The sequence below is a fragment of the Lissotriton helveticus genome, chromosome 7, assembly GCF_964261635.1.
Source record: "Lissotriton helveticus chromosome 7, aLisHel1.1, whole genome shotgun sequence".
Classification (NCBI taxonomy): domain Eukaryota; kingdom Metazoa; phylum Chordata; class Amphibia; order Caudata; family Salamandridae; genus Lissotriton; species Lissotriton helveticus.
Window position 1 is genome coordinate 887,942,932 of NC_136068.1, and position 288,358 is coordinate 888,231,289.

Genomic DNA, 288,358 nt, shown 5'->3' on the forward strand with positions numbered 1-288,358 from the left:
ATGCTGAAACATCGAAAACAGAAATATTGAAATACCAAAATATATATTTTTTAATATTGTTAACCTAAATATCATACTCCTATACTTATAATAGGAATAACAAAAATATTGTGTCAAGCCATTGCACAAAATGTTCTAGCTTGCTGAAAGCAGAGCAAGTATCTGTTTCCCTGCCTGATTGAAGTGAGCATGGAAACAGACATTGCTTTGGGATCTAGGGACTTGCATGTTAGCAGCTCCATGGGTCTCAAAGCAATGTCAGCTTCTGCAGGAGGAGAGGAGCCGGCAGGGACCACAGGGGCCTTGAGGCCCCCCGCAGTCCCCAACCTTTTAAATATGGGTGCCCTGGGTGGGATCATGGCACCCACACTATAGGCCAGGCCCTGGGACACGGGGTTCCTGGGGCAGAAATCGATCTGGGAGGGGGGCACATGGTCCTCTCCCTTTTTTAATAAACAGACATTGTTTTTTAAAAGGGGCAGGCCCCGGGGATTGGGACCCCAGAGCAGAAAAAGGCCAGGGAGGGGGCGGAGGGACGCTCGGCTCCCTTTCCTTTTAATAATTTTTTTTAAAGGGGCAGGTCCTGATGGATGGGGTCGATGGGGCTGAAATCTGCCAAAAAGGGGGGCCACGCTACCCCCTCCCTGTTTTTATTTCATAAAATAACTTAATAGTGGGGTAGGCACCTGGGGAATGTGGTCCCCAGGGCCCAAAACGGTCAGGGAAGGGAGGCCATGGGTCCCTGTTCCTAAAAATTAGCATTCTGTTTTTAAAAAGCTGGCAGGTCGCCGGAGGCCCTGCCACTTTTCTATGACACTCTGCAAACGTACCTCCTGGCGCTATTAGTTGAGGGATGAAGTCGCCTGGCTGCTGAGAGACCTTAGGGGCCATCAAGTTCTCCTGTTACCTTCAGTAAGCCGCACAAAGTGGAATTGCTGAGAGGTGGTCAGAGGCCAAGCCCCATTTCGCCACCACTCTGCAAACATGCCTCTCAGCACACTGCTAGTGGGGGATAAGGTCCTATTGCCTCCTGAAGGCCTCAGGACTAAAATGGACTTCATCCCCCGTACATATATATATTCATGCATAGATACATAAATATAAATATTGATGACAAAAAAAACAAGACTAAATATAATATTGAAAAAAAAACATTTACATGAAAATAGTAACAGTCAAATGAAAAACGTATTGGGGGTGTTATAGTTAGCTATACACAAGAGGGGTGTCCACCAGGTGAAGACGCACGTGAAGCAACAGACAGAGGCTGCAGATTCAACCAGCTTCTTTTTATTTTGTTTACGGACATCACAGTGCTTTTAAAATGAATAGCCCTACGCGTTTCGGAGCTCCTGCTCCTTGTTCACGGGCTCCGGGCAATGTCAGCTGGTTGGAGAGGGGAGAAACTGAGTCTCTTTACTTTTTCATACTAGAACAACCACAGGTGAGTCACGCCCTCCAGTGGGCTTGTTCATGTCGACAGGTTTCTGGGACTTGTAGTTTGCTCCTCTTGCAACTTGCATTTATTAATCCTCCAGTGGATTTCCAGCCAGTAATGACATCTTAAATGCCTAATTAACTTCTCTCTGGTGAGGTAAAAGTGCTTGGCTCCGGTGTTTTTGCTCGAACTGTTAACTTCCCGCAGTGCGCTTTAATACAAACAGTTTGTGCGCGCGGCCCGCCATTATTTCAGAGGGACTGCAGTCTTCTCGACCAGGACGGGCCGAAATATATATACAAAAGAGGGGTGTCCACCAGGTGAAGACGCACGTGAAGCAACAGACGGAGGCTGAAGATTCAACCAGCTTCTTTTTATTTCGTTTCCGGACATCACAGCGCTTTTAGAATGAATAGCCCTACACGTTTCGGAGCTCCTGCTCCTTGTTCACGGGCTCCGGGCAATGTCAGCTGGTTGGAGAGGGGAGAAACCGAGTCTCTTTACTTTTTCATACTAGAACAACCACAGGTGAGTCACGCCCTCCAGTGGGCTTGTTCATGTCGACAGGGTTCTGGGACTTGTAGTTTGCTTCTCTTGCAACTTGCATTTATTAATCCTCCAGTGGATTTCCAGCCAGTAATGACATCTTAAATGCCTAATTAACTTCTCTCTGGTGAGGTAAAAGTGCTTGGCTCTGGTGTTTTTGCTCGAACTGTTAACTTCCCGCAGTGTGCTTTAATACAAACAGTTTGTGCCCGCGGCCCGCCATTATTTCAGGGGGAGTGCAGTCTTCTCGACCAGAACGGGCCGAAATATATATATACACAAGAGGGGTGTCCACCAGGTGAAGACGCACGTGAAGCAACAGACGGAGGCTGCAGATTCAAACAGCTTCTTTTTATTTCGTTTCCGGACATCACAGCGCTTTTAAAATGAATAGCCCTACGCGTTTTGGAGCCCCTGCTCCTTGTTCACGGGCTCCGGGCATTGTCAGCTGGTTGGAGAGGGGAGAAACCGAGTCTCTTTACTTTTTCATACTAGAACAACCACAGGTGAGTCACACCCTCCAGTGGGCTTGTTCATGTCGACAGGTTTCTGGGACTTGTAGTTTGCTCCTCTTGCAACTTGCATTTATTAATCCTCCAGTGGATTTCCAGCCAGTAATGACATCTTAAATGCCTAATTAACTTCTCTCTGGTGAGCGCTGTGATGTCCGGAAACTATTCACTGAACAAAACGTAGGTTTTACACACGATATAGTTAGGTAGTAGCATTTACAAAACCTTTGAGATTCACTGAAAAAAACGTAGGTTTGACACATGTTATAGTTAGCTGGACATTTCACTCATATAAAACCATTGAAATTCCCCCGTTATAGTTAGTTCAGCTAACTATAACTCGCGCGCCTGCAATGCACTGCTGATGACATCACATATTATATCACTCATGACATGGTCAGTGACATCACTCATGACATCTCTGATGACATCTCAAATGACATCACTGATGACATCACTGATTAAATCATCCGGTGAATGGGTGTTTTTCTGAAAAGTAAATATGTTTTATATATGTATATCTGAAGATTGATGGAAGAAGAAATGGGTATATAAGTGTATAAATGGCTGCTTTTTTGGTGAAAAATAGATTGTATAACTGACTGATTAAGTGTATCTTAATGAATACATGGGTTAGTGAGTAATGTTTAAATATATACATTTCTGTATCAGTCTCTCACTTTCTGTATAAGTGGCTGCATGTGTTGGTGAGTAGCTATATGAGTGATACATGAGTGTCTATATAGGTTATTGTTTGTTTGATTATCAGTAGGAGTGTCTGTATGCTTCGTTGGGAGGTCTTACGTAGTGCATAGATGCATGAATGAGTGACTTACTGCTTGTATGTGTTGAAGGCAGCATATGTGCAGGACTGTATGGGTGGATGAGTGTGTGTGGTGAGTAGCTATATAGGTAAATATTTTTCTTTTTTCTGTATGGGTGGATGAGTGTATATATGGGTGTGTTAGTGAATGAATGACTGTTTTAATAGTGTATTTGTGAGTAAGTACATATGTTTTAAACTAGTACATATGAGTTATGTGTGAGTAACTCTATGGATGAGTGTCGGTGTTTAACAGGATGATCAGGATGTATCAGTGTATGAGTACATATGATGAGTGAGTACATGTATGAGTGACTGTGTATGTCTGTTGATGAATGAGTGGATGTGTGTATAGATCTTGGAATTACTAAATAGGTGTGTTGTAAGTGGCATTGGTATGTCTATTGTATTGAAAATGTTATTTTCTATTTTTGAATGTGTGTAATAAAGGTTATATTAGGGTGAGAGAAGGTCTGCCATTCTTCCACAAGGATGATGTCATCAGTGACGTCATCAGTGATGTCATTTGAGATGTCATCAGTGATGTCATGAGTGATGTCACTGACCATGTCATGAGTGATGTGATATGTGACGTCATCAGCAGTGCATTGCGGGTGCGCGAGTTATAGTTAGCTGAACTAACTATAACGGGGGAATTTCAATGGTTTCATATGAGTGAAATGTCCAGCTAACTATAACATGTGTCAAACCTACGTTTTTTTCAGTGAATTTCAAAGGTTTTGTAAATGCTACTTCCTAACTATAACGTGTGTAAAACCTACGGTTTTTTCAGTGAATTTCAAAGGTTTTTAAATGCTAATTCCTAACTATAACGTGGCTGTAACCTATGGTTTTTTCAGTGAATTTCAATGGTTTTGTAAATGAAATTTTTTTTAATGTAATAATTGTTATTTATTTTATACTGATTTACTATATTATTATAATTTTTTTATTTTTAGATATATTATTTTTTAAAATTACATTACATATTTTTAATATAAATTGATAAAAAATGTTTGTACACCTCTCTGCAACGCAGCCCCCTGACGCGTTTGCAGAGGGGGAACTAATTCCCCTTGCATACCGGGGGTCCCTGGGGGCCAACTAACCCACCAGGAACCTCCAGTATTCCCCAGGGGGCTGCATTGCCGAGAGGTGTAATGAGGCCACACCCTTTTTTACACCTCTCTGCAGCGCAGACCACAGGTGTGTTTGCAGAGGGGGAACTAATTCCACTTGCATACTGGGGGTCCCTGGGAGGCAACTAGCCCACCAGGAGGGTCCCTGTGGGACCCCCTGAGCAGGCCTAGGGGGTCAGGGTGCTTCTACCCTGCCCCCTTTTTGAGTTCTACACTTTTTTTTCCTGCTTTCTTGTCCCTCAGTCTACTGACACACAAGATGGCTGCCATACAATTTCTGTTTTGGAGTGTTGACAGACAGTGGCAGCCAATCAGCATTAAGCTCGTGCACGGCAAGGTGCGCGCACGGTGCGTGCACGGTGCGCGCTTATAGATATATAATTGATTTTGAGGTTGTCGAGGTTGTCGATCAGGGCGGTGGAGTTGGTGTCGTTGTTTCTCTCAAGGTGGAAGTTCAGGTCCCGAGGAGGATGTAGTCCGTGGAGGCGAGGGTGTCGGTGCTGATGAGGTCGGTGATGGCGTCGCTGAACTGTGGCCGAGGTCCGGGTGGTCTGTAGACGAGTGTTCCTCTGAGGGTGGTGTTGGGGTCGGTGTGGGTCTGGAAGTGCATGTGCTCGGCGGCGGTGAGGGTGTCGTCAGTGTTGGTCGAGACTCAAAGGGTGTCCTTGTGGACGATGTTGATTCCCCCTCCCACTCCATTGGTGCAGTCTCTGCGGGAGATTTTATAGCCCTCGGGGATGGCTATGGCGATGTCTGGTGCCGAGGTGGCATTCAGCCAGGTCTCTGCCAGGAAGGCGACGTCAGGGGTGCTTGAGTCTAGGAGGTCCCAGAGATCCCAGAGTTCGATGGCGTGTTTGCAAGCGGGGCGGGTGTTGAGGAGGATGCACCGGAGATGGTTGGGTTCTCTGGTTGATGGTTTGGCGGGCTTGATGCTCGTGAAGCTGCAGTTCCGGCAGGTGAAGGGGCTTTGGGTGTGCTTCGGGGTGGCCCGGTAGCAGGAGTGGTCTTGTCCGGTGTTGAGTGCGTGGAGGGTGCTGGGGTTGTAGTGCAGTCTGGTGTTGTGGGGTCCAGCGGTTCTGGCTCTGGGCGGGGTACAGGCGCCGACAGGCGCAGACCGGCTTGACTTTGGCGCACAATCGGTGCGTCCGCTGCGCACGTCTGGGCGGCGGACGCCATTTAAGCGGTGGGAGGAGGCGTGGCTGGGAGGCGGGAGCGGGGCGGCGAGGGGGCATTGCCGCAGGGAAGCAGCGGGAAGTGAGTGGCACAGAAGGCAGGAGTGGGGGTTGGGGGGGTGGCGGAGGGCTGTGGCGGTAAATTCAACAACAGAAAAATGAAATGGCAAAAGTAACATCAGTTGTAGAACAGGCAATGAGAAACAATCAAACCTACAAGCAGAGCGCTGGCGAGGCTCAGGGGGCTCGAACCCTGCAGGAGGCAGCAGCAGAGCCGAGCGCGATCAGAAGGAGCAGCTGGTGGCAATGGGAGTGACTCGGCCCTTGGACAAGGTCGAGGTCACCCAGAAGACTGGGGGAAGCCGCTTTTAATCGGCAGGAGTGTGGCGGCGAGGGGGGTTGGCCGCGGGGAAGCGTCGGGAAGCGAGTGGCACAGAAGGCAAGAGGGGGGTGGGGGGTGGGTGGCGGACGGCTTTGGCAGGAAATTTAACAACAGGAAAACGAAATGACAAAAGTAACAACAGTTGTAGAACAGGCAATGAGAAACAATCAAACCCACAAGCAGAGCGCTGGCGAGGCTCAGGGGGCTCAAACCCTGCAGGAGGCAGCAGCAGAGCCGAGCGCGATCGGAAGGAGCAGCTGGTGGCAATGGGAGTGACTAAGCCCTTGCCCAAGGTCGAGGTCACCCAGAAGAGTGATGTATGGATAACTGTATACTTGTAATACTGATTTTATAACACACTAAGAATGAGTTACTATCTATATGAATAAATAAAGTGGTGTTTGTATAAGTGTATAGCTAAGTAAATGTAAGTATGATCAATTGTTTGCATAAGTGGGTAGGATGTCTGCATAAAGGAATCAGATATGTGCTGTAGTGTAATGTTGATGTAGGTATATAAGTATATTTAATAGTGTTCTATTGATCTTTGTTAGCATGTATGAGTGAATCTATAGGTAAGTGTTTAGATGTGTGTGTAGATGTAGGAATCACTGAGTGGGTTTTTAGAAACCTGTACTGGTGTGTCAATGTTTCAAATATGGTACTTCATATTTTAGAATGTGTGTTAAAAGATTATGATACTGTATGATCAGGTGTATCAGCTTGTCACATGGATGATGCCATCAGTGATGTCATTTGAGATGTCATCAGTGATGTCTTTGACCATGTCATGAATGATGTAATATGTGACATCATCAGCAGTGGCTTGCGGGCGCGCGATAACAGGGGAATTTCAATAGTTTTATGCAAGTGAAATGTCCAGCTAACTATAACACCCCTTAAACCTATGTTTTTTTCAGTGAATTTCTAATGTTTATTAAATGCTAATCCCTACCTATAACATGTCTGAAACCTATAGGTTTTTCAGTAAATTTCAAAGATTGTTTAAATGCTAATTTGTAAATATTTGTATTGTTTTTTTAATATTTTTTTAACTACAACCTTTTTATTTTTAGATGTTATTTCTTAAATTACATTACACAATTTTTTTTTTTTTTTTTACATACAAATATATTTTTTTCATTATTTTATATTGTTTATAATATATACTTAAATAATTTTTTATATTTTTTTTCTTTTTTTTGCAGCTGCGCACCCTACAAAAACCCTACTTATTTACTGCGCGAAACATGTCCGCCATTTTAGGGTCGCTGTCTAGGATCTGAGAAGGGTGTGCGACGGGTACAACTTTTCCCCCGCGGTTGCTATGCGACTTGTGCGTGACACCTTGCGCATAGACGAGATGTACGTATAACGCAATGTGACTGACGCGCGGGTAGTGCGTGACGTCATATACATTTCAGACGCGGTGTGTGGGCGACTTCCGCGATTATTTCAATGTTGAAAAACTTATTTATATATATTTAATATTAATATCAAGACAAGAGATTATCTGAGGTTATTATTTTAATAATTTTCTTTAACTTTCTTAAAAAGTACATCACTGTTATCCTATGGGTAGAAATTCACTTAGCAGGTAAATAGTGTTATCGTTACCTTTTCTTACTCAGTGGTGGATCCTGGATACAGCACTGCTGCATCTCCTCTAAACAGTTGAAAGAATGCAAATTACCAAAGACGCGCAGGAGCCCACGTCTTTTTTGTTTTGTTTAAATATTGCCAGAATGCGCAGATCATACGCCTACCCTGCAATTTTGTCCAAAAAAGAAAAAAAATAGGAGCCCTGGGAGACCTTGTGGGACCCCCTGAGGAGATCTAGAGGATCAGGGTGTGTCTACCCTTCCCCTTTTCGTTTTAAACACACATTTCACATGCTTCTTCAGCCTCCTTTGTACGGAGACATAAATTGGCTGCCAACAGTTTCTAATTTAGAATGTTGACAACCACTTGACAGCCAATTAGCCTTCAGCATGTGATTGGAAGGGTGCGCTTATGGTACAATGACAATAAGCGTAGTAATTTGTTATGAGAAGTGGGCCGCGTGGCCCCCCTTCCGTGCCTAATTCTGGGCACCGGTGCCCCCAGCCCCCGGGGCATGGCTAATTATATATTATTATTTTATGGAGGAGGGCTGCAAAGCCCCCTCTTGAAACCACTTTAAGACCATGGGGACATCCGAAATCCATCTTTGTATGTACTCCGTAGGAGTTGCCTTCTCTTTGTGCATGCATGTTTGTGGTAGCGCATGCATGTTAATGTTACGCATGCGCACAATACGTCCCACTGTCTGGCTATGTACCCCTAAAGTATTTCATTTTATTTGCGCATGTTCAATTACAACATGCCCAATCACAGTTCTCACACCCAGAGACATCATGCTCAACCAATCATCGTTCTGCAAAGCATTTATATCCTGCAACCTTCTTGAACTTTTCCTATTCCGCAGTCACAGCCATTGAGAGTGTGTGTATCCACTACTTCGTAGGTGAGCACTTTTTTTAGTGTAATTAAATTAATTAATCTGAAAACCTTTAAATACCGCTTAAATGCAAATTCATGTTTGATTTGGCAATGCTATTTTTAAGCACGCTTTCCTGCTTTTTTATATTGTTAAAGTTGGCTTTGTAACTTTTGTTTCTGTGCAAATCACTTAATCCTGGTGCGTTTGTTTAATTTGCCAAGCACCACGTGGCTGCTCCTACAGCAGTGTGCTACGTGCTGTTCAAGTGTAAGTAGTGCGTCACGTGCCCCATGCATTGCAAAAGTAATGTTTTCAGCAAAAGTGTATTTTAGCACGTTTTCCAGCTCTTATAATTTAAATATTTTGCCTTGGTACGCGATGTTTCTGAGCAAATCAATTAATCCTGCTGCATATATTTTTTTAAGTAGTGCTTCACATGCTGCTTCCTCCCCATGCACTGCACATGTAATTGATTGGTCAATGTTGTATTTTAGCACGCACTCCATGTTTTTTAATAACCTTAAACTTCATTTGCCCCCTGTTCTATCTCATTTTACAGATATCTCAACCATGAGACGTACTGGTTGCCACAAGCTGTCCTGCCCAAATACTCTATACCACGTGGTGCTGAACAACTCAACACACCAGATCCACTGACTGCTCTCCATATGTTATCAGCCGAAAATTGCAATGCACCTAATGGAGTTATAAGGTTTGTCTTACATGATCGAAAACCATTCTGAGATAAGCACTTGTGTATTTTATATGTTTGCAGATGGATAACTGTGTTATTGTTATGTTTTACTAGAATTCATAGGCATTCTGAAATCAACCAAATGTAAAAAAAGCATGTCCTCCCGATTTCATTGCCCAAATATGTGATTTAAAATTGAACAATGTATGAGTTATGACTTTTCTTGCTTCTATAAATATTTTTATAAAATATAAATCTGCATTGTGATAGTCTTATAGTCGTTTCTTTCTGAAACCCATTTCTCATTACACGTTTTCAGCCTGCACTTCAGATACAAAGTAAAAATGTTTTTTTTTTTTGTAAACTTGTCTTTTAATTTTCCTTGCTATTTTTTTCTGAATTTCTAGATCATAAAAGTCCAAAAAAAGTTCTATCAGATTAAGCCCAGGAGTTTGTGAATGAAGTGAGTGACCAATCTCGGCCTAACATTTGTATAATGCAATACTATTTCCTATTTTGCAGTACAAACATAACCTCTGATGATTAGTTTTCATCCCCAATCCTATTGAGAACAATTGTTTTTATGAACTTTAAAATTAAGCTTGGACATATGTACAACATATACATTTTTAACTCTTTTTTCAGGTACCACAATGTTACATAAGTCAGCAACAAGTTGAAGAAAGTATATCCTCCTGTTCTAGTTCATTTCACCGATGTCTCAAATATGGCATGAATTAGTTGTATGAAGCCAGAGAAATTATTATAGCTGAACTAACTATAACGGGGGAATTTCAATGGTTTTGTATGAGTGAAATGTCCAGCTAACTATAACATGTGTGAAACCTATGTTTTTTTCAGTGAATTTCTATGGTTTTTTAAATGCTAATTCCTAACTATAACGTGGCTGAAACCTATGGTTTTTCAGTGAATTTCTGAGGTTTTTTTAAATGCTATTTTCTAACTATAACGTGGCTGAAACCTATGGTTTTTTCAGTGAATTTCAAAGGTTTTGCAAATTATAATTTTTGAATATATTGTTATATTTGTTTATACTGATTTACTACATTGTTTTAAACAATTTATTTTTACATATTTTATTTTTTAAATTACATTACATATTTTTAATAGAATTGAAAAAAAAGTGTTTAAAAATATTGAAATTGTAATATTTGTTTTTTTATTTGATATTTTTTCAATTTATATATATTTTATATAGCAGGCACTGAAATCCTATGGATGGAAATTCAAGGTAGTGGTAAAAATTGTTAAAATTACTTTTCAGGATCAGTACTGGACTGAAAGATGCAGCACTGAGGTCTCTCCTGATAACAGGTGAGTAAATCAGAATTCGTAGTTCGGCTAATTTTAGAGGAATTTTTTAAAGTTCCAAAACTCCACACTTAGAAGAATTTCCAAGTGAAACCAATCAATGTTAGCCTATGGAACGAAATTCAAGTTACTGGTAGGTATGGTTAGAATTACTTTTGAGGATCAGTACGGGGCTCAAAGATGCAGCACTGAGGTCTCTCCTGATAACAGGTGAGTAAATCGGAATGTGTACTACATCCAACCAGTAAGCGCCACATAGCTGCGTAGCAGAGAGATATATAAAGGGGCACGGCATGCACCACCTCTCTGCAGCGCAGCGCAGTGACGCTTCCTGGAAGGACCTATTTGGCCCCCATGGTCCCTCTCCGGTTTGAAGTTGAATTTTTTTCCCAACTTAAAACGTGCCACGGGGTATGTGTGCATACATTACTTCAGGCCCCATCCCCTCCCTTCACCACTGTGTAAATGCGCCCTGTCACCATTCTAAGTTGAGAGATTAAGTCCCCTTCAATCCTAAGGGTCCCTAGGGTCAAACTAGCCCACTAGGTACCTCCAGTAAGCACCACAGAGCTGCGTTGCAGAGAGGTGTAAAAAGGGCGTGGCCTCTGAACACCTGTCTGCAACGCAGCTCTCTTGCGCATACTGTTGGGCTATTTGGCCCTCAGGGACCCTCAGTATTGAAAGATAATTAATTCCCCAACTTAAAATGCACCACGGGGCGCATTTGCACACTGATGAAGGAAGAGGGTGTTGCCTGAGGTGACATGTCTGCAAACATGCCCTGTGGCATGTTTTAAGTTAGAGACTTAATTCCTCTTCATTCCTGAGGTCCCCTGTGGGCCAACTAGCCCACCAGGTACCTCCAATATGCACCAGGGAGCTGCGTTGCAGAGAGTTGTTCGGAGGCCTCGCCCCCTTTTACAACACTCTGCAGCGCAGCTCCGTACCGCTTACCTGTAGTACCTGGTGGGCTAGTTGGCCCCTAGGGGACCTCTGGATTGAAGGAATTAATTCTCCAACTTAAAATGTGCCACAGGGCGTTGTTTGCACACACATCACCTCAAGCTCCGCCCCCTACCTCCACCACTGTACAAACGGCCCGTGGCGCGTTCTAAGTTGGGGGATTAAGTCCCCTTGAATACTGGGGTTCTCTGGGGGCCACCTAGCCCACCAGGAACCTCCAGTATGTGCATTGGAGAGGTGTAAAAAGGGGCATGGCCTCATTACACCTCTCTGCAATGCACCCCCCTGGCGCATTCTGGAGGTTCCTGGTGGGATACTTGGCCCCCAGTATTCAAGGGAGCTTAGTTTCACCTCTGCAAACGCGCCAGGGGTGAGTGTGCAATGAGGGGGCATGGCCTCCTCCCCGATCCATTTTTGAAATTGTATTTATTTTTTTAAGAAGGGGGCTGTGTAGCCTTCTTTTTCTTTTTTTGGGCCCTGGGGACCCCATCCCCCAGGGCCTCACCCCAATTCTTAATTTTATTTTTATTTTTACAGGAAGGGGGGCACGTGGCCCCCCCTCCCGTGGCCAATTCCAGGCCCTGGGGACCCCATCCCCCGGGGCATGGCCAACTTTTGTATTATTTTTCTGGAGGAGGCTGCATAGCCCCCCTCCTATGCCCACTTAAGGCCCCGGGAACCCCATCCCCCGGAGCCTGCCAATCTTTTTTTTTTGTTGTTGAATTTTCTTCAATGGTGGAGGGGGCCACATGGCCCCCCTCCTGGGCAACTTATGGCCCCGGGACCCCATCCCCCGGGGCCTGCCCTCTCGTTGGGGACCGTGGGGGGTCCCCCATACAGGTTGTCTTTTATATAAAAAAAAGAAGCCCGGGGGATGGTAGTCCCCGGGGCTGTGGGGGGCCCTGTGCCCCCCCGAATCCATAATGTGAAAGCCCCAGGGTGTGGCGGCCCCTCTGGGCCCCCATTATTATAACTTAAAGAAGCCCCGGGGGTGGCGGTCCCCGGGGCTGGGGGGGCCCCTCTGGGCCCCCCATTATAATGAACTATATTGCCCCCAGGATTTGGCCCCCCGGGGCTAATTAAAAAAAAGCAGACTTTGTTATATTTTTTGGGATCCTTGTGGGACCCCCTAAGCAAGCCTAGGGGGTCAGGGTGTTTCTACCCTGCCCCCTTTGCATGTTTTGCGTGGTTTCTTTCACTGCTTTCTTGTGCCTCGGTTCTACCGAGGCACAAGATGGCTGCCAAGACTTACTGGTTTGGAGTGTTGACAGCCAATTAGCATAAAGCTTGTCCCGAGAGGGTACGCGTACGGTACTTCGTCTATAGATATATCTGTGATTTTACTTTTGATTTTCTCAGGAACTACCGAACGGATTTACACCAGTTAACCAAAAGCGTAATCTGCGAACCAAACTCTACCTTTTTTGACAAATTTGGTGTAATTCCGTTCAGCATTACGGTTGTAGCCATGTCTAAATGTCCCTATGGAAAATTGCATAGGGAAAACATGTTTTGGGACCCCCATTTTTCTCAGCCCCCGCTCGACGAATCACCCCAAAACTTTCGGGGAAGGAGCGGAGCGTAGCAGGGCATCTTCTTGGAGAATTTCGCAAAGACTCATTGACCGGCGGCAAAGTTATTCAAATAGAATGTTGCGGATTTCCTATGGAAACTAGGTCCTAACTATAACTACCTACTGGCAACCGCTGTGCAAGTTCTATGCTCTCAAACCAAAAAACAGAGATGGGACACACCAATCTACAATGACTACCTCGATGGATATACCAGGTACTCCTATGGGATACTGAAGGTGTGGGTTATGGGCCACATCAGTTGAGACCTAACTGTATTGGAAAGGTTGATGAGGTAGGAAATCGTATATCAGCAGTTTCCCCATTTAAACCACCATCAGTCTTTATTCCTATACTGCCACGCGATGCAATAGACATTTTTCATGAGAACACGGTCAAACAGCTGAAAGACTTTCATAAGAATACCTGTTCACTAAAGAAAAAGTATGACAAACAGACACAGCAATACCCAGCTCTTGTTTCACGCCTCACTAAAGAAAAGAATATTGTCATTCGAGGAAGTGACAAGGGGGGCAACATTGTCCTTATGAAGAGAGCCGAGTATGATAAGGAGGCGTACCTCCAACTCAATGACCGGCAATGCTACGAACGGACAAACATAGTTAATCTCAATACCATTAAGGCTGAACATCATCGCAAACTGGTGAGATGGAGATCAAGCGGCATGATTTCGGACACTGAATTTAAATATTTGAAAATTGAGAAGCCTGTGACCCCCCTTATTTACTTTATCCCCAAAGTACATAAGAATGTTGAGAACCCCCTGGCAGGCCCATCATCTCAGCCAGAGGGGCCTATTGGAACGCACATCTATGTACATTGATTATTTTCTTCAAGGCTATGTACAATCATTGGACTCATATGTACAGGACACAGGAGATTTTCTGCGTAAAATCCAGCATATCTATTGGGTAGAGGGTGACTGGCTGATGGCACTTGACGTCACCGCTCTCTATACTAGCATAGTACACACGGATCGTCTGGCAGCTGTGAAGCACTATTTATCCCGACGTCCTCATATCTTTGAAGATCACAATGAAATGCTGCTACAAATGTTGGAATTTTGCTTGTCTAACAATGTCTTTATGTACAACAACCTTCTTTACAGGCAGCTACAGGGTGTGGCAATGGGGCCAGCTACTCCCGGAGCTTCGCGTGTTTGCACATGGGAGCCTGGGAGGAGCTGGTCCTCAAAACCACACATCAAGAGGTCATTGATGTCAATATGATTGGGTGGTATCGGTTTATTGATGACCTGTTTGTCATTTGGAGAGGCAGTGAACTACAGGCAAAATAATTCCTCAGTGACATTAACACTAACGATCTTAACCTTGCATTCACAGCCACACTAAGTCAAGAAACTGTTACTTTTTTAGATACTGAGGTATTTGTCAAGAATGGCAAGTTAGAGGCTAAGCTCTACCGTAAAAGCACAGCAGGGAACAGTATCCTACATGCGAGTAGTGCCCATCCGGCTCATCTCATTGTCAGCATCCCTTATGGGGAAATGCTGCGCATGAGGAGGATATGTAGCAACACCATTGACTTAGAGGCTGCCCAATTAGCCTGCAAGGAGAGATTCCTTGAGCGAGGTTATTCCGAACAGCTCATTGAGGGAGCCCGGGTCAAATCAATGGGACTTAAAAGACAGGACCTGTTTGAGAAGTATGATAAGAGTTTTAATCATAAGGAGATGGCTAATGACGGAGAACCAAACCCCAAAGACAGCAAGTCCTTCAGAATTATTACAGGCTATAGCAAACAACATAAGGCTATTTACAATATTATTAACAAGAATTGGCCAATTGTTGTTAATGATCCGGTTATTGGGTCTACCTTACCTGACAGAGCCACTCTTACATTCAGCAAACTGCCCTCCCTTAGAGATCAGTTGGTTGATACCTGCCCAGAGACATTGGAGAGAATGACCTGGTTACATAACAACAGTGGCTTTTTCAGGTGTAAAACCTGCAAGTCCTGTGTACACAGGATTAATAAAAAGTCATACAGGGATGCATTTAGTGGAATAGAACATCCTATCACACAGGTCTTGACTTGCAAAACGGAATTTGCCATTTATGTTTTACAGTGCCCTTGCTCCTTGAGTTATGTTGGTAGTACTAAACTAGCTGTACACAAGCGTATACTTCAACATCTAAGAACAATATCAAACCAAGATAGCACGTATCCGGTGGCACGGCATTTTCGTGAGCATCATCATAGTAACAGCACCAGCTTAAAATTTTTTGTTATAGACTCTGTTAAGGTGAGCAGACGAGGGGGCGATAGGGAGGCCAAAATACGGAAACGGGAGACTCGGTATATTTTACAGCTGGATACCAAAACACCGGGGGGTCTCAACATAACTGAGAACATGTACACATGTCTGCCATAATATTAAAACACCTTAGTTATGTATAACCTATAACAGGACCCCGCCTCTAGCTCTGTTGGTCACAATAAGCCATCGCTTCCTTATGATTCATCGAATGATTTTGGTGGTCCTTTGATTATTCTGTATTTACAGTATGGTCTCGTCTTTGTTTGATATGTATTACAGGTATCCCTGGATGGGGACAACCTAATTTTAGACTAGTAAGAGGACTCTAAGTGGTAACCACCTTGACTTGCATTATACATGTAATGAATTTATACATTATATATAGAAAAACATAACTGATGAATTGTAATATAAATACTTATTTTTATTTGGATTCCACGTGTAGCTGCATCTATTTTTGACTACAACCTGATATATAGGATGAATACACTGTTTTAAGCATCACATCTTAGAAACTACACAAGTAAACACCTGGTTTTTATCTTGTTCACTATATTCAACTATGATACATGGAGTGTTTATCAATGATTCATGGTTTTGATGTATATATTTGATATACTGTCTTCATTTCAGTTTGTGGGAGGAACTAAATGAAAGGACTGTAAACCCTTATGTGAACATCTGTTATCTTATACTTTGATATATAAACGATACAGTATATTGACTTCACACTGTCTGTCTAGGTCTTGAATGTAGTACTTATGGATGGAACCTAGACTGAACCATAAAAAGATGAGTGTATGTTTACTATTGGCGTAATTTTGCACATATAGTTAATTTGTTAACGATGCGATTTTGCACTCCTTGCAATTTTGCACATTATTAAATTGACTTGCACTTTAAGTTACCACAATATTAATCTGTGGTAGGAGGTTGTTTACATTGCGTATTTTGCACAGATTGCGATATCTTGCACAAAATGTGATCAATCTTACAGTAAGAGTTACCCTGTATATCGTTGTATATAGATTTTTACGGATGTATTTATTTGCTTTTATCACAACATGAACATTGATAGATTCAGGTATTTTACCAGTATTTTAACCAAACCATGAAAAGTCTAAATTGATATTGTATGAATATATTACAATGAATTGTGTTTGGTATTTGACCTTAAATACTTCTTACATGTCTATACTGAGTTTGTATCACGTGGTGTTAACACAATTAGTCACTAGCACTTTAAAAATGAGCATTTGCATGCGGGACGTTGTCGCGAGCAAGGCTCCAAGGAGCAGAAACCTCATGCGGCATACTCTGCTTAAATAAAAAGAATTGAGCACTTAACTGGTCCGTGTCCAAGATGTCTTTTGGCAGCTACTGTCTCTTTGATGCAGTATTTCGGGATATATATATATATATATATATATATATATATATATATATATATATATATATATATATATATATATATGTATATATATTTATATATATATTTACTTTATACAACAATTAAAACGCTCATTCAGGGGATCCATTCTCTGGGCTAGATTTTATTATTTTATTATAGTAACGCGTTTCAGTGAACATTGTCCACATGCTCTCACCTGTGTTCCCTGAAACGTGTTACTGGAATAAAATCTACCCCGGAGGACGGATCCCCTGATGAGCATATTCATTTTTGTTTAAAGTATCTAACCATCCGGTGGGCTTCTCCGGCACATGCTCCAGATACCAGGGGCTGAGTGGGGTGGAAGAAGCATTGCGAAGGAAACATGTATATATAATATTGATAAAGGCTTCCAGTAAGCTGAAACAAGTCTCTCTTACCTCTTGGATTGAGGGTGACCCAAGAAAATAAATAGATGCCGAATCCTGACTACCTCGAGTCCGTGCCTTCTTCAGTGGGAGATTCATGGGATCATACTTTGGAGGCTGGATGATGTGTGTGTATATATATATATATATATATATATATATATATATATATATATATATATGACGCTCAAAGTTCCTTCCCTTAAAAAAGGAACAACAGCACTCCGGGGGGTGGTGAAAATCACAGCGGTCTTTAATGAAAAGTCAACAAACGTGTTTTAGCGCTAGCCTTTGTCAGTGTCAATGACACTAAGCACATGACTCAATTTTAAAGCTCCTTCACGGTCACAGACATAAGCAAAGGACTAGCCCAAAGTTAAATGCAAATGCCATCTTGTAACGGATAGAGTGCAATACATAACATATGTATCTGCACCCCATGCAAGAAACTAATACCGTACAAGACAAGAGGTATGGGCGTAAATTGATAAGTATGCAAAATATATATATATTCACTGAAAAACCCATAGGTTCAGTGATGTTATAGTTAGTTGGACATTTGACTCATATAAAACCAGAGAAATTCGTCTGTTATAGTTAGTTGAGCTAACTATAACTTGTGCGCCCGCAATGCACTGCTGATGATGTCGCATATATCACTCACAAGTCCAGCCATTACCCCAACACCAAAAGGACGACCTTTCACAAACCATATTTATATTGCATGAATTTCAATGTCTTGGCATGGAAGAGTCACGTCTCACGGCAACACCCACCACTGCGTTTCCGAATGCAAAGTTTGTAGATGCAATTTGAGCCCTGACTGCATAAATAACGACTGTACATATATCTTTTGCTTTCTCCCTTTCTATTTTCTCCATTTTTTCTAAAACAGGTGTGGTATATAACTGTGTTCAGGCAACATTATTACACTTGTCCTGATGATGATCCCATGATATTTGAGCTGGGGATCGAAACGTCGACCTTAGAGTAGTTCATACATGTACTTCCCTGATACTATTGGTTGTATGAATGACTCCAGGATACACTGCTAAATGTATAACTTAAACCAGTGACCTGCAAGCTCACACTGTTTGCCTGATAAATTTTCTCCACTTAAATTTTCTCCACTTACCTTTACTTTCCCACCTTTTCCTCCCTTTAAGGCACAGGACTGTGCCCCAATGTAACCCTTATTTCTTGGGTTATTTGTTTGTATTTTTGATATTACAAATCAATTGAACCAATAAATATTCCTTGTCCGGCTGGTCAAGGAATTTTGAACTATATAGAGCTCCATTGTGATCTATATATATCCATTGTTCTCCCTATCTCTCGTATGCTCAGGACCACTTGTTGTTTTGAAAAATAGTCGCATATTACATGACATTGTCAGTGACATCATTGATGACATCACTGATGAAATCTCAAATGACATTACTGATGACATCACTGATGACATCATCCATGTGATAATCTGATGCACATACTGATGCCTTAATATAAACTTTGATACACCCATTCTAAAATACAGGCTACTATTTTTGAAACCATAGACAGAAGAATGCCATATACTACGTACCACTCACTATTTCCTAGGTCTACACACACATCCAGTCATTTATACATGTAGTTACTTATCAATACAGGACTATATTATGCACTCACACTTAGTCAGTAATGCAAAGAATCAATCACATACCCATTTACTCATGTATACAGTTATACACACCAACTCCATTATTTATAAATACCACATCACTTATTCATACAGATGCTAACACATTTACTGTCTTATACAATGACTGATAGAAGCAGACACTTATTAATACCCCAACCCTTCAAATACCTTACTCTCACGTATAGTCATTTATATACTCCAACACTCACACATAGTGCCTTAAAACATATGTAGTTAGTCCCAGATATACCACTGAGACATTTATTCACTCACCAACACACTCATGGACACACTAGCTCACCCATACAGCCCTTTGCAGATTAACTTTTCAATCCATACGACCACTGAATCACCCACTCAGAGATATATGCACAGACTCCTACACTCCCCCACGCACCCACCTACACAGACAATCAGGAACCCATAGAGATACTCAGACTACAAATCAGTAACCTAGATAGACACTCATGTAGCTATTCAGCAATCCATGCAGTTGCTTGCACACCAACTGAGAGATTAATACAGACGTTTACACAGTTTAATCACTAACCCATGCATTTAGTAAGACACATTCAATCACTTACTTGAACAGTCACGCACATTCAAAATAATTCCTGTAGACACTTGTGAATGCATTCATTTTTCAATACACCTTTGCATAGATATATATGAAAAATATGTAAAGTTTACAGAAACACACATTCACTGGATGATGTCATCAGTGATGTCATCAGTGATGTCATTTGAGATGTCATCAGTGATGTCACTGATCATGTCATGAGTGATGTAATATGTGACATCATCAGCAGTGCATTGAGGGCGCACAAATTATAGTTAGCTCAACTTACTAAAACGGGTGAATTTCTCTAGTGTGATATGAGTCAAATGTCCAACTAACTATAATGTCCATGAAACCTATGGTTTTCTCAGTGAATTTCTAAGGTTTTTTAAATGCTAATTCACAACTATTACGTCTGTAAAATATATATATATATATATATTACCTACTGGCGGTCGCCAGTAGGTAGTTATAGTTAGGATCGATTTCCATAGGGAAATCGCAACATTCTATTTGGAATAACTTTGGCGCCCGTTGAGGAATCAGCCTGAATTGTTTAGCAACTTTGCCTCGCGTAGCTCCGCTCCTTCCCTGAAAGTTTAGGGGCGATTCGTCAAGCGGGGGCCGAGATAAAAGGGGGTCCCAAAACGTGTTTTCCCCATGTTAATTTCCATAGGGCGGCCTGTCGCACTTTTAGCTCGAACGGCTGAATGGATTTTCACCAAACTTGGCAAAATTGTAGGGACTGGTAGCCCGATGTGCCTTTGCTATGTCTCAAGATATGTGGTCCGGAGGATTTTGAGTAATTTAGGTTCAAAAAAATTTATATATCTGTAAGCGCGCCTCGGTACGCGCACCGGGGAGCGCCCCAGGCGCGCCACGCGACCTGCGCACGGGAAGCTGATTGGCTCTCGGGTGTCTGTAAACATTCGAAACAGTTCGCAGCGGCCGCCATCTTGTGTCTCGGTAGGATCGAGACACAAGAGGTGGCAAAAAACAAAGGGGGAAATGACCAAAAGGGGGCAGGGTACAACCCCCCTGACCCCCTAGGTTTGATGTGGGGGCCATAAAAGGGTCCCTCGGGTAAAAAAAAACAAATTTAATTTTTTTTCGATTTTCGCGGGGGGAGCGCCCGGTACGCGCACCAGGGAGCGTACCGGGGAGCGTACTTTGGTGAAAAATAGTGAAAATAATAGTGTAAAATAATCATTTTGAGTGATTACAGGTAGGGTAGCTCTGAAAAGAGCTTTTGGGTTCTGTGGCTGTTTTAGGTACCTACAAGTAGGTCCCACACACACCCACACGCACACAACCCCACACCCCCACACCCACACACTCCCCACACACACCTCACACACGCACACCTCCACCCACACCCAAACACCCCACACCCCCACACCGACACCTTACACATCCACACCCACAACCACACATCCCACACACCCAGACACACACATACACCTCACCCCCCCAACACACACACACGCACACACAGATACCTCACAGATACACCTCACACATTCCACACACCTCCCCCACACACACCCACACCTCACAGACACATCCACACATCCCACACATACACACACATCCTATACACATACTCCCCACACCCACACACACCCCACACACACCTCACACACCCACACTTCCACCTACACCGAAACACCCCACACACCCACACCCACACAAACACTTTACACACACACATCGCCACCCACACCCACATACCCCACACAGACATACACCTCATCCCCCCAAGACACACACACATACACACCTCACAGACACACCCCACACATCCCCCCACACACCTTCCCCACCCCCACACATGGGGAAAACTCAGTGAAACACTAAAATAATAATTTAAAGTGCTTAGAGGTAGGATATCTCTGAATAGAGTTGTTGTGTTGTGTGGGTGATTTAAGTACCAACATGTAGGTACCAATGCAGAGTCTTAAATTCAATGTACACCGTTTACTCTGTAGATAATTTGCATGTTGTTATAGAAGTTATTGTGGTATATGGAATCCATACCATAGTCTGTCAGGAAAACATAAAGAACATGGAGGCAGGAGATGAAAAAGAGATGTCAAATACACTTTGGAGATAATATAGTGGGAGAAAGGCAGTATCTATGAGCAAAACAAAAAAGCTGCACACTATACTATAAGTTTGACTTTACATTATAATCAATTTGGTAGTAGTTTAAGATTTACATATAAAATGAATAATGTCTCAAACAATTTTAGAATTATTAAATATAAATTTATTTTTGAGATTCATTTTCAAAATTTGATAGTCTAACATTTGACTGTCCCAAATGTCCTCTTTTTGAGTGAACATAACTTCCAACATTTGACTGTCAGAAACGTCCTCATATTGAATTAACAAATCCACAGATTCTACACATTGTAGAAGTTCATGGTCCCGTGATTCATCCATGAATTCCAAGTCATTGGGTTCAATGATTTCCTCATTGTTCATCTCTAGGACAATTTCAAAGGAAATGTTCTGTTCTCGTTCCATTTTTGTGCTGAAATTTGCATTAAAAAAATCAGTAGAAATATGGCACTGTTGGGTTTAAGTTCAGACAGGTAGTTTTGATTTTTTAACAGTGAAGTTAATTTTGGGCAATGTATGGTAACAGGCAGGAAGAAGAAATATAAAAAAGTGCCTGTGAAGAAGAGTAAGTAAATTCATAATTATAGCTGAGAAGCCTAAGTCAATCCATAAATATAACAGAGGAGCCTATCTCTATCTATAACTATAGCAGAGGGACAGTAAATAACTATCAGAAAACGTTTTTCAAAAATAACTTAAAGTGCCCCTTACAAATTATCAACTTACTTTACAGAGAGGTGAAGAAGACAACATGCGAAAATCCTTTCAAGATGTACCTCAGGTAGTTGTAGTCAAAATGGCCGTGTTTCCCCTCTCATTTTTCATTTATATTCATGTACATAACCAATCAAATGTCAGGAAAAAAAAATAGAAAATGAAAGTAACATTTTAATTGGTTGTCAATTCTAACACTTCAGATGTGTTTTTGTGAAGTAATTTACCTCAGGGTATTTAGAGAGGTCTACAGGCTAAATGGCTCAATGGAATTCCATCGAATTTGGGAAAATGGTAGGGATTGGTATGTAGTATGAGCTATTCTATATTTGGTGAAAGTGTCTCCAGTGGTGTTTATGTAAATTAACTTTTAACATTTTTTTAGAGCGCTTCCCGGTGCGCGCCCCGGTACGCGTACCGGCAGCGCTACGGGAGTCCTCCATTTTGTGTTTCGGTAGATTTAAGACAGAAAATGGAGGACAAACAACATTGGGAATGGGTATAAGGGGGCATCGTAGGCACTCCTTGACCCTCTAGGTTTTCTGAGGGGGTCTTAGGAGGCCCAAATAGGCAAACAAAAAAAAAATTCTTTTTCGCGGGGGGAGCGCCCGGTACGCGCACCGGGAAGCTTACCAGGGGAGCGTACTATGGTGAAAAATAGTGAAAAAAGTTTGGAGTGATCAGAGATAGGGTAGCCCTGAAAAGGGCTTTTGGGTTTTGTGGCTGATTTAGGTACCTACAAGTAGGTACCAATGCACAGTCTTAAATTCAGGAGGAATATTCTATTCCCCTCATCTGAAAAGTGCACACCATCTTCCCTGTAGATATCTTGCATGTTGTAACGCAAGTTATTATTGTATATTGAACCCATTCCATAGTCTCTCATGTAAGCATAAACAGATTTATTCACATGTTTCCGTGCTTTCTCAAATTGTGGACAAAATTGGTTGGACCACTTCCATTTCTGCCTTTGGCATATATTGGAATATAACAAGGCAGTTTGAGGAAAAAGTGCCATCAATTGATCAAAGGTGTCCTTTATAAGCATTTCCAGACCTACCCCAGTCAAAGTGCCCAAGTCATTTCCTCCACAGTGCACAATTAAAAGGTCAGGGTGTGGCAAACGCAAAAAGGTTTTCACCAATGGTATCAGTTGGTGACATTTCAATCCTCTGTGGCCAATCCATTTAATCTTCACATTTGGTAAGTCAAGGTTGTGAAAATTTCTGGTAGATGCATACCTTTGAGCCCAGTGGATATAGCTATGTCCAATAATCCAGACAGAATACATGGTGAGAGGAGATTCTGATGCAGTCAGATGAAGTGTGGAAAAGAAATGGCAGTTGGAACAATAGGAGTTTGCAAAAAAATACCTGTGGAGTTTCAGTGCTCTTGTATCTCAAGCAATGATTGATAGAATGAGATAGTTGAAAACTGAAAGTTAGGGTGCATGGTTGTGTTCTGTGTAAGAAGTAATTTGAATGGTTAAAAAAAAGTAATTTAAAGAAACCTTGCACCAGAAAAGCTGGTGTATTCGCAGGTCAAACATCCTCAAACATTGTAGAATAAACTTTTAACCCTAGGGGCTCAGTGAGGAGGGAGTTGCTATGGTAACAGGTAGAAAGGGCTGAGGGGGGGGAAGAGTGTTGGTTTGAAAATACAGAGGGAAGAGATTTGATTGGTTACCATGAGCAATATGTGTGTAGAATTAGAGGTTTTCTGTGCCTTTATGGTTTGCAGTGTCTGGAGAACATACCTTTTGCTCTGCTAAAGAAATATTGGTGTGTGTATCTGACACTGTTCTGAATCTCTGCTGTGAGGCAGATGATTGTAAATATGATCTGTGCTGTGTTTCCTAATTGTGATGTCAAAAACGATTTTGGGGAAAAGAAATGTTTTTTACATTTTTGAGTATAATGTGGCGCAAAGGTTTAAAAAATGACGCATCTACCTACATGCGTCATTTTTTAAATATGGGGGGAAAAGGTACATGTTTGGGCTTTCCTGAGGAGCCTAGGTGGTGAGGCTTGTATCTAAGAGTGCAGTGGACTAGGCTTCCTGAAGCATATCCCTGTCTGCATTCTTAGAGACAGGTGTCAATTTGACTGTTTACAATGATGTTACCTGTGTTTTAAATCAGTGTAGGAAGCATATTGAGTTTGTTTGCATAGAGGAATTGTATTTTGTAAAATTGTGAAGCTCCATGAGAAAGCGTTTGCCTCAGTCTTATTCCTGTTGTGAGGCAGGTGCAAGATTTTGCCTCAGTCTTATCCCTGCTGTGAGGCAGATGATTGTAAATAGGATCTGTGCTGTGTTTCCTAAATGTGATGTCAAAAACGATTTTGGGGAAAATAAATGCTTTTTACATTTTTGAATATAATGTGGCGCAGACTTTTAAAAAGTGACGCATCTACCTACATGCGTCAATTTTTAAATATGGGGCAAAAAGGTACTTGTCTGGGCTTTCTTATGCAGTAAACCATATTCTGAAAAGTGGAGCACATCTGCAAAATGTTTCGGCGAGGGACTTTATGGAGAAAGTGAATCTGCAAGATAATATTTTAGAATCTCATCGAATCAATCTCATGGCATGTCAGCGTGGTACAAATGAGTATTGGTACCGTCGCCATGGGGAATTGAAATGTATGGTAAGAAACTTAGGAACTCCTACATGGTTCCTCACTCTTAGCTGTGCTGAGTATGCATGGGAGGACTTACTTCAATTTCTACGAGAGGCCAATGCTAATATACAAAATATAGAATTCAAAACACCTGGAGAACTGTGTTCTTTGGATCCAGTGAATGTATGCAGATATTTCAATCATAGATTTGAAGCTATGATGTCTTTTATTACCAACAAAAAAAATCCTCCCCTTGGAGAGGTTTTGGATTTCTTTTGGAGAAAGGAGTATCAAGCAAGAGGTGCTCCTCACATACATATGCTGCTATGGATTAAAGATGCACCAAAATTTGGAACAGATTCAGATGACACAGTGATGAGCTTCATTGAAAAGTATTCAACATGTGCTGTTCCGGAAATTACCGAAGAAAACAATTTAAGGCAACAAGTTTTACGTTTTCAATCCCATCGTTGTGGAAAGTACTGTCGGCGAAAATTCAGAAACAAGGACAAGTTCTACACAAAATGTCGTTTCGCTTTTCCACGACCAGTGATTTCTAAAGGAAGAGTAAAAAATTTAATGTCTTCTCTGCGACATACTGTGACAAGAAAATCACCAAAAAATACATACAATTTAAAAAGAAACGAAGAGTCCAAGTACATCAATGACTACAACCCAGTGATTTTGTCCATGTGGAATGCTAACATGGATATTCAATTTGTTGCTGACAACTCTATTGCTGTAGCTCGATATGTGACGTCTTACATCACAAAAAAAGAAAAGACAGAACTGAAGGAAATGTGGGAGGACATTTCACATGAAAAGAGCCTAAGCAAGAAATTGTACAGTTACAGTCTGAAGATGTTGTCGCATCGAGAAATTGGAGCATATGAATGTTCTGATCGATTGTCGTCAGCAAGTCTCTATGCCAAATCTAGAACCATCATTTGGGTGAGTCTAGGTCTTGCTGCAACACGAAATCGAGTTTTGAAATCTGTACAAGAGATAGAGTATTTGGCGGAGAAAGAACCAGAAAGTACAGATATTTTGAAGACAAACATGTTGGATACATACTATCCAAACAGAAGTCCTCACCTTGAGAATGTTTGTCTCTATGAAGTTCTGCAAAGATATATTTATAAGAGGAACATCAGACAAGATATCAATAAATGCGAGAAGAAGAGGAACTACTTGGAGATTTTCTCTGTTATGAAGACTCTTTTAATGCTACGAAGGATACCATAGAATGTCCTGTTTTTCCAAATTATCTGCAAATGTTGAATGAAGAAATAGAGCAAGAATCAACAATTGCTGCAGAGATTGCGAGAGATGGTTCTCAAGGCAGTCAGAGTTCTGCTTCATTGAGTCAGGATCCACTAGGAGGACCAATTATCCAAAATGAAGCTGCCACTGCCATGGATGAAGTGGAAAGAGCTATGGAGCAAGCTCAATAGGATGTAATTCATTTAGAAGATTTGGTGAAACAATTAAACCTTGAGCAGAAACTGATATATGACGAAGTCACAGAACAGGTTGAACATGGATTGAGTCATGAGAAGAAAGAGTGCTCATGTACATCATTTAAGCCTGTCCAACTGTACGTGAGTGGAGAAGCGGGAACTGGAAAAAGTTTTCTGATTAAAGCAATTGCATCTTATATGCAGAAAAGGACTGAATCACCGCTGTCTTGTGTTGTTACCGCTCCGCTCCAACTGGGCTGGCAGCACATAATATTAAAGGGATTACTTTACATCGTTTACTGATGCTGCCAGTGGAGCATGATAACAAATTGCAATATCAGTTCCGAGAGTCTGAAGAAAATGAAACTTCTTATCATTGATGAAGTAAGCATGGTGTCAAATATAATGCTTGCTTTTGTGCATTTGAGAATGCAAGAAATTCTTAGAACAGACTATGATGTTTTATTTGGAGGAAAACATATTATTGTTTTTGGAGATCTTCTGCAGTTGACTCCAGTGAAAGGACAACCTGTGTTCAAAATGCTCACACATGAAGATACCAGGAAGTGCCTAGGAAGCATTGTAAACGTTAATATTTGGTTAAACTTCAAATATGCAGAACTGCTTCAAAATATGCGGCAGGCAAAGGATGAAGGTTATAAAAATATTTTACAAGATGTAAGAGTAGGAAAAATAAGTCAAAAAGGGAAAGAAGCTTTACATGGACGGTTAATTTCTAATTTGTACCCAAATGAAAACATTCTTCCAGAGAATATTTTTAAGAAAATTAACGAGAAGAAATCTGCCATATGTTTGATGCCTACTCTGAAAGAATGTTCCATGTTCAACATCAAAATGCTGAAGTTAGAAAATGAAGAGATAGTGAAACTGGAAGCTATAGATAAAATAGAGCATATGGGAGCAACAATTATTTTGTCAGAAAATTTGAAATCAAAATTGGATTCATTGGAGAAGGCTATATCTAAAACTGCTGGTTTTGAAAAGACTCTGAATGTTTGTTTGAATTGTCGTGTCATTTTGAGAAGGAATTTAAATGTTGAAAGAGGTCTGGTAAATGGAGCAATGGGCCATGTTGTTGGTTTTGTGAATTACAAAAATAGAGATGGAATTGAAATTATAAAAATTAAATTTGATGGCATTGATGAAATAGAACACATTTTTCGTTGCTCAGCTAGATTTTTGCTCGTGAAAGACTTATATGTTCGCCGAAAACAGTTTCCTATTTGTTTGGCATATGCGGTGACAATTCATAAATCTCAAGGTTTAAGTGTAGATAGTGCTTTGGTAAACATTGGAAGTTCTGTGTTTAAAGAGGGTATGGCATGTGTGGCTTTATCACGAGTCAGAACTTTATCAGGATTGTACTTGATTGAGTGTGATGAAACAAAGATTTGTGCAGATCTAGATTGTGTTAAAGAATACAATAGGTTAAGAAGAGAGTATGCTCCACATTTGCCTCAATATCCTCTGATTGAAAAACGTGTGGTAGGCCGAAAAAGAAGAAATGAGAGTAATTGCAGTGAGGTAGTAGCAAAAAGACAAAAAGTAGATGAAACTGTAATTGTAAGCAGAAGGAAAAAGGATTCTTTTGAGGATGTTGTTGGATTTCAGTTTGAAAATAGTTCTGGTGTCAACTGCTATGCTAATGTAGTAGTTAATGTTGTTTTTTTTTTCTTCAAAATTTACAAAAACAGATTGTCGAAAATCGGGAACAAACATTGTGCTGTTTATTGAATTCTGTGTTAGAGAAATGTAGTAGTGATACAGGAAAAATAGAAAGTGTTTCAGAAATTAGGAATCTTGTAGACATATGTTCAGGTCAAAATCAATTTTCACAGATAATTCAGCAGGATTGTCAGGAATTTTTAATGTATATGTTTGATGTATTGGAAGATGAAGGAGTAGATATAAAAAATCTTTTTAACCTTTCTTATCAATGGCAACATGACTGTGATAACTGTGCTTCATCAAGTAATATTAGAATAGACAGTGAAAGATTGATATATTTGACTTTACCAGACTGCAAATCAGGGCCTTTTAATAATCTAGTTAAAGCAGCTGATCACAATATGGTGTGTACCCAATGTAAGTCTACAATGCTGTCCACATTATTTCTACAAAATTATGGTCACTATGTCATTTTAATGTTCCAACGATGTAGACCTGATGGAACTAAATTGACAACTTCTATTAAAAATTTCGTGGCTTCTCAGTTATCGATATCAGGAAGAACCTTTGCAACTGTAGCTATTATTTTTCATGATGGTCCTTCTACAACATCAGGGCATTACACATGCTATTTAAAAACTTCTAAAGGTTGGACCCAATGTAACAACACTCATTTTACTTTCAAACAACATTTGCCTTTTGGCTTTATAAATTCATACCTAGTGTTTTTACAGCCAAAATTTAGGTAAAAGTAATTGGCATATGAAGACGGGAGTAGTTTATAAAGGTTATTTTGCTGTTTAAAAATATATTCTGAGTAAAAGTGTTCCAGGCAATATAAAAAATTGACTTGTCATATAGGTACTGTAATTGGATCTCATAATAAGTGAGGTTAGTATTATACAAAATGATGAACATGAGTGAGTCAGAGATGGTTTTACAAATATTTAAATGTTGTGAAAATGTTGTAGAGCCTTTCTTTCAGAACGTCGGAAAAAAGATCATTTCAGAGTGCCTTAGAATTAATTTGAACAAATACTCATACATCTGACACTATTTGGCCAAATGGAAAGGTGCAGGAATGAATAAAGAGTCATGACAGAAAAAAGGAGTATATGAAAATATTGAAAATATTTCAGATGTTCTTGGAGCTTTTCTTCTAGAAAGTCGATGAAATGGATTTTTAAGTGAACAGCAAACTACTTTCCAACGCGAAAAGGACCACCATGATACAGTATTTGGCCTCAAGGAAAAGTAAGTCAATCTAAGATTAGCGTAGATTTGTGATTTGTCAGTATCTAAGGTTTTTTTTAAAACACAATCTTTTAGATTGTGTTTTTTTATTTCCCGCTGTCATATGATGAGTAATTTAAACTCACTCTTTTAAGTGAAATTCAATATATTCTGAGAACAGCAAAAATAAACTTTGTAACATGTTGTACAAGTTATTGTATACTTTGGATTGTGTAAATTAAATTGTATTCCCATTGTCCGACACTCACTTTTCTTTTTCCGTCCTCTTTCAGCTCTTTTTACTCACTTATAATGTCTTTCTCTCACTGTCTGTAACCCCCGTTCCTTTACTCCACTTCTTTGACAACCCCTCATTCTCATTTCAACTGTGTGCATCCCCTCTCTCCCTTGCATAACTTTTCAGCTTTCAGTCTCTCTGCTTTACTTCCCTTTTCTGTATTTTACTCCTTTGCTCTTTTAGTAATTCCTCTTTAGTCACTCAGCAGTATTGTCGCACTCTATCACTATAAATCACTCACTCTTCCTTGCTTATATTTGTTTAATCCTTACTTTTGACCTCTTCTCTCTATTTTTCGTTCACTACTTCTATGTCCTCAGTGCCTCACTGTCCTTTTCTTATGTTCACTTGTGTTTATCTACCTTCTATCATTTCTTTTAGAACAACTTCACTGCTGTTCTCTTATCGTTCTTCATCCCATTTCTTTTACTCTGATTCTATTACTATCCCTGATTTTCTTTCTTTCAATGTCCTTCTCTTTACTTTCATCACCAAATTATTTTCTCTCAGTACCACTGTTTTAGTCGTCTTCTCCTCTCTTTCCTTTTTTTGCTCCCTTACTCATTTCCTTTTCTCACTCATTGAACTCCACCTCACTCAGTTTTTCTCCTAGTGTGTCTGCCTTCTAACTTCCTCAGTTCATTTCCCTCAATCGTTGTATATTATCCTCTCTCCTTTCATCCTTTCACTCTATGACTATTCTTCACTTACTCTCAGTTATCTTCTATTCCTCATTCTTCTAAATGCATCCTTAATTAGACTGTTTTCTGTATCAGTCATTATCTTTTTACTTACTACTGTTTCCTGATTTAGTTTTGCTAACTCACATTGTTTTAGTATCTTTCTTCCCTTCAGTTCATTTCTCTGTTCTTCTCTTCCTCTGTCTCAGTGAATCTATATGCCTTACTCTTAGTAATTTGCTGTCATTCTATTTATTTTTCCCTCTTTTTGTCCTTCTACCTTAGTTTATTTCCCTTTCTGTGTTCTTTACTCTAACTTTATTTCTAAATAGAGTGTTATGATTTTTAACATCTTCATTTGTATCTTTTAATTTAAAATACATATTTTACTAATTATAACTTATTTTTTCTTCTCTCTTTCACAGATACCAACTGTAGTAAAAAAAATTAAAGTTACATTTATTATATGGTACGTATGACTAAAAAAATATAGTTTGTTATCACCCTTTGCTTTAAGGTCACTAACATTTTCTCAATCTACCTCACTCCTGTGTTTTTACTCTGCTTCTCTCACTTATTCTTATTCTCCATGTTTACTCCCCTTTCCCTATTTACCCTATCATATTCAAATTCTTTTGATCCTTATTCTTTACTTCACTTACCCTCTGTTCCCTTCCTTTGCTTCTTTACTCATTCTTTTTTTCTTAATTATTTACCTTACTCCTACACATATATCTCATCCCCCTCCCAACACATACACACACCTGTAACACACACCCCACACACACACCACACACACACCTCATACACACAAAAAAATCCTCCCACACACACTCCTCAAACACACACACACATTCCATACACACACATACATCGAACACATATACACCCCACACTCATACACTTCTCACACATATTTCACACACCCTCATCTCTACCCACACCAAACCACTCCACACAACCACACCCACACTCCGACCTACACCCACTGACTCCCTGTAAGTCACACACACGGCATTACTTATCTTTTTTTGCTGTTTTACTGAAGCCCATTCAGGTACTGTTTCCTTTACTCTCTTTGTCCTCTCTCTTTGTCACTCCCCATGTGTTATCCTAATTCAATATTTCTCCCTCTTTAGTTATGCACACTACTTTTTTTTCTCTCTCCCTCACCAATGTTATTTAAATATGGTTCCGTTATTACCTTTCATTTGTACATCATTTTTCTCTTTCGTTTTACTCTTTACAGCCACTCACATTCTTCATGTGCCTCTGCTTTAGTATTCTTCTTCTCCCTTTCTTTGTTTCACACCCTTATATTTTTTTCATTTTCTTTCTTACACTTTCTTATATCTTTTACACTGTTTTACTATGTATTACACAGTACCTCTGTGTTGCTCCCTCTTGCTGTCTGTCTCTTAACAATACTCTCTTTTTCTCTTTCTCTTATGCTCTCCTTCTCTTGTTTTTTTTTTTCTTTTTTTTTTTTGATTGCGCTAACGGGGCGTTTACCGGTGCGCGCACCGGGAAGCGAACCCATGAGAAAAATGAAGTCAAGAGTGCTAAAATTTTTAGTAATTTTTTTAAAATGGGAGGTAGTTCTGAAAAGAACTTTTTTTTAATGTTTTTGTTGTTTTATATTTTTTTTATTTTTTTTCTGAACATTTTCTTTTTTTGAACACTTTTATAATTTTTGGGGTGTTTTTTTGGGGGAACAACAAAAAAAGGAATTACAAATGGCTCAACAGGAGCAAAAAAAAAAAGATTTATTGCTTCTTCTTTTGGTTACATTGATGATTTTCCACCGCATTGCTTATTAAGATGACGCTTAGTTCCCCATAGCACAGTGTCTTGCCACAGAAGACACATACAAATTTGAGACTGCCAAATTTTTTTTTAATATTGGGCACCATTTGCCGTCCTTCAGGTGCTGCATGTGATACTTTGGCAGAGGAGGTGCTGGGCTGTGGATTCTTCTGATTTTGCGCCATGGCACGAACCTCTGCTTGAGCAAGATTATTAGGATGCCACCTTTGCATGTGGCGCAACATAGTATAGTTGCCGAATGAATATTTCTTGTTGGAATTGCCCCTGGAAAGAATATCTCCGCAAATAAGGCACTTAACCTTAGGGGCATTCACTTTCTTCTGCCCAGGAGGGTGGGAGAAGAAGTCCCAAATAAAATGCACTTTTATGTGACTCTGTCTTGGCTCTTCAGGCAAAAATTGCCTGTGTTGTTCCTCCTCCTCCTGTTCTTCCTCCTCATCCTCTTCTTGTTCAGGGACAAGGTACTGGGATGGTGGTCCTTCCTTTCTAGGTGGTTGTGGTGGTGGAGGGGGTGCACCAGCTGCAGCTACTAATGATGCCATTGTCAGAATGAGATATAGGTCTTCCTCTCTCAAAGTAGAAAGTCAGAGTGAGGAAAAAGGTGGGGGCTTTCATCATTTGAAACAAAAAGTGTTCTGGACCAATGAAAAGTGTTATTTTCAAGTCACATGATCCAAGCTTTCATCATTTGGAAACCAAAACTGATCTGCACCAATGAAAAGTGTTATTTTCAGATCACATGACCCAACGCGCTTACGCTACGCGCCCTGGGGCGCGTTGCGTAAGCGCGTCATGACGTTGCACGATCGTATGCGATCGCGTGGTTCCGGGTGCGCTTACGCAGTGCGTCATATGACGCATCACGCGACTACGTGAAACGTCATGATGTTGTTTTCGTTCGCGGGAATAGCGCTCTCGGGACGCTCCCCGGTACGCGCCCCGGGGCGCGCCGTAACATTGCGCTTACCCGTGCGTTCACCGGTAAAAAGAAAACATATTTACACAATATAAAATTCGTTATAAAAATTATTACTTTTCATACCTATAGAGATTTGCTATTAAAAACCTATGAAATTCCCTGAAAAAACCATAGGTTTCACACAAGTTATAGTTAGGAATTAGCATTTAAAAAACCTATTAAATTCACTGAAAAAACCATAGGTTTTACACCAGTTACAGTTAGCTGGAAATTTTACTCGCATAAAACCATTGAAATTCCCACGTTATAGTTAGTTGGACTCACTATAACTTGCGCGTGCAATGCACTGCTGATGACGTCACATATTACATCACTCATGACATGGTCAGTGACATCACTCATGACATCACTGATGACACCATCCTTGTGACCGAGTGACAGACCTCCTTTCACTATAATGTAACCCTTGAAACACATATTCAAAAATAGAAACTAAAATTTTCAACAATATGGAGATACCCATACCACTTACAACAACCAATTCAATAATTCCACCATCTATATACACATCCACTCATTCACCAACAGTTCTATATAGTCACTCATACATATACTCACTCATCATATGTAGTGATACACCTATACATCCTGTTACACACTGACAGGCATCCAAAAGTTACTCACACATGCAAATAAACTATTGAACATCCATTTATTAGCATATACAGCTATACACACACTACCACTTTACTTCTAAGGAAACTTACACATACTTACTCTCTTAAACAATCACTTATAGAAACACGTACTAATTTAAACAGGAACTCTTAGAATCCCTCACTCTCACATATACTCACTTATATACATCATTATTCACATATACTAGATTAAAACATATGTAGTTACTGATAAAGACACTAGTGAGACAGTCATTCAGTCACTAACACACACATATACACACTCATCAACCCATACAGTCCTGCACATATGCTGTATTCAAAACACATACAAACAGAGAGTCAGTCATTCATGCATCTATGTGCTAAGTAACACCCCCACCAAACCATACAGACACTCATACTGATACTAAGAAAAACATCTAATAACCCATATACCTACACATGTAGCTACTCACCAACCCATGCAGCCACTTATACACAAAGTGAAACATTAATACATATATTTAAATATGTAAACATTACTCACTAATATTTATTTTTCAGAAAGACACACATTCACTGGATGGTGTCATCAGTGATGTCATGAGTGATGTCACTGACCATGTCATGAGTGATGTAATATGTGACGTCATCAGCAGTGCATTGCACGCACAAGTTATAGTGAGTCCAACTAACTATAACGTGGGAATTTCAATGGTTTTATGCGAGTAAAATTTCCAGATAACTATAACTGGTGTAAACCCTATTGTTTGTTCATTGAATATATATATATATATATATATATATATATATATATATATATATGTATATATATATTTATATATGTATATATATTACCTACTGGCGGTCGCCAGTAGGTAGTTATAGTTAGCATTGGCTACCATAGGAAATCCGCAACATTCTATTGGGAATAACTCTGGCGCCGGTTGAGGAATTTGTATGTAATTTTCCAACATTTGGGCCAGCTCTGCCCCCCTTCTTCCCTGGAAGTTTCGGGGGAATTCGTGAAGTGGGGGCTGAGAAAAAAGGGGGGTCCCAAAACGTGTTTTCCCCATGTTAATTTCCATAGGACGGTCTGACAAGTCTACAGCCTGAACTGCTGAATGGAATTACGCCAAACTTGGCAAAATTGTAGAGACTGGTACGCAGATGTGCCTTTGCTATATTTGGTGAAAATTGCTCTAGTGTTTTTTTTTTTTAATTAACTTCAAAAACACATATATATCTATAGGCGCGCTCTGAGCGCTCACCGGTACGCGTACCGGGAAGCGCACCCGGTGCGCTACGGGAGTGCGCGAGCGGAAAGCTGATTGGCTGTCGGGTGTCTGTCAACATTCTAAACAGTCCGGAGAGTCCGCCATCTTGTGTCTCGGTAGAATCGAGACACAAGAGGTGAAAAAGAAAGGGGAAAATAATTAAAAGGGGGCAGGGTAGATACCCCCTGACCCCCTAGGTTTTCTGAGGGGGGCCTAGAAGGACCCTGAAGGGCAAAAAAACGTTTTTATTTTTTTATTTTCGAAGGGTAAGCGCTGGGTGCGTTCCCAGGTGCGCTCTCCAGTACGCGCACCCTGGGCGCACCACGGGGAAAAACAGTGTAAAAAAATAGAGTAAAAAAATAAAGTAGAGTATTTAGAGGTAAGTTAGCTCTGAAAAGAGCTGTTGTGTTATGTGGGTGTTTTTGGTACCTACCAATGCAGAGTCTTATATTCAAGAGGAAAACTCTATTCCCCTCTTCTGTAAAATGCACACCATCTCTCCTATAGATCTCTTGCATGTTGTAACGCAAGTTGTTGTGGTAAATGGAACCCATACCATAGTCTCTGAGGAAAGCAGAAACAGTTTTATTTACATGTTTCCTTGCTTTCTCAATCTGTGGACAAAATTGGTTGGACCAGTTCCATTTTTGCCTTTGGCATATATTAGAAAATACCAAGGCAGTTTTTGGAAAAAGTGACATCAATTGCCCAAAGATGTCCTTTAAAAGCATTTCCAGACCTACCCCAGTCAAAGTGCCTAAGTCATTTCCACCACAGTGCACAATTATAAGGTCAGGGTGTGGTAAATGCATAAAGGATTTTACCAATGGTATCAATTGGTGACTCCTCAATCCTCTCTGTCCAATCCATACAATGTCCACATTTGGTAAATCAAGGTTGTAAATACCTCTGTTAGCTGCGGAATTTTGACTCCAGTGGACATAGCTATGACCCACAAACCAGACTTTTGGCATTTTGAAGGTAGATGTGCTTCTAGTTAGATGAGTTGTGGAAATGAAATGGCAGTTTGATTATGAAAAAAAGTGGTTGAGAATCAGTGCAGTTGAATAACCAGAAATGATTGGAGCTTTCTTAAAAATCTCCACTGAGAATTAGGGTGCATGCTTTTTTTTGTAAGAAGTCATTTCAATGGTTGAGAAATAGTCATTTAAAGAAACATTGCATTTCATTAGCTAGTAGATTGAGAGGTCAAACAGCCTTAATGGATTCTTTTGCAACATAGTATGATGAGCTTGTGAACTGTGTGCTGGTTTAAGAGGGAGTTACCATGGTTACTTGGTGAATGAGCACTGGGGGGATGGGTGAATGTTATGTGAGTTTCAAAGTCTTGAAATGTACAACCAATTAAAATGTGCAGTTTGGTTTTGAATTTGTGTGGGAACAATTTTCATTGGTTAGGTACAAGAATATGGGTCTGAAATGAGAAAGAATCTATGCCATTATTCTCTGGCTCAAGTGAAGGAAGCATTATTCAGAGATTCTGCTTAAGAATATCTGTGACTGACACTGTTTTACATCTTCCAAAGCATTTGTAAAGGTGAGTAATGTTTCTTTTAGAAAAGATAGAGAGCTTAAAGATTTTTGACAAGTATCACAGTGAGTGTCTGTGTGAATCAAGGAATTATATTTTTACCTTTTTCCATAATGTTAGCTGTGTGTTTATAAGGTAGACTTCTTTTAAAATTGTTTTTTATGCTTGGATTCAATTCTGGTTTAGAAATTGTGTAATGGTTTCATTGGACTTGTAAATATGCTCCTTTTTTTGAAGCGCCTTGTGCAACCTTTAACATGGGTGGAAGCATTGAATGTATGGAGAGGGATAGGAATAGCAGATAGAAAACCATCTGAAATGGTGTGGGAGATGCATAAAGTATTTCACTAATGGTATCAATTGTGATGGAATATAAGATAAAGAGGGGCATATTTACAAGACTCTTGCGCAATGTTTGACATGGGTGCAAGTAGAAAATGCATGCAGAGTAATAAAATTGGCACCCAGACAAGGATATGAAATGCCGTGAGAGATGTTTAAAGGGTTTTTTTCATGGCATAAATCGAGATAGAATATACAAAAAAGGAGAGGCATATTTACAAGCTCCTTGTGCAATGTTTGATATTAATGCTGGTACAGAGATAGTGTAATGGTTTCATTCGTATATTTACAAGCCGCGTGCGCAATGTTTGACATTAATGCTGGTCCAGAGATAGTGTAATGGTTTCATTGGCATATTTACATGCCGTGTGCGCAATGTTTGACATTAATGCTGGTACAGAAATAGTGTAATGGTTTCATTGGCATATTTACAAGCCGCGTGCGCAATGTTTGACATTAATGCTGGTACAGGGATAGTGTATTGGTTTCATTGGCATACTTACAAGCCGCGTGCGCAATGTTTGACATTAATGCTGGTACAGAGATAGTGTAATGGTTTCATTGGCATATTTACAAGCCGCGTGCGCAATGTTTGACATTAATGCTGGTACAGAGATAGTGTATTGGTTTCATTGGCATATTTACAAGCCGCGTGCGCAATGTTTGACATTAATGCTGGTTCAGAGATAGTGTATTGGTTTCATTGGCACATTTACAAGCCCCGTGTGCAATGTTTGACATTAATGCTGGTACAGAGATAGTGTAATGGTTTCATTGGCATATTTACAAGCCGCGTGCGCAATGTTTGACATTAATGCAGGTACGGAGATAGTGTAATGGTTTTATTGGCATATTTACAAGCCTCGTGCGCAATGTTTGACATTAATGCTGGTACAGAGATAGTGTAATGGTTTCATTGGCATATTTACAAGCCGCGTGCGCAATGTTTGACATTAATGCTGGTACAGAGATAGTGTAATGGTTTCATTGGCATATTTACAAGCCGCGTGCGCAATGTTTGACATTAATGCTGGTACAGAGATAGTGTATTGGTTTCATTGGCATATTTACAAGCCGCGTGCGCAATGTTTGACATTAATGCTGGTACAGAGATAGTGTATTGGTTTCATTGGCATATTTACAAGCCGCTTGTGAAATGTTTGACATTAATGCTGGTACAGAGATAGTGTATTGGTTTCATTGGCATATTTACAAGCTGTGTGCGCAATGTTTGACATTAATGCTGGTATAGAGATAGTGTAATGGTTTCATTGGCATATTTACAAGCCGCGTGCGCAATGTTTGACATTAATGCTGGTACAGAGTTAGTGTAATCGTTTCATTGGCATATTTACAAGCCGCTTGCGCAATGTTAGATATAATGTACCATGTCTGTCTCTGCCAACAGTATGTGTGACTCTGCCTAAGATCACAGTGATGGGTGAATCAAGCTTCAGTCACAGTGTGATCTTAGGCACATGATCAGAATGTTAGATATAATGTACCATGTGTGTCTCTGCCAACAGTATGTGTGACTCTGCGTAAGATCACAGTGATGGGTGAATCAAGCTCCAGTCACAGTGTGATCTTAGGCACATGATCAGAAAGTTAGATATAATGTACCATGTCTGTCTCTGCCAACAGTATGTGTGACTCTGCCTAAGATTACAATGATGGGTGAATCAAGCTTCACTCACAGTGTGATCTTAGGCAGATTAATAGGATTTTAGATATAATGTACCATGTCTGTCTCTGCCAACAGTATGTGTGACACCGAGGACGAGATCTATTTCATTTTCAATGCTTGTTTACTTTGGTTCCATCAAGAAGGCATTCAGATGTGTCACACATTTGCCATAAATTCTGAATGTTAGCACTCTAGTTGCTCATTATATCACTGTAGTAAAGCTACTGCTCACCACAGAAGTCTACTGCATGTTTCAGTCTGCATGTCAGAATTTATTTTAATTAAATAGAAGGGGATTTGAGAAGTCACTCAAAATGTGCCCTAATTTTTTCTTTCTGAAGCACCAATCATACTTTCTATGGCAAAATGAACCCCTCATTTTGTCCCTTTTTAAACTAAATGTTTTCAGACTTACCACTTCATTCCAATCAAGATGGCTTCTGGTGTGCCATACTTTTGTCATAAGTAAGACTGTTAGCGCTCTAGTTGTTCTTTAGAACACTCTGGGACATTCCGTCATTGGGCTATACTTGGGCTACATCAGGGTGATATTTGGGCAACATTTGGGCTCTTTTGTCTCTGGTGGCCATCTTGGGATACTGCATGTCAGAATTTTTTAATGAAATAGATCTCAAATCCTCATCTCAAATATTTCTGTGAGTGAAGCTTGATTCACCCATCATTGTAATCTTCGGCAGAGTCACACATACTGATGGCAGAGACAGACATGGTACATTATATCTAACATTCTGATGATGTGCCTAAGATCACACTGTGACTGAAGCTTGATTCGCCCATCACTGTGATCTTACGCAGAGTCACACATACTGTTGGCAGAGACACACATGGTACATTATATCTAACATTCTGATCATGTGCCTAAGATCACACTGTGACTGAAGCTTGATTCACCCATCACTGTGATCTTAGGCAGAGTCACACATACTGTTGGCAGGGACAGACATGGTACATTATATCTAACATTGCCCAAGTGGCTTGTAAATATGCCAATGAAACCATTACACTATCTCTGTACCAGCATTAATGTCAAACATTCATAATTTATGGCAAATGTGTGACACATCTGAATGCCTTCTTGATGGAACCAAAGTAAACAAGCATTGAAAATGCAATAGATCTCGCCCTCGGTGTCACACATACTGTTGGCAGAGACAGACATGGTACATTATATCTAAAATCCTATTAATCTGCCTAAGATCACACTGTGAGTGAAGCTTGATATAATGAGCAACTAAAGTGCTAACATTCAGAATTTATGGCAAATGTGTGACACATCTGAACGCCTTCTTGATGGAACCAAAGTAAACAAGCATTGAAAATGCAATAGATTTGGTGTGATCCTAGGCAGATGTCCACGATATTACATGTACTCTACCATCTCTGTCTCTGCAAGCCGTATGTGTCTCTCTGCTCATATTATTTCACTGTATCTACAGGCCAAAAACAGGCCACCTATATATAAACAAGACATAACATTAATTAGTAAATTGTTTTTGACACAAAGCAAAGCACATGTAATGTAAATGAGCCTTTTGCTGTATACTAGTGTTTATATTGTTTACTTATTGTAATTGATATGTAATATGTTTGTAGTGGTCTATAATATGTTATTTTTTCTTTACCACAGATTATAATCATCTATACAAACAAACTAAAAGATGCCTTCTAAAGCAAGAAGAGAAAAAATGTATAAAAGAAAATTAAGGTCTAAGGAAAAAGAAAATCAAGAACCAACCAAAATAAAATCTTCAGAGAAAAAGAAAAATGCTCCTGGTAAGCAAACTAAAAATTTTCTCAGGAACTTATTAAAATGTCAAGAAAAAAAAAGTTTTTTTAGAAAGAACAATGAAACTCCTGTAATTTCAAAGAAGACAGGATGTCCTTCTAAAAATGTTAGACCTGTACAAGGAGATGATATTTTGCATACCAAAAGAAGAAGCAAGCAATTTACTGAAATTCGTAGACGAATGTTTTACAACAGAATAGTATCAAATTTATTAAAAAATGTAAAGAGGTATAACAAAAGACCGCTTTTTACAAGAAAAAAAAACATAGTTAGGATTGTGGATGAAGCATTTAAAGTGAAAAATAAATTGTTTAGTTTAGTAATGGATAGAATTCGTACACTTGATAAGGTAATCAATGTGTTCAAAACAAAATGTAAGTGGAGGAGAGTAATTAATCAAACTAATTTCTGTGATGTTTTTCTGGAGAATGGAAGCATAGTTCAAGTTCTGAGCCATTTTTTAATGAAGAAAGTTACTTTCAGGATAATGATTTGGTGCATGCAGTTGACACCAGTGGTCGAGCGTATGAGGTGAAGGACGGTTGTCCGGTTGAAAAAGAAGAGATTGTGCCTAGAAATACAGAAGAGGTGTTACCTGATGAAGTTTTAGGGAGATGTCCTAAGGCTCTAGTGTATACATGGAATTGTAGTAGTATTTGTAGTGTCCGACATGGAATTGTAGTAGTATTTGTAGTGTCCGACAGGAATCAATTGATTTGTTTCGCACTTTCTTACGGACATATACTATGAAAAGTGTGAAACAAAAAATGAACATTTTACAAGAGTTAGATCCTTGTAGAGTGAGAGAAAAAACAGGTTTGCAAGGGCATTCACTGGCTTCTCTTTCAAGAAAAGTATGTCAGAGTCTTTTTCACCATTTTAGGATGTTAGCAGTGCATCATAATAAAGTGAGGAAATTAGTGAGAAGGTTGTACTATGCAAAAAGTCCAGCACGTAAGCTAAAACAGTTAAACAGTGCTCTTTTGCATGGAACTGAATTAGATGTCAAAAACATTTGTGATGAAATTGAGTTTTGTTACTTTGGTGAAAAAGAGGTCAGTGCAGAAATTGATACAGTAATAGAAGGTAATGTAGAAGAGAATGTAGAGATTTTAAGTACAGAAAAATTTGAAAATTAAATTATAAAGTTTAAGGGCAATTCAAGTGAAAGGCCTAATTTTTCTTGTGTTTGTTGTCGACGAACTCATTATAAGCATCAGACTAGATTAGTTGATTTATATGTAAAAAGCGAGAAGATAAATAATAATGAGTGGAAGGATTTTGCAACTTATTTGGTGGTTGAAAATTGTTTTGATTTGGGCTCTGATCAACGTATTTGTACATATTGCTATAATAAATTAAATGAAAACAGAATGCCTGCTAGAGCTGTTCATAATAATATGGAGTTGGTAGACATTCCTTCTGAATTGATGGATTTAAATACCTATGAGTCTATTCTGATTCAATGTGTGCATCCTTTTCAGGCTATTGTTCGCAAGGAGCCTAAGACAGGGAAAGTGCCTCCTTCAGATTTATAGAGAGGATTAAAGGGAAGAGTTTATTTGCCTCTAGATTTTAGGAACAATATTGATACAATTGGTGTCAAAAAAGTAGAAGAGGAACCTCTGGTTATTCTAGTTAATGGTGTTCCGACAAAAAGTAAGAAAATCTGGCAAGAATTAGTAGATGTTAGGAAATTAAAAAAGGCAACGTTGTATTTGGTAAAAAAAAATCAGTACTATAAAAATGTGTATGTGGGAGAAGAGGAAACAACTGTACAAGACGACACTGATGTCTCTGCTGGGCAAATAGAAAAAGTTGATGTCTCTAGAAGTGAAGAAATTTATGAACATTATAGTGTTCATCCATTGCATTCCAAAGAAGTAATGGGGAATGCTATTGACTTGTTTCAGATGAAAAAACGCGAAGCAAGTCCCATTAGTGTATGGGAAGAAAGTTTGGAAGCTCGTTGTTTTCCACAGTTATTTCCAACAGGTGAAGGTGGACGATATGACGACCGACCTGTTCAAATTCCTGCATCTGAATACCGGACTTCAAGATTATATGCAGAAGATCCAAGGTTTCGTCAATGCATTCCATATTTGTTCCATCTACTGTTTGAGAGTGACTTGTCTGGACTTTCCTATGCACTAAACCATATACTGAAAAGTGGAGCACATCTACAAAATGTTTTGGCAAGGGATTTTATGGATAAAGTGAAACTGCAAGACAGTGTTTTGAAATCTCAGCTAATTAATCTCATGGCATGTCAGCGTAGTACTAACGAGTATTGGTACCGTCGTCATGGGAAATTGAAATGTATGCTAAGAAACTTAGGAACTCCTACATGGTTCCTCACTCCTAGCTGTGTTGAGTATGCGTGGGAAGATTTACTTGAATTTCTACGAGAGGCAAATAAAAATATTGAAAATATTGAATACAAGACACCTGGAGAACTGTGCTCTTTGGATCCAGTTAATGTATGCAGGTATTTCAATCATAGGTTTGAAGATATGATGTCTTTTATTACAAACAAAAAAAAACCTCCGCTTGGAGAGGTGTTGGATTTCTTTTGGAGAAAGGAGTATCAAGCAAGAGGTGCTCCTCATATACATATGCTGCTATGGATTAAAGATGCACCTAAATTTGGAACAGATTCAGATGAGAAAGTGATGAGTTTCATTGAGCAGTATTCTACATGTGCTGTTCCGAAAAGTACAGAAGAAAACAATTTAAGACACCAAGTTTTACGCTTTCAAAGCCATCGTTGTGGGAAAAACTGTCGTCGAAAATACAAATCCAAGGACAAGTTCTACACAAAATGTCGTTTTGCATTTCCGCGTCCAGTAACATTGAAAGGAAGAGTCAACAATTTTATGTCTTCTCTGCGACATACTGTGACAAGGAAATCACCCAAAAATACATACAACCTAAGAAGACATGAGGAATCCAAATTCATAAATGACTACAACCCAGTCATTTTGTCCATGTGGAATGCTAACATGGATATTCAATATGTGGCTGACAACTCTATTGATGTGGCTCGATATGTGACGTCTTACATCACAAAATCAGAAAAGACGGAACTAAAGGAAATGTGGGAGGAAATTTCACATGAAAAGAGTCTAAGCAAGAAATTATACAGTTACAGTCTGAAGATGTTGTCACATCGAGAAATTGGAGCATATGAATGTTCTGATCGGTTGTCATCAGCAAGTCTATATGCCAAATCTAGAACCATCATTTGGGTGAGTCTAGGTCTTGCTGCAACACGAAACCGAGTTTTGAAATCTGTACAAGAAATAGAGTATTTGGCGGAGAAAGAACCGGACAGTACAGATATTTTGAAACAAACATGTTGGATACATACTATCCAAATAGAAGTACTCACCTTGAGAACACTTGTCTCTATGAAGTTCTGCAAACCCAGAAGACATCAATAAAGGTGTATATGCTGTAATTGGTTGTGAAGGCTGTCTAGTAAAACAAAGAAAAGGCCATTTGATTAATCATCAAAAATTGAGTTGTGATTCTCCAGACAAAAGGGAATTGTATTACTTAGCTCTTTTGCAACTCTTTTAGCCTTGGCGTAGAGAAGAGGAACTACTTGGAGATTTTCTTACTTATGAAGATTCGTTCAATGCAACCAAGGATACGATAGAATGTCCTGTTTTTTCAAATTATCTGCAAATGTTGAACGAGGAAATACACCAAGGAGCTACAATTGCAGCAGAGATTGCTAGAGACAGTTCTCAAGATAGTCAGAGTTCTGCTTCATTGAGTCAGGATCCACTAGGAGGACCAATTATACAAAATGAAGCTGCCACTGCCATGGATGAAGTTGAAAGAGCCATGGAACAAGCTCAGGAGGATGGAGTTTACTTAGAAGATTTGGAAAAAGAACTAAACGTTGAGCAGAGACAAATATATGATGAAGTCACAGAACACATTGAGCATGGTTTATCTCATGAGAAAAAAGAGTGCTCATGTACATCATTTGTACCTGTCCGACTATATGTGAGTGGAGAAGCAGGAACTGGGAAAAGTTTCCTGATTAAAGCGATTGCAACATATTTGCAGAAAACAACGGAGTCATCGCTCTCTTGTGTTGTTACTGCTCCAACTGGGTTGGCAGAACACAACATTAAAGGGATTACTTTACATCGCTTATTTATGGTGCCAGTGGAGCATGATAACAAATTACAATACCACAAGCTATCTGGAGAAGCTTGTTGTGAAGTTTCAAGAGTCCTAAAGAAAATGAAACTTCTTATCATTGATGAAGTAAGCATGGTATCAAATGTAATGCTTGCTTTTGTGCATTTAAGAATGCAAGAAATTCTTAAGACAAAATGTGTTATTTGGAGGCAAACACATCATTGTTTTTGGAGATCTACTGCAACTAACTCCAGTGAAAGGACAGCCAGTTTTTAAAATGCTTACGTATGAAGATACCAGGAAGTGCTTAGGAAGCATTGGAAATGTTAACATATGGTTAAATTTCAAATATGCAGAACTGCTTCAAAATATGCGACAGGCAAAGATGAAGATTATAAAAATATTCTAGAAGATGTAGGAATTGGAAAACTAACTGAGCATGGCAAAGAAGCGTTACATGGACGATTAAATTCAAATTTGTTTCCGAATGAAAATATTCTCCCAGAGAATATTTTTAAGAAAATTCCTGAAAACAAATCTGTCATATGCTTGATGCCAACTCTGCAAGAATGTTCAATCTTCAACAACAAAATGTTAAAGTTGGAAAATCAAGAGATTGTGAAACTGGAAGCTATTGATAAAAGAGAACATGAAGGAGCAAGTATTGTTTTGTCTAAAAAGTTGAAATCAAAATTGGATTCTTTAGAGAAGACAATATCTAAAACTGCTGGTATGGAAAAGACTCTGTATGTGTCTTTAAATTGTCGTATCATTTTACGACGTAATTTACATGTGGAAAGAGGTTTAGTAAATGGAGCAATGGGTCATGTTGTGGATTTTGTGAATTACCAAAATAGAGATGGAATTGAATTTATAAAAATTAAATTTGATGATATTGAAGAAGTACAACAAATCAGTCGTTGTTCTGCCCGATTTTTGCTTGTGAAAGATTTATATGTCCGCAGAAAACAGTTTCCTGTTTCTTTGGCATATGCAGTGACTATTCATAAATCTCAAGGTTTAAGTGTGGATACTGCTTTGGTGAATATTGGAAGTTCTGTGTTCAAGGAGGGTATGGCATATGTTGCTTTATCTCGAGTCAGAACTTTATCAGGATTGTACTTTATTGATTTTGATGAGACAAAGATTAATGCAGATCTAAATTGTGTGAAAGAATATAATAGGTTAAGAAATTTACCTCAATATCCTGTGTTTGAAAAGCGTGTGGTAGGCCGAAAAAGAAGAAATGAGAAAAATTGTAGTGAAGTTGTAGCAAAAAGAAAAAAGGTAGGTGAACCAGTAATTGTAAGCAGAAACTAAATGGATTCAGTTAAAGATGTTGTTGGATTTCAGTTTGAAAATAGTTCTGGTGTCAACTGCTATGCTAATGTTGTGGTTAATGTTGTTTTCTTTCTCCAAACTGTACAAGAACAGATTGCTGAAAATCGTGATCAAACACTTTGTTGTTTATTAAATTCTGTATTAAAGAAATGTAGCAGTGATAGAACAAAAATACAAAGTGTTTCTGAAATTCGAAAGGTTTTAGACATATGTTCTGGTCTAAATCAATTTACACAGAATATTCAGCAAGATTGTCAGGAATTTCTAATGTAGATGCTTGTTGTTTTGCAAGATGAAGGTGTAGATGTAGAAAATCTTTTTGGCCTTTCTTATAAATGGCAACATGACTGCGACAATTGCTCCTTTTCAAGTAGTACTACAGTAGACACTGAAAGCTTTATATATTTGACTTTACCAGACTGCAAATCAGTGTCTTTTAATAATCTAGTTAGAGAAGCAAATCAAAACATGGTCTGTACTCAATGTAAATCTGAAATGCTATCAACTTTATTTTTACGAAGATATGGACAGTATGTTATTTTAATGTTCCAACGATGTAGACCTGATGGAACTAAATTGACAACATTAATAAAAAATGTTGTGGCTTCTCAATTATCAATTTCAGGAAGAACCTTTACAACTGCAGCATTTATTTACCATGATGGTCCTTCAACAACATCAGGACATTACACATGTTATTTAAAATGTCAAAAAGGCTGGAAGCTCTGTAATGATACTCAACTGACTTTCAAACAACGTTTGCCTTCTGACTTACTAAATTCCTACCTAGTGTTCTTACAACCAACATTTTAGGGAAGGTAATTGGCCTATGAAGATTAAAGCAGTTAATATAACTTAGTTTGCTCTTCAAAATTACTTTCTGAATGAGAGTGATGAAGATAATAAAAAACATGTAGTTCTCATAGAGATAGAATATGTATATCATATAGTGTGTGCTGTGAGTATTATAGAAATTATTTATAAAAAGTAAGCTAGATGTGGAAATTAAACTCTTGTTTCATAATGTAAAGATGTTGGAGCTTTTCTTTCAGAAAGTCGGGTAAATGAGAAATTAAGAATACTCTGGACTAATTTCCAAAGAAAAGGACTTTCCATATACTATTTGGCCTCGTGGAAAAGTGGATGGATCAAAAGTGAGTTTAGATATTTTTTTCAAAATTTTACATTATTTAAGAAAAGATTTTATGGGTTTTTTAAACACAATCATTTTGATTGTGTTTTTTTTGCCTGCTGTTATATGATGAGTAATATTGAAGTCACTGTTTTAAGTTAAATTCAATATATTCTGAGAACAGCAAAAATAAACCATATAACATGTTGTTGAAATTATGTTGTATTTTCTATTATTAAATATATATTATTTTCCCATTCTCTTATGCTCACTTACCTATTTCCACCCTCTATCACTCCTCTTAACTCACCCTCATTGGCCTTTTTCACTCTCCTTCACCTCCCTTTCCTTATTCCACTTTCCTCACTTATTCTCATTAACCACTCCTTCACTGCCCTTTCCCTTTCTCCCATTCACTACTTTCCAGCTGTCAGTCACTCTACTTCACTCCCCTTCCCCTTGTTTTCTTTCTTTTTTCCTCAATCATTCCCCTTCTCTCACTCATCTTATTACACTTCGCTCACTCCTTCTCTCACTTCCTCTGTCCTCTCAGATCCTCACTTCCTTTCCCTCACTCCCTGTGTCTTAGCTTCAGTCTCTCGATCCTCTTACTCTCTCACTCCTCTTCCATCATCCTTACTCCCTAAAACTCACCCACACACCCTTACTTATCTTTCTTTGCTCTCTTACTCAATTTCTTTCTGCCAGTATTTCCTTCACTACCTCTATGTTCTCACTCTTTCACTTTCTTTGTTTCAAGCTCATTTGCTTTCATCCTCTTTTTATTTTCCTTTTTTATCAACCTCACTCTCCTGTACTCACCCTCCATCATCCTTGTTCCCTTACTTCAGTTCGTTCAGTTATCCTCAATCATCAACTTTAACTACCCTTCTTCTTTCTTTCGTCACTTACTCACCTTTTCCCAGTCCCTTTGCTTCACTTTTCTTCCCTTTCTTCCCTTCCTTTGCTCTCTGTCATTCTCCTTCCCTTACTCACCTTACTGCCCTTTACTCACTGTTTGTCTTACTCCCTCTATTCTCTCATATTCTTACTTGTCTTCCCTCACTCCCTCTCTGTTACCTTCACTCCCATTGTGTCCTCACTGTCTTACAAGTCTACATTCACCCTCACTGAACTTCCATGCCTCATTGTCATTAATCCACTGTTATTCGCTCCTGCTTCTCTGTCACTCACTCCCCTTTCTTTTCTCCCCTTTCTGCCTTTAGTTTTCGTAATGCATATTTCTTTAGGATCTTACTCACCTTCAGTTATTTCTCTCTCCTGCTCTTGTTCACTGTCACTGAATGTATCTATGTCATTATCCTTTTAGTAATTTGCTGTCTCTCTATTTCTTTTTAACTCTCTCTGACCTTCACCATTCCTTTGTTTTTCGTTCTGACTACTTCACTTCTACTTTATCTCTTACTAACCTTTTATGACTTTTAATGTCGTACTTTGTCTCTTGTATTGTAAAATATATATTATAAATATTCTAAATTTTTTCTTTTTCACAGATATACATTTTAATGGAAATATGAAATTAAGTTTACATTACTTATAAAGTAAGTTTGATGTACACATTTTATTTTCTCTATACTCTTTTCCTTAACCTCACTACTCTTCTTTGATGCTCCCACACCTCTGTTCCCTTATTGCTCTTGCCTCACTTATTCTGAATCCCCACGTTTACTCCCCTTTTTCACACTCTTCTCTTACACTCACCTTCCTTCAGACCTTCTCCTTTACTTTCTTCTCTCTTCTCTTACTTCATTGTTTTACTCTTTTCCCTTCCTTTACTCTCCTTACTCCACTTCACTTATTCCTTCTCTTTTTTCCTCTGTCCTCTTACTTCTACACTCCCCTTCCCTCAATATCTTTCTGTTAGCCTTATTCTCTCCATCCACTTAGTCTCTCACTCCTCTTCTGTCACACTTACTGCCTACAACTCAGCCATACTCCCACATTCACTTTCTTTCAGACCTTCTCCTTTAGTTTGCTTCCTCTCTCATTCCTTCCCTTACTCCTTCACTCTTTTCTCTTCCCTTACTTTCTTATTCCACTTTACTAACTCCTTCTCTTACTCCCTCTGTCCTCTTAGTTCTACACTCCCCTTCTCCTATTCTCTCTCTGTTACCCTCATTTTCTCCGTCACCTTAGTCTCTCACTCCTTTTCTGTCACGCACACCCCCTATAACTCAGCCATACTCCTACACTCACGTTCTTTCAGACCTTCTCCTTTACTTTCCTTCCTCTCTCTTCCCATCCTTCGCTCCTTCACTCTTTTCCCTTCCCTTACTCCCCTTACTCCACTTCAGTAACTGCTTCTGTCAATCCCTCTGTCCTCTAAGTGACTCACTCCCCTTTTCTCACTCTCTCTCTGTGACCCCCATTCTCTCCGTCATCTTAGTCTCTCACTCCTCTTCTATCACGCTCACTCCCTATAACTGAGCCATATTCCCACACTCACATTCTTTCAGACCTTCTCCTTTACTTTCCTTCCTCTCTCTTCCCTTCCTTCACTCCTTCACTGTTTTCCCTTCCCTTACACTCCTTACTCCACTTCACTAATTCCTTCTCTTACTCCCTCTGTCCTCTTACTTCTACACTCCTCTTCCTTGATTCTCTCTCTGTTAGCCTCATTCTCTCTGTCCCTTTAGTCTCTCACTCCTCTTCTGTCACGTTCACTCCCTATAACTCAGCCATACTCCCACACTCACCTTTTTTGAAACCTTCTCCTTTACTTCCCTACCTCTCTCTTCCCATCCTTTGCTCCTTCATTCTTTTGCCTTCCCTTACTCTTCTTACTCGACTTCAGTAACTCCTTCTCTCAAACCCTCTGTCCTCTAATTTACTCACTCCCCTTTTCTCACTCTTTCTCTGTTACCCACATTCTCTCCGTCCTCTTAGTCTCTCACTCCTTTTCTATCACGCTCACTCCCTATAACTGAGCCATACTCCCAGACCTTCTTTCAGATCTTCTCCTTTACTTTTCTTACTCTCTCTTCCCATCCTTTGCTCTTTCACTGTTTTCCCTTCCCTTACTCTCCTTACTCCACTTCACTAATTCCTTGTCTTACTCCCTCTGTCCTTTTAGTTCTACACTCCCCTTCCTTCATTCTCTCTGTTAGCCTCATTCTCTTCGTCCCCTTAGTCTCTCACTCCTCTTCTGTCACACTCACTCCGTATAACTCAGACATACTCTCACACTCACCATCTTTCAGACCTTCTCCTTTACTTTCCTTCGTCTCTCCTCCCTTCCTTTGCACCTTCACTCTTTTCCCTTCCCTTACTTTCCTTACTCCACTTCACTAACTCCTTTACTTACTCCCTCTGTCCTTTTAGTTCTACACTCCCCTTCCTTCATTCTCTCTCTGTTAGCCTCATTCTCTTCGTCCCCTTAGTCTCTCACTCCTCTTCTGTCACACTCACTCCATATAACTCAGACATACTCTCACACTCACCTTCTTTCAGACATTGTCCTTTACTTTCCTTTCTCTCTCTTCTTTTCTTTCACTCCTTCACTCTTTTCCCTTCCCTTACTCTCCTTACTCCACTTCACTAATTCCTTCTCTTACTTCCTCTGTCGTCTTACTTCTACACTCCTCTTCCCTGATTTTTTCTCTATTAGCCTCCTCTCCGTCCCTTTAGTCTCTCACTCCTCTTCTGTCACGCTCACTCCCTATAACTCAGCCATACTCCCACACTCACCTTCTTTCAGACTTTCTCCTTTACTTTCCTTCCTCTCACTTCCCTTTCTTTACTCCTTCACTGTTTTCCCTTCCCTTACTCTCCTTACTCCACTTCACTAATTCCTTCTCTTACTCCCTCTGTCCTCTCACTTCTACACTTCCCTTCCCTCATTCTCTCTCTGTTAGCCTCATTCTCTCTGACCCCTTATCTATCATTCCTCTTCTGTCACGCTCACTCCCTATAACTCAGCCATACTCCCACACTCACCTTCTTTCAGACCTTCTCCTTTACTTTCATTCCTCTCACTTCCCTTTCTTTACTCCTTCACTGTTTTCCCTTCCCTTACTCTCCTTACTCCACTTCACTAATTCCTTCTCTTACTCCCTCTGTCCTCTTACTTCTACACTCCCCTTCCCTCATTCTCTCTCTGGTAGCCTCATTCTCTCTGACCCCTTATCTATCACTCCTCTTCTGTCACGCTCACTCCCTATAACACAGCCACACTCCCACACTTATGTTTCTTTCCTCCCTCACTCAGTCATCTACTCTCACTTTTTCTTTCACTTTCTCTGTCTCTTCACTCCCTTACTCACCTTGTCTCACACTCACTTGCCTTTATCCAGTCTGTATCTCCACTCTTTCCTAAATATCACTGCTCTTTTCTTACCCTTCCACAACCCCGTTCCTTTTCTACATTTTCTTCACTTATCATCATTCTACATGTTCACTCTCCTTCTCGTCACTCACTTCGCACACTCACCTCCTTTCAGTCCCCCTACTTCACTTCCCTTCCCCTCTCGTACCTTTCTTTACTTTCTCACTCATTTTCCTCTCCTCTCTTACTGCACTCCACTTCAGTTACTCTTTTTGATTTTATTAAGAATACAGCTCTTTTTTGCGAATTTGAGGTAGTTCTAAAAAGAACTTTTTTTTCTTCTTTTTTCGTTTTTTTCTCAACAAAAACAAAAACAGTGAATGGCAAACTGCTCAACAGGAGCAAAAAAAAAATCAAATTAAGGGTGGGGATGGCAGCAGTGATTTTCTCGGGTTCGGACAATGTTCAAAAATACTTTGTTCACCATAGCATTTGATTGTGATTCCGTCGAAAACAGGCTGAATATTTGGAATCAGCTGGTCTCGTCGCCCCCTCACCGATACAGTTGCTCCTCCAGTTGAAGTAGAAGCACCATCCCTTTGAGCCTCTCGTGCCAGAGCCCTGACACTCTCCCAGGCATAGTTCTGAGGGTGCCTCCTCTGGACGTGCCGAATCATGGTCGAATTTCCAAATGAGTATTTTCTAACCCTGGGTGTAGTAGGCGTAGTGGGGCTACGCGAAGTGGACCAGAAACTACGTCCACCTACGCACTTCGCGTAGCCCCACTACGCGCCACCCGCCTCCCTCCCGCCCTTGCTAAATACTACCCGCCCCCCTCTCGCCCTCCCTAAATACTTAAATAATGGTTTAAAAAAGAATAAACACCACTTACCTTGTCGGCTGCATCTCCGGGGCTCCCTCTGGTAACCGCGCCGACATGTTGGATACTAATGCGCATGCGCGGCCGCCCGCGCATGCGCATTTCCCACGTGGTGGTCCCCAGGGCCACGACAAGGCTCCAGGAGGGGGACTGCTCCCCTCCCACAATTTACAAAGCCCCGGGGAGTGGTGGTCCCCAGGGGTCCGTCCACCTAATTTTACTATTTAGTGCCCCGGGGAGGTGGTGGTCCCCGGAGCATGTGGGGGGGCTTGAGCCCCCCACACATTTTAAAAAAAAATATATGCACAATGAAGCCCCGGGGGTGGCCGCCCCGGGGCTTGGGGGGGCCTTTGAGACCCACACCCATGTATTTTGTAGCACAGGGGGGTGTCAGCCCCCGGGGCTGAGGGGGCCCTCTGGGCCCCCCATTACATTAAATATTTTTGCCCCAGGGATTTGGCCCCCCCAGGGGCTAATTATTAAAGAAGCACGGGAGCCTTCACTTTGGAATTTTTTTTACGGCAGGATCCGCGCACCATGCGCGGATTTTGCGAAGTAAAAAAAATAGTTTTGCACGCTTTTTTGAGGGGTTTCTTGTGCCTCGGTTCTACGGTTTTGTCAGATAATTACTTGGGAGTAAGCAGAAAACTTGGATGACACAACAAATTGGAGTGTCCAATATAGACCCATATGCGCTAGATCTTTACAGGTATTTCAGAATATCCACTGAAGATACATTTACATACCAAGACCCTAAATGTAACTATTACGGTATGGGAATTCAGCCCATGACTGGACCATTCATCCTAAATGTGGACTATTTGCAGTGACACAAAAATTGAAGTATTCAAATCACACCAAGACTGCATCATTCACAACCCACAATTTACCCTGTTACACTCACCAAAGCCATTTTAATGTACTCTTTTCATTGCTCTGCTTCAGTTACTCCCCATGCCTCCCACTATCAACACATAACTAATGGTACTGACAGCACCACTGAGCCACATAAGACACTACTCTTACCTCCATATTCGCTTGCTCCACCACTTCCTAAAACCACTTATCGACCTCTAATCATAATCCTTTATAATCACATTTGTCCGACTTACTGCACACTATCGACCACCACAGCTACTTAGAGAATCCTTCACTTAATCACATGAATCCCTCAATATCATTCACCTACCCTCCACAAGTAATTACTCTTACCATCACTGTTTGAAAATGCCTCTTTTTGCATGATCCCCATCATTTAGTTTGGATGGATGCTGCAGTATTTTATTAATTTAACACTTTTAGTTCCCTAGTTTGCCTCATTCTTTGTCTTATTTCTTCCAAGCATATTGTGGCCGCAGACTACAATGCCACCACATTGCTGCGTTTCTCCAGAAGTTCAACTGCTGTACTTATAATACGGCGGTCGGACCGCTGGTGCAGTGGTATTAGGCCACCTCCGCACCTCCACCATGATTTAGGTGATGTTATGTTATGTTATGTTATATTTATGCTTCTATAGCGCACGGCCACTCCATTTGGAGCATCCCGGTGCTTTTTCGAAGGTACCCACCAGATGAGGGAGAAACATAACACTGAAGGGACATGCAACACACACATAAAAAAACAGCAGCGGTCTAAGGGAAAAGCCATGTTTTAAGGGCCTTTCGGAAGGACAGCAGGCTAGAAGCCTGTCTTAGAGAAATCGGGAGGTCATTCCAAGCACGAGGAGCTAGATAACGGAAGGACCGACCTCCTGCTCTGGCGCGCTTGATAATGGGAACCTTCACTTTGGATAGCGCAGCAGATCTAAGAGATCTAGAGGGCTGATACCAAGACAGCCGTTTGGAGATATATTTAGGACCAATACCATGTAAGGCCTTGAAGGTCGTAGTCAGAGTTTTAAAAAGAATCCTTTTATCAATCGGGAGCCAATGTAAGGTAGAGAGAAGAGCAGTGGCTCTGGCTCTGGTGATCTATGCGTAATCAGGCCCTACGTCTTTACATACCATCTAGTTTAGTACCTTATAGAAATATGTCACCTGATGACGTCCAGCCTCCAAGATCACTATTAACTACAATACCTTTATTTACGAAGAAGGTTGCAGCCACCTGCTACGGCATCTTGCGTGGCATAAGGCCGATCTTGAAATATTTTGATCCTCCCACTCGGCAGCTCGTGGTCCAAGCCTCGATTTTATCCCGGCTGGACTACGGAAGCGCGCTGATGTTAGGGGTAAACCAGGCTGAGGCATCCAGGCTCCAAAGGGTTCAGAATGCCGCAGCGCGGGCCATTGTTGGTCTTCCCAGACATTGTTCGGTGTCGGGCACCATCCTGGCCCTACATTGGTTACCAGTCAGACAGAGGATCAAGTTTAAAGCGCTCTGTCTGGCCTTTAAAATCATAAAACTGTCTTCGCCGCCGGCTCTTGCCAATTTGATTATCCCCTACATCCCTTTGAGATCTTTAAGATCAGAGGCTCTCCATCTGGCAGTCTGCCCCCGCTTCAAACTCAGTAGAATGGGTGGCCGCTCTTACCGGGTGCTTGCTGCGGGGCTGTGGAACTCCCTCCCGGTACATATTCGAGCTCTGAACGATTTGTTCACTTTCAGGCGTGCTATTAAAACTTTCCTGTTCCCTGTTTCTTAGTAGCCGCCCCCCCCCTTTTATCTCTCATTTTGTGTGTTATGTTATGGTACCTGTCTAAGCGCCAGGACGCCCCTTTGCTGGGGCAGCTGTGCTCCATGAGGCCTAAAATCTATAAACCAAGGCCCTATTTGTCAAGAACCTCCCTGAAGGCAGACCATACTCCTCAATGAAGGTTTCTAGTGAGATAATTGGCCAAGCCCAAAAATAGTTCCCTATCTTCACAATTCCTTATTTGCACTCGGGAGAGACCTGACACACAGTGAAGAAAGTAGGGGGTCAGCTTGTGGGAGCCAAGGCATATAGGTTATCTCAATGTCTTTCTATGGCATATTCTTTCAGAATTTTCCAGCTGTCAACGGTAGCAGTGTAGGTTTGCATGTTTGAATGTTGGCTTGCATTAGAAATGCAATTAAGTCACTCTGATAGGTTCCTTCCCCATCTTGTCCATCTCCTCTGTACTCGCCCTGTCCAACCACTTTGTGACACATTGAAGTTACACTGCCAGGTAGCACTGCTCGGTGCTTCTAAGGAAACATGTTGATGGCTTCCATATCAAAGAAATTTCTGGTCAGTAAGTCAACCTAAATAAGCCAGCAGATAAGAACGCACATGGATATATTAGTAAAGTGATAGTATAGGTAGGATGACCATCTTGGTCAAGGCCATGTGTGCCATAATCGGCAGGCATAATAAATATTGGAAGAACACTGCACTCTTACGGAATGCAACAACTTCACTCAGACCGCTTCCCCTCCAGGATTCCCTTCTCTAAGGTCATCCATTTATGGTAGATATGTACTCCCAGATATTTAGAAGTGTGGGGGAACCAGTCAAATCCCAGTGCTGACGCAGGGCCGGCGGGGAGCGCGGGAGAGGCAGCTCCGCTGAAGGGAGAGCAGGAGAGGAGATAGGCAACCAAGGGGCCCCAAATGTCGACAGGTCGGGACCTGGCGGGCATCAAATCCCAGAACTCAGAAAAAAGCATCTGACAGCGGGAGGCGTCATTCAGCCAACTCACAGCCCTAGTAGCAGGCTGCCGGCCCCAAAATATAGCCACCCAGTGTCTGGCCAGCACCAAAAGCATCGAAATCAGATGGCACGAAGCATCAGGGCAAGGTTTAACAAAGCCGAGGAGACATAGAAGTGGGTCCGGGCACAAAGCTGTACTGTTGATTTCAGAGATAGTGGAGTAGACAGCCTGTCAGAACTCCTGAACCTTAGGACAAAGCCATGCCAGATGGGCAAAATCCGCAGCTGGTGCGGAACAGCCCATACAAGAGTCCTTGGGAATAAGCCCTAGCTGATGGAGATGCACTGGAGTGCGATAGAACCTGTGCAGGAACTTGAAATGAATTAACCGGAGCTGATAGTTTGGGGAAAGCTTTGTAGCTTCATTACAGCAATAAAGCCAGTCGGCTTCCAAGATATCAGCGCCAAGATCTGCCCCCCACGCCTCGCGCGCCCGAGGGGATGGGAGATGATAACAGGGTAAAAGCGTAAAGTTTGGTGACAAGCTTGTGTGGTGACGTGGAAGTATATACGAAATACAAGGCTAGAAAAGTAGGAGGGGCTTGTGGGAAGGTCTGGTGTAGTTTCCGGCAGGTAGCCCGCAACTGATAATATAGGAGCATGTCCAGCAACGAAGGGGACTCCGGAAGTGAATAGAAGGAATTCTCAGGATACAGATCTGCCACCATCTTCAGGCCCCGCAGCGCTGAATGACGAGACATGCTAGAAAACTGAAGGGACAGAAAATCCGGGTGGTCAATAATGGGCATAGCATTCATAGATAGAAGAGAGAGACCAGAAAGCTGGCGCAGGAATGACCATGCCCAGTGATAGAGCGCACAGGTCACCCGACTAGTCTTTTATCAATATTCACCTGGGCCCATAATCAATAAACTCATAAATAAATAAAACACAGGGTAACCTTCGCTCTACTACCAGTGTATTTTATACATTTTAGGACTTTTGACCTATCTATACCTTGACTTACCAATCCACGTCACCGGTACCTAAAGTCCTAAGGGATCAAGGGTGTTAGAATAATAGGATAATAACATTTGCACTCTTATAATAACCACAGATTCAGGAAAGTTTTAAACTCTTTATCTAAGATTTTTAAATGGTCATGATTCAGAGATTAAACACCAAAAGACTTTCAAATATGAAGATCAGAATCACAATATAACTATGCAAAAGATGTATTAAACTAATTTAGATCAGTTAGCAATAGGGAAGGTAAAGAAAAGGATCATAAAATACGATCAAAAACGTTTAAACATTTAACAAAAGGGAGGGTAAAAAAAAGGAACATATGTCAAACTTTATCAATAGGAAGGGTAAAGAGAAAGGAACATCGATATGCAATCACTATTATCAAACATGTAACATTTAGGAAGGGGAAGAGAAGGAAACAAGTCAATGACAAACCCAAATAACTTTATATTTACCTAGGAATGGTGTGAAAAACTAACCCTGGCCACAAGTCATTTTGAAGGACACTACCCCGAAAGTTGCAGTTGCCAGTAGGCTAGCAGGTGCGGATCAGAATCAGGACAGGTAAAGCCAAATTGGATCAGGACAGGACTACCAAAGGTTTAAAACTGGCACCTGCAGTTTAGTTGCAACGCCTGCGCTACTCCCTCTCTGCAGCTAACAGTCAGAACTCCGATTGGGTTATCAATTTCCCCGACAAAGGGCTTCGCCAGCACTTCAGCTTCCCAGAACCCCGATTGGGTTATCGATTCTTCTGACAGAGTGCTCCGCAGCCCTCTGCTCTTGGTCACCTATTGAGTGCATTGGGTCAGTGACGGGTCAGCTATTCGGACAAGTCAGACAAATTAACTAGCAAGGCCTACCCTAGTTATACTATTTTCCAGGTCAGTGTACCACCCCCCAATGTTGCGAGTGTAAGCATACCCAAATTTGATTGGACAAGGAATGAGGAGAGATCATTATTATTATTATTATTATTATTGAGTCTTGTATAGCGCATGGTTACCCTTGGGCATCCCAGCGCTCGTCCAGAGTACGCACCAAAACAGCAGAGCACTAAGCAGGGAACAGATGAGTCTTTAAAAGTTTGCGAAATCGCAAGGTGCCAGTTTCAGAGCGAAGGGCATGCGGAAGAGAGTTCCATAACGCTGCCACGTTGACGGAAAATCTTCTGCCGCCAGTCCTGGCTTTTTTTACTTTCGCGACTTGCAAGAGATGTTGGTGGTCTGAGCGGAGGGCGCGAGAGGCCTTATAAGGTTGGACCATGCTCCGCAGGATAGGGGGCCCTTTTCCCTGCAAGATTTTGTGAGCCATGCAGGGTGCTTTAAACTTTACCCTCTCTCTCACAGGGAGCCAGTGGAGCGCCTTCAGCGCAGGTCGGGCTGACTGCCGCCTAGGAAGGTCCGTCAAAAGCCTGGCGGCAGCATTTTGCACTTGTTGCAATTTGTTTAGAGTGGATTCTGGAGCCCCCAGAAACAGCACATTGCTGTAGTCCAGCCGTGAAATGATGAGACCCTGGATTAGTAACCTCCTAGTGGCCATCGGGAGGAGGGGTAGGATCTTCCGGGCTGACCGGAGCAGGCCGAAACACACGCCTGCGGTCTTTTTTGCGTGTGTCTTGAAGGATAAATCCTGCTCCAGCCACACCCCCAAGCTCTTAATCTCCTGTTTTGGGGTAGGTGGCGCTCCCAGACAGCTAGGCCAGCTACTAGGGGACAGGGAGGGAGGGGAGTTCCCCAGCATCATCAGTTCGGTTTTTGAACCGTTAAGTTTAAGTGCTGAGTTGCACATCCAGGTGAAGACCCTGTCTAAACATGTGTGCAGCAAGTCGGGTTGGTTCGCCGGCTGGGGAGCCCAACCACCAACTGGGTATCATCCGCATAGCTAATGATCTTGATACCCAGTGGCAGTACCACACTCTCCAGTGGGGCCATATAGATATTAAATAGTGTGGGGCTCAGCGATGAGCCCTGTGGCACACCACACTGGAGGGGAACCGATGTTGACTTCTCGTGGCCTTCCCAAACCTCAATCGTCCGATCTTCTAAGAAGGACGCGAGCCATTTCAGGGCTTACCCGGAGACCCCCACCCCCGACAGCCGCTGGAGTAACACCTGATGGTCTACGGTGTCAAATGCCGCACTAAGGTCCAGGAGGATCACTGCCACCGATCCCACTGAATCCAGAATGCTCCTGGCATTCTCCACGACTGCCAGCAGGGCAGTGTCCGTCCCCTGGCCAGGGCGAAAACCGGTTTGGGAGTCACCCAAGAGAGAGTTGGATTCCAAAAAACCCGAAAGGCGCCTATTCACAAGTTTCTCCGCCACCTTGCTAAGGCCGGGAAGCAGGGAGATAGGCCTTAAATTAGCAAGGTCAGCGGGGTCCAGGCTAGGCTTCTTCAGGAGGGCCTTAACTACAGCTCCTTTCCAGCTGGGAGGCACGACTCCTTGGGTGAAGGATAGGTTCAAAAGGTCCGTCACTGGGCCGCCGATGGTAGAAGCTACCTGCTTCAGGTATTTCATCGGTACCGGATCTCTCGGAGACCCACTCTTCAGGGTCACCAAGACCCCAAGAGCCTCGTCCACAGTGACTGGACCAAAGGAGTCCAGTTCAGCTGTCCTCACCCCAGGCTGAGACCCAGGGTTGCATTCGGAGGATTGCTCCTGCGCTAACCGAGGGAGGGACGCCAAGATGTTTTCAATCTTAGATTTAAAGAACGTGGCTAATTCTGAGCATTTTTCACGCGGGTTGTCATGAGTGACCGGAGGTTCGGGGGTTCGCAGAAGTTCTCTGATGACCTTAAACGACTCTTTCAAGGAATTAGAAGAGAGTCCTATTCTCTCCTCAAAGAACTTGGATTTTGCTACCCGGATGGCGGATTTGTAGATGTTAAGTGTTGCCCGGTATTCTCTCCGGCTCACTTCGCCCCAGTCCCTTCTCCAGATCCGCTCCTGCCTCTTGCAACCCTTCCTCAGAGCTCTGAGCTCTGGCGTGTACCAGGGAGCTGAGCCCACTCTCTTACCCCTGGTGAGTAGTCTTTTCTTAGGGAGGATAGCATCGAGCAAGTTGGTCAACCAGGTGTTTAAGTTCGCATCAGCGACTAGCGGGTCAGGCCCGGGGGGGACATGTTGCCTCCAAGTGTACTGCCCAGGTGTCCACTGGGAGCCTAGACCAGGCTCTTTCCACCGTGTATACTCTAGGTGTAGATACCACTGGGACATCAAACTGCCAAAGGGCCGGAACCATAAAATGATCTGTCCAGGGCAGAACCAGCGCGGGCAGTACTTTAAGGCGTTCCGAGTTCGAAAAAATGGGGTCGAGCAAGTGTCCCTTCCCGTGCGTTGCACCTGAATTGACCAGGTTAATCTCGAACGCTTTCAGATCACCCTGAAGATCTACTGCCAGAGAGTCAGAGGGGTCATCAAAATGAATGTTAAAGTCGCCTAGTGCCACAAAGTTGACTGTGGAAGAGGCAAGAAGCACGACCGTTTCAAGAAAAGAGTTGAGGAAGTTGCCCATGGTCCAAGGTGGGCGATAGACAAGGAGGCCTGCCAAGGAAGCGGTATGCGACAACCGTAGAGAGAATTGACAGCTCTCACAGTCACGTGGTACGTAGACACATCCCTGTGTAGTGGGCACACTTATGGAGTTCAGAGTAACTGACTCAAAAGAAAGTTCAATGACGAAAATAAATGGAGAGTCCACACGAAAGTGTCATCATATGGTTGATTTTTAGTGATTCATAAGTTCTTGTATTTGAAGCGTTACATCACGCAAAACAATTGAATGCAATCCAACAAAGTTTTTCAGAATGTGCTCCAATGCATTTCGGACTGTAAGAAGTAATTTGTCAAGGAGCGCTGCGGAGGGATACAAAAATGCAACTTAGATCAACGATGCTAGAAGGTGAAATTCATAACGTGAAAAGCAATATGGTGTGATGATGGATTCAACATGCATGTTCAGATAAGTTAGTGAGTTCAAACGGTGTCACCCGTATCATGCAAATGAGAATAGTGGAAATTGAAAATATGCGGGGTGTCTAGGAGGGGACCGGTGAATGTGCAGTTAAAAACAGGAGCGTGACGGCGGGTAAGTCATGCAAATGCAAGCGAAGAAGGGTTGTGATAAAAAGTAAAACGGGTCTCACATTAACGCACTCGGCGGAAGGCTCACATCAGTGCTGCAAAGCAGGAGGGGGGATTATAAGATATGGCAAACGCATGGAGCGTAGAATCAAAAAAAGGGCATGCAGTGACAAGTTACTTACTGTGGAGAGGTTCACGAGGTGGACCGAGTATCACGAGCTTCGCGGAGTTACTGCGGAGTTCGCTGGGAGGGTGAGTGACATTAAAATAGACGAAGGACACCAAAGTGAAGGAAGTGAGGGCGGCCATCTTAAAGTGGAGTGTGGTAGCTAGAGAAGTGTATATACAGAACAGAGGACATGGCATCAAAACATAACAATTACAGGTAACAACTGAGTTCAGTTCGGTCATTGAGGCCAAAAGGTTTCAGAGACTGAAGTCTATAAATCCACGAGGTTTCTCGTTGTAAGAGGGTCTTGTTGTTATCCCTGCCCTCAATGTGGGCAACCGTTTCCAGTACAAGGTATTTCAATTGTGCCACACTGTGGTGGGCTTCATTAAAATGAACAGCCACATTTGATTTAGTATTCTTTGTCCTGATATTTGACTTATGTTCGTTAAGTCTGATTTTAATTTTTCTGCTGGTTTTTCCCACGTAGGACTTTCCACATGGGCATTTAAGCAGATAAATTAAGTTGGCTGAATCACATGTGGCGTCTACATTGAGGTTGATGTTAAAGCCTCTCATGGGGTGATTCATGGTGTTGCCTACAATGACATTGTTGCAGTTGCTGCAATGGTGACAAGGGCGAGTGCCCGTGTGGTGGGTTTTCGTCGCTGTTGGTTTGGATAATATTTCTTTAATGTTCATCGGTCTACTGTACGCGAAGATGGGAGGTTCTTTGAACAGATCGCCAAAGTCTGGTTCCGATGATAAGATGCGCCAGTGTTTTAGGATGGTTTTTTTATAGATCTTACTTGAGGTGGAGTACCTGGAGACCAGTGCCATTCTGGAGGTTGAATCCTTCTTTTTGCTTTTTAAAGCTTCTGACCGTGGAATCAATTTTACTTTTTCTTGAGCTTCTTTAATGACGTAATGTGGATACCCTCTAGTCGAGAATCTCCTGGCCATTGATTGAAGTTGAGAGTCTCTTTTGTCCTCATTGGATACAATTCGGGTGACTCTGAGCATCTGGCTGAATGGTAAATGTCTCTTTAGGGAATCCTGGTGAAAGCTGCTATACAAGAGGGTATTGTTGCGGTCGGTTGGCTTTCGATAAAGATCTGTCTCGATGCCCTCAGGGGTAATTTTCACTAATACGTCTAAGAACGTGATTTCTTTATCAGAAATGCTCCAAGTTAGTTCGATCTGGTCATCATCAGAGTTTAAAGCATGTAGTGCTGATTCCAAATGGTCACGAGAATCTTTCCAGATAAAAAATAGATCATCTATATAGCGTGCGTATAGCTTAAGGTTGGCATTCCAGTCGGTGTTCGTTAGTATGTGGTCAAGTTTAAAGTTGCCCATATAAATATTCGCGTACGTGGGCGCGGCACAATTGCCCATGGCCGTCCCGGACATCTGAAGGTACCATTGTTTTTCAAAGGAAAAGTAGCTATGGTGAAGGGTAAAAACCATAAGTTCTAAAATAAAAGCTCTCATGGTGTCCGTGATGTCGGATCTCAATAGTGCTTGTTCAATGGCCTCGATCCCGCCGGCATGGGGGATGGAGGTATATAAACTTTTGACGTCAGCCGTACACAGCAGAATCTCTTCATCCTCGTTGATTTCAATAGCCTTCAGCTTATTGATGAAGTCGGTGGTGTCTCTGGTGTAGCTCTTTAGGTTGGTGACCATCGGTTGTAGATAACGGTCGATAAACTTGCCAATCGGTTCATGGATTGAACCCCTTGTAGATACAATTGGTCGAAAAGGTGGATCCATCAGGTCTTTGTGAATCTTTGGGAGCATCGTTAGGGTGGGACTCCTAGGGTGATCAACTATCAGGTATCGCCTGGTTCTTTCGTCAATAATGTCTTGTTCTTTTGCTTTGTCTACAATGTCAAGTAGAATGGCCTTGTATTCTTTGGTGGGGTTGCCCTCAAGGGGTAGGTAGGTATCAGTGTCAAGAACATGTTCTCTTGCTCTACGGTTGTAGAGATCAGTATTAAGGATGACTAGGGCGCCTCCCTTGTCGGCTTTCAAACATTTTATATTTGAGTTGTTGGCGATGTTTTTGAGTGTGTCAAGGTCCTTATTGGTGAGATTTTTTTTAGTTTGCTTCCTGAAGTTGATTTTGGCGATGTCTTGTCGTACAAGAGTCTCAAAAGTGTCAATGCTCTTATGACTACTAGGAGGCATATAATTACTGGAAGGTCGTAATCTGAGTAGCAAGTCTGGTTTGATTTCTTTGGAAGGTTCCAAAACTCTTTCAAAAAAATGCTTAAGTCGCAGTTTCCTAGTTAACTTAAAGGTGCTGACTTCCAATTCAAGGAGGTTGGTATTGCTGGTAGGAATAAATGATATACCCTTCTGTAGAACTTTAGTTTGGTTCATGGTGAGGTTGGTTTCTGAGATGTTTATTACTAGCGATTCTTCCTCGTTTTGGGTTTGCCATGTGGTTGAGGTGGGGTTTTTTCGTTGTTTTTTGTTTGTCCTTTTGCCCCGTCTGGGTCGTCGGTTCTGTCTGGGCGTGACTCTAAAAAAGGCACGGCGGGTGTAGTGGTTTGGACGGTGGAGGTCGTTGGTGTTTGTCCAGATTCATCTCTAGGTGTCGTCCGCTGGGTTGGTTGGGATCTTGGGGGACGGTTGGTATGATCGCTGTCAGAAGAGGAGGTGTCGGTGTTTTGAGTGTATGGTCTGTTCCGCCGACGTTGGGCGTAAACTTCCGCCCAGGTATACACTTCCCCAAGCTTATAATCTAGGGTATCGCGCCGAAATTTGCGCAATTTCCGTTCATTGATCTCAGCGGTGTGGCGATCTATTTGTCTATTGATGTCTTCCAAAGTAGTGCTTAATTCTTCCGGAGTAAACAAATCCTTTAATTCACTTTCAGTAATGGAGATTTCAAGCGTAAGTTCCTGAAGAATGCCGGACAGTTCTTCGATTATAAGTAATATCAAATCCAAACTGCACTTGTTTAGAATGGCGTACCATTTTTCTAAAAAGGCTTTGGAATTTTTGCAAAGCGAGGGCTTAAGGGCAATCCGGAGGCCACGGGGAATGCGGAGCGCCTTATGGTACTTGATCAGGGTGCTTGCGTGGAGTTTTTGATTGACGCGACGTTTGGACAGGTAGAGTAAATGCTTGACGCATTGTTCCTTTGTTCTGCTGGAAGGTGTTTGAGTTAGGTCATCGTTGATCAGCGCATAGATCCTTTCCGTTGCTTCTGGATCAAATGCTAGCGTTTCAGCATGAGCTTCGGTGGATTTTGTAATGTCGTCGTATTGCATGGTTGCTGTAAGATCAGGTGGGCGTGCTGCCAGCCGGACGGACAGTAGAAGGACTGAATCAAAGTGAAGAAGGGCTTAGGCGCACAGCATCAAGTTGAGAGATTAGTTAATGGAGAAGCTGATGGTGGGTTAGAAATGATATAAAGGTGCTCCAACAGGCGACGCAACTGGCCGAATGCGTCCACTGATGCTTAAGATGAGTGTGTTACGTGGTACGTAGACACATCCCTGTGTAGTGGGCACACTTATGGAGTTCAGAGTAACTGACTCAAAAGAAAGTTCAATGACGAAAATAAATGGAGAGTCCACACGAAAGTGTCATCATATGGTTGATTTTTAGTGATTCATAAGTTCTTGTATTTGAAGCGTTACATCACGCAAAACAATTCAATGCAATCCAACAAAGTTTTTCAGAATGTGCTCTAATGCATTTCGGACTGTAAGAAGTCCTTTGTTAAGGAGCGCTGCGGAGGGATACAAAAATGCAACTTAGATCAACGATGCTAGAAGGTGAAATTCATAACGTGAAAAGCAATATGGTGTGATGATGGATTCAACATGCATGTTCAGATAAATTAGTGAGTTCAAACGGTGTCACCCGTATCATGCAAATGAGAATAGTGGAAATTGAAAATATGCGGGGTGTCTAGGAGGGGACCGGTGAATGTGCAGTTAAAAACAGGAGCGTGACGGCGGGTAAGTCATGCAAATGCAAGCGAAGAAGGGTTGTGATAAAAAGTAAAACGGGTCTCACATTAACGCACTCGGCGGAAGGCTCACATCAGTGCTGCAAAGCAGGAGGGGGGATTATAAGATATGGCAAACGCATGGAGCGTAGAATCAAAAAAACGCTGAAGGGCATGCAGTGACAAGTTACTTACTGTGGAGAGGTTCACGAGGTGGACCGAGTATCACGAGCTTCGCGGAGTTACTGCGGAGTTCGCTGGGAGGGTGAGTGACATTAAAATAGACAAAGGACACCAAAGTGAAGGAAGTGAGGGCGGCCATCTTAAAGTGGAGTGTGGTAGCTAGAGAAGTGTATATACAGAACAGAGGACATGGCATCAAAACATAACAATTACAGGTAACAACTGAGTTCAGTTCGGTCATTGAGGCCAAAAGGTTTCAGAGACTGAAGTCTATAAATCCACGAGGTTTCTCGTTGTAAGAGGGTCTTGTTGTTATCCCTGCCCTCAATGTGGGCAACCGTTTCCAGTACAAGGTATTTCAATTGTGCCACACTGTGGTGGGCTTCATTAAAATGAACAGCCACATTTGATTTAGTATTCTTTGTCCTGATATTTGACTTATGTTCGTTAAGTCTGATTTTAATTTTTCTGCTGGTTTTTCCCACGTAGGACTTTCCACATGGGCATTTAAGCAGATAAATTAAGTTGGCTGAATCACATGTGGCGTCTACATTGAGGTTGATGTTAAAGCCTCTCATGGGGTGATTCATGGTGTTGCCTACAATGACATTGTTGCAGTTGCTGCAATGGTGACAAGGGCGAGTGCCCGTGTGGTGGGTTTTCGTCGCTGTTGGTTTGGATAATATTTCTTTAATGTTCATCGGTCTACTGTACGCGAAGATGGGAGGTTCTTTGAACAGATCGCCAAAGTCTGGTTCCGATGATAAGATGCGCCAGTGTTTTAGGATGGTTTTTTTATAGATCTTACTTGAGGTGGAGTACCTGGAGACCAGTGCCATTCTGGAGGTTGAATCCTTCTTTTTGCTTTTTAAAGCTTCTGACCGTGGAATCAATTTTACTTTTTCTTGAGCTTCTTTAATGACGTCATGTGGATACCCTCTAGTCGAGAATCTCCTGGCCATTGATTGAAGTTGAGTCTCTTTTGTCCTCATTGGATACAATTCGGGTGACTCTGAGCATCTGGCTGAATGGTAAATGTCTCTTTAGGGAATCCTGGTGAAAGCTGCTATACAAGAGGGTATTGTTGCGGTCGGTTGGCTTTCGATAAAGATCTGTCTCGATGCCCTCAGGGGTAATTTTCACTAATACGTCTAAGAACGTGATTTCTTTATCAGAAATGCTCCAAGTTAGTTCGATCCGGTCATCTTTAGAGTTTAAAGCATGTAGTGCTGATTCCAAATGGTCACGAGAATCTTTCCAGATAAAAAATAGATCGTCTATATAGCGTGCGTATAGCTTAAGGTTGGCATTCCAGTCGGTGTTCGTTAGTATGTGGTCAAGTTCAAAGTTGCCCATATAAATATTCGCGTACGTGGGCGCGGCACAATTGCCCATGGCCATCCCGGACATCTGAAGGTACCATTGTTTTTCAAAGGAAAAGTAGCTATGGTAAAGGGTAAAAACCATAAGTTCTAAAATAAAAGCTCTCATGGTGTCCGTGATGTCGGATCTCAATAGTGCTTGTTCAATGGCCTCGATCCCGCCGGCATGGGGGATGGAGGTATATAAACTTTTGACGTCAGCCGTACACAGCAGAATCTCTTCATCCTCGTTGATTTCAATAGCCTTCAGCTTATTGATGAAGTCGGTGGTGTCTCTGGTGTAGCTCTTTAGGTTGGTGACCATCGGTTGTAGATAACGGTCGATAAACTTGCCAATCGGTTCATGGATTGAACCCCTTGTAGATACAATTGGTCGAAAAGGTGGATCCATCAGGTCTTTGTGAATCTTTGGGAGCATCGTTAGGATGGGACTCCTAGGGTGATCAGGTATCGCCTGGTTCTTTCGTCAATAATGTCTTGTTCTTTTGCTTTGTCTACAATGTCAAGTAGAATGGCCTTGTATTCTTTGGTGGGGTTGCCCTCAAGGGGTAGGTAGGTATCAGTGTCAAGAACATGTTCTCTTGCTCTACGGTTGTAGAGATCAGTATTAAGGATGACTAGGGCGCCTCCCTTGTCGGCTTTCAAACATTTTATATTTGAGTTGTTGGCGATGTTTTTGAGTGTGTCAAGGTCCTTATTGGTGAGATTTTTTTTAGTTTGCTTCCTGAAGTTGATTTTGGCGATGTCTTGTCGTACAAGAGTCTCAAAAGTGTCAATGCTCTTATGACTACTAGGAGGCATATAATTACTGGAAGGTCGTAATCCGAGTAGCAAGTCTGGTTTGATTTCTTTGGAAGGTTCCAAAACTCTTTCAAAAAAATGCTTAAGTCGCAGTTTCCTAGTTAACTTAAAGGTGCTGACTTCCAATTCAAGGAGGTTGGTATTGCTGGTAGGAATAAATGATATACCCTTCTGTAGAACTTTAGTTTGGTTCATGGTGAGGTTGGTGTCTGAGATGTTTATTACTAGCGATTCTTCCTCGTTTTGGGTTTGCCATGTGGTTGAGGTGGGGTTTTTTCGTTGTTTTTTGTTTGTCCTTTTGCCCCGTCTGGGTCGTCGGTTCTGTCTGGGCGTGACTCTAAAAAAGGCACGGCGGGTGTAGTGGTTTGGACGGTGGAGGTCGTTGGTGTTTGTCCAGATTCATCTCTAGGTGTCGTCCGCTGGGTTGGTTGGGATCTTGGGGGACGGTTGGTATGATTGCTGTCAGAAGAGGAGGTGTCGGTGTTTTGAGTGTATGGTCTGTTCCGCCGACGTTGGGCGTAAACTTCCGCCCAGGTATACACTTCCCCAAGCTTATAATCTAGGGTATCGCGCCGAAATTTGCGCAATTTCCGTTCATTGATCTCAGCGGTGTGGCGATCTATTTGTCTATTGATGTCTTCCAAAGTAGTGCTTAATTCTTCCGGAGTAAACAAATCCTTTAATTCACTTTCAGTAATGGAGATTTCAAGCGTAAGTTCCTGAAGAATGCCAGACAGTTCTTCGATTATAAGTAATATCAAATCCAAACTGCACTTGTTTAGAATGGCGTACCATTTTTCTAAAAAGGCTTTGGAATTTTTGCATAGCGAGGGCTTAAGGGCAATCCGGAGGCCACGGGGAATGCGGAGCGCCTTATGGTACTTGATCAGGGTGCTTGCGTGGAGATTTTGATTGACGCGACGTTTGGACAGGTAGAGTAAATGCTTGACGCATTGTTCCTTTGTTCTGCTGGAAGGTGTTTGAGTTAGGTCATCGTTGATCAGCGCATAGATCCTTTCCGTTGCTTCTGGATCAAATGCTAGCGTTTCAGCATGAGCTTCGGTGGATTTTGTGATGTCGTCGTATTGCATGGTTGCTGTAAGATCAGGTGGGCGTGCTGCCAGCCGGACGGACAGTAGAAGGACTGAATCAAAGTGAAGAAGGGCTTAGGCGCACAGCATCAAGTTGAGAGATTAGTTAATGGAGAAGCTGATGGTGGGTTAGAAATGATATAAAGGTGCTCCAACAGGCGACGCAACTGGCCGAATGCGTCCACTGATGCTTAAGATGAGTGTGTTAAGTGGTACGTAGACACATCCCTGTGTAGTGGGCACACTTATGGAGTTCAGAGTAACTGACTCAAAAGAAAGTTCAATGACGAAAATAAATGGAGAGTCCACACGAAAGTGTCATCATATGGTTGATTTTTAGTGATTCATAAGTTCTTGTATTTGAAGCGTTACATCACGCAAAACAATTGAATGCAATCCAACAAAGTTTTTCAGAATGTGCTCCAATGCATTTCGGACTGTAAGAAGTCCTTTGTCAAGGAGCGCTGCGGAGGGATACAAAAATGCAACTTAGATCAACGATGCTAGAAGGTGAAATTCATAACGTGAAAAGCAATATGGTGTGATTCCCCGTGGCCTCCGGATTGCCCTTAAGCCCTCGCTATGCAAAAATTCCAAAGCCTTTTTAGAAAAATGGTACGCCATTCTAAACAAGTGCAGTTTGGATTTGATATTACTTATAATCGAAGAACTGTCTGGCATTCTTCAGGAACTTACGCTTGAAATCTCCATTACTGAAAGTGAATTAAAGGATTTGTTTACTCCGGAAGAATTAAGCACTACTTTGGAAGACATCAATAGACAAATAGATCGCCACACCGCTGAGATCAATGAACGGAAATTGCGCAAATTTCGGCGCGATACCCTAGATTATAAGCTTGGGGAAGTGTATACCTGGGCGGAAGTTTACGCCCAACGTCGGCGGAACAGACCATACACTCAAAACACCGACACCTCCTCTTCTGACAGCGATCATACCAACCGTCCCCCAAGATCCCAACCAACCCAGCGGACGACACCTAGAGATGAATCTGGACAAACACCAACGACCTCCACCGTCCAAACCACTACACCCGCCGTGCCGAGTCACGCCCAGACAGAACCGACGACCCAGACGGGGCAAAAGGACAAACAAAAAACAACGAAAAAACCCCACCTCAACCACATGGCAAACCCAAAACGAGGAAGAATCGCTAGTAATAAACATCTCAGACACCAACCTCACCATGAACCAAACTAAAGTTCTACAGAAGGGTATATCATTTATTCCTACCAGCAATACCAACCTCCTTGAATTGGAAGTCAGCACCTTTAAGTTAACTAGGAAACTGCGACTTAAGCATTTTTTTGAAAGAGTTTTGGAACCTTCCAAAGAAATCAAACCAGACTTGCTACTCGGATTACGACCTTCCAGTAATTATATGCCTCCTAGTAGTCATAAGAGCATTGACACTTTTGAGACTCTTGTACGACAAGACATCGCCAAAATCAACTTCAGGAAGCAAACTAAAAAAAATCTCACCAATAAGGACCTTGACACACTCAAAAACATCGCCAACAACTCAAATATAAAATGTTTGAAAGCCGACAAGGGAGGCGCCCTAGTCATCCTTAATACTGATCTCTACAACCGTAGAGCAAGAGAACATGTTCTTGACACTGATACCTACCTACCCCTTGAGGGCAACCCCACCAAAGAATACAAGGCCATTCTACTTGACATTGTAGACAAAGCAAAAGAACAAGACATTATTGACGAAAGAACCAGGCGATACCTGATAGTTGATCACCCTAGGAGTCCCACCCTAACGATGCTCCCAAAGATTCACAAAGACCTGATGGATCCACCTTTTCGACCAATTGTATCTACAAGGGGTTCAATCCATGAACCGATTGGCAAGTTTATCGACCGTTATCTACAACCGATGGTCACCAACCTAAAGAGCTACACCAGAGACACCACCGACTTCATCAATAAGCTGAAGGCTATTGAAATCAACGAGGATGAAGAGATTCTGCTGTGTACGGCTGACGTCAAAAGTTTATATACCTCCATCCCCCATGCCGGCGGGATCGAGGCCATTGAACAAGCACTATTGAGATCCGACATCACGGACACCATGAGAGCTTTTATTTTAGAACTTATGGTTTTTACCCTTTACCATAGCTACTTTTCCTTTGAAAAACAATGGTACCTTCAGATGTCCGGGATGGCCATGGGCAATTGTGCCGCGCCCACGTACGCGAATATTTATATGGGCAACTTTGAACTTGACCACATACTAACGAACACCGACTGGAATGCCAACCTTAAGCTATACGCACGCTATATAGACGATCTATTTTTTATCTGGAAAAATTCTCGTGACCATTTGGAATCAGCACTACATGCTTTAAACTCTAAAGATGACCGGATCGAACTAACTTGGAGCATTTCTGATAAAGAAATCACGTTCTTAGACGTATTAGTGAAAATTACCCCTGAGGGCATCGAGACAGATCTTTATCGAAAGCCAACCGACCGCAACAATACCCTCTTGTATAGCAGCTTTCACCAGGATTCCCTAAAGAGACATTTACCATTCAGCCAGATGCTCAGAGTCACCCGAATTGTATCCAATGAGGACAAAAGAGACTCTCAACTTCAATCAATGGCCAGGAGATTCTCGACTAGAGGGTATCCACATGACGTCATTAAAGAAGCTCAAGAAAAAGTAAAATTGATTCCACGGTCAGAAGCTTTAAAAAGCAAAAAGAAGGATTCAACCTCCAGAATGGCACTGGTCTCCAGGTACTCCACCTCAAGTAAGATCTATAAAAAAACCATCCTAAAACACTGGCGCATCTTATCATCGGAACCAGACTTTGGCGATCTGTTCAAAGAACCTCCCATCTTCGCGTACAGTAGACCGATGAACATTAAAGAAATATTATCCAAACCAACAGCGACGAAAACCCACCACACGGGCACTCGCCCTTGTCACCATTGCAGCAACTGCAACAATGTCATTGTAGGCAACACCATGAATCACCCCATGAGAGGCTTTAACATCAACCTCAATGTAGACGCCACATGTGATTCAGCCAACTTAATTTATCTGCTTAAATGCCCATGTGGAAAGTCCTACGTGGGAAAAACCAGCAGAAAAATTAAAATCAGACTTAACGAACATAAGTCAAATATCAGGACAAAGAATACTAAATCAAATGTGGCTGTTCATTTTAATGAAGCCCACCACAGTGTGGCACAATTGAAATACCTTGTACTGGAAACGGTTGCCCACATTGAGGGCAGGGATAACAACAAGACCCTCTTACAACGAGAAACCTCGTGGATTTATAGACTTCAGTCTCTGAAACCTTTTGGCCTCAATGACCGAACTGAACTCAGTTGTTACCTGTAATTGTTATGTTTTGATGCCATGTCCTCTGTTCTGTATATACACTTCTCTAGCTACCACACTCCACTTTAAGATGGCCGCCCTCACTTCCTTCACTTTGGTGTCCTTCGTCTATTTTAATGTCACTCACCCTCCCAGCGAACTCCGCAGTAACTCCGCGAAGCTCGTGATACTCGGTCCACCTCGTGAACCTCTCCACAGTAAGTAACTTGTCACTGCATGCCCTTCAGCGTTTTTTTGATTCTACGCTCCATGCGTTTGCCATATCTTATAATCCCCCCTCCTGCTTTGCAGCACTGATGTGAGCCTTCGGCCGAGTGCGTTAATGTGAGACCCGTTTTACTTTTTATCACAACCCTTCTTCGCTTGCATTTGCATGACTTACCCGCCGTCACGCTCCTGTTTTTAACTGCACATTCACCGGTCCCCTCCTAGACACCCCGCATATTTTCAATTTCCACTATTCTCATTTGCATGATACGGGTGACACCGTTTGAACTCACTAACTTATCTGAACATGCATGTTGAATCCATCATCACACCATATTGCTTTTCACGTTATGAATTTCACCTTCTAGCATCGTTGATCTAAGTTGCATTTTTGTATCCCTCCGCAGCGCTCCTTGACAAAGGACTTCTTACAGTCCGAAATGCATTGGAGCACATTCTGAAAAACTTTGTTGGATTGCATTCCATTGTTTTGCGTGATGTAACGCTTCAAATACAAGAACTTATGAATCACTAAAAATCAACCATATGATGACACTTTCGTGTGGACTCTCCATTTATTTTCGTCATTGAACTTTCTTTTGAGTCAGTTACTCTGAACTCCATAAGTGTGCCCACTACACAGGGATGTGTCTACGTACCACGTAACACACTCATCTTAAGCATCAGTGGACGCATTCGGCCAGTTGCGTCGCCTGTTGGAGCACCTTTATATCATTTCTAACCCACCATCAGCTTCTCCATTAACTAATCTCTCACCTTGATGCTGTGCGCCTAAGCCCTTCTTCACTTTGATTCAGCTCTTTCACAGTCACTCATCTCTCCATCATGGACCTTACAGGTTAACGTATCCCTGTAAAGGATGGCAATTCCACCTCCTCGCCCTACTGGTCTATCTAGGTGAGATATAAGAAAACCTGGTGGAAGTGCTCTGACCATATCCGGGCCGGAGCTAGAAGAGATCCAGGTTTCTGTTAGAAACAAGACATCCAACTTGTGGTCGAGAATGAGGGAATTAATTTCTGTCGCATGACTAGGGAGGGACCGACAGTTCAACAGGGCCATTGACAACAAGCAATTGTCTTTGCCCATTACCAGACCCATATTACAGGCCCCACAGGGCAGGAACGGTTGCCCTCCCTCGTGAACATACCTACATGCGGCGAGTTTCAGTGGCCGCCAAAGCATGAATTCATCCCTCGTGTACCTGATATAAGTCGGAGATGGCAACCATGAGTCGGGCAGGGGGACCGGCCCTATGCCCGTCTGGGCCCGGACGGGCACAGATGGGCTGGACTCTGGCGTGACTCAGGCATGCTCCCGCAGCACGCGAACGCTGCGCGCTGCCATGGCCGTATTAAATACCTTCGGTATTCACGCCGCCTAGTACGCTGCCCTGAATGGCACTGCCGTCAGGAAAATCACCCCCAAGATGGCGCTGCAAATACGAAGCAAGGGAAGAAGGGCCGCCAAATACGGTGATATTTAACAACAAGGGGTGGTGATGGACAGAGTTTCTGAATTAAGCAGAATACTCTCACCCAGTCAAGAAATCAGGGCTAGATCCAACACCGTTTTTTAGCTCACTGCACCGTCCCAGTTCAGAACCTGGCTATATGCAAATTAGTCTGTTCCTGTCCCAGTGCATGATGGGAACAGGGCAAACCAAACTACCAAGCCAATTCTTTACTGGGAAGGAAACAAGCTTCCGGGGACCGGTTTCTGCCATTTCAGGCGTCATCGGCCCGGCTTGCTTGAATCCTGATGGTGCAATGAGCAAGGGACTCACATCTGAGTATACCCTTCCACGCTTAGGGTGGACAAAATATTTAACAACAAGGGGTGGTGATGGACAGAGTTTCCGAATTAAGCAGAATACTCTCACCCAGTCAAGAGATCAGGGCTAGATCCAACACCATTTTTTAGCTCACTGCACCATCCCAGTTCAGAACCTGGCTATATGCAAATTAGTCTGTTCCTGTCCCAGTGCATGATGGGAACAGGGCAAACCAAACTACCAAGCCAACTTTTACACTGGGAAGGAAACAAGCTTCCGGGGACCGGTTTCTGCCATTTCAGGCGTCGTCGGCCCGGCTTGCTTGAATCCTGATGGTGCAATGAGCAAGGGACTCACATCTGAGTATACCCTTCCACCCTTAGGGTGGACAAAATATTTAACAACAAGGGGTGGTGATGTACAGAGTTTCTGAATTAAGCAGAATACTCTCACCCAGTCAAGAAATCAGGGCTAGATCCAACACCGTTTTTTAGCTCACTGCACCATCCCAGTTCAGAACCTGGCTAAATGCAAATTAGTCTGTTCCTGTCCCAGTGCATGATGGGAACAGGGCAAACCAAACTACCAAGCCAATTCTTACACTGGGAAGGAAACAAGTTTCCGGGGACCGGTTTCTGCCATTTCAGGCGTCGTCGGCCCGGCTTGCTTGAATCCTGATGGTGCAATGAGCAAGGGACTCACATCTGAGTATACCCTTCCACGCTTAGGGTGGACAAAATATTTAACAACAAGGGGTGGTGATGGACAGAGTTTCTGAATTAAGCAGAATACTCTCACCCAGTCAAGAGATCAGGGCTAGATCCAACACCGTTTTTTAGCTCACTGCACCATCCCAGTTCAGAACCTGGCTATATGCAAATTAGTCTTTTCCTGTCCCAGTGCATGATGGGAACAGGGCAAACCAAACTACCAAGCCAATTCTTACACTGGGAAGGAAACAAGCTTCCGGGGACCGATTTATGCCATTTCAGGCGTCGTCGGCCCGGCTTGCTTGAATCCTGATGGTGCAATGAGCAAGGGACTCACATCTGAGTATACCCTTCCACGCTTAGGGTGGACAAAATATTTAACAACAAGGGGTGGTGATGGACAGAGTTTCTGAATTAAGCAGAATACTCTCACCCAGTCAAGAGATCAGGGCTAGATCCAACACCGTTTTTTAGCTCACTGCACCATCCCAGTTCAGTACCTGGCTATATGCAAATTAGTCTTTTCCTGTCCCAGTGCATGATGGGAACAGGGCAAACCAAACTACCAAGCCAATTCTTACACTGGGAAGGAAACAAGCTTCCGGGGACCGGTTTCTGCCATTTCAGGCGTCGTCGGCCCGGCTTGCTTGAATCCTGATGGTGCAATGAGCAAGGGACTCACATCTGAGTATACCCTTCCACCCTTAGGGTGGACAAAAAATTTAACAACAAGGGGTGGTGATGGACAGAGTTTCCAAATTAAGCAGAATACTCTCACCCAGTCAAGAGATCAGGGCTAGATCCAACACCGTTTTTTAGCTCACTGCACCATCCCAGTTCAGAACCTGGCTATATGCAAATTAGTCTGTTCCTGTCCCAGTGCATGATGGGAACAGGTCAAACCAAACTACCAAGCCAATTCTTACACTGGGAAGGAAACAAGTTTCCGGGGACCGGTTTCTGCCATTTCAGGCGTCATCGGCTCGGCTTGCTTGAATCCTGATGGTGCAATGAGCAAGGGACTCACATCTGAGTATACCCTTCCACGCTTAGGGTGGACAAAATATTTAACAACAAGGGGTGGTGATGGACAGAGTTTCTGAATTAAGCAGAATTCTCTCACCCAGTCAAGAGATCAGGGCTAGATCCAACACCGTTTTTTAGCTCACTGCACCATCCCAGTTCAGAACCTGGCTATATGCAAATTAGTCTGTTCCTGTCCCAGTGCATGATGGGAACAGGGCAAACCAAACTACCAAGCCAATTCTTACACTGGGAAGGAAACAAGTTTCCGGGGACCGGTTTCTGCCATTTCAGGCGTCGTCGGCCCGGCTTGCTTGAATCCTGATGGTGCAATGAGCAAGGGACTCACATCTGAGTATACCCTTCCACGCTTAGGGTGGACAAAATATTTAACAACAAGGGGTGGTGATGGACAGAGTTTCTGAATTAAGCAGAATACTCTCACCCAGTCAAGAGATCAGGGCTAGATCCAACACCGTTTTTTAGCTCACTGCACCATCCCAGTTCAGAACCTGGCTATATGCAAATTAGTCTGTTCCTGTCCCAGTGCATGATGGGAATAGGGCAAACCAAACTACCAAGCCAATTCTTACACTGGGAAGAAAACAAGCTTCCGGGGACCGGTTTCTGCCATTTCAGGCGTCGTCGGCCCGGCTTGCTTGAATACTGATGGTGCAATGAGCAAGGGGCTCACATCTGAGTACACCCTTCCACGCTTAGGGTGGACAAAATATTTAACAACAAGGGGTGGTGATGGACAGAGTTTCTGAATTAAGCAGAATACTCTCACCCAGTCAAGAGATCAGGGCTAGATCCAACACCGTTTTTTAGCTCACTGCACCATCCCAGTTCAGAACCTGGCTATATGCAAATTAGTCTGTTCCTGTCCCAGTGCATGATGGGAACAGGGCAAACCAAACTACCAAGCCAATTCTTACACTGGGAAGGAAACAAGCTTCCGGGGACCGGTTTCTGCCATTTCAGGCGTCGTCGGCCCGGCTTGCTTGAATCCTGATGGTGCAATGAGCAAGGGACTCACATCTGAGTATACCCTTCCACGCTTAGGGTGGACAAAATATTTAACAAGGGGTGGTGATGGACAGAGTTTCTGAATTAAGCAGAATACTCTCACCCAGTCAAGAGATCAGGGCTAGATCCAACACCGTTTTTTAGCTCACTGCACCATCCCAGTTCAGAACCTGGCTATATGCAAATTAGTCTGTTCCTGTCCCAGTGCATGATGGGAACAGGGCAAACCAAACTACCAAGCCAATTCTTACACTGGGAAGGAAACAAGCTTCCGGGGACCGGTTTCTGCCATTTCAGGCGTCCGCCCGGCTTGCTTGAATCCTGATGGTGCAATGAGCAAGGGATTCACATCTGAGTATACCCTTCCACGCTTAGGGTGGACAAAATATTTAACAACAAGGGGTGGTGATGGACAGTTTCTGAATTAAGCAGAATACTCTCACCCAGTCAAGAGATCAGGGCTAGATCCAACACCAAATGCGGTGATGACACAATTATTGAGCAAGTAAGTGGGTTTTAAGTGGGTTAAAAGCAGGGTAAAATTAACAAATAATTAAATGAGATACAAAACGGGTAATTTAAAAGTTATTCAAAATCCGAGTCTAATGGAGATAAATGCGCTACTGATCAGCGCGCTGCGCTAGAATTGTGTGTCTTGCCTGGTCAGATGTCCGGATCCCAAATCCCAACCCACCTTAAATACCTTCAGTATTCACGCCGCCTAGTACGCTGCCCTGAATGGCACTGCCGTCAGGAAAATCACCCCCAAGATGGCGCTGCATATACGAAGCAAGGGAAGAAGGGCCGCCAAATGCGGTGATGACACAATTATTGAGCAAGTAAGTGGGTTAAAAGCAGGGTAAAATTAACAAATAATTAAATGAGATACAAAACGGGTAATTTAAAAGTTATTCAAAATCCGAGTCTAATGGAGATAAATGCGCTACTGATCAGCGCGCTGCACTAGAATTGTGTGTCTTGCCTGGTCAGATGAGATCATCACACCATACCAAAATGACACTTTTCTTTTGAATATTCTATTAACGTTCCCGCCCATCATTTTTATTTTCTCGCGTATTTTTTATTCCACCCGGCAGTGAATGTATCAATAATGATTACAATGTAGTCCATATTTTAGTTCAGCTTCCTTCACAGGGGTCAGGAGTTGACTTTCCCAGGAACATCTTCTAGCCAGTCGTGTCTTGGTCGGGTTTCAATGACAAATGACATAGCTTATTCTGGAGTTGACATGCGCAGTTTAGCTTTTCAAGATGGAGTAATAGAACCTCTCGGGCCCAAGGATTACGATATATGAAAAGTACAAAAGAAACAATTTTAGAACACAGAATAAATGAATGCACTGTATACCACTTATCTCTACTCTATTGTTCCCATTACTTTATTTTCAACTATTACGTTAAGGTTAAGCAGAACGAATAGCTTAGCAAAAGCAGCAGTGCAAGCTTCATGCATGCTGTAACACATAGGAGCCATTTTAATTCTAGTGCGCAAAAGCTAAAGATTCCCTCCAAAGCAAAGAGTACGTCATGTCACATGAGTATGACAGACGCATGCACGGTAGAAAATCCAGCGTAGCAGTGGCCATATTAATGCAAGCGGATTACGGTTAGTAAAAGCACATATGCAAGCTTCCCTCATATGGTATGTAATGCAATATTAGTAATACGAACATGTTGATTAATTTATTAACGTTATGTCGAGAGGGTTGAGTACAAGCAAGTTGCGTTACATGCGAATACTTGCTCCATCAATCCCCTCTTTGATGATATTTTATATCATCACCAATTAATAAAACAGATGCCAACTTTTCACAATTCACCCAACTCAATTGCTTTAATCTTTCTTCTAGGATTTGTCTCATTATTTAAATGAAAAGTTTAAATTTTCTTGTAAATGTTGCCATTTAATTCTTCAAGTTCTATTTCATTACAGTTTCTTTTCTTCCCTCTCTCATTTACTGTATATCTTTTTCTATGTCTACGACATTTGCAACAAATTATTAACCTTAAAATTAGTAGGCCTATTCCCACCATTGGCATCAGTATTCTACCTAGAAAACGTTTCCCTACATTAGAAATCCAACTACCTATTGAGGAGAGATCATCAGTCAGTCTCTTCCATGCACTATCAACCTCCAGTGGTTTGAGGTCGTTTTCCAAATGTGTAATATTTCTTACATACCCTTTAATTTCAACAATCTTGTCAGGTATGTAAGTGCAAAAATGTTGCGCTTTCAACATTCTACAGACTCCACCCTCTTTTGCTAATAATGTATCAAGAGCAAGTCGGTTTTTATAAAACCATTGATCTGATCGCAACCAATTTGGTATTAACCATCAAGAACCCTCCAGCAGTGTCAGTTGATAACCGATCCACTACTGTTGACAATTTGCAAATTCTATGCGTATTCAGAGCCACTCCCATTGTAGGTATCAATGCACTAAATATATCACCTACTATTTCTCCAAAACTAGCTCTTTTGCAACGTATTAATCCATTAGTTTCTTCATTGTTTCCAGTGATTTTATTTACATGATATATCTTCGGGAAGACTATTACAAAATAACAACTCCCATACCAATGATCTGGCAATTTGTAATAAGCCTTGTTTCCACATATAAAATAAATTTCAGGAAACACAGGTTCAGTTCCATCTTTGAATCCCCAACCCCCAATTACCTTATAATTGTGTTCGCATTCACTGGAACCAATGGATGTAATATTATAGTAACTGGTTCTTTCCCTATGGAGACAGAGCTTCCCTTTCTTTTCGAAATCCAGCAACATAGAAGCATGAGTTTTGCCATTTGGGGTGAACCCTATATTTTCAGCCCATTTAGGAATTTTATGATTTTTGTCATTTGCTTTTCTTTGGAAACTCTCTCTTCTCTACCATTTTCAAAAATATTTTCTCTTTTTCTTGTAATAAGCATGTTAAATTATTCTTGTGTGCTATAGTTAAAAAGTATTCACCCATATAACGTGTTACATCACTCTTAGTATGTGCAGGATTAAGGTTACTACGTATAGGAAGTTAAAAAAATATCACATCTGAATATGAATAGTAATACTGTAAAGGTCCTTTCCTATAGAATAAACTAGCTTAAACACTACATGAAATCCCATATGTTAGTGGTAAATGGTGGTAGGTAACACCTTCGGCTACTGAAGTAGGTAACTTCATACAAACATAGCAATCTTCTATTTCCATAGCTTCTACATAGTGTACTAGTAAGTTTGCAAATACATTTAAGTAAGTTCTGTTCTTAATTCCAGTATAATGTAGTCCTTCCTCATCTGATGCTTCTAAATCTAACTTCTGTTGTTTAATGCTAAGTGCCTTTTCTTGTGTATCTATGCTTCTAGGTGTATCTATCGTTTGTAGCTCATTAGTATCATTCTTTATGTCTCTACTCATTATGAAAGGAATAGTTATTGTCAGTCCTAACCATACTATGAGTACTATCGTTATACTACATGTGCATATTCTACAGCAGGTTTTCAGGCAGTTTCTTTTCGGTCTTCCATTAACATTACGATCAGCCATTTGTGACTTAGGAGATTCAACCCCTCTTTGTAGCTTTCACACAGTCTTTTTACCCTGTACAAGTTTCAAGTGGGTCTCACTTCTTCGTCTGTCTGATCAGCAATCAATTCGTCATCACTTTCATCACTTAGCTCTAGATTTTCAAAATCTTCAAGAACAAGGTAAGTCCATTCAGGGCCTCTGAATTTATTATTCAGCCTTTTCAGTCGTGGACTTCTCCTTCTTGATTGTATTTCAGACTGTTCAGTTTGACTTGTTATTTCATTAACTTGTTCAGGTTCTTCATTTATGGTCTTTAGACGGAGTTTCAGCCTTTTTACATTCCTAGGCCATTTATCTCCTTTTCTGAGTCTTTTAGCTGGCACTGTGCTTTGGCCTTCTTCCAATGTTCTCTTATGTTCATTCAGTTGTGGCACATCTATTTCAATGCTGTCTTCTGTATCCCTCTCTATCTGACTAGGTCCAGGTCTTATTACAGTTTCTCCTGCCTGTTTACTAATCTGGCCTTGTTCAGGTATTTGCTGAATTTGACTTTGATTTGATTCACCTTCTTCTTCCTGAACACATTTTTCTAAACCTATCTGGTCCTGCCCGGGCTCTTCGAACTCTTGATTTTCTTCTGCCTGAGCTTTTGCCCTATTACCTATCTGTCCCTCCTCAGATTCTGGAGTTCTTGGTGGGGTGTCAATTATCTGAGTACTCTGATCTGTCCCTATCTGGTCCTCTTCAGAATCACTTTTGACTTGTATTTCTATGATCTGAGTACCTTCCTGTATTCCTCTCTTGTCCTCACTTTCACTCTGACTGTCTAAATAAGTTTGACTTCTGGTTCTCACGTATTCTGCAGGTATCTCGACTACTGGAATCCAATCATCTTGGCTGGTGCTTGGTTGTTCTTCTTCAGCTACTTCGGGATCAATACCTTGAGACCCCTCAGCTGTGCAACCTTCAGCTTCAGTTTCATCAGGTTCAGTCACTCTTTTTGTATGACTGGCCTGGATCCAGTGTGGAACTCCCTCGCATTTTACAGCTTTGGTGGTAACCAAAATCACTTGACGTGGTTTTCCCACCTCGGTGCAAGACAAGATTTTTAAATATGTTTCTTTAGCACTACCCAATCACCTTGGTTCAGATCATGGAGTGGTGTGTCTGGCGACAGCGTCTTCCCCAACCTGGTGAGAGATAGAACGCACTTGGTCAGCCAGTTCTTTGCAGTACTCCAGTACCAAATCATCAGATATGTTTATCAACTTGTGTCCTTGTACCCATGCTTGCCTCATTGCTCTTCCCATTAGTATTTCATGAGGACTCAAGCCTGTGTTCCAATCTGGAATACTTCTGAGTCCCATCAGAACAAGAGGTAAAGCATCTGGCCACTCTAGACGGGTAGACTCATACATCTTTCCCAATCTTGACTTGATTGTGCCATTCAGTTGTTCTACCACTCCAGAAGCCTCTGGGCGGTATGCACAGTGCAGTTTTTGTTTAACATGGAATGCTTCACAAATTAGGCCAATTATTTCATTATTAAAATGGCAGCCTCGGTCTGATTCAATTGTTACTGGAAAACTGAAATGTGGTATAAGCTCTCTGAATAGGAGTTTGGCTACAGTGATGCTATCATTTCTACGTGTAGAGTAAGCTTCTACCCATTTTGAAAACATGCAGACAATGACAAGAATGTATTTTAGTCCTTGACAAGGGGGTAACTGAAGGAAATCAATCTGTAATCATATGAAGGGACCCTCTGCCTTTCCAATCTTTCCTGGTAGCACTACAGATTTCTTTCCAGGGTTCATTTGTTGACAAACTAAACATCTTTGGCAAAGTGCTTTCTGCTATGTTCCTGAATATCGCATTGAACCAACTCTGTCTGAATAATCTAATCATAGCGTCTCTTCCCAGGTGGGAATCTCCATGGAACATCCTAGCCATAGGAGCAAGCATACAGTCTGGTAACACAGGCCTACCATCAAGGTAAACAATGACACCATCTTCAACCCTTCTATGACAACCTATCTTTCTCCACTCTTCCTTTTCTTTTGCTTCTGCTTCATTTTGCAAGTCTCTCACTTCTTCCCACATTCTCACACCTTCAAGCAACATAAGTTGGCAGCTGTTTTCACCTAGTTCAATTTTCTTGTTTACAGCCATTTTAAATGTGGCACAATGTTGGGCTAACTGGTCAGCATATCGGTTACCAGCTGTCACTTTGTCATTACCAGATTTGTGAGCAGCAAACTTGACCACAGCCACTTCTTTTGGCAGTTGGATTGCTTTGAGTACATTTTTTTACATAATGACCATTTTTAATTGGAGTACCTCAAGAAGTCAAAAACTCCCTTTGCATCCATAATTGGCCATAGTCATGCACAACCCCGTAACCATACTGGCTATCAGTGTATATGGTTACTTACCAATTTTTCCCAAATTTGCAAGCTTTTGTCAATGCAATGAATTCGGCTACTTGTGCAGACTTGACTCCAGGTAAATAGGATGCTTCAATTGAACCCCCCAACGTACACATTGCATAGGCAGCACTTAAACCTCCTTCCTCATGTGTCATGCATGAGCCATCTACAAATAGCTCATATTCAGAATCAATTAGTGGCTCTTCTCTTATGTCAGGACGTGGTTTTGTACTGTATTCAGTCAAGTTGATACACTCATGTTCGGCTTCTTCCTTCACCTCCGCAAAATGTGAACTAGGTAGCAATGTTGCTGGGTTGAAAATATTACCCCTGGCAATGGTTACATTTCCTGCACCTACAAGAAAACGCTCGTACTTAGTCAGCCGACTAGGAGTAAGGTACTGGGTTTTTGTTCTGGTCAGTAAAATCACAACTGCATGTGGAACATACATTGTTACAGGATGTTCCATAATGATTGACTCACTTTGCTCAAGACTCATGCAAGTTGCAGCTACTGCTTTCAGGCAACCTGGTAATGCAGATGCTACTGGGTCTAATGTGGAAGACAAATATGCCTCATACCATGAGTTTGGGTCAAAACTGAAAGTGCACAATAATCCTGTGTATCACAGAATAGTGCAAAATCTTTTGAATAGTCAGGCATCCCTAATGCTGGAGCTGTACACAGACATTCTCGTAATTTCAGAAAAGCAGTCATGCTTTCAACATCCCATTCTACTGGGTCGTTTGCTCTCTTTTTTGTCATTTGTATCAATGGTTTTGCTAGGACTGCAAATCCCACACTCCATTGCCTGCAGTAACCTACTACTCCAAGAAACATTCTGATCTCCTTCTGGGTTTGGGGTAAATTCATGTTTCTGATTATTCTGATTCTCTCTGAGGTAACCCTTCTGACACCTCTTTCTATCCGGTGCCCCAGATATTTTACTCATGTGGTGCAAAACTGTAGTTTCTCAGGTGACACTTTGTGCCCCTTCACCTAAGTGGTTCAGTAAGGCAATGGTATCAACAACACAGTCATTTAGATGTTTAGACGCCACCAATAGGTCGTCTATATACTGGACTAGGACTGACTATCCTGGCAGCACTAAAGACTCAAGGCACTTTTTCAAAATCTGATTAAAAATCGATGGACTCTCTGTATACCCCTGAGGAACGCGATTCCAAACGTACACATGACTGTCGAATTCAAAAGATAAAAGAAATTTGCTATCTGGGTGTAATGGAATCAAGAAAAATGCGTTACACAAATCGATCACAGTGAACCATTCAGCTTCTGAGCTTCCCATGGTATCTGATACAGAATCACTGCAAGAGTTGGCACGACTGGACAGCAGGGGACAACAATCTTATTAATCTTTCTGAGGTCTTGTACGACCCTATATTTGCCACTCAGTTTCTTTATTCCAATTATAGGCGAATTACATGGACTGCTCATTATTTCTTGTAAAATTCCTGTTTCAACCAAACGTTTTATTTCTGCTGCAACACCTGCTTTTATTTCTGGGCTCATTTTGTACTGTGGAGTATTTGGGTAAACTGCACCTTCCTTCACTGTCACTTTTATTTGATCGACATTTGCCATGAATCCTACATCTTTTCCAGTAAAATCCCACACTTTAGGATCTACAGTCTGTCGTAATTCTTCTGGTAAATCACCTAAAGTCAATTTTTTTATTTTCAGTTTCCTGTTTTGCTAACATTAATTTATAAATTTCATCATCGTCTGGGGTTTGAATTTCAACACCACTTGGAGTGCAAAAGATGGTGCAATTAATTTTACACAACAAGTCTCTGCCTAACAGATTTACTGGGCTAGAATCACACACAACAAATCTGTGCATTTCTTAAAAAATGCCTATTCTAACTTCCATTAGTTCACTAACTGGGGTACTAATTTGTTTATTAGAAACACCCACTACTTGGATTTCTTCTCCCGAGAGGGGTAGGTTTGGAATGTCTGCTGTTCTCACAGCAGAGCGGGTAGCACCAGTGTCCAACAGAAAGGTGACATCATTTCCTTCAACTAATCCTTCAATGTATGGACCTGACTGATCTACCGGCAAGGAGGCGCCAAGTATGCACTCCTTGTCCTCCCCTCTCAGGCACCGTCAGCAGGTGTCCTCACTGAAAAACGTGTCACTCAAGAGAAATTGTGATGTCGCTATGTCTCTCTTTTCACTTCCCTCTTAATTTGTGGTGTCTACACTCTGTTGTGCTTTGCTCCTATAATTTGGCATGGGTGCTAGGGGTAACTGGTTTTGTATTACCTGCTGCTGTGGTTTCCGTGGCACCTTATTCTGTGTCTGTGGATTCAAATCATTAGTTTGCATATTACCATTTTGCACAGCCTTACAGTCGCTCTTCCAGTGCCCCAACTTGCCACACCCATAACAAGGGAACTTCTTCTTTACTTTCTCTTCATTGAATTTTCCCCTGGGCTTACCCCCACTTCCATCACTTTGATTCTGATTATTGTTTATTTGACTCAACTGAAGCTCTTGTTGCTCTGCTAATTTCACTTGTGCCCACATTACTTTTTCTTTTAGTTCTTTTCATTTATTGTCAAGTTCGTCCTCACAATACTTTGCGTATTTAAGGATTTCATCGATCAGTTTGGCCTGCCAGCAAATCTTATGGGCCTTTATCCGTTGTGTGATGTCTGGCCTTATCCTGTCACAAACCAATAAATAAAATGTGTCATATCCTTCATGTCAATGTTATCCAATCCACTGTACTGTTTAAAAACAACGTTCATAATATGTATGTACGGATTCATCTTTATTCTGAGTGGTTCTATCTATTCTAGTCCAGTCGGTTTCCTTAGCAGGCACCTTCCCTTTGAGGTAGAGTATTACCTGGTTGTATTTCTTCATCACCTCATCAAAGGGTGCTCCTGTCTTTGGGTCTCTAGGGTACTCATCACTAGGCCAATCAATAGCTACTTTGCATTTTGTCCACAGATCTACGGGTACAACAATATCAAATAATCCATCTAAGTCCTTCAAAAGACATTTTGAAACCTTCACAAATCTCTCGACTTGTCTGTACCATTCTACAGGTTTTTCTAGAAGTTTTGGAAAATCATTTGTAATTGACAAAATATCCTGTCGGGACCATGGGACATGTACATAACCTCCAGCTGGTACTTCTTTCATGGGACCCAATCTCTCCACCTTTTCTGTTTCTTTTAAAACATTCAGATGCAATTTTTGATCGAGCCTCTTCCTTTTTTTTGCCCATCTAGTTCTTCATTTTTCTATATCACCCCATTTTTGCAATAAGGTCAAAAGCAACCTAATTTGTACTTTTCTTCCTGACACATTCAAATTTTCCAAATCTTTGTCTGAAAATTCAGCTTGATATGGTTTCTGTAACACTTAAGACTTGCCAATGTCAATTTCCATATTAGCAGCCATATCTGTTAGTTTTTCGTGCACCACTCTGGTATTTCTAGTAATGCTTTTACAAATAAATAATAATTCATCTTCACTGAGTGTATTTAACCTGTCCAGTCCCACGTTCCCAGCCATCAATTCTTCTAATTCAATTCTTAGTTTATATATATCCAATACTTTTGGCTGTGACTTGGGTTTCGCTATTTCTCGTGACCATCTTTCTATTTCTTCTGGAGTTACTACTGTGGCACTTCTTGTACCTGAGGATGTCTCAATCTGTACCTCTCTAGAATTTTCCTAGCCGAGTCACTCACTGGTTCCCTTATTAGTAAGTCCATCAAGGAAATCACTGATTCACATTGACTTGCCTGATCATCGACTATTAAAGGTTCTTTTCTTGGCTGAACTACAGGTGTAGCCATAACAGGAGTTTTAGGACTAGCTTGTTTATCTCCATACAAAGGAACAACTGGGACAATAGCTACCAGAATTCACATCAGAGTCTTCCCATTAGCTAAAGCTTAAATAGCCCCTGATATCTCAGTAGCAGTGATGAGACCACACAACTCTCTACCTCTTCTGAACCGAGAGCAACCAGGGGCACCCTTTCCACGAAGGACCCCAACCGCCTCTGGTGGCACTACTTTAGGGACTCCATAAAGTTGTGTGCAACACTCCCTGATTAAATCATAAATATCCTCTGGAGAGTGTGCTGCCTTTCCTGCATCACGATTTAAAGTAATGGGGGTACCACTGCTCTCAGGGCAGATCAGCCATGCCAAGATTCTCCCTGGCTTGCCCTAACCCATCTGTACACTTAGAATGTATTTCTTGAGATTATGGCGGCACACCTGTTCAATAATCCTTGTGCATGGTTCTCTACAGTCTTCCAGTTTTGTTTTCGGTGCAGATTCTTAGCAGGCATTGAGTTTCAAATCATGCATGGATGTGTAAAGAGTGACTGACTTGCAATCCAAATCTTTCCAAATACCCACATACTTACCCATACTGTAGCCTTGCACCACCACCCAACATGCCTACCATTCTACTAGAACAATAGAGGCAGATCTTTGATTTTTATCTAAACACCCCAAAACCTCATCTCTCAGTGTATTAGGCTGTTGTTTCCAGTTTGGTATAGGGGTGCAGCACCCTTAGTTGCTTAGGGGCAAAAATATTGTTGTGATCCCATAGTGTCATGTCAAGGTGCTCTGAGTTTATCTTGTATTGCAAACTCAGTACATAACACCCTATCCAATCGTACATGTACATCATGTAGGCTAAAAGGAAATGAGTGGCCCCTTTCTTGACCGATGTTAGAAAATATGTCATTATTTGGCAGAAGTATCCACCCTGTCCAAGTAAGGACCACAATCCTAGTCAGGGTAAGCTTGATACTCAGTAAAAGAAAACCTGTGCTCCCCCTCTTGTAGATTGTCCCAGAGAAGTCAGGCTTAACTAAAGAGGCAATGTGCAAAGTATTTGCGCAACATGCACACACAGTACCACAATGAAACCATCACTAAAAATACTCCACATAGGTTTCGAACAATAGAGAATATTTGAGTAATTCAGGGCCAAAATGACAAAAATACAATAAGTAGAACCGGAGGTATTATTTTTTAAAGAATACATTGAAAAATAGTGACAAGAAGTGATTAGCCCTAAGGGGTTACTTGAGGTCACGCTGGACCAGGATAAATCCAAAGTTCTGATTGCTGTAATGGATGGCAGACCGGCTTCAGGAATCAAGTAGGTTCTGCTGATAAAGCACGCTGGATGGAGCAAGTGTCGGCATCAAGGATTAGGGACGAGGAGGCGAGAAGGTGCAGTGTCATTGTCGCTCATGTGGATAGAGGTCAAGTAACAGCGCTGATCCATGCAGTAGATGAAGGCTTCTGCATCAAACCCCTTTACGATGCAGGTGATGTGCCGATGTCGAGCTGCACGTTCCATCAGTGTTGAGCCGCGCAGTCTGTCTACGCAATCTTTGTCGATTGACGCCAGCATCAAAAGGCATTGCATCGATTCTGATGTAACACAAAATCATCACTGCGATTTTGATGGTTTTAAACAGCAAAACACACTTTTTTGTAGGGCCCAGGTTGTATTTTCACCATTTTCACCACTTGGCAGTGCACGACTAACAGATGGCGGAGTCCAAGTGCTGCTGCAGAGTTGAAAGAAGTCTTTGAGAGACCTGAGACTTCAAAACAGGGGGAAAGCCCTTGGAGACAATCTGGGTTTAAGTAAGATGGGTCCAGTTCCTTTTCCTCAGCAGGGCAGAGATCAGCAGGCAGCAGGGACGCTCAGCAACACAGAAAGTGGTACCTTCAGAGCAGCAGTCAGACAAAGTTGTAATCCTTGTGGCAGAGGAGTCTTTACTCCTGGCAGAGTTCTTCACAGGTCCAGTAGTGTACTCCTGGCAGAGATCTTCACAGGTCCAGTAGTGTATTGTCTTGGTAGGGTTAGAGCACCAGTACTTATAACCAAATGTCCCTTTGAAATGGGGGTGACTTTAAAGTAGGCCCCTGAAGTGCACAGGTGCCCTTCTTATATATATATATATTACCTATATATTACCTACTGGCGGTCGCCAATAGGGAGTTATATTTAGGACCTACTTTTCATAGGAAATCCACAACATTCTATTTGAATTTAACTTTGGTGCCGGTGGACGAATCTTCGCGAATTTCTCCAAGAAAATGGCCTACTCGGTTCCGCCCCTTCCCTGAAAGTTTGGGGGTGATTTGTGAAGTGGGTGGGCGAGAAAAAATGGGGTCCCAAAACGTGTTTTTCCCATGCAATTTTCCATAGGGACCTTTAGCCTGGGCTACCGCCCGAACGGCTGAACGGAATTACACCAAATTTGGCAGAGAGGTAGAGTTTTGTTCGCAGATTGTGCTTTTTGTTAAATGGTGAAAATACGTTCAGTAGTTCCTGAGAAAATCAAAAGTAAAATCATAGCGATATCTAGAGACGAAGTACAGCACGCGTACCGAAATCCGTACAATTACGAGCACAAGCTGCTTGGTGATTGGATGTCAACTGTCTGTCAACACTCCAAACCAGGAAGTGTTGCCAGCCATCTTGTGCCTCGGTAGAACCGAGTCACAAAAAAACAGTACAACAAAGTTGAAAAAAAAGGAAAGGGGGCAGTGTAGAAAGATCCTGACCTACTAAGCCTGCTCAGGGGGTTCCACATGTTTCTTTAGGCACCCAATTAAAATAAATAAATAAATAAATAAGAAAGCGCGGGGTACGCATATAGGTAAAAAAAACTAGAAATACGTTTTATTCTTAAGTTGCCTCCCAGGGAGGCCAAATCTTGGGAGAATTGTTTATCCATGAAGGAGGGCTTGTAAGCCCCCCCGCAGCCCCTGGGCCCGCCTCCCCCTCAGGGTTTTAAAAAAAAAGTATGTTTTCAGCTCCACCACCTCCTGTACACGGCCCGGGGACGCTACCTTCCTGGTGCAGTAATATGTAAAATGACCTTTCAGTCCCAGGGACCTGCACCCCCCCTGGGCTTTCTAACGTTGGGAGGGGGTTGCGCGGCCCCTCTCCTGGAGCCCTTTATGGCCATGGGGACCACCGCTTCCCAGGGCCGGCTCCTACAGTGTCTCGGGGTGCCTACCCCCTGGACACTGCTGTTTGCTGTGGAAGGACGGGAGCGTCGCTGTTCCCACTTTACCACAGCAAACCGCTTTCCTATTTGAAGGACATCTAACATGAGCTTCAATTGGAATTCCATACAGCATATTATGAAGCCCATTATCGCCACTTTATCAGCAGTTTCCTGCCAATAAAATGGTGATAATTTTAACACCGGTCCTTGCTAATATGCCCCTATATTTCTATGATAGTATGTGAAACTTTCCGTTTTTTTGTGCACCAGTTGTACTCTCTATGCATGAGCATCCTTGTTTCCAAGACCATGTTTCTTTCTTTTTCTTTAAGTTAGCCAAGCAATGCTGTCCTCATTTCAAGTAGTCAATTTGCCGCTTTCTTTTCCAGGGCCGTGTGTGTCAATCGCTGCTATACTTTTGTAATATATTAATAATCATATTGCGGAGGCGCCAAACGTTGATTACATACTCTGTCCTCCTCTATTTTAGTAGTTTTCCTCCATTTTTTTTATACCTGTTACTTTCATTTTAGCCTCCCCCTATCTTGTCTGTGATCGATGAGATGTCCTATGTTTGTCTTTGGCCTCCAATGTTATCAAACTTGGTCATACGTATACGTAAAATGTAATTTGAAGCACGTAAGCCACAGTCATTATGACGCGTGTCCGTCACCAGAAAGCCATTATTATGCTTATGCCTTTTATAATGGGTGGTAAATGTATATGGCTAACGACATACTCGTGCTCCCATCATTATCATTGCAGGTTGTTCTCCCGCTCAGTGCTTTGGGCACCACTAACTCAGTGAGTAAGGGGCCACATATGTAGTAGTGGGCCCCTTGTTCGGTACTTTGGGAACAACTATAAAATGGCGTAGAACACATGCGCCCCATCTTTTTTATGCATAGGGTCACGTGTGTAGTGACCGATGTGCTGGATACGTGTGGTGTGGGTGTATACCAGCCATGAGAGAGTGTGTGTCGATCTGACAACTAGACCTGCAACTAAGAAATCACTACAATGGAAATCTGGGCTTTGTATTGTTGTTATGTAGGCTGTACTAACGTATTCAGTCTCGATTAATTTAGCACCTCCCCCAGGGGCTTTTAAATGTTGGGAGAGGGGTCTATAATTGTGTTGACTTTTCTTCTTTAGAGTGCAGTGCTATATTGTTTTTTAAAATGTATAAGTCTTCAAACTATCTTTACTCTAACGACGTACGTGCAATATTTCCGTAATTGATTTTAAAAGTAATATTCGCTTTTTTTAAGTTTTAAAAATTATTTTTATGATTTTCCTAGATAATGTCTTCTCTTAATATGTACATTAAATACATAAATATATGTTTTTGAACAATTAGAATCTTAAGTGGAGTACTTGTACAGGGCGCCGTATATGACGTCACGCGTGATATATATATATATTCACTGAAAAAACCATAGGTTATAGACCATATATAGTTAGGAATTAGCATTTACAAAACCTTGAAAATTCACTGAAAAAACCATAGGTTATAGACCATATATAGTTAGGAATTAGCATTTAAAAAACCTTATTTTACTCACACAAAACCATTGAAATTCCATATATAGTTAGTTGCACTAACTATATATTGCGCACCCGCAATCCACTGCTGATGATGTCACATATTACATCATTCATGACATGGTCAGTGACATCACTGATGACATCACTGATGACATCTCAAATGACATCACTGATGACATCACTGATGACAACATCCAGTGACTATGTTTCTGTAAAGTTAAAATATGTCTTACATATTGAAGAATGAGTGGATGTATAAGTGTCTGGACGAAGGATTTAGTAGGTGCATGACTGAATGTATGAGTGAGTGATTAAATGTGTCTCACTGAGTGCATGGGTTAGTGACTAAACTGTCTTAATTTGTGCATCATTATGTCTGTTGTTCTGTAAACTGCTGCATGTGTTGATCAGTAGCTATATGAGTAACTATATGGGTTATTGATTGATTGCCCAAGTATTTGCATGGGAGACTGAGTGTGTGTGTGGCTGGATGGGAGGTGTGTGACTCTGTACAGATCAATGTGTACTTGTATCAATGATTGTATAAGAGAGTAAGTATGTGTTAGTATATGGTTGAAAACGTAAGGTGCTCTATGTTTAACTGTATAGAGTAGAAAATGGAAGTGTGATTGATTCTTTACAGGACTGACTAGGTGTGTGAGTAACTCCATGGATGAGTGGCAGAGTGTGAGTGTCTGTATAGGTGTATGAGTGCATATGATTGTGTTGTAAACATGAGTGATTGTATGTATGAATGATTGTATGGGTGAATGAGTGAATGTGTGTGTAGACGTAGGAATCAGTGAGTACGTATGTAGTAACTAGTATTGGTGTGTCAATGGTTTCAAAAATTATACTCTGTTTTTAACACTGGGTGAAACAGAGGTTATATTAAAATGTGAGGAGATGCATTGTATTGTCACATGAATGATATCATCAGTGATGTGGTCATTGATGTCAAATGAGATGTCATCAGTGATGTCATCAGTGATGTCATTTGAGATGTCATCAGTGATGTCATCAGTGATGTCACTGACCATGTCATGAATGATGTAATATGTGACATCATCAGCAGTGGATTGCGGGTGCGCAATATATAGTTAGTGCAACTAACTATATATGGAATTTCAATGGTTTTGTGTGAGTAAAATAAGGTTTTTTAAATGCTAATTCCTAACTATATATGGTCTATAACCTATGGTTTTTTCAGTGAATTTTCAAGGTTTTGTAAATGCTAATTCCTAACTATATATGGTCTATAACCTATGGTTTTTTCAGTGAATTTCAATGGTTTTTTAATAGCAAATATCATAAGCTGTCGAATGTCAAGTACGTGGTAAGAATTTTTTTTTTCGTGTTTATGCACACTGATCTGCTTTGATTGCTGCCCCCCACCCCTCATTTCTATTAGGAGTACTCTCTCTTTGCAGATAGTGAAGGGTAGTTAACGCAGCCCTTTCCCCCTTTGTAATCCGTCGTGCCTGCTTCTCTCTCCATTTGATTGATTGTTCTCTTTGGTTCATTCTCTATTTACAAACAAGCACAGAGTCGCAATACTCTGTTTAGTCTTTGCAGATAGCGAAAAATCGTGTAAAAAAACAAAAGGAATCAAGCAAAATCAGTAGGCCACTAATGGGATCTCTTTTGACCTCGCTAAAATAGAAACATTAGGAACAACCTGTTGAAAATAGCAATGCGTATGTATATAAGCGGCGTTCATTTGTGTTCACAGTACCCCTTGTTGATTGTTTCAATCGAGCATTGAATTGTTCGAAGTTAATTCTCTTAACGATCTTCTCTACCTGCAAACGAGGAAGAATAGGAATATTCTATCTCCCTTTGCAGATAGTGAAGGGTAGGTAACGCAAGCCTTTAACACGTCGTACCTATTTCATTCCTCATTGATTGATTGATTGTCCGAACATTGACTGTTTGGGAATTAGTTCTTTTTGGAGGTATTCCCTGTTTGCAAATAAACGTAGGAAAATCTTTGCAAGTAGTGAAAGGGTACGTAATGCGGACCGTTCTCCCCCGTTGTAATCTGTCATGCCTATCTACTCCCCACTGATTGATGCACCTTTTTCACCCGGACCATTTACTAGAGATACGTCATCTGGCCCGACCAGAGAGCACCCCTAGTGAAAAGGACATATGCAATAATAACGAAGTGATCACTGTATCCTGTTAACAGAAACTTTACCATGAAACAACCTGGAAAGAAAAAAATAGGAAAACGAAAATCAGTAGGCCACTGATGAACATGAACTTTTATTAAACAACGAACAAAGAAACGATAACATAACGTAATGATAAAACCTATTAATGTCCTAGAAACAAGAAAACGTTAAAATATGCCAGTGGTGAGAGACCAGAAAAACAGTAAGAGAAACCAAATCACCCCTCGCTGTCCCACCGCCTGCCACGCCAAAAAAAACGATAGACTAGGGAAAATGCAAGTCAGTAGAACATCCACCCCCACTCTGGAAACTTCCAAGGTGGGGCAGGGTTCCGGCTATGCCCAGCCGGGAGCAGCCCATATAAGGCAGGTCCTGCTGCCACGCCTCGGCCAGGAGATCCTAACGTAGGGTGTAGCCGGAGGAGAGGCCGAGACCAGCGGGACCCGGCCAGGGGATTGCCTTTACAATGCTGAACAGTTGCAGGGGGGGGGAATGTCTCCTCGACCCTCCCCTCTCTCTCCCAGTCCGGCCGCGGTGGCCCTTGAGAGTTGCAGGTAGTCCCGCCACATGCTCTTCCGGTCCGACCACCAACGGTCGGGGGGCCGAGGCCGACGGGATCCGGCTGCAGCCGATAAACCAAGAAACCCGTTCATGGGGCCAGAGCCGGGGGCGTCCGGCCGACATCCACCGGAAGCCCGGCCCGAAGACGGACGGGACACTTCTTTCTTTTATAATGGCTGCGACAACACTGGAGGGGGATGTCTTGCACATGCCTCCGACCCCCCCCTCGTCCTCATCGCCTGGTCCGGCCATAACAAATCTCAAGCGAGACGCCGTGGGGTGCACTGGGAGGGAGAGACGGTGCGAACAGGCCTCTCCCGCCTCCCCAGGTGGAGGCTTCCCAGCTGCACCCTCAGCGCTCCAGGCGGTGGCATCCTAACAACTACAGTGCTGCACAGTTTCGGAACGACCTAGATAACGGTTCTTCCACTGTGGCCATGCTGCAACGTCTCGCCCGGCAGGGTGGAGCCCGTCCGCTCATGTGACCCCGCGATCGCCGGTAGCTGCCGAACTCTCAAAATGGCGGTCGACCTGGCAAGAGCGGGCCCAACATAAAGAAATGGCCCGGTCACTGGTTGACTCCACCACCGTAGTCCTCCACGACCTTGAAGATTCTAGAGGAGCCGCGGGAGTCTCCGACCCCCGATGGGGAATGACTGCCATGATCGCCCGTGGAGTGACGAAACTGTATCCGCGGGACGTCGGCGCTCCCATGCTGGCGCCAGCCTCACTTTGAATTACTACAATCCTGCAGACCTCACTTCCGGTGAAAGCACAGTGTGACCCGGTAGGAAAAATTATTGCACCCCCTCCCCTTTTTGACTGATAGTTCAAACCACCGATCCTTTCCTTTGCCCTTTTAACGGAACTTTGGACTGCCTCCCCCTCTTTTACATTTTCTAGAGAAAACAAAACATTAACCACTACATTAGCATAGCAGTTGACACCAGAACTGTTTTCAAATTGAAAACCAACAACATCTTCAACAGAATCCTTTTTGTTTCTGCTGTGACCCTGCTACAGCACAGGCATTGTCCCCAGCAGTAATTCTGCAATGCCGGTAAGAATAGCTGTGGTGCCTACTGGACTCACTCACCCCCGCGGCGCCCCACGCCGTGTTTTGCTGGGCGGCAACTTACTAGACATCACTTTCGTGCCATCTAGATTTCAGCGCGTTCTGCTGCCTTGGAACTATTCGCACAACAGACCGCTACTGACAAGAATATTTCATTATTGGTGCTGTCAATTTCAATAAATCTATTGGATAATTAAAAAGAAATTGCCACGGTCTCTTCGTTGTTTAAATGTTTTTACTGTTTTTGTTTTGTTGTATATATTTATATGTTATTAAAGTTTTATATTCCTACTACTTTGTTGGAGTGCTATATATTTTTAATGTGACACATAATTGTAAAAACTTTGATGTACAAAGAGTCATTCCTGGAATCTTCCGCTTCAGGCTCGGTCCCCTCCCCAATCACAATACAGGATGGTTTTCAGATAGTAGGAACGCGTGTGCTGTGACGGATCACATCGGGTGTGGGCCTTGATCCACTATAACTCCTTTGAAGAGGGGTGATTCTTTACAGCTGGGGCCATAAACTACATCTGCAGGGCTAGCTGATAGCCTAGGACCGGCCTGGACATTCGGACACAGAGGAAGAGGAGTGTCAGAGGGTGCGGTAGTGAATAGGGCGAAAGGGAGGTGTCGGGCGGGCACAGAGTGTGATTCTCAGGGAAGAGCAGCGCAGATGGGGGAAGGTTTATTGCCCATGCATAAGACAGAGAGCGGTGGTGACCAGTGCCTGGGGGAGATGCTTACGAGGGTGAGGAGCCATGCTACGAATCGACAGCGTGCAGAGAGTGGGTCTGGTCAAGACATCTAAAATGGCTGCCGTGCACGACAAAAGTGTGGCATTTCAAAAAAGGCAAGATGGCGCAGACAATGTTTTTCAACACTTCCTCATTTCCTTCGAATCGAACGTTAACAGACGTTGGGGCATATTACCAAAGTTAAGCGATATTTATCGCTAACGATGCTTACCAACCAATTTTTTACCACTAAGCATCGTCAGAAATTATCGAAGATAAACCTTACTATTATCAAGGTTTATCGCAAATGCGATAATAAACGGCCGCAATGCATGAATATCGCTAAAAACTCAGCGATATTCATGCATTACCGAGCTAATACTCTTAGCCATGTTATCCACCTCCCATTGGATAACATGGCTAAGAACTGCTCAGGGCAGGTGTTACTTTTTGGAGATATTCGCGCTTAGCGCGAATATCTCCAAAAGTTGGTAATAGGAGATAGATATCTTGCATGTTGTAATGCAAGTTATTGTGGTATATGGAACTCATACCATAATCTCTCAGGAAAGCAGAAACTGATCCTTTTGGGACCGCCTAAAAAGGCCTAGGGGGTGAGGAGTACTCTACTTTGCCCCCTTTTCACGTTCCGAACTATTTTATTTTACTCTCTTCTGTAATTACACAAAATACCAGCGATAAGATGCATCGGAGACACACAGTGAGAGAAAGGAGGCCGGAGATGAAGAAGACATGTCAAATACACATTGGAGATAATATAGTGGCAGAAGGGAAGTAAATATGAGTAAACTTACCATGTAACATAAAAATGTTGCACTCTATACTATAAGTCTCATTTTATACTACAATCACTTCGCTACAACCTCATAAATTAAAAATAAAAATAAATAATGTCTCAAACAATTTTTGATTTCTAAATATAAATTTATTCTTCAGAATTTTCTAAATTTGAAACAACTAGTAACATGTCCTCATCAGTAATTTCCTCTTCAATCATCTCATCTGGAATCTCCTCATTAAAAGTCTGCAATGATGATTCTTGTAACTCTATGGTCTCCAAACACTCGATAAATTCGCCATCAAGAGATTGATCAAAAAAATCATTCAAGTCATCTCCTCCTTCTGACAATATTTCATTATTGGTGCTGTCAATTTCAATCAATGTAGTGGAATCATTCAAGTCATCTCCTCGTGACAATATTTCATTATTGGTGCTCTCAATTTCAATCAATGTAGTGGAATCATTCAAGTCATCTCCTCCTTGTGACAATATTTCATTATTGGTGCTGTCCATTTCAATCAATCTAATGGAATCATACAAGCCATCTCCTCCTTGTGACAATATTTCATTATTGGTGCTCTCAATTTCAATCAATGTAGTGGAATCATTCAAGTCATCTCCTTGTGACAATATTTCATTCTTGGTGCTGTCCATTTCAATCAATCTAATGGAATCATACAAGTCATGTCCTCCTTGTGACAATATTTCATTATTGGTGCTCTCAATTTCAATCAATGTAGTGGACAATTCAAAAGAAATTGCCACGGTCTCTTCATTGTGAGCCATTTTATTTTGAAATTGCTTGCTGTAAATTGCAGAAAAAAATAATCACTTTCATTTATCGTTTTTAGTAATACATAATATAAAACTAACTTCATCAAGTATTTAGTATAACAGAAGGACTGCAAATAAATAACAGAAAACATTTTTCAAATTATCTTCAAGTGTACAACATAGTTCCCCTTACAAATTAACAACTCACCTTTTTAAAAGTAGCAGAAGTGTTAGTACTGTGTAAATCAAACACCAGAAATTCACCACCAAAAATTCCTCACAAATGTACCTCAGACAGTAGTATCACAAAATGGCTGTGGTTTCCTCTCATTTGACATATATACATAACCAATTAACTTTCATCACACACAAATACAAAACCAAAGTAACATTTTAATTGGTTCTAAATTTCAACACTTTCAAATGTGTTTTCCCCATGCAATTTTCCATAGGACATTTACATACGTCTACAGCCTGAATGGCTGAACGGAATTACACCAAACTTGGCAAAATGGTACATCAAACCTAAGAGGTCAGGAAGGATCTACTATGCCCCCTTATGGTCATTTCCCCCTTCGCTTTGGCCTCCTCTTGTCTCTCAATCCTACCGAGGGACAAGATGGCGGCCGCTACGGACTGTTTGGAATGTTGACAGACGCCGGAGAACCAATCAGCTTCGCAAAGCTCCGTAACGCGAAAAGTACGCGAAGCGGAGCGCTGTTACAGATATATATCTTTTTTTCAACGTTAATTTCTCAAAATCCACTGGAGCACATATATTGAGACCTAGCAAAGGCACATCGGGCTACCAGTCCCTAATATTTTGCCAAGTTTCGTGCAAATCCATTCAGCCGTTCGATTATTATTATTTTGTTTTTTTTTTGCCCCGCGGGGCCCTTTTAAAACCTCCACATCAAACCTAGGGGGTCAGCGAGGATCTACTATGCCCCCCTATAGTTATTTCCCCCTTTGTTTTGACCTCCTCTTGTCTCTCGATCCTACCGAGAGACAAGATGGCGGCCGCTACGGACTGTTTGGAATGTTGACAGACGCCGGAGAACCAATCAGCTTCGCTTCACAAAGCTCCGTTGCGCGAAAAGTCCGCGAACCAGAGCGCTAACCGGTCCGCTGTTACAGATATATATCTTTTTTTAAACGTTAATTTCTCAAAATCCACTGGAGCACATATATTGAGACCTACAAAAGGCACATCGGGCTACCAGTCCCTACAATTTTGCCAAGTTTCGTGCAAATCCATTCAGCCGTTCGGGCTAAAAGTGAGGCCAACCGCCCTATGGAAAACTCAATGTTAAAAACATGTTTTGGGACCCCCCTTTTTTCTCGGCCCCCACTGGACGAACCCCCCCCAAATTTTCAAGGGCTGCTCAGAAACAAAATGTGCCATTTTCCTGAAAATTTCAGCCGATTCCGTCCACAAACGCCAAAGTTATTAGACATAGAATTTTCAAAAAACCCATAGAGAAAAAATCCTAACTATATATACCTACTGGCGACCGCCAGTAGGTAATATATATATTTTTTTAAACGCAGGGTACGCGTTTTGGGCAAAAATGAAAAAAACGCGAAGCCTGCTTTATTGTTAATTAACCTCCGGGGGGTCAAATCTCTGGGGCAATTTGTTTTTCATAATGGGGAGCCTAGAGGGTCTCCCCTGTGCGGGGATCACTACCCCCTGGATCTTTAACTATATGTATGTGGGGGGCTCATGGCCCCCTGGAGTTCCGGGGACCGATTTCTCCTCCACTCGATCCCCGCCCACCCCCGGGGCCTCTTTTTATTAAAAAAAAATGTGCAAAGGGGTTGCAAATGTGGTATTTTGGTTTTGTTTCTGTCTTGTAGAGGAGCCAAGGTAAATATAACAAATTTTTGTACAGCCACTACTTTTCTGCCTGTTTCCATAGTAACAGTTCATGGATCACTTACAGAGGTTAGAAGTTCATCACAATATGTTGCTAATTGAAATACTTACTGTGCTGGAGATTTATATATTTTTTTTATAGGAACTGTTAGTCGTAGAAGAAGTTCGTGGAAAAGTTTTATTGAGCATTCCTTCCTGTTCGGGCAGTATAAGGGTAACGTGCTCCAAGCGGGACTTTACAAAGTTTAATGTTCATTGGCTGTAAAGTATTAAAAGTAGAAGGCTTAGCAATCATTCCTTGCTCGTCTTTAGAACAAGATGGACATTTTATTGGCTAAAGTGTTCCGAACACAAGTTTTCTCCTTATTGGGTGGGATCGGTTCATTGTTGTCAGTGATATTGTGATGCATTTTGCAAAGGAGTATGGGGAAAGAAAGTAGTAGAGGGCAGGTTAGGAAAACTATTAACTGTGTAAAGTGCCCATAAGGTGGTGGAGAGGAATTATGAGGTAAACAATTTTTTATATATGTTTCAAGGGCCATTTATATAATTGCCGTGTGGTGTATAAATCACGGTGGAAAAATAACAGTGTCTTGTGCTGTTTTCTTTTATCAAGTTTGTAGGCGACATACTTCTTAGTAGGACTATTTACTTATAATGTGGCGTTTACTTTCATGATGGGGAGGTGTGGTTGCGCAGCAAAAAATTCAGTCTAGGTTTGAAACAGCTTTTATTAAGCAAATACAAATAAACTTTCTTCAGAAACTGTCGCAGTATATATGGAAGGGGTGACAATTAAAAATGGAATTTCATAAAATATCAGTTAAGCGTGGCTTTATAGTTCATTTTTGTGCTACAGTTTGTAAAACTGTTACCCCACATTCTTGTTTATGTAAGAGGGCATCAGTTACTTTTAGATAAAGTAGAATAGAAGTGCTACAGCAAACACTCCCGCACTACATTATCTCAGATCAAGAGAACAAGTAAAACAGTAAAATCTAAATTGTTTCATATTACTTTTTTTAAAAAAAAATTACATTTGTATTCTGTACAATTCAGACACGCGCTAGTGTTTACAAGTTGCAGACTGTTCCGCTAATAAATCACATACTCACCAAAGAATATATAGAATGTTACTCTTATAATATAAAGTACAGATCCTATATATTCTTTAGGGAGAAGGTTAATAGGAATGGCAAATAAGAATAGAAATTACAAATTAACATTCAGAAATGTAGGGTTTATTAAATATTTAAAGTAACAAAGTATGCATGATAGCTATATTTTAATATAGCTATATTTTAATATATAATATATATAAAAATATCTGATCAAGTTTATATAAATATTTGATAATTATATTACAGATGGCGCTGAAAAATCTCCCATTCCTCTTCTGTAGCAATAGGACAATCGATTATAATATAACAAGTGATACCATTGTTACAGTAAAAAGAAAAGGAAAATAAAGTTATGTATTAAACAGAACATCCATAATGAAATAGTTTCAAGCGGTAAATATTTACTGAACTTCTTTTCTCCGGGAGGTGAAAAAAGTAGATCTTCGTGGCGAGGGGTCATAAACTCCTCTGAGATAATGACGGTGAGAATAATAATATGTATATATTCTTACAGCATATCATCACAAGGGGAAAATAGACCTAAAGCCGCAAGCCGGTAACTTTGCTTACTTATCGTTACTGTTTGTGACGATGGATTGTGAATTCCGCTAGTATCACTAAGACTGTTAATGTTATAATATACATATTAACAGTATGTGATCTCTAGGGGAAAACAGAATAACAAGTGTATCATTGTCACGTTGATTGTAAATGTTTAGGGTTTGCGTGGACGGGTTAGCAACACTTCTCGAGCGAAGTACAGTATCAATATTATAATATATATATTCACTATATATAAGGTAAAAGGAGCCAGAAAAGGAGTAATATTTGTTATAAAATATCTGTTTCTTAGAACAAGCTGCTGATGTTACAGAGAAAAAGCGAAAAACATGCAATAACATTTTTTCTACATATAAATGTTTAAATATTGACAAATAGTCACAATTTATAACTAAGTACTATGCCTATGCCATCTTGAAACAACTTACAACTCCGGAATACGCAAAAAGAGAATCCGATGCTAGAGAACGGAACCTGCAACAGAGATTGGCGAGTCAGAAATAACTCAGGAAAGCAAACTAATTGCGCAGTAGGTGTGTTTTATATACTTTTTTGTTGTTTAGTAGCCTATGTCGATGGCACGTTTTGCAGTTTACACGTGCTCACGCTTTAACTGTTTTTCATCTGCACGTGTTCGGAAAAGTTTCAAACTGTAAAGCTGCAACGGTTTCGATTTTGATAGTAACACATAAGGTATTATTATCTACAAACGTTGGAGAGTTTAAAAAGTGTTACTCTGTAAAATGTGTTCTTAGCATTTTCATGATTAAAAGCATCTAAATAGAAGACGTATAAAAAATAACCTTATCATTAGAAGAAAAAAAAGGTTCAATATTTGTGCACCTGTAGACTTGGCTTTTAAACTTTCAATTGCCTAGTCTGTATATTTACACTTCCTCCACTCGTTTTGGTACTTCTATTTTAGTATTGTAGTGAGCCATTCAGTAGTATGTGTTTATGTATACACTGTTCTAAAAGTGAAGCTGCTGTACATTTTGCCAGACACTCTCCTTGCAGAATTGTAACAATTCAGCCAGTACCCATGTAGACATGGTGCAAAGTGGGCCTTAGGGCATGGACTGCTTCAAACTACTATACACTATGCATGCAGTCTTCTTTGCATGGGAAACTTGTCTTTTATAGCTTTTAATATCCAGTCTATATTCTTACACTTCCAGCAAACTCTTTGTGATTGGTGATTCAGTATTGTAGTGAAGTATTCATCAGAATGCCCTTATGTATGCACTGTGCTAAAAATAAAGCTCTTCTAAATTCAGACGGACACTCTCCTTGCAGAACTGTAATTATCCAGTCAGTACTCAAGTAATCATGGTGCAAAGTAGGACTTAGGCCATGTACTGCTTTAAACCTGTATAGAGTATGCATGCACTCTTCTATGTGGCTGCACATTTGTTTTTTATACATTCAATTGTCCAGTCTGTAACATTAGACTTTCACAATCGCTCCCACTCTACTGTTTCAATATTGTAGTGAGCCATTCAGTGGTATTTCCTTATATATGTACTGTGGTAAAACTGAAGCTTTTATACATTCAGTCATGCACTCTCTTTGTAGAACTGTAATCATGCAGTCAGTACCCAAGTAATTATGGAGCAAACTAGGCCTTAGTGTACGGACTGCTTCAAACTCCTATTTACTAAGCATTTCCTGTTCTATGCACCTGCAAATTTACTTTTTATTTTTTTTAATTTCCCAGTCTCTATCCTTCCACTTCCACCAAACACTCTGTCATTCCTGTTTTAGTTTTGTAGTGACTCATTGATTAGTGTGCAGTAATGCATTCACTACATTCAAACTGTAATCAGCAGATGAACAATAAGTGGTACATTCCCAGAGATATGGCAGGTTGTGTGCACTGTGATATCAGTACAATGGATGCACTGCATTTACAATGTAGTTTATTATGGAGCAAAAACGGCACAGATATCTGATGTATTTGTGTTGTGAAGGTGGTGCATTGCTTGACTTGTGTTCCAAGTGCAACGCAGCTCCAGCAATGCTCTTGGAGTTCTATGCTCACAAAGCTGTGTCAATCCTTACACCTGTTTCAAGCAGGTGCAGGGTTTCAACGTAGCATAGGCTTAAAAGTGACTGAATGAAATATTATAGATTTCACTCAGTCACTTTTAAGAGGTGTTCCTATGCTAGAACACCTGCACTCCTTCCCCCCCTCTCTGTGCAGGATAGCCTCTTTCTGGCGCAGGGCTTTAGAATGTGATGCACCTTACATATGGAGAAGTGGAGAAGTGTGGCTCACTGGTTAGAGGAGGCACACCTGGAAGCAGAGGTCAGCCCGGGACCAGGGTTCAATTCCCGGCTCGGCGGGTTCTTGATTCCTAAAATGTCCATGGACTCGACAATTCTTGCTCCGGTGCCTACTCGATTCACGGGTTCACACTCTGCGACTCTGGGCAATAGCTTGCTTAATCTCCACAACGGCCCCTCGCGGCGGGATGCCTGGCTTTCACCTTGCGGATACCCTGCCGGGGTTATCTCACAGGGGAATACCAGGACGGGTTCCCTAAGCAAGCGCTTAGAAACCGCTTGGTGATTTGCGCTATATAAATTCCTGTACATTTACATTTACATTTACATATGCATTACATTGTAAATATCAGGTACTATGGTACATCTTTTGCAACACCACTGCATCACAAAAGTGACAGAAAAGATGAGTAAAAGAGGTACAAGGGGGTTGTAAATTCGCTCCTGACACATACAAATTAACCCAGGCAGTTTCACTAGCAGTGCAAATTGAAGTATAGACTTCTAACATATTTATATGGATGTGTTTCATTGAAGTGCTTTGGAGGTACTATAGTATAGTATAGGTAAACACTTTATACATTTATGCTGTAGCACTCTCTCATAGTTTTGCACTTTCACATTCACCATACAGTACTAATTAATTCGTTCATTTATGCACTACACATTCATTCTGACAAGGTTTTACACACTAATATAGAAATATAGTTCTTTTTTAAGCCAGTGGTTATAGTTTTGAAAATAAGTGTTTTTTTTCTTTTTAGTTTTCTATTTTTTTTTTATTTTTCAGCAAGTTTTTAGTTGTTTTTTTTAAACCAAAAAAATGAACCTGAAAACAAAAAAACTGTGGAACAGGAAGAAAAAAAGAAAAAAAATATTATTGTTTTGGGCAATGGTGCTCTTCTTTGCTCTTCACAATGAGGTGAATAGACTGCTCACCGTAACAAAGGAGTTCTCTGCAAAATTTACAATGAATTCTAAGATTTGCAAACTGACGCACAATAATAGGTTGCGGACTGCTCGGAGGAGGTGGTGGTGCAGTTGAGGTAGAAGGAACTGTGAGTTGAGGGTTCTCCTTGAACCTTTGTGTTGCCATCCTTCCATAATTATTTGGATACAAATTTTTGACATGACGAACCATTGAGGCTGTTCCGAAAGGGTACTTTTTAGTGGGGTCAGCCCTGGAAAGTGTAACCTCACAGATGTTGCATGTTACTTTCGGTACATTCACCTTTTTCTGTCCCTCCGGAAATGCAGAAAACTTCCAAATGAAAGCTTCTTTTCTCTTTTTCTGAGGTGGCTCAGTACCAAAATCTTCCTTAGAAGAATGTACTGATGAAGTCTCAAAAAGAGCAGCCATTGCAGAGTTTGGTTGTAAAAGACTACAGCTCCACAGAAATTATGTTTTTCCTGGAAAAGTCGAAGTAGGATGATCAAAATGAGAGGGGTCTTTCAACAGTTGGAATAGGAAGTATTATGAACCAATCAAAACTCTCCTTTTATGGACACATGACATTGCGTACGCTTATAGTGCTCTTACGGTGCTCTTAAGATGCGATTCAGTACGACGTGCGATTTGCGTAATTGCTTATAAAAGTAATAATCGCTTATTAAAAGTTAAAAAAAAACTATTTTCATGATTGTCCTAGATACTGTCTTCCCTTAATATCTACATTAAATACATAAATATATGTTTTGAACAATCAGAAACTTTTGCTCCGTACGCTTACGGGGCGCCGTATATGACGTCACGCAGAAGCGTTGATGCGATGCGCAAGGTCAAAGCGTATCCGTAATGAGTGCGCACAGAGGACCATTTGCCGTACAAAATGTGGTGCGATCACTGTACGTGTACCGAGCGATAACCCCAAAAAATATGAAAAAGGAATTATACAGATTTTAATTGTAAAAAATTGAGAATTTTTTATTTATAAAAAAAAATTGGGATTTAGTTTTGTTAATATTTTACATTAAGAATATGATTTAAGAAATAAAATAAATATAAATATTTTTAATAAAAATTTAAGAAATTAGTATAAAAAGAACGAAATGTAATAATATATACATTTAAAAATTATCATTTACTAAACCTTTGAAATTCACTGAAAAAACCATAGGTTTCTGCTATGCTATAGTTAGAAATTAGCATTTAAAAAACCTTGCAAATTCACTGAAAAAAACATAGGTTTCACACATGTTATAGTTAGCTGGAGATTTCACTCATACAAAACTATTGAGATTCCCCCTTTATAGTTAGTTCAGCTAACTATAACTCGCGCGCCCGCAAAGCACTGCTGATGACATCACATACTACATCACTCATGACAATGTTAGTGACATCACTCATGACATCACTGTTGACATCTCAAATGACATCACTGATGACATCATCCTTGTGGCAGACCTCCTCTCACTGACTTATTAATTATATCTTAGTGAATACATGTATTAGCGAGTAATGTTTAAATTGGTAAATTTCTGTATCAGTGTCTCACTTTGTGTATAAGTGGCTGCATGGGTTAGTGAGTAGCTACATCAGTGTCTATATGGGTTTTTAGTTGTTTTTTTGAGTATCAGAATGAGTGTCTGTATGGTTTGGTGGTGGTATTACTTACCGCAGAGATGCATGAATGACTGAGTCACTGTTTGTATGTGTTTTGAAGACAGCATGTGTGCAGGACTGTATGGGTGGATGATTGTGTGTATGGGTGTGTTAGTGAGTGAATGACTGCCTCAATAGTGTCTTTATGAGTAAGTACATATGTTTTAAACTAGTATATGTGAGTATTGGTGTATATAAGTAAAGATATATGACAGTGACAGATTGGAAGAGTTCCTGTATAAATAAGTATGTATTTCTATAACTGATTGTTTAAGAGAGTACGTTTGTGTACGTTTCTGTAGAAATAAGTGTAGTGGTGTGTGTGTAGAGATGTATATGCAAGTAAATGGATGTTTGGTAGTTTATTTCCATGTGTGAGTATATGTGTGAATAACTCTATGTATAAGTGTAGGTGTGTAAGAGGATATATAGGTGTATAAGTACATATGATGAGTGAGTACATGCATGAGTGACTATATAGAACTATTGGTGAGTAAGTGGATGTGTATGTAGATTTATGAATTACTAAATAGATTGTTCTAACTGGTATTGGTGTCTCCATTCTTTAGAAAATGTTACTTCCTATTTTTGAATGTGTGTATCAAAGGTTATACTAGGGTCAGAGGAGGTCTGCCACTCTTTCACCAGGATGATGTCATCAGTGATGTTATCAGTGATGTCACTGACCATGTCATGAGTGATGTAATATGTGACGTCATCAGCAGTGCATTGCACGCGCAAGTTATAGTGAGTCCAACTAACTATAACGTGGGAATTTCAATGGTTTTATGCGAGTAAAACTTCCAGCTAACTATAACTGGTGTAAAACCTATGTTTTTTTCGGTGAATTTCATAGGTTTTTTAAATGCTACTTCCTAACTATAACGTGTGTAAAACCTATGGTCTTTTCAGTGAATTTCATAGGTTTTTTAAATGCTACTTTCTAACTATAACGTGTGTAAAACCTATGGTTTTGTCAGTGAATTTCATAGGTTTTTTAAAGGCTACTCCTTAACTATAAACTGTTTATAAGTTATATTTTTTCATTATATTTCTTAGCTTTTGTTAATTGCGAAATATAAATTATTTTTTTAATGTATTCTATAGTTTTATTATAGATTTTCGAGAAATGCTTTCATAGTATTACAAAGTTTTCTTCACTGTCAGAATTGCTTAGGAACTCCTTGCAAGTCTCAAAAGCTTTACAAAGTCTTTACCTTACGTTCATTTCACCGTTTACAGACTTGTCAGATGTTAAAAAACGTACCAAGGTGCGCGACAGAGTGCGCGCACCCCGGTGTTTTGAAACAATAAAAAAAGTTTGATACTTTATCGGCATTGTTCTTGTGACCCCATATGAAGGTATTTAATATTTGAGAATGTATACCTTTCCTCCTTTTCACATTTTAAAACTTCATTAAATTAGACCGATACTTCTAATTCACGTACGTGTCCGGATTCTTTCACCGCGTATACGTCCTAATACGCGCATGTCAAATCATGTGACTTGAAAAGAACACTTCCTATTGGTTCATAGTAGTTTCTTTTCCGCAATTTTCCAGAAACCACCAACTTCCCTCACTATCTATTTGGCGCTGAAGGGAGAACAACCTTTTTCATATTTCCGGACACTTTGCTGAAATGGCGGCCGCAGGCAATTCTTCTTCGGAATCTGAAGGAAATGGTTATCTTCCTTTAAAAAAAAAAAGGAATCTTTTATTTGGCAATTTTTTACCTTTCCACAAGGTCAAAAAAAAGTAAATGCTCCAAAACTAACGTGCACAATTTGTGGCTCCGTACTTTCCAGAGGAAATCCAACCAAAAAATATTCTTTTTCAATTCATACAATGAAGAGGCATATGAGCCAAGTCCACCCTGTTCAATATGCACAGGCAGCGACAAGAGCTCTGGCCACAGAACTGCCACCATCTCAGGCCAGTACTTCATCGACCAGATGACCTACATCTCCATCGACTGAACAAATGGAGTTGAAACCATTTTTAAAGGAAGTGCATATAAAATGCAACAAGTGCAAAGGATTAATTGTGTACGGGGAGCAAAGCGTCATTCTTATTGAAAGAAGATTTAATCAGCATAAAATGTTCGAATGCATCTAATTTTTTTACAACTTCAAATGTTCCTGTTTTACAGTTCAAAAATGTGGTTCCTGTTTCACAAATTTTAAAGAATGAAAAACTTTTTTTTTTTAAAAACAAAAAACAGTTCTTTTCAGAACTACCTTATTGTACCAAAAAGAGCTCTATTCATAAGCTAAATTATTGCTGCATTTTAGGAACAATAATTAAAGAATGCGGCAAAACTTGGGACATATTATGAAGACGTGATAATCTCACTTCGCTTTAATCGGCATAACGCTGTTAAAAAAGCGCTGATAATCGCTTTCATAATAAGAGCCATATTATCAAGGATGGACGATACAATATCGCCGCTTCTATCGACAGGAAACTGACGATAAACCGGCGATAATGGACTTGATAATATGCTGTATGAAATTCCTAGCGTAGCCCATATTACATGTTTTCGCATCTTACATGGGCTTTGATAGGATTTCCATAGGGCAAATTATGAAACGAATTATCGCCGCTTTATCGCCAATTTCCTGTCGATAAAAGCGGCGAAAATGTATCGACTGTCCATTATAATATGCCCCTATGTTTTTCAAAATTCAAATTAAAACGTATGTTATATGCCTTTATATCTAACATGACGTTCTACTGCAATTTATGAAGCATATTATGGACGCCGTTTTCGCCCCTATATCGGCAACTTCCTGCCGTTCAAGGCAGCGTTAAACTCTTTTGAATCTTTGTAAATATTCTTCAACATCTTTATGAGAACGTGATAACACCGCCTGCGGTAAAAGCACTTTGCATTTGTGCCGCACAGTCAGTTAATGACATGAATAGTGGGGGTATGTTAAACTACAAGCAAAACCTGTTTAAAGGCGAAAATACTATCTCGTACACGGCTCCTGTTAGGAAAACAGTTTAAATAAACTTCTTTATCATACGAGTGCCACGGGCAGCTGTGATGAAGCGTTTGGCAGCGTTAACGTGGAGGTGTGGAAAATAAAACTATATCAACCCCCTCTCGTATTTACAAAGCACACATTAGTGCATAAAAGCAACGCTTGTTTTCACGTGGCCTTATTAAGTGCCGCAGACTGTCACAGGGGTACTATCACATATGTATTCAAATTACGTTAAAACTGCCTCTTTTGTAATACTCTGCTAACATGCACTCTCATGACTAGAAGTGAAATCATAGTCCTTCTTCTATTTTCATTTTATGTCCCGTTTTTTCCCTTTAGCAATCTACTTACCGTATACAACTAGCAAAAATTATCACTATGTTGGCTTACTTCCAATAATTTTTCGTAGACCAGCGGCGATCTTTAACGCTTAGGAGTGATACAATTATCAAAGTTTAATTCTAAAACTAGTGATTCCCAAACTGTGCACCGCGGCTCCCCAGTCCGCCGTAATAAGGTGCCAAAAGCACGGCGCACACTAGGATGCCTAACCGTCTGTAAATTCCACAGACGTCACTACTCTGTTATGTATAACTGTATCCATCTCAGAAAGCTGCGCGCTCCTCCCCTGTGATAACGCTGACAGTCCATCCTGAAACGGCCTTGAATTATACTGCAGCAGGAGCACCCGTCCCACGCATTGGAATTCTCAAAGGAGCTTTCTGCCTCAATAAACAGAAGACATTGTTTTAGATAAAAAAAAGTAAAACTACCATCAAGGCTTATTATGAAAGAGTTTCTTTAAAAAAGTTTGTAAAAGAAAATTATTAAATCAGACTAACGTTCTTTCATTATCTCATAAATTTTAAACAGCAGTCTTTTTATTAACATATTCAACAATACCATGGTTACTGCTTATGTACATAAAGGAAGTAGGACCTAATCTCAAAGGCAATAGTGTTTGCTTGGTATTTGTGTGAAGGTATTTGCTAAACTACATATCTGCATGCAGTAAGACAAACAACATACCTCCAGTCGAGCACCACACTATACTACACGCATATTTGTAGTTTAGGTGCTTTAATCTGCCTACACAATAACATCCAACACCTCCTTTGAAAACACTCCTTCCTTTTTTAAAACAGTGCTGAAAGTCAGGGGCGGATTACCAAGGCGGACATTCGGGCATGGCCCGAAAGGCCAGTGCCTCAGTGAACTCTGTGGGCCGTTTTTTATTCCCCTGCCCCAGTCCACACAGAGTGCACTTGGAAAGGGGAGAAAAAAAAAGCCGACCCACAGAGTACACGGAGACAGACAGCGAAAATAAAAGCAGCCTCTCTGTGCGGCTGAACACCCCTGCCCTACCAAGCAATAAAGCTAAGGCTGGGCTGGGGAGGGATGATTGTTTCCAAGAATCGACCTCCCTGGGGGCTAGGTGTTTCTCAGGCCTTTGAGCCATTTTCACCTCAGCCCCCCTGGGGCCCATGCAGCCCATGCAGCAAGTATCTAAAGTAAACAAAAGTAAAAGGTAGCATACAGTGTGATACCAACAAAAACTGAAGTGTGCAAGTAACAAAAGAGTACCATACACAAGTACAAGGATAATACTACAGTAAATGGTAAAGACTTAGGGGTCGATTAGGATGGCGGACGGAAACGTGTACCGTCCGCCGCGGAAGGTGGCAAGCTACTCCGGACCTGTCCGCGGAAAATCCGCAACAGCAATTAGGATAAAACATACAAAAAACGCCGACCGCGGCGTACGGAGCACTCCAATCCCCGTCCGCGGCGGTCGGAGTACACCTGAGTCCGCGGCAGGCGGACGGAACAGTAAAAACACCGACCGCCGCGTACGCACATGACCACGAATACATCCACCACCCCCGCTATACCTGCGCAATGTCCGTGTCCGCAATTAGGATAACTCCGCAAGTACCCCGGTAGTCACCGCCATCCACGTCCGCAGCGGAACCAATGCACCGAGAATCCGTGCACCACAGCGGAACGACAACACAAACAACATCCCTACTGTCAAACCAATGCCATACATTGGCACGGAAGTTTATCACCAAACACACGAAAAAAAACGCCCACCCACCGAAAATATCCAAACCAATCACAACACACAATGATCCACCGCCAAGCACCACACAATCCACACCTGCCAACACTCCCACCTAGCACCTGACTGCCAATAACCATTCAGACACGGTCTAGACACACACCATAAAAGAACTCCCACCCACTCCACAACTCCTCTGCATCACAGCATAGCTGCTAGCAGGACACACCACTGAACTGAGCCCAAAGAGAAATAGCATTCACACAACCCACACCCAAACACACCCACCACACAAACACCCACCACACCATTCTTACACACCACACACCTGCACCACCCCATCCACGCAAACCCACACCCCGAGCACCACACACCATGGCACCAAAAAAAAAACCCAAATTCACTGACACCGAGTTGAAGGTTATGGTCGATGAGATCATCCGTGTGGAACCCCACTTATTCGGGGCCCTAGTGCAGCAGACCAGCATAGCCAGGAGAAACAGCATGTGGGACCGGATAGTCACCAGGGTGAATGCCTCCGGGAGCGTCCCGAGGACGAAGCAGGACATCCAGAGGCGGTGGCACGATCTAAAGACCCGAGTCAAAGCCATACGAGCCAAGAACTATCTCCGGGCTAATCATACAGGCGGTGGAACCCCTCCGGAGCCCTTACCCTACACCGAGTGGGAGGAGAAGGTGATGACCATCATCCACCCTGAGAGCCTTGATGGACTTCCTGAGGGAGAAGAGGCTGGTAAGTACAAACCAAGCACCACGAGCACTACTACATGGTGTGCCTCACACAACTGTGAAGACACATCTCCCAGAGCCCAACCCATGCATGCAGTCCACATACTCACCAACGTCGAAATCACTCCAACAGGCCCCCATGTCCATAGGGATGGCGGTGGCGGTGGTGGTGGGTGGTGGTGGGTGTGAGGGGATGGAACTACAACTCCCAACAGGCCCCCATGTCCATAGGGATGGCGGTGGCGGTGGTGGTGGGTGGTGGTGGGTGTGAGGGGATGGAACCACAACTCCCAACAGGCCCCCATGTCCATAGGGATGGCGGTGGCGGTGGTGGTGGGTGTGAGGGGATGGAACCACAACTCCCAACAGGCCCCCATGTCCATAGGGATGGCGGTGGCGGTGGTGGTGGGTGGTGGTGGGTGTGAGGGGATGGAACCACAACTCCCAACAGGCCCCCATGTCCATAGGGATGGCGGTGGCGGTGGTGGTGGGTGGTGGTGGGTGTGAGGGGATGGAACCACAACTCCCAACAGGCCCCCATGTCCATAGGGATGGCGGTGGCGGTGGTGGTGGGTGGTGGTGGGTGTGAGGGGATGGAACTACAACTCCCAACAGGCCCCCATGTCCATAGGGATGGCGGTGGCGGTGGTGGTGGGTGTGAGGGGATGGAACCACAACTCCCAACAGGCCCCCATGTCCATAGGGATGGCGGTGGCGGTGGTGGTGGGTGGTGGTGGGTGTGAGGGGATGGAACCACAACTCCCAACAGGCCCCCATGTCCATAGGGATGGCGGTGGCGGTGGGTGGGGTGAGTACCAGTGCAGACAGAATCGGCCAAAAAAGTGAAAACAACCTGTCAAGTCCACATTACTCATCATCACATTTTGGTTTTGCAGGTCATCCACATCTGACAGCTGGAAGCAACACCCGCCCTCCAGACTCGCCAATCACAGACGTCTCAGGGGACGATTGGCCAGCCACCTCCGGGGCAGAGGATGATCCCGGCACAAGCAGCCAGCCAGGGCCATCTGGCTCCCAGGTCACCCCTGCACCAACAACTACGGCCTCTGCCATTGTGACAACACCGGCCACTGTGACCTGCACAGCCACCACCAGCACCACCTCCACCACCACCACCACTGCTACCACCACTCCTGCCACCCTGCCCAACCCAACGGCCAACGCCGTGCCAGCGCCATCCCAGCCACGCAGGGAGAGTGTGAGGCAAGGCAGAGATGCAAGGCCAGATCCGGCAGGCAGGAGCATACGTCAAAGAACACGGGAGGATACCAACACACCCAATCCAGTGCAACAGTCATTGGAGGCACTGGGCAGGGTGGAGGTGAGCTACCAACGTGGTCAGGCACAGGCAGACCGGGCCCACCAGGACTTTGTAGATAACACTGCAATGTTGGGGGCCATTGAGAGGCGGCTTGGCCAACTAGTGGACATCTTCACCAGGACAATCAGGCCACAAACACCGCCACCGCCACCGCCACCGCCACCGCCACCGCCACCGCCACCTGCGGCGGATGTGGTACCCGATGCCCCTGCGCAACCAGATGACACCGTACCGGCAGTAAGACGGAGGGGCCAACCGAGGCTGGAAGTGGGCGACAGCAGTGTGGAAGCACCTGCCACACGCTCCAAGAGGAACAGAAAATGACTGTCCCAGTACCTGCGCATGCCATTCACCCTGCCAACTATCCGGTCCCACCTGCCACAGGCCTGCTGTACTAGGCAGACACCACCCTATGTGGTGTCCGCACGGACATTTCATCTGCCATAACCTTCAACTCTCACTCCCCCACCCCTTCACTCATTTGTAAATATGCACCTACACCCATGCACATTTTGTAAATAAAAGCCACTTACTCACTCAATCATGTGTTGTCTCCATGTTTATTCACATGAATGCATCAGAAACAGATGTTACTAGGTACAGGTATCCAACTGGTACAGAATCATGGCGCTGCGGGAGTGACCTAGGGAAAATAGAAACCGCAAAGACACGTCAGGAAACAAGATCACACACATCAGAACACACTGCAGTGCAACATTTAACTACCCACACGCATCACAACAGTAATGGATGAGACGACACACATCATGGAGACGTGCATTGGCCACAATTTAGCACACACACACACATGCATGCATCACATAGCAGAACACAGAGATGAAGCACACCACTATGCCACAACACCAGCACACATTCACAGGGCATACCCAAGCAGCACAAGAGGAGCACACTCACAATCAAGGGAAGTAGCGATCAATGATCTGGCGCCTCTGGTCCACACCTTCCTCCTCACCACTATCCTCATCAGTTGACATGGCTGGGTCGGGAGGGCGAGGAACTTGCAGTTCATCAGGGTCCAAGAGCAGTTCAATGTTATAGCGCACAGCCAGGTTGTGAAGCATGCAGCACGCTATCACGATCTTGCATACTTTGCCTGGTGAGTAAGGCAGGGCCCCTCCAGTCTTATCCAGGCACCGAAACCTTGACTTGAGCAGGCCAAATGTCCGTTCTACCACTCGACGTGTCCTACCATGGGCATCATTGTATCTCATTTCTCCTGGTGTAGTGGGATTGCGTAAGGGACTGAGCAGCCAAGGCCTGTTTGGGTAAGCCGAGTCGCCTGTGTTGGTGGAAGAGAGAGAGAGAGAAACATCACAACCTGCATTGTGGGGCACACCATGCCACACAGATATCACTCCTGTCACCACAGCATACTCACCAACAAGCCACGCTTGTGCTGGACGAAGATTAGCCATCAGTTGGGGGACCATGCTGCTCCGCATGATGTGGGCGTCATGTGCAGAGCCAGGGAATCTTGCACACACATGTGAGATGATGTTGTCGGCCTGGCACACCACCTGCACGTTCAGGGAATGGAAGTGTTTCCGATTCCTATACACCTGCTCACGTGCCCGTGGTGCAATGATCGCGATATGCGTGCCATCAATGGAACCCACAACGTGTGGTATACGACCCAGGGCATAGAAGCCAGCTTTGACCGCTGGCAAGTCCGCCGCCTGAGGGAAATGTATATAGTCATGCTTGTACAGCATCATGGCTGTCAGTACATCCCGGAGTACCGTGCTGAACATGGCCTGTGACATTCCCCCGGCATCTCCAACTGTGTACTGGAATGTGCCTGTTGCGAAGAAATGGAGTGCCGCCATCACCTTTTGCGTGGGTGTCATGGAACCTGGATAGGTTCTTCGCGGCTGCAGATGAGGAGACAATAGGGTCACAAGTTGCAACAATCGACGGCGATCCAGCCTGAATTTCCGGATCACCTCCTCGTCCACCATATCCTCCAGCACAGTGTATGGGCGAAGGACATTTGGAGCCCTCCTGTGTGGGAGTAGATGGAATGGAAGTCAATTAACATACAACGCACGTGTGTGCACCTCAATCACATGTCAACGCCCTCTACCAACATGTAGTATCCAGTGTATGCTTGTCATATGTGTGACTCCTCTGATTGTCAGGACAACATGGACCGACGTAGCTACAATGTGCATCCACTAGCAACATGATGTTTAGCAACATGTGCAATGCACAGTGTCTCACCTCAACATCACTGCCAACCAGACATGTGACATGACCCACATGTGTAGGCCCAACATCACATGCACACATGCAAGTACATGCACACATACTAAATTTAACACCCCCCCACCCCCCCATATCATGATGCCCCAATGGCAACACCAGGAATGGTGGGCATACGGACATCACATGCATGGGGACACAATAGGCAACACACATGTACAGTACACAACAGAACCCCCACCATAGTCATCATCTGACACATACCACTCACTCACAACTGATTCACAGGTGCCCATTCATACGGGATCTACTGTGTACATGTGAGGTACGACTGAATTGTGTAGGGTACTACCCGATGTGGACATGCACACGTGATGGACACTTGTGGCTCACCGATGGCCATGGTATGGACACACATGGGATGGAGCATGACATGTGTAGCCACGCAATCACGCACACAACCGTGAGCAGGCAGCTGCAGACAATGGTACAAGGTGCATCATCGGCTAAGATGCTAACATTGATCACGCCATGGCGGTGCACTGCATCCGCTGTTTACGTCTGGGCATACGCGGGCCGCCTTCGACATTCACACTGTCTGCACGTGCACAGACCGTCACGCCCACACACCGGCAAGTGCATGTGTAAGGTTCCGGGACGGATGGTCGATTTGCAACAATGTTGTATCACTGGCGCCTCCATGGCGGTGCACGTACACAGCGGGGGAGGTGCAGGCCTATACACCCTGTAGATGTACTCAATGGACATGCCAGTTCATGACCCCCCTTACAGTCACCTTGCATCATCCACCGTACACCGGCCGGAGCGGCCGGCCCATGAACAACCGCCGTGCCAGGCCCTGCCCAGGACCGCCGTGCCGGCCATGGCAACAACCGCCATTGCACGGACCGCCAGGGAACGGCGGTAGTGGAAGGGCCGTGCAATGGCGGTTGTTGCCATGGCCGGCACGGCGGTCCTGGGCAGGGCCTGGCACGGCGGTAGTGGAAGGGCCGTGCAATGGCGGTTGTTGCCATGGCCGGCACGGCGGTCCTGGGCAGGGCCTGGCACGGCGGTTGTTCATGGGCCGGCCGCTCCGGCCGGTGTACGGTGGATGATGCAAGGTGACTGTAAGGGGGGTCATGAACTGGCATGTCCATTGAGTACATCTACAGGGTGTATAGGCCTGCACCTCCCCCGCTGTGTACGTGCACCGCCATGGAGGCGCCAGTGATACAACATTGTTGCAACTGAAGCTTCCTTCCGTGAGGCTTGCACGTGCGGTTGCCGATGTGTGCCCGTGACGGTCCCTGCACATGCAGCCAATGGGAAGAGGGACGCTGGCCGCATACGGCCAATCGCAAGTAGAGGAAGCTGTGCACCGCAACAACAGGGCCAGTCATTGGGCCATTTCACGATCACGCTTCCAGGGCTGACCAATTGCTGGCGACGTATGCCACTGACACGTGCTGAGGGCCCTATATATGTGTGTTGGCCAAAATGAAACTTTCTACCCTGGGGACCATTGCTGCCTGTGACCATCACCTCGACCTGCTGCTGCTGCTGAGCTGACCACCGACTGCTGCCTGTGACCATCACCTCGACCTGCTGCTGCTGCTGAGCTGACCACCGACTGCTGCTCTAGTGCCATACTCCGTGATCTTGCCATGTCGTCAGGCAAAGAGATCCGGTCTCGACCCTTCACCGCCGCGGAGCTTGATGTCCTCGTGGACGGTGTACTCCGCAACTATGGACGCCTCTACGGCGCACCGGGACGGGTGGTAAGTGCAGTGTGGGACATGTTGGTGTGCATGAGGGGGCCGAATGATCAGGCCTATTTCTATCTTAGCTGTGTAGTGTGGGCTAGACATATGTTCCTGATTGTGCATGGCTGCTGACAGTAACGTCTTGCCCCTATGTGTGTGACAGGCCACCTGTCCACTGACTTACACCCTTTTGTCTCCCATCATGGTAGGTCAAGCTGCACCTTCGCAAGGACCTGTGGAGGAGCATAGCAAGGGAAGTACGGGCATTGGGGGTGTGCAACAGACGACATACACACTGCCACAAACGCTGGGACGACATTTCCAGGCTGAGCAAGAATGTAGCGGAAGTAACACTGGGCCTGATTCCAAGGACGCCCCGTCTGGCCCGACGCTCCATGACCCCTCTCATGCAACGTATCATTGCAGTGACGCATCCTGAACTGGCCGAACGTCTGAGTGCCGATCGACAGCAAACTAGCGGTGAGCATACTGTCTGTGTAGGAAACCTGTGAGTGCTATGCATGTATTGGTGCACAGACACACTATTGAGTTCCGTGTTGCGTATGTATGCCTGTGATGCCTTTTTGGTCCCATTGGGCGGTACTCATTTGACATCCAGGTCCGCCATGTTGACACGCCACTTGCTTAGTAGTTGAGTGTAAAAGCACATCCCCTAGTGGTCCATGGCCCCATGGCAGAAAATGTGAGGATGACTGGTAGGGGTGGGCCATGTGCAGGATGAGGGCTCCTAAACCTTTGTCTGCTATGTGATTTGGCTATCCTGTTCCTTCTGTACGTGAGTGTGCCCATGACTCACACATCTTTTCTGTGCATTTCAGCTTTGACAGAGGACACTCAGCCACAGACGGTGGAGAGTAGCCGAGGAAATGAGTCCGGCTCAGACTTCGCACACACGCAGACTGACACGGAGGAGGCCAGCGCCGGAGAGGGGGACAGGACCGTCCCTGAGGACTCGCATGTGGAGACGCCATCGTCCTCCTCGTCGGACACTCTGGGTGAGCCTGCACTGTTGTCACAGACTGGGAGTGGGCACTCACCACCTTCTGTCGTAAGACAGCACACAGGGCCCACACTTCCGCCAACTGCACCATGTACTGTTCGTGGCCGGAGGAGTAGGGGGAGCAGAGTGGCGTTCGGTGCAGGCACCGCTGCCCCTGCCACGGTGAGCCAAAATGCACTGTGTGCTGAGGCCGTTGATCTGCTCAGACAGCTGTGTGTGGGGCAGACCAATATGACAAATGCTTTCCAGGACCATGATAGGAAGTTGGGGCAGGTGGTGGCATTCATGGAAGGGATGCATGGCGATCTTGCAGGTCTACACAGGACAGTGCAGTCATTGGCAAGCAGTGTGTCGTCTGCAATAGTACAGTCGAACGAACAGGGTGCTACTTGTGTTTCACCATCTACACCGCTGGATGTCTCAGGGGGTAGTGATTATTCTGAGCAGGACTCAAATACAGCTTATTGCACTAGAAGCAGCGTCAGACAGCACGTCAGGGCACGCAGGGCACAGACCCCATCCCCTAGATCAGCTAAATCTGTTCACGTAGACGACGTCAGATGCACTGGAGTACACACACAGGATCCACAAGTGTTGTTGGGGGACATGCCTTCCGGAGCTACACAGCCATTCAACACGAAAGGTACTCCCAAGGCAAGGGATAGTCACATGTCCATGGACTGTTCCTTGGACAAGGCCAGTCAGAAGACAAAGGCACCTACTAAGAGCAGGGAGACTCCCAAGAGCAGGCCCACAGCAGAGGTAAGGGACTCTCCCAAGGACAGTGAGAAGACTAAGGCACCTACTAAGAGCAGGGAGACTCCCAAGAGCAGGCCCACAGCAGAGGTAAGGGACTCTCCCAAGGACAGTGAGAAGACTAAGGCACCTACTAAGAGCAGGGAGACTCCCAAGAGCAGGCCCACAGCAGAGGTAAGGGACTCTCCCAAGGACAGTGAGAAGACTAAGGCACCTACTAAGAGCAGGGAGACTCCCAAGAGCAGGCCCACAGCAGAGGTAAGGGACTCTCCCAAGGACAGTGAGAAGACTAAGGCACCTACTAAGAGCAGGGAGACTCCCAAGAGCAGGCCCACAGCAGAGGTAAGGGACTCTCCCAAGGACAGTGAGAAGACTAAGGCACCTACTAAGAGCAGGGAGACTCCCAAGAGCAGGCCCACAGCAGAGGTAAGGGACTCTCCCAAGGACAGTGAGAAGACTAAGGCACCTACTAAGAGCAGGGAGACTCCCAAGAGCAGGCCCACAGCAGAGGTAAGGGACTCTCCCAAGGACAGTGAGAAGACTAAGGCACCTACTAAGAGCAGGGAGACTCCCAAGAGCAGGCCCACAGCAGAGGTAAGGGACTCTCCCAAGGACAGGGACACACACAGACAGCAGGTGTCTGCTGGAGACAGGTGCACCACAGACGACAAGTCTGCTGGCAGGAACAGGGCGGCGAGCAGGGCACAGGCTACATCCAGAGACAACACTCCACCTAAGGATAAGGCACATCCTACGGACAAGGCATCTGGCATGGACAATGGCGCTATCAAGGACAGGCATACTTCACCCCTGGCTGCACTGAGGCTGATGTTTTCTACTAAACGTAACACTGATGTCTCCGCGGCGGAGTCCCCCCATACCTCCACTCCCATCCAGGCCAGTCAGAAGCAGAGGAGGGTGTCCCCTGTTGTTGCATCCCCCATTACACATCATTCCGAGTCCAGGCGGCAGGCACAGAGCAAACGACAAGCAGGCTCCAGCACGTCCCCCGAAACCAGATCCCCCGCAGCAGTTGCGCCACCTATGCTGGGTGGTGATTCTTTGGAGTCCCCACCACTTGGCAGTCCTGTCCTGTCCAGGGTGCACTCACACCACCCTAAGAAACGCAGACACACACCATTGACACCTGCCAACCCCGATTTGGCTCTAGGTGAGCTATCCCCAGCTCCCAGGCCCACCCTGCCTCCTGGCCCATACAGCCCTGTGGCTCATCATTTCAGTTGTCCCAGTGGCGCTGGTGCAGTTGACTCTCGTGTATCAGATGGTGGCACAGTGTCAGTTGTGCCCTCTCCTGTTGCAGATCCTGGCAGGGTATGTGGGTCTATGGCTCACGTGTCAGTTAGGAGATCTGTGGCTGTGTTGCACACTCCTGTTTCTGGTGCTGGCAGTCTGTCTGGGTCAGTGGCTCACGTGTCAGTGACTACATCTGTGGCTGTGTCTCACACTCCTGTTGCTGGTGCTGCCAGTGTGTCTGGGTCCGTGGCCCATGTGTGTGTCACTCGGGCTGTGGCTGTGTCTCACACTCCTGTTGCTGGTGCTGCCAGTGTGTCTGGGTCCGTGGCCCATGTGTGTGTCACTCGGGCTGTGGCTGTGTCTCACACTCCTGTTGCTGGTGCTGCCAGTGTGTCTGGGTCCGTGGCCCATGTGTGTGTCACTCGGGCTGTGGCTGTATCTCACACTCCTGTTGCTGGTGCTGCCAGTGTGTCTGGGTCCGTGGCCCATGTGTGTGTCACTCGGGCTGTGTCTGTGTCTCACACTCCTGTTGCTGGTGCTGCCAGTGTGTCCGAGGCAGGTAGTTCACGCAGTCCCCCTGATTCTGTGATGTGAGGTGCTGTACACTTCACTCAAATGTTAGTTCACATGGTGTGTCCATTGAGAACTGCGTGGCACTCTTGTGGTCCCTGTGACGGTTTGGTAGGGACACGTAGTTGTGCTGCCTCTGATGTACCTGTTCTGTACTGCACATTGCCCTGTTGATGCTCTGATACTGCATTCTGCCCTCTCGTTTACTGCCTCTGATGTACCTGTTCTGTACTGCACATTGCCCTGTTGATGCTCTGATACTGCATTCTGCCCCTCTCATGTGCTGCCAATGATGGACCTGTTCTGTGCAATGGACTGTTGATGCACTTAGCCCCTCTCATGTGCTGCCTCTGATGGACCTGTTCAGTGCAATGGACTGTTGATGCACTTAGCCCCTCTCATGTGTGCCTCTGATGGACCTGTTCTGTGCAATGGACTGTTGATGCACTTAGCCCCTCTCATGTGCTGCCTGTGATGGACCTGTTCTGTGCAATGGACTGTTGATGCACTTAGCCCCTCTCATGTGCTGCCTGTGATGGACCTGTTCTGTGCAATGGACTGTTGATGCACTTAGCCCCTCTCATGTGCTGCCTGTGATGGACCTGTTCTGTGCAATGGACTGTTGATGCACTTAGCCCCTCTCATGTGCTGCCTGTGATGGACCTGTTCTGTGCAATGGACTGTTGATGCACTTAGCCCCTCTCATGTGCTGCCTCTGGACCTGTTCTGTGCAATGGACTGTTGATGCACTTAGCCCCTCTCATGTGCTGCCTCTGGACCTGTTCTGTGCAATGGACTGTTGATGCACTTAGCCCCTCTCATGTGCTGCCAATGATGTACCTGCTCTGTACAGCACAATGCCCTGTTGATGCTCTGATACTGCATTCTGCCCTCTCATGTGCTGCCAATGATGTACCTGCTCTGTACAGCACAATGCCCTGTTGATGCTCTGATACTGCATTCTGCCCTCTCATGTGCTGCCAATGATGTACCTGCTCTGTACAGCACAATGCCCTGTTGATGCTCTGATACTGCATTCTGCCCTCTCGTTGACTGCCAATGATGTACCTGCTCTGTACTGCACAATGCCCTGTTGATGCTCTGATACTGTATTCTGCCCTCGTTGACTGCCTCTGATGTAGCTGCTCTGTACAGCACAATGCCCTGTTGATGCTCTGATACTGCATTCTGCCCTCTCGTTGACTGCCAATGATGTACCTGCTCTGTACTGCACAATGCCCTGTTGATGCTCTGATACTGCATTCTGCCCTCTCGTTGACTGCCTCTGATGTAGCTGCTCTGTACTGCACAATGCCCTGTTGATGCTCTGATACTGCATTCTGCCCTCTCGTTGACTGCCTCTGATGTACCTGTTCTGTACTGCACATTGCCCTGTTGATGCTCTGATACTGCATTCTGCCCTCTCGTTTACTGCCTCTGATGTACCTGTTCTGTACTGCACAATGCCCTGTTGATGCTCTGATACTGCATTCTGCCCTCTCGTTGACTGCCAATGATGTACCTGCTCTGTACTGCACAATGCCCTGTTGATGCTCTGATACTGTATTCTGCCCTCTCGTTGACTGCCTCTGATGTAGCTGCTCTGTACTGCACAATGCCCTGTTGATGCTCTGATACTGCATTCTGCCCTCTCGTTGACTGCCAATGATGTAGCTGCTGTGGTGCCCACTTTGCCCATGCTCACGCATACACTGTGATTTTACCCCTATTTTGTACAATAAAGGTTGTCTATCAGGTCTCGTGGTCTGTCGTTGTCATTCCTGCTTGCGTACTACAAATGTGTATTTGTATATGCTTCTCATCAGTGGTTTCGGTAACATGACACTCCCCCTCCCTACGTCACGTCCCTTACTGGTATTCCCCTGCAGACAGCCAATGGTTTGTGCCTTACCTGCGTCGTCGTCCGTGGTGGGCCATGACTAGGACGTGGTGGATCGCGAAGAGCATCGGGAAAGCGTGTAGCGCTGGGTCCATGGTGTTGGTCAGCTTGCGGTGGGTATCTCTGCTATGTCACCTGTCTTCGCAGTGGGGATTCCGCCGTGTTCAGACAGGTTGTTTTTCCGCTGCGGTTTTATGTGTATTTTCCGCCATCTTGATTTGGAGGACGGTCTTCGACGTCAGTCCGTACGGCGTGGCCTCCGGATGTTTTCCGTCCGCCACGCTCTCGTGTGTAGTTCGGCGGCGGAGCGTGCTTTCCCGTCGCGGACGGGAATTTGACACGTTTTCCTATCCTGATATGGCGGACGGAGTATCCGCGGCAGGCGGACACGGAAAAGGCTTTTTCCGCCTACTACAGGGCCGCGGTGGCTCTTCCGTCCGCCATCCTAATGAGCCCCTTAATCTGCCAGAACACAATGGGATGGCACTTCCCATGCACCAGCTTCACCTCAACCTCCCCCTGCCTACCTGGCTGTGTTTTGTGGTCCCCTGCTAGGACATTTTCCCGAGGCCTGTAGGACTGATTAATTACCTAATTGCAGGGGCCTTACCTCTCTTCAAGTGCTCCTAAGTTGAAGGCCTGGGAAGGACTAAGTAGGTTAGTAATAGCAGTGGCTATTCTGCTTTTCAGGTGCTCCTGTGCTGAACGGCTAAAATAATTTTGTGACAGAAAGGGGCCTTGCTATTTTTTTTAGTTGCTCAGCATGTTCCCATTAGCACCTTGGCCCTGTTTCCTATAGAAGAACAGTGTCCTCCCACTTTCATGCTTTGTATGTGCAAATGATGTTTCATGAAAGGGCACGCCCCTTGAATGTGGACCACACCCATCAAATATGGACCACGCCTCTTGAATGTGGACCACTTTTTTTGCTCAGGGGCAACTATTTGATTTTGATCATTTTCAAATATAGCACAAATATGTTCCAAAGTGGGTAAAAACAGATAGTAATGTTAGCAACTGTTTGCAGTCACTTACATCTTGCAATGTTAACTTTCTATGTCAATTATATTAAATTTCACAGACAAACAAAGCAAATCCCAATATACTCATTATCTTTCATTAGTTGTCACTAACTGCTGTTAGCATAAGCTACATACTAATAAGACAATTTTATCTGCACTATCTTGCCTTTTAAAATCAAAAATGCAGAATAAAATTCCTTTGATATTTTCCTGAAAAGTTCTGTAACACATATCATTTACCTGCAATATTTTCACACATCCGCATTAGTGAACTGACTGACTGAAATGTTGTTGATTTCTTAAATTAATTTTTTAGACGCTCCTTGTGACCGTGCAGCCAATCCTCCATGGAAATGCTTATATAAAACACAACACTAATATGACCATGATACTCAAAGAAATAACACAGGGTGTAAAAAGTATTTTTATTATTTATACTTACCTAAGAAATAGTAATAAAGAAAATATTGAAAAATTTGAAAAACATGGTATCTGTGAAAGAAAAGTAAAAATATGGTTATAGTGTTATTTCATTAAACAAAACAAAGTAGAAGTGATTGAAGCAGAAAGTGAAAGAAAAGAAGACTGAGGGACAGAAAGAGACCAAGACAGAATATTTTGAAAGAAATAAAAGCACTCAAACAATGACAGTCTAAAGGAAACTAAAGTGACAGCCAAAATGAGAGTATGATCAGTGATAATACACAAAACAAATACTCTCTGAAATAAACAGACTAAGAGTACCTAAATATCTTAAAGAGATAGATAAAATAAAGAACCAACACTAAGATAAAAAGAGTCAAAAAGGTAGAGTAACAGAAGATAAATAAAATACAAACAGACATGGAGTATAAGAGAGACATATAAACAAAAATAAAGTAGGGTGAGAAAACTAAACTATAGATTTTAGATTGGAAATTGTTCATAAATAAAGAAAGCAGAGTAAGGGAACAAATTGTAAGGTACAGTAAGACAAACAAATTAAGATTCAGGAAACAAAGCCAATAAAAGATCAATGAAGGTAACTCTCTATAAAGCAACGTAAGTAAGAAACTGAAGACTAAAAAAGACTGAATAGAATACTAACAAAAAAGATGTAAAAGTAAAAGCATGAGTTAAAGAAAATAACCATATCTAAACACCATTATCAAAGGAAGAGGATGAAGAAAATTAGAGTAAGAGATAGGTACACGAAACTTTCAGATATGATTAGTTGTTCTTACCTTAAAAATATAATATCTGTGGAAGACAATAAAGAAATCTGTTATAATACATACTTCTAAATCCAATATAACAAAATAACATATTTACTGGTTTATTTTTGCTGTCTTCAGATAAATTGATTTTCACTGTAAACAGTGATTTCAACAGTAATCATCATGTAACAGCGGGCAAAAAAAAACACAATCAAAATGATTGTATTTAAAAAACCCATAAAAGATCTCTATACATACTCTAAATACCTAGAAAAAAACACGTCTCCACATATTCCACAATTATAAACTAACTAAAGTATACCAGTTACTTTTAAATACCGCTCCACAAATAACCGTGCAACTATGTTCTTAAAACATTTATCTCAAATCAACATTTTTATATCTCATTTTTTTCCACATGGCCAAATACTATGAGATAAGTCCTTATTTTTTTGAGTTCCTCTCAACAAACTCGCGAGTAAGTATGTTCTAGAAACATTTATCTGTATTCCACATTTAGATATCTCATACATTTCCGCAAGGCCAAATGGTATGAGTTAATTCGTTTTTGAGACTACCTCTCCACAAACTTCCAAGTAAGTGTACTCTAAAAACATTTATCGTAAGTCAACATTTCCATATCTCATTGTTTTCTGTGTTGCCAAATAGTATAAGTTAATTCCAACATGTCCTGTACCAGAAACATTAAGGAAACCTTACCTGATGCTATCACTTTGGCACATAATAGTCTCATTTCCATATTTGAACACCCTTAATCACATCATATTTCTAAAGTACACATTTTCATATCTTTACAGTATTACTCTGACTCGACCAAGTAATTTCACTGAAATTTTGGTTGCAAAAATATCAAATAAGAATTTCTTAACTCAGAAGGCAAACGTTTCTTAAAACTTAATTGACTATCATTGCACAGCTTCCAACCAGTTGGACTCTTCAAATAAGCTATGTAATGTCCTGATGATATAGATGACCCTTCATGAAAAATAATTGCTACAGTTACAAATGTTCTTCTAGAAAATAGATATTTGAGAAGCCACAACATTTTTAATTAAAGTTGACAATTTACTTCCATCAGCTCTGCATCGTTGAAGCATTAAAATAACATACTGTCCATATCTATGGATAAATAAGGTAGATAACATTTCTGAATTACATTGAGAACAGACCATGTTCTGATATGCATCTTTAACTAGTTTATTAAAGGAGACTGTTTTACAATCTGGTAATGTTAAATATATAAATCTTTCTGTGTGTATGTCAGTACTACTTGTAAAAGAGCAATTATCGCAAATATGTTCCCATTTATAAGAAAGGCCAAATAGAATATCAAATATCAACGCCTTCTTCTTCGAAACTGTAAGCATATACATAATAAATTCCTGACAATCTTGCTGAATATTCTGAGAAAATTGATTTAGTTCTGCACATATGTCTAAAACATTCCTTACTTCTGAAACACTTGCTACTTCACTATTACCACTAGTAAATTTTTCAAACACAGAATTTAAAGAACAACAAAATGTTTGCTCCTGATTTTCTCTAATCTGTTCCTGTAACCTTTTTAGAAAAAAACCCACATTAACCACTACATTTGCATAGCAGTTGACACCAGACCTATTTTCAAATTTAAATCCAACAATCTCTGTAGAACTAACATTTTTCTGACTCTTATCAATGACAGTCTCATCTTTTTTTCTTCGTTTCTCTTATACTTCACTACATTGTTTCTCATTTCTCCTTTTCTGACCAACTATACTCTTTTTAATTAAAGGATATTGAGGTAAATGTGGAGCGTATGCTGTTCTTAACCTATTATACTCCTGTACACATTTTAAATCTGCACTGATCTTTGTCTCATCAAAATCAATTAGATAAAGGCCAGATAAAGTTCTAACTCGTGATAAAGCAACATATCCCATACCCTCTTTGAATACACTATTTCCAATATTTACCAAAGCACAATCTACACTTAAACCTTGCGATTTGTGAATAGTCACTGCATATGCCAAACAAATTGGAAATTGTTTCCGACGGACATACAAGTCTTTTACAAGTAAAAAACGACTTGAGCAGTGACTGATTAGTTGAACTTCCTCTATTTCATCAAATTTTATTCGTAAAAATTCAATCTCATCTCTATTTGGGTAATTTACAAAACTAACAACATTACCCATTGCTCCATTCAACAGACCTCTTTCTACAAGTAAATTTCTCCGTAAAATAATCCGACAATTTAAACATACATACAGATTCTTCTCTAAACCAGCAGTTTTAGATATAGATGTCTGTAGACTATCCAATTTTAACTTTAGTTTATCAGACAAAACAATAGTACTTCCTTCATACTCTATTTTATCTTTTGCTTCCAGTTTCTTAATTTCTTGATTTTCCAACTTCAACATTTTCTCATTGAAAACTGAGCATTCTTTTAGAGTTGGCATCAAGCATATAACTGACTTATCTTTTACCTCTTTACTATATATTTTCTCAGGTACATTATCTTCATTGGGAAACAACTTACATATTAATCGAGTTTGTAGAGCTTCTTTTGCATCTTCAGTTAGTCTTCCAATCCTTATATCTTGAAGAATCTCTCCATATTTAGTATCCTTTGCCTGTCGCATATTTTGAATCAGTTCAGTATATTTGAAATGTGACCATATATTTACATTTCCAATACTGCCAAGGCACTTTCTGGTGTCTTCATGTGTCACAGTTTCAAATACAGATTGTCCTTTTCTCAGGAGTTAGTTGCAGTAGATCTCCAAAAACTATGACATGTTTCCCTCCAAATAAAACATCATAGTCAGTTTTAAGTATCTGCTGCATTCTTAAATGTACAAAAGCAAGCATTAAATTGGATACAATGCTTACCTCATCAATAATACGAAGTTTCATTTCTTTAAGAACTCTTGAAACTTCATAACAAGCATCTCCAGATAGCTTGTGATATTGTAATTTGTTTTCATGTTCAACTGGCAGCATTAATAAACGATGTAAAGTAATACCTTTAATATTATGTGCTGCCAATCCAGTTGGAGCTGTCACAACACAAGACAATGGTGACTGAGTTTTTTGCTGTAGATATGCAGTAATTCCTTTTATAAGAAAACTTTTCCCTGTACCAGCTTCTCCACTTACATATAGTCGAATAGGTTGAAATGACATACATTCTTTTTTCTCATGACGAAAACCATGCTCAATGTGCTCTGTCACTTCCACATATATTTGTCTTTGCTCAAGATTAAATTCCTTCTCCAATTCTTCTAAGTTTATTATATCCTCTTGAGCTTGCTCCATTGCTCTTTCCACCTCATCCATGGCAGTGGCTGCTTCATTTCGGATAATTGGTTCTCCCAGTGGATCCTGACTCAACGATGCTGAACTTTGTGTATCTTGTGAACTTTCTCTAGCAATCTCCGCTGCAATTGTTGCTTCTTGCTCTATTTGGTCGTTCAACATTTTCAGATAATTACTAAAAGCAGGACATTCTATACTACTTTTAGATGCGTTAAAAGAATCTTCATAACTTATAAACTCTCCAAGTAGTTCCTCTTCGGTACGCCATGGTTTAAAGAGTTGCAAAAGAGCTAAATAGTAAAATTCTCTTTTGTCTGGATTTTCGCAACTCAGTTTTCGGTGATTAATCATATGTCCTTTTGTTTGTTTCACCAGACATCCTTCCTGTCCAATTACAGCGTACATACCTTTTTCAACATTCTCTCTAACATTCCTTTTAAAAGTGTATTTTTCAAGAACTTCATACAGACAAATATTTTCTAGCAGAGTACTTCTATTTGGATAGTATGTATCCAACATATTTGTTTTCAAAATGTCTGTACTGTTTGGTTCTTTCTGTGCTAAATATTCAATTTCTTGCACAGTTTTCAAAACACGGTTTCGTGTTCCTGCTAGACCTAAACTCACCCACAGGATACTTCGAGATTTCGCATAAAGACTCGCTGATGATAATCAATCACAGCATTCATATGCTCCAATTTCTCGATGTGATAACACCTTCAAACTGTATGTATACAATTTCTTGCTTAGGCTCTTTTCATGAGAAATATCTTCCCACATCTCCTTCAGTTCCGTCTTTTCAGATTTTGTGATGTAAGACGTTACATATCGAGCCACAGCAATAGAGTTGTCCGCAACATATTGTATATCCATGTTAGCATTCCACATGGACAAAATGACAGGGTTGTAGTCATTTATATATTTGGACTCTTCTCCTCTTCTTAAATTATAAGTATTTTTGGGTGATCTTCTAGTGATGCTATGTCGCAAAGATGACATCAAATTATTCACTCTTCCTTTTGAAAGCACTGGTCGTGCATATCCAAAACGACATTTTGTATAGAGCTTATCCTTTGTTTTGAATTTTCGCAGACAATATTTCCCACAACAATGTCTTTGAAACCGTAACACTTTTCCTCTTAAGTCTTTATCACTTGTACTGTTAGGTATGTCACAAGTGGCATATTCCTCAATAAAAGACAGTACAGTTTCATCGGAGTCTTTTCCAAATTTGGGAGCATCCTTGATCCATAGTAACATATGAATATGTGGAGCACCTCTAGCTTGATACTCTTTTCTCCAGAAGAAATCCAAAACTTCACCAAGCGGTGGATTCTTCTTGTTTGTAAGAAACAACATCATTGCTTCAAATCGATGATTAAAATATCGGCAAACATTAACCGGATCCAACAAACACAATTCTCCTGGTGTCTTGTAGTTTATATTTTCAATATTTACATTCGCCTCTCGAAGATATTCAAGTAAATCTTCCCAGGCGTACTCTGCACAGCTTAGAGTTACAAACCATGTTGGTGCTCCCAAGATTCGTAGCATGCATTTTAAATCTCCATGACGACGGTACCAATATTCATTAGTACCACGCTGACATGCCATTAAATTAATTAGATGAGAATCCAAAAGACTATCTTTCTGTTGCACTTTATCCATGAAATCCTTTGCTGAAACATTATGCAGATGCACTCCACTTTTTAAGACATGGTTTACTGCATAAGAAAGACCAGATAAGTCACTCTCAAAGAGAAGATGAAACAAATATGGAATACATTGACGAAATCTGGGATCTTCTGCATATAACCTTGTAGTCCGTTACTCACAAGCAGGAATCTGCATAGGTTGATCATCATATCGCGCACCTTCACCTGTTGGGAATAAGTGTGGGAAACAAAGACCTTCCAAACTTTTTTCCCACACACTAATAGGACTTCCTTCTGCTTTTTTCAACTGAAATAACTCAATTGCATTCCCCATTGCTTCTTTGGAATGCAGTGGATGAACACTGTAATGTTCATAAATTTCTTCACTTCTGGACATGTCAACTTTTTCAATTTGTCCAATAGAGAAATCATTATTCTTTTCATCACTTACATCTTCTCGTTCTACATACACATTTATATAGTATTTATTATTTTTAACTAAATACAACGTTGCCTTCTTCACTTTCCTAACATCCACTAAATCTTGCCAGATTTTCTTACTCTTTGTAGGTACACCATTAACTAGAATAACAAGAGGTTCCTCTTCTACATTTTCAATACCAATTGTCTCTATATTTTTTTTTAAATCAAGTGGCAAATATACAACTCGACCCTTTAATCCTCTTTGTAAATCTGTAGGATTTAATTTCCCAGTCTTAGGCTCCATACGAACAATAGCCTGAAAAGGATGTACACATTGAATCAAAATAGTCTCATAAGTATTTAAATCCTTCAGTTCCGATGGAATATTTATCAACTCAAGATTATTATGAACAGCTCTAGCAGGCATTTTATTTTCATTCAATTTATTATAACAATATTTAAAAATACGTTGTTCAAAACCCAAATCAAAATAGTTTTCTACCAGCAAATAAGTTGCAAACTCTCTCCACTGAGTATTATCTTCATCTTCACTTTTTAAATATAAATCAACTAACCTAGTTTGATTTTTGTAATGAATGCTTCGACAACACACACAAGTTAAATTTGGTTTTTCACCTGCAATGACCTTAAAGTTTGTTATTTCCTGTTCAAATTCTTCAGTATTAAAGTGTCCAACATTTTCTAACACATTTCCTTCTCTAACTATATCAGTTTCTACATTCTCTTCATCTCGACCAAAATAACTTACCTCAATTTCTGCACAAATACTCTTCACATCTAATACACACCCATGCAAAAGAGCACTATTTAACTCTTTAAGTTTAAGTGCTGGACTTTTTGCATAATACATATTTCTGACTAATTTTCTCATTTTGGTATGATGCACTGCTAACATCCTAAAGAGATGAAAAACACTCTGCCATATTTTTTTTGAAAGACAAGCCAAAGAATGTCCTTGCAAACCCATGTTTTCTCTCACTCTGCAACGATATAATTCTTGCAACAGTACAATTTTTTTTTAAAAACTTTCCTTAGTGTACTTACGTAAGAAATTGCGAAAGAAATCAATTGAATCCTGTCGCACACTGCAAATACTGCTACAATTCCAACTATAAACAGGAGCATGAACACGTCCCTGTAAAACTTCTCCACCTATTTCCCCTTCTGTATTTCTGACCTCAATTTTCTCTTTCTCAATAGGACAGCCATCCTTCACTTCATACGCTCGACCACTGGTGTCAACTGCATGCAACAAATCGTTACTTTGAAAGTAACTCTCTTCATTAAAAAATGGCTCAGAATTTGAAGTATGCATCCATTTACCAGAAAAGATTTTACAAAAATTAGTTCTATTTATGTGTCTCTTCCATTTACTCTTAGCTTTTAAAACTCTGATTGCCTTATTTAGTGTATTTATTCTTTTAAGCACTAAAATTAACAATTTTTTTTTCGTCTCGAACGCATCATCCACAACTTCCTCTATATATATTTTTTTCTTATAAAAAGCAGATTTCCTTTTTGAAACTTTTTCCTTTTGTAATAAATTCATAACAACTCTCTTATGAAACATACGTTTCCTTATTTCCGCAAACTGATTTGTACGTCTTTAACTGTACATATTTTCCTCACCACTCTTTTCCAACACAGTTTTCTTTTTTCGTCCATTTCTCCTTGTAGATCCTGAAAACTGTTTTTTCTTTGCAACATTATCCAATTGACTTTTCCTCTGACACAATTTTTTTAAAAATTCCTTACTGCTCTTACCAGGAGCACTCTTGTTTTTCTCCGTCCTTTGTTGATTACGTAAATCTTGTCCCTCTTTTCTCTTCAAATGGTATGTCTTTTCATACAGCTTTCTTTTTTCATTTCTCGTCGGCATACTGATTGATGTTTCTGATATTAATGATAACCTGTTTGGAAAAAAGTTAAAAAATATTATAGACCCCTACTACCATATACCATACAAATTATAACCAATGCTTGATTTTATAACTTGAATAAAGACAAAGAAACAGTCTCTGGTCAGAGTAGGAAATCCTATAGTGAATATTGTTTCTAAATTTGTGACACTCCATATCTATGTTATCCTTACACATGTATTCTATGAATGTAATTTTTGAGACATATAAGTACTATTCTATCTTTCAAGCATTGTCGATGTTCCTAATGCTTTTTATTTTTATAATTTTAATCTTTTATCCACCTTATCACAACTTTTACTGTCATTCTTAAAAAAGAGAATACTCATTAACGGTACAACAATAATAGTTTCAATTTTTTTTTATTTAATCAAAAATAATTTTATTCATTTAATAATTCATATTCCAGAATCACATTTAGCATAATTTCATCTGATATTTCATTACTATTTTGCTCTTCCAAATTCTCTTCTTCCACCATCTCTAAGTATGCATTATCAAAAGTGCTGTCCAAAAAGTCCTCATTTTCAGTTGAAATTTCATCCTCAAATACTCCTTCAATTAATTATTCTAGGACTACTTTTGCCATTTCAAAATTGATATTCTCATTTTCACAGTAATCTCCCATGTTTTTATTAATTTTCTATCTTCTTTCTCCTTTTAAAAAAATATAAAGACTAATTTATATATTTTTTATTATTAGTTAACCAATGATTACCTTGAGTAATCTTTTAACTACATACACTTTCATACTTTTAAAGACATTAACTACATTGATTATTATAAGACCTCCCTCTTTATTTTTCTAAAAAACAGATACTTTCATCCTAGACATTAACAGTTTCCTATTTAATTTTTTTAATTAAAATTGTGCTATAAAAACACATTTCACTGTGAAATTTGCTTTCTGCATTTCGTGCTGTAGAACTATTTATACACTTTCTAATTTTATTGTAGAGATCTATTTTCTAACTTCACCACTATAAACTGTGATTCAAACTGTATGCAAACTGAAGGAATAACTCACAACATACCATTTAAGCATTCACTAAACCGATTGCTACTTCCCACAGAGACAGTTGCTTTTACCTTTAACAGCATACTCATCATGTAAATTTCATCTAATGTAAAACATTTCATCATAGTCATATAAACCCACAATGAGCCGCAACTCGTGGAGGCAATTATGGTGCGACAGGGAGACGAGGAGGGGAAGATCTTTGCTGGAGGGACCTAAAAACCAGGATACAGATAATTTGTAGTAAATACATCATTTAATTATTTAAATGAATTTTACAGTGTGCACTACATTCCAAAATGCGATGCTGTGTACACTGTAAAAAAAAAATTATTAATTAAAATATATACTTTCCTACATTTATCTATATACCATATTTTAGATCTCTCTACCCTACACCTCCCCCTCCCTCCCTCCCTGCCCTACCATTACTCCCTCGATGGCGTCCGACTGACCTCATCATAATACACCTGTGCAAATGCATATAATAGAATGCAAATACATAGTACTGTCACAAAAATGCATCCGAAATGTCCATCACGCCAACAGCCATGTCATAATATACCTCTGTAATTTCTCAAAAATTACTGTACACAAATGATACAGTACAGAGGAAAATGGATCCGAGTAACAATTATCAGATAACACTTGAGTCTATGTTCAAACACACAATCACCATGATATGTGAATCTACATTCTGCACTAAAAGCAACGATATACGCAGAATCGTCAATAAACATTGGAAATTGGTGGCAGATACCATTGACAGCCCGGAACCTCCAATGCATGCCTTCCGCAAAGCCAGAAATATAAGGGACTACGTGGTACGCTCATTATTGGATACCCCCCAGGCACCGATGATACAAAGGTTATGGAACCTACCAGAAATAGTGGGACATTACAGATGCACCTCATGCAAAGCTTGCTCGACCTGTTGGGAAACTAAACAGATATGCTATAACAATCTCACGGTGAACCTCAAGTCCTTCACAAATTGTAACACCAGTGGCGTCATCTATGCGATTTTATGTCCATGCAATCTGATGTATATAGGACAGACACAACATTTTCCTCTGTACTGCTTCATGGACCCAGGTCCCCGAGTATTCTAGGGCAAACCCCTTTATGTACACAAATGATACAGCATAAAGTTGAAAGATAATGATGACTTAGCAAAAATTAACCAAGGTAAACAGCAAACTCTTACAGTCAAAGAATAGATGAACCCAAACTGTATTCAAAATAACACATGAACCCGGCCCATAAAAAGATTGTAACAATTAACAATAAAACCGTATTTCAAAATACATATGTACTACAAGCATGTTCAGACATGTTGAAAGTACAAATTAAAACCCTCATGTATAAGAGAAGCAGTGTTAATTTGTTTTTAAAAAACATGCATATTATGATAATCTCTTCCAAAATAAGTTATCATTTTAAATTTATCAACTCACCTGTAAAAAAGGATTTTCTGTTTCTATACTCTCACGTTCAACCTCTGGTTGTTGCTTTTCAGCACCAAACACTCTTTAAAAAAAATACACAACTGAATTTTAGTTAACATAATACACACATATGTATTACACAACATACACCCATTTTACCAAATATCATGCCTACCATATACATTCCCTAATTTTCTATCCAATATATATCGTAAAGCCTAAGTTTAAGGGGCCTTATTTATGAAATCCTTGCGCCACCGGTGCGTCACTTTTTCCCATGTTAAAAGTGACGCACCAGCGGCGCAAGGCCTTCATAAATGAGGCCCAAGATGTCTTTGTGAACCACATTTATTTAGCAAATTTTTCCCCCTACAATTTTTTTTAAATCAATCATTATATACAATATAATCTACCATACATTACCAGGATACTACATGCAATATTTTTGATATGCACTACTACACAACCTTACTTTCTATATTTTTTACGTAAATACATATACATTATGTGCAGGGAGTTTTTTAACATAATGGCTCTCAACACTTTCTGAATTCCCCCAAATTGGGCATATTATCAAGGGAGTTTATCTCCACTTTTTTGCCTTCAAGTGCCAACAAAGCGAAGATAAAATTATCTCCCTATTACATTGCTGTCGCTAACACCAGTTAGCGACAGCTAGTAGCAGATAGCAACCATCTAGTGCGCCACTTTGCATGTCAGTAATAATTATCACTAATGATATCCTAAAGTGGGCGTGGCAAGATGATAGCAACTGGAAACAGTCACTAACATCACTATCGCCTATTACCAATTTTGAAGATATTCGCGCTAAGCGTGAATATCTCCAAAAGCTAACATCTGCCCTGAGCAGTTTTTAGTCATGTTATCCAATGGGACCTAGATAACATAGCTAAGAGCATTAGCTCGGTATAGCATGAATATCGCTAACTTTTTAACAATATGCATGCATTGCAGCTGTTTTTTATACCATTTATTATAATTAGCTGCTGAACGTCTCTCAACATTCCATTCGGAGGAAATAAGGAAGTGTTGCCGCAATTTTGTTAATACGACTGCATATATTCTACCAAACAAACGGTGAGAACATGGAAAGAGAAAAAGGTACAGATTATCTAAGCGAGTACGTTTTCTCAGGGAGTGCACTATAGACCCTGAACGCCAGAACAACATTTTTTTTTTCTGAAAAAAGTTACGGGGTGTGCGCACTCGATCGCGCAACCCTATTTACAAGACTGTGATTCACATGCTTCATAAGTAAAATTTAATGCTGGAAATGCAGACGACACTTGAAGATCGTTTCAGATCTTTAAGTTTACTTATTTTGCCTATTATTTAAAATTTCAAAAATATACAGTTTATAGAATTCTCATTTGCTGTTTAACATCTGTTAACATTAGAATCAGTGCAAATCAGAAAGTATTGGCCGCCATTTTGTAACTGCGAGTGAATATATTGTACTGATCAAAGGGTTAGAACATGAAAAGGACAAAAGGTACAGATTATGTAACCCAGTACGTTTTCTCAGGAAGTCCAGTATAGACCCTGAACGTGAATGAAACTTTTTTTTTCTCCGTAAAAAGTTACGTGGTGCGCGCATTGGATCGCTGAATATCGCTAACTTTTTAACAATATGCATGCATTGCAGCCGTTTTTTATACCATTTATTATAATTAGCTGCTGAACGTCTCTCAACATTCCATTCGGAGGAAATAAGGAAGTAATGCCGCCATTTTGTTAATACGACTGCATATATTCTACCGAACAAACGGTGAGAACATGGAAAGAGAAAAAGGTACAGATTATCTAAGCGAGTACGTTTTCTCAGGGAGTGCACTATAGACCCTGAACGCCAGAACAACATTTTTTTTTTCGGAAAAAAGTTACGGGGTGCGCGCACTCGATCGCACAACCCTATTTACAAGACTGTGATTCACATGCTTTATAAGTAAATTTTAATGCTGGAAATGCAGACGACACCTGAAGATCGTTTCAGATCTTTAAGTTTACTTATTTTGCCTATCATTTAAAATTACAAAAATATACAGTTTATAGAATTCTCATTTGCTGTTTAACATCTGTTAACATTAGAATCAGTGCAAATCAGAAAGTATTGGCCGCCATTTTGTAACTGCGAGTGAATATATTGTACTGATCAAAGGGTTAGAACATGAAAAGGACAAAAGGTACAGATTATGTAACCCAGTACATTTTCTCAGGAAGTCGAGTATAGACCCTGAACGTGAATAAAACTTTTTTTTTTCTCCGTAAAAAGTTACGTGGTGCGCGCATTGGATCGCGCACCCCTATTTACAAGACTGTGGACTATTACCTTTTCTCACAGATTATTAGCTGCACATATTAAATACACCATAATTTACTTATTTCACTAATCTTTATCAAACTTCAACTAACAGTTCCGCTAACACTGTAACAATATTCTCATACGTTAGTTTGTGAAAAAAATAAAAACTATTCCATACTAAATGTAACTCTCTTTAAAGGTTTTCCGTTCCGTAACTACACTACACTCACCTAACATCATTTCATTGCGTCACTTCTCCACTAGTCATAAGTACACAGAGCCTTATTTATGAAGCCCTTGCGCCGCCGGTGTGTCACTTTTAACATAGGAAAAAGTAACGCATCTGTGGTGCAAAATTTTCATAAATGAGGCCCACAGTGTCAAAAATATAAATGCTGCACATAATCGTTCACATCCAGGCACTACCAATTGCATAACTTGTTTAACATGAAGAGCTGTAATGTTGCATGTGTCTTCAAAGGTACACCGGTATCTCCTATAATGCCTACGTTTACCATAACACTCAGCAGTAATTATTTATTTTCAAGCAATGTTAATTACTATGACTTTTTAATAAACGACAAGCTTTAGTCTGAAATAGTCACTCTGCAAATGTTTCTCTGTAAAAATGAACTTCACCCACCCACGCATGGGAACCTTCATGTTTGCATCTGGCCGCAAAATACGGCCTTGAACTCAAAGTTCCATCCCAAGACAACAGCCTTACTGTCCCAAAATCAAGCTACCCGACCATCTGTTCACAAACATATCTCATTCACTTAGCTAACAGGCGCAGAAAACTGCATATCTTATTAAATAGTGAACTTCCTTTACAATTTTCTAAGGTGACTCTCATAATCTTTAACGCTCCTCCACTTCCCAGCTGCACTATTTTTTTTGCAACTACTAACCAATGGTTTGGTGCTTTTTTTGCACCAAATCATTTAAAGGCATTCTGCTACTCTCACTCCATACTCTCTGATCTATGTTTCTGGACATCCTCATCTATTACCAGCAGCTGCAACCTTTGTATTCCTATTTTCGTTATTCCAAAATGGAAGTCCGTCTCGCCTTCGGGAACGAGCTGGAACACTTAGAACTATTTTGCCACAGGATGCTTGACCAGTATGGCATTCTGCCACTCGCGACTTTGAGTGCATCATATGGATTATAGTTTCGATTTACCTATTTCACCTGTGTGCAGCCTGTATTTCATTGCCTGAGCTGTGATTTCATGTGGGCCCTGGACTTATGTCTCTGCAACTCAGTACCTCCTGAAGTGAATTACAATCATCTCATGAATCCGTTACTTGATCATGAACAACTTTGTTCCGACGGAGGGATTATGGCCTTTGCAGCGATACATGGAGTTCTGGGTCATTGGAATATATTCGCAGCGGCGCAAGATTTCTTGGCACACAGCTACATTGAAAATTCACCGAGTTCTCCTCTGATGCTACCAGAGGCTCCGGTGATTAATGACCATGTATGTTCATTTCCTCTTTTCAATTGGATGGCTGACTTGTTTTCGGATGATAACAATGACTTTCTTTTAGAAGCAGTTGCCACTTACTTTGCCTATTCAATGGAAGGATAGCTGTTCTGCAAACCATTGACATCTTGACTGTTTTTTCCCTTCCTAATTTTTCTTATTTTTTTTTCTTATTATATTTTATATAAACTGACCTATTGGCTTTACTAACATTGGACATTGTAATTTCCTGCTGCTGTGAATTTTTTAAGTTATGTGGAGTTAATTTTTTTTCCACACCTCCTCGATTTTGTTCAAAACATTTCATGATGCTCTAATTTCAACAAATCACTACCTTATGTTATCTTATCTGATTTAAAATATTCTCGAACCAAGGCTGCGTAAAATATGGTTAAATGTGCCCTGAGAAATGTGTATAGTTACAATGACTTTTTATATGATTTTATATGGTTTATCACCATTCTCCCTTTCTACTCCTTATTTCCGCCTCACACACGTGCTGCTTTTAATTTATGCCTATTGAAAGATTTTTGATTCATAACTAAAAAGTTTATGATTACCCTGATATTACCCTTGCTTATCAACCGGTATGAGACATTGTGTACTGAAACCTTTCAAAAAATTATATCAATACAATAGTTGTTCTGAGTACTGATTTTCGAATGTCCCTGCACATAACATACATGCACCTCGAGCCAAATTCTCCCTTTTGGCGCGTTTTTCATTTCCTTTCACAATACCATACAACAAGCTTGTTACTGCTTCGTATACTGAAAACTAACTGTTAATGAAGTGATGTTTAACCATTACTATTTTCATATATGATTACTGAACTTAAAATCAAAACACACCTTCTTGCATGCAATATAATTAAATATATTTCATTGCGGGGCTCTACAATGTTTTTTAAACGATATTCATTTTGCTTCATACTACATTTCCATCATTTGTGTTCTATGAACTAGTAACTATACCCACTATTTTCTTTAGATTATGTTTACTTGTATTAAATAAAAAACTTTCTCTCAAAACACTGCATCATTGAATAAAAATTTGAAATATATACGTTCCCTCTTTTAACCCATATTCACAACTGAAATAATTTATACTAAAACTGTATTCATGTGTTTCACGTAATCTCAGCTGCACTCAATTCATGTTTTCTTATGTCAACCTGAATTTTTCATACTTCAAACCGCTGGCCTGCGACGGTAAGTCAACCCTTTCTTTACGAGTTGTGAACCATAGCATCAATGGTACCTCTGGCAAAAAAATTATTTATTACTGTAACAAAACTCCGCCGCAGTTGTGCTTCACTCAGAGTATTAATCACTGCTCCCTCGCTTCCACAGAGCACACGCTATATCCTATTTCAATACTTATCACCCTTTCATCTCGACTATAACAACTGTGTCTGCCTGCAGAACAAACTTCCTTAGCTCAGACTGAACGCACATACACACACATACACACACTAACATAACACAAAGCAACTAATATAGAAAGCAGGAGTGAGATGAAAATGGAGTCACACTGTGGTACACAGAAACCTCTATATATATTTGCTCTTCTACATCAATTTATAAAAGGCATATACTCCACGAACCTGTCTACAACCTCATGGTCACAATTTTTCATTTGATTGTACTGGGACACCTCTCCTTCTCACCCCACCCCCACCACTGCATCCCTCGGCCGCAAACCACACTGTAATTTTTTCCTCAAACTTAAAGTTTAAAATACCTAAAGCATTACCACTTTTTTTCGACAATATCACATTTAATCAACTATTTTTCTCTCTACCTGCATTATCTGTACTCTACCAATTCCTTTTTTTTTAACTGTAACCAACTTTACAAATTATGTGCAAACGCTCCCAAATGTTTAGTAACTTCTGTCTATTTCATTACATTTTATTTTCTATTTATTCAGTTTTCCACAAATACATTCAAAACTATAATTCAGACTTGAAAGAAAGTGAAGAAACGGCGCACAACCCCCATTAACTTAACAGAACTTCAGCCCCTCCCCCCCTCTGACGTCTGCTGTGGAAGCCCAAGATAACACACATCCCAGATACACACAGAGCCGCACCTGAACGTTTCACATCTCTATAAAGAACCATTTCAATATTAATTAGGCCTTGCACTTGTTTTACCCATTGTAACAGCCCCTCCACCTTTACTCTATCTACTGATTACACGTTCATGTCCCCCTACAAAAAATCTTTTTTTATCGTCCTTCCCCCCCCCAAATTTCGTTGCAGATCCGTCTCTAAGTAACATTTAATTCATAGACCTAACAGTAGCTCATAACTTAAAAACATGACTGAACTCCACTATCCTTAATCAAATTAATTAATCGTAATTTTAAACTAATAATTACAAAGAAACAATGTTCCAAAACATTGATGTAATAAAATGGAACATTAGTTGAAAACATATAAAACTGTATCAAAGTCAAAAATGTGCATCCTTAGACACAGTAACTCACATAATCAAATATAGTGATCAAACCACATTTAACGGTACATCATAAAACAAACAGTTATACACTCACCTTTACCAATGTTTTATCAGATGTAGAACAATGATAGTTGTAAAACGATAGCCGTTTGACGGAGCTCTCAATAATACTTCTATCACTGCAACCAAAGAATAATGGCATAGATTTTCTGTCAATACACACTCATATATGTCTCTTCAACCAATCATATTTGTTCCCGCACAATTTCATATTCAAATTAACATTTCAGTTGGTTATCCTTTCAATATTTTCAAAGTCACATAACGGTCACCCTTCACCCTCTGCCTTCTCTGGCTGTTACCACGGTAACAGCTCAATCTGCACCTGGCTGAAGCCACAGGTCAAAAGTTCATATCTCAACGTTCTAAATCCAAGCAAAAAGGATAATTTCCCTCCAAACACACCTGCCTATCCACTCTTGTTTTACATTTCTTTTTTTTCCACGACCAATAGAAGATTTGTTTCTAATAAAACTATAACATACAGCGTAGTCTTCAATCTTGAAGTATATCAATTAACCAATCATGTTCAGTTTTTCATTAACACCAATCCTCACACACTTTTTTTATCGTGACTTTCACCATCTACTTGCCATTCCACTTCCAGAACCCATCGGAGTACTACTGCATCTACCTTGAAAATGAAGGTTTGGCTTGTAGGACACAGTTATATTCACTGGAGTGAAAAATATGCTGCAAACAGACGAATTTCTAACCTTGACCTACCAAATGTGCAGATTACGTGGATTGGCCAAAGAGGATTAAGATGTCACCAATTGATACCATTGGTGAAAACCTTTACGCATCTCCCTGAACCTAACCTGATAATTGTGCACTGTGGTGGGAATGATCTAGGCACATTAACAGGTGTAGGTCTAGAAATGATTCTAAAAGACACCTTTCGTCAATTGATGTCACTTTTTCCTCGAACTGTCTTGGTGTATTCAAATATATGCCAAAGACAAAAATGGAATTGGTCCAATGAACGTTGTCCACAGATTGAGAAAGCAAGGAAACATGTAAATAAATCTGTTTCTGCTTTCCTCAGAGAATATAACATGGGTTCTATATACAACAACAACCTACGTTTCAACATGGAAGGCATCTATCGGAGAGATGGTGTTCATTTCACGGATGAGGGAAATAGAATTTTCCTCTGTAACATGAGACTCTGCATCGGAACTTACTTATAAGTTCAGCAAAAACTCAATTAACACAAGGGCTCTTTTAAGAGCCACCTTAGATCTAAACACTCAAACTTGTAATTTATCTCCATCTTTCTTTATGTTTTTTGATCGCCGTGCGCGACCGAGTGCGCGTACCTCGTAACTTATTTGCGAAAAAAAGCTACTTTTAGACTTTCGTCATCCTTGATAAACCCCTCAAGAAACCTACGAAATCAAACACTCTCCACCCTGCTCCCTTTCCATTCTCACCACGATAGTTTTTCACAGTCTTGTAAACAGGGGTGCGCGACCGAATGCATGCACCCCGCAAATGTTTTCTCCCAAAAAAAATGGTCTTTTCGCGTTCAGGGTCCATACTGTACCCCCTTAGAAAACCTACCCGGCCAGACAATCTCTACCTTCTCCCCTTTCCATGTACTAACCCTTTGTTCTGTATTATATATTCACTCGCACTAACGAAATGGCGGACAACACTTCCTGATTTCCTCCGAATCGAATGTTGACAGACGTTAAACAGCAAATCACAATGCCGCTCGCGCACACCCGCATAGGTGCGCGCACCCATGCACGCTTATAGATATATAACTGATTTCAACTTTAATTTTCTCAGCAACTACTGAACGGATTTACACCATTTAAACAAAAGCGTGATCTGCGACCCACACTCTACCTTTCTACCAAATTTCTTATAAATCCATTCAGCCGTTCGAGCTGTAGCCGTGTCTAAACGTCCTATAGAAAATAACATGGGAAAAACACGTTTTGGGACCCCCCTTTTATCTCAGCCCCCACTCCACCAATCCCCCCAAAACTTTCACAGAATGAGCGCAGCGGACCTAGCCATCTTCTTTGAGAAATTCGCAAACATTCGTCCACCAGGGCCAAAGTTATTCCCAATAGAATGTTGCGGATTTCCTATGGAAACTAGGTCCTAACTATAACTACCTACTGGCGACCGCCAGTAGGTAATATATATATATATATATATATATATATATATATATATATATATATATATATATATATATATATATATATATATATATATTCATTGAAAAAACCATAGGTTTCACACACGTTATAGTTAGGAATTAGCATTTAAAAAACCTTAGAAATTCATTGAAAAAAACCATAGGTTTCACACGTTATAGTTAGCTGAATATTTCTCTCATACAAAAGCTTTGAAATTCCTCCATTATAGTTAGCTCAGCTAACTATAACTTGCACGCCCGCAATGCACTGCTGATGATGTCACATATTACATCACTCATGACATGGTAAGTGACATCATGCATGACATCATTGATGATATCTCAAATGACATCCCTGATGACATCACTGATGACATCATCCAGTGAATGTGTGTCTTTCTGCAAAATAAATATTTTTTATATATGTATATCTAAACATCAATGGAAGAATAAATGGGTAAATAACTGTCTAAATGGATGTTTTTTTGTAAAATTGATTGTATAACTGACTTATTAAGCATATTTAAGTGAATAGGTGTATTAGCGAGTAATCTTTAAATATTTAAATATCTGTATCAGTGTCTCACTTTGTATATAAGTGGTTGCATGGGTTGGTGAGTAGCTACATCAGTTTGTATATGGGTTATTAGTAGCTTTTTTGAGTACCAAAATGAGTGTCTGTATGGTTCGGTAGGGAGTATTACTTAGCGCACAGATGCATGAATGACTGACTCACTGTTTGTATGTGTTTTGAAGACAGCATGTGTGCAGGACTGTATGAGTGTGTGTATGGGTGTGTTAGTGAGTGACTGACTGTCTCAATAGTATCTTTATGAGTAACTACATATGTTTTAAACTAGTATATGTGAGTATTGATGTATATAATGAGTATATGTCATAGCGAGAGATTCTAAGACGTCCTGTATAAATAAGTATGAGTTTCTATAAGTGATTGTTTAAGAGAGTAAGTATGTGTACGAATATGTAGAAGTTAGTGTAGTGGTAGGTGTATAGCTGTATATGCAAGGAAATGGATATTTGATAGTTTATTTGCATGTGTGAGTATGTGTGTGAGTAACTCTATAGATGAGTGTTGGTGTATAACAGGATGTATGAGTACATATGATAAGTGAGTACATGTATGAGTGACTATATAGAATTGTTGGTGAATGAGTGGATGTGTATGTAGATTTTGCGATTACTGAATAGGTTATTCTAACTGGAATTGGTATGTCTATTTTTTTGAAAATGTTAGTTTCTATTTTTGATCGTGTGTATCAAAGGTTATATTACAGTGAGAGGAGGTCTGCCACAAGGATGATGTCATCAGTGATGTCATCAGGGATGTCATTTGAGATGTCATCAGTGATGTCATGAGTGATGTCACTGACCATGTCATGAGTGATGTAATATGTGATGTCATGAGCAGTGCATTGCGGGCGCGCAAGTTATAGTTAGCTGAGCTAACTATAACGGAGGAATTTCAAAGGTTTTGTGTGAGAGAAATGTTCAGCTAACTATAACGTGTGAAACCTATGGTTTTTTCAATGAATTTCTAAGGTTTTTTAAATGCTAATTCCTTACTATAACGTGTGTGAAACCTATGTTTTTTTCAATTAATTTGCAAGGTATTTTCAATGCTAATTCCTAACTATAACGTGTGTGAAACATATGGTTTTTCCAGTGAAAATTCAAAGGTTATGTAAATGATAATTTATAAATGTATTAATTATTATGTCTTTCTTTTTATACTAATTTCTTATATTTTTAATATACATATTTATATGTATTTTATTTTTTACATTATATTTCATCTTCTTATTATAAAATAATAACAAAACTAAATTGCAAAGAAATTTTTGGATTAATAGTTGCTTGACATCGGTTGCAAGTATAACACAGCTCCACCAATGCTCATGAGGCCCTATGCTCACACTGCTGTATCAATCCTTACACCTGCTTCAAGCATGTGCAAGGTTTTGATGCAGCATAAGCTCAAAAGTGACTGAATGAAATTGTATACATTTCAGTTAGTCACTTTTAGGAGGCATTGCTGCACCCCTTTCTGCAGAATAGAGCCTCTTCTGGCGCAGCGCTTTACAATGTAATACACCCTCCAGATGCATCACATTGTTAGTAGCACACACCATGGCACATCTTTTGCACCACCGCTGTGTCACAAAAGTGACGCAACAGCTGTGTAAAAGAGGCACAAGGGGATTGTAAATCCGCCACTAACACATACAAATTCACCCAGGCAGTTTCACCAGCAGCGCAAATTGAAGCATAGATTTGTAACATATTTATGTACATATGTTACATTCAAGTGCTTCGGACATACTACAGTATACTATAGATTAACACCTTATAGATTTATGCTGTAGCAGTTCCTTATAGTTCTGCACTTTCACATTCTCCATATACTAGTAACATATTCATTCATTCATTTATGAACTACACATTCATTCTGACAAACTTTTACACACTAACATAGAAATATAGTTCTTTCTTTGACCAGTGAAGGTAGTTCTATAAAGAACAGTTTTTTTGTTTTGAACTTTTTATGTGTTTTCTCAACAAATTCCAAGCGGAACAAAAGAATGAAAAAAAGAACAACTAATTTCGAGGACAGCAATGATCCTGCATCCTCCGTTTCATCAAGTCTATAGACTGCTCCCCATAACACAAAAGGTTATCGCAATAAATGCATAGAATTGTAACCTATGGTTAGCAAAGTCAGAATCAATATGTGGGTGTGGAATGCTTGCTGAAAATCCTGCTGCCGCAGGTGATGTGCTTGGTGTAGCAGCAGGTGGGTTCTCGTGCAACCTCCTTCTTGCAGCTCAAGCAAAGTTCTTGGGGTGCAAATTCTTCACGTGTCGCACCATATTTGCTGTGCCAAAGGAGTATTTTTTACATGGATCACTCCTTGAAAGAGTTGTTTCGCAAATTTTGCAGGTTACTTTTGTAGCATTAACCTTTTTTTGACCTTCTGGAAAAGTAAAAAACTTCCAAATTAGATCTTATTTCCTCTTTTTTTGACGTTCTTCAGGATTGAAATCACCCTCTGAAGAACTGCTGCTCCATTGCTCTTATTATTGTGATCTTCCTTCTATTTGAGACGATTCTCAGGACAAATGCTTCTTCTTAGAAAGTCAAAGTCGAATAATTATAATGGGACGGAACTTTCAACAGTCGCAATAGGAAAAGATATGAACCAATCAAATCTCGAATTTTTAAGTCACATGGCTTTGCGTACGCTTATGATGCGCTTGCGCAGCTCTTTCAATACGAGTACGCATGATGTTCTACCGCGATTTGTGTAATTCTTTTTAAAAGTAATATATGATTATTACAAGTATTAAAAAAAGTAATAGTTATCCCAAATGTCTACCCTTAGTATGTACATTAAATACATACATGTTTTAAACCAAGTAGAAACATTGCCCCCTTTCGCGTACAGAATGCCGTACATGATGTCACACCGAAGCTTTAATGCGACGCGGAACGTCAAAGCATATCCGTACCGTATGCGCAGGTACACGCTCAGTATGATAAGCAGTACAAACTATGGTGCGATCTCCTTTCAGTAACAAATCAGAGCTCAGGGCGCGCTAAGGAGAACGATTAGAATTGCTGATTCATTACAGATACGATTCTGGGCCTACCTCTGCGTACATTATAACACCGCCCCCATCTCTCTCTGTTGTTAATTGTTGGTGCACACACTCATACTTGCACATGCACGGTACACGCCCGCCCACACTACCCATATGCCACCACCAAGCATGCGTGCTATCATTTAGCCTGGAAACCAATACATTACCCAATGGCATGTCCCCCAGGGCCATCATTCTTTTAGACAGCGAAAACACTACCAATGATGGCCCTGGGTTTGGTTTGTTCAGAGAAGACGTCACAACATCAGCCTCCACTGTAAATAGTATATGCATAACACTATTTTTTCATCCTTCATATGGCTTTCCTACCCCTCAATGGTTTTAAATAGTACCTATATAATTGAAATATTTCTTTATAAGTCACGAGGTCCTATATACCTCTAATCTTAAAAATTGTGGTGCATACATTTGTGTGTCGTATTTCTGTACTACGCCACATGCTTAGACCTCTATTATTATTTATTCTACGTCCATGACAGTATTTTCTTTTCTGCGTCACGAGGCCGTCCCAGGCCTTTATTAACTTATTGACTTTGTTTGCTAGAGCTGCAACAGTCTTAACTACGGAATATTAAGAATCCACATTAAAATTCACTTTTGATAGTAGTTACGCAACTCAGTTTCAATTACTAATCAAAATGTCCTTTTGTTACCTTCACCAAACATCGTTCAGAAGCAGCCATGGCCTATCGAGCAACAGCAATGGAATTCTCTGCAACTTGGTGATGAACTCCGGTGGCCGCACTCTTTATACAAGGTAAGCACAGCAGCCTAGATCCACAAAGCCTTCATAGCAATTCATTAGAAATAAGTTGCCATAACGGGCGTCAGTAACGCAGTAACGCAGTAACGCAGTAACGCAGTAACGCAGTAGGCACTTCCATATAGACACCACTTGAACGTGGCACTATAACAAGTAAAATGTACCAGGTACACTGCACTCGTAAAACTGTAGTGTTAGCTTTATTTGTGAAACAAGAGAGGGCCATATTATCAAGCCTTGGCGACAAAATTATCGCCACTTTATCTGCAGAAAACTGCCGCTAAAGTGGCCATAATAGGTTTGATAATATACTCTAGTGAATTCCAATCAAAGCTCATGTTAGATGTGAAGGACATCTAACATGAGCTTCGATTGGAATTCCATACAGCATATTATCAAACCCATTATCGCCACTTTAGCTACACTTTCCTGCCGATAAAGTGGCAATAATTTTGTCGCCCAGGCTAGATATTATGGCCCAGAGTGCATAGTGTACAGCAGCTTCTCTCTAAAATCTATAATTACCTCAGAGCAGTGAAAACAGATACGTTACAACAGTCTGACAAACAGATCCAAAACCTTATTACGCCACTTTTGAGTCACTTTTAACAAGATTAAAGTGACGCAAGGAAAAAATCTCAACTCCAGACTCTGCGACACAGTTTTAATGTTGTTTTCTCTCTCTTTCTCTCTCTGACTCTCTGTGACATCATTTCTCTTTCTCTCTTAAACGTAGACACTGCTGTCTTGGATGTGTAGACGTGCAGAAGAATTGTTCAAAATAAGTTGTGACACCAACTGCCTGAAATGTTTACCCGCAAGGTTTATACAACAGTAAGCAGAGAGGCCTACATCTACAAAGCCTTCATAAGAATGCATTAGAAATAATTCGGCATAACGGGCGTTAGTAACGCAGTAGGCACTTCCATATAGACAGCACTTGAACGCAGCACTATAACAGAACTGGAATGTACGAGTCACACTGCACACGTAAAACCATAGAGTTACCAAAACTTGTAGGGGCATAGTATCAAGAATGGCGATAAAATTATCGCCGTTTCAGCGACAAGAAACTGCAGCTAAAGCGGCGATAATGGGCTTGATAATATGCCCTTGTGAAATCCCATAGTAGCCCAGGTTAACACCAGAACCTGGACTGCTATGGGAATTCACAACAGCATATTATCAAGCCCATTATCGCCGCTTTAGCTGCAGTTTCCTGCTGCTGAAACGGCAATACTTTTATCGCCGTTCTCGATAATATGCCCCGTAATGCTTCAGCTCATTTACTTACATCTACATAATTCTAAACTGTAATTTTCTTTTTTCTTTTGCAGATTACCAATCGGACACCTTTTGGAATCCATTTCACAATTTGTTTATAACATTGTTTAAGTTATTTTTTCAGTTCTAATATAGTTATAATTGAGTTTCGTTTTTTATTTATTGTTTAATAAAAGTTAATAAAAAAAATACATACTTCTTTTATTTTGTGTAGGAGGGGTATGACGGCTCACAATAAAAATAATATTGAAAAACTATAGTAAGATAGTCAAGACTAGGATTGAAAACTACTAAGTTCTAACTAACAGATATAATAAAAACAACGTTGAGAAAGTACTAAAATGGCGGTGGACGGAGTACATAATCAACGTTTGGCTCCTCGGCACTACCTTTCAAATAAATATATAAAAAATATGACTTATTACTGTACAAAAGTACAGCAGCGGATGACAAACGAACCGGGAAAAGAAAGCGACAGATTTACTAGCTGATATAAAGAAAGGTTTCCTTGTTGAACTTGAAGAAAAAGAAAATGTGGGCTTCGAAACGCCACTGAGCATGCGAAGAGAGTACAACTGCTACACTAAAAAAAAAGGAAAGCTTTACATAATATCATAGAAATGAAGGAGCATATTATCAACAAAAGGCGATGCATTATTGCCGCTTTTATCGACAGGAAACTGCCGATAAAGCGGCGATAATGCGCTTGATAATAGGCCCTTGTAACTTCCCATAGCAGCCCAGGTTCTGGTGTTAACCTGGGCTCCTATGGTTATTCACAAGGGCATATTATCAAGCCCATTATCGCCGCTTTTTCGGCATTTTCCTGCCGATAAAAGTGACGATAATATATCGCCTTTTGTTGATAATATCGCTCATTGCTATTTTTTGACCAGTAAACTTATGTGTATATTATCAAGGACCGGTGTTACAATTATCGCTGTTTTATTGGCAAGAAACTGCCAATAAAACAGCACTAATGACCATGATAATACGGCCTTGTTATTTCCCATAGAAGCCCATGTTAACACCAGAACATAGGCTTCTATGGCAATTAAAAAAGACGTATTTTCAAGCCCACCCTACCAACATTAATAAAAAACCATAGACACATGTAAATTCCCATAGCAGCCCAAATTCTGATGTTAACCTGGGCTGCTATGCTTATTCACAAGGGCATATTATCAAGCCCATTATCGCCACTTTATCGGCAGTTTCCTGCCAATAAAAGCGACGATAATATATCGCCTTTTGTTGATAATATGGCTCTTTGCTCTTTTTTGACCAGTAAACTTAGGTGCATATTATCAAGGACCGGTGTTACAATTATCGCTGTTTTATTGGCAAGAAACTGCAGATAAAACGGCAATAATGACCATGATAATACAACCTTGTTATTTCCCATAGAAGCCCATGTTAACACCAGAACATAGACTTCTATGGCAATTAACAAGGACGTATTATCAAGCCCAGCCTCCCATCATTAATGAGAAACTCCAGACAATGCAGGTACCCGGAGCTGGAAGGTCATTTTACATATCACTGCCCCAGAAGCGTGGCGTTCCCCACGATGTGTACGGGGAGAGAGAGAGAGAGACCTCAAAAAATTTTTTTTATTAAAGACCCCAGGGGTGCCGCTCACCGAGACTGTGGGGAGTAGGACCGCAACACCCCATACTTCAAAATAAAACCAGAGGAGTTCCCCAGTGCTCGGGGCACCTTACAAGCCCCCATTATGCAGAAAAATTGCCCCCCTAATTTGCCCCCCGGGACCTAATGAATAAAACAGACTTCTACTTTTTTTCACCTTTTCCACTGCGTACAAGTACTGCACGAGTACCCCGCCATTTTTTATTTAAAAAAAATAAAAATTGAGCCTAAAGATCCATGTACCACCCCCTGACCAAGACAATAGGCTCAGAATGTTTCTACCCTGCCCCGTTTCCTTATTTCTCAACTTTGTTTTACTGTTTTCTTCTGACTCTGCTCTCCCGACAAACAACATGGCTGCCAACACTTCCTAGTTTGGAGTATTAACAGCCAATCAGCATGCAGCTCCTGCTCATAATTGTACGTATTGTACGCCGTGATTTTTCTTTAAAAATAAAAACTAAAAACATAGAGCCTAAACAACCATGTACGACCCCCTGAGCAAGCCTAGAGGGTCAGAATGTCTCACCCCTACCCCCTTCCCTTATTTATCAACTTTGTTTTACTGTTTTCTTGTGACTCGGTTCTAGTGAGGCACAAGATGGCCGCCAACACTTCCTGGTTCAGAGTGTTGACAGACAGTTCACAGCCAATCAGCATGCAGCTCGCACTCGTAATTAAACAGATTTCCGTACGCGTGCTGAACTCCGTCTCTAGATATCGCTATGATTTTACTTGCAATTTTCTCAGAAACTACCAAACGGATTTACACCATTTCACAAAAAGCACAATCTGGGAACAGAACTCTACCTCTCTGCCAAATGTCGTGTAATTCCGTTCAGCCATTCGGGCTGTACCCCTGGCTAAAGGTTCCTATGAAAAATTGCATGGGGAAAACATGTTTTGGGACCCCACTTTTTTCTCTGCCCCATTTGACGAATCACCCCCAAACTTTCAGGGAAGGAGCGGAACCGAGCAGGCCATTTTCTTGGAGAAATTCACGAAGATTCGTCCACCAGCGCCAAAGGTAGTCCAAATAGAATGTTGTGGATTTCCTATGGAAACTAGGTCCTAACTATAACTACCTACTGGCGACCGCCAGTAGGTAATATATATATATATATATATTCCCCCTAATTTGGTAAAAAGGTATTGCTTGGTTCAGAAAGCAACGTTTTTTTTTAAATGGTGTAAATCCGTTCAGTAGTTGCTGAGAAAGTAAAAAAATAATCATTTTGATATCTATGGCCAATGACCCTCCCGACAACGAGCTTTATTCTGAATGACTGTCAACACTCCAAAACAGGAAGTGCTGGCAGCCATCTTGTGACTCGGTAGAACCGAGCCACAAGAAAACAGTAAAACAAAGGTGAAAAAAGAAAAGGGGGCAGGGTAGAAACACCCCTGCTCACTAGGTCCCACAAGGACCCCCAGGGCCCAAAAAAAGCATATTTTTGAAAAATGTAGGCAAAATTCGTGCTAGGGTTGCGAATCCCACCTAACTTTTTTTTAAAAATGAAGAGTTGGCTCCAAAGCTTCATTTTGTTGAAGCCCCCGGGTGGGCCAGGTCACCGCAGCATTGGAGACCACCACCTCCCTGGGGCTATGTTTAAAATATGCAGGAGGGCACATGGCCCTCCTGCTGCCCTGCTGCCCCCCTGGGCTTGCTTAAAATTATGTGCAGGAGGGCACTTGGCCCTCCCGCAGCCCCGGGGACCTCCACCCCTGGGGCTTGCTTACAATCATGTGTGGGAGGGTACTCAGCCCTCCCACAGCCCCCAGGGACCACCACCCCCCGGGGACTTTTTATTATGTATTGGGGTCTCCAAGGCCCCTCCAAGCCCCAGGACCGTCAACCCCTGGGGCTTTTATTAATTATTCACGGGGGGACACAGTCTCCCAGCTGGCCTTGGGACAACCACCTCTTGTGATTAAAGCACCCCACACGCCCCAGGGACCATCACCTCCCTGGGCTTCAATCACATTGGGGGCATGCTACCGCCCTCCTGGAGCCCTCCATGGCCCCGGGGACCACCACCCCCCAGGGCCAGCTCCTGTTTGCTATAGCAGGGTGGGAGCCCTGTCATAGCAAACTTGCTTTGGATTTTGGAATCAAGAGCAGGGAAACATGCTCTCGCTTCCAAAATCCAAAGCAGATTGCTTTTCCACAAAGGGAGCTGCATGTCAGCAGCTTCCTGTGTGGAAAAGCAATGCTGGCTCCTGGAGAAGGCAGGGAGCTGACGGGACCGTGTGGGCATTGCGGCTCCCCCCACAGTCTCCAACATATAGGGCCTGCCCCGGGGAATTGGGTCCATGGGGCTAGAAGAGGCCCGGGAGGGGGGCCAGGCCACCCCTTCCCTAAATAAATTAAAATATGTAAATAAATAAAGGCCGGCCCTGGGGGATGGGGTCCCCGGGGCCAATAGAGGCCTCAGGAGGGGGGCATCACAGCCTCCCTCCTTAAAAACAAAATATATGTGGCCATGCCCCGGGAGAATTGGCCATGGGAGGGGGGCCACACAGCCCCCTTGCTGTTTAAATTTTTTTTTTTTTAAAAGGGGTCAGGCCCTGGGAGTTTCCAGGGCCAAAAAAAGGAAAGAGAAGAGGAGCCCCCCCAGTTCCCCTTCAAAAAATTTTTTTTTTCACAAAGGCAGCATTGTGCGGGAGGCCCCGCCCCCTCCAAGCAACACTCTGCAAACACGACCTGTGGCGCATTTTAAATTGGGAAATTAATTCCCCTTCAATACAGGGGGTCCCTGGGGGCCAACTAGCCCAGCAGGAACCTCCAATTTGTGCCACAGGTCTGCCTTGCAGAGAGGTGGTCCAAGGCCATGCCCCTTTTTACACCTCTGCAATGCAGCTCTTTGGCGCTTACTTGAGGTACCTGGTGGGCTAGTTGGACCCCAGGGAAACTCAGGACTCAAGGGGATTTAATCCCCCAATTTAAAATGCACATGGGGCGCATTTGCATAGTAGTGCAGGGAGGGGGTGGGGCCTGATCTGACAAGTGTGCAAACGCGCCCTGTGGTGCATTTTAAGTTGGAGAATTAAATCCCTTTCAATCCTAAGGGTCCTTGGCAGCCATCTAGCCCACCAGCTACCTCCAGTAAGCGCCAGGGAGCTGGATTGCAGAGTGGTGGTCCAAGGCCGTGCCCCCTTTTTATACCACTCTCCAACGCAGGTTTGTGGCGCTTATTGGAGGTAGCTGGTGGGCTAGTTAGCCCCCAGGGGACCCTTAGGATTGAAGGGGACTAAATCCTCCAACGTAAACCGCGCCACAGGGTGCGTTTGCACACTTGTCACATCAGGCCCCACCCCCTCCCTGCACCACAGTGCAAATGCGCCCTGTGGCACATTTTAAGTTGGTGGATTAATTCCCCTTCAATCATGAGGGTCCCTGGGGGCCAACTAGTCCACCAGATACCCCTTATAAATGCCACAGGGCTGCCTTGCAAACAGGTGCTCCGAGGCCACCCCCGTTTTTACAGCACTCTGCAAACGTGACTTCTGGTGCACTGCTGGTGGGGCGATGAGGTCCTCATGTGTCCTGAAGACCTCAAGACACAAGTGGGCTTCATCCTCTGAGCTGCAGTGCGCCAGAAGCCGCGTTTGCAGTGTGGTGTCAAAAGGGGCGTGGCCTCAGAACACCTCTCTGAAACACAGGTCTGTGGTGCTTACTGGATGTACCTGGTGGGCTACTTGGCCACCAGGGACCTTCAGGATTTAAGGGGGCTTAGGATTTTACGAATTGGCAATCCGCGAAATTGCCTATTTACTGATTCGCAATCCGCAAAATCCGCAAACTCTCGCGAATTTTGTGGATTCCTTTTTTTTTGTGTTCGCAAGTGTTTCTGCCATTTCGCAAGGGTTTTTTACCAGTTCGTAAACGCGAACTTACTTGTCGGGTAGCAACGGTCGCGAACATGTTTTTTCTACATCTGGTTCATCACAGCACCCTATGTTTCACCACTGCCACCCTCTGTTTCACCACTGCCACCCTCTAGCTCACCCATGCCACCCTCTGGCTCACCCATGCCACCCTCTAATTCATCACTGTAGATTATGGGGTGAAAAGCACACTTGCCCTGCCTCAACTGACATGAATGAATTAGAGGCTGATTAATGTGTCACTGAATTTGAACTTCCAGGCTGGCACCTGCTTCCTTATCTGTAATTGCTTTCTGTTGCAGTGTAATTTTTTTAACAGGACCTTTGTTGTATACTTGTAGCTATTCTCTGAGCCTGCTGTGAGGGTCAGAGCAGGGTCATAGAATAGTTGCAAGTAGGCAACTGAACTCTGAAGGGGCCCCTCAGGAAGCACTACAGGGAATGGTTACTAATGATAAGATTGAACTTTAGCACCTGCTGAGTGCTTTCAGTTTTGCAAAAATCCAAATATCCAGCAGCATCCACAAAAAGTAATCCTTCCAGGCACTACAGGGAATGGTTACTAATGATAAGATTGAACTTTTGCACCTGCTGAGTGCTTTCAGTTTTGCAAAAATCCAAATATCCAGCAGCATCCACAAAAAGTAATCCTTCCAGGTCAAGATCCGAATCAAAGTGACCAGCACATGAAGGAAGCACTGGGAGGAGCCTGCTGGACAGGAACAGGAAGTTGGAGACTGTGGGGCACTTCCTTCCTCCCCCCCCCAAAATGGACTCCTTGCAAAAAAAAAGTGCAGGCAAATGTCAACCTGAGGAGTTATTCTGATAAAAATCATAATTTTCAAGGTTTATGCTGCCTGCTGGTGGATTTCTTGTGCGAAATTGCAAATTTTGCAATCTCGCAATTGCGAGATTGTTGCTGCCCGCCGCATCTACGTGTTCGCAAGTGTTTACTCCCGCGAAATTGTATAGTATTCTAGTTGGCAAGTGCGACCAAGCAAAAAAACCGCTTTGCACGGATTTACGAATTTTCGGCAAGTTCGCGAGAGTTCGCGGATTGCGAATTTGCCGAAAATCCGCAAAATCCGCAAGCGGAACGGATTTTACGCCCATGCTTAATAGGGATGTCATGGTTAGACATTAGCATTTAAAAAAACATTGAAATTCACTAAAAAAACCATAGGTTTCAGGTACCTTATAGTTAGAAATTAGCATTTAAAAACCTTAGAAGTTCACTGAAAGAACCATAGGTTTCAGGGACCTTATAGTTAGCTGGACATTTCACTCTTACAAAACCACAGAAATTCCACCGTTATCGTTAGTTCAGTTAACTGTAACTCACGCACCCTCAATGCCCTGCTCATGACATCACATGTAACATCATTCATGATATGGTCAGTGACAATAATTGATGACATCACTGACGACATATCAAATGACATCACTGATGACAACATCCACATTAAAACCTGATGCACCTCCTCACACACACTAATATAACCTTTGATACACCGACTCCCAAAAACAGAATGCTATTTTCGAAATCATAGACACACCAATTCCAGTTACTACATATCTACTCACTGGTTCTTAGGTCTACACACAAATCCAATCATTCACCCATACAATCACTCATACATGCAGTCACTCATCAATACAACACTACACTATCATATGCACTCATACACCTACACAGACACTCACACCTTGTCACACACCTAGTCAGTCATGCAAAGAATCAATCACACTTCCATTTACTGACCTATACAGTTATACACACGACACATCACTTATTCAAACAGAAACAAACGCATAATTACTCTCTTATACAATCACTGATACAAGTACACCCTCATCCATACAGCCACTCTCACAATCAGTGACTGTCACGTATAGTCATTTATATACTCCAACTCTCACATATACTGCCTTTTACTTATGTAGGTACTTGGACATGTACCACTGAGACATCCATTCACTCACCTACACACCCATACACACACTCACCCACCCATACAGCTGTTTCCACATGCACTCTTGAACCCATACACCCAGTGAATCAACACAGTCACACACCTCCCAAGCACCCACCCACACAATCACCCACACACACACTCAGGCACCCACACAAATACTGTGGCAACCAATCAATAACCCATATAGACACTCATGTAGCTGCTGACCAACCGATGGAGCAGCGTATACAACAGCTGACAGACTGATACAGACATTTACACAGTTTAGTCACTAAACCATGCATTCAGTAAGACACATATAATAACTCACTTAAACAGTCAATCACACACCTACTAAATCCTCCATCCAGACACTTAGACACCCACTCATTCTTCAATACATCTTGGCATATATATAATACATATTTAAAATGTAAAGAAATACACAGTCACTGGATCATATAATCAGTGATGTCATCAGTGACACCATCTGAGATGTCATCAGTGATGTCATGAGTGATGTCACTGACCATGTCAAGAATGATGTAATATGTGATATCATGAGCAGTGCATTGCTGGTGGACGAATTATAGTTAGCTGAACTAACTATGATAGTGGAATTTCAATGGTTTTGTAAGAGTGAAATGTCCAGCTAACTATAATATCCCTGATATATATATATATATATTCACTGAAAAAACAATAGGTTTCAGGTCATATATAGTTAGGAATTAGCATTTAAAAAACTATTAAAATTGCTCCTATATGGTTAGTTGTACTAACTATATTTCGCGCCCCCGCAATCCACTGCTGATGATGTCACATATTACATCATTCATGACATGGTCAGTGACATCACTGATGACATCACTGATGACATCACTGATGACATCATCCAGTGACTGTGTGTTTCTGTAAAGTTTAAATATGTTTTACATATTGAAGAATGAGTGGATGTATAAGTGTCTGGATGAAAGATTTAGTAGATACATGACTGAATGTATGAGTGAGTGATTAAATGTGTCTTACTGAATGCATGGGTTAGTAACTAAACTGTCTGAATGTGTGCATCAGTATGTCTGTTGTTGTGTAAGCAACTGCATGTGTTGATCAGTAGCTATATGAGTGGCTATATGTGTTATTGATTATTTGCCCAAGTATTTGTATGGGAGACTGAGTGTGTGTGTGGGTAGCTGGCATATATAATTTACTATACATAAGAGACACTGATTGTGCGAGTGGCTGTATGGATCATTGTGTACTTGTATCAGTAATTGTATAACAAAGTAAGTATGTGTTAGTATATGTTTGAATAAGTAAGGTGTTGTGTGTATAACTGTATAGTTGAGGAGATGAAAGTGTGATTGATTCTTTGCATGACTGACTAGATGTGTGAGTAACTCCATGGATGAGTGACAGAGTGTGAGTGTCTGTATAGGTGTTTGAGTGCAGATGATAGTGTTGTATTGATGAGTGATTGTATGTATGAGTGATTGTATGTGTAAATGATTGGATGTGTGTATAAACCTAGCAATCAGTGTGTACGAATGTAGTAACTGGTATTGGTGTGTCAATGGTTTCAAGAATGGTAGTCTGTGTTTAACACTGGGTGTATCAAAGGTTATATTAGAGTGTGAAGAAGTGCATCGTATTATCACATGAATGATATCATCAGTGATCTGATCAGTGATGTCAATTGAGATGTCATCAGTGATGTCATCAGTGATTTCATTTGAGATGTCATCAGTGATGTCATCAGTGATGTCACTGACCATGTCATGAATGATGTAATATGTGACATCATCAGCAGTGGATTGCGGGTGCGCGAAATATAGTTAGTACAACTAACTATATAGGAGCAATTTCAATGGTTTTTTAAATGCTAATTCCTAACTATATATGACCTAAAACCTATGGTTTTTTCAGTGAATTTGCACGGTTTTTTAAATGCTAATTCCTAACTATATACAACCTGAAATCTATGGTTTTTTCAGTGAATTTGCAAGGTTTTTTAAATGCTAATTCCTAACTATATATGACCTGAAACCTATGGTTTTTTAAGTGAATTTGCAAGGTTTTTTAAATGCTATTACCTAACAATATATGACCTGAAACCTTTGTTTTTTTCAGTGAATTTGCAAGGTTTTTTAATTGCTAATACCTAACTATGTAAGGCTTGAAACCTATGGTTTTTTCAATGAATATATATATTTAATATAATATATATATCATTTTTATTTTCAAGTTTTTTTTTTATATGATTACAGGGTCCGCGTTCCGTGAGCGCTCCGTAAGCACACCAAAAACGCTCCGAGCTCTTACCCCGATATATTTTTTTATTTTCTCAAACTTAATATCTACGTTTTTAACATAGATTTTAAAGGTAGACAATATCTGCTTTAATGTAGAATTTTTTTTTTTTTACTTTTAACAACAGTATATTATTTTTTTATAATACTTCCTACTCCAATTCTTGAAAGACCCCTCCCATCTTCATCATTCTTCTTTGGCTTTCGAGGAAGAAACACCTTTTTTCATCAGCACTTTGCTCCTGAATAATCTATTGAAATGTCTGAACAGCAGCAACCTGAGCATTCAGAACATGCGGAACCTGAGCATTCTGAACACCAGGAACTTGAGAATTCTTCTAGTTCATCTTCAGAAGAGTTTGTTCCTGAAACCCCTAGATCACCGAAAGAGTCCATAGTTTGGACATTTTTTAAATTCCCAGATGGACAGAAAAAGGTAAATGCACCTTTTGTCACATGTAAAATCTGTGACACTGTACTTTCCAGAGGGGATCCACAGAAGAAGTACAGCTTTGGAACTTTTAGCATGGAATGCCATGTCAAGAATATACACCCAAACAATTGGTGTAAAGCTGTAATGAAAAGATTATCAGAGGAGCAGGGCTCTGCTCCCAGCACTTCTTCTAAATCAACAGCACCACAAATGCAAGCATCAACGATTGCAATTATCCAACCAGAACTTAAGAATTTGATGATGCAACGCATTCGTTGCCAGAAACTAATAGCCTTTGGGCAAGAGTCCATTCAAGTTATCCTGCAAAAAAACAGGAAGCTAAGGTGCATCCCATAATTTTTTTCTTTATTTTTCGTAGTTTATTCCGGTTGAACAATTATCTGCCTTAAAAAGTTTATTTTTTTACATTGTTTTTCAAGCAAAACAAAAACCCCAAAAAAACAGTTCTTTTTAGAACTACCTCTACTGGTTAAAGAAGGAACTACATTTCTATGTTTGTATGTAAAAGTTTGTCATAGTGAATGTCAAAGTGCAAAACTATAAGAATGTGGTACAGCATAAACCTATAAGGTGTTTACCTATAGTATACTGTACTACTTCCAAAGCACTGAAATGTAACATATGTATATAAATATGTTACAATTCAATGGGCCAGATGTACGTAATCTCGATTTACCTACTCATAAATACCGAGGGCCCGATGTAGGTAATCCCAGATTACCACTTCTTAAATACCGAATCATACCGATTCGGTATTTAAGAACTGGCAATGGGGATGTAGGTATTTTTACCGAATTAATTACCGATTCGGTAAAATTCGTTAATTACCGATTCGATAATTACCGAATCTGTATTTGCCATTGATTCCTATGGGCCTTGAAGCCCATAGGAATCAATGGCAAATTCCGATTCAGTAATTACCGAATCGGTAAATACCGAATCCTGCCAGGGGGAACAGGGTGTCACTTTGACACCCTGTAGCACCCCTGTTTTTGGCTTGTGTGGAATGTGACACACATACATGCCCTTAGGCAATGTATGTGTGCCACATGGCACAGGTTTACATGCACAGATGTGCATGTACACAGGAATTCCTTATTTACCACCCAATTGTATTCTTAGATGCCACTAGCACTATCAACAGTGCTACCTACATTAGAATTGACAGATTTGGTATTTTTACTGACTCTGTATTTACCGATTCGGTAATTTTACCGATTCGGTAAATACAGAATCGGTAAAAATACCAAATTTGTAAATAAATGGCTCCTACATAGGAAAAGGCATTTACCGGCCAGTAACGGCCAGATTCAGCCATTACCGACTGGTAAATGCCTACCTACATCGCGTCCCAAATCATATCACTTCAATATTTAAGAGTAGGTAAATGGAATGTATGTAATTTGTCTTTTGAAATTACTGAATCTGTATAATTCAGTCATTTTACCGAATCAGTATTTACCATTTCGGTAATTGCCATTGATTCCTATGGGCCTTGAGGCCGTATAGTATTCGGTGGTAACTAACAAATATTTAAGGGCCTGTGGCACTGTTTTCAAAACAAAGAAGTGTAAACAAAAGTGAACACAAAAGGGAAGAGGTGTGAGAAACAGAGAGAAGGAAGTGCACTGGAGGAAGTGCAGTGCCAATAAATGAAGGTTTACTAACAGGTAAGAAATGGATAACAGAGTGAAGAAAGGAGAATAAGATCAAACCTAACAAAATAAAGAAAGAGGGAAACTGACTGAGGTAAAGAGGAGGAGTGGTAGAAAGAGAGAGCAAAGAAGATTAACTGTAAGGGAGACACATGTAGAGAGAGAGGGAGCAAGGGACTGAGAAAGAGTGAGGCAGTTATTCTGTCACAATAAGAGAGTGATAACAAACTTATTTTTGATTCTCATACTTACCTTATAAATAATGAAAACTTAGAGACTGATGCAAAAACGTTTTTTATTTCTTATACTTACCTTCTAAGATATAAAAAACTTAAACAAATTATTTAAAAAATATATAATATCTGTAAAGCACAAGAAACAAATAAATTATAATGCATACAATGTATATTTCACAATACAAGAGAGAAGAAAGGAGATTAAGAGTCAAGAAAGATAGATGGCACATGCAGAGGGACACATGCCACAGGTAGAGAGTAAGATGGTGCAGGCAGAGAGTGAGCTAGAACAAGTAGAGGGTGAGATGGTGCAAGCAAAGGGTAAGATGACACACGCACATGCATATATTGTGCAAACAGAGGGTAAGATGGCAGACACACAGAGAAACATGGAACAAGCAAAGGAAGACATGGCGCAGTCAAAAGAGAGATGGCGAATGAGCGTGAGACAAGGGGAGAAAGGACACAGAGGGAGTGAAGGAAAGAGTGAGAGAAAGGGTCTGAGTGAGGTAGCAAAGAAAAACAAGTGATGGAGTGTGGGTGAGTTAAAGAGAGTGAGTGTAAGGGAAGGAAAGTGAGACATTGAAGGGCTAAGAGAGAGACAGTGAAGAAAGAGAAGTGAGGATGTCAGAGTTCAAAGGAAGTGACAGAAGGAGTAAGTGAAGTGGACTAAGGTGAGTGAGGGAAGGTTAATGAGTAAGGGAGCAAAAGAAGGAAAGAGAGGTGAAGGGGAGTAAATCAGATGAACTGAGAAAAGGTAAGTGAGGGAAACAAGAAAGGAGAAGGGGAGTGAAGGATAGGAATAAAGCGTACTGACGGAAGCAGCCTAACGAAACAAGGGTGAGTTGAGAGAGAGAAGGACAGTGAAGTTGAAGAAAAACAAATGAAAGAGGGTGGATAAAGTCGAGTGAGAGTGAGACAATGGGACTGAGTGATTGACTACACACATGGAGTGAAGGAAGGAGTGATAGAAGGAGACTCAGTGAGGGATCAAAGAACGGAAAATGAGGTAGTGTAGGTGAGGGAAAAGGAGTGACAGAATGAGGTGATGAAGAGAGTCACGCTAAGAGATGGAAGGATAGACAAAAAGAGAAATAAAAAAAGTTTTTTTGTTTAGTCGTACTTACCTTATAAATGAAATATCTGTGAAAACGAAAAAACAAATCAGTTATAATACATTATTCACAATACAAGAGACAAAACAGGAGAAAAAGGAAAGAGGAGTTAGGGAAGGAAAATAAGGGAGAGGGAAGGGGGAAATAGTGCAGGTGCGTTAACAACAGTGAGTCTAAGAGAGAGGGAGTGATAGAAGAGTACAGAGAAAATAAGAGGACACAGGGAGTTTTATGAAGGTGTGTTTGAAGTGCAGTTAGGTGAGTGACAGAAGGGGAACTAGAGAGTGAGCAAAGGAAGGAAAGAGAGGTGAAGGGGAGTAAAACAGAGGGACTGACTTAACATGAGTGGGTGAGAAGACTAAGAAGAAGGGGAGTGAAGTATAGGGAATGAGGATAAGTAAGGGAAGCAAAATAAAGGGACAGGGGTGACGTAGGGTAAAAGAATGACAGTAAGTTTGACGAAACAGAGGTGATAGAGGATGAATAAAGATGAGTGAGCATGAGACAAGAAGAGTAAAAGAGTGAGGAAATAGAGGGAGTGAAGGAAAGAGTGAGAGAAGGGGACTGAGTGAAGGAGCAAAAAAAGTCAGTGACAAAATGTGGATGAGTTAAAGGGAGTGAACATAAGAGAAAGGGAGTGAAAAACTGAAGGGATGAAAGCAGTGAGGTTAAGAGAGAGGCAGTAAGGGAAGGATAGAGAGAAAAAGAAATAAAAAAAGTAATGAAAATGTAATTTTTATTAGTCGTACTTACCTTATAAATGTAATATCTGTAGAAGAGAGTAAAGAAATCATTTATAATATATATTTAACAATACAAAATGCAAATTAACTTGTACAACATGTTATATGGTTTATTTTTGCTGTTCTCAGAATATATTGATTTTCACTAAAAACAGTGAGTTCAATACTATTCATCATATCACAGCAGGCAAAAAAAAAACACAATCAAAATGATTGTGTTTAAAAACCCATAAAACTTAGAAAAAACATATCTTAAATGTTTTCTTCCAAACAGCAATTTCTAAGATACAGTATCTCATTATTATACTCTCAAACTAAAGTGATATAGAAACATATATTAACCACATTTACCCGAAATACGTATTCTTCATTTACATACCTTTCCACATGGCCAAATGGTATACAGAAAGTCCTCTTTTTGGAAAAGACTTAATAGTAGTTTTAAACTTCCATTTACCCGACTTTCGGAATGAAAAGTCCAACATCTATTTCACCATCTAACAATAATTATATTTACACCTCTGACTTACTCTTGATAAACACTTCCTATAATACTGATATCACTCACTATGTGATACACTTATACTACCTCTGTGACAACTACCAGTTTACTAATTATCTTGATCACGTTCACTCACAAACTAATTTTGAACAACACACTTACTTTTATTAACTGCTCCAATCTTCATTGTCCAAATACTTTCACTAAAATTTGGGTTCTAAAAACACTAGGTAAGAATTTGTTAAGTCAACAGGCAAACGTTGTTTGAAAATCAATTAAGTATCATTACAAACTTATGTAAAAACATATATTATCAACATTTACCCGAGAAACTCATTTTTCATTGATGTACTTTCCCACATGGCCAAATAGTACGTAAAAATTCCTTGTTTTGGAAAATACTTAATAATACTCTTGACCTTCCATTTCCCGACCTTCTGCATGAAAAGCTGCAACGTCTTTCGTAACACCTTACAATATTTATATCTCCACCCAAGGATGTGTATCATGTCCATAAAACCTTGAACAACCAGTAAACTATCAGAATCTGAACATCATATAATATCCTGATGACTAACTTTTATTAATTGCTCCAATTTTTCTAGGCCAATTACTTTTCCTAACATTTAGGTTGTAAAAACACTAGGTAAGAATTTTTTAAGTCAAAAGGCAAACGTTTTTTTGAAAGTCAAAACAGTATCATTACAATAAGTCCAACCGTTTTGACATTTTAAATAACCCGTATAATGTCCAGATGTTGTTGAAGGACCATCATGGAAAATATTTGCAACTGATACAAAGGTTCTTCCTGAAATTGATAATTGAGAAGCCACAACATTTTTAATTAAAGTTGTTAATTTAGTTCCATCAGGTCTACATCGTTGGAACATTAAAATTACGTACTGTCCATAACTTTGTATAAATAATGTTGATAGCATTGCACAGTTACATTGGGTACAAACCATGTTTTGATCAGCTGCTCTAACTAGATTATTAAAAGACACTGATTTGCAGTCTGGTAAAGTCAAAAATATAAATCTTTCGGTATCTACCGTTGTACTACTTGAAAAGGAACAATTATCGCAGACATGTTTGCCATTTATAAGAAAGGCCAAAAAGATTCTCAACATCTATACCTTCCTCTTGCAATACAACAAGCATGTACATTAGAAATTCCTGATAATCTTGCTGAATATCCTGAGAAAATTGAGTTATACCAGAACATATGTCTAAATCATTTCGAATATCAGAAACACTTTCTATATTTATTCTATCACTGCTACATTTCTCAAACACAGTATTCAACAAACAACAAAAACTTTGATCTCGATTTTCAACAATCTGTTTTTGCAAACTTTGGAGAAAGAAAACAACATTAACCACTACATTAGCATAGCAGTTGACACCAGAACTGTCTCAAACTGAAATCCAACAATATCTTCAACAGAATCCTCTTTGTTTCTGCTTACAATTACTGGTTCATCTAGTTTTCTTTTTTTTGCTACAGCCTTGTTACAATTTTTCTCATTTCTTCTTTTTTCGGCCTACTACACGCTTTTCAAATAGAGGACATTGAGGTAAATTTGAAGCATACTCTCTTCTTAACCTAATATATTCATTTACACAATTGAGATCTGCACTAATCTTTGTCTCATCAAAATCAATCAAGTACAATCCAGAAAAAGTTCTGACTCGAGATAAAGCAACATATGCCATACCCTCCTTGAAGACAGAACTTCCAATATTCATCAAAGCACTATCTACACTTAAACCTTGAGATTTATGAATAGTTACTGCATATGACAAAGAAACAGGAAACTGTTTTCGGCGGACATATAAATCTTTCACAAGCAAAAATGGAACAGAACAACGACTAAACTGTTGTACTTCTTCAATTCCATCAAATTTAATTTTCAAAAATTCAATTCCATCTCTATTTCGGTAATTCACAAAATCAACAACATGACCCATTGCTCCATTTATTAAACCTCTTTACACATTTAAATTCCGTCGTAAAATTATACGACAATTTAAATATACATATAGAGTCTTTTCAAAACCAGCAGCTTTAGAAATTGTCTTCTCTAAAGAATCCAACTTTGATTTCAACTTTTCTGACAAAACAATAGTAACTCTTTCGTGCTCTATTTTATCAATAGCTTCCAGTTTCACAATCTCTTGATGTTCTAACTCCAACATTTTGTTGTTGAAGACAGAACATTCTCGAAGAGTTGGCATCAAGCATATTACAGTTTTGTTTTCAGCAACTTTCTGATAAATAATCTCTGGGAGAATATTTTCCTTTGGAAACAAATTTGAAATTAATCGTGACTGTAAAGCTTCTTTGCCATGTTCAGTTACTTTTCCAATTCTTACATCTTGTAGAATATTTTTATAATCTTCATCCTTTGCCTGTTGCATGTTTTGAAGCAGTTCTGCATATTTAAAATATAACCAGATATTCACATTTCCAATGCTTCCTAGGCACTTTCTTGTATCTTCATGCGTAAGCATCTTAAACACTGGTTGTCCTTTCACTGGAGTTAGCTGCAGTAGATCTCTAAAGACAATGATGTGTTTGCCTCCAAATAACACATCATACTCTGTTTTAAAAATTTGTTGCATTCTTAAATGCACAAAAGCAAGCATCACATTTGAAACCATGCTTACCTCATCAATGATAAGAAGTTTCATTTTCTTCAAATAGCTTGTGGTATTGTAATTTATTATCATGCTCTACTGGCAGCATCAATAAACGATGTAAAGTAATCCCTTTAATGTTATGTGCTGCCAACCCAGTTGGAGCAGTAACAACACAAGACAGTGATGACTCTGTTCTTTTCTGCAGATAAGTTGCAATTGATTTAATCAGAAAACTTTTCCCAGTTCCGGCTTCTCCCCTCACATACAGGCGGACAGGTTCAAATGACGTACATGAGCACTCTTTTTTATCATGACGAAAACCATGCTCAATCTGTTCTGTGACTTCATCATATATTTTTTTCTGCTCCACGTTTAGTTGATTTTCCAAATCTTCTAAATTAACTACATCCTCCTGAGCTTGTTCCATGGCTCTTTCCACCTCTTCCATGGCAGTGGCAGCTTCATTTTGGATAAGTGGTCCTCCTAGTGGATCCTGACTCAACGAAGCAGAAATCTGACTGTCTTGAGAACTGTCTCTAGCAATCTCTGCTGCAATGATAGCTTCTTGCTGTATTTCAGATAACTTGAAAAAACAGGACATTCTATGGTATCCTTAGTTGCATTGAAAGAATCTTCAAAACTGAGAAAATCTCCAAGTAGTTCCTCTTCTGAACGCCATGGCTTAAAGAGTTACAAAATAGCTAAATAGTAAAATTCCCTTTTATCAGGAGATTCGCAACTCAATTTACTATGATTAATCAAATGTCCTTTTCTTTGTTTCACCAGACATCCTTCACATCCAAATATAGCATATACTCCTTTATTGATATCTTCTGTCATATTCCTCTTAAAAGAATAGCTTTGCAGTACTTCATAGAGACAAACGTTCTCAAGATGACTACTTCTATTTGGATAATATGTATCCAACATGTTTGTCTTCAAAATATCTGTACTGTTTGGTTGAAACTCCGCCAAATACTCAATTTCTTGTGCAGACTTCAAAACTCGGTTTCGTGTTGCAGCAAGACCTAGACTCACCCAAATGATGGATCTCGATTTGGCATACAGACTTGCTGATGATAACCGATCTGAACATTCATATGCTCCAATTTCTCGATGCGACATCTTCAGACTGTAACTGTATAATTTCTTACTTAGGCTCTTTTCATGCGAAATATCCTCCCACATTTCCTTCAGTTCGGTCTTTTCTGATTTTGTGATGTAAGACGTTACATATCGAGCCACAGCAATAGAGGTGTGTCGAGGTCTCCCGTTCTCTGCATGTATCCTGCGGCGCCCGGACTGCGGAAAGCCGCACATGACAAGGTGTCAGCAACATATTGAATATCCATGTTAGCATTCCACTTGGACAAAATTACTGGGTTGTAGTCATTTATGTATTTGGACTCTTCATTTCTTTTCAAGTTGTACGTATTTTTCGGTGATTTTCTTGTCACAGTATGTCGCAGTGAAGACATAAAATTGTTCACTCTTCCTTTAGATATTATATGGTCGTGGAAATCCAAAACGACATTTTGTGTTGAACTTCTCCTTGGATTTAAACTTTCGACGACAGTACTTTCCACAGCGATGGGTTTGAAAGCGTAAGACTTGATGTCGTAAATTGTCTTCTTCTGTACTTTTCGTAACAACACGTGTGGAATATTGTTCAATGAAACTCATCACTGTGTCATCCGAATCTGTTCCAAATTTGGGAGCATCTTTGATCCATAGCAGCATATGTATGTGAGGAACACCTCTTGCTTGATACTCCTTTCTCCAAAAGAAATCCAAAACCTCTCCAAGTGGAAGATTTTTTTTGTTTGTGATGAAAGACATCATAGCTTCAAATGATGATTAAAATACCTACAAACATTAACTGGATCCAAAGAGTACAGTTCTCCAGGTGTCTTGAATTCTATTTTTTCTATGTTTCCATTTGCCTCTCGAAGAAATTCAAGTAAGTCTTCCCAGGCATACTCAGCACAGCTAAGAGTAGGGAACCATGTAGGAGTTCCTAAGTTTCTTAGCATACATTTCAATTCCCCATGACGACGGTACCAATACTCATTCGTACCACGCTGACATGCCATGAGATTGATTAGGTGAGATTCCAAAATACTGTCTTCCACTCGCTCATCATATCTTCCACCTTGACCTGTTGGAAACAATTGAGGAAAACAACGAGCTTCCAAACTTTCTTCCCATACACTTATGGGACTTCCTTTGGCTTCTTTCATTTGGAACAACTCAATAGCATTCCCCATTACTTCTTTGGAATGCAGAGGATGAACACTATAATGCTCATAAATCTGTTCACTTCTAGAAACATCTACTTTTTCAATCTGTCCAGCTGATGAATCACTGTCCTCTTCTACAGTTGTACCCTCTTCTCGTACATATACATTTTTGTAGTACTGATTGTTTTTTACTAAATACAACGTTGCCTTTTTGACTTTCCTAACATCCACTAATTCTTGCCAGATTGTCTTACTCTTTGTAGGAACGCCATTAACTAGAATAACTAGAGGTTCTTCTTCCACTTTTTCTACGCCAATGGTGTCAATATTTTTCTTTAAATCTAAAGGCAAATAAACAACTCTTCCCTTTAATCCTCTCTGTAAATCTGAAGGAGGCAATTTCCCTGTCTTAGGCTCCATGCGAACAATAGCCTGAAAAGGATGCACACATTGAATCAGAATACACTCATAGGTATTTAAACCCATCAATTCAGACAGAATCTTTACCAACTCAAGATTATTATGTACGGCTCTAGCAGGCATTCTGTTTTCATTTAATTTATTATAACAATATTTACAAATACGTAGATCAGAACCCAAATCAAAGCAATTCTCAACCAACAAATAAGTTGCAAAATCCTTCCATTCATTATTATTTTCCATTTCACTTTTAACATATAAATCAACTAACCGAGTCTGATTCTTTTAATGAGTTAGTCGACAACACACACAAGAAAAATTTGGCCTTTCACTTGAAATGACCTTAAACTTTGTAATTTCATGATCAAAATTTTGAGTACTTACAATCTGTACATTCTCTTCCACATTACTTTCTATTACTGTACCATTTTGGGCAGTGTCCTCTTTTTCACCAAAGTAACAAAACTCTATTTCTTCACAAATCTTCTTCACATTTAATTCAGATCCATGCAAAAGAGCCCTGTTTAACTGTTTTAGCTTAAGTGCTGGACTTTTTGCATAATACAACCTTCTCACAATTTTCCTCACTTTAGTTTGATGCACTGCTAACATCCTAAAATGGTGAAAAATACTCTGACATACTTTTCTAGAAAGACAAGCCAGTGAATGACCATGCAAACCTGTTTTTTCCCTCACTCTGCAAGGATCTAAGTCTTGCAACATCTTAAACTTTTGTTTTAGACTTTTCTTACTATATGTACGTAAAAAATAGCAAAACAAATTAATAGAATACTGTCGCACACTACAAATACTACTACAATTCCAAGTATACACCGGAGCCTTAGGACGTCTCCCTAAAACTTCATCAGCTAACACCTCATCTGGAATTCTAGGCAAAAGTAACTGTCTTCATTAAAAAATGGCTCACAACTTGAACTATGCTTCCATTCTCCCGAAAAAACATCACAAAAATTAGTCCGATTAATTACTCTTTTCCACTTACATTTTGATTTCAAATCATTGATTGCCTTATCTAGTGTACGAACTCTATTGATTACTAAAATCTAGAGCTTTCTCTTCACTTCAAAAGCCTGATCAACAAACTTTTCTATTCTTTACTTTTTATTGTAAAAAGCAGTTTTCCTATTATTTTTCTTAAGATTTTTTAATAAATTCAAAACTACTCTGTTACGAAACATTCATCTACGAATGTCAATAAACTGATTTTTCCTATGATTACCAGACACAATATGATCTCCTCGTACCATTATACCCTTTTTTGTGACCTCTGCTTTTTCTTTCTAGTAACACTTTTTTTTTTGTAGAAACACTTTCTTGACTTTTTCTGCATTTTAACAATTTCCTTAAAAAATCCTTGGTTTGCTTACCGGGAGCATTTTTTCTTTTCTCTGAAGATTGTCCTTTGCATGAATCTTCTAATTGATCGATAAAGCTTTCTTATAAACTCTTTTTTGGCGGTCTTTCGTAGACATAATCTATTATGACTCTGTAGGTATTTACAATCTGTTGAAAAGATAAATGTGACATATTATTAACCACTACTAACATAGCACATAGCAATTACATTAGCTAAACATTATAAACACTAGTTCACATCTCTCTTTGTCTGTCTCATATCACTCTCTGCCTGCACCATCTCCCTCTTTGCATGCCTCATCTCACTCTCTCCTTCCACCATCTCTCTGTTTGTATGTGTGTGGCATCTCAATCTCTGCCTACACAATCTGTCTCACTCTCTGTGCCTAAAACGATTTACCATGCTAAATGTTTTTTGCTGAAATGACTGGCTTTAAGATTTTTGACAAGCATCACACTGAGTGTATATGTGAATTAAGGAATTATATTTTCCTTATTGTTAGCTGTGTGTGCTTACATTTTGTATCTTTTACCTTATAGGGTAGACTTCTTTTTAAAGTGTTTCTCATGCTTGAATTCAATGCTGGTATAGAGCTAGTGCTAATGGTTTCATTGGGCTTGTAAATATGCTCCTTTTTTACAAGCACTTTGCGCTACCTTTAACATGGATGCAAGCAGTAAATGTATGCAGAGGGATAGGAATAGCAGATAGAAAACAATATGAAATGCTGTGAGAGATGCGTAAAGGATTTTACTAATGGCATCAATTGAGATACAATATACAAAAAGAGGGGCATATTTGGAAGCCCCTTGCGCAATGTTTAACATGGATGCAAGCAGAAAATGCATACAGAGTAATAACATTGGCATTACACTATCTCTATATCAGCATTAATGTTAAACATTGCGCAAGGGGCTTGTAAATATGCCAATGAAACCATTACACTATCTCTATACCAGCATTAATGTTAAACATTGCGCAAGGGGCTTGTTGATATGCCTCTCTTTTGTGTATATTCTATCTCAATTTATGCCATTAGTAAAATCTGAAGAAGACTCGTAGAGGCAGCACCACGTCTTTCGCGGGGGACTCGCTGTGGGTGAGACTCGTTTCAGAGAACGAGTGCACGTGGTGGCTTATCAAGGTCTGCCTTTCCCTATCTGAAAATACCTCTTCTCTACTTATAAATTATATCCTCAGGAGCCCTTTACAACTGTTGTCTTTATTCGCACTCTAACTAATATTTTAGAACGTGACCCTACACAATTTCATCGACGCCACAATCATTGTCTACGCCTATTCTGTGTTCGATATTTTATACTTTGTGCATTACATGACTACTTGGACCCTGATTGAATTCTATATTGCTTGTCTGATTTAGACCAACATAATTCAGCTTGTTCAATATCATTTGATTACTTTGCCCTGACGAAGCTCCCAAGCTGGGGAGCGAAACGCGTTGGCTGTCCCATGCACCCCAAAAAATAAACAAAAAATTCAATAAAAAGAACTTTATTCTTAGAACATTTTTGATTTTGTGATTTTCTCCATAACTGGTGCTGCCTCTACGAGTCTTCTTTAAGTTCTATCTGGAAATCCAGTAAGACCCAACCACAGCAGGTCTTGGAGGTTCAACAGCACAGAATTCTGAATATTTTAAGGGACTTTTGAAGTAGAGGTGCTGATCTTTTGGTCCGCTGTGGTTCATCTTTTTTTGCCATTAGTAAAATCCTTTACGCATCTCTCACAGCATTTCATATTCTTGTCTGTGTGCCAATTTTATTACTCTACATGCATTTTCTGCTTGCACCCATGTCAAACATTGCGCAAGGGCATGTAAATATGCCTCTCTTGTTTGTATATTCTATCTCAATTTATGCCATTAGTAAAATCCTTTACGGATCTCTCAAAGCATTTCATATTCTTGTCTGTGTGCCAATTTTTTTTACTCTGCATGCATTTTCTGCTGGCACCCATGTCAAACATTGCGCAAGGGGCTTGTAAATATGCCAATGAAACCATTACACTATCTCTATACCAGCATTAATGTCAAACATTGCGCAAGGGCCTTGTAAATTTGCCAATGACACCATTACACAATCTCTATACCAGCATTAATGTCAAACATTGCGCAAGGGGCTTGTAAATATGCCAATGAAACAATTACACTATCTCTATACCAGCATTAATGTCAAACACTGCGCAAGGGGCTTGTAAATATGCCAATGAAACCATTACACTATCTCTATACCAGCATTAATGTCAAACACTGCGCAAGGGGCTTGTAAATATGCCAATGAAACCATTACACGACCTCTATACCAGCATTACTGTCAAACACTGCGCAAGGGGCTTGTAAATATGCCAATGAAACCATTACACGACCTCTATACCAGCATTAATGTCAAACATTGCGCAAGGGGCTTGTAAATATGCCAATGAAACCATTACACGACCTCTATACCAGCATTAATGTCAAACATTGCGCAAGGGGCTTGTAAATATGCGAATGAAACCATTACACTACCTCTATACCAGCATTAATGTCAAACATTGCGCTAGGGGCTTATAAATATGCCAATGAAACCATTACACTATCTTATACCAGCATTAATGTCAAATATTGCGCAAGGGGCTTGTAAATATGCCTCTCTTTTTTTGTATATTCTATCTCAATTTATGCCATTAGAAAAACCCTTTAAGCATCTCTCACGGCATTTCATATTCTTGTCTGTGCGCCAATTTTATTACTCTGCATGCATTTTCTGCTTGCACCCATGTCAAACATTGCGCAAGGGGCTTGTAAATATGCCCCTCTTTATCTTATATTCCATCCCAATTAATGCCATTTCATATGGTTTTCTATCTGCTATTCCTATCCCTCTCCATACATTCACTGCTTCCACCCATGTTAAAGGTTGCACAAGGCGCTTCTAAAAAAGGAGCATATTTACAAGTCCAATGAAACCATTACACTATCTCTATACCAGCATTGAATCCAAGCATAAAAAACTATTTAAAATGAATTCTACCTTATAAACTAAAAAATACAAACTGTAAGCACACACAGCTAACATTATGGAAAAAGGTAAAAATATAATTCCTTAATTCACACAGACACTCACTGTGATACTTGTCAAAAATCTTTAAGCCACACATGTTATCAAAAAACATTTAGCATGGTACATCATTTTACACACAGAGCACAACCCGTTTAAATGAACACTACACTACAATGCAGAAACCTGACTCATTTTAAAAATACAACAGGAATGAAGCCCAATATGCTTGTTATGCTTCCCAATACTGCAAACAGCACTCTCTCTATTACTCACCTTTAAAATCGCTTTTGAAAATATAGAACAGTGTCAAACACACAGCAGATTTTCTTAAGCAGAATCTCTGAAATGCACCTCAGACACTGAAACCAGAAATGGCACACTTTCCCACTCATTCTTCACACATATTTCAGGTCTTAACCAATGAAATCTCTTCCCAAACTATTTCAAAACTAAACTAACATTTCAATTGGTTCTACATTCCCACAATTTCAAACTCACATAATATTCACCCACCCCCCTAGTGCTCATTCAACCTGTCACCATGGTAACTCCCACCTAAGGAAGAACAGAGTTTAAAAGTTCATTATACTATGTTGCAAATTAATCCAGCAAGGTTGTTAGAGCTTTCAAAATAACAGCTAATCACGTGCAATGTTCCTTTCAATGACCTTTTCTGAACCAATAGAATTGCTTCTTTTAAAAAACAAAACTATGCACCCTAATATGCTCTTTTCCATTTTCAGAAAGCACCAATCATTTCTTAAGCTTCAAGTGCAGTGAATGTCCTCCTCTTTTTTTCTAAACTGCAAGCTTTCCAACTGCCATTTCATTTACAGCCCTCATCTGAGTACAACCAGACCTGCCTTGAAGATGCCTTCAGTATGGTTTGTCGGACACAGTTTTGTATTCTGGTCTAAAAGGTATGCAACAAACAGAAGAATTGTAAACCTTGATTTACCAAATATGGATATTTTATGGATTGGCCAGAGAGGATTGAGATGTTACCAATTGATACCATTGGTGAAATCCTTCATGCATCTCCCACATCCTGACCTCATAATTTTGCACTGTGGTGGAAATGACTTATGCACTTTGACTGGGGTTGGTCTGGAAATGCTATTGAAGGACATCTTTGGAAAATTGATGTCACTTTTTCCTCAAACTGCCTTTGTCTATTCCAATATATGTCAAAGGCAAAAATGGAATTGGTCCAATCAATTTTGTCCACAGATTGAGAAAGCAAGGAAACATGTAAATAAATCTGTTTCTGCATACATGAGAGACTATGGAATGGGTTGTATATACCACTACAACTTGCGTTGTAACATCAGACTCTGCATTGGTACTTACTTGTAGGTACCAAAAAAAACACAATGAACACAAGGGCTCTTTTTAGAGCCAATTAACATGTAAACACCCAAATACAATTTTTAACTTTATTTTTATATTAAGTTTTTTACCGAGGTCCGCGCACCGAGCACTCACCGAGCACTCTTCGTGCGTAGACATATCGTGTTTTCTTTTTTTTTTTTTTTTAAAAGCATTATTTTTAACCTTAGAAGTCCTTGAACGACCCCCTGAGAAGGCCTCAGGGGTCAGGGACACTCTACCCTACCCCCTTCCCACGTTTTTAAGTTATATTTTTCACTCTCTTCTAAAACCACAAAATGGCGGCAAAAGGGTTCACCGAGCACTCACGGTGCGCGGACCTATTGGAATAAAAAAAAAAAAAATAAATGGAAATGGACATCGTCTCCTCTGTAGATACCTTGTATGTTGTAATGAAAGTTATTGTGGTATATTGAATCCAAACTGTAGTCTTTCAGGAAAGCAGAAACAGATTTGTTGACATGATTCCTTCCTTTCTCAATGTGTGGTCAGGATTGGCGTAGGGGGTCATGAGTTCCTACTCTGGTGAAACACACTTGCTGTTCTATTGTAAACTATCTATCTGTTCTGTTGTAAACTAGTGCATCAGAGACAGTCAGTGACAGAAAGGATACAGGACATGAAGAACACAAAATTGTATCACTTTGCTACTACCTCATAAATTACATTTAAATAAGTATAATTTTCAAAACAATTTTTCTTTACTAAATTAAAATTTATTTATCATATTTTTCAAAATCCAAAAGAACTTGTAGCATTTCTTCATCAGAAATTTCATCCATCAAAGTGTCTGAAAATGATTCGTCAAACTCAACAACGTCTACACATTCCATTATTTCCATATCTAGTGTTTCATCAAAAAAATCTGCCATGGTATCTCCTTCATGTTCTTCATGATTTGTTTCATCTATAGGATCAATATACACCACAGAATAAGTTGCCTCAATAAACGTTGCTGTTATTTCAAAGAAGATGTTGGTAGGCTCCTCATTTTCATTCATCATTTTATGTTAGTGTACTATTAAAAGAAAGAGAAATAGCGCTTACTGCATGATTTCCTGCTCTGGTGAGACACACTTGCTGTTCTTTAAACTTACTTATTTTGCAATCTTCTGCATCAGAGACAGGCAGTGAGAGAAAGGATGCAGGACATGAAGAAGAGATGTCAAATACACATTTAAGAAGATTTTGAGGGAGAAGGGAAGTATTTATGAGTAAACTTACTATGTAACACAAAACATTATCAGTTTGCTACTACCTCATAAATTACATTTAGTTAAGTATTCACACAATATTTATTTACTAAATTTAAATTTATTTTTGGGAATTTCCAAAATTTAAATGATCGTCTAAGATTGCATCATCAGCAATGTCAATATTGAAATCTCCCAAAAAGAATCCTCAAACTCAATGAACTCTAAAGCTTCCATTAAATCTGAATCCAAGGATTCATCATAGAAATCGTCCATGCCATCTCCTCCATTATAAAGCGCTCCTTCAGGATTACTCTCATCAACAGGAACATCCTCAATAACAGTCACAAAAATGTCTATAACGATGTCAAATGACTCTTCATTTTCAACCATTATTCATGTTAGTGTACTATTAAAAGAAAGGGAAAGTCAGTGAGATGTTGCAGGGTAAGAGTGAGATAGGGCAGAGAAAAACTATAAAATTCTATAGGAAGAGTTACTACTGTGTAAATCTCACAGCAGAAATTGAACGCCAAAATTTCCACACAAAAGTACCTCAGACACTATAGTCACAAAATGGCTATGTTTCCCTGGACAGTGTATAGTATCAAGCAAGAATTAGAAACATAAAGCACTGCATCTGATGGTACCCTACTCAACCCATAAGTATAACAGAAAAACATTAAATAACTAACAGGTAACATTTTTCCTATTAACTTAAAGTGAACAACAGAGTTCTCCTTACAAATTAACAACTCACCTTCTAGAAAACTGTTGTACAGTAAATTCTGTCTCAATCTCACACCTCAGAAGTATACCTCAAACACTAAAATCTCAAAATGGCTGTGTTTCCCTCTCATTTTTTATACATATTCAAATACCCAGCCAATCACATTTCATCACACACAAAATCAAAACCAAAGTAACATTTTAATTGGTTCAAATTATCAACACATTCAAACTCACATAATCTTCAACCTACCCCAATGCTCTTTACCAATTACCATACTAACTCTCTACAAAACACCTACCTAAACCCCAAGGTGAAAGAGTCATCACTCAATGTTGCACTCAACCAACATCTAAACACTGAAACTTGTTATTTAATGTATTTCTTTTTTGTCTTTTTGAGCCGCGGTCCGCGCACGGTGCACGGACCCCGTGATTTAAAAACCTTCGGGGTCCTTTACAGACACCATGACAAAACCTAGGGGGCTCAGGAATCTCTACCCTGCCTCCTTGTCAACTATTACACTTCTGTTTACAACCACTATCATCTGCCACAAAAACAAGATGGCGGACAACACTTTCTCAGTTCGACTGACTTGAATGTTGACAGACGTCCAACAGCCAATCAGAATTCCGCGTGCGCACGCTAAGGTCTGCGCACGTGCACGGACAGTGCAAGGACGGTGCAAGCCCGTGAGCGCACCGTGTCCCGCCCATAGATATATAATTTGAAAAAAGTCAATTTTCTCAACAATTACTGAAGGGATTTTCACCAAATGTACAAAAGGCACTTCTGCATACCAGGCTCTACCATTTTGCCAAGTTTGCAGTAATTCTATTCAGCCGTTCGGGCTGTAGCTGTGTCTAAAGGTCCTATGGAAAATTGCATTGGACTCAATTTCACACTCAATTTTCTCAAAAACTACTGGAGGGATTTACACCAAACTTACAAAAGGCACTGCTGCATACCAGACCCTATCATTTTGCCAAATCTGGTGTAATTCCGTTCAGCCATTCGAGCTGTAGCCTTGTCAGAATGTCCCTATGGAAATTAACATGGGGAAAACACGTTTTGAGGGCCCCCTTTTTTCGCGGCCCCCGCTTGACGAATCCCCCTGAAACTTTCAGGGAAGGTGCAGAGGCAACTTTAAGGAAAATTACAGGCAGACCCCTCAATCGGCAACAAAGTTATTCCAAATAGAATGTTCAGAATTTCCAATGGTAACTAGGTCCTAACTATATATACCTACTGGCTATCGCCAGTAGGTAATATATATATATATATATATATTCACTGAAAAAACCATAGGTTATAGACCATATATAGTTAGGAATTAGCATTTACAAAACCTTGAAAATTCACTGAAAAAACCATAGGTTATAGACCATATATAGTTAGGAATTAGCATTTAAAAAACCTTATTTTACTCACACAAAACCATTGAAATTCCATATATAGTTAGTTGCACTAACTATATATTGCGCACCCGCAATCCACTGCTGATGATGTCACATATTACATCATTCATGACATGGTCAGTGACATCACTGATGACATCACTGATGACATCTCAAATGACATCACTGATGACATCACTGATGACATCATCCAGTGACTGTGTGTTTCTGTAAAGTTTAAATATGTTTTAGATATTGAAGAATGAGTAGATGTATAACTGTCTGGACGAAGGATTTAGTAGGTGCATGACTGAATGTATGAGTGAGTGATTAAATGTGTCTCACTGAGTGCATGGGTTAGTGACTAAACTGTCTTAATTTGTGCATCATTATGTCTGTTGTTCTGTAAACTACTGCATGTGTTGATCAGTAGCTATATGATTAACTATATGGGTTATTGATTGATTGTCCAAGTATTTGTATGGGAGACTGAGTGTGTGTGTGGCTGGCTGGGAGGTGTGTGACTCTGTGCAGATCAGTATCAATGATTGTATAAGAAAGTAAGTATGTGTTACTATATGTTTGAAAATGTAAGGTGCTCTATGTTTAACTGTATAGACAAGAAAATGGAAGTGTGATTGATTCTTTACAGGACTGACTAGGTGTGTGAGTAACTCCATGGATGAGTGGCAGAGTGTGAGTGTCTGTATAGGTTTATGAGTGCATATGATAGTGTTGTAAAGATGAGTGATTGTATGTATGAATGATTGTATGGGTGAATGAGTGAATGTGTGTGTAGACGTAGGAATCAGTGAGTACGTATGTAGTAACTAGTATTGGTGTGTCAATGGTTTCAAAAATTATACTCTGTTTTTAACACTGGGTGAAACAGAGGTTATATTAAAATGTGAGGAGATGCATTGTATTGTCACATGAATGATATCATCAGTGATGTGGTCATTGATGTCAAATGAGATGTCATCAGTGATGTCATCAGTGATGTCATTTGAGATGTCATCAGTGATGTCATCAGTGATGTCACTGACCATGTCATGAATGATGTAATATGTGACATCATCAGCAGTGGATTGCGGGTGCGCAATATATAGTTAGTGCAACTAACTATATATGGAATTTCAATGGTTTTGTGTGAGTAAAATAAGGTTTTTTAAATGCTAATTCCTAACTATATATGGTCTATAACCTATGGTTTTTTCAGTGAATTTTCAAGGTTTTGTAAATGCTAATTCCTAACTATATATGGTCTATAACCTATGGTTTTTTCAGTGAATTTCAATGGTTTTTTAATAGCAAATATCATAAGCTGTCGAATGTCAAGTACGTGGTAAGAAATTTTTTTCTTCGTGTTTATGCACACTGATCTGCTTTGATTGCTGCCCCCCACCCCTCATTTCTATTAGGAGTACTCTCTCTTTGCAGATAGTGAAGGGTAGTTAACGCAGCCCTTTCCCCCTTTGTAATCCGTCGTGCCTGCTTCTCTCTCCATTTGATTGATTGTTCTCTTTGGTTCATTCTCTATTTACAAACAAGCACAGAGTCGCAATACTCTGTTTAGTCTTTGCAGATAGCGAAAAATCGTGTAAAAAAACAAAAGGAATCGAGCAAAATCAGTAGGCCACTAATGGGATCTCTTTTGACCTCGCTAAAATAGAAACATTAGGAACAACCTGTTGAAAATAGCAATGCGTATGTATATAAGCGGCGTTCATTTGTGTTCACAGTACCCCTTGTTGATTGTTTCAATCGAGCATTGAATTGTTCGAAGTTAATTCTCTTAACGATCTTCTCTACCTGCAAACGAGGAAGAATAGGAATATTCTATCTCCCTTTGCAGATAGTGAAGGGTAGGTAACGCAAGCCTTTAACACGTCGTACCTATTTCATTCCTCATTGATTGATTGATTGTCCGAACATTGACTGTTTGGGAATTAGTTCTTTTTGGAGGTATTCCCTGTTTGCAAATAAACGTAGGAAAATCTTTGCAAGTAGTGAAAGGGTACGTAATGCGGACCTTTCTCCCCCGTTGTAATCTGTCATGCCTATCTACTCCCCACTGATTGATGCACCTTTTTCACCCGGACCATTTACTAGAGATACGTCATCTGGCCCGACCAGAGAGCACCCCTAGTGAAAAGGACATATGCAATAATAACGAAGTGATCACTGTATCCTGTTAACAGAAACTTTACCATGAAACAACCTGGAAAGAAAAAAATAGGAAAACGAAAATCAGTAGGCCACTGATGAACATGAACTTTTATTAAACAACAAACAAAGAAACGATAACATAACGTAATGATAAAACCTATTAATGTCCTAGAAACAAGAAAACGTTAAAGTATGCCAGTGGTGAGAGACCAGAAAAACAGTCCGAGAAACCAAATCACCCCTCGCTGTCCCAACTCATGCACTCTGAAAGTTCAAAGTTTTGAGGAGTGCTTGTAACATTGTCTGAAGCCTATTTGCAATTGCTTCATCTTCACTATTCTTAAAGTAAGTGGGGGCTGTTGTGATGCGGTGCCACCCTGAACCGCTTGACGGAGGCCCCCGAGGGACGGTGTCATGTCGCGGACTCGGAGGGGGCGCTTGGCTCCGGCCCCCTCCCCAAGTCGTGTTGCCCTGGTTTTGCCTGAGATCGCCCCCGACATAGGTGGCCGGCTCCCGGGGTCAAGCGGAACTTTTTTCCTTTTGGTGACTCTTCCATTCTTCACCTTGTCCCACAATCCGTTTCACCTAAAGACACGCTGTAGTGGGGCACCCCTTTTCCGTTTCATTTGCCATTCAGCCCGCTTTTGCTACACTGTGCCTCTTCCGCTATTCAGCTGTTTACCGCCCGCTCTTTCGACTACAGCGTCTCGCTCACCATGTACTTGAGTTGCTCCCGCTCTTGCGGTGCAGCGATAGGCGGCTGCCACAGGACTCTCAAAATGGCGGCCATCTCTTCAGATTTGGGCGTGGTCCACTAAATGGGCCTGCGACACCTTGGAACTCGGACGCTTGTCTGCTAGAGCTTGGGCTCCATTCTCGAAAGCGTCCCCTCATCCTTGAAGATTCTACAAAAGTCTTGGGGGCCCCCGACTCCCGCAGGCTTCTGGTGGGGAGCGCCTAGCATGATTGCTCGTGGAATGGCCACGACGGAGCTACGAAATGGTGGTGCTCTCATGCTAACGCCAGCTTCAGTCTGAAACATCCAGAAACACTGTAGACTACCAATTCGATCAGTTCCGGTAGCGCTCCAACGTCACCCGGTAGAGAAGAACTTGCCCTCCCCTCTTTGACTGATGGTTCTTGTTGCCTGTCCCTTCTGTTGTCATTTAACAGAACTATTTAGCCTGCTGAAAGGGGTTGTGTGCCGTCCGCTGGTTGGTGGAGACATTTTGACTATATTCTGGACCTGCGTTGTCGCGTAATGCGTCATATGACGCGCCGCGTTAGAAAGTTTAATAAATTATGAAACACAATAAACAATCCTTAAAAAATAAAAAAAATAAAAAAATAATCAACAAAAGCAACAGCTAGGTAATACACATATAATTTTATCTCCGCAAAGCGGAGCGCTGTTACAGATATATATCTTGTTTCTGAACGTTAATTTCTCAAAATGCACTGAAGCACATATATTGAGACCTAGCAAAGGCACATCGGGCTACCAGTCCCTACAATTTTTCCAAGTTTCGTGCAAATCCATTCAGCTGTTCGATCCTACCGAGAGACAAGATGGCGGCCGCTACGGACTGTTTGGAATGTTTACAGACACCGGAGAGCCAATCAGCTTCGCTTCGCAAAGCTCCGTAACGCGAAAAGTACGCGAAGCGGTGCGCTGTTACAGATATATACTTTTTTTTTAACGTTAATTTCTCAAAATCCACTGGAGCACATATATTGAGACCTAGCAAAGGCACATCGGGCTACCAGTCCCTACAATTTTGCCAAGTTTCGTGCAAATCCATTCAGCCGTTCGATTATTATTATTATTATTTTTTTTTGCCCCGCGGGGCCCTTTTAAAACCTCCACATCAAACCTAGGGGGTCAGCGAGGATCTACTATGCCCCCTTATAGTTATTTCCCCCTTTGTTTTGACCTCCTCTTGTCTCTCGATCCTACCGAGAGACAAGATGGCGGCCGCTACGGACTGTTTGGAATGTTGACAGACGCCGGAGAACCAATCAGCTTCGCTTCACAAAGCTCCGTTGCGCGAAAAGTCCGCGAACCAGTGCGCTGCCTGGTCCGCGCTTACAGATATATATCTTTTTTTAAACGTTAATTTCTCAAAATCCACTGGAGCACATATATTGAGACCTACAAAAGGCACATCGGGCTACCAGTCCCTACAATTTTGCCAAGTTTCGTGCAAATCCATTCAGCCGTTCGGGCTAAAAGTGAGGCCAACCGCCCTATGGAAATTAACATGGGAAAAACGCGTTTTGGGACCCCCCTTTTTTCTCGGCCCCCCCTTGACGAACCCCCCCCAAATTTTCAAAGGCTGCTCAGAAACAAAATGTGCCATTTTCCTGAAAATTTCAGCCAATTCCGTCCACAAACGGCAAAGTTATTAGACATAGAATTTTCAAAAAACCCATAGAGAAAAAATCCTAACTATATATACCTACTGGCGACCGCCAGTAGGTAATATATATATATATATATATATATATATTCACTGAAAAAAACATAGGTTTTACACACGTTATAGTTAGGAAGTAGCATTTACAAAACCTATGAAATTCACTGAAAAAACCATAGCTTTGACACCAGTTATAGTTAGCTGGAAATTTTACTGATATAAACCCAATGAAATTCCACGTTATAGTTAGTTGGACTCACTATAACTTGCGCGTGTAATGCACTGCTGATGACGTCACATATTACATCACTCATGACATCACTGATGACACCATCCAGTGAATGTGTGTCTTTCTGAAAAATAAATATGTGTTATATATGTATATATTATTGAATATCTTAGTGAATACATATATTACTGAGTAATGCTTAAATATTTAAATATATGTATTAGTGTTTCACTTTGTGTATAAGTGGCTGCATGGGTTGATGAGTAGGTACATGTGTATGTATATAGGTTATTAGATGTTTTTCTTAGTATCAGTATGAGTGTTTGCATGGTTTGGTGGGGGTATTACTTACTACATAGATGCAAGAATGACTAAGTCTCTGTTTGTATGTGTTTTGAAGACAGCATATGTGCACGACTGTATGGGTGGATTAGTGTGCATATGTCTGTGTTAGTGAGTGAATGACTGTCTTATTAGTGTCTTTATCAGTAACTACATATGTTTTAATGTAGTATATGTGAATATTGATGTATATAAGTGACTATATGTGAGAGTGAGGGATTGTAAGAGTTCCTGTTTAAATTAGTATGTGTTTCTATAAGTGATTTTTTAAGAGAGTCAGTATGTGTAAGTTTCCTTAGAAGTAAAGTGGTAGTGTGTGTATAGCTGTTTATGCAAATAAATGGATGTTCAATAGTTTATTTGCATGTGTGAGTATGTGTGTGAATAACTTTTGGATGACTGTCGGTGTGTAACAGGATGTGTACGTGTATCACTACGTATGATTAGTGAATATATGTATGACTGACTATATAGAACTGTTGGTGAATTAGTGCATGTGTATATAGATGGTGGAATTATTGAATTGGTTGTTGTAACTGGTATGGGTATCTCCATTTTTTTGAACATTTTAGTTTCTATTTTTGAATATGCGTTTCAAGGGTTAGATTACAGTGAAAGGAGGTCTGTCACTGTGTCACAAGGATGGTGTCATCAGTGATGTCATGAGTGATGTAATATGTGACGTCATCAGCAGTGCATTACACGCGCAAGTTATAGTGAGTCCAACTAACTATAACGTGGAATTTCATTGGTTTTATATCAGTAAAATTTCCAGCTAACTATAACTGGTGTCAAACCTATGGTTTTTTCAGTGAATTTCATAGGTTTTGTAAATGCTACTTCCTAACTATAACGTGTGTAAAACCTATGGTTTTTTCAGTGAATTTCATTGGTTTTTAAAATGCTAATTCAGAAATATCTCGTGTATACAACCTATACTTTTGTCAATAAAGTTCTGGCGATATTTTTTTCAGAAACAAGCCGTTTTCTTCACTGTTCAAGTTGCATAGAGACTCCTTGTAAAGCGATACAGAATTAGAAAGTCTGTACCTTGCCTTTTTTTCAACGCATTAAAATTTGCCTGTAAATAAAAATAGCCTTTCTAAACTTTCGTGCACGACCCGGTGTGCACACTCTCGGCAACAGTTCTCAATAAAATGGATAGCGCATTTCCAGGCTTTTGTGCGCGACCGACTGCGCGCACCCGCCTATATATTTTGTGAAAACTTTGCAATCTGAACTTATTGAATTTCTTCATAGACCCATCAAAGAACTTATACTACGTCAAAGAGACTAAACCTAGGCTTCATTTTTAATATTATGAAAATTTTCATTAAATGGAGCCGAATGTCTTTTTAAACTTTCGTGTGTGACCGAATGTACACACCTTGGTATTTTAAAAAAATATATAAAAGGTTTTATACTTTAACAATTGTATGCTTGAATCGAGCTCAGAAGATATATAAAATCCGGATGTGTTTAGATTTACTCCTTTTCACGTTTTGAAACTTCGCTGAATTAGACCGCTACTTCCAAATGGCGTACGTGACCAGATACTATCACCGCGTAGACGTCCTGAGACGCGCATGTGAAGTCATGTGACTTGAAAACAACACTCCCAATTGGTTCTTAGTAGTTTATATTCTGCAATTTACACGGAGAACTCCACCCACTTCTCTCACTATCTTTTCTACTCTCAAAAGAGAACGACGTTCAACACCCTTCGGAAGACTTTGCTGAAATGGCTGCCGCCCCGCATTCATCTTCCGAATCTGAAGGAAATGAGCGACTACCTTTAAAAAGAAAAAAGGAATCTTTTATTTTGCAATTTTTCACTTATCCTGAAGAACAAAAGAAAGTGAATGCGCCAAAAGTTACCTGCACGATATGCAATTCGGTTCTCTCAAGAGGAAATCCAAGAAAAAAATATTCCTTTTCCATACATACCATGGTGCGGCATGTCAAACAAGTGCACCCTGTGGAATTTGCAAAGGCATCGACAAGAGCCCTGGCCACGCTATTACCATCAGAGGTGGCCAGCACATATTCTGGTGGACGACCTGTATCTCCATCGAGTGCTGTGATGGACTTGAGACCATATCTTGCAAAGGTGCACATGAAATGCAACGAGTGTGGAGAAATTCCTCTGTACGGAGAGCAGAGCCTCGTTCTTACTAAACTAAAAATTGAGAGTCATAAATGCCCCGAGAAAAGATACATTTCTTCATTTCATTTTGATCCTGTGTCACACTTGAAAATGTTGTTGCAAGTTTAAAAAATCAAAAACAACATAACAGTTGTTTAAAAAAAAAAAAAAAAGTTATTTTCATAACTAACTCATTGTAACAAAAACAGCTCCAGGAGCATATTATAAAGGGGGTTTATCTCCGCTTTTTTGCCTTTCGTTCGTGCGCGACCGTGTGCGCGCACCCGCCTATATATTTCGTGAAAACTTTGCAATTGCAACTTATTAAATTTCTTCATAGACCCATCAAAGAACTTATACTACGTCAAAGACACTAAACCTAGGCTTCTTTTTTATTATTATGAAAATTTTCATTAAATGGAGCCGAATGTCTTTTTAATCTTTCGTGCGTGACCGAATGTACACACCTTGGTATTTTAAAAAAAAAATATAAAAGGTTTTATACTTTAACAATTGTATGCTTGAATCGAGCTCAGAAGATATATTAAATCCGGATGTGTTTGGATTTACTCCTTTTCACGTTTTGAAACTTCGCTGAATTAGACCGCTACTTCCAAATGGCGTACGTGACCAGATACTGTCACCGCGTACACGTCCTGAGACGCGCATGTGAAGTCATGTGACTTGAAAACAACACTTCCAATTGGTTCTTAGTAGTTTCTATTCTGCAATTTACACGGAGAACTCCACCCACTTCTCTCACTATCTTTTCTACTCTCAAAAGAGAACAACGTTCAACATCTTTCGAAAGACTTTCTTTTCACGCGATAATGTGAAATACTGAGATTGTTACAGGATTTTCTATCAGATATGTCTTCCCATTTCTGTTGAAGCACTAACACCGTGGAAAATTCCACCAATAGTGATATTTTTAACGCCGAGCACCGGCGATTTTTATCACTTAGAAGCCTTCCTATTATGAAGGTTTATCTCCTAAGTCTCTGATTCTCAAACTGTGCAACGCGGCTCCCCTGTGTGCCATAATGAAGTGCTAGGGGCGCCGCCCACACTCTAGTGTGACTAACCATCTATGAATTCCACAGACATCTCTACCCTGTTATCTGCAATTGTGAGCATCAAAAGGAGCTGCGCTACGCCCCTGTGAGAGGCCTCACTCCCACTGCTGCAACGGCTTGGCAGTCCTCCAGATGCACAGGAACAGCCCCTCCGATCCATTGAAGTTCTGTGTCGGTCTCAATACCACTTACAAAATGAAAATAAGCACTGAAGAATATTCAACTATGTAGTACTCCTCATGCTACAGCATACAAAATGCATTCTATTACCTATAAAAAAGTCAAACACCCACGCTACAATCATATAGAACATTTCCTCTAAAGAAGCCTGTGAATAACTTTAAAACATCAGGTTAACCTTTTTTTACTCTCTCATCATTATTAAAGATAAGTATTTACAATGCTATATTAAACAATGCCATGGTTCTTGCTTTTTAATTTTAAAAATCTTGCAATCTTTCACAAACCCAATACTCATGGCTTCTTTTTCGTGACAAAAATCTTGCAATATTACATACCTACATAGAATAACAGAAAAAACATAACACTACAAAGGCCGAACACTCTACTAAACGCGGATTTGTAACCTATGGGGCAGATTTATGTTAACTACTTCATACCCAGATATGCACCAGTTAATGTGCACCACAGTATGCTAGTGCTCCGTTACCCATGGTGTGCCACATTTGAAATGTGGCGCACCATGGTACAAAAACACCATACATGCGTAACACATCTGTGCTGAAAAAGTAATACATTACTAGAGTTGCATCGCAAGTGTGATGCAGCTCCAGCAAGGCTCACCAATGCACTATATTCACAATACTGCGTCAATACCTACGCCTGCTTCAAGCACATGCACAGTTTTGAAACAGCATGGGTCTGAAAGTCACTGAGTGAAATATCATGCATTACAGTCAGCCACTTTCAAGACGCATTCCTTCAGAGGAACACTTCTTTATGGTGCAGGGCTTTAGAATGTGACATATCTCCTAGATCCATAATGTTGTAAATATGGTACATTATTTCCACTGTCATTGTATTAAATAAACTGACGATATTGTGGCGCAAAGAGACGCAACGTCAACATAAAGCTGCCACAATGTGTTTTAAAGTGCCCTTTAAATTACAACCAACACTCTCTTTGAAGAGACCCCTCAGGTTTTTTTAACACCTTTTAAGTCCTTCCATGCTCATGACAGAGCCGCTCCATCACGAGCATTACCTCAGCTGTCCTCAGGATGGGCCAGTTTTGTCATGGGCTTGCCGCTGTGCTTGCACAGCACTAATATTGCGCCTCCATGACACGTTCTATTGACTAAGCAGAGCCATGACAGAACCACTGTATCATGAACAGATCTCAACCGTGGCTCATGAAGGAGTAGCTCTATCATGAGCATAGAAGTACCACTCAGCCCCCCGGCCCCCTAATGCTGTGGCAGAATTGCCACTGCAGCAAAGAACTTAAACTCCTGGAAAGAACAACATGTAACATTTAATATCATTTCCCACCAATGTTTTCATATATCAGTGTTGCTGAACTCACTCAGTGAAATGTCGCTCATTTCATTAAATCACTTTTAAAGCATGCCTTATAACAATGCACCCAATCCTATGTGGAAGTGCTTATATTAAACATGACATTGCTTTAAGCAGGATAGACAAAGAAATGACACAGTGATGTAAAAGTTTCTTTATTTTTTATTCTTACCTAAAAAATAATAAAAAAGTAAAGTAAATTTCTTTTAAAAACGTAGTACCTGTGGAAGAAAAGTAAAAATAAGATTATAATGTACATTTCATAAAATAAAAAAAAGTAGGAGTCAATAAGAGAGAGGCAGAGAAAACTCTTGGATGTTATTAGTTGTACTTACCTTATAAATATAATATCTGTGGAAGACAGTAAAAAAATTTGTTATAATACATATTTCTAAATTCAATGTAACAAAATAACTCAAACAACATATTAAATGGTTTATTTTTGCTGTCCTCAGAATACATTGATTTTCACTATAAACAGTGATTTCAATATTAATCATCATATAACAGCGGGGGGAAAAAAACACAATCAAAATGATTGTGTTTAAAAAACCCATCCAAAATCTCCATACATATTATAAATACCTGAAAAAAACATATCTTAAATGTTTTTCTCAAATTCGCAATTTCTTGAGTAAGCACACTACATCTTCCACAGTTACAAACTAATTAAACTATACGACCTATTTTTAAATATATCTCAAAAAAACACCGTGCAAGTATCTCCTATAAAAATCTATCTTAAGTATACATTTTCTTCTCTCATACCTTTCCGCATGGCTAAATTGTATAAGTTAACTCATTACCTTTTAAATACCTCTCCCAAAAACTTGCGTCCATATATGTTCTAAAATAATTATCTAAAGAACTAATTTTCTTCTCTCATATTTTTCCACATGGCCAAATACTATGAGTTAAGTAGTTTTTTTCTGAAATTTCTTAATCTTAATCTTATCTATTCTTTTGTGAACCTTTACAGTAAAAATGTGTAACATGCTTTATACCACCAAACATTAACTAAATTTCTACCTGATGTTATCACTATACCAAACACAAATTTCATTTATAGATTTGTAGACCCTCAGTCACATGATATTTGTAAACAAGAAAGTTTCATATCTTTACAGTATTAATCTTCCTACAGCAAGTGATTCTACTGAAATTTGGGTTCCAAAAATAGCAGATAGGAGTTAGTTAAGGCAAAAGGCAAACGTTTCTTAAAAGTCAATTGGGTATCATTGCAAAGCGTCCAGCCACTTCCACACTTCAAATAAGCTGTATAATGTCCTGATGATGTGGAAGGCCCTTCATGAAAAATAATGGCTACAGTTACAAATGTTCGTCTAGAAATAGATACTTGAGTAGCCACAACATTTTTAATTAAAGTTGACAATTTACTCCCATCAGCTCTGCATCGTTGAAACATTAATATTACATATTGTCCATATCTATGGATAAATAAAGTTGATAACATTTCAGACTTACATTGAGAACAGACCATGTTCTGATGCGCATCTTTAACTAGTTTATTAAAAGACACTTCTTTACAGTCTGGTAATGTTAAATATATAAATCTTTCACTGTGTATATCAGTACTACTTGAAAATGAGCAATTATCACAGTTATGTTCCCATTTATAAGAAAGGCCAAAAAGATTATCAATATCTACACCTTCATCTTCCAAAACTGTAAACATATACATAATAAATTCCTGACAATCTTGCTGAATATTCTGTGAAAATTGCTTTACTCCTGCACATATGTCTAAAACATTCCTTAGTTCTGAAACACTTCCTACTTCACTTTCACCACTACTACATTTTTCAAATATAGAATTTAAGGAATAGCAAAATGTTTGCTCCTGATTTTCTACAATCTGTACATTTAGAAAAAAAACAACATTAACTACTACATTTGCATAACAGTTGACACCAGACCTGTTTTCAAACTTAAATCCAACAATCTCTTCAATACTAACCGTTTTCTTATGCCTACCAACAACAGCTACATCTTTTTTTCGTCGTTTCTCAACTACTTCAGCACATTTCTCCTCATTTTTCCTTTTCTGACCAACCATACGCCTTTCAATTAAAGGATATTGAGGTAAACTTGGAGCATATTCTCTTCTTAACCTATTATACTCCTTCACACAATTTAAATCTGCACGAATCTTTGTCTCATCATAATCAATTAAATAAAGTCCACATAAAGTTCTAACTCACGATAAAGCAACATATGCCATACCCTCTTTGAATACAGTGCTTCCAATATTTACCAAAGCACAATCTACACTTAAACCTTGAGATTTGTGAATAGTCACTGCATATGCCAAACAAATTGGAAATTGCTTCCGACGGACATATAAGTCTTTCACAAGCAAAAAACGATTTGAACAGCGACTAATTTGCTGAACTTCCTCAATTCCATCAAATTTTATTCTTAAAAATTCAATCTCATCTCTATTTGTATAATTAACAAAACCAACAACATTACCCATTGCTCCATTTACCAATCCTCTTTCTACATGTAAATTTCTCCTTAAAATTATCCAACAATTTAAACATACATACAGATTTTTCTCTAAACCAGCAGTTTTAGATATACTTTTTTGAAGAGAATCCAATTTTAACTTCAACTTTTCAGACAAAACAATAGTACTACCTTCATGCTCTATTCTATCTTTAGCTTCCAGTTTCCTAATTTGTTGATTTTCTAAATTCAACATTTTCTCATTAAAAACTGAACATTCTTTCACAGTTGGCATCAAGCATATCACTGATTTATCTGCTACCTCTTTACTATATATTTTCTCAGGTACATTATCTTCATTAGGAAACAGCTTGGAAAGTAATCGTGTTCGTAGAGTGTGTTTCGCATCTTCAGTTAGTTTTCCAATCCTGATATCTTGAAGAATATTTCCATATTTAGTATCCTTTGCCTGTCGCATATTTTGAATCAGTTCAGTATATTTGAAATGTGACCATATATTAACATTTCCAATACTGCCCAGGCACTTTCTAGTCTCCTCATGCGTAACAGTTTCAAATACAGGTTGTCCTTTCACTGGAGTTAGTTGGAGTAGATCTCCAAAAACTATGACATGTTTACCTCCAAATAACACATTATACTCTGTCTTAAGTATCTGTTGCATTCTTAAATGCACAAAAGCAAGCATTAAATTAGATACCATGCTTACTTCATCAATAATAATAAGTTTAATTTTTTTAAGCACTCTAGAAACTTCAAAACAAGCTTCTCCAGATAGCTTGTGATATTGTAATTTATTTTCATGTTCAACTGGCAGCATCAGTAAACGATGTAAAGTAATACCTTTAATATTATGTGCTGCCAATCCAGTTGGAGCAGTAACAACACACGACAGTGTTGACTGAGTTCTTTGCTGTAATTATGTAGTAATTCCTTTAATTAGGAAACTTTTACCAGTTCCAGCTTCTCCCCTTACATGTAATCGAATAGGTTCAAATGACATACATGAGCAATCTTTTCTCTCATGACGAAAGCCATGCTCAATGTGCTCTGTCACTTCATCATATATCTATTTTTGCTCAATATTAAATTGCTTCTTTAATTCTTCTAAGTTGATTACTTCCTCTTGACCTTGCTGCATTGCTCTTTCCACCTCATCCATGGCAGTGGCTGCTTCATTTTGGATAACTGGTTGTCCCAGTGGATCTTGACTTAATGAAGCCGAACTTTGACTATCTTGTGAACTATCTCTAGCAATCTCCGCTGCAATTGTCACTTCTTGCTCTATTTCATCATTCAACATTTGCAGATAATTACTAAAAACAGTACATTCAATACTACTTTTAGATGCGTTGAATGAATCTTCATAACTATCAAAGTCCCCAAGTAGTTCCTCTTCTCTACGCCATGGTTTAAAGAGTTGCAAAAGAGCAAAATAGTAAAATTCTCTTTTGTCAGCTGTTTCGCAACTCAGTTTCCAATGATTAATCAAGTGTCCTTTTCTTTGCTTCACCAGACATCCTTCTTGTCCAATTACAGCATATACACCTTTATCAATGTTCTCTGTAACATTCCTTTTAAAAGTGTAGTTTTGAAGTATTTCATACAGACAAATGTTTTCTAGAAGAGTACTTCTATTTGGATAGTATGTATCCAACATATTTGTTTTCAGAATGTCTGTACTGTTTGGTTCTTTCTGGGCTAAATATTCAATTTCTTGCACAGGTTTTAGAACACGGTTTCGTGTTTCTGCAAGACCCAAACTCACCCAGAGAATAGTCCTTGATTTAGCATGAAGACTTGCTGATGATAATCGGTCACAACATTCATATGCTCCAATTTCTCGATGAGACAACATCTTCAAACTGTACGTATACAATTTCTTGCTTAGGCTCTTTTCATGAGAAATGTCTTCCCACATCTCCTTCAGTTCCGTCTTTTCAGATGTTGTGATGTAAGACGTTACATATCGAGCCACAGCAATAGAGTTGTCTGCAACATATTGTATGTCCATGTTAGCATTCCACATGGACAAAATGACTGGGTTATAGTCATTTATATATTTGGATTCTTCACCTCTTCTTAAATTGTACGTATTTTTAGGTGACCTTCTTCTGATGTTATGTCGCAAAGATGACATCAAATTGTTGACTCTTCCTTTTGAAAGTACCGGTCGTGCAAATCCAAAACGACATTTGGTGTAGAATTTACTCTTTGATTTGAATTTTCGCCGACAATATTTTCCACAACGATGACTTTGAAAGCGTAACACTTTTCCTCTTAAGACCTTATCAGTTGTACTATTAGGTATGTCACAAGTGGCATACTGTTCAATAAAAGACAGTACAGTCTCATCCGAGTCTCTTCCAAATTTAGGAGTATCCATAACAGCATATGCGTATGAATATGAGGAGCACCTCTTGCTTGGTATTCTTTTCTCCAAAAGAAATCCAGTACTTCACCAAGAGGCGGATTTTTCTTGTTTGTAAGAAAAGACATCATAGCTTCAAATCTATGATTAAAATATCTGCAAACATTAACCGGATCTAACGAACACAGTTCTCCAGGTGTCTTGTAGTTTATATTTTCTATGTTTGCATTCGCCTCCTGAAGAAATTCAAGTAAATCTTCCCAAGCATACTCTGCACAGCTTAGAGTTAAAACCATGTTGATGCTCCTAAGTTTCTAAGCATGCACTTCAAATCTCCATGACGACGGTACCAATACTCATTAGTACCACGCTGACAAGCCATTAAAATAATTAGGTGTGAATCCAAAACACTATCTTTCTGTTGCACTTAATCCATAAATTCCTTTGCTGAAATATTATGCAGATGAACTCCACTTTTTAAGATATGATTTACTGCATAAGAGAGACCAGATAAGTCACTCTCAAACAGAAGATGGAACAAATATGGAATGCATTGGCGAAACCTCGGATCTTCGGCATATAATCTTGTTGTCCGGTATTCAGATGCAGGAATCTGCATAGGTCGATCATCATATCGTGTACCTTCACCTGTAGGGAATAACTGTGGGAAACAACGACCTTCCAAACTTTCTTCCCACACACTAATAGGATTTCCTTTCGCCTTTTTCATCTGAAATAATTCAATAGCATTCCCTATTGCTTCTTTGGAATGCAGTGGATGAACACTGTAATGTTCATAAATTTCTTCACTTCTGGATAGGTCAACTTTTTCAATTTGTCCAATAGACAAATCACTCTCCTCTTCTTCACTTACATCTTCTTCTTCTACGTATACATCTTTATAGTACTTATTGTTTTGAACTAAATACAATGTTGCCTTTTTGACTTTTCTAACATCCACTAAATCTTGCCAGATTTTCTTACTCTTTGTAGGTACACCATTAACTAGAATAACTAGAGGTTCCTCTTCTACATTTTCAACACCAATTGTTTCCATATTTTTTTTTAAATCAAGTGGCAAATATACAACTCTACCCTTTAATCCTCTTTGTAAATCTGAAGGATTTAATTTACCAGTCTTATGCTCCATACGAACAATAGCCTGAAAAGGATGTACACATTGGATCAGAATAGTCTCATAAGTATTTAAATCCATCAATTCTGATGGAATATTTATCAACTCTAGATTATTATGAACAGCTCTAGCAGGCATTTTATTTTCATTTAATTTATTATAACAATATTTACAAATACGTTGCTCAAAACCCAAATCAAAATAGTTTTCCACCAACAAATAAGTTGCAAAATCTTTCCATTGACCATTACTTTCATCTTCACTTTTTAAATATAAATCAACTAACCTAGTTTGACTTTTGTAATGACTGCGTCGACAACAGACACAAGAAAAATTTGGTTTCTCACCTGCAATTACCTTAAACTTTATTATTTCCTGTTCAAAATTTTCAATATTAACATGTCCAACATTTTCTAACACATTTCCTTCTATAATTATATCAGTTTCTGCATTACCTTCCTCTGGACCAAAATAACTTACCTCAATTTCTGCACAAATCTTCTTAACATCTAATTCACATCCATACAAAAGAGCACTATTTAACTGTTTAAGTTTAAGTGCTGGACTTTTTGCATAATACAACTTTCTCACCAATTTTCTCATTTTAGTATGATGCACTGCTAACATCCTGAAGTGATGAAACACACTCTGGCATATTTTTTTAGAAAGACAAGCCAGAGAATGACCTTGCAGACCTATTTTTTCTCGCACTCTGCAATGATCTAATTCTTGCAACATAACAATTTTTTTTCTAAGACTTTCTTTAGTGTACTTACGTAAGAAATTGCGAAAGAAATCAATTGAATCCTGTCGTACACTACAAATGCTACTACAATTCCAACTGTAAACAGGAACATTAGCACGTCCCCCTGAAGCTTCTCCAGCCATCACCTCTTCTGCATTTCTAACCACAATTTTCTCTTTCTCAATTACACATCCCTCCTTCACCTCGTATCCTCGACCACTGGTGTCAACTGCATGCAACAAATCGTTACTTTGAAAGTAACTCTCTTCATTAAAAAATGGTTCAGACGTTGAAGTATGCATCCACTTCCCAGAAAACACTTTACAAAAATTACTCCTATTTATGTGTCTCTTCCATTTACTTTTAGCTTTTAAAACTCGTGTTGCCTTATTTAGCGTATTTATTCTATTAAGTACTAAAATAAATAATTTTCTTTTTGTCTCAAACGTGCGCTCAACAATACCCTCTATATATTGTTTCTTCTTAAGAAAAGCAGATCTTCTTTTAGAAACTTTCTCCTTTTGTAATAAATTCGAAACTACTCTGTTGTAAAACATACGCTTCCTGATTTGGCTAAATTGATTCATCCGAGTTTTACTGTACAGATTTTCCTGTCTCCTGATTCCAGAAACATTTTTATCTTTGGTTCCATGTCTCCTTCTCGATACTGGTATACTTTTTTCCTTGTGCACTTCAATACTAACATTTTTCCTTCCACATATTGCTCTCAAAAACTTTTTGGTTTGCTTACCAGGAGCACTCTTCTTTTTATCCGTCCTATGTTCTTTTGATACTTCTTCAATTCCTTTCTTCTTCAAATTGTAAGTCCGTTTATAGAGCTTTCTTTTTTCAGTTCTGGTCGGCATCCTAATTTAAGATTTTGATGAAATTCTCAATCTGTAAAACACAAACATAACAAATATTATAGTTGACTACTAGCATATAACGTACAAATTTAAACCACAGATTCATTTTCTAAGTAGAATAAAGAAAATAACAGAAAGTCTCTGAACAGAGTAGGAAATCCTGTAGTGAATGTTGGTTCTTAATTTTATCACACTCCATATCTGTTTTAACATTATAGACAGTTTTTAATTCTAATTTTTAAAGCATACAAACAGTAAACTTTTTTCAAGAACTATGGGTCATCGTAGATGTTTTAATCTTTTTTACTACAATCTCTTTTACACTTCATGAGAAGATGTCTTATCACTCTCCTAAAGCACATCAACGACGAATAGGACAAGAAAACTGTCTTCAAGAATGCTTTACTATCAAATTTTTTTTATTTATTTAAATCTTCATAATTTTGTAGAACTTCCACCATTATATCATCAGGGACTTCTTCAAGTCCAAAGTCCTCATCTCCTTCTACCATCTCTAAGTAAGCGGAGTCTAAAGACATGTCCATAAAATAATTTTTTTCATCTATTTCCTCTTCAAAGACTGCGTCTAAAATTTCCTCCATCACTTCGTTAATGATTTCAAAATGAATGTGTTTCTCTTCTGAGGAATTCTCCATAACTAGACTCAGTTTATTCTTCTGTATCCTTTTAAAAAAATATAGAGACTAAATTATATCTTTTTTCATAAATGTATAACTTAAAAGTACCTTTACTAATTTTTAAACTACATATATTTTTATAATTTCTAACTTATTAACTCTATATATTTTAAGATACCACGTTCCTCTTGTTTTGAAAAGAAATTGGCAATATAACCCTAAACATTAACACTGATCTTTTTTTCCATTAAATAATTACTGTTGTTAAAAGACATTTTACTGTAAAATTTCTTTTTAGATTTTCTAGATATCACAAATATTGATAATCTGTAGAATTAATTTTTAGAGACCCATTTTTTCAGTTCACCAGTACAAAGAGCTATGTAAACTATATGCACTCTGAAGAGAAGGCTCACACTATACAAACCGTAGCATTCACTTAACAGATTACTACTTCCCACAGAGTCAGTTCCTTTTATGTTTCAACAGCATACTCACCATGTAAAAGTCATAGCATATACAAAATGTCATACTAAGCATGAAGAACAACCTCATAATAAACCTCTGCATGAATATGTAAAACAATGCCTATACATAATATAATCACAGATATGCAGGAAAGATACCCATCACACCTAGAACCATATCATAATACCTCTTCGTAAATAAAGGAGAAAAAATGCCAAACATAATGCAACAAGATTTCAAAAATCATGAGCACTTCACAAGATTTAAGTAATGGAAACATGAAAGAATTATACTCCAATGATCCGTAAATCTGAACTCCATCAAAAAGAACACATGCACCAAGCCCATTAAAAGATAATTTCAACTGTCAGTGGAGAATATCTCAAAATACATATCTACTATAAGCAGATACAACCCATGTGAATAATTCAAGATAAAATCATATTCCAAAATGAAATTTTACAAACATTTAAAAAAATCTTCTTCATTATTTTCATGTGCACCCAAAAAAATTGCCTATGCAAAAATACCAACTCACCTGAAAAAAAGAATATAATTCCTCAAATTCTGTAATTTAGAAGGTAGGTTGTTGCTTTTCAGCACCAAACACTGTAAAAAAGAAAATAATAAAATTTCATTAACTTATTACAGACTTATTTCTTACACAACATAGAGCCATTATAGCAAAGAACAACCATAACAGATAAATTCCCAAAGATTCTCTATCATTACAATAAGATACAAAATGTCTCATTTATGAAACCATTGCGCCACAGATATATCACTTTTTCCCATGTTAAAACTCATGCACCAGCGACACAAGGCCTTCATAACTTAAAGCCCATGTGACGGAGAACAAGTGCATAGACAGAAAATACAGGGCCAACCATGGGCATATGCGAGCAGTACACCTGCACAGGACCACCAAACCCCAGGAGCCACCATATTAATATATATCCTTAATATAATAATCCTCTAAGGATGCATACATATTTGCGTAGCGGACCATGGCAGGAATTTGGCGTGCTCTGCCTCTGTTCCACTTCCAAACACCTTGATCCACCCCCTCCTCTTCAGTGGGCTGCACGCTCCGCCCCGCCCAAACCCCCTGTTACAGAGCCCCCTACCTACGCTCCCTGCCCAGGGCTGCCATGACCCTATACCCGCCCCTGGAAAATGTATAAGACACAGCAACAATAAAAATCAAAGAATAGGCAACATGCAGAAAAACTGCACAGTAGATAAAGAAACATATGTTTAAGATAATCCCATTGAAAAACATGTAGTAATTTTTTTAATCTGCCATGCATCTAGCCCTCCACGACCGCTTTGGAAACTCCTGCTCTAAACCTTTACATTTCATTTTTAAAACAAACGCACGTTTTTTTTCAAAGCTGCATATTAAACGCCTAAACATGTATTTAGTCGTCCACATGCAGGCACTTTCAATTACATGACTTATTTAAGTGGAATCCCTGTAATGTTGCATATCTTTCCAAAAATACACCAGTGCCTATTATTATAACGATTTTTTTTCATTCTTCATCAGTGATATTATTTTTTACATATAATAAAAATCACTATGACTTTTTAAACGACAAAGCTTACGCGGTAAAAATCACTCTGCATTTGCTTCCCTTTAAGAATGTAGTTTATCTTCCCCACGCATGTGAACCTTGATATTTCCATCTGGCAGCAAATTCCGGCCTTGAATCACAAGACATGAACAACAGCCTTATTGTCACAAAAAGAAGTTAGCGTAGCATCTGTTCGCGAACATATCTTTCACTTAGCTAATATTCACAGACAACACCATTCCTTATAAAAGAGTGGCCTTCCTTTACAATGTACTGAGGTGACTCCCTTAATTTTAAACGCATCCTCCACTTCAAGACAGGCTATTTTTTTTATAACTACTAAGCAATGGTTTAGTGACCGGACTGCCAAAAATTATATCAAGTCATTCTGCTACTCTTCACTCCATGCTCTGCGACCTATTTCTGTGGACTTCCTGTTGAACTGCCAGTGCTGCGACGTTTGTGTTCCCATCTCGTTTTTTCAAAATGGATGTCCCTCCTGTCTTCGCAAACAAGACGGAACACTTGGAACTATTTCGCCAGAAGATGCTTGACTACTACGGCATCTTAGCACTCTCGACTCTGAATACTTCATATCGATTATCATTTCAATATTCCTATTTCACCTGTGTGCAGCCTGTATTTCATTGCCTGAGCTGTGATTTCATGTGGGCCCTGGACTTATGTCTCTGCAACTTGGTACCTCCTGAAGTGAATTACAATCATCTCATGAATCCGTTAATTGATCATTAACAGTTTTGTTGCAACGGAGGGATTATGGCCTTTGCAGCGATACAAGGAGTTCTGGGTCATTGGGATATATTCGCAGCGGCGCAAGATTTCCTGACAGACAGCTACATTGAAAACCCACCGAGCTGTCCTCTGATGGTACTAGAGACTCCGGTAAAAACAGATCATGAATGCTGCTTTCCTCTTTTCAATTGGATGGCTGACATGTTTTCGGATCATAACAGTGACTTCTTGTTAGAAGCAGTTGCTGCCTACTTTGCCTATACAATCCTGGGTTGACTGTTATGCAAGCCATTGACGTCCACATTTCGTTTTGCCTCCCTATCTTTTTCACGTTTTCTTGGATATTTTCTTAACATGAACAGACCTATTGGCTTTACTAACAGTGGACATTATGATTTCCTACTGGTTAAATTTTGATCTTTTATGTGGACTACATTTTTTTTCTTCACCTACTCGATTTTGAACTTTATTTTTTATTAAAGTCTAATCTCAACAATTCTATTGTATATCTTATCTTATGTTATTTCAAACGTACTCGAACCAAAACTCGCTAATATGTGCTATATGTGCCCTAATTATTGTGTAAATATAGAATGAGTTTTTTATAACTGTAAACGCAATTTCGCATTTGAACTGCTTAATTCCGCCTCAGACACCTCTGATCATTTAATTTTCCATAAACTAAAATATTTTGATTACATACATGCACCTCTCGCCATTTTGTCGGTTTTGGCGCGTTTTTTTTCCCTTACACAATAGCATAACAGAAACGTGATAGTGCTTCGCATGCAGAGAGCTGATTGATAAAGACATAATGTCTAACGACTAGCATTTTCATGTATCGTTCCTAAACTGAAAGGCCAGAGACCTTCTTCCATTTATTAAAATATAATATACTTCCTCATAAGAGTGTATAATTAATTTTGCAAAACCATATTCATTTTTCATCAACTATACCGTTTGTATTCTATGTACTACTGACTATACCGATTACTTTGTTTTTTGCAATGTCTGTACTCGTATTAGATTAGAAACTTGCCTTGAAAACAGTGCATTTCTGAATAAACATTTCAAATATACACGTTCTCTCTTTTAATCCATAATCTCAACTAAAATGATTGTATACTGAAACAGTATTCATGTGTTCCACGTAACTTCAGCTGTACTAACTTAATATTTTCTTTTGTCGACCTGATTTACTCATACTAGAACCCGCAGGCCTATAACAGCCCGTGAACCCTTTCTTAGTAGGTCGCGCACCATGCAGACAGTTGTACCTCTGTAAAAAAATAATTTATTACTCTTCTCAACCACCGTCGCAGTTCCGCTTCACTCAGTGTTAATCACTGCACCCACGCTTCTACAGACCAGACGCTATGTCATATTTCACTCCTTATCACGCTTTAATCTCCACAATAACAAACACTTCTCCGCCAGCCACCAGAGAACAGAGTGCAGATGGAGAGGCACTTAGTAGTGAAATACAACATACCCTCTGCTCTATGGAAACAACCGAGCGGTAATTGTGAAAGAAAACATTCGCTAGCGCTTCAAAAAAGCATTTCAATTATATAAATAGTTTTTTGAAAACGTTCCAACTACTTTGATGAGACTATCTGTGTGTGCCTCCACAGCAAAGTTCCTCAGCCCGGACTGAAGGCAGACACAGACAGACACACACACAATAAGATAACACAGGGCAACGGAGACGGAAAACAGAAGAGAGATGAAGATGCAGTCAAACAGCAGGAGTGAGAGAGATATTTTTATACTCCGTTTGGTACCTCAATTTACGAACACATTTACTGCACAAATCTGTGTACAACCTCATGGTCACAACTTTTCATTTTATTTTACTCGACCACCTCCCCCTCTCACCCCACCAGTGCAAGCCGCGGCCACAAACTACAATGTAATTTTGTCGTCTGTCAGAAAGTTTAAGAATTCATTAAGCATTACCACTTTTTCAAGACGGTATCACATGTAATGTACCAACTTTTCATTTTATTTTACTCGACCACCTGCCCTTCTCACCCTACGCCCACCATCGTAGGCCGCGGCCACAAACCACACTATAATTTCTGTCATCTGACACAAACTTTAAGAATTCATTAAACATTACCACTTTTTCAACACGGTATCACATGTAATATACCAACTTTTCATTTTATTTCACTCAACCACCTGCCCCTCTCACCCTACACCCACCAATGCAGGCCGCGTCCAGAAACCGCACTCTAATTTTGTCGTGTGACAGAAAGTTTACGAATTCATTAACCATTAATATTTTTTCACGACGGTATCACATGTAATTTACCATTTCTCTCTCTATCTGCATTATCTGTCTCTCTGCTAATATCATTTTTTCACTTCATAAACAACTTCTCTCATTATATATAAAGGCTTCAAAATCACACAAATAATTACTCTTTATATTAAACATATTTTATACTTCATATTTCACATTTAAATTAAAAATAGTTTTAGAAATACAACACATTATGACAGCCAAAAATGAGTTTAGTTTCAAACTATGAGGAAAATCAATCATTGTTTGGGAGTAAACCATATTTTACGGTACATGACAAAACAAACAGTTACAGACTTACCTTTACCAATGCTTTGTACGATGTACAACAGGGACAGTCACAAAATAGATATTCGTTTGACGGAAGTCTCAATTATGCTGCTATCACTGCAACCAAAATTCAATGGCACAGATATCCAGTCAATACAGACTCATATATGTCTCTTCAGCCAATCATATTTCCTCCCGCAAAATTTTGTATTCAAATTTACATTTCAGTTGGTTGTCCCTCACAATATTTTCAATGTCACATAAAAGTCACCCATCACCCACTGCCATCTCTGACTGTTTCCATGGTAACACCTCATTCTGCACCTGGCTGAAGGCACAGGTCAAAAGTTCATATCTCAACGTTCTACAGCAAACTAACAACACTGTTTTCCCTCCAGAAACACCTGCCTATCCACAGCTCTGTTACATGTCATTTTTTTCACACCCAATACTACTTTTTCTTTTACATAACATTAACATGCAACGTAGTCTTCAATCTTCACGTATTAGAATCAACCAATAATTTTTCATTTTTCAACCACACCAAGCTTCATCCATTTTTTATCCTGACTTTCAGCTTCTAACTGCCATTCCACTTCCAGAACCCATCGGAGTACGAGTGCATCTGCCTTGAAAATGAAGGTTTGGCTTTTAGGACACAGCTATATTCACTGGAGTGGAAAATATGCAGCAAGCAGACGAATTTCCAACCTTGATTTACCAAATGTGCAGATAACGTGGATTGGGCAAAGAGGATTAAGATGTCACCAATTAATACCATTGGTGAAAACTTTTATGCATCTCCCAGAACCAGACCTTATAATTGTGCACTGTGGTGGGAACGATATAGGCACATTGACTGGGGTAGGTCTGGAAATGCTTCTAAAAGACACCTTTCGACAATTGATGACACTTTTTCCTCGAACTGCCTTGGTATATTCCAATATATGCCAAAGACAGAAATGGAATTGGTCCAATCAACATTGTGCACAAATTGAGAAAGCAAGGAGACATGTTAATAAATCTGTTTCTGCTTTCCTCAGAGATTATAGCATGGGTTCTATTTACCACAACAACTTGCGTTACCACATGCAAGACATCTATAGGACAGATGGTGTTCATTTCACGGATGAGGGAAACAGAATCTTCCTCTGCAACATCAGACTCTGCATCGGTACTTACTTATAAATGCAGAAAAAACTCAATTAACACAAGGGCTCTTTTCAGAGCCACCTTATATCAAAGCACTCAAACTTCTGATTTATCTCCATTTTCACACTCTTGTAAATAGGTGTGCGTGCCCGAGTGCGCGCACCCCGCAACTTAAAAAAAAAATATTATATATATATTTTCGCGTTTAAGGGCCTTACTGCACACCCTGAGAGAACCTACGCAGCAAAACAATCTCTACCTTCTCCCCTTTCCATGTTCCAACGCTTTGAAATGACAATATATTTACTCGCAGTGACAAAATGGCGGTCAACACTTCCTGATTTCCTTCGAATCGAACGTTAACAGACGTCACGCAGCAACAAAAAAAATTCCGCTCGCGCGCAGCCGCTTGAGTGCGCGCACCCGTGCGCGCTTATAGATATATAATTGACTTTAACTTTAATTTTCTCAGCAACTACTGAACAGATTTACACCATTCCAAAAAAAGCGTAATCTGCGAGCCGGACTCTACAGTTTTGCCAAATTTCTTATAAATCCATTCAGCCGTTCGACCAGTAGCCGTGTCTAAACGTCCTATGGAAAATAACATGGAGAAAACACATTTTGGGACCCCCCTTTTATGTCAGCCCCCACTTCACCAATCCCCCCCAAACTTTCAGGGAAGGAGCGCAGCGGACCGAGCCATCTTCTTTAAGAAATTCGCAAAGATTCATCCACCAGGGCCAAAGTTAATCCAAATAGAATGTTGAGGATTTCCTATGGAAACTAGGTCCTAACTATAACTACCTACTGGCGCCCACCAGTAGGTAATATATATATATATATATATATATCACTGAAAAAACCATAGGTTATAGACCATATATAGTTAGGAATTAGCATTTAAAAAACCTTATTTTACTCACACAAAACCATTGAAATTCCATATATAGTTAGTTGCACTAACTATATATCGCGCACCCGCAATCCACTGCTGATGATGTCACATATTACATCATTCATGACATGGTCAGTGACATCACTGATGACATCACTGATGACAACATCCAGTGATTATGTGTTTCTGTAAAGTTTAAATATGTTTTACATATTGAAGAATGAGTGGATGTATAAGTGTCTGAATGAAGGTTTTAGTAGGTGCGTGATTGACTGTATGAGTGAGTGATTAAATGCGTCTTACTGAATGCACGGGTTAGTGACTAAACTGTCTGAAAGTGTGCATCAGTATGTCTGTTGTTGTGCAAGCTGCTGCATGTGTTGATCAGTAGCTATATAAGTAGCTGTATTGGTTATTGATTGGTTGCACAAGTATTTGTATGGGAGACTGAGTGTGTGTATGGCTGGCTGGGAGGTGTGTGACTCTGTGCAGATCAATGTGTACTTGTATCAGTGATTCTATAAGAGAGTAAGTATGTGTTAGTATATGTTTCAAAAATGTAAGGTGTTCTGTGTTTAACTGTATAGATGAGAAAATGGAAGTGTGATTGATTCTTTTCAGGACTGACTAGGTGTGTGAGTAACTCCATGGATGAGTGGCAGAGTGTGAGTGTCTGTATAGGTGTATGAGTGCATATGATAGTGTTGTAAAGATGAGTGATTGTATGTATGAATGATTGTATGAGTGAATGTGTGTGTAGACATAGGAATCAGTGAGTGCGTATGTAGTAACTAGTATTGGTGTGTCAATGGTTTCAACAATTATACTCTCTATTTAACACTGGGTGTAACGGAGGTTACATTAGAGTGTGAGGAGATGCATTGTATTATCACATGAATGATATCATCAGTGATGTGATCATTGATGTCAAGTGAGATGTCATCAGTGATGTCATTTGAGATGTCATCAGTGATGTCATCAGTGATGTCACTGACCATGTCATGAATGATGTAATATGTGACATCATCAGCAGTGGATTGCGGGTGCGCGATATATAGTTAGTGCAACTAACTATATATGGAATTTCAATGGTTTTGTGTGAGTAAAATAAGGTTTTTTAAATGCTAATTCCTAACTATATATGGTCTATAACCTATTGTTTTTTCAGTGAATTTTCAAGGTTTTGTAAATGCTAATTCCTAACTATATATGGTCTATAACCTATGGTTTTTTCAGTGAATTTTCAAGGTTTTGTAAATGCTAATTCCTAACTATATATGGTCTATAACCTATGGTTTTTTCAGTGAATTTCAATGGTTTTTTAATAGCAAATATCATAAGCTGTCGAATGTCAAATACGTGGTAAGTAAAAACATTTTCGTGTTTATGCACACTGATCTGCTTTGAATGCTGCCCCCCCCCTCATTTCTATTAGGAGTACTCTCTCTTTGCAGATAGTGAAAGGTAGTTAACGCAGGCCTTTGCCCCCGTTGTAATACGTCGTGCCTGCTTCTCTCTCCATTTGATTGATTGTTATCCAAGCATTTACTGTTTTAGAATTGGTTCTCTTTGGTTCATTCTCTATTTACAAACAAACACAGAGTCGCAATACTCTGTTTAGTCTTTGCAGATAACGAAAAATCGTGTAAAAAAACATAAGGAATCGAGCAAAATCAGTAGGCCACTAATGGGATCTCTTTTTGACCTCGCTAAAATAGAAACATTAGGAACAACCCCTCATGACAAATACGAAACTAGTGAGATGAACTAAACTCCACACCATGATGGCTGCAATACAGCTCGACTCCGCCACCCACCCCGCCCAAAATAACGATAAAGAGCGGCTGCCATGATTGCTCGCGGAATGGCCACGACGGAGCTACGAAATGGTGGTGCTCTCATGCTAACCCCAGCTTCAGTCTGAAACATCCAGAAACACTGTAGACTACCAATTCGATCAGTTCCGGTAGCGCCCCAACGTAACCCGGTAGAGAAGAACTAGCCCTCCCCTCTTTGACTGATGGTTCTTGTTGCCTGTCCGTTCTGTTGTCATTTAACAGAACTATTTAGCCTGCTGAAAAGGGTTGTGTTCCGACCGCTGGTTGGTGGAGACATTTCGACTATATTCTGGACCTGCGTTGTCGCGTAATGCGTCATATGACGCGCCGCGTTAGCGCATCCGGAAGTGATCCGGGGCGCGACGAGCAGCGCGTAACGTAAGCATAACAGGTCATGTGACTTGTTAATAAAACTTTTGATTGGTTCATTTTACTTTTCTTATTCTAATGATGAAAGGCTTGGTCATATGACCTAAAAATTACGCTTTTTATTACTTCCGAACATTATTTTTTCTTAAATATATGTTATAATGTTCCAGGCTAATGTACTTTCCCGGAAAATTTACAACTGTCCTGCAAGTAAAATATATTCTTTTTTCGAGAAAAAGGGCGTTTCTTCGTCCCATGACGGAGCCGTTGAGCAAAAGAGGGTCGACCTGCTCTCTTAGTCGCCGATACGCTTGAATATGAGATTCTTATCGATCACTTTATGTTGCAGGAGTAGAAAACACAACAGCCCATGACCATTTATCTTTACTGCGTTCCTGCGTATTATACCTTTTACCCTTCATGTAATTGGTCTGCTTTATTTCACTTGCCTTTTACTGATTCTAAAACAGTGACTATTATTAAAAACTTTACCAATGTAAATACTACTACCATGTTTTCTTTTAAAAACCTTTATTGTGAAAATGTCAGTATACAAATACGGGCCTATAACCACGTGCGCCGGCCACGGAGCAAACTGTAATCGTATATGATGTGGAGACATTTACACTGTAGAGAAACGTTACGGGCGGGCCATTAGGTTGCAAGAACTAAGGTGTCTAACAGTTGCGGAATCGGTGGACGTACATTTTATAATTAAAATACGACAGGGCCAGTTACAATAAAATTATCTAGATATACATTTGCGGGCAAGTACCATGGGTGACGTTAATTCGAACTTTCAATAGTACAGTAATCAATAACACATCACAACTTAATATCAATAGAGATGTCGAAATATTCAATCTATTCTCGTCCCCGTCCGCCATGTGCTTCAAAACTGCATACGTATCTCGTGATATCAAAGTTTTACAACAAGTACACAACAAGGAGTTACGAGTCCCATTTATTCCGGCGCCATTTTGGGCGAGGACGGGCAGGCCCAGGATATAGTCAAAATGTCTCTACCAACCATCGACTATGATGATGTTCATATGCTGTATTTATTAGAGTAACACTCATCTGTCCACATGAAATTAATTTGCCACAATCTAAACATGTCATTTTAATCTTTCCAAACTTCTTCTAAATATTTGGGACCGTTTCCCTTGCCTCTGATGCTGTCAGTGCCACTTCTTTGATGAATGTACTGGCAGGTCGGGGGTTCTTCTCCAAATCTCTCTTTTATGCAGCACTATAATTAATCGGTGCCACCTCTCCATATGACGATGCATGGTATAGTTACCATAACTATATTTTTTTTCGGTTCCTCTGGAGAGTACATCGTGGCAGATGAAGCGTGTAACGTACCGGGCATTTACCTTTTTTTGCATGTAGAGGAAAGGAAAAAAAATTCAAGCGTCCGAGTTCTAAGGTGTCCCAGGGCCATTTTAGTGGACCAGGCCCAAATCCAAAGAACAGGCCACCATTTTGAGAGTCCTGTTGCAGCCGCCTGTCGCTGTAGCATCAAGAGCGGCCGAAACTCAGCAGAATGGCAACTGAAACGGTAAAGGGGCGCCCCACTACAGCAGACGAGCCTCCACCTGGGAAGGCCCGTTCACGCCGCCTCCCCCCCCCCCTTCGGGCACCCCACGCCGTTATTCGGAGCAGTATTGTAGGATGGCCACACCAGTGCAGCAACTTGCTAGACACCACCTCGGTGGTAACCGAATCTCAGCGCCTTGTGGTGTCTCCTATTCAGAAAACATTGTTGTGCTGCCTTCGACCTATTCGCCGCAAGTGCGCACGCAACTCAGCTGCATAGCTTGCTAGACACCACCTCGGTGCTAACTGAATCTCAGCGCCTTGTGGTGTCTTCTATTCAGAAAATATTGTTGCGCTGCCTTTGGCCCCATTCGCACATCGGTCCGCTACTGACGCCACCTCACAGGCCAACGGGCGCCCCACGCCGACTTTCAGCATTGTAGGATGGCCACACCAGTGCGGCAACTTGCTAGACACCACCTCGGTGCCATCCGGATCTTGGCATCTCAGCGCCTTGTGGTGTCTTCTATTCAGAAAATATTGTTGCGCTGCCTTTGGCCCCATTCGCACATCGGTCCGCTACTGACGCCATCTCACAGGCCAACGGGGCGCCCCACGCCGACTTTCAGCATTGTAGGATGGCCACACCAGTGCGGCAACTTACTAGACACCACCTCGGTGCCATCCGGATCTTGGCATCTCAGCGCCTAGTGGTGTCTTCTATTCGGAAAATATTGTTGCGCTGCCTTTGGCCCCATTCGCACATCGGTCCGCTACTGACACCATCTCACAGGCCAACGGGGCGCCCCACGCCGACTTTCAGCATTGTAGGATGGCCACACCAGTGCGGCAACCTAGACACTAACTCGGTGCCATCCGGATCTTGGCATCTCAGCGCCTAGTGGTGTCTTCTATTCGGAAAATATTGTTGCGCTGCCTTTGGCCCCATTCGCACATCGGTCCGCTACTGACGCCATCTCACAGGCCAACGGAGCGCCCCACGCCGACTTTTACCATTGTAGGATGGCCACACCAGTGCGACAACTTACTAGACACCACCTCGGTGCCATCCGGATCTTCGCATCTCAGCGCCTTGTGGTGTCTTCTATTCAGAAAATATTGTTGAGCTGCCTTTGGCCCCATTCGCACATCGGTCCGCTAGTGACGCCATCTCACAGGCCAACGGGGCGCCCCACGCCGACTTTCAGCATTGTAGGATGGCCACACCAGTGCGGCAACTTACTAGACACCACCTCGGTGCCATCCGGATCTTGGCGCGTTGTGCTGCCTTCGGCCTATTCGCACATTGTTCCGCTACTGACGCCGCCTCACGTGCCAACGTATTTTCTCCGCATTTTATACCCTATGCCGCATAACAGGTCATGTGACTTGTTTATAAAACTTTTCATTGGTTCATTTTACTTTTGGTTTCCTAATGATGGAAGGCTTGATCATATGACCTAAAAACAACACTTTTCATTGGATGAAAACTTTTTTTTTCCCCAAACGATGAAAGCCCCACCTTGTTTCTGGATATTTCAGACTGAAGCTGGCGTCAACATGAAAGCACCACCATCTCGTGGCTCCGTCGTGGTCATTCCGCGAGCAATCATGGCAGCCGCTCCCCACCAGAAGCCTGCAGGAGTCGGGGGCCCCCAAAACTTTTGTTGAATCCTCAAGGCGGAGGGGACGCTTTCGAGAATGGGGTCCAAGACCTAGCAGACAAGCGTGCGATTTCCAAGGTGTCCCAGGGCCATTTCAGTGAACCAGGCCCAAAAAGGAAAGAGCCTGCCGCCATTTTGAGAGTCCTGTGACAGCCGCCTATCGCTGCACCGCAAGAGTGGGCGCAACTCAGCTGAATTGCGGCTTTTGACACAGTGGACCAAAAGCGGACGGAATGGCAACTGAAACGGTAAAGGGGCGCCCCACTACAGCAGACGAAACTCCACCTGGAGAGGCCCGTTCACGCCGCCTCCCCCCCCCCCGGGGCGCCCCACGCCGTTATTCGGAGGGCAGCATCTTACTGGACATCACCTTGGTGCCATCGTTCTGCTGCCTTGGAACTATTCGCACAACAGACCGCTACTGATGACCCACCCCCCGCGACGCCCCACGCCGGATACCGAAATCAGTGCGGCACCCAGGCAACATCACCTGGGTGCCGTCCAGAAATCTGGACGTTGTGCTACGTTGGGACTATTCGCACAGCCGACCGCTACTTCCTTCATTTCCCCTAAAAATGTTTAAATGTTTTTACTGTTTTTGTTTTGTTGTATATATTTATAAGTTATTAAAGTTTTATAATCTTACTACTTTGTTGGAGTGCTATATATTTTTAATGTGACACATAATTGTAAAAACTTTGATGTACAAAGAGTCATCCCTGGAATCTTCCGCTTCAGGCTCGGTCCCCTCCCCAATCACAATACAGGATGGTTTTCAGATAGTAGGAACGCGTGTGCTGTGACGGATCTCATCGGGTGTGGGCCTTGATCTACTATAACTCCTTTGAAGAGGGGTGATTCTTTACAGCTGGGGCCATAAACTACATCTGCAGGGCTAGCTGATAGCCTAGGACCAGCCTGGACAATTGGACACAGAGGAAAAGGAGTGTCAGAGGGTGCGGTAGTGAATAGGGCGAAAGGGAGGTGTCGGGCGGGCACAGGGTGTGATTCTCAGGGAAGAGCAGCGCAGATGGGGGGAGGTTTATTACCCATGCATAAGACAGAGAGCGGGGGTGACCAGTGCCTGGGGGAGATGCTTGCGAGGGTGGGGAGCCATGCTAAGGATCGACAGCGTACAGAGAGTGGCTCTGGTCAAGGCATCTAAAATGGCTGCCGTGCACGACAAAAGTGTGGCATTTGAAAAAAGGCAAGATGGCGCAGACAATGTTTTTCAACACTTCCTGATTTCCTTCGAATCGAACGTTAACAGATGTTCGGGCATATTACCAAAGCTAAGCGATATTTATCCCTAACGATGCTTAGCAACGAATTTTTTACCGCTAAGCATCGTCAGAAATTATCGCAGATAAACCTTGCTATTATCAAGGTTTATCGCAAATGCGATGAAAAACGACCGCAATGCATTAATATCGCTGAAAAGTCAGCGATATTCATGCATTACCGAGCTAATGCTCTTAGCCATGTTATCCACCTCCCATTGGATAACATGGCTAAGAACTGCTCAGGGCAGGTGTTACTTTTTGGAGATATTCGCGCTTAGCGCGAATATCTCCAAAAGTTGGTAATAGAAGATAGCGATGTTAGCGACTGTTTCCAGTCGCTAACATCTTGACATGCCCACTTTGCATGTCATTAGTGATAAATATCACTGACATGCAAAGTGGAGCCCAAGATGGTCGCTATCTCCTACTAGCGGTCGCTAACTGGTGTTAGCAACAGCTAGGTAATAGGGAGATAATGTTATCTCCGCGAAGCGTAGCGCTGTTACAGATATATATCTTTTTTTGAACGTTAATTTCTCAAAATCCACTGGAGCACATATATTGAGACCTAGCAAAGGCACATCGGGCTACCAGTCCCTACAATTTTGCCAAGTTTCGTGCAAATCCATTCAGCCGTTCGATTATTATTATTATTATTTTTTTTGCCCCGCGGGGGGCCCTTTTAAAACTTCCACATCAAACCTAAGAGGTCAAGGAGGATCTACTATGCCCCCTTATGGTCATTTGCCCCTTCGCTTTGGCCTCCTCTTGACTCTCGATCCTACCGAGAGACAAGATGGCGGCCGCTACGGACTGTTTGGAATGTTTACAGACGCCGGAGAACCAATCAGCTTCGCAAAGCTCCGTAACGCGAAAAGTACGCGAAGCGGAGCGCTGTTACAGATATATATCTTTTTTTGAACGTTAATTTCTCAAAATCCACTGGAGCACATATATTGAGACCTAGCAAAGGCACATCGGGCTACCAGTCCCTACAATTTTGCCAAGTTTCGTGCAAATCCATTCAGCCGTTCGATATTTATTATTTTTATTTTTTTTGCCCCGAGGGGCCCTTTTAAAACCTCCACATCAAACCTAGGGGGTCAGGGAGGATCTACTATGCCCCCTTATGGTCATTTGCCCCTTCGCTTTGGCCTCCTCTCGTCTCTCGATCCTACCGAGAGACAAGATGTCGGCCGCTACGGACTGTTTGGAATGTTTACAGACGCCGGAGAACCAATCAGCTTCACTTCACAAAGCTCCGTAACGCGAAAAGTACGCGAACTAGAGCGCTGCCCGGTCCGCTGTTACAGATATATATCTTTTTTTGAACGTTAATTTCTCAAAATCCACTGGAGCACATATATTGAGACCTAGCAAAGGCACATCGGGCTACCAGTCCCTACAATTTTGCCAAGTTTCGTGCAAATCCATTCAGCCGTTCGGGCTAAAAGTGAGGCCAACCGCCCTATGGAAAACTCAATGTTAAAAACACGTTTTGGGACCCCCCTTTTTTCTCGGCCCCCCCTTGACAAACCCCCCCAAATTTTCAGGGGCTGCTCACAAACAAAATGTTCCATTTTCCTGAAAATTTCAGCCAATTCCGTCCACAAACGCCAAAGTTATTAGACATAGAATTTTCAAAAATCCCATAGAGAAAAAATCCTAACTATATATACCTACTGGCGACCGCCAGTAGGTAATATATATATATATATTCACTGAAAAAACCATAGGTTATAGACCATATATAGTTAGGAATTAGCATTTAAAAAACCTTATTTTACTCACACAAAACCATTGAAATTCCATATATAGTTAGTTGCACTAACTATATATTGCGCACCCGCAATCCACTGCTGATGATGTCACATATTACATCATTCATGACATGGTCAGTGACATCACTGATGACATCACTGATGACATCTCAAATGACATCACTGATGACATCACTGATGACAACATCCAGTGACTATGTTTCTGTAAAGTTAAAATATGTCTTACATATTGAAGAATGAGTGGATGTATAAGTGTCTGGACGAAGGATTTAGTAGGTGCATGACTGAATGTATGAGTGAGTGATTAAATGTGTCTCACTGAGTGCATGGGTTAGTGACTAAACTGTCTTAATTTGTGCATCATTATGTCTGTTGTTCTGTAAACTGCTGCATGTGTTGATCAGTAGCTATATGAGTAACTATATGGGTTATTGATTGATTGCCCAAGTATTTGCATGGGAGACTGAGTGTGTGTGTGGCTGGATGGGAGGTGTGTGACTCTGTACAGATCAATGTGTACTTGTATCAATGATTGTATAAGAGAGTAAGTATGTGTTAGTATATGGTTGAAAACGTAAGGTGCTCTATGTTTAACTGTATAGAGTAGAAAATGGAAGTGTGATTGATTCTTTACAGGACTGACTAGGTGTGTGAGTAACTCCATGGATGAGTGGCAGAGTGTGAGTGTCTGTATAGGTGTATGAGTGCATATGATTGTGTTGTAAACATGAGTGATTGTATGTATGAATGATTGTATGGGTGAATGAGTGAATGTGTGTGTAGACGTAGGAATCAGTGAGTACGTATGTAGTAACTAGTATTGGTGTGTCAATGGTTTCAAAAATTATACTCTGTTTTTAACACTGGGTGAAACAGAGGTTATATTAAAATGTGAGGAGATGCATTGTATTGTCACATGAATGATATCATCAGTGATGTGATCATTGATGTCAAGTGAGATGTCATCAGTGATGTCATTTGAGATGTCATCAGTGATGTCATCAGTGATGTCACTGACCATGTCATGAATGATGTAATATGTGACATCATCAGCAGTGGATTGCGGGTGCGCAATATATAGTTAGTGCAACTAACTATATATGGAATTTCAATGGTTTTGTGTGAGTAAAATAAGGTTTTTTAAATGCTAATTCCTAACTATATATGGTCTATAACCTATGGTTTTTTCAGTGAATTTTCAAGGTTTTGTAAATGCTAATTCCTAACTATATATGGTCTATAACCTATGGTTTTTTCAGTGAATTTCAATGGTTTTTTAATAGCAAATATCATAAGCTGTCGAATGTCAAGTACGTGGTAAGAATTTTTTTTTTCGTGTTTATGCACACTGATCTGCTTTGATTGCTGCCCCCCACCCCTCATTTCTATTAGGAGTACTCTCTCTTTGCAGATAGTGAAGGGTAGTTAACGCAGCCCTTTCCCCCTTTGTAATCCGTCGTGCCTGCTTCTCTCTCCATTTGATTGATTGTTCTCTTTGGTTCATTCTCTATTTACAAACAAGCACAGAGTCGCAATACTCTGTTTAGTCTTTGCAGATAGCGAAAAATCGTGTAAAAAAACAAAAGGAATCGAGCAAAATCAGTAGGCCACTAATGGGATCTCTTTTGACCTCGCTAAAATAGAAACATTAGGAACAACCTGTTGAAAATAGCAATGCGTATGTATATAAGCGGCGTTCATTTGTGTTCACAGTACCCCTTGTTGATTGTTTCAATCGAGCATTGAATTGTTCGAAGTTAATTCTCTTAACGATCTTCTCTACCTGCAAACGAGGAAGAATAGGAATATTCTATCTCCCTTTGCAGATAGTGAAGGGTAGGTAACGCAAGCCTTTAACACGTCGTACCTATTTCATTCCTCATTGATTGATTGATTGTCCGAACATTGACTGTTTGGGAATTAGTTCTTTTTGGAGGTATTCCCTGTTTGCAAATAAACGTAGGAAAATCTTTGCAAGTAGTGAAAGGGTACGTAATGCGGACCGTTCTCCCCCGTTGTAATCTGTCATGCCTATCTACTCCCCACTGATTGATGCACCTTTTTCACCCGGACCATTTACTAGAGATACGTCATCTGGCCCGACCAGAGAGCACCCCTAGTGAAAAGGACATATGCAATAATAACGAAGTGATCACTGTATCCTGTTAACAGAAACTTTACCATGAAACAACCTGGAAAGAAAAAAATAGGAAAACGAAAATCAGTAGGCCACTGATGAACATGAACTTTTATTAAACAACGAACAAAGAAACGATAACATAACGTAATGATAAAACCTATTAATGTCCTAGAAACAAGAAAACGTTAAAACTATGCCAGTGGTGAGAGACCAGAAAAACAGTAAGAGAAACCAAATCACCCCTCGCTGTCCCACCGCCTGCCACGCCAAAAAAATCGATAGACTAGGGAAAATGCAAGTCAGTAGAACATCCACCCCCACTCTGGAAACTTCCAAGGTGGGGCAGGGTTCCGGCTACGCCCAGCCGGGAGCAGCCCATATAAGGCAGGTCCTGCTGCCACGCCTCGGCCAGGAGATCCTAACGTAGGGTGTAGCCGGAGGAGAGGCCGAGACCAGCGGGACCCGGCCAGGGGATTGCCTTTACAACGCTGAACAGTTGCAGGGGGGGGGGAATGTCTCCTCGACCCTCCCCTCTCTCTCCCAGTCCGGCCGCGGTGGCCCTTGAGAGTTGCAGGTAGTCCCGCCACATGCTCTTCCGGTCCGACCACCAACGGTCGGGGGGCCGAGGCCGACGGGATCCGGCTGCAGCCGATAAACCAAGAAACCCGTTCATGGGGCCAGAGCCAGGGGCGTCTGGCCGACATCCACCGGAAGCCCGGCCCGAAGACGGACGGGACACTTCTTTCTTTTATAATGGCTGCGACAACACTGGAGGGGGATGTCTTGCACATGCCTCCGACCCCCCCCTCGTCCTCATCGCCTGGTCCGGCCATAACAAATCTCAAGCGAGACGCCGTGGGGTGCACTGGGAGGGAGAGACGGTGCGAACAGGCCTCTCCCGCCTCCCCAGGTGGAGGCTTCCCAGCTGCACCCTCAGCGCTCCAGGCGGTGGCATCCTAACAACTACAGTGCTGCACAGTTTCGGAACGACCTAGATAACGGTTCTTCCACTGTGGCCATGCTGCAACGTCTCGCCCGGCAGGGTGGAGCCCGTCCGCTCATGTGACCCCGCGATCGCCGGTAGCTGCCGAACTCTCAAAATGGCGGTCGACCTGGCAAGAGCGGGCCCAACATAAAGAAATGGCCCGGTCACTGGTTGACTCCACCACCGTAGTCCTCCACGACCTTGAAGATTCTAGAGGAGCCGCGGGAGTCTCCGACCCCCGATGGGGAATGACTGCCATGATCGCCCGTGGAGTGACGAAACTGTATCCGCGGGACGTCGGCGCTCCCATGCTGGCGCCAGCCTCACTTTGAATTACTACAATCCTGCAGACCTTACTTCCGGTGAAAGCACAGTGTGACCCGGTAGGAAAAATTATTGCACCCCCTCCCCTTTTTGACTGATAGTTCAAACCACCGATCCTTTCCTTTGCCCTTTTAACGGAACTTTGGACTGCCTCCCCCTCTTTTACATTTTCTAGAGAAAACAAAACATTAACCACTACATTAGCATAGCAGTTGACACCAGAACTGTTTTCAAATTGAAAACCAACAACATCTTCAACAGAATCCTTTTTGTTTCTGCTGTGACCCTGCTACAGCACAGGCATTGTCCCCAGCAGTAATTCTGCAATGCCGGTAAGAATAGCTGTGGTGCCTACTGGACTCACTCACCCCCGCGGCGCCCCACGCCGTTTTTTGCTGGGCGGCAACTTACTAGACATCACTTTCGTGCCATCTAGATTTCAGCGCGTTCTGCTGCCTTGGAACTATTCGCACAACAGACCGCTACTGACAAGAATATTTCATTATTGGTGCTGTCAATTTCAATAAATCTATTGGATAATTAAAAAGAAATTGCCACGGTCTCTTCGTTGTTTAAATGTTTTTACTGTTTTTGTTTTGTTGTATATATTTATATGTTATTAAAGTTTTATATTCCTACTACTTTGTTGGAGTGCTATATATTTTTAATGTGACACATAATTGTAAAAACTTTGATGTACAAAGAGTCATTCCTGGAATCTTCCGCTTCAGGCTCGGTCCCCTCCCCAATCACAATACAGGATGGTTTTCAGATAGTAGGAACGCGTGTGCTGTGACGGATCACATCGGGTGTGGGCCTTGATCTACTATAACTCCTTTGAAGAGGGGTGATTCTTTACAGCTGGGGCCATAAACTACATCTGCAGGGCTAGCTGATAGCCTAGGACCGGCCTGGACATTCGGACACAGAGGAAGAGGAGTGTCAGAGGGTGCGGTAGTGAATAGGGCGAAAGGGAGGTGTCGGGCGGGCACAGAGTGTGATTCTCAGGGAAGAGCAGCGCAGATGGGGGAAGGTTTATTGCCCATGCATAAGACAGAGAGCGGTGGTGACCAGTGCCTGGGGGAGATGCTTACGAGGGTGAGGAGCCATGCTACGAATCGACAGCGTGCAGAGAGTGGGTCTGGTCAAGACATCTAAAATGGCTGCCGTGCACGACAAAAGTGTGGCATTTCAAAAAAGGCAAGATGGCGCAGACAATGTTTTTCAACACTTCCTCATTTCCTTCGAATCGAACGTTAACAGACGTTGGGGCATATTACCAAAGTTAAGCGATATTTATCGCTAACGATGCTTACCAACCAATTTTTTACCACTAAGCATCGTCAGAAATTATCGAAGATAAACCTTACTATTATCAAGGTTTATCGCAAATGCGATAATAAACGGCCGCAATGCATGAATATCGCTAAAAACTCAGCGATATTCATGCATTACCGAGCTAATACTCTTAGCCATGTTATCCACCTCCCATTGGATAACATGGCTAAGAACTGCTCAGGGCAGGTGTTACTTTTTGGAGATATTCGCGCTTAGCGCGAATATCTCCAAAAGTTGGTAATAGGAGATAGATATCTTGCATGTTGTAATGCAAGTTATTGTGGTATATGGAACTCATACCATAATCTCTCAGGAAAGCAGAAACTGATCCTTTTAGGACCGCCTAAAAAGGCCTAGGGGGTGAGGAGTACTCTACTTTGCCCCCTTTTCACGTTCCGAACTATTTTATTTTACTCTCTTCTGTAATTACACAAAATACCAGCGATAAGATGCATCGGAGACACACAGTGAGAGAAAGGAGGCCGGAGATGAAGAAGACATGTCAAATACACATTGGAGATAATATAGTGGCAGAAGGGAAGTAAATATGAGTAAACTTACCATGTAACATAAAAATATTGCACTCTATACTATAAGTCTCATTTTATACTACAATCACTTTGCTACAACCTCATAAATTAAAAATAAAAATAAATAATGTCTCAAACAATTTTTGATTTCTAAATATAAATTTATTCTTCAGAATTTTCTAAATTTGAAACAACTAGTAACATGTCCTCATCAGTAATTTCCTCTTCAATCATCTCATCTGGAATCTCCTCATTAAAAGTCTGCAATGATGATTCTTGTAACTCTATGGTCTCCAAACACTCGATAAATTCGCCATCAAGAGATTGATCAAAAAAATCATTCAAGTCATCTCCTCCTTCTGACAATATTTCATTATTGGTGCTGTCCATTTCAATCAATGTAGTGGAATCATTCAAGTCATCTCCTCGTGACAATATTTCATTATTGGTGCTCTCAATTTCAATCAATGTAGTGGAATCATTCAAGTCATCTCCTCCTTGTGACAATATTTCATTATTGGTGCTGTCCATTTCAATCAATCTAATGGAATCATACAAGCCATCTCCTCCTTGTGACAATATTTCATTATTGGTGCTCTCAATTTCAATCAATGTAGTGGAATCATTCAAGTCATCTCCTTGTGACAATATTTCATTCTTGGTGCTGTCCATTTCAATCAATCTAATGGAATCATACAAGTCATGTCCTCCTTGTGACAATATTTCATTATTGGTGCTCTCAATTTCAATCAATGTAGTGGACAATTCAAAAGAAATTGCCACGGTCTCTTCATTGTGAGCCATTTTATTTTGAAATTGCTTGCTGTAAATTGCAGAAAAAAATAATCACTTTCATTTATCGTTTTTAGTAATACATAATATAAAACTAACTTCATCAAGTATTTAGTATAACAGAAGGACTGCAAATAAATAACAGAAAACATTTTTCAAATTATCTTCAAGTGTACAACATAGTTCCCCTTACAAATTAACAACTCACCTTTTTAAAAGTAGCAGAAGTGTTAGTACTGTGTAAATCAAACACCAGAAATTCACCACCAAAAATTCCTCACAAATGTACCTCAGACAGTAGTATCACAAAATGGCTGTGGTTTCCTCTCATTTGACATATATACATAACCAATTAACTTTCATCACACACAAATACAAAACCAAAGTAACATTTTAATTGGTTCTAAATTTCAACACTTTCAAATGTGTTTTCCCCATGCAATTTTCCATAGGACATTTACATACGTCTACAGCCTGAATGGCTGAACGGAATTACACCAAACTTGGCAAAATGGTACATCAAACCTAAGAGGTCAGGAAGGATCTACTATGCCCCCTTATGGTCATTTCCCCCTTCGCTTTGGCCTCCTCTTGTCTCTCAATCCTACCGAGGGACAAGATGGCGGCCGCTACGGACTGTTTGGAATGTTGACAGACGCCGGAGAACCAATCAGCTTCGCAAAGCTCCGTAACGCGAAAAGTACGCGAAGCGGAGCGCTGTTACAGATATATATCTTTTTTTCAACGTTAATTTCTCAAAATCCACTGGAGCACATATATTGAGACCTAGCAAAGGCACATCGGGCTACCAGTCCCTAATATTTTGCCAAGTTTCGTGCAAATCCATTCAGCCGTTCGATTATTATTATTTTGTTTTTTTTTTGCCCCGCGGGGCCCTTTTAAAACCTCCACATCAAACCTAGGGGGTCAGCGAGGATCTACTATGCCCCCTTATAGTTATTTCCCCCTTTGTTTTGACCTCCTCTTGTCTCTCGATCCTACCGAGAGACAAGATGGCGGCCGCTACGGACTGTTTGGAATGTTGACAGACGCCGGAGAACCAATCAGCTTCGCTTCACAAAGCTCCGTTGCGCGAAAAGTCCGCGAACCAGAGCGCTAACCGGTCCGCTGTTACAGATATATATCTTTTTTTAAACGTTAATTTCTCAAAATCCACTGGAGCACATATATTGAGACCTACAAAAGGCACATCGGGCTACCAGTCCCTACAATTTTGCCAAGTTTCGTGCAAATCCATTCAGCCGTTCGGGCTAAAAGTGAGGCCAACCGCCCTATGGAAAACTCAATGTTAAAAACACGTTTTGGGACCCCCCTTTTTTCTCGGCCCCCACTGGACGAACCCCCCCCAAATTTTCAAGGGCTGCTCAGAAACAAAATGTGCCATTTTCCTGAAAATTTCAGCCGATTCCGTCCACAAACGCCAAAGTTATTAGACATAGAATTTTCAAAAAACCCATAGAGAAAAAATCCTAACTATATATACCTACTGGCGACCGCCAGTAGGTAATATATATATATATATATATATATATATATATATATATAATAATTGAAAAAAACATAGGTTTCACACGTTATATTTAGGAATTATCATTTAAAAAACCATGCAAATTCATTGAAAAAAATATAGGTTTCACACGTTATAGTTAGCTGAACATTTTCTCATACAAAGCCTTTGAAATTCCTCCGTTATAGTTAGCTCAGCTAACTATAACTTGCGCACCCGTAATGCACTGCTGATGTAGTCACATATTACATCACTCATGACATGGTCAGTGACATCACTCATGACATCACTCATGACATCTCAAATGACATCCCTGATGACATCATCCAGTGAATGTGTGTCTTTCGGAATTTTTTTTTTTATATATGTATATCTAAAGGTCAATGGAAGAATAAATGGGTAAATAACTGTCTAAATGGATGTTTTTTTGTAAAATTGATTGTATAACTGACTTATTAAGTATATCTTAGTGAATAGGTGTACTAGCGAGTAATCTTTAAATAATTAAATATCTGTATCAGTGTCTCACTTTGTATATAAGTGGCTGCATGGGTTGGTAAGTACCTACATGAGTGTGTATATGGGTTATTAGTTGGTTTTTTGAGTACCAAAATGAGTGTTTGTACGGTTCGGTGGGGAGTATTACTTAGCGCACAGATGCATGAATGACTGACTCACTGTTTGTATATGTTTTGAAGACAGCATGTGTGCAGGACTGTATGGGTGGATGAGTGTGTGTATGGGTGTGCTAGAGAGTGAATGACTATCTCAATAGTATCTTTATGAGTAACTACATGTTTTAAACTAGTATATGTGAGTATTGATGGATATAAGTGAGTATATCTGAGAGCGAGAGATTCTAAGACTTCCTGTATAAATAAGTATGTGTTTCTATAAGTGATTGTTTAAGAGAGTAAGTATGTCTACGATTCTGTAGAAGTTAGTGTAGTGGTGGATGTATAGCTGTATATGCAAGTAAATGGATATTTGATAGTTTATTTGCATGTGTGTGTCTGCGTGTGAGTAACTCAATAAATGAGTGTTGGTGTATAACAGGATATATAGGTGTATGAGTACATATGATGAGTGAGTACATGTATGAGTGACTATATAGAACTGTTGGCGAATGAGTGGATGTGGATGTAGATTTTGGGATTACTCAATAGGTTGTTCTAACTGGAATTTGTATCTCCAATTTTTTGAAAATTTTAGTTTCTATTTTTGATTGTGTGTATCAAAGGTTATATTACAGTAAGAGGAGGTCTGCCACAAGGATGATGTCATCAGTGATGTAGTCAGGGATGTCATTTGAGATGTCATCAGTGATGTCACTGACCATGTCACGAGTGATGTAATATGTGAGGTCATCAGCAGTTTCAAAGGTTTTGTATGAGAGAAATGTTCAGCTAACTATAACTTGTGAAACCTATGGTTTTTTCAATGAATTTGCATGGTTTTTCAAATGCTAATTCCTAACTATAACGTGTGTGAAACCTATGATTTTTTCAATGAATTTGCAAGGTTTTTTAAATGCTAATTCCTAACTATAACGTGTGTGAAACCTATGGTTTTTTCAGTGAATGTTTAAGTTTTTTTAAATGCTAATTCATAACTATAACGTGCGTGAAACTTATGGTTTTTTCAGTGAATTTCAAAGGTTTTGTAAATGATAATTTTGAAATATACTAATTATTATATTTCTTTTTATAGTAATTGCCTAAATTTTTATTATAAATACTAATATTTATTTTATTTTTAAAGTTACATTTCATATTTTTAATGTACAATAATAACAAAAGTACATTAAAAAAGAATGCACTGATAGTGAAACTGCCTGGGTGAATTTGTAAGTGTTTGTTAGGAGCAGATTTACAACACCATTCTGCCTCTTTTACACCACTGTTGCATCACTTTTCTGATGAAGCAATGGTGCAAAAGATGAACCATGGTATGTGGCATTTAGAATGTGACATATCTGGGAGGTGCATCACATTGTAAATCCCTGTACCAGAAAGAGACATTCCTACATGGGGGGAAAGGGGGGCGTTCCAGCGCAAGAAGACCTCCTAAAAGTGGCTCACTAAAATCTACAAGATTTCACTTTGTCACTTTAGCGCTCATGCTGTGTCAAAACCCTGCACTACCTTGAAGCAGGATTGACACAGCAGTCTGAGCATAGGCCCCCAGACCATTGCTGGAGATACATTGCACTTCCAACATAACTCAAACAATGCACCACCTTTACAGCACAGATACATTACATATATGTGCCATTTTTGTCCCATGGTACACCACATTGTAAATACGGCGCATCCATGGTGGTAGTGTCACGGAGCCCAATAACTGACATATTCCTGGGGATATGCCAGTTATTGTATATGTGCCCATTAGTGTTTTAATGTAGTGATAGCATTACTACATACCGATGAATGAGTCACTACAAAACTAAAACAACAGTGACAGAGTGTTTGCCGGAAGTGTAACAATACAAACTAGTAAATTGAACGTGTAAAACACAAATTTGCAAGTACATTGAAGACTGCATACATCGTCTATAAGGATTTTGAAGTAGTCTATGCCCTAAGGCCTATTTTAAAGCATGAGCACTTAGATAGTGAGTTGATGATTACAAGACTGCAAGGAAAGAACCTGATTGAATTTATAATAGCCTCAGTTGTACCACAGTATACAGATAAACACATACTGCTGAAGGGCTCACTACAATATTGAAACAGTAGTGTGAGAATGTTTCCTGGAAGTATTAGGATACACATTGTGGAATTGAACGTATAAAACATAAGTTTGCTGGTGCATAGAACAGTGCATCCACAGTCCATAGAGGTTTGAAACAGCCTATGCACTAAGTCCTCTTTTAATCCATGACTATCTAGATACTGACTTGATCATTACACTTCTGCAAAGAAAGTTCCTCACTAAATTTATTACAGCTTCAGTTTTACCACCGTACAAACAAAAAGAACATACTGCTCACTATATTACTAAAACATCAGTGTCAGGGTGTTTGGTGGAAGTCTAAGAATAAAGACTGGGGAATTGAAGCATAAAACACAAGTTTGCAGCTGCATACAAGACTGCATGTATACTCCATACGGATTTTAAGCAATCGATACCCTCAAACCCACTTTGCATATTTTAAATCAATACAAACATTTAAAGAATATATAACAATCTATAACTGCTTCACTTTTAGTACAATAAATACATAAGTAGATAGTACTCAAACCTTTATTATTTTTCAACAATAAATGTATTCTATTAACATCTCATAATTTAACAGACATTCCAATACAACTTCATCACATATGTCATACAGATACATTTCCACGTCAGCAGGTTCAGATTTAATGTGTTCTAAAATTTCAACATAGTTTAAAACTTCAACGAAATCTGCATCAAAGCTTTCGTCTTCAAAATCACAATTCATGTCTGCAGCACTAATTTCCCTTTCTTCACTCTCATTGCCTGTGACAGATACGATTAGTTCTTCAATTATAGAGTATGAGGCTGTTCTCTTTGCATAATTTTTCCTTTATGTTCTTGCTCCTTGTATAAAAATATAAACAGTTAATGTTATCACTTTTTATAATATATAATACAAAACTACAGTTTTAACCTATTTTGGCCTACAAAAAATACTATATAAATACCATTATCTAATAACATTCCATTAGTAGATTTTTAGTCCTTTGCAAAATTATACAACTATAATTACTTATAAGGATATCATGTTCTTATCTTATCTTTTCTTAAATTTTGAAAGCAGTCACTCCTTGTGACTATTGGAAAAGACTCAGGCTGTTATAGTAAAATACACTACTAAAAAATGCAGAATATGTCTATTCACCTTACCCTTTCCAAAATAGTAAATGTGTTTTACTATAATGGAAAACATACTATTTATTGTCCAGAACAACACTGTGTATCTGTTTATTTTTAGACATCATTATCACACTACTTTTTGAATAATTCATGTGTTTACTCTATCTCTATTCCTCATCTATAACTTAGTCTAACCCTACTCATTACCTACCCCTTCCAATTTCGAACTGGCTTCTCCTCTGGTATTTATCTGTAACCTTGTAGCTTACGGTTCTTTATTTTTCTCACTGCTTTTAACCTATAATTACCTAACATTCATTAACCTAGGCCTCTCAGTTTATTGTCTAATTTTTATATTATTAATTTCCTTCTGTTCTTCTACTAACTTTTTTTATGCAGTTGCTTGTTATCTGTTCTGTCAATTCTTCAATATCTTGTGTTTTTCATTAATGTTCCTTCTTAATTCAAAAGTCTTTCTACTATTCCTAACTCAACCCGTGCAGGGACGTGCAATGGGGCAGGCAGGGCGGGCGTGGGAGGGGCAGGGTGAGGGGTGATAAACAACGGAATCTGCTTGATTGCAGGCAACTAAACAATTACATTAATAAAACAAATTTCGGGCCATATTATCAACAAAACGTGATATCAACAAAAGGCGACACATTATCCCCGCTTTTATCAGCAGGAAAGTACCATCTCGTTTTGTTCATAATATGAACCGAAATGCATGCTAATGGCTTCGTGGTGACGATCACGCGTGGTTAGGGGGTCGTACATGCATGTTTAAGCTCTATATTTAAGCGTACAGAAATATGTACAATTACGAGCAGGAGCTGCATGCTGATTGGCTGTCAATACTCCAAACCCGGAAGTGTTGCAAGCCATCTTATTTTTCACGGCAGCCGAGTCACAAGGAAACAGTAAAAGAAAGTTGACAAATAAGGAAAGGGGCATGATAGAAACATTCTGAACCTATAGTGTTACTCAGGGGGTGGTAGATTTATTGTGCGCGTACCAACCACGTATGGACGACCTACAGCTGTAAGGTTGAAAGTCGTCACGTAAGCGTACGTAAGCAAGAAAACTAAAAATTATTTTAGATATTTAGTAAGTGTATTTGTTTATGTGTTATGTGGCTCTCAAAAGAGCCATTTTGTTTATTACGAGGTTTTAGTACCTACAAGTAAGTACCGATGCAGAGGCTTAAGTTTATAAGGAACACTCTGTTTCCCTCATCTGTAAAATGTACACCATCTCTCCTATAGATGCCATGCATATTGAAACGCAGATTATTGTTGTAAATGGACCCTATTCGGTAGTCTCGGAGAAAGCCAGAAACAGATTTATTCATATGTTTCCTAGCTTTTTCAAACTGTGGACAATAATGGTTGGACCGCTTCCATCTCTGTCTTTGGCATATATTAGAATATACAAAGACAGTTTTGGGGAACAGTGTCATCAATTGGGCAAAGGTGTCCTTCATGAGCATTTCCAGAGCTACGATGTGAGTAAAGAAAATTCCTAGGCAATACGGTCAGGTTAGTTCAAAATCAAATTCAAATCAAACTCACAAATATAAATCATGTAAACAGGGAAATCAGACTAGAAAACATGTAAAAATATATAGTATATTTAATTTCTTCTACAGGATAAAAACATACATTCAAAACAACATAAGTTGTATTTTACTCATTTAAACACAATCGGTTCATTCTCATTTAATTCAATGTAAACTTTTGGGCAAAAGTGGCAATCTTTATCACTAATATTATCCTATCCTATCCAGAGCTACCCCAGTCAAAGTGCATAGGTCATTGCCACCACAGTGCACAATTATGAGGTCAGGGTGTTCGAGATGCATAAAGGATTTCACCAATGGCATCAATTGGTACAACTTTAATCCTCTCTGTCCAATCCATTTAATGTCTACATTTGGTAAACCGAGGTCCTTGTGAATTCTTTTCTGTTGTGCGTACCTTACACTGCAGAAAACATAGCTGTGTCCCACAATCCACACTGTAAGCATTTTGAAGAGAGGTCTGGATGCACTCTGATGGCGTCTGTAAATGAAATGCTAGTTTCAAAAGTACGATTTTTCTAAAATGGTGGACAACATGCAGCTTTCAAAAAAAGAAAATAAATGATTGGTTGTTTGACAACATTATACAGAAAACTAGGTTCCATGTTTCTGTTTTTTAAAAGCCTTATTTTTATTGGTTAAGAAAAAGTGATAAAAAAAGAATGTTACATAAGATAAGCTGGTATATTCTCCACTCAAGCACACTTGCTGTTTTAATTTGCAACAATGTATGATGAACTTTTCACCTGTGTGCTGAGTTAGGTGTTCCCTGAAGTGTTTCTATGGTAACTGGCAGATTCTGGTACGGGGGAAGTGTTGAAAGTTCTATTAGTTCGAAAGCTTTGGAATGTTAAACCAATAGAAATGTGTGTTTTCTTTGGATTTAATGTGAACAGGATTTAAATTGGTTATTTATATGTATGTATGCATAAAATGAGAGGGAACGTTTTCAATTTGACGGTTGTGCTGCGAACACTGAAGTCCAGAGATTTTGTAGAAGAATATCCACTGTGTGAGTGGTATTCTTGTTAATCTAGAATTCAATTTGAAAGGTGAGTTGAAAAGTTGTATGGGAGCGTGTGTGTGCGGTGTATCTTTGTACATTAATGAATTATGGGGTATATTTTCAAGAGTCGGCGATACAATTATCGCCACTTTATCTGCAGGAAACTGCCGATAAAGTGTTGATAATGTTATCGCCTGTATTGATAATATCCCCCTATATTCATCCGTTGTTAAACGTTTTATAGTAGTAAATGTGTTTTGCAACAATGCATGCTGTTATGTTTTTTTCTTTAATATCATTTGGTGCCTCTGTACATTAAGGGATTAATGACGTTTTTATCGGCAGGAAAATGCCAATAAAACGACGATAATGAGCTTGATAATATGCTCATGAGAATTCCCATACCAGGTTAACACTAGAACTTGTACTTCTATAGCAATTTACAAGAACCTATTATCAAGCCCATTTTCGCCGTTTTATCGGCAGTTTTCTGTCCATAAAACGTCGATAATTTTAACACTGGTCCTTAATAATATGTATGTCAGTGCCATATTATCAGTAAAGGGCGAAACATTATCGACGCTTTTACCAGCAGGAAACTGCCACTAAAGCGGCGATAACGGGCTCCATAATATATCCTTGTGAATTTCCATAGAAGCCCAGGTTAACACCATAACCTGGGTTTCTATGGGAATTCACAAGGATATATTATCGAAAACATTATCACTGCTTTATCGGCAGTTTCCTATCGATAAAAGCGGCGATAATGTATCGTCCTTTATTAATAATATGGCCCATAATCTATCGCCTTTTGTTGATAATTTGTCCAGAAATTCATTTTATTAATTTAATTGAATACTTACCTGCAATGATCCAGGGGGCATATTACCAAGGGGGGCTATAGGCAATTATCACCGATTTAGTGTCCGTTTTCGGCCGCTAAGCGGCAATAATTTTATCGCCCTATTAGCAACCTGTCCCGAACTAAAGTTAGCGACAGCTTTTAGGCAATAGCGAGCAGTTTGGGGCCCGCTTTGCATGTCAGCGATGTTTATCGCTAATGACGTGCAAAGGGGGCGTACCCAACCAGTTAGCAACTGAAAGAAGTCGCTAACGTCGCTATCGCCTATTAGCAAGGCAGGCGTACCCTTGGAAATATTCGCGCTAACTGCGAATATCTCCAAATACTAACACCTGCACAGACCACTTCTTAGCCATGTTATCTAATGGCAGGTGGATAACATGGCTAAGACCATTTCGTCTCTAATGCGTGAATATCGCTGTATTCTCAACGATATTTACGCATTTCGCCGCTATCGCTGGATATTTTAGCACAATAGAGAAAAACGTTGCTAATAGCATGTTTTCTCCGCAAACATATCCAGCGATAGGCTGCGATGAAAAAATTGTCGCTAACCCTATTTAGCGATAAATATCGGTACTTGTTGATAATATGCCCTCAGATTCCGTTGTTTATCACTCCTCACCCTGCCCCTCCATTGCAACTCTCTCCACGGGCCTCTGCTGTTTTTATATTCCGTTACATTGTACTGTCTATTTATACTCTCATTTTGTATAAAATGTTCCTTGCTTCATACTCCTTGTTCTTTTATTATAAGTCCTCTTATTTTTATACTCCGAGGTTTGTCCTCATACCCCTCCCTCTGTTCTTGTAAGTAATATAATAGAATATTTGATATATTTTTTTTTGTAATGTTATATATTTTTTTTTATCATAGGTTGTGTTTATCGATACTAAAAATATTGCATCATGCCAACGAAAAACCAAAAGAGAAAGCAACGAAAGAAAAGTGTGTAAATGAAGAGAACTCACCAAGAAGATTTACATGAAGAGAGATATCCTAACAAACAGAAAAAAAGTCCTGGTAAGAGCAGGAGCACTTTTTTGAGGAAAATACTAAAGACTAAGAGTAATGTTCAGAAACAGAAAAATATCTTTAGTGTATCAGCAACGGAAAAAAACTACTAATAAAGAAAAGAGTATTGGAAAATCAAGTGCAGACAAAACTGTGTATAGTACAAGGAGAAAAAATCAATTCATAGAAATTAGGAAAAAAATGTTTTATAATAGATTGGTATCAAATTTAATGAAAGAAATTAAGGTATATAAGAAAAAAACTGTATTTTATAAGAAGAAGAAAGCTACAGAAAATGTAGTTGAGAAAGCTTTGGAATTGAAAAGAAACTCTTTATTTTAGTAATCAATAGAATTAGATCACTAGATAAACCTATCCATTTAATGAAGGGCAAAAGTTGGTGGAAAAGACTAATTAACAAAAGTAATTTTTGTGAGGTTTTTTTGGGTGAATGGAAACATAGATCAAGTTCTGAGCCTTTTTTTTATGAAGAAAGTTATCTTCAGAGTAATGATTTGTTGCATGCAGTTGACACTACGGGTCGTGCTTATGCGGTTAAAAATGGTTGTCCTATTGAGAAAGAGAAAATTGTTCCTAGAAATTTAGAAGATGTGTTAGCTGGTGAAGTTTTAGGCAGACGTCCTAAAGCTCCAGTGTACTCTTGGAATTGTAGTAGTATTTGCAGTGTGCGGCAAGAGTCTATTGATTTTTTACGCAATTTCTTAAGTAATTATACCAAGAAAAGTGTTAAACAAAAGATTAAGATGTTACAAGGACTAGACCCTTGCAGAGTGAGAGAAAATACTGGTTTGCAAGGTCATTCTCTGCCTTGTGTTTCTAAAAAAAGTATGTCGAAGTGTTTTCCACCATTTCAGGATCTTAGCAGTTCATCATACTCAGATGAGGAAATTAGTCAGAACATTGTATTACGCGAAAAGTCCAGCACTAATGTTAAAAAAGTTGAACAGTGCTCTTTTGCATGGATCTGTATCAGATGTACCAAATGTTTGTGATGAACTGGAGATTAGTTACTTTGGTCCTCAGGAAGACAGTGCAGAAAGTGAGAGATTAATAGAAGAAAATGTGGAAGAGAATGTAGGACAGTGCAGTGTAGAAAAGTTTGAGCAAGAAATTATACAGTTTAAGGTGATTTCAGGTAAAAGGCCAAATTATTCTTGTATCTGTTGTCGACGAATTCATTATAAAAATCAGACCAGGCCTGTTGATCTGTATTTAAAAAGTGAAAAGGAAATTAATAATGAGTGGAAGGATTTTGCAACTTATTTGTTGGTAGAGAATTCTTTTGATTTGGGTTCTGATCAGCGTATTTGTAAATATTGTTATAACAAATTAGAAGAGAACAAAATTCCTGCTAGAGCTGTGCATAATAATCTTGAGTTGGTAAATATTCCTTCTGAACTGATGGATTTAAATACCTATGAGTCTATTCTTATTCAATGTGTGGATCCATTTGAGGCTATTGTTCCTATGGAGCCTAAGACAGGAAAATTCCCTCCTTCTGATTTACATAGAGGATTAAAGGGAAGAGTTGAATATTTGCCTCTAGATTTTAAGAAAAATATTGAAACTATTAGTGTAGAAAATGTAGAGGAGGAACCTTTAGTTATTCTTGTTAATGGCGTTTGTACTAAGAGTAAGATAATCTCCCAAGAATTAGTGGATGTTAGGAAAGTGAAAAAGACAACGTTGTATCTGGTAAAAAATAATCAATATTACAAAAATGTGTATGTGGGAGAAGAAGAAATAACTGTACAAGAAGATACTGACTTGCCATCTGGACAAATTGAAAAAGTGGATGTGTCCAGAACTGAAGAAATCTACGAACATTACAGTGTTCATCCATTGCATTCCAAAGAAATGATGGGGAATGCTATAGAGTTATTTCAAATGAAAGAAGCAAAAGGAAGTCCCATTAGTGTAAGGGAAAAAAGCTTGGAAGCTCGTTGTTTCCCTCAGTTGTTTCCTACAGGAAAAGGAGGACGATATGATGAACGACCTGAGCAAATTCCTGCATCTGAACACCGGACATCAAGATTATATGCAGAAGATGCAAGATTTCACAATGTATTTCATATTTGTTTCATCTTTTGTTTGAGAGTGATTTGTCTGGACTTTCTTATGCAGTACACCACATATTGAAAACAGGTGTACATCTGCAAAATGTTTCGGCAAAGGGATTTATGGATAAAGTACAGCAGAAAGATAATTTTTTAGAAACTCAGCTGATTAATCTGATGGCATGTCAGCGTGGTTCTAATGAGTACTGGTACCATCGTCATGGAGAACTTAAATGTATGCTAAGGAACACTTAGGAACTCCTACATGGTTCCTTACTCTAAGCTGTGCTGAATATGCTTGGGATGATTTACTTCAATTTCATCGGGAGGCAAATCCAAATATACCAAATATCGAATACAAGACACCTGGAAAATAGTGCTCTTTGAATTCTGTTAATGTATGCAGGTATTTCAATCATAGATTCGAAGCTATGATGTCTTTTATCACCAATAACAAAAATCCTCCTCTTGGTGAGGTTCTGGATTTGTTTTGGAGAAAGGAGTATCAAGCGAGAGATGCTCCTCACATACATATGCTATTATGGATTAAAGATGCTCCCAAATTTGGAACAGACTCAGATGATACTGTGTTGTCTTTTTTTGACCAATATGCTACATGTGAAGTACCCAAAAGTACACAAGATAAGGACTTAAGACAACAAGTCTTATGATTCCAAAGCCATCGTTGTGGCAAATACTGTCGTTGAAAGTACAAATCTAAGGACAAATTCTACAGCAAATGCCGTTTTGCATTTCCTCGACCTGTAATATCGAAAGGAAGAGTGAACAGTTTTATGTCATCTTCGCGACATAATATCACAAGAAAGTCTCCAAAAAATACCTATAACTTAAGAAGAAATGAACAGTCAAAATACATAAACGACTATAACTCAGTCATTTTGTCTATGTGGAATGCTAATATGGATATTCAATATGTTGCAGACAATTCCATTGCTGTTGCTCGATATGTGACATTGTACATAACAAAGTCAGAAAAGACAGAATTGAAGGAAATGTGGGAAGAGATTTCCCATGAAAAGAGTCTAAGTAAGAAATTATACAGTTACAGTTTGAAGATGTTATCTCATCGAGAAATTGGAGCGTATGACTGCTCGGATCGCTTATCATCTGCAAGTCTATACTCCAAATCTAGAAGAATCATTTGGGTGAGTCTAGGTCTTACTGCAACACGAAACCGAGTTCTTAAATCTGTACAAGAAATTGAATATTTAGCTGAAAAAGAGCCTGAAAGTACTGATATTGTGAAAACAAATATGTTGGATACATATTATCCAAATAGAAATCATCATCTTGAGAAAATTTGACTCTATGAAGTGCTGCAAAACTATATTTTTAAACGGAATATTACTGAAAGCATTAATTATGGTATATATAGCATTATTGGTTCTGAAGGATGTCTGGTGAAACAAAGAAAAGGACATTTGATTAATCACCGTAAACTGAGTTACGAAACACCTGACAAAAGTGAATTTTACTATTTAGCTCTTTTGCAACTTTTCAAGCCATGGCGTTCAGAATTGGAATTAGTTGGACATTTTGAGAGCTATGAAGATTCCTTCAATGCAACTAAAGATACTATAGAATGTCCTGTTTTTACAAATTATATCAAAATGTTGAATGACGAAATTGAGCAAGAAGCTATAATTGCAGCTGGGATTGCTAGAGACAGTTCTCAAGACAGTGAAACTTCTGCTCCGTTGAGTCAGGACCCACTGGGAGAACCAATTGTTCTAAAAGAAGCAGCAACTGCTATGGAAGAGGTGGAAACAGTAATGTATCAAGGTCAAGAACATCTAACAAACTTAGGAGACTTGGAAGAACAACTAAATCTTGAGCGGAAAGAAATATATGAGCAAGTGAGAGAACAGATTGACCATGGATTTCTTCATGAGAAGAAAGACTGCTCTTGCTCATCATTTGAACCTATCCGTATGTATGTGAGTGGACAAGCTGGAACAGGAAAAAGTTTTTTAATTAAAGTAATCACAAGTTTTCTACAGAAAAGAACTGACTCGCATTTGTCTTGTGTTGTCACTGCTCCAACTGGGTTGGCGACACACAATATTAAAGGAATTATTCGTTTTTAAGCAACGTTTGCCCAAAGAGTTACCAAATTCTTACCTAATATTTTTAAAGACAACATTTTAAGATCAAAATTTGCCCTTTAGGATTACTGCTGTTAAGGTACACTAGTCTGGTGTTGTAGAGTATTTTGTAAGTGAGGTTTAGGAGCTTGAAGGTGATCCTTTTGTTGATATTGAGGCAGTGTAGGTGTATCAGGTAGTGGGTGATGTAGGTGCAGCCAGGGACAGTGATGATCAGTCACGTAGAGATCTTTTGGATTTTTTGTAGGTGTTTGGCTAGAATTCGTGTGTAGAGTGTTTTACCACAGTGTAGTCTGCTGCTGATGAGGGCCTGTGTCACTGTTCTTCTTCTTTTGGTTAGGATCCACTTGTAAATGTGGCGGAGCATGTGGAAAGTGTTGTAGCAGTACGAGGACATGGAGTAGACTTTCTTACACATGGAGAGGGAGCAGTTGAGATTGAATCCTATGTTGTGCACATGGTTGGTAGGTGTTGGTACTCTTCACTCTGTAGTCAGGTAGCACGGGTTGTCTGAGGCTGATGGAGTGGGTCTGAGGATGAGTACCTTCATCTTCTGCCAGTTTGTGTTTACAGTGCTGCTCTTTATGTAGTTAGTGACGTCCTTCATTGTGTCGTGGAGGTTACTTTTAGTAGTATGTGGCTTCTTGGTGAGAATGAGGATGAGCTGGGTGTTCTTTGTGTAGGAGATCTTGTTGAAGTTGTGATGGTGGGCTACTTGTGTTAGGGTGCCCATGTAGATGTTGAACAGCGTCGGACTAATGGATGAGTCCTGGGGACCCGTTGGTCTTTTTGATCAGAAGGCTGGGAGGCGGACGTTCAGGATTACTATTGAACAACTTCCAAACAAAGGACTTGATGCATACTATTTGGCCGTAAGGAAAAGTTTGCAAAACCATTAAGGACTTTTTGCTGTGTATTTTGTCAGCATCTATTTGTAAGTACCATTATTTACAGTGTAAGAATATTAATCAGAATGTATTGTTATTTTATGATTGTTTGAGATATGTTATATTTACGTAAGAAATTGCTCTTAGAAAAAAACATTTAAGATATGTTTTATTTCTATTTTTTATATAGTTATTGAGAATGTTGACTGTTTTTTTTTAAGATATCCTTATGGATTGTCTTTTTTTTGCCCGCTGTTATGTGATGAGTACTATTGAACTCATTGTTTATAGTGAAATTCAATATATTCTGAGAAAAGCAAAAAAGGCAAATGAGATGTTTTACAAATTATTTTGTGTTGTAAAATGCATCTAGTAACTTTCTATCTTCCACAGGTGACAATTTTATAATATACATTTATTTTATTATTTATTATGCTTATGGTAAGTACAAGTAACTGACTCAGCCGCGGCCCGTGGAGGGAGTTGTGGTGAGGTAGGCAAGTGGGGCGGGGGAAGGGCAGGATGGGGGGTTATAAATAGAGGAATGTGGATGATTGCAGGTAAGTAAACAATTAAATTAATAAAATGAATTTCGTATCCTGCGCCCTGCATCGCAAAATACGATGCAGGACACAAAACATTGTGGCATATTATCAACAAAAGGTGATACATTATCGCCGCTTTTATCGACAGGAATAATTCCGATAAAACGGCGATAATGGGCTTAAAAATAGGGCCTCGGAAATTCCCATAGCAGCCCAGATTCTTTATTATCAAGCCCTTTATCGCTGCTTTATCGGCAGTTTTCCTGCCGATAAAAGCAGTGATAATCTTAATAATGTCTTTGTGTTGACAAACCCTGGGCGAAGCACTACGCTACGCTTGCGTAGTTTGCGAAGTTTGCGCAACTTCGCATTACGCGAGCTGCACGTAGCACAGTGCGAACACGCGTAGCACAGCGTAGCGGTCATTTTTTGCTTGTTCGCGGTCCTCAATGTCATGTTCGCGACCGCGAGCAAGCAAAATCACATCCGGTGAGACTCTCAACGCGGGGAGGTCAGGTTTCTCATTGCGAGTGGTCGTTCATGCTCGCGACCGCTCGCGATGAGAAACTACCAGTTTGCGTTGAGAAAGCTGCTGCTCGAGTAAAAATCTACTCAAGCGGCAGAAAACCACAGCTCACACTGTGCAAGATGCCGTTTTCAATGATTGCACAGTGCCGGATGCTTGTTCGCACTGTGCAATCATTGAAAACGCATCTTGCACAGTGCGAACATGCTACTACGCAGCTCGCGTAGTGCTAAGTGAAGTTTGCGTAGTGCGAAGTGCACTTCGCGTAGCTTCGCGTAGCGCTACTTCGCGAACTACGCCCACTCCTACTTACGTCCTTCAAAATAGTTTTTAGGTATACGTGTGACCATGTCTGAGAACATCAGAGTTTAAGGACAAACACCGTGGTGATCACAAAGAAAATAGGAGGACAATAAAATGAAAGTAACAGATATAATAAAATCAATCGTGAAAAACTACTAAAATGGCGGTGGACGGAGTACCTCATCAACTTTTGGCGCCTCGACACTAAGTTCCAAATAAATGTAGATAAAATGCAATTATTAATACATTACAAAAGTACAACAGCGGATGAGACACACAACCCGGGAAAACAAAGCGCCAAATTTAATACCTGAAATAAAGAAAGCTTTGTTTGTTGAACTTGAAGAAAAAGAAAAAGAAGTCGACTTCGAAACGAGGCTGCGCATGCGTAGAGAGTTCAACTGCTACACAAAAAAAGGAAAGTTTTACATACTATCATAGAAATGAAGGGGCATATTATCAACAAAAGGCGATATATTACCGCCGCTTTTACCGCCAGTAACTGCCGATAAAGCGGCGATAATGGCCTTCACAATAGGCCCTTGTAAATTCCCATAGCAGCCCAAGTTCTGATATTAACCTGCGCCGCTATGTTTATTCACAAGGGCATTTTATCAAGTCCATTATCGTTTCCTGCCAATAAAAGTGACAATAATAATTCGCCTTTAGTTGATAATATGGCCCATTGCTCTTTTTTTGACCACTAAAGTTAGGTGCATATTATCAAGGACCCGTGTTACAATTATCGCTGTTTTATTGGCAAGAAACTGCCGATAAAACGGCGATAATGATCTTGATAATATGGCATTATTATTTCCCATAGAAGCCCATGTTAACACCAGAACATAGGCTTCTATGGGAATTTACAAGGACGTATTATCAAGCCCACCCTCCCAACAGTAATAAAAAACTCCACACAATGCAGGTACCCGGAGCTATAAGGTCATTTTACATATCACTGCCCCAGAAATGTGGCATTCCCCGAGACGTGTACGGGGAGAGAGAGAGAGCTCAAAACATGTTTTTTTTTTTAAAAATACCCAAGGGGTGCCGCTCACCGAGACTGCGGGGAGTAGTACCGTAACCCCCCCCCGCATACTTCAAAATAAAACCAGAGGAGTGCCGTTCCCGAGTGCTCGGGGCAGCTTACAAGCCCCCATTATGCAGAAAAATTGCCCCCGTAATTCCCCCCCCCAGAACCTAATGAATAAAACAAAATTCTACTTTTTTTTCACCTTTTCCACTGCATACAAGTACTGCACGAGTACCCCGCCATTTTTTATTTAAAAAAAAAATTGTGCTTAAAGATCCATGTACCACCCCCTGACCAACACTAAAGGGTCAGAATGTTTCTACCCTGCCCCCTTTCCTTATTTCTCAACTTTCTTTTACTGTTTTCTTGTGACTCTGCTCTCCTGACAAACAAGATGGCTGCCAACACTTCCTGGTTTGCAGTATTGCCAGCCAATCAGCATCTAGCTCGTAATTGTACGTATTTCCATACACGTATGCCACGATTTTTCTTTCAAAAATAAAAAATAAAAAATAGAGCCTAAACATCGATATACAACCCCCTGAGCAAGCCTAGAGGGTCACTGTTTTCTTGTGATTCGGTTCTAGCGAGGCACAAGATGGCCGCCAACACTTCCTGGTTTCGAGTGTTGACAGACAATTCACAGCCAATCAGCATGCAGCTCGCGCACGTCATTGAACAGATTTCCGTATGCGTGCTAAACTCCGTCTCTAGATATCGCTATGATTTTACTTGCAATTTTCTCAGAAACTACTGAATAGATTTACACCATTTAACAAAAAGCACAATCTGGTAACAGAACTCTACCTTTCTGCCAAATTCCATGTAATTCCGTTCAGCCGTTCGGGCTGTAGCCCTGGCTAGAGGTCCCCATGGAAAATTGCATGGGGAAAACACTTTTTGGGACCCCCCTTTTTTCTCAGCCCCCACTTGACGAATCACCCCTAAACTTTCAGGGAAGGAATGGAACTGGCCATTTTCTTGGAGAAATTCATGAAGATTCGTCCGCCAAGTTATTCCAAATAGAATGTTGTGGATTTTCTATGGAAACTAGGTCCTATCTATAACTATACTATAACTACACTATATGTATGTTTTTGCCAAAGGGGAATGGGTTCCCTGGGGCCCTAAGGGCAATCCTATGCTGCAGACACCACAGGCTGTGCATGCCCATGGGTTGGCAACCTGCTGGGGATTAGGCCACATGGCCTGGCTACAAATCCTATGCCCAACCCCCCATCAAAATCATTGCGCTGCATGGGATTGGCTGCCTTGGCAGAGTTAGATGCAGAGCCTGTCTGAAAGCCAGGCCCAGTGGCCAATACAGGTAACACGTGACCAAAAGCTGTGTGAGGAGTGCTGTTGGGTGCCTGCAGTGGAGTTGGCTGCCTCCGGGTGGGTTGGCAGCCCTATTGCCAATCCCCAGCTGTGCACAGCAAGGGTTGCCTGCCCACAGGTGTTCTGCGACTAAGCCCTGCGGCTAACCTTCTGCTACGCATGGCCAAAGGCTGTGCATGGTGGGGGAGAGGGCTTTACTTATGGTAATACAAACACTACTTTGTCATAAAAATTCAGTGAAAAAAATGTAACATTATAGCTAGGTGTGTTAAAAAGATCTGTTCTTTTTTTTAAAAATACCTTAGAAATTAATTGAACAAACCAAGGGTTAAAGTGATGTTCTAGTTAGGTAAATATCTCAGTGACAACAATAATATTTTGAGCAAAAAAATCACGGAAATTCCCCAGGTATAGTTAGCAGAGCTAACTATAACTTGCACCCCCGCCATGCATTTCTGATGACCACACATATTACATTACCCATGACATGTTCTATGGTATCATTTATGACAGCACTGATGACTTCTCAAATATCACCATTGAAATCAGAATATGGGAGCCACGAAGGATCGCAATACAACGGCACTCGGAATGGGGTTGGAGCATGGTGCGGAAAGCCCATCGGGGATGCCCCCTGTGTTGTCTCCTCAAGTGTCAGAGGAAACAAGTAAGACGGAATGGGCTCAGTGAATTCAGCTAGGCCAACTATTGCAGATTTGATAAGATAATCAACGTGTGAACAGGACCAAGATACAATTTAGCAGAAGGATCATCCTGCATTCCACCCCCCAGCTGAGCCCCACATTATGGTCAACGGAGGGGGGAGGGACTTTTAGAGTTTCAAAACAACCGCTATCCTGCCCAGAAAGTACATTACCAGGAGCAGTGGAAGGCCAGGAGGACACAACACTGACCATAAAAAAGGAGTTACAGATTGGTCTTTTCAACAACACAGGAAAACAGGTCAGTGAAGGTCTTAAGGAGGTGCATATGGGGAACATGGAGGGGATCCAAGGCCAGGAGCCCAAGTCTAGGGGAGGCAATATGTGCTACATGGGAGTACCTGCAGCAGAGGTTGGTGAAAATAAAGGGAGACATACTCTAGCAGCAGGATGGGTTCTTCAGGCCATGAGACCGCCGACCGGAGGAGAATTGGGAAGGGTAACCACAAGAAGGGCAGCATATCTGCTGGCACAAATGGCTCACACACTAAGGCTGCAGAATGATTTTTTCCAATTGCAGACAGGGAAGAAATGTCATTGGATCACTCCTACCCTTCGGGAGAAAACTCAAACTGTAGCTTACTGAGCTAGGAAAGTGATCCTCCTTTGGGGGAACTGTGGACAGTAATGCTTGGTCAACAGTTAAAATAGTGTGAGGAACTGCAGTATGCAAACCCGGCACTGGTGACTGAAGGGGGATTACTCATCAACACAGTATGCTCTGGAGAGTTTAACAGGGGCTGGAGATCACAAAACCCAGGAGTTGTCAGCAGAGGCACTAACTCTTGAAGCCATATATCAAGGGATTCCTTCTCATAGAGAAGAGGCTCACTAAGGCTGTCGTAGAACCTAGGCTACCATCAGAAAACTGCAAGGAGCAATACGGAAGATCACGAGACATTGTTCAGAGATTTTGGAAAGGATGTTAGCGGTAGAGAGATGGGCCGCAGTGCTGGAGGAGAATGCATCCTTCATAAAGTATCAAACCGCAGCACATTACGCACTACTGATGGACACCCAATTGAAATGGAAAGAGTTTCAGAGCTGGCAATGCCGCAATAACTTAAGAGTACTGGAATGAATTTCTAGAGCTTGAAGGATGGGACTGGGATCATGAAGTCCAAAGGGAACATATATTTCCACTTATAAAGGAAATAAGTGAGTCATAGAATGGTTAAATCAAGGACCATCCTGGTCTTTTGGGGGAATTTCATTCTTAGACAGGTGGTGTTTGAAAATGCACACCCAGATGTCGATGGCTGTTCCATATTTGTCAGACCAGACTTTTGTTATATTACAGTTGAGAGATGCTGAAGACTGAAGCAATTGATTGAACTATTTCAGGGCAAGGGGGTGCAGCCCTTTTAAATGAACCATGCCAGCTTTAATGTAATTAATAATGGTAAAACCAGTGTGATTACATCTGACAATAAAGCAAAATATTTTTTAGAGAGCGTGAATTAGAGTAGGGTAACATAGGCATTAGGCTGGTTTCATGGTTTGTGGTATTCAGGGTGCCACTCTTTTTCTTTCTCTTTTCTATTAACCTAATTGCTTTTCTATTTTTTTTTAATTCTTTTTATTATAAAATCAGCTCCAAAACGATACACATCAGTCAGCATCAGAAGACCATTGGTGTATGCAAATAAAATGGACCATTGACATCCCCTCTAGTACCCAGAGCGGCCTGCATACAAAAAGCAAACCACTAATGACCCCCCCAAGCAACAACAAAGGCACTGATAAAACCCCCCAGTGAAGCCTCTCTCCTACAATCAACTACCCCTTCTCAATCCCCCCTCCCACCCATGTCGGAATGTACCCATCTATATCCACCGTAGCGGACCAAAGAGTCCAGGTCTACCGAGCATCCCCTAGCCTTACCACAACAATGCATACAAGAAGTACAACATCAGTAACGTTTCTTCCATTAATCCAATGCAGTCCCAGTCTGGGCGTCTCTCCAGTCCCCCCTGTATCACCTCCATGCCGCCCATATTCTTTCCCATTTCTTGGAGCAACCTTGACTTTTATAGATTACCTTCTCCGCCCTCTGGCATCAGTCCAAGTCCCACTCTTCCACCATTGGTAGTAGATCACTCCCCCATAACCTTGCAATGTTTCTTTTGGCCACCATACTTGCCAGGGCCAGCCATGTCTTATCCCATTGTGGCCAAGTAATGTTGCCCGTCACCCTCAGGACATGCTAACGGGCCTCCATAGGGACCTCCGCCTCTACCACTTCCTCCATTATACCTATCAGGCTGGTCCAGTATGCCCGAATCTTGGTGCATTCCCATAGAATGTGGAAGAAAGTGCCCTCTTCTCCACATCCCCTCAGACAAAATCGTAAAGGTACATAACCAATTTTGTATTGTATGGTCCGTGGAGTATATGACCTATGAAGAATACGTAACTGAACCATCCTAATTCTGGTGCGAATCGCCACCTCTCGGGGACACTGCAGGGCCTCACTCCAATCGTCATCTTCCAGTAGACCAACATCTGACTCCCACTTTTCTCGTAGGGGTCCCAATGGATCAGGGAGATTATTTATGAGCTTTCTATAGGCAAGGGAGATAGCTTGATCAATCATAGGATCCAGCAGCAGCCTATCTTCGAGCGGGGCATACTCAGGCAGCTGGTCCCCCCGGCTCATGTGTGTGTATAAGGCATGTTTAAGCTGCTGATAGTGTAAAAATTCTCCATTCCCCATCTGAAATTCTGCCTGCAGGGTCGCAAAGTCCACCATGTCCCCCCTTTTCCACACATCCCCCAGTACCTCAATACCAATTATACTCCACTGAAGTAAACCCCTCAGTTTTGCAACTTCCGGGATGAAATTGCCAGCCCATAATGGCGTGTGTTCCGTGAGTTTCGCCTCCCAACCCAGTAGCTTCGTCGCCCGCTTCCACACCCTCACTACCACTGCCGTTTGGGGCGGCAAAGTCCCACCGCACCTTTCCTTAGAGTAGAGAGCTGCTAAGTAGTCACCGCTACCTAGGACCATACGGTCAATCCTATATGTATGCTCGTCCTGTGGGACAAATACCCAGCCATTAATATTGACCAGTTGTGTCGCCCAATAGTATAGGAAAATGTCCGGGACCGCTAGTCCCCCCTCATATGGCCCCCTTTGCAATTTCCGGAGAGCTATTCTCAGGCCCCCACCACTCCATAATAAGGCGCGCTGTTCTGACTTTACCGTTCTGAAGATCTGTTCTGGGATCCGAAAGGGCGAGCTCTGCAGAACGTATATTAACCTGGGTAGGGCCATCATTTTAAATAGGACAGCACGTCCCATCAAAGAGAGTGGAAGGGTCTACCAGTGTTCCACTTCCCCGTGGAGCCGTTCCAGTTGCTTCGACACATTCAATCGGAGAAACTTCGAGTCTGACATCGTGACCCAGATGCCCAGGTACCGGAATGCCTCCCGCGAGTCCAGACCCCCGGTTAGCTGTGGCCCCACCAGGACATGCCCAAGGGACTTGTCCCAGTTGATGCGGTAACCAGAATATTCCCCGAATGTGTGGAGAATGGTCATCAATCTTTGAATGGAAGTGGCCGGTTGCTGTACATATAATAAGATGTCCTTGGCATATAGCGATATGCGTTCTTCCCAGCCTCCTCCTAAGTCCATGCCCCATACCCTGGGGTCTGCCCGTATCCAATGGGCCAGCGGTTCCAACACCAAGGCGAAGAGGGCAGGGGAAAAGGGGTACCACTGCCTCGTGCCCTGCCCCAGCTGGAATTCCCTTGAGATAGCGCCATTGACTCGGACCTTTGCAAGCGGTTCCGTATACAGCAGCTTCACCCATGACCGGAAATTTTCCACAAATCCAAATTTTTTCAACACCGCGTATATATACTGCCACTCTATGCGGTCAAAAGCCATGTGAGCGTCAAGGGACAACAGGGCCGCCGAAACCTCTGGACTCCCCGACACCACCTGCATGACTCCAAACAAAAGCCGCAGGTTAAACCGTGTGCTTCTGTGCGGCATAAAGCCCGACTGATCCGGGTGGATCTGAGACTGGACCACTGCTCCCAGTCTTGTGGCCAGGATCTTCCCCAGGATTTTCGTTTAGTAATTAAGGAGTGATATGGGCCTGTAGGAGCTGCGCACTCCCTGCGGTTTGCCGGCCTTATGTATAACTACAATCATAGCCAACCGCAGGTCCCTTGGAAACCTCCCCATCTACCGTGCCTCGTTGAACATGCTTAGTATGTGGGGTGCAGTTCTACTCGACAGACACCCAAACACCTCTGCCGGGAACCCGTTGGGTCCTGGTGCCTTCCCCACCTGTAAATCCCCCATGGCCTCCTCCACTTCCTTGACCGTAATAGCAGACTCCAAAACGTCCTTGTCAGTCTGGTCCAAGATGGGCAACTGCAAAGGGGCCAGGAAATCTGGCACTCCTGAACACCCCTGGCCATATGCGACCTATACACCTCCTCATAGTAGAGCCCAAACTCCTCCGCTACCCCCTCACTCGTGTCTCGCACAGTCCCATCCGGCAACCCTATCCCCGGCACCCAATTACATTCCCTTTCTCTCTTTTCCAACCAGGCTATCATCTTATTGGCCTTGTCCCCCAAATCATACACACGTCGCTGGGTGGCAAGGGCGCGTGACCTCGCCTGCTCAGTAAGTACATCCCTCAGTTCCTTACCCAGGAGCTGTGCCCTGTGGTGCCTATCTGGTCCCAGTTCCTGAGATTGCCCCCTTTCGTCCTCTATAGCATGGAGCTTCGATTCCTGTTTGTCAACTTGGGCATTTTTGTCCTTGCGTCTCCGTCCTACCTCCGCCTGGACAAAGTCCCTAACTACGGTTTTATACGCCTCCCAGACTACCCCAGGGGAGCTAACTGAGCCCACATTCTCTGCAAAGTATTGATCTACCCTCTCTCGGAACTTCTCATGAAACTCCTGATCCTTAAATAAAAATGTGTCGAATCGGGGGGGGGGGGACACTCCAATCCCGCCTAGGACCTGTCAACTGCACACCTACCGGGTAGTGGTCAGATATACCTCTTGCTTTCTGATGCCCACCCCGAAAGAGGCCCACATAGCCCACCTGTGTAAACAAGTAATCGATCCGGGACCCTGAGCCATGAGCCACAGATATATGAGTGTACTGCCGAACTCGTGGGTTATGCACCCGCCACAGATCTACCAGGCCCATAGCTTGCACAAAATCCTGCAAGTGACTCAGCCCCCCCCCTGGCCACTTGAGGATGCGACCTATCCATATCCATCTCCATGACTTCATTCATGTCTCCTCCCAGGACCAACGTCCCAGTGGGCATCTCCAGGAGTGGTATCCCAATGTCAGGGAGACTGGTGTTGTGTGATTTGAGGGGGATGTAGAGGGAACATTGGTTTAGCGTCCGGCCCTCCCATTGTACCGTCAGCGCTGCGTAGTGCCCCAAGGGATCTAACCACCGCCGCCCTATGATCAGCGGCAGGGAATTCTTGAGGAGTATGCCCACACCCCTGGAGCCCATGGTAAAACGGGCATGTGCTCGAAGGGTCAAGGGCCTTGCAATGGTTCCCTAACAGGTGTGTCTCCTGGAGGAGAACAACATCAGGGGCATGTCTGCGAAGGTACTGAAGCACGGTAGTGCGTTTGATTTTGTTCTGCAGGCCATTTACATTCCAGGATATTATATTAACCTGCTGTTCCCTTGGCGTGTGCGTCATAGTCCTCTATCATATCAAACGTGAGGGATGGCAAACCCGCCCTCCCACCTCCCACCTCCCGCCGCCCTGCTGATGATGCTAATGGAGCCATAACTTGGACACAACATACAAACAATAACGCTGCTCCCCCCAACCCCCCCTTCATAACCCCCCTCCCTGCTGCCCTGCTACATCGGCCAACATGGCCCGACATCCCCCAACAAGCAGAGCACCTGTAGCCCGAACAACGAAAAACCTAGGGGGTGAGTGCTACAACCAAAGAAACCACCTGAGGTCTCCTCCAGCCCATCCCCATAGTGTATTAGCCATCTCGCCATGCGTTATGACGGGGGGGAATATCTCAAAGACCATATCTCAACTCAATTATAGGGATCGAGGTTCCCCCCTCCAAAGTGTCCAAACAGATCAACCCAACATGTCCAAATACTGATATACCCCTACCCGGGGATCACCCTTTAAACCACATTTGTTCATCTCATCAAAGTCCCAATGGGTCCATACACAAATGCGCCGATATACATTACGTGCTCTTCAACTTGTACGCTGCCCATCACAACAAACTCCGCCACTTCAGCCCATGTCCGGCGAGGCAGACAGGTCCGAGCCCCCGTCCTGCCCAATGGCCAAGGGCTGCCCCGCCGGCAGCGCTCTCGCTCCATGGATCCTGCCGATGAAGTCGTAGACTGGGGCGCCGTATTACTCCAGCTGCCTCCTTGCCTGGGGCCTCCCGATGCGTACACGTGCTCCTCCAACCAAGCACTCAATTCCTCCGGGGATGTGAAAAAAAAGGACTTCCCATTCGCTAGGATCTTGAGACGCACCGGGAAAAACATCATGTATTTGATTCCATGATCGCGTAGTTCCTTTTTAACGCCATCAAATGATCGACGCTCCTACTGGACCCTGAGCGTTAAATCAGGAAAGAGCCGAATGGTGGCGTTTTCAATACGCAGGTCACCATGCTGACGGGCCGCTTACAAAGTGGCGTCCCTATCGCGATAATTGAGGATCCACGCGATGATTGTCCACGGCGGGACCCCAGGACGTGGCGGCAGGACCGGCGCCTTGTGCGCCCGCTCAATGACAAAAAATGTGGACAGGCGTTTGTGCTTAAGATGGTTCAGAATGAGATCCTCCAGGAATAGGCCCACACTTGGCCCCTCCATTTTCTCCGGCACCCCCACCACCCGTATATTGTTCCTTCGGGCCCACCCTTCCTGGTCTTCCAGCCAGGCCGCCATCAGTTTCTGCTGATGCGTGAGGTGCTGGACCTGCTGCAGCAACTGTTTGGCGGTGCCTTGAAGTTCTGCGATGTCAGTGGCATTCTGAGCGGCTTTTTCTGAGGTTTTGATCAGATCCGCTCTCTGCAGCGTCAGTTCAATGGACATCTTGTCAATCTTAGATTCTAGCGTGGTGCCCAAAGTCTGTATGGCCAGCATTATGGAGGACAGTGAGGGTTCTCGGGGCTCCACTGTACTCCCGGTGTGGGTCCCGGGTCCCTCGCTCAGTGCCACCGTGTAGTTGTCCATTGTGTTGGCCTGCATCATCGTGGACTTCTTGGGCTTCAATACTGGTTCGATACTGCCCACCAGAACACGAAGGGCCCCGCCCGTCGGCTGCACCCACACCGGATCACTTCACCTCCAAGCAGTAATCGACCACCAACCACAGCAACGCCGGGGGACACCCCAGCGAATCAATGTGGGATCCTTGGCTGGGCCTCCCAGCAGTTTTATACCCTCACCACAGCCGCCACTGCAAGGACCACAAGCCCACTACGACTATTTCGACTCCTTCACTTCGAGGGCAAGCATCCACCTGGGCCGTCCTCACAGGGCCAGCAAGTCCTTTATGGAGGCGCACCCCCGTCTATGATGCCAGTAGCCGGGTGTCCTCCCACTGTCCCAGCGCTGTTCCCCACAAGTCAGGGCACCTCTGAGAAACTATGGGGTCTCTGGAGCCATCCGGGCTCCGGCCAGCCCACACTCGCCCTCGCTCCACGGGGTCTCACCCCTGTGCCGCCGACTGGAGGGAGCCGTCACTCCTCGCATGTAGTCCCGGTGTGGGGGAAGAAGCAGTCTGTCTGCCTGATGTTCGGGCGGAGCTCTCCGCTGTCCACTCGGGTGTTACTGCTGCCCGGCACTCTACACCCCCACCGCGGGCGCACCACAGCCGGCCCGCCAACTACTCTAGTCCGGTGCTTCAGTGACGGCCACACTCAGCATAGGCTCCAGCAGGCCTCAACACGCCGGCTGCCAGAACTCTGCTCCCCGACGGCCGAGAGGGAAGAGAAGCACACCTCTCGGTTCCGGAGCCCAGCGGCCCGCAGATGCCGACCTTGAAGAGGACGAGACCGCAGGATAAATGGCGTGTTTTCAGGGCCTTTGCGAGTTGCCTCAGGAGCGCCGCGTTATTTTTTTTCATTGATTTACTGCTTCAACACCCTGCGCATGCTCCGAAAGATATTCCGATGGATCCCCACAGAAACCAGGAAGACGGTCACCCAGGCCCTCGTCACCAGCCGTCTGGACTACGAGAACACCCTCTACACTGGAACCACAGCCAAACTCCAGAAAAGACTCCAGCGCATTCAGAACGCCTCGGCACGACTCATCCTGGACATCCCTCGCCGCAGCCACATCTCTGCCCACCTGAAAGACCTGCACTGGCTCCCCGTCAACAAGAGGATCACGTTCAGACTCCTCACCCATGCACACAAGGCTCTCCACGACATGGGCCCGATGTACCTCAACAGACGCCTCACATTCTACACATCCACCCGCCAGCGCCGATCCGCCAGCCTTGCCCTCGCCTCCATCCCACGAATTCGGAAATCCACAGTCGGAGGAAGGTCCTTCTCCAACCCCAGCACCGGCAACAACGACATCTCTCCATCTCAAGATCTCTGCAACTCTCTCGCCTCGTTCTTCCACCGCAAGATCGCCGACATCCACAACAGCTTCGGCGCACCATCCACGCACCCAACCGGAGAACCAACGCCCCCCAACGCCACCCTCCGCACCTGGACCACGGTGACCACCGAAGACACAGCCCGCACGATGAACACCATCCACTCCGGATCTCCAACCGACCCCTGCCCCCACCACGTCTTCAACAAGGCCGACTCCACCATCGCACCCCAACTCCGGAACATCATCAACACCTCCTTCGACACCGCCACCTTCCCGGAGAGCTGGAAGCAGGCCGAGATCAGCGCCCTACTGAAGAAACCAACAGCGGACCCCACCGACCTCAAGAACTTCCGCCCGATCTCGCTCCTCCCTTTTCCTGCCAAAGTCATCGAGAAGATCGTCAACAGACAGCTTGCCACCTTCCTCGAGACGAACGGATCCCTCGACCCCTCGCTGTCCGGTTTCAGAGCCAACCACAGCACCGAGACCGCCCTCATCGCAGCCACCGAAGATGGGGAAACAGCGGCACCCATCCTCCTGGACCTCTCTACAGCGTTCGACACAGTCTGCCACCGCACCCTAGTTCAACGCCTCAACAACATCAGCATCCAAGAGAAAGCACTGGAGTGGATCATCTCCTTCCTCGCCGGAAGAACACAGAGAGTCCGCCTCCCCCCGTTCAGATCCGAGGCCACCGAAGTCATCTGCGGCGTTCCGCAAGGATCTACACTCAGCCCCACCCTCTACAACGTCTACATGAGACCTCTTGCAACCATCGCACGCCAACACAACCTGAACATCATCACCTACGCCGACGACACCCAGCTGATACTCTCCCTCACCAGAGACCCCAACACCGCCAGAACCAGCCTACACAAAAGGATGAAAGACGTCGCCGAGTGGATGAAGAACAGCCGCCTGAAACTGAACTCGGACAAGACGGAAGTCCTCATCCTGGGACCATCACCCTCCGCCTGGGAAGAATCCTGGTGACCCCCCGCCCTGGGCAGCGCACCCAAACCTACGGACCACGCACGCAACCTGGGCTTCATCCTGGACTCCTCTGTCTCGATGACCAGACAAGACAAGTCAACGCCGTCTCCTCATCATGCTTCCACACCCTTCGCATGCTCCGCAAGATCTTCCGATGGATCCTGACCGAAACCAGGAAGACGGTCACCCAGGCTCTCGTCACCAGCCGACTGGACTACGGAAACACCCTCTACGCCGGAACCACAGCCAAGCTACAGAAAAGACTCCAACGCATCCAGAACGCCTCCGCCCGACTCATCCTGGACATCCCCCGACGCAGCCACATCTCCGGCCACCTGAGGGACCTGCACTGGCTCCCCGTCAACAAGAGGATCACGTTCAGGCTCCTCACCCACGCACACAAGTCTCTCCACGACCTGGGCCCCAAGTACCTCAACGACCGCCTGACATTCTACACGCCCACCTGCCAGCTATGATCCACCAGCCTCGCCCTCGCCACCGTACCACGCATCTGAAGAGCTACCGCCGGAGGCAGATCCTTCTCCTACCTGGCGGCCAAGACCTGGAACTCCCTCCCCACCCACCTTCGGCTGACCCAGGACCATCTCGCCTTCAGGAGACAACTCAAGACCTGGCTGTTTGAGCAGTAACGGACCCCCCACCCCCCAAGCGCCTTGAGACCCTTCCGGGTGAGTAGTGCGCTATACAAGTGTTATGATTGATTGATTGATTGATTGAACTGTGGGGGTGAATATTATTTGTGTACAAGAAACTCACATAGCAAGAGATAAGAGAGGATTGTTGTAGACTTTGGAGTATACTCTTTTGACAAATACATTGAAGGGCTGTTACGAGGGAGGGGGCAAATCTAGCCAAAAGAAATGTCTGCAGGGTGTAGCGGAGGCTCATGGACAAACTTGGGAGGTGGGCAATAGTTGAATGCCATGTTGGGGGATTAAACCTCACCATATGCTCTATTTACAGATCTAACCTAGATGAATCTGCAGTTATTGAGTATTTGGATGTGGAATTAGCCCTGTGGCCGAAGCAACGCAGGCAGGAAACCAATGGTGTATACAACAGTTCATCAGCTCAAAATAAGCTACGGGGTTATAAAAATATGGACTAGGCTAAATCTCCCAAACCAAGGTATACATTTTTCTCATACCCTCACAAGAAATGTGTGCCTTTGGATTATTTTCTGATATCAGCCAGACTAGCGGGGAAGGTCAGAATAGAGAAATCTCCCAGGCATCTTCTCAAATCATAATCCCTTGATTTTTTAAATGCAGTCCTTGACAGGAATCAGGCGTTATATAGGACATTGCTCCCTCAATCAGGATACATGATCACATTAGAGAATGCAATGCCTAAGGAGTGGCAGTCTGGGACTTTCTATAAGGGGTGGGACAAGCAGTTTTAGCATCTAAAATCAAAGGAAGCAGGCTAAAATATCAGGGATTATCACAAAAAATGGCTGAATTAGAAGCTCAGAATATTGAACTGATCGCTGAAGGATGTGGAGATCAGGAGGCACGGCAAATTACTGTATTTGCCAGAGCTACTATCAATAGCTGTTATAGCAGGAAAGTAGCAGAGAAATGCTAGACTTGTAGAGCAGACAGTTCCGAGTATAGCGATAGTGTGGGTGGGCTCCTGCCTCTGTGCACACGACAGAAAGAGATAAACGGGTATTGATCGCATAATCCAATAGGACGGATTCTTGGTCAGCACCTACAAAGGCTATTATTTGAGTCTTTAAACAATATTATGATGATATCTACCAAGAATAAATTTCCCCTTCACTCGATAAGCTTAAAGAGTCCTTAGCTGTAGTGGGTGGGGAGAAACTAGAAGAAGAAAAACACAAAGCTTTGGAACTACCGATATGAGGGCCATATTATCAAAAAAGGGCGATACATTATTGCCGCTTTTATCGGCAGGAAACAGCCACTAAATCGGCGATAAAGGGATTGATAATATGCCCTTGTGAATTCCAATAAAAGCCCAGGTTAACACCAGAACCTGGGCTTCTATCGGAATTCACAAGGGCATATTATCAAGCCCCTTATCGCCGCTTTAGCGACAGTTTCCTGCCAATAAAAGCGGTGATAATGTATCGCACTTTCTTGATAATATGGCCCTGAGTTACTCAGGAAGAAGTGAAGTTAGCCCTCATATCACTGGCTGCAGGAAAGGCAGCAGAACCCTTGTACTGTGTATTCAATTCAGAACTAGTTAAGGACATTCTTAATACTTTACTCGAAGTACAGCGGGGAGTGGGGTGGCTAGCCCCAGCATCATGGGTATGCACAACTATTGAAGACTTTAGGAAGAATGGGAAGGCCCCTTGAATCATATAAGCCAATTTTGCGGATCAATACCGACAAAAAAATCTACTTGAAGGTTCTCGCAACACATTTGGGGAGGGTCATATTCAATTGGTCTCACTATGGCAACATGGATTTATCCTGCGCGTGGAACACTGCCCCTATTAGGCAAGTGTGTATACTGTTCAATATAGAAGAAGTAATAGCTGATTCAATAGCTATGATCCTGGTTGATGCTGAGTAAGCTTTTGATCAGGTTGCATGGGCTTATTTCTGGGAGACAGTTAGGTGGAGGTTCTAGGCCCTGGCATATTTAACAGCGATACAGGCATTATATCATAATTTGACTGCTATACTGCAAATATTGGGGTTGGAATTAGATAAGATCTTAAGAAAGGGACAAAGCAAGGCATTCCATGTTCACCCCTTTTATTTGCATTATATATAGATTCCTGTATACCTCAACTAGGGAGGAATGTCTCAGTTAGGCCAATGAAGAATAAACAATTACACACTGAAATATTGACATATACAGATGAAATAGTTTGCTGTCAGGAAATCAATATGAGCGATGAACGAAGAGTTGATATCAATCATCTACTTGTGTGAGGCCAAATCAGACACGCCTAAGATTTCATCACACCTCTACCAGGACTGGAGGGGTAGATGGAAGTCATTCTTTGATTGGAGGCTGGATGCTGCCACATCAAATGTAAATAGAATGTAAATCCAGTACTTGTATAGCTCACGAAACACCCCCGAAGTGGTATCTCGGCACTTGGGGCCATTTGGAAGATTAAGCAAGCTATTGCCCAGAGTCGTATGGTGCTGGGCAGACCCCTGCTGCCCGAGCCGGGGTTCGCACCGTGATCCCCAGCGTCCTGCGTCAGTCACCCTGGCCGCTGCGAACCGTGATCCCCAGCGCCCAGCGTCAGTCAGCCTGGCCACTGCACTACTCCTCTTCCCGCCTCCTTTCTCGAAAGATTATGCAAATCAAAAGTAGAATTCTCTACTGCTGTCAGCTTTAGAATTTTTTTTGCAAAATTCACAACTGAAAAAACGATTCCACATTCTTCTGGTATGTAGTTGTTTTACCTCTTCCTTATCACTGTGTAGTCCTCAGCGACTGATGGACCAGTGAGAGGCACCTTGATAAAGCCCCATCACTAACATTAATAATAAATATAAACTACAGATATGATGTTGAGATTATTTTGAATATTCGCTAAGGTGGTGTGAACGCATTCCCTTCTATTTCAAATGAAAGTCTCTTTGCTTTGTAACTCCTGGTAAAAGTGTAAAAATATCCTCAACACTTTTTCCATTTAGACCACACTTAAATATCGCATTTCCAACCTTTATTGCAATATCGTATATTTAAAAAACAACTCCTGCGTTATAAGTCTAATATTGAAATGCGTGCATCCAATGTGATAGAAGATTGCTTTCCTTCTCCCCGGACGGGATGGTGGATGAGGGTTCACACTTCTCTCCTGCCGTGGTCTCCTGAGATATCCTGCCCATTCCTGCCTGTGAAATTTAAAAACAAAATTTATATTTCTGTGGAAATTGGTGAAGTGATATTAAAGTATAACTACAGATGACTCAAAAGTAAGGCCAAAGGTTGCTTATTTTAAAGCTCAACTCAAGTCAAGTTTGTGAATGTTCAAGCCCACGATCTCTAAATATTAAATCAATTCTCATGCAATGGAAATGAGCGCGAGCTCCCCTTTGATTGTGTTCCAAGGGCTCTGCGAGGGCTCGGATTTTGTTCTCTGTTTCCCACAGCAGGACAGTGCTTAATATTAATGGGATTCTTTTTATTGTAAGCAACTTGTTTTGAAGGCATGGGCAGCTCTAAGGCTGAGGTCTGGCTTGTCTTCTAGTTTCACATCCCTGGAAGCTGCCTTCCCACGTTAGGGGAAACAGCGAACACCGGAATCTGGATTTGGGTCAAAATGTGAACTCTGGTCGGATGCTGCAACTAGATGGTGATAACCTTTATTCGTAACGTGAACACAATGTTGTACGTGCCTCTCTGGTGACTGAGAAAATCTCAAAGAAATGGTAGACGATTGTTACTGTAAAAATAATGGCAAGTGATACTGATGAAAACACCATTCACAAAACCTTTTTAGCACACCCACGTTGAATTTAAATTTGTAAAAATACCAACTTGCAATAAAAATGCTTCAGGATTTATAAATATTACTTTTGAATAACAGTGAATTTGAGAAGGTGGACACTTCTATGTATGTGGATTTCCATATTACCGTTGCAGATAGTTTCCCGCCTAGATATAGTGATTTATCTATTCTGTTGTTTTGTCAATGGTTTGAAACGACATACATTTTTGGGGAATGGGGCTTATTTTTCGTCACCAGGCTTAGAACCATAGCAAAAGAGATAAACGAAGAAAAGGGCGAAAGGAGCAACGGAAAATAGTAATGCAGAGGAACATTGGAGAGAGCACAGATGAAAGAGAACTAGCAAGAATGTATCAAAGAAACAACAAGTGTACGGTTGGGGAGAGAAAAGAAGCATGGAGTGGAATCAAGAATAGTCAACCATGGAATTCAGCAACCCGGTCATCCAGAATCATTTATACTGGGTTCCTAAAAAAAACTTTGCCACCCTGCACCACTTCTTTACTTTCGCAAATACAGGGGCATATTTACAAGCTCCTTGTGCCGGTAGTGAATCACTTTTTGTGATGCACCGACGGTGCAGTGTGGTGCACCATATTTCCAACCACACATAAAACCCACCCTGCATGGCTTTTCGTGTCCTTGAAAATACAGCCCCTTTTCACGCAACACTTTGCATGAAAGGGGCATTCTAGGTGTTGCTGTGAATGTTCCCACGCCACACCTATGGATTCTGCCACATTACTACATTTACAACATTTTGTAAACCTGGGAATGTGTCAGAAGCCTACAGCTCCCCAAGGGAGGCGTATGCAACATGGAGAAATACTATATTTCTCCTCGTTGTTTCCTATTTCTTCGCATGCATTTTGCAGCATACATAGAAAGAGGAAAACACCTCTTATGATTGTTTTAGTGCAGAAAGGTGCCCTGTAACCATCCCTGCAACGCAGCCACCCTTGCATCATGTTGCAAAGGTGCCTGCTTTGGTGCATGGCAGCCAATTGTGTGTCAGCATAGGGGAGAGCTCAAGTATACATCACAGTGTTGTAAATCTGACGTGTCCCTTTGCTTCTGAAGTAATACACCGCGGCACAGCCAAATGGCTTGCATCACTTCACTGCTTTACTTCATTGTAAATTTGGCCCTTGGTGCTTCTTGGAAACTTATAGGTTTGTGCTCCTGTCAGGAATAGGTAATATTCCAGGTTGGGAGTATAGAGGTAATATACTAATACTTAAAGGGAAAATAAGGAAAGGTATCCCTCCAAGGGAGGTTTTCGGGCTAAAAACAATTATGCATGCTGTAGCACATTTGCACCAGATTTATGCATGCAGAATGTTTCACCTTCTGGGATTCCAAAATAGGTAAATATGACACTATGGAGGGTCTCTATATATATTCAACGACGGTTGTAGATTTCATAGAGCTCTGTAGTGATGCTTTATGAATCTCAAATTAGTCAAAGTCCTTCCCAAACCTAGCAGCAAATGATCAAATGAACTTATCATGCCAATAAGATATGGTGACCGTCATAATGTTCATTCAGATATTCACAACAGTATCCTATTGGTGTAAGAATGCATTGGTGGTACAGTTTATGCACAGAGCTTTGCTTCACATCCATTTATGTAATAGGATCTTTCTAGCATCATCACACTTCAAATGCCTGCAAAACTAAAAAAAATGGAGGTAGGTACAGACATTGCAGCATTTGACAGTGTAAAATTCAGATAGGATTACCACAAAAATTGTTTGCGAATGCAGGGGCACATCAATGCTTTTAGATCCTACACCTTCAAAGCACATTGGTGCATACTCATCATGCAGGTGAAGGATTTCATGCACTTAAAAAGAGAAACCTTCATTTTCCCTTCTTACGATGCTTCTTTGTGCATTCGGTTTCAGCTCAATATCTCTGGATATGGATGGAAATTTATTTTTTTTAATTTTTAATTTTTCATTAAAAAGGTTATATTTATACAATAAAAATAGACTGCAGGTCTTTGTAGTTTATACATGAGGCAAAAAACAGAAAACAGAATTATAAATGACAGATACGGAGAGGATTTAAGGGACACATCTTATTTCATATCAACAAATACTAACTACATTAATCCATCCAAAGACAATGGTCTCCATAGCACCTCTAACTTAGCTAAAAAGCGGATACCCCTTGCCTTTGCCAAGGCTGCCTCTAAACCATAAGTATCTCTAATGGTCGCCCACCAATCCTCTGCCCTAGGTGGTGTAGCAGAGAACCATACCCTGGCAATAGCCAATCTAGCAGCAGCCATCAAGATTGAAAAATGGTGTGCTACTGCTGGAGAATCATCCTTGTACCCTAACATAATTTCAAGATCCATAAGTGGATGATCCAATTTTAATTTAGAGTGAAGTATTTGTTCACTTTTCTTCCAATACCCCCTCAGTTCTGGACATTCAATAAACATATGTTTCAGATTAGCCGCATATAGTCCTCATTTAGGGCACTTTATCTTATTCCCCCATCTTATTTCCCTGGGCCCATTTAGCTATTATAGACGGGGTGTAGTACAAAAGTACAACATGCTGGTAATACGTAGTTGTTGGAGTTGCAAACTGACAGAGTGGACTGAATCTTTGACATAGCCTAAAACCTGTTTGATCATTCTGGGTGAGACCATTATCCCAAAGTTTGACTCCAGCGTTTTGCTAGTTTCTCACTCCCATCTGGTCTAAAACTATGTAAATAAGCGTACCTTGACCCGATCAGAGATTTGGATTTCCCCCATATATACAATCCCAGACAATTGAATGTATTATTTCTTTTGCCTCCACATTGGAGACCAAATAATCTCTGATCTGCAGATATATGAAAAAAAAATAGACCGGAAGTTTATAGAATGAACGTAAATTTTCAAATGATTTAATCCCTCTATCATTATATAGATCACCCAAGCAATTAACTACATAATTCGCCCAGGATTTACCTGCATGATCATGGAACACCTCAGGGAGAATGGGATTCCCCCACAATGGATAGTTTTTATGAAATGTCGGGAAATTAAACCTAGCAGACATTGCTTGCCAAATATGTACAGTATCTTTAACAGTCTTGAACTTCACTCTTTAAAATAATTAGGATCTCTAATTCCATATAGGAACTTATCCCTCTGGTTCCCTAAAATAAACTCAAACAATGAATCTGTTTGATCTAAACAAAGCAGGCTACGAATCCGACCCATGAAAGAAGCCCAAAAATAAACTTTAAAATCTAGGAAACCAAGTCCGCCTTGATCAAATGTAGCTTTAAGCAGCTCAATAGCCCTCTTCGGTTTTTTATATCCCCAGATAAAGCTGCTAAAGATCCCTTCGAGTATTTTAAAATATATATTGGGGACTTTCAAAGGAATAGACCAAAACAAAAATAAGAATTTAGGTAAAATTTTCATTGTAATCAGGTTGCACTTGCCTAGCAAGCCTATAGGGAGCCTATGACAAATTTTTAGCAATTTAGTAGTTTCTTTTAAAAGGGGTACGTAATTTAAATCAATAATCTGATTCATTTTAGCCGTTATCTTTACCCCCAAATAGGTCACAATAGTACAAGATCCGGTAAGATGGATGGTAATTTCACGCCCTCCATGTTATGTAATCCAATATGCTTGTTGTAATAAAGGCATTGGGAGTACCTCTGAGGGCAAAGAGCTACAGAGAAGAGACAGAAATAACACAGGATTCAGAAGGTGATCCCCTGGAGAGCTCTGGGGTAGAGGAATGGACTCACCGCTTCTAAGGAGATGCAATCACAAGCAGTCTAGAGCACGAAAGAGGAGAGGTAAGTAACAAAGCGGTAAAGGTAATACAGGGCCAGCACTGTGACCTATCCTCCAAGACAGTGCACACTCTGTAATAATCCCTAAGCTACCTGGAAACCACTAGAGGACCGAACAAGATAAAGGTCAGGGTGCAGTTGAAAGTGAGAACTGTAGTACTGCTTCTGAGCTGGCTCATAAATGGAGAGGGGATTCCAGACTATTCAACAAGATGCTGATCAGAGACCTGAGGCCTGTATAGGATGGTAAGGGATATGGGGACCTTAACGCACTCATTTCCCCTAAGGAAAATAAACAAACTATTGTGAAAAACCCATCAAGTGCTGTTGCCAGGCATGAGGCTCATGCGACTGTGACTTCTCATTATGTTTCTGATCTTTCTGCCCAAAAACTCTGCCCCGACACACCCAGAAGTGACTAGCATAAGCACCCTTTAAGCCAGCCTTGTACCAAGCATAAGTACGCCAACCTCCCTTTAACTTAATAGCTATGATGGAAACGAGTTTCTTCTCCAGAGACAGATTGTGCACAGTTAGATTCTGCAATATTTCCTCACAGAAGTGTTAGGAAATTCGGTGATTTTACCAAAAGTTTGACGTTTGCTGGGCATTATGGATAAGAAGAAATAACATGATCTAATCAACCCACATCTCCCTGGACTTTTCCATGTGTCTAGTTTTCTGAAACAATGGAAGCAGGTGTGTTTCCCTTTGTGCAAAGAACGGTGAAAAAATGAAGAAGAAAGGAAGATATTAGAAATAAAAAAGCAAGATAGAATGGAAGGAGAAATGAAGGAGCAACGCAGTTAAAGGAGGAAAGGCCATAGAAAACAAGCATTTACAATGCAACGGTTTCGCCTTTGGAAATGTTAAAGCTATTTGCAATGTAAATGACAATGCCATTTATTTATCTGTTTTCAAAACCAACACATAAATACAAATGTTGTCATTTACAATGCCAATAGCTCAAACTTTTCCAAAGGCGAAACCGTTGCATTGTAAATGCTTGTTTTAATATCTCATTTAATAAAGTCTGAGGATGTGTTAACGCTAGACCAAACACAAGTGGCTAGAAGCAACATCTGGGTTAAAATTGTAGTCCACAGCACTGTGCACGTTGTGTGTCTTTTGAAAAAGAACTAGATGCTCTCAAAGTGAAGTGAACAAATGACTAATGTGGGCTGATCAACCTCGCCACGCTGCTTGCTGTAGTGGACAGAAGAAAACGCCAATGGCGTTAAGTCCCTATAAGTGTGTGTAATTGTATGCTGGAGTAAAATCAAAAAGATCTTGCTAACGCACATCACTAAATCCCTGAAACAAGGGATCTAGGGAAACTAGAATCCGGGGAGTTAAATCCGAGAGTAAGGAAAGTCCAATATCGCAGCTGTTAATTAACTGAACGTCAAGAGCAGGAGAACCGAGTCCAAGTCAATGGATAAGCGCGAGTTGGGCTATGAAATCAAGCTCATTAACAAGAAGTAAATGCTCCACGGGAGACTTGTTATAAAGCGCATTCTGGTTTTCAGTTTCCTAGGTGCATGGGCGGGGGTGAGATCTTCTGCCTCCAACAAGCTCTCCGCAGCGGTGGTAACATTACCAAACCTGGTATTTTTGCTTAGAAAAAACCCAGATATCTGTATTCTGCAAATATGTGTCATTTTCTCCCAAAAGAAATGTATAAAATTCCAAAAAGACATTTTCAGTAGTTTGGTTTAAAAAAAATTAGCGAACCTATCGCGTGACAAAAAAAGTCTGTTAAAGACGTGTGTTAAGAGAACCTAGGTAGACAAGTTGCATAAGAAGCACGCCTTTAAATGTTGACACCGGAGTAGGAAGTTAGAGTTTGCGCAAAAGCCTACATCGGATCGCCCGGGGCAAGGCAGGACAAATTTAAAATAATAATAAAAAAGCAGGATAGACTTGTTAATTACCGTGTGCGCACACAGTACATAAGGTCGGTTGAATTGAGCGCTAGCCAGTTTGGTAAGCACGCTTCTTCATACTTGTTTGGGGTGATGTGCTTGACCACAACATGGATTTTTCAAGAAGTGCTCAGGAACGGGGAGATCACCTGGGGGGGTGTCCCTTTACCTCGATGCCAATACAATGTATGAAAACGGGGCATGTTTCCTAAACTGGACTTTGAATCTGCGGGCAGCCCTTTGAGCTGAAGATCTACAGTCATGGGACAATAAACCGGTACAGGCAACTAGACAATGCTCCAGGGAAAGGACTAGATGCGGCGCAGAGAGTCCTTTGAAAAAGACAATGCAGTGAGTGGATTGGCTGCGAGCTGAGGAGGACTACTTCTACAATTTTGCAGGTTTCATCTTCTGGAGAAATGAATCTCTACTGGTGTCTACGAAACTGCTTTGGAAAACTTCGCCTCAGTAACACTGCATGTGTTTCATGTCGGAGGCCCAGAGGTGTTTGCACCAACGCCACACCCCATGCCGCTAGTGTTGCTAACAAGTTTTTCAAAATCCACACTTTCCAAGCTGAGAAAATCAATACAAATTCACCTAAATGCACTCAAAATATATTAACTGTACCCACACAAGGATGATCTTAACTGTTTACCCACGCTCACCCCATGCTCACCGTCATGTTCCAAACTAGCAACGTTAATTGTATTATATACCACAAGAGGGTTGAGGAAACGGGGGAACGACAACCGCAGACAAATGGATGAAGTGTGGCTAAAAACCCCTGTAAGTAACTGAGGCCATACACAATTTTAGTAAGATCGAAAAGATGTTCTACAACATACACAAAGGCGGCAATGGTTGTGTCACTGGCTGCCAGTATTTGTCTATATGAAAAGGAAAGGAGGGAATGAAAGGTAAAGAGTAATTTGAGTAAGAAAGACAGGGAAAAAAAAAAAGAAAGGAAAGAAGGCAATAACAAAGTATTACAAGAGCTCCACATTAAACATGATAACGCCTGGTTTTCTTCCTGGGCAAAGTTTATTAAAGAACCACTGGTGAAATTGATTACATAACAAACATGTTAAGAATTGCCAGCTGAAGCATTCACAACAGCACTTGCAGGAGACTGGAAACGACAAAGTGGGGAACGTGGCCTCTGCTCACATCTGGTATAAAGTGCATTGCTGTCAAATGAGACTAAACACAAAGGCGACATCAGAGGGATAAACAAAGGGGGAACAAGTGGCACATTGGCTCGGTTGCGGGTGGGCTCCGTGTGAAAGAGCAAAATGCAGTCAAAGTGAAGTGCTTTGTTGCCCCTGCAAAATGAGAATGAAATGGATGGAGAATGGATGAAGAGAGCTGGCCGAAAGCCCCGTTAAATAAGGACTATTGTTCATCTATGTTTAATATTTTTTGTAATCAAAAGGTCTACAGATCAAATTGCATATTGTTGTAAAAGCTACGCCATAAAACCTATGAAAAATCTGCATCCTCCCGATAATTTCCCACCCATAACCAGGATATTAAGATACACGAATCCAATCTGTCACACACCAATGGGTAAGCAGACTGGCGTATTAACGATCATCGTTTTGGCAACATTTAAATTGTTTTACCCTTAATCAATGGCAGGGCATCAGGAGGGGTGTGGGCCGTTCAAGGCGTGCAACTCATGGCGATAGGTTAAACGAGTGAATCAGAGGCAATTTATATGTGGATACTGGTTACAAACCAAGGAAACTAGTAAAGTCGCAGAAACTAAACATTTTAGCTTTGGGTTTACAGACCACCTACTCCACACCCACCTTTATAGTACTGAGCAAATTGTGAAACCTATTTTTATACTAAACTGACAGCAAGGTGTATGTAAGAGACATAGGACACCTAAACATGCGCATAAACAGAGTGCACGATACATGGGGCAATTCGAACATATGGCATCACAGCCATCGCAAAGAACCACGTACAAATAGTGCTGCACGTAAACAACCAGCCTCACCTTTCCACTGCACCAGCTGTTCTTATCCAGGGGCCCCACCACGCCTATTCAGGGGTTCTGTGTGTTTAAACGATTAAATAAAATTATCAGGCTAACCGACTATACATACATAAAAGGCAAATGTTGCATTTAAATATTTGATATACCGTGTTAATGTAAAGATTTTTGACATGAAGGCTAAAAATAGCAACAATATAGTATGGACGAAGGGCGGCCTCAACTAAAGCAATGGTATGCGCCGACATAAAGAGCAAGAATATGAACGTAGCATCTTTAAAAGATCACGAATTGTACACTTTTATACTTGTTTTTCAGTTCAAACTGAAGAAACTGCTAGTGCCCCAGGATACCAATAGTGATTCTACGAGGACCCACAGAAACCAGATCAAGAACAGATTTAACATACAGATTCAGGCGATCTTAGCCCCACCCTCTATGGGAGATGGGATCATAAGCTTCTCATGCCACCCTTCTCCTTCCAACATTACCCTTGCCCAGTCAACCATATTCTCTCCCTAAAGTAGCCAGGTAATCCCCTCCTTACACATTCGACTCCTTAAATAAACCCCTTATTCCATCCCTCGACGTCCTTAGATCCTTATCTCAGTGCCTCCATTTCTACTCCCATGTCCCCTCCATTTCACCTTCTTTGTCCTCCATCCCACCTCAAATTGCATTCTCAGGCCTCTCATTTCGCCCCTTCACCCTGGATCGGTCTCCTCGGATATCTCCCCCCCCCGCCCCCTGTATGTGCTTTGTCTTCTTCCCAGGTAATTCGCTCGCCCCCACCCAAAAAACTACCCGAGGATGAAAAGCATTTCTGTGCTGGTCAGCCTTCAGTATAACCAACACCTTACTAATCACATTTCCACATTAACTGGGCCGTATGTCAGCCCCCACCCATCGCCTTCTCGCAAACGTCTGCGATTTGAGAGTCCTTATTTCTCAGCTCTACTACATGATAGTCACGTAACACCGTTTCCACCATCTCATCTTACCATTACCCACGCACTCGGTAACAGTTCACCTATAATTTCCGCGTACTTCTACTTGCTCCCTGCCCCTTCTTTCCTGCATGAGCATACATCTTCGAGCCCCCCCATCGGGGACCGGCTTACCGCACCTTGGCCGCCGCTTAGGCAGTCCCTGTCTCGCTGCTCTGCTCTTCTCGAACAACTCCTTCCTTCACTTTCAGCTCACAAAATAGCGACTGCTGCACAGAGAGGGGGTAGGATAGCAGTAGCTAGCGGTGACGTAGCCCGCCGGATATGACGTTTCCTTCAATGGCGACGATAGAAAGGGACTTTTTGACCCTGAAAACGAACGCCATGCACATATTTTAGTGTTCCTGACGACCTTTCAAACCAATTTCAGTTAAAGCAGATGTATTTCTAAAAAGATAATAGGATGCAGATACTCCTCGATTTGGTACCAAAAACGTATGTTTTTTTCAATGTATGAAATAATCAATGTAAACATGCGCAGAGACAGGAATTTCGAGCACACATGCAAACATTTATTGTTTTTACTATCCCGTTAATTTGAAAAAGGGAACTCAAAGATGGCTGCTCTGTTTTCCATATCTAGTGTAACATTGACACATGGTTCTGACGGGCTTGAATCTCCTCTGTAGGTTATCTTTTCAATTTATAACAGCTGGACTTTATTTAATTCTCTGGCTGGACCGGAGTCAAGGGCTGTGTTGTGTTGAAGACCCTAAGCCCTCACTGGTGTAAAGGACAGACACAGAGACAGCGTGCTGGAAGTAAGCCGGAGGGAGGGTACTTTTGCCCGACTCCTCCTTTATAATCAGGGTCACTTGACTGGAGACGTCTGTTGACGATGGATGTGGGGAGAGTGTATTTTCATTTATTTTTATTTTATGCGTTTTTATATAGCTCGGACTTTACCCGAAGGTGAGAGGAAAACAAGTCAGGTCCCGGGCCGCGCTGTGATTGGCTGACGTCACGGGGGTGTCCCGGGCCGGCAGCCAATCACAGCGCGGCCCGGGAATGACGTCACGGGGGTGTCCCGGGCCGGCAGCCAATCGCAGCGCGGCCCGGGACAAAGGGGCGGGGCTTAAAAAAGCACCAGAAACGCCCCCGAATCGCGTTTTCGTGAGAAAGCGCGATTGACAGCCTCTGCCTCCCAATGGCTAGCCTCCATTTATGGAGCTAGCCAATTGGAAACAGAGGCTGTCCTAACCTCACTATTAAAAACAACAGATTTCGATCTGGGAGGGGCTTCGCCCCTCGCCAGGTTACGAAACCTAAAAATAAAAAATTAATAAAAAGTGCTAGTCGAGATTCGTATGATAACTTTAATCAGTTTGAAATTGTCAAATTCTCAAGTGCACCGGGTGCCTTCTTGCCCGAAGTACGGATTATTGATTCCAAGCAGGTCATTTGCTTCACAATCCCACGATTATTGGACAAAGCTTTCTGTGCAATTATTTTTCTGTTTTATTTCTCTATCTCATCTTTAATCTCATGCTTAGCTCCAAAAGAAGGCTATCTAATCTTCTATAGCTGTGAGCAGAATGATTCTTAACAGTGGTGGCATCACAGTTAGGCATGCAGTGCTATCAAATATCTTTCATGTGTGAAGGGGTTGGAAAGAATAACTATATCAAGAAACATTGCGCTGTGTGTTATTGTGATGGCTCTTTTATTCAGCCCCTGGGTCAGCAGGACTTCCGTGTGCAGATGTTTAAAATGGAAGCGAAACAACATAAGTGACTGTAACCTTTTGGTACATTTTTGAGGAGGAATGCGTATAATAATGCCATCGAACATTGAGGAAACAAACAGAGAGAGAGGAGGTTACTGCATCAGCTTTATTTACAAGGGAATAGAATATTAGCAGTAGGATTACATAAAATGATACTACTCCTTCCCCCACACCCATCTGCAAATTGCAGTAAGGATCCTATGAGACCTAAAAGAAGTGAGAACTAGTGAGAACTGAGTAGGGTATACAAATGTTTTAGGGTGAGTAGGTCTACTCTGAATAGTGCACGCGTCCTAAATCCAGGTTGGCTATGGGAGCTGTAAGGTCCTACATTATTCAGTAGCAAATATCTGTGCATTATTTTACTAAGCAAAAATTAAATGAGCAATATACAAGAGAAGAGACTGGAAAATAAACAACATCTTAATTGGAATAAAACTAAAGAGTTTGCATCTTAAGACACATCTTGGGAAGAAAGAAACATTTGCAATTGTTTTCTTCTGAAAATTCAAGAGAAATGATAATAAGAATCACTATTGCAAGTCAGCACTGTAACCTAAATACACATTTATTAGGAAACGTTAATATTTTGCTCTTTCCAATGTCCAGTCTCACAGTTTCCAAACTGTTAGAGCTTGTCCTGTAGGGATATCAAGCTTGGCTGAAGGAAGGTTATTGTACGCCTCTGTGCAGAGAAAAGCACAGGAGCAATGCCAACATGTCTCTAATGGTTGAGGAGTAGCGTCATTTTATAGTCTGCCTAATTAACCCTTTTATTAGCAAAGTGTGATTTACATTTATGAATAATGTGTGCATAATAATCATATAACTTGTAGTAAGTGACCGTTTTTACTCATTATGAGCAACAACTGGGCTAACAAGCTATGTAACTTAAGGTTAGCCGAATTTTGTTGACATTTTGAATGTCGCATTTTAAATATTTAGGCTGAGAGACCTGCACACTTAATTCTGTTGTTTTGCATTGTTAGACTTGGCATTCTTAGTATGGTTTCCCCTAACTCTTTGCCTTCAGACCTCCTGTTTTTGCTGACTTTGTTTATGCTGGCCTTAGGATTCTGTGCACTTTATCACTGGTAACCAGTGCTAAATCACTTATACTCTTTTCATGAAAAGTGGGGATATTGGCTTATCCGAAATTGGAAAATTTAATTTGATTATATGTCCCTAGTATTGTGCACTACTTGTGCCTAGGGCCTGGAATGTAATGCTATTAGTGAGCTTGCAACGCTGATTGTGCACACACTTAAGCAGCCCTGTAAACATGTCTCAGGCCTGTCACTGCAGAGCCTGTGTATGAAATTCTAAACCACCATGTCAACGTGGAAAGTTATACCTCTTCTAGACCTTGGAAAGGTTGGCAGTGATCCAGCATCTTAATCTGGTGGGCAATGCATGTTAGGCAACGCCACCATTCTGAGGGTGCGAGTGGTGGGACAGACAATGGTAACCCGCCACTGGCAGACTGTTGGTGGAGGGTTCACTTCCATCGTAATCAGGCCCATAGAGTAAGGTTCTCAGCAATTAGAGAGCACAGATCAGTGCAAAGTCAAAAAATTCGTCCGAAGTGAGCAGAAAAATCAAGAGATGATTGGGCAGCATGGAAGGATCTCTGGCTCACCTCCAAAATCCAGCTTTTTTTAATACATTATTTGTGTATATGAAATAGCAGACTGCAGAATCACTGTGGTGTGATGGGAATAGTTACTTCTTCAGCGAATCAGAACACAAATCTTTTTAAATATCATATTGCCAGAGCAAATCACTGACATAATATCGACAGACACAATATCGAGCTACCATATTATTGACATAAAAATATCGATTACACTAATATCGACAACCTGTATTTAATAAAAAATACACTAATATCGACACCAAAATATCGTCAAACATTTGTATTAATATCCGTATTATCGAACACTAAAATATTGTTATCTAAAATATTGAACATAGTTAAAAAGTATACATTCAAAAAGTATTGATTACAATAATATATACAGCAATAATATTGCTCAAAATAAAATATCAACATCTTAAAAACTGTTAAAACAAATGAAAAATAATACCAAAAATATGTTTTTAACAATAAACATACACTGCATACAAAATAAATCAAAACAACCTATTTTTTAAAATTAAAATGTATAATCATAAAATATAATATAAATACACTATTAATAAATATTTAAATATTATAAAGAAATTATATTCACACATAATTTAACATCAAATACAATACAATACACATTTAACGGACTATAGCTGTTTAAAAAAAATAGCACTAACTGATACTTAATTCGCGTTTTCCAAATATGGAGAACAACCACCAAAACAATGAATACAATAAATAACAACCAATGAAATTCGCACAATATTAAAATAAACCAATCACATTAAATAAACAATTAAATAAACACTATATAAAGAACGAAAAATTCATCATTATTTTAAACCTCAAGCCAAAAAGGAACAAGAAGGCGAAACTCTGCCGGATTACTTCCAGAACACAGGACTTCATATAGGAAGAATATATTTGCTACTACAGAAAGTAAGTAAAATGCCAGTTTTAATCTAACACTACTGCTAGTTTTCAAAAACAACTATTCATCATGTATAAATAATTGATTGATATATTTAAATTGTATGTCTCCTCTATAGATAATTCTCAAAACATCCAAACAATTACAGAACAGTGTAAAGAAACAACTGAGAAATAAAGTAATAATAAAAGGAAATTCAATTAAAACAATTTCCTAAAATACCCAACCAAACCCCAACTTTATTGCAAATCCCCCCACCTCGTGCACAATTGAACACAATTATTAAAATTATCAAAGAAAGAGCATCAACTCAAATTCAACATTGTAAGTATATAAATAACAATGTATATGTACTCATTTTAAAACCTGTACAGTATTCTTTTTAATATGTTTTATATTATTATTAAGCATCTTAGAGTAGCTGCAAGATGGCCGCAGCTGGAGAGTAGCGGACAGTCGCATCCAATTCCTCTCCCTTCTAGAATGTGGCCGTTGTGCTAAATAGGATGCTTTGCACTCCCGGAGGTCTGAAAAGCTGGGCGCAAGCAAGCCAAAGAGAGTACAGGACTTTTAAAAGGCTGACATCCCCATACAGCTTCATACTCACCACCTTTAAAGTCGGCCTGGAGAACTGGTTCGCCCTCCTCTCCCGTACAAGAGCGGTATTCACGATGCCCCCGTACCCCCCCCAAGCAAGAGAAGGAAAAGACAGAATCAGCGCTCACTGCAAGGATAGGAGCGGACAAATTGCCGAAGAAGGACCCCCGGCTTCAGGATCGATACAGCGCTCTGTGGGCGGCGTTCGGAAGACAACTCTTCCCGCACCGAAGAAAAAGACGGAACTAAGTAGGAAAGCAGGCGATCCTGATAGCACGGAGGAGGCACAGATCACTCCAACCCAGAAGCCTGGTAACAGACAGAAAGACTCAACAATGAGGCAGCCTACCTTGGCTGAGGCGTTCACTACGAAGTTCGCAGGCCAGCCTGACACCGACGCGGGAGAGAAGGAAGACGGTGACGTCTTCGAGGACACTGGAAGAGAGGGTGCTAGGCAATGCATGAACTCAGCGGAGGGAGACCCTGCAGCCTGGCAGACAAGTGGTGAGGCAGCTCGCGGTGTGATTCAAGGAGAGTCTCTGGGTACGGCGGCAGCGCTGGATGCGCTGGATGCGGCAAATGCAGGCAATGAGGACATGCTGAGAGCCCTGTTGTTGGTAGAGGCCGGTTTGAATACCCCACGCCGATTAGTGAGTACCTGGGGGAGCGAAATGAAGTTGGCAAAGCAGAAGGGCAAGGCAAGTGAGAGAGGGGAGGGCGGTTCGCCACAGGGGGACTTCTTCTTTTCATTGAATGAGGACTCGGAATCTTTGCTTTTCAGCGAACAGAGCTCAGAGGAAGGCTCAGTCTCAGGGTCTAGCACTTCTGGGAAAAAGAGCACGCAGAAAAAGCGTAGATCCAAAATAAGGATGAATGGCCATGAGTCCCCCGCAGGAATGGATAAAAAACATCTCTGGGACTATTCGACCACCTCTCAAGTTTATCAGGATGAAAATACTTTGCCAGTCTCACAAGGGGGGGCACCCCTCCCAGCCTAACCGGCCTCATTAGATTTATTGTTCAGTACCCTTAAACAAATGTAGGGGGAAGCAAGAGCAGAAAGCCGCAGGGCCAGGCAGGCAACAAAAAAAATCCAGAACACATTGAGGAAAGTGAATAAACTTTACGATGAAGTGAAGGACAGGGTGACGTAGGTTGATGAAAGAACGGGAAAGCTGGCAGATGATGTTGGTAGCTGGCAGGCGTTCAAAACGTCACAGGAAAAATTGGCAGATGACTTGCAATGGAATATGGAGGAATTTGAAAAACACCAGAGATGGAACAATGTCAGGCTTATGGGTGTGGCGGAAGGGGCGGAGGGGCAAGATCCCAGGCTATTTGTTATCAATCTATTGAAAGGAGCCTTTCCTGATTCATCTTGGCAATGGGAGAACGAGGTGCAAAGGGCGCACAGGTTCCCATTCACCATGAAGAAAGGGCGGGGAGGTGCACAAAAGGGTATGCCAAGGGCAATATTGGTTTACGTTGGAAATTACCTGCTACGGCAAGAAATCATTGATAAGGCATGACCAGACTCTAGGCGATCGTTTAATGGCACCACCTTCTTTGCTAGACTCGATTTCTGTCACGTCATGGTCGAAAGATGATGGAAGTTAAGGCAGCTAATCACGCCCTTTCAGACCCTAGGATCAGAGGCTTACCTTTTGTTTCCTGCTAGGCTCAAAGTAATCTCAAGGGGGCAAGTGAGGATGTTTTTTTCAGAAATTAAAGCACAGCAATATATGGAGGAGCTAAAGGGACAGAAGGGCGGCTAAGGGGGCTAGGCTTGCCCAAACAACAACATAGTTTATCGCTTCAGGGTGTCTTAGATAAATACAGCTTTGGCAGACAAATAGTGGTGGGGGAGGTTATGGCGGGTAAGGGGGTAGCACAGCAGGGATTTATAGTCAAAGGGGGAGAGGGATGCGATAGCTGCATTTCAAATGCGGCCACACATAGGTCATGTGTGACCTATTTGCCTGTAAAGGGGGATTGGGGTACCGGGGGGGTGGACACAGGGTGGGACAGGAAGGGTGGGGGGAGGCAGGGGGGGAGGGTCCAGGGGGGAGTAAGGTTTCTACATGGTTGGCACTTACAGCACAAGACAGCACAGCATGGTACAGTTTGTATATTCATTTTGATTAAAACCAGGCTAGGAATGGTTGGAGAGCAATACAGCATATTTTAATGAGTATTAGAATTGCCTCAATAAATGTCTGCGGCCTCAATGATGGCAGCGCTTCTAAGAACAATGGGTTTAGACATAGTATGTCTGCAAGAAACCCACATTGAGGGGACTAAAAGCCACCTTTTGGAACAACTAGGGTTTTCAGTACTGTCATCCACAAAGCAGGGGACTAAAACCCGGGGGGTGGCTGTACTCGCCAAAAGGGGGGCCACCGTTGTTAAGAGGAAGAAGGAGGATTTGTGGGGGAAGTGGACGCTTCTTGAGTGTAGTACTAAGGGTGAGACATTTACGCTAGTTTCAGTCTACGGGTCCACGGAGGACGATCCAGACATAATTGAGTTTTTGGAATCTGAGCTTCCCCTATCGCCAGAACCAAGTCTCTGTTGTGGCGATTTCAATATCAATGGGCTGTCTGGTTTAGGCACAGAACCCGGGCAGGTCTACACTAGCTGTAAGAAGAGGACATGCCAAGCAATAGTCAACCTGGCATATCACAACTCATTAGTAGACATATGGGCTCGGTTTAATCCTGTGGGCTCTGGCAGTACGCCCACAGAATTTCAGTAAGATTGGATTACTTCTTGATCTCAAGTGCATTAGTCACAAAAGCACGGATAGATAAACAACCTAGAATTATATCTGACCACAATCCTTTAGTACTCACGCTCAAACTGGCGAAAATCACGACTAAAGAAAATAACTGGACTTTTGAGAGGGCTCTACTGAAAGACGAGGAATATATCAAATGTATGCACAAGTGGATTGGCATGTTCTGGGAAGTAAATAGAGGGAGTGCCTCCCTGGGGGTTGTCTGGGACGCTTTTCAAAGCCGACATCAGAGGGGAGACATTAAGCTATACATTACACAAAAAAAGCAGGACAAGGACAGAATAGAAAGAATCACAAGGGAGTTATCTGAAATAGAGGAGGAGCTGAATGCAGCTATTGAAAGGAAGGCGGAGGATATCCTCCTTAGGATGACGCTAAGCAAGGCGGAGGTAAGTGAGTGTATTTCAAGTAAGGCGGCTGCTAGCTATTTGATTAAAAGAGAGTGCTGTTATGAGCTTAGCGAGAGAGCAGGGCATATCCTTGCGATTCGGAGAAGGCAGAAATTGGCGGCTGGGGAAATTAAGGAGATCGCGGATGGCAAAGGAGGGGTAGCTACTGACTGCGAAGAAATAAGAACAGAACCAGCTATTATTCAGGAGTATCTTGAGGGTATTCCGCATCTGTTTTTCTCTGAAGCGGAAAGAGCGGTGCTGGACCTCCCTATAACGTTACAGGAGACAACCGTAGCATTAGGAAATCTCCCCTCAGGGAAAGCGGCAGGCCCGGACCAGATTCCGGACGAATTTTATAAAGTTTTTAGTGAGCCACTTAGCAAGGTTATACACTCCACTATGGTACAAGCACAACAAGGGATATCGATACCAAACTCCTGGGGGGGCGATATTATAGTTATATTGAAAAAGGGCAAACCTCCTCTTGATCCCAGCTCTTATAGGCCTATTACACTTATGAATGCGGACGCGAAAATATTCTCTAAAATCTTGGCTATGAGGTTAGGCAGTGTGATCGAAAGCCTGGTTTGCTCCATGCAGCATGTCTTCATCCCGGGGAAGGGAACTACACAGCACATAAGGCAGATGTTGACACTGTTTGATGCAGCGGAGGTTTCAGGGGACCCTGCTGCGGCCTTGCTATTGGACGCAGAGAAGGCCTTCGACAGGGTTTCCTGGACTACTTGTGGATGGTAGGCAACAGATTTATAGGGGCTGTGCAGGCTTTATATAGGGATCCGTCGGCTAGAGTGAAAATTAACAAAAGCTTCACCAACACACTGCAGATTAAGCATGGGACTAGGCAGGGGTGCCCTTCCTCCCCATTATTATTCGCTCTATACATGGATCCACTGCTGCGCAGGCTAGAATATAACAACAAGATTCTGCCCATCGTTATGTATGGCGAGAAACATAAAATATTTGCATATGCAGATGACGTTGCCATCATTACGTCAGCCCCAACCGATGCTATCAAGGAGGTTGAGATAGAGGACAGCTGCTTCGGGATAGTTTCTGGGTACGCGATCAATAGGGCTAAAACCCAGATAATCAAGAATGCTTTCACAGGGTGCGAGGACTACAGGGTGGTTCCAACAGCTGTATATTTAGGGATTAGGATTTCTTCAGGTAGAGCAGAATATGGAGCCTCTAATAAATAAAGTGAAATGGGATCTTGAAAGGATACACAATCTACACCTAACACTTGTGGGCCGCACAAACGTTATTAAAATGATTATCCTGCCCAAGTTTCTTTACTTGTTCAGGGCGATCCCGCTTTTCTTTGAGCCCAAATGGTTTTGCATGCTATAACACATATTGAACAGGTTTATCTGGGCCAATGGAAAGACAAGGAAAGCCTACCTTCACATCGCCCTGCCCAGGGAGAGAGGGGGCCCCTGATTTCAGAATGTACTATTGGTCTTAGGCACTTCAATAAATGCAGGGGTTAATGGGAGGAGCGGGGATAGGTGCAGGAGGTTTGGGTGGCAGACCCAGGTACACCAATTTATATTCTATCTTATTCGGGAGTGAAGCAGGGAATTGCTTTTTAAACTGCATAGACTTCAGTTACTATAAGCGCACTAGGTTTAAGACACTTCAAGCGGCAACTAAAGTCTGGATAGCTTTTTCTAAGAATTTTGGCCTTGGGAGTTTCAATAGCTATACTCGTATGTTAACCAACGTCTCTTTGCCAGGAGAAATATTCAGGGACCCAGTGATGTTGGACTGGGGGGAGCACGGTATTCAGGAAATAGGAGATCTTTTGGGCCCTAGTGGAGTGCTTCAGTTTTCAGAATTACAATCGAAGTGTGGTATAGACAGCAGGAGTTTCTTCAAGTATCTGCAGGTTCAGAGTTTTATTTTGAGTAAGCACGGAGGGCCTCTAGGGTTCAGACACAACAGCATATTAGATGCCATCGAAGGTAGGGGTGGACTGCACAATACGTCGGTTCTACGCAGAACTTATTGCAGTTAAACAGATGACCTCGAGAAATATGCTGTAAAATGGGCAGAGAAATTAGGCATCTCTCAAGAAGGGTTTCAGGTTTCCTTGGATCTGGGGCGAACCATACTTTGCTCGGCCTCTTTACAAGCACAACACTACAAGACAGTGTACTCCCTGTATTATACACCTGCAAGTATAGCCCAGTGGGGGGAACCTCTGGCATCACCTGACCGCGCTGTGACTCCACTGAGGCGGACACAATCCACATCTTTGCTACATGTCCGCAGTTGTATATACTTCTTAGGGCTATTGAGAAGTTTATGGACACCACACTTGGGCTGAAGGTTACCCTTTCAGCGGAGTTAATCCTCCTGGGGGTTATTGCAGAAGCAGGGGGCCCGCACGTAGAATTCCTTTTCATGGCTATGGCAGTGCTGAGCATATGAATAGCCAAGTCTTGGCTTGATAAGGTGCCCCCTACTCTGCATCTTTGGTTAGGCAGGTTGTTGGCTGCCTATAATCTAAAAAACGCAATTTATGCAAGGAAAGGACGAAGGGGCAGAAAACTTGGGGAAAAAATCTGGTACCCAATTGCGAAATGGAAAAGGGGCCTGAACAATATATAGGAGTAGGGATGTTTTTTCTTTACTAGGTGGATATTGTGGGTGGGCTAATTTTTTTGCTTTTGCTTTCCCCATACCCAACACGGGGTCATTTTGTGTTACTTTATTTTAATTTCCCTCTTCTGTTCTACTTGGTAGGAAACTGTATTGATTTGTTGTAACTATGGGTAAATTATTGAAATGTTGGTGATACCATGTAAGCATTCCAAAGTGTTTTGCTGTGTGGTGTGCTGTTACACCAGGTACAATAATTATTTAAAAAAATTAAAATAAATTTTAAAAAAAAGAATTAAGCAACTTTATTTTATTCACAGAATCATCAAAGCAATGAATACAAAGCATTATTGTTAAACAAAATAAGAAATACAATCATCAATCTTCATTCCAGTTACAAAGCAATACCTAAAGTGCAATTTTGCAGTTTTAGCAGCAAATGCATAAAAATGTGAAGTGCATGGTGCCTAACAATCTCATCTTAATTACAATATTTTGCATCCTATAAGAATTTAACAGTTTAGGGTGATTCATATAATAACTAAGTGAGAGCAATAACTAACAATCAGACAATTAACATTTAAAAAAAAAATTAAATTTAAGATTGCAAGTTCGTATCGATCATAAGTATTAGTTTAAAAGTCAATAACGGAATTTTGATTACATAAAGTGCAAGTGCCTCATATGAAGTTATCATTAATGATACATTTTAACAATCGACTACAAAGAAAATTAATATCATAAGGTGCATTTTTGTTAGCATTTAAAACCTCACAATGACTGAAGGCGCCCAATGTGTAACTTCACAGAAAGTAACATTTTTACTATGTTACATGGGGTATGTCTATACCCAAGAAAAGCAAAATGGACTGAAAGTAAACTGGAAATGTAGTAAATACTATTCTAATACGTGTTATGGGAGGGCAACAACTAAAGAGACAACTGTTCCCCAATGTAAGGGAGCATAACCAAATGTCACAGAAATAGAGGTTAGGAATGCCCTAGATGATATGAAAGAAGATAGCACTAGCTCACAGATGTCTACCACAGAAATACTGCCCAAAGTACCCCAACATGCTACTGGCCAAATGCCCTCTATTTCTTCCTTGAAAAGAACTATAGCTCGAATGAAAAAAGCCACAACCACCACAACACCTGCCCCAAAAACATTTGAAGAACCATTTCTTATTTTTGAGATAATATCTAAGGATAAAAGATTAATTATTTTTGCAACTACTAATAATTTAGTAAAACTTCAACAGTCAGAAACTTGGATCATAGACGGGAGTTTTAAATATTTCCCAAACCATTCTACCAATTATATACTGTCCATGCACTATACCAAAATACTAACATCCCTTTTATTGATTTTGAGCAGGCAATGATAAATGCAAACATTAAATCTGACCAACACACACCGATTCAGGGTTGATACTATCATATTAATCAATGTATATGTAGACACCTTTAGAAATCAACACCAAGGAGCTCATTACGATGCCAGACAGAAAAGGATTCCATGTACCGTGCTCACGGCAAAAACCCACTGCATGACCCTTGCCATCTCCGTCTGGAAAATTATGATGCAATGCACGGAAAATCCTACACAGCAGACGGAACTCGCAAATGACCGTCCGCCATGCTCGGAAAAGCTGCAAATCCGACCACGGTGAACGGGGAAAGCAGCTCAAGCGACTAAAAAGGCTACTTCTGCCGCAGAAGGACCGCATGGCCAATTACAATGAAACTGCAGAGCTGGAGGACCGATCATTGCGTTCCGATTTCTCTGCTTGCGCATAGACCAAATGAATGGCGGTAGTAACAGACTGAACAGAAATGCACAAAGTGTGGCTGCACTCAATGCTGCCCTCAATCACATCACACATGCCACAATGATACACCCCCAATGTCCATTGGCAATGTAAGCCATGCTAAACATTGAAGAAACACCTGGAGGACATGGCACATCTGGACAAACCCACATACCACAGCATAAATCCAACCCCTTCCTGGACCAGCATTCTTTGCACACCAGAAGCTGACACAGAGAAACAGGACACCATTCACTAACACAGCAAGACATCAAATTCACCCATCTCCATACAACACCACTTCCCACCCACACACCTGACACACTTCACATAATTGCACCACCCCCTGTACATTGCACTTTTCTCACCTTTGCACCTTGGCCAAATGGAAAATGCCCAAATTCACTGACACTGAGTTGAAAGTGATGGTAGACGAGATAATAAAGGTAGGATAACATTTGTATGGATGCCTGGTCCAACACACCCCACTTGTGCGCAAAACTTAGATGTGGACAAAGATCTACAACAAAGTCAATCATGTAGGGACCACCCTACACACAAGGTGTAACATCAAAAGGCAGTGGATCGACCTCAAGGCCCGGATCAAGAATCGTGCCCAAAAGAACCACGAGGTGGCCCAAAGGAGTGGTGGCGGCCCTCCCATACCACCAATAACCTTCACTGAATGGGAGGAGAAGGTGCTTGCCATACTGCATCCCGAGAGACTCACAGGAATCGAGGGAGGAGTGGAGGCTGGTAAGTACAGACAAAATGGTCCCATCCCACTGTAATATACTGTTGTGCACAACAAGTGAGCCTCAATTGCCAGACAAAATCAAACTCATGTACAATGCACGTTGTCAACATGAATGTCTCATAAGGCTAGCATTTCTTTCCTCTGCTTCACTTAACAGGTAGGTAGCCATCTTACTCGGCAGGAGGTTGTCAGGACTTGACAGCAAGAACACAACTCCCACAAGACCCCTTGTCTTCCATCCCAAACAGCAAGAAGCACCCTCCCCACCCCACAGCCATTTGGCAGCATCACCCTCCTCTGCTTCACTTAATAGGTAGGTAGCCATCTTACTTGGGTGGGGATTGTCGGGGCCTGACAGCAAGGCCAGAACTCCCACTCCCAAAAGGTCATCTGTATTCCCTCACAAACAGCAGGGAGCACCCTCCCCACTCCACAGCAATGTGGCAGCCATCACCCTCCTCTGCGTCACTTAACAGGTAGAAAGCCATCTTACTTGGGAGGGGTTTATCAGGACCTGACAGCAAGGCCACAACTTCCACAAGGCCCCCTGTCTTCCCTCCCAAACAGCAGGGAGCACCCTCCCCACCCCACAGCCATGTGGCAGTGATCACCCTCCTCTGCTTCACTTAACAGGTAGGCAGCCATCTTACTCAAGAGGGGGTTGTGGGGACCTGACACAACTCCCACAAGGCCCTCTGTCTTCCCTACCAAACAGCAAGGAGCTATCTGACCACCACATCTCACACTTGTGAGCCAACTTCGTCAAGCTTCATAAGTTGCAGCCTGTGCATACATAGAAAATACTATTGAGAGTTCACATGAATCACAGTGTCATTGATGAAGTCACATGTAACTGCAAAGCAAAACCCAAGAACGCAGTGGCCAAAACCCAATGTGCAAGTACCATCATCTCAAAGCATAAAGGCTCACATCAACACAACACATGCATGTAGACTCAGTCAAACATCACAAACCACATGGAGACAGTACGAAAAGTACAACAGAAATTAGGAAGTTGCGGCATAATAGACAAACAGTCATAGCAAAGTCACAAATATCCTAGCATGAACAGAAGTGGATGATCAACAAGTTGGTACCAGAGGACATGTACTTGGAAATACAATATCTGTACATATGAAATTGTTGCTACAGCCATGTCACATCGCTGACCAACAATGTATTTACCTCCGCATCATGTCACACTACTGACAAACTGTCATGAATGGCAAGGATTGCCAAGATGAAAAGGCTTGTTGTCTCAATTAATGTGCCGTGTACTGAACATGCTGACAAACCAAACTCTGCTCAACAGGTGACTCGACAGCAATGGCAAGCGCCCATGCCATGGACAAGCCCATCCAGTCTCCCACCCAAGAAGCTGAACCCTCAGATTCAGAATCCCTGGTTTTTACGGATGAGGAGGACCAAGCTGGCCCCTTCGGAGTGCCCAGGCAAGCTCAGTCTCCGGCCCTCACTGTCCCCAAAACCACTACCACCACTCCCACAGCAGCTGAAACACCGACCTGTGTGGCCGCCACCTCCACCATCAACACCGATGCCGCCAACATTGTCCCATAGCCAGTTGTAGTCAATACCACCAGGCAGCCTTGGAATGCTGGGGACAGTGTATGGCGGCAATGCCAGGTGCCACCACAGGTCCATGGCAGCAGGGTATGTGGGAGGACAACTGGGGGACATTCACAGGAGGACAATGAGACAGAGGCCCAGGCCACTGTACAAACTGTCCTTGGGGCATACCAGCAGAACAGGGACAGAAGGCCAGGTCCTTGATGAACTGCGTGACCTCCGCCTGCTACGGAGGCCCATGGACACTCGTTTTGGACAAATTGCTGAGTACACTGGTCAGCTTGTGGATGTCCCGAGGGACATGCCTGCAGCACAAATAGCTGGCCATCCTCATGGCCAGCCAGATGATAGTCACAACACCTCAGCAGCGGCCACAGGGAGGGGTGAGTCACAGCACAGCGAATCCTCAGACACCTGCGAGCATGCAACAGATTCCTCCCAGGCCAAAAGGCATAGGTGGCATCCGAAAAAGTTCCAGGGAGGATCACCTGGCAAAGCACAGTGCCGTACCAGTTCTCGGAGCCAACGCTGATGTCACCAGTGTAGAGCATTGACTTTGTTGTAAATACGATCCCACATTGCCACAAGGATTGGAGTGTACTGTTGGACTGTGGAATCCGACCATTGTGTGTTCTACCCGAACTATCCATGTACCATCACTTTCAACTTCAACTCTCACCTGTCACTCATTGACAAATCACACCTGTATGCCTGTGTATCAATGTGAAATTTTTATCATAGTAAGTAGCATGTTAACGGACATTGCAATGTATCATGAGACGTGAATGCGACAATCCATAGACAGAGTAGAGGAACCTGGAACAACACAAAAAAAGACAGTAATTTGACATATGATGGCAATACAGAAAAAGCACTGCACTATGCAGCACTGTACAAGATGCATACCAGTTAACACTGGCCAACACCATCAACATGGACAGAAGTGGGATGGGAGCACACAACTTCACCTCCCAGCACAGTTTACCCCTCAGCATCCTGGTAAATGCACTGCAGTTGAAATGCTTACGTGTCTTTCCGTGGAAGTGAGTCACCATGGCTAGATGCAGGTCAGTGCTGTCAATCCCTAGACATATGTGTTGCCCGACATTATATAAGTAGCAGTAAGATAAATTGAGATCGGTGTCTGCTCAGCAAGCTGCCACAATACACTAACATCTCTGTACCTCTCACTGCCCAACTCAGGTGAAACTCTAAAAGCTATATTGCAAGGAAGCATTTTGACAGAACTGCATTTACCAGAATTCCAAGGGGTGAGTTGTGCTGGGAGGTGAAGTAGGGTGCTCCCATCCCCCTACTGACATCATTATGGATATGACATAAGTTGTCACAAACACACAGCGCTGATCAATGAATCCCACAAGAGCCAGCATCAAAACACATCCTGTCATGTGGCCAAAGGTGATATGGTTGCATACACAAACTCAAGAACAGTTACACAGGGCTTTTCATGGGTCATGTCCAGTCTTTTTGCATTTGTACCCACATGAACAACAGTCCCTGACGACATACCCATGCCAAATCAACTTCTCAATGGAAGTTATCTTATCCGGAATGACCACAACTGCTGCGGTTTTACGTGCAGGGTCCCGTAAATAGGAACACTTGCACTATGTGTTCCTTGCTTTAGCAATGTTCTCTTTATTCCCCCATATGGGCTTGTAGATAGTTAGTTGTGGCCTCACATTCCTACAAGGAAAACAGACTTCAACATGGCAGCCCGTCCTGTGGTCCAGGCCAACCCCAATCTGGTGCAACTGTACCGTGAATGGATGCAGCTCGTCTTTGGATGTATATCATTGGCTGTGCTCTGCATCAGTTATAGGCTGACCTACCACTTTTTCTATTTCACCTGCGTGCAACCTATGTTCTACTGTCACCAATTCCCCTTTCAATGGGCCATGAATGTCTGTGTTTCAAACATATCCCATGCTGATCTTGATTATGACCAGTGGGTGAGACCTTTGTTGGCCAATGGCCAGCCCTGTTTCGGGGATAGCCATTTATGGGATGTCTTTCAACGTGTCAGACAGGATGCCAGCTGCACTTGTGCATTTGAGCAACGGCTCCTATGCCATGCCTACATCTAGCCACTTTCAGCTTGCCATGAAATGCTCCTTTCGTCCTCATGGTACAAGGAACACATCTACTGGATTGGATCGTGGTCCTTTTTGCTGAAGCTGATTTGGATCGTCTTTTGGAACTGCTTGCCTTTGAAGCTGCATGTGCCTTCTTGGATCCATAACTACTTACCCGCATCCGGTAATGGTGGCAACTAATTCAATATTGTCTCATAATTTCTCGCCTCCTTCTGACAAAGACTGTCAGTCATTTCTGACTTTGGCCCTGTCTGCATTAGCTTTGACTTTGCTGACCTATGCTGTCTGTTTCGCTTGGTATCACAGAATTGAGGAAGGGGAGGCTGTCATATGTTCGTCAGGGTAATTTTCGCAAAGTATGAACCCGGATTCCATCATGCAGCTAACCCACATGTAAATCCCTGACTTTCAAGTCTTGCAAGTAGCTTTTTGTTTATATCTGACACATGGGATCTGTCTGCAGAGCTTGATCTCTCCGCACTCCAGGAGTACTGTCTGCAGATTCTGTCCATGGTCTGAGAACAATGTCCCTTCTCATTCTGTTTAGGTCGGGCCCTATCACCATGACTCAACAGGGTCTTGCAGGTGCCTCTTAGATGTTACGGTGCAGCGAGCTAGGTGCACCACACTTGGGGAGGGGTCTATCCAGACAGAAGAGCGACACATCACATGTGATGTATGTTTCACCATCTACGGGCTGATGAATGGGTTCTGATCACAAAGCCCATCATTTAATGATATTTGATATAGGTTCTTCCAGCAGGGGGAGGGGGGATGCGTTTGTAGGGCTTCATCCAGAGGGCTGATTGATATGCTATCTTACATAATGATATGTGGACATGTTACTCTGCTAAATGTTTTTGTGCAAAATGCATTTCTCAAATACTTTGTTCCGTATACTGCATGTTTTACACAGGAGTTAAAATTAAACTTCTGAACCATTTCTTGTTTTCAAATGAACCCATTGTAGACAAGTATAAGAATCAGGGTGACAGGGTGTGTCTTGTTAATGCTTTTTCTGAGAGATCAGAGAGGGTTGTGTCCTGGGGTGTGTGTGCGCTTGTATCACTGACAGTGAGTGTTTGAGCTAGTGAGGCCCTATGGCTTTTAGGACCAGTGCTTCAGTGTGCACATGTGGTAATATGACTCGGTCCCTTCCTCCCCAAGTCATCTAATCCTGCACATAGTTCTGCGTGTGGACAGGATCACTGCAACAATCATCAAAGTTTGGTAGACAACAGCATAATGGAAGAAGTTGGCGATGAGATGTTGATGCATGTCAAACCTTCTTCCTCACCAGTGTCATCGTCACTGGGTATGTGTGGATTTGGAGCAGGGGGTGCTTCTGCTCATCATCATCTGGAATCAGGGGGATCTACTTGTGCCACGCCAGGTTGTGTAGCATGCAGCAGGAGACTACTATCTGGCACATCTTCTGTGGGGAGTAGAGTGGTACACCACCACTCATGTCTCAACACCTAAATCTAGACTTGAGCAGTCCAAAAGTGCTCTCCACCACACGACGTGTCCTCCCATGGGCATCAATGTAGTGGACTTCCCCGGGCATGGTTGGATTCCTCAGTGGGATCATCAACCACGGAAGATTCAGATACCCTGACTCACCCAGTTGTGAGGAACACAGACAAACATTGCAATCAGACTATTTGAGGAGAGCAGCATGTCACACATACATCACGCAAGATGTAGGAGTCATGTGCAGAACCAGGGAACTTTGCACAGACGTGTGAGATGATCTGATCCGCCTGGCGTACTACTTGCACATTAATTGAGTGGTTGTGTTTTCGGTTGCGAAAAATGTGTTTACGTGCCTGTGGTGGGATGAGGCAAAAGTGGGTTCAGTCAATAGCTCCCACAAAATTTGTGGTACCTCCCAGATCAAAGTAATCACAGCTGGCAATTCATCCCGCCTCAGTCACACTTTATGATGCCTTCACTGGGTGCACACATCACTTTCGGCTGATGTTTTGGGGTGTGTGATGCAATTCGCATGGCGACAATGCAAATGCCTGATGTGTGTATATGCGCGGTAGCTGGCGTTCATAAGGAAAACACGCATTGGCCCCAATTGAGTGGTGCAGGATTGTGGACGGCGCTTCCTGGCCGACGCGGTGTGGTACCACCTATGCGAAAACGCCATCTGGCCAATGGGAGCCGCCAGCGGATTACAGCTTTGAATGTCACAGGTTTGCGCTCTGCATCTGCGGGGCACAAGATTGGCCCCACTTGACTTCAGGAGCCCTGAGGGTATTACTCATTTGAATTTGGTTGGGCCTCACACATTGCAGTTGTCAGGTTGACACATATATCGTGGGGCCGACCCGGCCTGCACGCTTGCTGGGAGTTGTAGTTGTACAGGGGTTGCATGCGTGGAGGTGTTTTGAACATACCTCTACTGTAAAGCGCTGCGGCCTCCGATCTGCCGGAGGTGAACCAGGTAGAACAGCAGAAAGGCGTGTAGCACTGGATACATGGCGGGTCAGCTGTTCTGGATGTATTCTGTGTCGGCTTATCCTTTCCGTAGTTGTGCTTCCACCATCCGTGATGTTGTCATGTATTCCTATAGGTCCTGAATCGATCCCCCTATTCCTGACCCTATTCTAGTTAAACAAACCAACAAGTTAACTAGCAGTCAGCCCATGAGGCAGAAAACCCCCATGATGCAGATACCGTTATCAGACGCAGTCACACTACGGCACAGGAACGTGTTATCTGATTAGGTCATAACGCTTGCGATCTAATTAGACAAGCGATATTCCTCCAGCCCCTGATAAGGCATACGGAGTTCTCATAACAAATCAAACCTATGACAACCTGGGCAAAACCCTGCGGCCATTGTTTTGATTTCACCAAGAACTTTAGTAAAAGAATGTGCTAACGAGCAAATCGTATGACATCTTTATTGACGTATCTATATCCATCCTTACGTCAATCTCGGCACCTTAAAGGTATAAATATTACCGATCTTGCCATATGCAAACACACGCGTGGTGACGAGACGGAGCAGCCATACTTGCCGAAGCCAAGAGCAGAGCAGACCCCGCTGGCAGCAGCCCCGCCTTCCTGACGCGCTGAGAGACGCGCTGCTTTCTCCTGCCGAGAATCCAGCACCGGCGTTTCTGGGCAGCCCTCGCAGGCAGCCTGGAATATCGAGACCAGAGAGAGAGATACCATTCCTCATTCATCCTAAATTCCAGGTACAGAACTGAATAACCCCTCACAGAGAATTCTTTAGTTATTCACTTGGCAAAAACAAACTTAACTTAAACTGTAACTTTCTATTCCCGCCCACGTATTAGACTTAGGTCAGGTACACGGGGTAGGCGTATCTAGAAACACCAGTTGAGTACGTTTAGTCAAATGTATATGTGTATGTAATATATTTTATTCATTTTAAACATCATATGGCTTAGAAACCATATCAATGTTTTTACAGTATTATTTTATACTATTGCTTTTAATGTATGCACTTTACTTAACTATAAGTATTGCAATAATATCGATCCATTTCTCTTGTATGAGAAAAGAGACTGATCAATAAATAACACCTTTTTATTGAACACTCCCGTCTCTTCCTTTTCTCTACATTCTGATGAGACTAAGAATGCACGTACTGACTGAGTAAAATAATTTGCCTTTTGTTCACACGACTCTCGAGATTGACTCTTGATTAGGGGAGAGCAAAGTTGTCATGTTCTATGGTTGTCAGAAACTAAATCCCTTCTTGTCTAATCAGGGAAGTTAATTCCTCCTTGAACATTCGAGAAAGTTTCTAGCGAACTCTGAGCTACGCTGGCAAACCCAAAACTTTAAGTCTAGTATCGACAGTAGTAGACCTAGTTAACGTCTGGCCTAGGCCTTTACTGCTGTAGGTATTATTCCAATGCGCAGAGCCTATTGGGAAGATAGGAACTACACTACAATGTGGTGGTTTTTACGCCACTGTGGGAATGGCTGTTTGTTACATCACAATCTGGTTGGTGGATGTATTGTGTTTACGCACGCCGGTCTTGCTCTATAGGCTTCGTCCGCCACCCTTGCGTCCTGAGAAAGCATGCAGAGTCGGAAAGACCACGTCAGATGGACTATGGCCTCTGTTGGCACATTTTAATATGGTGGTCCCAATATACGCATCGGGGGCGGTGAAAAAGACATTTTCCGCACCGCCAACAGTATGAATGGATGGCTTCCGTCCGGCATCGTAATGAGCCCATCAGTGTGGAATATGCGACACATAGCTCCTTCGCATATCAAAGTAAAAAACCTTTAGCACTGGACTACGTTCAAGTTACTGATGGGGCCGAACACTACAACGTATTGATAGAAAGTCCATACTATCAACAAAACAAACAAAAATTAAGTCTCCTTCTAGACTGTTTTGATGATACCTGGGTGGGAAGACTCTACAGATCAGGACACAGAAGGCAACCTCAATACCACATTCCATGGTGGAATGTATACCACACCACACTAAATAAAAAGGAAAAAAACAAACAATTCTGTTGAAGGATGGCATAATGCCTACCAAGCAACAACAGGCAGAGCTTCACCTACTCTACACACACTCCTACTATCTCTCCAAAAAGAACAGAGCTACCAACAGCTATGAATGGAGCAACCTGTAACACAAATAGGGCCCAAACTAACCAAACAAACTAAACAAATGTTTGAATACTTACAATATAAAGTCAGACTATATCCTAAACGAGAGGCCTAGAATACCGTGAAACAATAGCCAAAAGCCTACTTTAACTTATAAATCCACCAAAAATCCTAATACGTTTCACAAACATAAAAAATGTGTCAAATATATTTATTTTGAAACCATAAATATATCTTGACATATTAATTATGTTTATGAAATATAAAACACATAAACACTTCTTTTTCAACATTTCCCTACCTCAATAAATAATTAAAATAACTGTTTCCGTAGCTGAAGAATGGAAATCCCATCCCTTGTAAATCAATCCAGGTATTTCATAATACCAAATGAACCAAATAAATCCCCCCAAAAATGAAAAAATCCAACTGTTCAAAAAGTAATCCTCCGTCCGTAACTCCACAAACTATAAACCATCAAATACCAGAAAAAGTGTTTTAAAAAAGAAACACTGCATGAACACCCGAAAATGTAAGGAAGTGTAAAATAATTATTAGTTGATTAAACAAATACACACTTCTTTAATTACTCAAACCATATTCGCACATATTGTCAAACATTTCTAACCTAGGCCTCAAAAAGTAACGATCGACCTATCGCTAAAACCTAATTTACACACAAAAAACACCACAACTCTAAAAACTTAACACTACACACACTACCAAGCACCTTGCTACCTTCAAATTTAAATAAAAGTATAGTTGAAATAAAGAAAATTAAACTTACCTTCCTCAATGCGACGCAGCTTCTAACCGAAAGCTTGTCCCCTCCAAAATAACCCAAAACAAATGCGAGCAGTTACAAAATGCAAGCAGTAAACAAATATGGCTCCTTCAAACACTAAAAATGTATGTATTTCTTTAAAACATATTATTACATAATGAATACATTGCTAAAAAAAATTCTAAAAATTTTATATTTTACAACTTATATGTCTAAAATTATGTTAAAAAAATTCATCATTGTAAAATGATAATAATAAATATTTTAAAACTTATAATAATTATTAATATAATTCCATATGGCTACATGGTATATACAATGTTTATAAAAATATGTACTAAATGTAATCAATATGAAAAAAATGTATACCTATTATAAAAAACTATGGGCTCCATTACGATGTCGGGCGGATCGCCACCGCCATGGTGGCGGTGGCGATCCGCCCGACAGAAATGTCCGCCCGCCACCCTTTTCCCCCCGCCACATTACAATGGCGGGGGGGACCGCAACGGAGGGAAACACCGCCCGCCACTTTTCCGCCCCGGTCGCCTTGCGACCGGGGCGGAAAAGGAATAATATGGTGGCGGTGTCTAATAGACACCGCCTGACATATTATGATGTGTGGTGTGCAGTGCCTTTCCGCGGCGGCGATGCCGCCCCGGAAAGGCATGCGGTCTTCACTCTGGGGGCCCCCTGCGGGCCCCCAGAGAGAAGTACAGGTGGGGGTGCACATGGGGGGTACCTGTGGTACCCCCCTTCATTGTCATTTGCAAAGCGGCAGGCACCGCGCGGTGCCTGCCGCTTTGCAAATGACAATGTTAAAGTGCATTTTCAGCATTGTGGCGGGCGGTGCAGAGAGCACCGCCCGCTACAATGCTGAAAATACAGGATGTGCCCGCCACTGTGGCGGGCACATCCTAATGGCATCCCCGGGACCCGATTTACGATGGGATGACGGGCGGGCAAAGTCCGCCCGTCATCCTAATGGACCCCTCTGTTTCTAAAATCAAACCATGTAATAATCACTATTATTATTTTGTATCCCAATAATATTAATTAAAAAGTATTATTATATGTTTTAAAAATGTCATACAATTTAAATAGCTACTATTAAAAACGTGAAAACAGTAATAATATTAACAGTTAACAGTATATGTAACCGAATAATAAATGTTCAGAATACAAAATAAAACTATACAACCGTTAATAAAAAAAGTTTTTTTCAAACAAATGTTTCTAAAACATTGTAAAACCACATTATTTCATGTTACAAAATGTATATAAATCTATTAAAAACTTTACCATTGTTGAAAAAATTTCTTTGCAAAATTATTATATAAAAAAATATACATTTGAACCAAATCTTTTATGTCTGAAAAATAAAGATTTTTTTCTATAAGCGTATTAAAATATTTTATATTATATGCACTTAATAAAATATATTTTATTTTCCATTACTATATAATTGACAATAAAGAAACTTCAATAAAAGAATTACATGTCAGATTATTTTTATTATTTAACATTAAAATATATATTTTAAATCAATGCACTGTATGAAAATATATGTCTTTACTAAACATTTATGTTATTTTATTAATTATCATTTTAAACTCTGTTATAATTTACACATATAGCCACTACACACTATATTAAGTTGTTGATGTTACAAAACTATACACATATATAATTTACTATCCCACCACTAGTTAGTATTACATAAGGGTAGGTGCTGGACACTAAACATAATCAATTTACAATTCTCACTCCAGTTAGTATTAAATCAGGGTAGGTGCTGGACACTAAACATATATTAATTACTAGTCCCACTCCAGTTCGTATTAAGTCAGGGAAGGTGCTGGACACTAAACATATATAATTTACCATACCCAATCCAGTTAGAATTAAATAAGGGAAGGCACTGGACACTAAACATAATTAATTTACTATTCCAACTCCAGTTAGTATTAAGTCAGGGATGGTGATTGACACTTAACCTATATAATTTACTATTCCGACTCCAGTTAGTATTAGGTCACAGAAGGTGCTGGACACTAAACATATATAATTTACTATTCCCACTCTAGTTAGAATTAAATCAGGAAATGTGCTGGACACTAAACATAATTAATTTACTATTCCAACTCCAGTTAGTATTAAGTAAGGGAAGGTGCTGAATACTAAGGGGGTGATTAGGACTAAGGGGATTAAAGTCCACCCGCCATCCTGGTGATGCTAGGACCGGCCGCCAGACGTGCGGCAGTCCCGCAGTGCTAATTAGGATGTGACAGCCACCCTGGCGGTCGCACTCAACATGTTTGACAATGCGGTGGATGCTGCTGTAGGCAGCATCTGCCGCAATGCCAAAGTTCCATGGTGTGCATTTCCATGCACAATGTTGCAGGCACCAGGCAGTACCTGCCACCTTGTGCATAGAAATGGAGGGGGTATCATGGGTACTCCTAATGTGTACCCCCACCCCCTGGGGGCCCGCAACGCATCCCCAAAGCATATACCTGTCAGCCTTTCCATGGCGGCATCGCCGACGTGGAAAGGTCTTCCACCTCACTTATCATAATATGGATGCACCGCCACCATATTGTGGCCCAAGTCTGCCCTGCCAGCAATCGGAATGATTTCCGACTGGCAGAAAAGCGGTGGACACACCTTGCGTTCGCCACGATACCCCCGCCGGGCCATCCTAATCACCCACATAACCTATATTATTTGCTATTCCCCCTCCAGCTAGTATTTAGTCATGGAAGGTGCTGGGAACTAAACATAGTTAATTTACTATTCCCACTCCAGTTAGGATTAAATCAGTGAAGGTGCTGAACATTAAACATATATAATTTACTATTCCCACTCCAGTTTGAATAAAATTAGGGAAGGTGCTGAACACTAAACATAATTAATGTACCATTCCCACTCTTGTTAATAATAAATCAGGGAAGGTGCTGGACATTAAACATAGTTAATGTACTATTTCCACTCCAGTTAGTATTAAATCAGGGTAGGTGCTGGACACTAAACATATAATAATTACTATTCCCACTCCAGTTATTATTAAATTAAAAAAGGTGCTGGACACTAAACATAATTGATTTACTATTCCCACTCCAGTTAATATTAAGTCAGGGTAGGTGCTGGACACTAAACATATATAATTTATTATTCCCACTCCGGTTGATATTAAAACAGGGAAGGGGCTGGACACTAAACATAATTAATTTACTATTCCAACTCCAGTTAGTATTAAGTCAAGGAAGAAGCTGGACACTAAACCTATATACCTTACTGTTCCCCTCCAAGTAATATAATATCAGGGAATATACTATACATAAAACATATTTCCTTTAATATTTCCAATTTTAAAAACTTACAACATGTCATTGTAATATTTAGATTAATTAAAAATACATAAAATAAATAAATGTAAATATAAATAAATTGTGAATATAATAATAAACATTAACAATTTCTATATTTCCCATATACATAAAAATTAATTTTAATTATTATACATGATGCTCAAGTTTATATTCACTATTCCAACCAATTTAATATTTTGTTCCAGCCATTATTTTTCTTTAAAATATTAAATATATTTAATAATGTCAATTACATATTTATTATAAAACACAAATAATGTCACTTAATTATTTAAAAAAAAGATAGAAATGATATATAATAATAAGCCATATTTCATAATTAATTATTTCAACGTATCTACTATTAACAAAATATGTTTACATTATTTTATAATTATTTTTACATTTTTAATTTCATCCCTAAATTGTTTACAATGTATTTATTTACAATTTTACTAAATTTAGATGAAATTACACACCAACAATCTAAATAAAAACAATCTAGCAATCATTATAAAAATGAATTCAACATTTTTAAGTAATTTTTCAATGTATTTCAATTTAGAAAATATTTTAAAACACTCCCCAAACTTAACGCCTATAAACCAAACATTTCACTCCTGAAACAAAAATGTGTAATTTAAATGTATACATTTCGATTTTTTTTACTTTTCCAATCAATTAAAAAAAATTATTTCATGTTTATTTAAAAAATATTTTTTTTTAAAACACTCCCCACCCTGATCCCCTATAAACCCAACATCCTTCTCCTAAAACACTAAATTGTAAAATACATTTATAAATTTTGAATTTATTTAAAATTTGAAATATTTTTTTAAAAGACTCCCCACCCTTGTCCCCTATAAACCCAACATCCTGCTCATAAAACAATAAATTATAAATTACATTTATACATTTTGAATGTATTTAAAATTTGAATTTTTTTTTTTTAAAACACTCCCCACCCTTATCCTCTATAAACCCAATATCCCGCTCCTAAAAATGTAAATAAAAATTCGCATTTTTATAACATTAATTAACTAATATTATACCAAAAACAAACATAAAACATAATAAAAAATACTATAACGATATTTTGACATAACAATATTATGAAAGTCAATATTTCAAACTTCGATATTTTTTACTATACTAAAAATCGATATTTTTACATTGATATTTAGTACTGTTGATTTACTAAACACGATATTAATGTATGTCGATATTAAAATTTTGATATTATATCCACTTACCTGCCTGAGCACCTAAGCACTACCCCAGGACATGAATAATAATTCTTCCATTCTATACTAAAGCCATCAGGAGGTGGAACAAATGGAATACATGAACAATAACATGTTATATGACTATATAAGGTAGAGTGAACTAGTGGAAGTACCTTAAAGTTGCAGTTTATGACTGAGCTGGAGGAAGTTCATCTAGAGCAACGTAAACAATGACAGTAGAAACCAACAAGTATGTCTCAGCTTGACTATGTGCTTAAGAAATTGTGAGAGAGGCATGGACAGGTAGGAAAGACACGGGGAATCCATTTTGGATAAAATGGCTGACAGGCTCTCCTTGAAGCCTAGTTAACAAATATCAGGAAAACAAACCTTTGATTTTTATGGAAAACTTGTTTCAAAGTAATATGCACAATATTAACATATACATGTATAATTGAGTTAAAAACTATATTTTACACTTTGTTAATAATGCATGATAGCACAGATATAAAAAAATCTCTAACAATGGTGCACTAGTATACCCAATTGATAAAAGACTAGGGCAATCGCTGGTGAATGGGAATACAAAGAGGTGTCTATATTAAAACTCACTTGCTGGCTCCGTTCTGATAGCTGTCAACCATTGAGGTTGCATTCTTACTCGAGATTCAACACTCCATTTCATAATAACGATCAACGAACAAAGTGACAATTGAACTATGTTTGAACCATTACAGTCTAGGCTTGGGCTAATAGAAGAACATTTAAAGGATCTTTAAATAAAAACCTTTGTTTTACCTCCTTCCATTTTACCTATAAATACCAATGAGGTCCAGCCTGATGTGCAGGGTGTTTCACATTGTCCACATGGCCCACTCGCCAAAACTGTTAAGTATCTCCATAGCACGCATTCAGACAGGGCATACGAGCATAATCAACAGCCCATTCAGCAGTCTCTCACATGTGCACTAGATCTGCTATACAACATACTCCTGGTTTAAATATAATAAAAGATGGGCCCTGGGATGCTACACCTGCTATGGGGAATTCGCCCATAGTAACAAGAACTGGAGGGGTACATGATAGAGGGCCTGGTCGCACAAACTCGAATGTGCTTAATCTACCGCCTGCATTTTCCCCTCTGTGGTAAGTATGGCAAATGTTCCCCCCCTGCCTGAGGGCTCCATGGAATCAACCAACCAGCTAAGGAACAAAGTCCTGCACTGATCATGCCAGTTCAACATTCCCAGTAACAGCGGCAGATTAAATTCTATTGCCATGGAGGGTTGGGCCCACTAAAAATATCACTTGCAGGAGACTGTGTCATTATTACTTTTAGACATCCTAGGTGTGTGGGGAGGATCTTATATGATACTCATATAACCCTGCTGCCAGAGGGTAAGATATCACTTCTTCCCCTAGGC

General features: G+C 41.2%; 1 protein-coding gene across 1 annotated transcript; it reads left to right on the forward strand.

The window, feature by feature from the left end:
• Positions 1–116,927: 116,927 nt before the first annotated feature.
• On the forward strand, positions 116,928–238,445 carry LOC144769322 (uncharacterized). The gene is made up of 3 exons (XM_078653394.1): positions 116,928–117,333; positions 117,693–118,636; positions 238,425–238,445. The coding sequence occupies exons 1-3, from the start codon at positions 117,249–117,251 to the stop codon at positions 238,443–238,445; spliced, it is 1,050 nt and encodes a 349-aa protein (XP_078509520.1). The 5' UTR covers positions 116,928–117,248.
• The last annotated feature ends 49,913 nt before the right edge of the window (positions 238,446–288,358 follow it).

Excerpts from the sequence above, each read along its gene's own strand:
- LOC144769322 (XM_078653394.1), top strand. The coding sequence starts at position 117,249 with ATGACCCCTCTCATGCAACGTATCATTGCAGTGACGCATCCTGAACTG. Across the intron at positions 117,334-117,692 it reads CGATCGACAGCAAACTAGCG|CTTTGACAGAGGACACTCAG; the intron begins GTGAGCATACTG and ends TGTGCATTTCAG. Across the intron at positions 118,637-238,424 it reads AGAGCAGGCCCACAGCAGAG|TTGAGAGATGCTGAAGACTG; the intron begins GTAAGGGACTCT and ends GTTATATTACAG.